Genomic DNA, 257202 nt, shown 5'->3' with positions numbered 1-257202 from the left:
ATCCTGGAGATTTGTGTGATTAGTAATATATGTGGAGACGTTCTCTCCGCTCTTACCGCGTAGTCCAGTGGTGGCGGCTTTACACCGCTCCATCCGACGCTCGGCATTGTGCTTGGTGATGTACGGCTGCCTGCAGCTAATCGGCCAGGAAGCTCCCGGGGGGGGGGGGGGGGCGCAGTGTCTGTGCTGATGTTATACCAGAGGTCTGGACTCTGCAGTTATGGGGTCAGCAGAGCAGTGGTGACTTTTCTGCCCTCTGCTCCTCAGCACACGGCCCCCTCTCTGTAATGTTACAGGGTCTTCACTTCGTGGCCGAGTTGCTGCGGCTCCTTCCATTTCTCAATAATAATCACTCACAGATGATGGGAGGAAGAAATGTCATGAACAGACTTGTTACCCCGGTGGCTCCTATTACAGGACCGCGCTGGTATCCGTGAGCTCCGCACCACCAGCCGGTCTGCCACATGGTAGTAAAGGCAGATGGCATGTGGGGGGGCCGAAGTTTTTCCCCCGGGGGCAATGGGGCTGGAGGTTATACACCGGGGGCAGTAGGGCTGGAGGTAATACTCAGGGGGCAATGAGGCCGGAAGTTATACACCGGGGGGTGAGGGGGTCAGAGATTATACACCAGGGGGGTGAGGGGGTTGGAGGTTATACACCGGGGGGTGAGGGGGTCAGAGATTATACACCGGGGGGGGTGAGGGGGTTGGAGGTTATACACCGAGGGGGTGAGGGGGTCAGAGGTTATACACCGAGGGGGTGAGCGGGTCGGAGGTTATACACCGAGGGGGTGAGGGGGTCGGAGGTTATACACCGAGGGGGTGAGGGGGTCAGAGGTTATACACCGAGGGGGTGAGCGGGTCGGAGGTTATACACCGGGGGGGGTGAGGGGGTCAGAGATTATACACCGGGGGGTGAGGGGGTTGGAGGTTATACACCGGGGGGTGAGGGGGTCAGAGATTATACACCGGGGGGGTGAGGGGGTTGGAGGTTATACACCTAGGGGGTCAGAGATTATACACCGGGGGGGGGGTGAGGGGGTTGGAGGTTATACACCGAGGGGGTGAGGGGGTCAGAGGTTATACACCGAGGGGGTGAGGGGGTCAGAGGTTATACACCGGGGGGGGGTGAGGGGGTCAGAGATTATACACCGGGGGGTGAGGGGGTTGGAGGTTATACACCGAGGGGGTGAGGGGGTCAGAGATTATACACCGGGGGGGGGGTGAGGGGGTTGGAGGTTATACACCGAGGGGGTGAGGGGGTCAGAGATTATACACCGGGGGGGGTGAGGGGGTTGGAGGTTATACACCGAGGGGGTGAGGGGGTCGGAGGTTATACACCGAGGGGGTGAGGGGGTCGGAGGTTATACACCGAGGGGGTGAGGGGGTCAGAGGTTATACACCGAGGGGGTGAGGGGGTCAGAGGTTATACACCGAGGGGGTGAGCGGGTCGGAGGTTATACACCGGGGGGGGTGAGGGGGTTGGAGGTTATACACCGGGGGGGTGAGGGGGTTGGAGGTTATACACCGGAGGGTGAGGGGGTCAGAGGTTATACACCGAGGGGGTGAGGGGGTCGGAGGTTATACACGGGGGGGGTGAGGGGGTCGGAGGTTATACACCGGGGGGGTGAGGGGGTTGGAGGTTATACACCGGGGGGGTGAGGGGGTTGGAGGTTATACACCGGGGGATGTGAGGGGCTTGGAGGTTATACACCGGAGGGTGAGGGGGTCAGAGGTTATACACCAAGGGGGTGAGGGGGTCGGAGGTTATACACCGGGGGGGGTGAGGGGGTCGGAGGTTATACACCGGGGGGGTGAGGGGGTCGGAGGTTATACACCGGGGGGGTGAGGGGGTTGGAGGTTATACACTGGGGGATGTGAGGGGCTTGGAGGTTATACACCGGGGGGTGAGGGGGTCGGTGTTATACACCGGGGGGTGAGGGGGTCGGTGTTATACACCGGGGGGGTGAGGGGGTCGGTGTTATACACCGGGGGGGTGAGGGGGTCGGAGGTTATACACCGGGGTTAATGAGGCTGAAGGGAAAAGCAGTGATTAGGACTGGTGCCGTGTCCTTCTCTCCGTACCTTGTACACAGACAGTAATCTCCATCTTTATCTTTCCTTCCAGAGATGCCGCATTCTCAGAGTGCGCCGGTTATGGGAAGCAGTAATTCCTGCACCAAAGTGCTGTACTTTACCGATCGCTCGCTGACACCCTTCATGGTTAACATACCAAAGAGGTAAAAGCTTCCTGCCCTGAGAGTTACCAGTGGGCTTCACCTGCAGGTCCCCCATTACCACCAGCAGACACTGTGCCGCCATGGTCCGCACTACACTATTATATCCTACAATCAGCTGACAGTCGTTTATATATGTGGCATTTTTAATACAATGATTTGGCAGCGGTGATTGTGATCCGTGCAGAACGCCGGCACTACAGCAATGTTACCCGCTCCGGAGACTAATGGCAGATTATGTGTCCCCAGGTTAGGAGAGGTGACGCTGAGGGATTTCAAGGTCGCCATTGACAGAGAAGGGAACCACAGATATCACTTCAAAGCTCTGGATCCTGAATTTGGAACAGTCAAAGAAGAAGTAAGTTGTTGTGAGCAGCGAGGGTCCGGCGGTCAGACCCACACGGACCCTATAGTGGTGCTGCACCCATGTGACATGGCATCCATTGTTATTACTACGGTGGCCATTCAGCCCTTATACAAAGCGCCAGATTTCTCGCAGATGTCACATTTATACCAACTTCCTCTTATTTTCGGCACATAGACCCTGTCGGTAGCATAAGGGCTAATGCGCCTAGGTGTGTGCCCCTACTACCCCGCATCTCCTTCTGAGCTCAGAGTAATATGACGGCACGCTTTTTTACATCCTGCATGTGTGGAGATATTCTGCCCTCCTGTAGGAGATTATATATCTGTGGCAGCTCCTGGAGGCCGTGCGGCTCCATATTACAGATGCGTATGCTGCCATATAGGCCCTAAATATGGCTGAAATGGGACTGGATGGAAGTAGTGAATTTGTGCTAGGTGACTAGTAAATCCATAAGGCTGGTGATGAGGGCGACCTTCGCTTTCTTCTATTTTCCCAGGTATTTCATGATGAAGATATCATTCCAGGCTGGGAGGGTAAAATCGTGGCATGGGTGGAGGAAGACCACGGAAGCAACTAACGGCACCGAGCACCTTCACCGGAGGAGACAAGTGACGGACTCATCGTCTGAGTGCATTATTCTTCAAGCTGCCAAAAAAGGTCCCTATGGGCACCTTACGGACATTGCTTATACAGAGGGAGCAGTGCCGACGGCTGTATATAGAGGAGCGTGGTGGACGTGGCGGTTTACAGAGCAGCTTGTCCATGACTTGTGGACATCACAAGCTTCTTGTACATATCCTAACGGAGCAAATTCAGTATTTTTTGAGAAAAAAAAAGGGGTGAGATGTCGCCTTTTACTGAGGTTTCGGTGCGTCCTATTTTCATAGCTGGTAGTTTTCCTATAGACTTTGTGACGTCCGAGTTCTCACTGACGACACGTTTTAGATTGAGGTTCTTTTTATTCACAGCATCGTAATATTTTGTAACCGATGCCAATATTAGTGCGAGAATGTAATGTTCCGGAGAGCGGGATGAGGATTTGTGAGGACGGGCATCTTGCCGGTAATGGGAATATCCTTGGCTTCTAGCAGCTGCACAGACTAGATCTTCAGGGCAGCTCCATCCTCCATATGGCGCTACACCCACGTATGGGAGGATGATGGCCGCTAACCCAAGACCACTGATACCGTGACTCGTAGTCTGATCATTTTTACCCTAAGCTTTTTGGCAAGTGCTCAGGGGGCAGCACCTGTGACGGCAAGTGCTCAGGGGGCGGTCCCTGTCACGGCAAGTGCTCAGGGGGCGGTCCCTGTCACGGTAAGTGCTCACTGGGCAGTCCTTCCCGTGGCAAGTGCTCCAACTCCTCTTTGGTGAGACTTTCTGTGCATGTGCCATATGTGCCCATTCCTGGCGCACGGGTGGTCCTGATCATGCTGTAGGTAACCGTCTCTCTGACATTTGCAGTACGGCCGTTTCTCAGAGCAATCCACACTTACCGGTCAAGGAATCCCGAGATCTCAGTGTCTATGTCCGGCCAAGGGGGAGGCATCGGGATGGGTTCACTGCCGAGGGCCGGAGCACTTTACCGCATGTTTGCAAAGTTAATTTTCTCCGTACGCCGATTCTATCTGCAGCCAAAAAAGTAAGTTTGCACTTGTGTTTTAATCCCAAGCCCGACACTGGTATTGCCCCAGTAGCCTGAGTGACACACTCCCTTTAAATATGCCTACGTTATTTGCGTATATGCACTGGTAATGGTCACGTGTCTGATGGTTTCCACTGGTGACTGCACGCTCTGAATATTGCCTGTGATGTGATCCATTACAACGTGGCAGCGAGATTAATATTCCACTTTGTATCTGGAGTGAGTTCTGTGATTTCTCCCGTTTTTTTGTTTTTAGATCCCTGTTCTCGCACACCAATAATCCCCCCCAGCAGTAACACCTTTCCTTTATCTGCTTTTAGGGTGCAGCATACAAGTGTCATTTGTACTGGGTGCAGGGGAGCGTTCGGGGACCTGGTAGACTCGTTATTTGGCCGTAGACGGACCGATCTTCCACAATGGCCAGATCTAATCTGCTCAATACAATCCATAATAACAATCAAGCAATAGATCTCAGAGAAAGCAGCTGCCTGTGGGGCGGTGGTCCTGAGGACGGGCAGGTGTGTCCTCATCACGCTGTAGCGGTGGTCCTGAGGACGGGCAGATGTGTCCTGATCATTCTGATCATTCTGTAGCGGTGGTCCTGAGGATGGGCAGGTGTGTCCTCATCACGCTGTATCTGTGGTCCTGAGGATGGGCAGGGGTCTCCCCGTCATTCTGTAGTGGTGGTCCTGAGGACGGACAGGTGTCTCCTCGTCACTCTATAGCGGTGGTTTTGAGGACGGGCAGGTGTCTCCTCGTCATTCTGTAGTGGTGGTCCTGAGGTAGGGCAGGTGTCTCCTCGTCACTCTGTAGCGGTGGTCCTGAGGTAGGTCAGGTGTCTCCTCGTCACTCTGTAGCGGTGGTCCCGAGGATTGGTGGATGTCTCCTCGCCACTCTGTAGCGGTGGTCCCGAGGATGGGCGGATGTCTCCTCGTCGCTCTGTAGCGGTGGTCCTGAGGACGGGCAGATGTCTCCTCGTCGCTCTGTAGCGGTGGTCCTGAGGTAGGGCAGGTGTCTCCTCGTCACTCTGTAGCGGTGGTCCCGAGGATGGGCGGATGTCTCCTCATCACTCTGTAGCGGTGGTCCTGAGGTAGGGCAGGTGTCTCCTCGTCACGCTGTAGCGGTGGTCCCGAGGATGGGCGGATGTCTCCTCATCACTCTGTAGCGGTGGTCCTGAGGTAGGGCAGGTGTCTCCTCGTCACTCTGTAGCGGTGGTCCCGAGGATGGGCGGATGTCTTCTCCTCACTCTGTAGCGGTGGTCCTGAGGTAGGGCAAGTGTCTCCTCATCACGCTGTAGCGGTGGTCCCGAGGATGGGCGGATGTCTCCTCATCACTCTGTAGCGGTGGTCCTGAGGTAGGGCAGGTGTCTCCTCGTCACTCTGTAGCGGTGGTCCCGAGGATGGGCGGATGTCTCCTCATCACTCTGTAGCGGTGGTCCTGAGGTAGGGCAGGTGTCTCCTCGTCACTCTGTAGCGGTGGTCCCGAGGATGGGCGGATGTCTCTTCATCACTCTGTAGCGGTGGTCCTGAGGTAGGGCAGGTGTCTCCTCGTCACTCTGTAGCGGTGGTCCCGAGGATGGGCGGATGTCTTCTCCTCACTCTGTAGCGGTGGTCCTGAGGTAGGGCAAGTGTCTCCTCATCACTCTGTAGCGGTGGTCCCGAGGATTGGTGGATGTCTCCTCGTCACTCTGTAGCGGTGGTCCCGAGGATTGGTGGATGTCTCCTCGTCACTCTGTAGCGGTGGTCCCCAGGATGGGCTGATGTCTCCCCATCATTCTGTTTTGGTGGGTTTCATTCAATGCCCCCTGTCCTATGAATGACACTTGCCTGCTGGCGCCCTTGTCCTGCTACCTCCTAGTTCTTCCCGGCTTGCTGCTATCTTCATTATGACATCATCATGACATCACTGATATAAAGACAAATACTCATCCGATTCACAAGGACATTCCATGCGTTCACCCCCAAACTGCTGCTATAAAACCTGCTATACCTCATAATCACACGTTTGCCCAACCACATGAAGTATTATGCACCTAGAACTATTAAAAAGGGTTGTCCAGTGGTCGAAAGTATCATACAGGCGGGGGTCCGACACCAGGGTCCGCCACTGATCGACTGTTTACAGCGACGGTATATCAGCAGTGAACGGAGCAGAACAGCGCAGCATCGGACACTAGTGGCCATTGTCGGTACTGCACCTCCGATCATCTGACCTTCAATATTAAAGTCCTGGACAATCCCTTTAAGGCGAATTCTATCGCTGCACAGTTGTTGATGGAGTTGGCTCTCGCAGTCATCACCATTACTACATACAATGCAGATATCTGTTCCCAAACCTCCATTATCCAGACTTCTTCTGGGAGGAGAAGGGAAGGTTGGGATTGTGGGGATGTGCTGAAAATAGAAGAATATTCCCGAGGATATTCACACCCCATAGATATCACTTATCTGCAGATGTTCTTATATTTTCTATGACTTTGGTGACTATATCGATTGGAGGCGGCAATAGGTGTACAATGTAGTGGCCTCGTACGTGGAAAAGTGCCTGTACAGACTAAGCCGCCACGTGCTGTGCGCACTGCCACCCTGGGCGCGGTGTGGACGGCGGCTCTGTGCGACTTGTGTAGTAATTGGTGTGACGCTGGACACAATGGCGGGATCACTAGAAGACCAAAATCCAACCGTGATGGAGATCGGTGACCACCCCGAGGTTCCCATTGTTGCTCTTTGGGCCTCGGTGGTTTGGGCTGAGGAGATCACTCCAGATCTGGACTCCTGAATAGATCCAGCGTGGTCGCCTCTGGTGGTCGTACTGACTCCAGCAATGTTAGTGGGACCATGAGACTATATAGGCTGGGGCTACACCGCCACTTTGCCCAAGACGTTGCCAAGTGGCCAAGGTTTCTTACGTGTCGCTGCCACATCGCGGTGGAATCTAAGTGACTGGGGTCACGATAAAATCCTGAGGGTACTGCAAACCGCAAAAGGCAAGTCACAAGAAATCAGACGCGGGTGGACTTTTTACGACTTGCATCTCAAACTCACACAATCCTATGGGTCACAATGCCGCCACGTTCACTTGCTGCATTTCCCGCGATGTAGCAGCGATGCGTAGCGAGATTTGGTCGCACCAAACGTTACCGTGTAGCCCCAGCCTTAATGTGTATGGGGGGTGTCCCAGATATGAGGGCAGAAAGGACCAGGCTGGTACATTTCAGCATGCCACTGCCAAAAGTGTCTGGAGGGAAGAAAGGGAGAAAAGGGTCTGGCCGGGGCAGAGGGGTCTAGAGTGGACAGGGACACAGATCTAGAGGGGGACAAGAGGGTTTAGTGGAGGACAGAGGGGAGTCTGCAAGGGAAAGGTGTGCGGAGGGGTCTAAAGGGAGACAACGGATTCTAGAGGGGGTAGGGTGTCTGGATAGGGACAGAGGGGTCTAGAGGAGGACAGAGGGGTCTAGAGGAGGACAGAGGGGTCTAGAGGAGGACAGAGGGGTCTAGAGGAGAACAGGCACCTGGAGGGGCTGGCGGGGATATATGGTATCTGGAGGGAGACGAAAGAGTCTGGAGGAGGACAGGGGTTTGGAGGAGGACAGAGGTATCTGGAGAGGGACAGAAGGGTCTAGAGGGGGACAGAGGGGTCTAGAGGAGAACAGGCACTTGGAGGGGATATAGGGCATCTGGAGGGAGACAAAAGAGTCTGGAGGAGGACAGGCGTTTGGAGGGGGACAGAGGTATCTGGAGAGGGACAGAAGGGGGACAGGTGTCTGGGGGGGGACAGAAGGGTCTGGAGGGGGACAGGCGTTTGGAGGGGGACAGAGGTAGCTGGAGCGGGACAGATGGGTCTGAAGGGGGACAGGGGTCTAAAGGGGGACAGAAGGGTCTGGAGGGGGATAGATTGTCTTGAGGAGGATAGAAGTGCGGAAGGGGAACAGATTGTCTTGAGGGGGATAGAAGGGCCTGAAGGGGGATAGAAGGGTCTGGAGGGGGATAGAGGTGTCTGGAGGGGGACTGATTGTCTGGAGGGGGATAGAAGCGCCTGGAGGGGGATAGAAGGGTCTGGAGGGGGACATAGGTATTGGCTTACACCCACTGTCATGTGGAGCGTGCATGTTTATGAAGGGTCTAGGCATCAAAATCCCGGGACGTTACATAGAGGTAATGTGTCCACGCTGGAAGAGAGCAGCCATTTTTAACCAGATGAACCCTTTCATGGCCGTGGACAAGGCTCCTGGTGCCGTGGAGCCTCAGTGCTGATGGTTTCCACATATAAATCCGGTTTATTACAGGAAGTTTCTGGTTTCATGTAAATAAATGAGACGTTGTTGTTCTCGTATTTTGGGGTTCAGTTTCTCGCCATCTTCAGCATTTCTGCCGTCAGTGGATTTTCTCCGATTTCCGGCTCTTTGCACCGATACATCTGTATATATGTGATCCCCGGCTGCCAGGATCTGCGCACTGTACACCGCCCCATGGTACGTGGGCGCCATGCTCTGTGAGAGTACTGGCTGCCTGTGTGTAGACGGCGTCTTTTCCTCGTACTGTATCTGTTTTGTATCATTGTATTTCATACAGTCTATTTTTCCAGGTCTTTGTATCGGCCGCAGCAGACGTTTCTCTACATGACTTGTAGGTTATTACTGTTCTCTGCCTCCGGTTCGTGCGGAGGAAATGTCACTATTCGCTTTATTTTCTCATAAATTGTTGGGGTTGTTGCTCCCCGCACTGTACATACGAGTGTCTGTATATAAAGATGTGTCACATCGGTGCCGGCTGCTTATTTACCGCCCGATACGTCGCATCGTTGGCTTCATCACCTCCCGAGGAGGAACGGCCGGACTCCGGACAAAACATGAAAATTGCCCATGAGATATCTACAGGTTATCGCTCCTGAGATGCCGCCCGGCTCGGTGAGTAAGTGTTCACAATGGTGAGAAGAGACTCACTGCCAAACTTCTGCCGAATCCAACATCCTGACAATTCCTTCATCTTCGTTTGTTTCACCGACAATTGTTTGTTATAAACGGAATCCCCCATTTAGCCCGATCTGTATCTTGTGTGTACGGCCCCCGATCAGCACATAGGAGGCCATGTTGTAGGAATGAGCCCCATCCTTCATATCGGAGGGGGTCTCCACTGTACAAGCGTTTAGGGCCGGACTCGTCATCCTTGTATAGCTGGAAACCCCCTTATAGCGTAGAGAAGCCATAAAGGGGGCACTTACCACAGCCCCAGGCCGTGCGGCTCCTGTGTGGCCCTCAGTGTCACTTCTGTCTCCTTTCATACTGGTGGTTAGAATTAGGCCTGAGGAATACATCGGCCCCCACTGATCTGATATCGATGACCTTACACCCCGTATCCCACCGATCACCGGAAATACACCATGTACGGAGCCGGCACAGCGCCCTCTAGTGGCCGTTCTCTTAGGCTGCAGCTCGGCTCCTATTGAAGTGAATGTGAGCCGAGCTGCAGTACTGAGAATGGCCACTATATGGCGTATGGAGCGGTTTAGCTCGGTGCACTGTTCCTTCCAGCCACTGATCGTGGGGGCGCTGGGTATCAGAATCCCACCCATCCCATATAACCCCCCTCCAGACAACCCCTTTAAAGTAACACCAGATCTTTATCCTCAGACAGAGCCGCTTTGATTTTGACAATGGAAACCCATATTTTGCAGGCGGGAAATAAACGTCCATCTGCTCTATGGGGAGGAGAACGATGGCGGGACGCACAGCACGTGGCCGATCGGGTACAGGGACCGCCGGGGGCTACTGGGGGACTGCACGTGGCTGATGGGGTACAGGGACTGCCGGGGGGACTACTGGGGGGGGCCGCACGTGGCCGATGGGGTACAGGGACCGCCGGGGGGACTACTGGGGGGCCGCACGTGGCCGATGGGGTACAGGGACTACTGGGGGGGGGAGGTTGCTGCACGTGGCCGATGGGGTACAGGGACCGCCGGGGGGACTACTTGGGGCCGCACATGGCCGATGGGTTACAGGGAGCGCCGGTGACTACTGGGGGGCCGCACGTGGCCGATGGGGTACAGGGACCGCCGGGGGGACTACCGGGGGGCCGCACGTGGCCGATGGGGTACAGGGACTACTGGGGGCGCTGCACATGGCCGATGGGGTACAGGGACCGCCGGGGACTACTGTGGGGGCTGCACGTGGCCGATGGGGTACAGGGACCGCCAGGGACTTCTGGGGGGCCGCACGTGGCCGATGGGGTACAAGGACCGCCAGGGACTACTGGGAGGCCGCACGTGGCTGATGGGGTACAGGGACTACTGGGGGGGCCGCACGTGGCCGATGGGGTACAGGGACCGCCGGGGACTACTGGGGGGCCACATGTGGCAACCAGGAGCCCGATGACAATAAGCCGTCTTACATGAAGCCCTCTGATTCCTGGATCTGGGGGCTGTGAGCCTGGACATCACATCAGAAGACGTTGGGAATGGGGGAATAATATAATTTTTATTTATATAGCGCCAACATATTCTGCAGCGCTTTACAAATTATAGATGGGACTTGTACAGACAATAGACATTACAGCATAACAGAAATACAGTTCAAACAGATACCAGGAGGAATGAGGGCCCTGCTGCTCGCAAGCTACAAACTATGGGGAAAAGGGGAGACACGAGAGGTGGATGGTAACAATTGCTTTAGTTATTCGGACCGGCCATAGTGTAAGGCTCAGGTGTTCATGTAAAGCTGCATGAACCAGTTACCTGCCTAAGTATGTAGCAGTACAGACACAGAGGGCTAATACTGCATAAAGTGTATGAGAACATGATGCGAGGAACCTGATTTTTTTTTTTTTTTATTATAAATAGGCCACACAGGGATCGTTAGGTTAATGCATTGAGGCGGTAGGCCAGTCTGAACAAATGAGTTTTTAGGGCACGCTTAAAACTGTGGGGATTGGGGATTAAATCGTATTAACCTAGGTAGTGCATTCCAAATAATCGGCGCAGCACGTGTAAAGTCTTGGAGACGGGAGTGGGAGGTTCTGATTATTGAGGATGCTAACCTGAGGTCATTAGCGGAGCGGAGGGCACGGGTAGGGTGGTAGACTGATACCAGGGAGGAGATGTAGGGTGGTGCTGAGCCATGGAGTGCTTTGTGGATGAGGGTAGTAATTTTGTACTGAATTCTTGAGTGGATGGGTAACCAGTGTAATGACTGGCACAGGGTAGAGGCATCGGTGTAACGGTTGGTGAGGAATATGATCCTGGCTGCAGCATTCAGGACAGATTGGAGCGGGGAGAGTTTGGTAAGAGGGAGGCCGATTAGTAGAGAGTTACAATAGTCCAGACGAGAATGAATAAGTGAAACAGTAAGAGTTTTTGCAGAGTCGAAAGTAAGAAAAGGGCGAATTCTAGAAATGTTTTTGAGATGCAGATAAGACCGAGCCAGTGATCGGATGTGGGGGGTGAATGAAAGCTCAGAATCAAGGATGACCCCAAGGCAGCGGGCATGTTGCTTTGGAGTAATGGTGGAACCGCACACGGAGATGGCAATGTCAGGCAAAGGTAGGTTAGTAGAGGGAGAGAACACGAGGAGTTCAGTTTTTGACAGGTTTAGTTTCAGATAGAGGGAGGACATGATGTTAGAGACAGCGGTAAGACAATCACTGGTGTTTACTAATAAGGCAGGCGTGAGATCAGGAGAAGAAGTGTATAATTGGGTGTCGTCAGCATAGAGATGGTACTGGAAACCAAATCTACTGATTGTTTGTCCAATAGAGGCAGTATACAAAGAGAAAAGGAGGGGGCCTAGGACTGATCCTTGAGGAACCCCAACAGTAAGGGGAAGGTGAGAGGAGGAGGAACCAGCAAAACATACAGTGAAGGATCGGTCAGAGAGATAGGAGGAGAACCAGGAGAGAACGGTGTCCTTGAGGCCGATGGAGCGGAGCATAGTGAGGAGGAGCTGATGATCCACAGTATCGAATGCTGCAGAGAGATCCAAGAGAATCCATAAGGTCCGATGCAGTTATCCCACCTGGCACCGAGGGAAGCGCCTGGAGGGCTCACACCATGGGGACAAATAAAAGGTCTATAGGAAATAAAAGAAACGGCTGATTTCTAGAAGAAAAAAAAAAGCAGCGCCACACGTGTGCACAGGTTATGCGCAGTACTGCATCTGGAAGAAACCCCTCCAAGAATGAAAAGACCCTTAAAGGGAACCTGTCACCCCAATTTTTCAGACAAACCCCCAAGTATTAAATACTATTATTAAATACTAGTATTAAATAAAAATACTGTTAAATAGGGCCTGCGCTGTGCGTTACTATAGTGTATGTAGTGTACCCTGATTCCCCACCTATGCTGCGCAATACAATACCAAAGTCGCCGTTTTCGCCTGTCAATCAGGCTGGTCAGGTCGGATGGGCGTGGTGACATCGCTCTTTTCTTCCCCAGCTTTCCGTTGGTGGCGTAGTGGTGTGCGCATGTCCAAGTTCCGAATTCCCTGGGCGCACGTGAGGAAGCAAACTCAGCTTTGGGAAAATGGCCGCCGCGTTCTCTACTGCGCACGCGCGGCAGCCCGCGGCCATTTTCCTGAAGCCCCGTGCAGCAGAGCACTCCATCTGCGCACGCGCGGCCCCCAGGAAGATGGCCGCTCCCACCGCTGACAGGGCTCATAGCGCGATCGCACGCTGCTTCCTCACGTGCGCGCAGTGGATTCGGCACTTGGACATGCGCACACCACTACGCCACCAACGGAAAGCTGGGGAAGAAAAGAGCGATGTCACCACGCCCATCCGACCTGACCAGCCTGATTGACAGGCGAAAACGGCGACTTTGGTAATGTATTTCTCAGCATAGGTGGGGAATCTGGGTACACTACATACACTATAGTAACGCACAGCGCAGGCCCTATTTAAGGCCATGTTCACACAGTGCGTTTTTTACTGCGGAACCGCAGCGGTTTTGCCGCTGCGGTTCCGCAGCTGTTTTCCATGCAGGGTACATAACAATGTAACCCTATGGAAAACAGTCACTGCTGTGCACATGATCCGTAATTTCGTTTAAAAAGCCGCGCAGAATAGCTGCGGCAAAAAAGAAGGAGCATGTCACTTCTTTTTCCTGAACCGCAGCGGTTCTGCACCCATAGACCTCCATTGTGAGGTCAAAATCGCAGTAAAACCCGCAGATCAAAAATATATCCGCGGGTTTTAATGCGATTTGATGTGCAGAACCGCTGCAGCAGGAAGTGCGGGGGAGCGGGCGGAAGTGCGCGGGCGGAGTGTGGCTGCCCCCCCCGTGCTCCGATGCCCCCCCCCCCCCCGTGCTCCGATGCCCCCCCCAGTGCTCCGATGCCCCCCCCCCGTGCCCTAATCTCCCCCCCTTATACTTACCCGGCGTCCCGGTGTCCGTCCGGCCGTCTTCTCCCTGGGCGCCGCCATCTTGCAAAATGGCGGGCGCATGCGCAGTGCGCCCGCCGAATCTGCCGGCCGGCAGATTCGCTCCAAAGTGCATTTTGATCACTGAGATATAACCTATCTCAGTGATCAAAATAAAAAAATAGTAAATGACACCCCCCCCCCCCTTTGTCACCCCCATTGGTAGGGACAATAAAAAAATTAAGAATTTTTTTTTTTTTCACTAAGGTTAGAATAGGGGTAGGGTTAGGGGTAGGGTTAGGGGTAGGGTTAGGGGTAGGGTTAGGGTATTTTCAGCCATTTTAGCCCTAAAAAGCTTCCTAGGAAACACAGTCTCTGCATAGAAAACTGCATAAAAAAAGGATAAAAAACGCATCAAAAAAGGACAAAAAAAGAACCAAAAAAAGGACCTGCGTTTTCTGCCAAGAGCTGCAGTTTTTTAAAAAAAACTGTCCTGAAAAAAAAAGGATGGAAATCCTGAACGTGTGAACATACCCTAACAGTATTTTTATCTCAGTCTGAAAAAACGGGGTGACAGGTTCCCTTTAAAGAATGTAAAAGCATGGACCCCGCCCCTCACCGCGCACAGCGCCCCCTCCCGGTAGTCACAGTGCATCAGCTCTGCCCGGCGCCGTCACCAGCGCATTCCCCCACAGGCTGCTCGTGTCGTCACGTGATGCGAGCGTTGCCAGGAGCAGCTGTCACTCACGGACACTCCCTCGCCCCGCCCATCCAGCGACCTCACGTTGCCGCAGGCTAACGTCAGAACGCGCCATCTTACTCCGCCCGGACCTTGAGGTCACCGGAAGTCTCCAGTCGCCATCTTTGTCCTCCCCTTTCTGATGAGAATGTTGTACCTACAGTGATATTTTCCGCTCCCTGTAGCTCACTGTGAGGGTTAGCTCCGCGCACGGCCTCATACATCACGTGTTTTATGTAATAATACTTGGGGGTTTCTTTTTTTCCCGTGGGTGTACTAAGATGGCGGCTTTGGTAAAAGCGCGACCTCTAGGGGGAGGCTGAGGTTGCAGCGTCTGCCGTCAGTGTTCCCGTATCGCCGGGGAGGTCATTGAGGACCGAGGCCCTGAGTCTTCCCTCCGCAGCCATGCTCCGCCTGTGCCTGAGGCTCCGCGGCCCTCTCCGTTGTGTCCTCCCGGCCCGGGGGAATGGGAGCCAAACAGGGCGGCTGCGGCGGTACCACACGGGCACAGGCAGCCGGCTCCGGGCTCTGACGGCGGCTCCAGCTCGGGGGTGTACAGCTCGGCTGCCGGGGCTACATGGACCGGAGAGCGGGCGGCGGTGGTACAGTCTGCCCCCACATCAGAAGGTGAGGACGGCACCGAGGCCGCGGAGGAACACAGGGGGCTGAGCGACCAATCACAACGCAGCTCTCATCCTACCAGCACAGAGTGGGACATGAAAGCTGCCCTCTGATTGGTCACTACTGACAACAGCGACCACTGACCAGTTCGTCCAGTATGGTGGTCCTGATCACACATCTATGTGCGGAGCATCGTCCCGTCACAGGCGAAAACTCAGAGACAAAATGTCCATTCTGGCTCCACAGTGATGGTCACGCTCCATTATGCGGCTGCTGCGTGAGATAACACCGGTCACACGGTGCGGAAAATGTCTGAGCAGCTGTGGTCACAATTATCTGCAGACAGAATCTGGAGGGAAACCAGCTGTGTGTGCACGGCGGCTCTGTGGGGTCCCCCCGCTGATGCAGTGGACTACTCTATGGGGTCTTCTCCCCTCCCTGGTGTATTGGGCAGCTCTATGGGGTCTTCTCCCCTCCCTGGTCTATTGGGCGGCTCTATGGGGTCTTCTCCCCTCCCTGGTGTATTGGGCGGCTCTATGGGGTCTTCTCCCCTCCCTGGTGTATTGGGTGGCTCTATGGGGTCTTCTCCCCTCCCTGGTGTATTGGGTGGCTCTATGGGGTCTTCTCCCCTCCCTGGTGTATTGGGTGGCTCTATGGGGTCTTCTCCCCTCCCTGGTGTATTGGGTGGCTCTATGGGGTCTTCTCCCCTCCCTGGTGTATTGGGTGGCTCTATGGGGTCTTCTCCCCTCCCTGGTGTATTGGGTGGCTCTATGGGGTCTTCCCCCTCCTTGGTGTATTGGGCGGCTCTGTGGGGTCTTCCCTCTCCCTGCTACCCCTCTATAACCACAAAATAATAACTATCCATACAATTTGGCAGACTCAGGTAAAGGCTCTTTTTCACGCAGCGACTTGAACCCTGGAGTGAAGATCTTTGGGTGAGGGTGTGATGGGCTTTCCCATAGATTTGATCCTCGCCGCTGGCAGGAAGGAAGGTCTCCTCCGGGCAGGGAGCGCCGTCCTGTAGTGTGCGAGTGTCGGCAGCTACATGCAGCGTTTAATATCAATGTTGCTCCCAGCTGATGGCGTCATTAATAATGAGGATTAGTAACGACGGGATCGGCCCTCATCCACTGTGTCGTGTTATGCAGTTGGTATCCAGCGAGTGTCTGTGACTTCAGAGCAGACAGCAAGAAAGGGCGCAGACCCCCTCCCCCGGTCTCCTTGTTCGGCATTCATTGCTGTCTTTGACATCCACCAGCCATTTTTAGTTTTGTCTCATTCTATTTCCTTGGTGATCTTGCCCCCATCCCCCACCGGTTTAGTATATTTTTAATGATGCATCACAAATGATTTTTCCCCCATTATATGGATGTTGGGGGCACTCTGTGCTGGGGCGCCCGTCTGACTGTATGGATGTTGGGGGCACTCTGTGCTGGGACGCCCGTCTGACCGTGTGGATTTGGGGGCACTCTGTGCTGGGACGCCCGTCTGACTGTATGGATGTTGGGGGCACTCTGTGCTGGGGCGCCCGTCTGACCGTGTGGATTTGGGGGCACTCTGTGCTGGGGCGCCCGTCTGACCGTGTGGATGTTGGGGGCACTCTGTGCTGGGGCGCCCGTCTGACCGTGTGGATGTTGGGGGCACTCTGTGCTGGGGCGCCCGTCTGACCGTATGGATGTTGGGGGCACTCTGTGCTGGGACGCCCGTCTGACCGTATGGATGTTGGGGGCACTCTGTGCTGGGGCGCCCGTCTGACCGTATGGATGTTGGGGGCACTCTGTGCTGGGACGCCCGTCTGACCGTATGGATGTTGGGGGCACTCTGTGCTGGGGCGCCCGTCTGACCGTATGGATGTTGGGGGCACTCTGTGCTGGGGCGCCCGTCTGACCGTATGGATGTTGGGGGCACTCTGTGCTGGGACGCCCGTCTGACCGTGTGGATGTTGGGGGCACTCTGTGCTGGGGCGCCCGTCTGACCGTATGGATGTTGGGGGCACTCTGTGCTGGGACGCCCGTCTGACCGTGTGGATTTGGGGGCACTCTGTGCTGGGACGCCCGTCTGACTGTATGGATGTTGGGGGCACTCTGTGCTGGGGCGCCCGTCTGACCGTGTGGATGTTGGGGGCACTCTGTGCTGGGGCGCCCGTCTGACCGTGTGGATGTTGGGGGCACTCTGTGCTGGGGCGCCCGTCTGACCGTGTGGATGTTGGGGGCACTCTGTGCTGGGACGCCCGTCTGACTGGACCCGTATTCTCTCTCTCTTAGGTGCCTTTGCCGGCTCTTTCCCCCACAATGCAGATGGGGACCATCGCTCGATGGGAAAAGAAAGAAGGAGAGAAAATTAATGAAGGGGATCTGATTGCAGAGGTAATCGTGGAGGCGATGCCTGCGCCCTCCATCATGAGTGACGGAGAGCGGGCGCTTTCATCTACTATGGATCCTGCAGCTTGGGCACAATCGCTCGGCTCTGACATGTTTTCTTATACACAGGTAGAGACGGATAAGGCCACAGTGGGGTTTGAGAGTCTGGAGGAATGCTACCTGGCAAAAATTCTCGTTTCAGAAGGGACAAGAGACGTCCCCATCGGGTCCATCATCTGCATCACGGTAGACAAGTGAGTGCCGGGCAGCGTGCGAATATTCTGTGCGTGGAGGTTTAACAGCTTATTACCCAAAAGATGGCTTACAGTGTTATTCCACCGCCGCTCACGTCACGTCTATACACACCTGCCGCGTATGTGATCACCAATGTAATGAGTGGGACAGGTGCACACGACCGTCGGGTGAGATGATCAGCAGCGCCGGCGTCATGATATAGTCGGTTGTGGCTCTGAGACCTCCTAACGTTTGGTACAGGACAGGGGGCTTGGTGTAGGAGGGTCTGCAGTGTATTGCCCCCCTGAGGACGTATCCTACTAATACATATGTTTTCATTTCTTATGCACAGGCCAGAACTCATTGATGCCTTTAAGAACTACACCTTGGACTCCGCAGCTCCTGCAGCCCCGGCCGCCGCACCACCAGCACCTGCACCGCAAACTCCCGTTCAAGCCCCCGGCAGCTCCTATCCCACTCACATGAAGGTAATCCAGACCTTGCCGTCGTCCAGCAGACAGGGACAACGTTGTGGCGTCCATTAACAGCATGTTGCTTTTTTGTGTGCGGATTTTTCGTCTGGATTTCCAGATGTAAAATTTGCATCTTCTTGCAATAACTGCACACATGGTGGATAATTTCCAAATTTCTGCCTGCAGTGTCAATTTTTCTTTTTGCTCAAACTTGGCTTTATAAGTGGTTTAATTGTATCCACACTTAGTAGCAAAAAAAACGTTTCGGTCCTGTTAGCCGGACCTTCATCAGGCACAGCGGTAAGTTGTGAATAAAAACAGATGGACCCACAGGATTGTGGGTTCTCAGTAAAGTTGTAGCAGAAGGTGGACGCAGTCCGTGTCTCAGGAATGTCGCCGGATTCGTCACATCATCATTATTGTCCGTGGTCTGCAAGGATCACCAGGAGAGACTTGAGCGCAGGTGCCTGCAGATCTGGGGTCCCACAGATGCTGCAATCACGTGATTATATGGTTGCTTTATGGCTGCGCGTTTTCTGCAGCGCTTACCCGTGAATACGGAGTAGACTCCTTTACTATCGATGCCGTCGGTGGATTTGTAGCATAATATCACTGTTTTCTCTTGTTGCACAGATCATGTTACCCGCACTGTCCCCTACAATGACCATGGGCACAATACAGAAATGGGAAAAGAAGGTCGGAGAAAAGCTCAGCGAGGGAGATCTGCTGGCAGAGATCGAAACTGACAAAGCCACCATAGGTATCTGCCCTGAGACACGGGGTGGAATATAATAGGGTTTATTTTCTCAGACCATGAGGAACCAGCGATCCTGCTTAAAGGGGCTGTGTCACGATGGACATTATGGTTTATCCACTTCTGTGTCCTGCACCTTATTCAGAACTGGGTCCTTCCAATCTACCATGCCGACTGGTGCCCGATGGCAATGGTGAGAGAGGTGGCCGTGAACCTGCGCGTGTAAGCCACCTCTCCTGTGGTCGGGCAGCAGTGGGAATCGGGGGGACCCCTGTTCTGGAGGCAGGCAGTGGGAATCGGGGGGGGGGGGGACCCCTGTCCTGGAGGCCGGCAGTGGGAATCGAGGGGGGAGGGACCCCTGTTCTGGAGGCAGGCAGTGGGAATCGGGGGGGAGGGACCCCTGTCCTGGAGGCAGGCAGTGGGAATCGGGGGGGAGGGACCCCTGTCCTGGAGGCAGGCAGTGGGAATCGGGGGGGGGGGGGGAGGGACCCCTGTCCTGGAGGCCGGCAGTGGGAATCGAGGGGGGAGGGACCCCTGTTCTGGAGGCAGGCAGTGGGAATCGGGGGGGGGGGGGGGGGGAGGGACCCCTGTTCTGGAGGCAGGCAGTGGGAATCGGGGGGGGGGAGGGACCCCTGTCCTGGAGGCAGGCAGTGGGAATCGGGGGGGAGGGACCCCTGTCCTGGAGGCAGGCAGTGGGAATCGGGGGGGAGGGACCCCTGTCCTGGAGGCAGGCAGTGGGAATCGGGGGGGAGGGACCCCTGTCCTGGAGGCAGGCAGTGGGAATCGGGGGGGAGGGACCCCTGTCCTGGAGGCAGGCAGTGGGAATCGGGGGGGAGGGACCCCTGTCCTGGAGGCCGGCAGTGGGAATCGAGGGGGGAGGGACCCCTGTTCTGGAGGCAGGCAGTGGGAATCGGGGGGGGGGGGGGAGGGACCCCTGTTCTGGAGGCAGGCAGTGGGAATCGGGGGGGAGGGACCCCTGTTCTGGAGGCAGGCAGTGGGAATCGGGGGGGGGGGGGAGGGACCCCTGTTCTGGAGGCAGGCAGTGGGAATCGGGGGAGGGACCCCTGTTCTGGAGGCAGGCAGTGGGAATCGGGGGGGAGGGACCCCTGTTCTGGAGGCAGGCAGTGGGAATCGGGGGGGAGGGACCCCTGTCCTGGAGGCAGGCAGTGGGAATCGGGGGGGAGGGACCCCTGTCCTGGAGGCAGGCAGTGGGAATCGGGGGGGGAGGGACCCCTGTCCTGGAGGCAGGCAGTGGGAATCGGGGGGGAGGGACCCCTGTCCTGGAGGCAGGCAGTGGGAATCGGGGGGGAGGGACCCCTGTCCTGGAGGCAGGCAGTGGGAATCGGGGGGGAGGGACCCCTGTCCTGGAGGCAGGCAGTGGGAATCGGGGGGGGGGGGGAGGGACCCCTGTCCTGGAGGCAGGCAGTGGGAATCGGGGGGGGGAGGGACCCCTGTCCTGGAGGCAGGCAGTGGGAATCGGGGGGGAGGGACCCCTGTCCTGGAGGCCGGCAGTGGGAATCGAGGGGGGAGGGACCCCTGTTCTGGAGGCAGGCAGTGGGAATCGGGGGGGAGGGACCCCTGTTCTGGAGGCAGGCAGTGGGAATCGGGGGGGGGGGGGGAGGGACCCCTGTTCTGGAGGCAGGCAGTGGGAATCAGGGGAGGGACCCCTGTTCTGGAGGCAGGCAGTGGGAATCGGGGGGGAGGGACCCCTGTTCTGGAGGCAGGCAGTGGGAATCGGGGGGGGGGGGGGAGGGACCCCTGTTCTGGAGGCAGGCAGTGGGAATCGGGGGGGAGGGACCCCTGTTCTGGAGGCAGGCAGTGGGAATCGGGGGGGGGGGGGGGGAGGGACCCCTGTTCTGGAGGCAGGCAGTGGGAATCGGGGGGGAGGGACCCCTGTTCTGGAGGCAGGCGGGGGGGGGAGGGACCCCTGTTCTGGAGGCAGGCAGTGGGAATCGGGGGGGGGGGGGAGGGACCCCTGTTCTGGAGGCAGGCAGTGGGAATCGGGGGGGAGGGACCCCTGTTCTGGAGGCAGGCAGTGGGAATTGGGGGGGAGGGACCCCTGTTCTGGAGGCAGGCAGTGGGAATCGGGGGAGGGGATCCCTGTTCTGGAGGCAGGCAGTGGGAATCGGGGGAGGGGATCCCTGTTCTGGAGGCAGGCAGTGGGAATCGGGGGGACCCCTGTTCTGGAGGCAGGCGCACATCCTGTTAGGTATGTGCTTCCCATCAGACATATTGGCAGAGGCATTTGTCCTTATCGCATGTCCAGGCCTCCGATGCTGTCAGAAAGTGATGGCTTAATGTGGATAATTGATTATATTACAGACAAAGGATTAATAACATCAATTCTTTACACTTTGCAAGGTTTTGAAGTACAAGAAGAAGGGTATTTGGCCAAAATCCTGATATCTGAGGGCACCCGTGATGTTCCCCTCGGGACCCCCCTCTGTATCATAGTGGAGAAGGAGTCCGATGTTGGAAGCTTTGCGGATTACAAGGAAGCGGCTGCAGCAGTGGATTTTAAGCCGCAGCCGGCCCCGGTACGTAACCGTCACCAACCATTGTAGACGTAAGGCTTTGTGCACACAGATATCTGACGCGGGTCCGAAAAATATTGAAAAAAATCCCCTTGAAAGACTCTTTAGTATTTAGTTCTGTTGTGAAACTGCTTTGCTGGTCAGGAGTTCGGTCCTTTAAGCGTTTTTCTGTTTCAGGTCTTATAAAAATTCCTGGTGGCAAACGGCCCAAACTAACCACTGAGCAATCAGTAGGCTTCATGGAGAAAAAAAAATCTCTCCAAAAACTTTTCACACACTTCTTCAGGAAACAACTCCATAACGTCCCCCAAAAAAGCGCGTTTTCTGAGAAGGTTTCCACTATAAATCTTGTTCTTTGTGAACGCCTCTATGTGCACGTAACCTAAGGCTCGGTTCACATCTGCATCGGGAAGGAATGCCGGCGTCTTACAATGTCGGGCTCTGCGGGTCTCAGCATTGCTTGTTTTTAGTCTAGGATCAGGGCTTCCTGATGCCGAAGTCTTCGCATCTCGCACAGAAGTTTGCACCCCAAATGGCAACTCAAGGCTGCGGACATGGGAATTTCTGCATGATCACATGCAAGTCCCGGCATCCCGAGTCTGTAGTCACAGGGCAGAACCTCTCCTTACTGCACTAATGGCAGGTCTCTTGCACGTGTCCTATATCTGAGTCCCCTGCGGCCCCCGCACCCGTCTCTCTCTGCACAAGTCTCTGCCTAAATGTCATTTTCCCCTCCATTTATAACAGAAGGCAGAACACTTTGCTGGATCGGTCTGCACAATGGTTCCCAGCGGAGCCGTCACTGAATTATAGGGACCTCAATTTCCCACTAAAGTCTGTCTCTCCGACAAGTCCCCACCCGTGCCCGTCCATCGCCAGCCAGCTGTGGTAGATGCCACAAGTGACTCCTGCAACTATAAGACTTGTTAAATCCGTTAGTAACCTGTCGCTTCCCAGCAATTTCTGTTATCAGAGGCGTCCCCTAAGAAAAATGACAACTACAGCACCTATCCTCCGTCCTGTTACCCAGCCAGGAGCTGTATCAGTCAGAGAAACGCGCAGATTATTGGTTCTTTACTAGTTGTGCCTTTTCTTGTTCTCACATGGAGCCATGTCTGTCTTGCAGGCTGCAGCACTACCTCCTGCTCCACCTGTATCTGCCGCTCCTCCTGCGTCTGCACCAGCTTATCCCCCGGCTCCGGCGTCCAAGGGGAGAGTGTTTGTGAGTCCTCTGGCTAAGAAGCTGGCAACAGAAAGGGGCATCGATATTAAGCAAGTCCGGGGTAAGTGCGGCGTGCCCCCCCGACATCTGCACCACCTGCCATAGAATGCAGTGTCGCCTGCAGCGCTCAGTGACATGACGTAGTGTCAGGCGAGCCCTGCAGACATGGCGCCATCCTGGAGGCGAGTGTATGCGGGTTTTATCTGACATGGGGCTCTTTCATAAAAGAAGGGGTCGTCCCAAGTCATTTCATGCCCAGTTGTCATTCTTGTTTTCCGGTAATATTCCAGGTACGGGGCCGGACGGCAGAATTACGAAGAAAGATATCGAGTCCTTTGTTCCTCCCAAGGCCGCGCCGGTCAGTGTACGTATCGATCCCCGATACTTTATCATCAACAATTACAGATAAATTCTCTCCCGTCTCGTCCTGACGGCTCGTAATATGCCGGTTACGGCCATTATTTGCCCCCGAGAGAGGATCTGGGGCAGCCATGATGGTAAAGCTCGGTGCTGCTTATTCCTGATCATTTGTCTGCCCGTAGGCTCCCGCTGCACCGGCTCCTGCGCCGCCATCTCCCGCCGTGGGCGCTGTTCCTACTGGAGTTTTCACTGATATTCCTATAAGCAACATCAGGAAGGTGAGAGCATTCATCTGACATCTGTCATTATACATTGTCGTCCGTCATAGGAAAGTGAAAGATAAAAGGCTGCTGCCTGTAATTACTATTGATGTTATCCAAAATGGCTCAATATTTATTTCTTTAAATAATAGGAAACTGCAGCCACAGCAGTTTAATATATTCCTACCCTGTGGGTTTAAACAGTCAGGCATGACCGATGCACCGGATGGATAGATGTGACGCTCCTGACTTTTCTTGTACGGAGCTGGCTCCTCTGTGCCCATAGGGTCTCGCTAACGTCTCTGACCTCCTCCCCGATCTCTGCCCGCAGGTGATCGCCCAGCGGCTCATGCAGTCCAAACAAACCATACCTCATTACTATCTGTCTATCGACATAAACATGGGAGAAATACTGAAGTTAAGGAAAGAGTTAAACGAGGTGACTATATTTTGCGCTGTGCCCCACACCACCATCTGCATCAGCAGTGACCGCCATGTCACGGATTTTCATGTTTTCCTGTTTTACAGGTTACAAAGTCTGAAAACATTAAGCTCTCGGTCAATGATTTCATTATTAAGGCCTCGGCGTTGTCGTGTCTGAAGGTGCCCGAGGCGAACTCCTCCTGGCTGGACACCGTTATTAGGCAGTAGGTCCGGCTGTCTGGTGATGAACCGTTCTGATGCCGCTTGGTGTGTCTAACCTTATCTGTATTTCTAGAAACCACGTGGTGGACGTCAGCGTGGCGGTCAGCACCCCCGCCGGTCTCATTACACCCATAGTCTTCAATGCTCACATAAAAGGCCTCACATCCATCAGCAAAGACGTGGTGTCCTTAGCGACACGGGCACGAGACGGCAAACTAAAGCCCCATGAATTCCAGGTATGTACCACAAAGGGTAAGTTATTAATTGCTGAGGGTCTGACCTCTGGGTCACAGACTGATTCAGACTACGGGGCTCTGCTGACCTGTCCTGAATATAGCAGAGGTACACGTGCTCGAACTTTATCAATTCATTGTCTATGGGACTGCTGGAAATAACAGAGCGCTGTCCTCTTTCTGTAGCAGTCTCATAGACAATGGATGAGACTGAGGTCACATATGGGCACCATTACATTATCCCCAGTACTGGCATTGCTGGGGGGGTCTCAGTGCCTCATCAATTAGTAAGTTCTCCCCTTATCACTGGGCTTCTGAGCTTGGAGACTTAGGTGAAGGAGGCACCTACAGTGTTCATTAAAGGTCCATGTTTGGAAAAACTTGGGCTACTTGTTACCAAAACAGCACCCCACCTTTCCACCGGTTGCATGTGAAACTGTAGCCGAGTCCCATTCACTTCAATGGAGCCAAGTTTGTTTTTGGAAAATAGCCGCTATGTTTTCCTGATGTATGAGAAGGTAAAGCCATGAGATAATCGTGAAGGTTTGTGTGCGATGTAAAATCATTGAAATAAAGGTATAAAATCCAAAGTGACCTCGGCCATTTAATCGTCATCCATGTGATCTATTCTAGGGCGGGACCTTTACTGTCTCCAACCTGGGTATGTATGGGATCAAGAACTTCTCTGCAATTATTAACCCCCCTCAAGCGTGTATCCTGGCTGTGGGAGGGTCGGAGAACAGACTAGTGCCAGCCGATAACGAGAAAGGGTAAGGATGTTATGTGGCTGTCACGGCAGTCTGTAAATACCCGAAAATGCATTTACAGTAAATCTGAGTGGCGGTAGATCGATTTATCAACACTGAGCAAACTTACATTTTGTCCATCATGTAAATGAACTGGTAAGTGCTCCGAGGGCGGAACCAGTCATGGCAAGTGCTCTAGCTCTGTACACTAAATCCCGCCTCGTGTCGCCCCTTGCCCTCGGTGGATGGCTGCGCCATTGTGACTTTTTTTTTTTCCAATATTGCTTGGTATTGTAACAGATCCAATTAAACTATCAAAATATAAAAATGTTTATCCAATCCAGTAAATATTGAAATGGCAAGATCGCTGTTTATTGGCCATATCACCACCCTACAACTAGAATAATAAGGCTAGAAAATAAAATACTCTAAACTGGAACCAAAAAAAATGTAGCTCGGCCTATAAAAAAGTTATGACTAATATAGTCATTCGCTCTCATGTAGCAAACTATTGTGGCTGAACATTTAAAAAAAAAAGAAAACAGTTATGGTTTTTGAAAGAAGGTAGGAAAATAACTTTAAAAAATGGCCACGTGTTCCCTGAGCTTTATTTCTTCATGTTGTTCCAGGTTTGATGTTGCCAGTATCATGTCTGTGACGTTGAGCTGCGATCACCGCGTGGTGGACGGAGCTGTCGGTGCTCAGTGGTTGGCTGAATTCAAGAAATTCCTGGAGAAGCCGACCACCATGCTGCTATAGATTGCTGGATCTCCTCTCCCGTGGGTCATCTGCTGCGCTCATAGGACTATTTATATGCTCCTGTCTCCGAACACTCACATGCATATACATAACTTTTTTTTTTATTTAAGCGAACAAATGGGGGAAAAAAAGAAACCTAATTGTGTGGCCGTACAGATCACTCCAGTGCCGGATCTCCTGAGAACTGTGCTGCGTCCAGGTCCTCAATGTCTTCTCACAAAGGTCAATGTTTCCTAGATGGTTTTAAATCCTTGCTGTCAAATCAGGTCCGCTGATTATATATACGAGGTCTGCAGATTTTAGCAATGGATGAATAAATGTCTGTTTAGACGATGAGACGGATTATTTTAGCACTTGTGAGGAGTAACAATTCGATGATACTGCAGTATCAGAGTATGTATACTATTATCAGCAATTCCATATTTCCAGGATGTCCCCCTGACAGCACCCTGGAGGACGTCCTCCTCCTCCTTGCAGGGACAGGAAATACACACGAGAGGTTAAAAGGTCCCACTCCTCCCCTTCTCTTCAGTGTTTTTCCTGTCCCTGCATGGAGGGACACACGAGCGAGCGACAGCTGACCGGAGTGCTCAGGGGGATCGTGCGGCTGGTCCAATATCCTTCCCCCTGTCAAGTGGCCCAGGGCAGAAACTTCCCGGTGGGGAGTCCCTCTGCTCCAAAGACCAGTGAATGGACGGGCTCCTGGGTAAGAGCCGCTCCTCCCGGTGGGAGCCTCTCGGCTCAGGCGCCATCTTGGGAGAAGAAGCGTCCGGAACCATGTGTTCCATACAGGAACATGAAGGGGTCGGCGGCTGGCACAAGCGCCAAGCGTCACATCCGGTGACGTCAACGCTGGATCCGGCCTGCGTTCCACAGCGTGGAACGCTGAAGGGGTTGGTGAAACAAGCGGCAATTTTGATAAAGTGTGTGCTCGATCTGGCAGGCGTCCACTTGGGTAAAGCAGGACTCAGTGTCTTGTAATCTGCGTCGCTGGGTTTACGCTAGGAGTGCATCTTGCAAGGATTCCTAGATAGCAAACCTATAACATAATGCACAACTCATAGAAATATAGTAAACATAACTTTATTAATCATACAAGTAATCACAAGACATAAGTAAAAGGGAAAAGCAAAAAAAGTGGAAAGAAGTACGGGATAGCACAGGGACCACAATAACGTATATTATATAATCAAAATAAAAATTATCTACATAGATACAAAAAATAATAATAACAACATTGGTATCCACGGAATGTAAAAGTGGGAATTATAGTCTGTAACGGGGGTATTAATTATCAAAAACCACATAGATAATGGTAATGCCACAGGGTATATTTTTCCAAAGATTTAGGTAATACCAGAGTATATGGACAGAAATATAAGTAAAAGACCATAGGTAAAAAACCATATATAAGTCATAAGCTATGTGCACACATTATTATAGCAGCAAAATGCAAATTATTTAACTAGCAGCATAGCATAGATATTGCACATTAAGTCCATCTGGCAGTGATGGACTTAGCAATATCTATGCTATGCTGCTAGTTAAATAATTTGCATTTTGCTGCTATAATAATGTGTGCACATAGCTTATGACTTATATATGGTTTTTTACCTATGGTCTTTTACTTATATTTCTGTCCATATACGCTGGTATTACCTAAATCTTTGGAAAAATATACCCTGTGGCATTACCATTATCTATGTGGTTTTTGATAATTAATACCCCCGTTACAGACTATAATTCCCACTTTTACATTCCGTGGATACCAATGTTGTTATTATTATTTTTTGTATCTATGTAGATAATTTTTACTTTTTATTTTGATTATATAATATACGTTATTGTGGTCCCTGTGCTATCCCGTACTTCTTTCCACTTTTTTTGCTTTTCCCTTTTACTTATGTCTTGTGATTACTTGTATGATTATGTTTACTATATTTCTATGAGTTGTGCATTATGTTATAGGTTTGCTAGTTTGGTAAATGCACACTACATGTTTAGTATTTTATATATATGTATACTCTCTAAGGATTCGTAGATGCCTGAAACAAGGAGGATATGGATGAACACGCAGGGGTAAGTGCGCAAAAAGCACCTGGACACGCACTTAGACACTAAGCCTAGCCCTGATTATCCCTACTATTGTGTCATCTAGGATAAGGATATCCCACAGACACCCCTCCCAACGGGCAAAAAGCCAGGCAAGGCCTCAGCAAAGAGTAAAGGTACCGTCACACATAACGATTTCTTTAACGATATCGTTGCTTTTTGTGACATAGCAACGATATCGTTAACGACAGCGACCAACGATCAGGCCCCTGCTGGGAGATCGTTGGTCGCTGGGAATGATCAGGACCTTTTTTTGGTCGCTGATCACCCGCTGTCATCTCTGAATCGGCGTGTGTGACAGGTGGTGAGAAATACAATGCAGATGAAGGAGGTTCCGGGTCCACAGTCCAGACAGGACCTAATGTTTGGAGGTCTTACATCTCAAGAGGCAGACAGTGTTCCCTGTAAGCGAACATATCCGGCTCATATTACAGGAATGGAAGGAAGCAGAACGCAGACTAGTGATGTCCCGGGGACTTTAAGGGCCGCCTACCATTTGACCAAGATGACATCAAAACATGGGAAGAAATCCCTAAAGTCGATGTACCAGTGGTCACAAAGAAAACATCAATTACATTTGAGGACTCGTCAAGCCTCAGAGATGCCATGAACCGCAAGGCAGATATTCTTGTACGCCGAGCTTGGTAAGCGTCTGCAGCCCTGATTCGGACTAATATTGCGGCTACTTCGGTGGCCAGGTCCATGTTCTTATGGATGCGGCAGTTCGAAGAACATTTAGTTAATAAGACCCCAAGAGCTGAAATTTCATCTCTCCCTATTATAAGATCTGCCACAGCCTTCCTAGCTGATACTTCGGCCGAATCAGTGAGATTCGCAGCAAGGAACAGCTCCCTGACTAATGCAACCCATAGAGCTATTTGGCTTAAATCCTGGTCGGGAGATAACACCTCAAAAAATAAATTATGTGCCATTCCCTTTTCTCTATCGCCTCTCATTGGGGGACACAGGAACCATGGGTGTACATTGCTGACAATATGCACAAAAAAATTAGCTCCTCCTCTGCAGTGTACACCCCACCGACTGGCATTATGAACTTCAGTTGAGCTTAGTGTCAGTAGGAGGTGGACACTGGTCTTTCATTAGACCATTATCTACCTCACTGTGCGTCGTTCCTTTTCAGATTTTCCGGAGGGATACAGGGTGAACAGTCACACCTGTAATCCCACATTATGGACTATGAGTACGGCGTGTACTGCCACCCCGTATCCTCATAGATCCCACAGCAGGACCAAGATCCTAGCACACAAGCGTGCTTAGAAGTTCGGTCCTAGCTCCGCCCCCCACCCACTCGCCCACCAGAGCTTGTCGGTTGCGGAGACGAGGACGTCCATCAGACCCCCGGACGTCTGATCTCTTCAAGATTGAGGTTAGTAAGGACGGCGTGGGATGTTTTAGGTGAGTATTCCACATACCCCCTACCCTCCTCAGATCCGGGGTGGTCATTGGGGGGTCCCTTGGTATCCGCCAGTCGCCCCTATTTCACTCCTTCCTAGCGTTCCTGCTACTCCCAGGGCAGATCCTCCAGGTCTAGGACCGGAAGATCCACCTAGGTTTGACTCACGTCTAGACCCCAGCCCATTTCCCAGGCTGCGCAGCCATCTCCTCTTCTTCAGGGACATCTGGGTCTCCAACAGTAGAGGATGCATGGGTCAGGGAACTTGTATCCTCTGGATACAAAATAGATTCATTCCACGGTCCCGGGATCGTTTCTTCGAATCCCGAGCTCCAAGAGACCCCGCTCTAGTCCCGGGTTTCTTTGCAGCCAATGTTTTCCTCCTTAATTCCGGGGTAATCGTTCCCGTCCCAGAAGAGGAGCGGCTCACAGGCTTCTGTTCGAATCTCTTTGTACCGAAAAAGGACGACAAGGTTCATCCCAGTCTGGATCTCAAATTGCTGAACAAGAAGCTTCGTCTGAGACACTTCAGGATGGAATCCCCTCGTTCAGTAATCGCTTCCATGGAGACTCAAGAATTTCTGACACAGGCTTCCGAAAGTCTGTCCATCGTCCTCGACACTCTAGCCCGTTTCAGGTGGCTCGTCACCAGGAACAAGTCCTGTCTTGTTCCTTCTCAGCGAGGGTATTTGTGCATGCTCTTCGACACTTGTCAGACCAGATTCTTCCTTCCCGAAGACAAGATATCCCTCCTTCGTTGGGAAGTTTGCTTGCTCCAGGGTTCTCAGCTTCCTTCCTTTCCGATCGGCTATGAAGGTCCTGGGGAGGATGGTTGCAACATTGGAAGCGATTCCTTTCGAACATTTTACTTAAGACCTCTTCAGCAGGCTATTATATCACAGTTGGACAGGTCTGTCATTTCCTTGCATCGTCCGATCCGGCTTTCTCCCCAGGTCAAACTGTTCCTCAACTGGTGGCCGAGGTCACCTCTCATATCCCATGGCAGATCCTTCCTTCCAGTTCTCTGGCAGGTGGTGACGACAGATGCGAGCCTGCTCAGCTGAGGTGCGGGGTTTTGTCACCTGACTTTTCAGGGTCGTTGGTCGGCGCAGGAGTCCTCTCTGCCGATTAATGTCCTCGAGTTCCGGGTCATCTTTCTGTCTCTTCTTCACTGGCTAAGGATTCTCAGGGGTCTGCCAACTCGAATTCAGACGGACAATGCCACAGCAGTGGCATATGTCAACCACCAAGGGGGGACTCTAAGTTCTCTGGCCTCGACCGAGGTTTCCAGGATCCTCCTTTGGGCAGAGGCAACGGTTCTGGTGAGATCCGTGGTGCAGGTCCCCGGCGTGGACAATTGGGCCGGCTGCTTCCTCAGCTGCGAGGGCCTCGTGGCAGGGGGAATGGTCCTTGCTTCAGGAGGTATTCCTTCAGATTTTTCTTCGATGGGGACTCCAGAAGTGGACCTCACGGCGTCCCAAATGAACAGGAAGGTTTCTCGGGTCGTCCCAAGGTCCCGCGATCCTCTCGCAGTGGTGTTGACGCTCTGGCCATTCCTTGGTCGCAGTTGGTGCTCCCCTATCCTTTTCCACCCCTGTCCTTGTTTCCCAAGCTCTTGAAAAAGATCTAGGCGGAAGTGGTGCCAGTCATTCTAATCGCCCCTGATTGGCCCAGGACATCTTGATTTTCGGAGAGCGTCAATCTTCTCGCGGACGCCCCCTGGCGCCTTCCAGGCAGACCCAATCTGTCTCAGGGTCCGATCTGCCACCCAAATTCTCGGTAGCTCAGTTTAACGGCGTGGCTGTTGAGACTGCAGTTCTAAGAGCGTCCGGCCTTTCGGTCTGGGTAATTCACACTATGATCCAGGCTAGGAAGACTTCTTCCAGGATCTACTATCGTACCTGGAAGGCTTACTTCCATTGGTGTGAGTCCAACTGCGTTTCACCTATGTCCTTTTCCCTGCCTTCCATTTTGGCTTTCATTCAGGCAGGACTAGATTCAGTCCTTGCTCTTAGTTCCCTTAAGGACCAGGTTTCTGCGTTCTCCATCCCTTTTCAGAAGACATTATCTTCTCGACCACAGGTTAAGACCGTCCTTCAAGGAGTAGCCCACGCTGTCCCTCCGTACAGGGCCCCTGTGTATTCATGGGATTTAAATCTTGTGCTGGACATTCTGAGGGGTTCCCCCTTTGAGCCTCTCAGGGAGGATTCCCTGTCAGTTCTATCTTGGAAGGTGGCTTTTTCTTGTGGCCATCACTTCGATCCACCGCGTTTCCGAGTTGGCGGCCCTTTCTTGTCGACCTCCTTTCTTGGTTATCCACCAGGACAAGGTGGTCCTCAGGCCTCCGCCTTCCTTCCTAAGGTGGTTTCCACCTTACACCTAAACGGGGACATCATTCTGCCTTCCTTTTTGTCCAGGTCCGACTCACCCTCTTGAGCGATCGTTGAACAAGCTGGACCTCGTCAGGGCAGTGAGGATCTACCTGGCTAGAACGGCCGCTTTCCAGAAGGCGGATTCTCTTCTCATCGTTCCTGATGGCACGCGTAGAGGCCTTCCGGCTTCCAAGGCGACTATTGCTCGCTGGATCAGAACGGCAATTTTGAAGGCTTACCGGGTCAAGAACAGAGTACCCCTTCCTGCTATTAAGGCTCACTCCACCCGTGCAGTCGGCGCTTCCTGGGCGGTACACCACAGGGCTTCCACTCTACAGCTTTGCAAAGCGGCAACCTGGTCTTCCATCCACATGTTCGCCAAATTTTACAAGGTCCATACCTACGCTTCGGCGGACGTCAGCCTAGGCAGAAGGATCTTGCAGGCAGCAGTGTTGAGTCCCCTGACCTGATGGAAGTCTGTTTTTTTCACCCCAGGGACTGCTTTGGGACATCCCATGGTTCCTATGTCCCCCAATGAGAGGCGATAGAGAAACAGGATTTTTGGTTGCTTACCGTAAAATCTGTTTCTCGGAGCCTTCATTGGGGGACACAGCACCCTCCCATGTTGTTCAGTTTCTGTGGTTCTATGTTCTATGACTGTTCTCATGTTTGTGATTTTTGTGATTGTTATTTCGATCTTATTGGTTTTTATCCTACTGCTTTCTCACTAACTGAAGATCATAATGCCAGTCGGTGGGGTGTACATTGCAGAGGAGGAGCTAACTTTTTGTGCATAGTGTCAGCCTCCTAGTGGCAACAGCATACACCCATGGTTCATGTGTCCCCCAATGAAGGCTCAGAGAAACAGATTTTATGGTAAGCAACCAAAAATCCTGTTTTCAGGGTCTAGGGTGTTTGGACAGGCGTTAGATGACATATTAAATTTTGCGTCTGATAATAAAAAAGGTTTTCCCGAAGATAAACCCAAAAAACTTCAGCCCTTTTGGAAAAGGCCGCCCCCTAGCAAACAACCTGACTATAGAGAGCAATGGAGATCCAACAAAGGAACATATAGGAGTTCCTATGCTCAAAGCAGAAGGGGAAAAAATCCCCTTTTTGGATCAAGCTCTAGGTCTAGAAGACAATGACACCATAGGTATAGGCGGCAGACTCAGTCTTTTTGTGAACAACTGGAATCAGATCACAAAAAACAAATACGTCTTTAATATAATACGATACGATACGATACACTTTATTGATCCCGTGGGAAATTATGGTATCACAGCAGCACAACTTAAATCATAAAAATCATAAAGGAATTCCATAGTTGACATGACAGTTTGTTGACAGAAGAACATTATACATTAGAGGGCTTCAGAATAGAACTCATATCTGCCCCGCCTCAAAGGTATATCACGCCGACCACCGTTGCAGCCAATTCCTCAATGTTCGCAGACCTTCAGAAGCTTGTCAGCTCCAAGTTCATAATTCGAGTCCCTTCATCAGAGATAGGCAGAGGTCACTACTCTTCCCTATTCTCAATCCCAAAACCGTTAGGGGAAATGCACACAATCATAAACTTAAAACCGTTAAATGTATGGGTCAAATACAAAAGGTTTAGGATGGAATCTATAAGATCAACCATTCACCTCATAGACAAAAAATTTGGTAATGTGCACTCTCGACCTGAAGAGTGCCTATTATCTGGTTCCAATCTAGTCAATCTCTCAGGAACTTCTAAGGTTCTCGGTAAGTCTACCGGACCAAACCTGCCACCTCTAGTTTCAATGCCTCCCGTTCGGCTTGGCCTCAGTTCCCAGAATATTTACAAAAGTGGTCGCAGAGGTAGTGGCCTACCTGAGAAGCCAGGGAGTTACAATAATACCTTATTTGGACGATTTTCTCCTAGTGGCCCGATCAGCAGAGACCCTACTCCTACACAGAGATCGGACTGTTACGGTGATGGAACACCTTGGCTGAGTGGTGAATCGAAAGAAGTCACACTTAAAACTCAAAGTATTCCTTGGGGTGCTTCTGGATTCCACCTGCAGACAATCCTTTCTACCAAAAGAAAAACGAGTCGGTAAGGAAGATGATCGCAAAGTTTCTGAAACATCGAGTTACTATAACATCAGCCATGAAGATTTTAGGAATCATGACATCATGTATCACCTGTGTCTGGTGGGCTCAGGCCCATTCAAGACTATTACAGAGGCAGGTTCTCTCAGTATGGGATCGCAGCCAGATATCTCTAGACAGGCCGATGCGACTATCAACAGGAGTAAGAAGATCTTTAGGGTGGTGGACCCAATCCAGCAACCTGAAAACAGGGGTCTCATGGATCCCGTCGCCTTGTGTGGTAATAACCATGGACGCCAGGCAGTGGGGATGGGGAGCGCACCTGCAATGAAATTTCTTTCAGGGCAGGTGGCCCAAAGACATCAGCCACAAATCATCAAACTTCAGAGAACTTTATGCAGTTTGGGAGACTCTGAAAAGAAACCGTTCAAGGTTAAAGAACAAACACGTGAAGATTTTAATGGATAACATCTTGTGGAAAGTGACATAAGCATGTCAAGGTGAGGAGACTTAAAGCCGCAATGCTCCTCTGGGAAATATGCAAATTCTCTTCCCTGGTACTCCGAAAAGAAGTTGGTTCCCGTTGCTGGAATCCATGGCTACAGCGAATCCAATCGAGCATCCTCTGTAGAAGGACATCGTCTATCAAGGTTCTGTCTTACACCAAAGCCCGGAAAAGTTACACCTGTCAGCATGGATCCTGAAAGAGACATTTTAAAAGCTCGGGGCTTATCAGAGGAAGTCATTTCAACCATTCAAGCTAACAGGAAACCTGTAACCTCGGCAATCTACAACAAGATCTGGCAAAAATTCTGTATGGAGTGTGGCAGGTCGCCCGTAGTAGCAGAGATCCCGGATGTTCCCAGAGTCCTGGATTTTCTTCAGTCAGGGTTCAACATGGGTCTTAGACCTAGTACCCTTAAGGTACAGATTTCGGCCCTCAGCACTCTTTTGGATTACCCTTTGGCCTCTCACCCATGGGTAATTAAATTTGTCAAAGCCATCCAGAGATTGCGCCCCACTATTAGGCAATTAACCCCTCCTTGGGACTTAAACTTGGTCCTCAGGGCTCTTTGTAAAGAGCCTTATGCCCTTCATGAAAACATGCCTATTTCAGTCCTTACATGGAAGACAGCTTTCCTAGTGGCCATTACGACAGCTAAAAGGGTGGGGGAGATCCAGGCCCTATCAATTAGGGACCCTTATTTTTATCTTCAAATTCGCGACGACCACATAATTTTAAAACTAGACCCGCCTTTTATCCCCAAGATAGCATCGGTACAAAATCGGAACCAAGTGATAATTTTACCCTCCTTTTTGTGAAAATGCATCAAATGCAAAGGAGCAGTCCTTGCATTCCCTGGATGTTAGATGCGCAGTAATCGACTATTTAGAAGCCACTAGTAGCTGGAGAAAGGACCCTAACATATTCTATTTGGGGGGAAAAATAGAGGCAAAAAGCTTCCAAAACATCTATAGCTAGATGGATCACAACATTAATTGCTAAAGCCTATACATCAGAAGGGGTAGACTGCCCAGTAGGAATAAAAGCACATTCTACTAGGGCCATTTCAGCATCATGGGCCGAACGAGCAAGAGCATCTTTAGAACAGATATGCAAGGCCGCAACCTGGGCCAGGGTAAATACATTCTGTAAGCATTATAAACTTGACGTGATAGCAGGCCAGCAGACGTCATTTGGGAGAAAAGTTCTCCAAGCAGTAGTCCCACCCTAACGGAGTTTTCTTTGCTATTCTCCAGGGTGCTGTCAGGGGGACGTCCTGGAAAATGGGTATTAGACCTACCGGTAATTTGGTTTCCAGGAGTCCATCCTGACAGCACCGTTACATTCCCTCCCTACATATACTGTTTCATATGCTGTAATATGATTTGGTTAAATTAAAAAATTGTTTTGTTGCATCTATCCATGGTGTGGTACTTGTCAAAACACTGAAGAGAAGGGGAGGAGTGGGGCCTTTTAACCTCTCGTGTGTATTTCCTGTCCCCGCAAGGAGGAGGAGGACGTCCTCCAGAGTGATGCCAGGATGGACTCTTGGAAACCGAATTACCGGTAGGTCTAATACCCATTTTTCCGGGGTTCCCTGCAGTGTGGATCGGGCTCTGGTAAGTGAAGATGCCGTTCTGTTTCCAATCATAGAACAATGTGAACCCCGCATCATCTTCCCAGTGCAGGAGCGAGCTGGGCTTTTCTTTTTATATCGTTGCCTTAAAAGAATTTACTAGAAACGTCCAAGGTTGAATGTTATTTCGGTTGGACAGCTGAAGGAGTGACTGAAACGGTATGAATTAGATCTCTGGGTGGTTTTGAGAATGATCCATTTTCAGCCCTACTCCCTACACCACTATTATAGTGTGTAACACATTACTCATACAGTATACACTACCGTTCAAAACTTTAGGGTCTTCACAAAAAACACAACTAAAGGTCCACAGCAGTTCAACCGATCTGGAGGAGAAGTGCTCCACATCAATCACCTCATGTCCATTACTCGGATCAGTGGAAACATCAGTAACAGAAGGTCCTCCCACTAAAATAAATATAGACGATTTACTAACAAGCTTCTGTGACATCCTTAATGAAAAAATGGAGGAAACCATGTCAATGATTGTTTACAGACTCTCTTACAAACCGCCTAATACAGAGTCAGATGGCATGGAGACAGCGTCTGAGTCCTACATAAGAGACGCACTGACTTCTGTTGCAGAGAGCATTGACTCATCCTCATCGGCATCTTCTTCAAGGTCATCCAAAAGTGATCGCTCCTCGTCTATATGCGACTCATATTCTCCCTCTGTATACTCATCCGATAACAGCGAAGAGGACTTCTCACCCAGGAGCTTAGATCTTCCCTACTCGGTTAGTTCGCTGACCCCCCCTATATCTGGAACTATAGTGAATGATCTACAAAAAGACATTGATACTCTAAAAAGCAATATGGCTAGTCTTGAGGACCACAGACGGAGAAATAACGTAAAAATAAGAGGAGTTCCTGAATCTATTAAACCCCCACATTTGAAGGATTATATTCTTAAAATGATTCACAAATTCATTCCTGAGGCCAGTGAACCGAACATTATTGAAAAAGCTTTCCGAATCAAAAGACCTGCGTTTCTCCCACAAGGCGTGCCAAGGGACATCATTGTCTCATTTTTCCCGGCTTGGATTAGAAGTAAATTATTTGATCTCCCCTCCGATAAGAACTTCCAACTCTCCTGATATAGTCAGTTATCATTTTTTAGAGATTTATCTAGAGACACTCTGAAAAAGCGTAAAGACTTTGCATCTATTACACAGGAACTTCGGAGGGCACACTTTACATATTCGTGGTCCCCCTCCTCTACCCTTACGATAAAACTCTTGTCTGGAAACGTTTATGTTGCAAATCCAGTAGAGGGCCTATCCTTTCTACAGCACCATGGCCTAAATCCTCCTGGAATCTCCAAGCAACTTGGCCGGAAATCTCTAAGAACCTACAATGGTCCTGCATGAACTGTAGTTTTGTTCTGCACACATTGACACCTACTCTCACAACATCCTATACAGTTTATAGATGCAACTTTCCCAAAGATTAGCCTTAATATTGAGCCAGATATTTTACTGCCCACATAGTCGCAGGATCACCATTGGTGTCTCCTGATATGTTATTACACACCATACATTAAGCCAAAACATATAACAGGCCTTCATATATTAATTCCTACCAGTCAGTCAACATAGTTTTAAATACATACTCAATGAATCCACATAAAATCAAATATGTGTCAGTTTAATAACCTATCGTGTTACTCTATACACTTAAATACATTAAGCTAATACTTATAACAGGCCTTCACATACGAATACCTACTAGTTATCTACTATGGTCTTTGATGTATATTTCTTCATCTTAGTTACTATGGTATGGTGAAACTGCACATAATACTTGTTATCTTACTGTGTTTATATTATTCTACTGTATGATTGCCTGTTTCCCCCCTTTTTGTCAGGGGGTTTGTTTTTCCCTACCTCCATACCCCTCCCTTTCCCCTCCTCCCTTCCCTAATTTATCCTACCGGTTAAAGTTAAAATTCAATAAAATATTTTGAAAGCAAAACTTTAGGGTCACTTAGAAATTTCCTTATTTTTGAAAGAAGAGTAGTTTTTTCCAATGAAGCGAACATTAAATGATTCAGAAATACACTCTATACATTGTTAATGTGGTAAATGACTATTCTAGCTGCAAACGTCTGGTTTGTAATGCAATATCTTCATAGGTGTATAGAGGCCCATTTCCAACAACCATCACTCCAGTGTTCTTATGGTCCTTTGTGTTTGCTAACTGTGTAAGAAGACTAATGGATGGTTAGAATCCCTTGTGCAAGTATGTTAGCACAGCTGAAAACAGTTTGGCTGATTAGAGAAGCTATAACCCTGACCTTCCTTTGAGATAGTTGAGAATCTGGAGCATTACATTTGTTGGTTCCATTAAACTCTCAAAATGGCCAGAAAAAAAGAACGTTGATTTGAAATTCGACAGTCTATTCTCGTTCTTAGAAATGAAGGCCATTCCATGCGAGAAATCACCAAGAAACTGAAGATTTCTTACAATGGTGTGTACTACTCCCTTCAGAGGAGAGCACTAACCAGAGTAGAAAGAGAAGTGGGAGGCCCTGCTGCACAACTGAGCAACAAGACAAGTACATTAGAGTCTGTAGTTTGAGAAATCGACGCCTCACAGGTCCTCAACTGGCAGCTTCATTAAATAGTACACGCAAAACGTCAGTGTCAACGTCTACAGTGAAGAGGCGACTCTGGGATGCTGGTCTTCAGGGCAGAGAGGCAAAGAAAAGCCATATCTGAGACTGGCTAATAAAAGGAAAAAAATTATACGGGCAAAAGAACACAGACATTGGACAGAGGAAGATGGGAAAAAAGTGTTATGGACAGACGAATCCAAGTTTGAAGTGTTTGGATCACACAGAACATTTGTGAGACGCAGAAGAACTGAAAAGACGCTGGAAGAGTGCCTGACGCCATCTGCTTTGGTGCTGGTAAAGTGGGAGATTTGTACAAGGTAAAAGGGATTTTGAATAAAGAAGGCTATCGCTCCATTTTGCAATGCCGTGCCATACCCTGTGGGCAGCGCTTGATTTGAGCCAATTTCCTCATGCAACAGGACAATGACCCAAGGCACACCTCCAAATTCTGCAAGAACTATTTAGGGAAGAAGCCGGCAGCTGGTATTCTATCTGTAATGGAGCGGCCTGCGCAGTCACCAGATCTCAACCCCATTGAGCTGTTGTGGGAGCAGCTTGACCGTATGGTGCAAAAAGTGCCCATCAAGCCAAACCAACTTGTGAGAGGGGCTTCTGGAAGCATGGGGGGACATTTCTCCAGATTACCTCAGCAAATTAACTGCTAGAATGCCAAAGGTCTGCAATGCTGGAATTGCTGCAAAGGGAGCAAAGATTGAAGGAGAAAATTATTTCAAATAAAAATCCTCTTTTCAAACCTTGTCAATGTCTGGACTAGATTTTCAATTCATTTGGCAACTCATTTGATTAATAAAAGTATGAGTTTTCATGGAAAACACCATTGTTTAGGTGACCCTAACTTTGGAACTGTAGTGTACATATTTGCAGACTAACTTTTATATCTGTAGCGACTTACAACATATTTTGAGGTATGCATTAATTTCCAATTATTAAAAGGACATAGGGGGGAAAAAAGCTATTCTGCATTGACACTAGTGGAGTACAAATTTAATATAACTTTTGTCATACATATAAGTACCTAAAAACAGCCCTGCCCCATATTAAAGCTTACTGACATTCACACCAAATGGACATTTTCTACTATTTTGATTAGTTTGTTGTCCACCAGTAAATAAAACCAGAAGAACATTGACACAAACAAGTGATGAATCAGGCGATGGACCCTTCATGCCAATTTCCACAGGTTTCAGCCTTTGCACAAAATTGACATTCTGCATAGGTGAATTTTCCATATATAAATTACCTGCGGGGCGTAGATAAGGATTATCCAATTTAATTCTCTATACTTCTGGTGTCTTGTATTTTCCATGTAGATTTCGGAAGGAGAATCCACAGTGAATCTAAGGTACAAACATCCCTCCAGGTATATTCACGGGGCAGATTTGATGCTGGATATTTTATTCTCTTCTGAATAGGGCTGAGTTGGTTGCACGCAGGCACATTTCTTCTGTGAGCCGCATTCAGAGGACTGTTTTAATTTTGGTTTTTGTATTACTGAAATTACTGCACGTTGTCTTATTGTTCTTCGCTAGTAAATGTCACATTCTTCAGTAAACTAATGTCTAAGAAATATTCAAGCAGAATAATGGAAACGTACAATCCCTCTTCTTATATGTCACCTTTAACATTGTGATAGGGAAAAAAAAAAAGTCTCAGCCTGTTTAAGAGGCTGTCCAGGTATACGCTATTGATGATTATCGATAGCATAGGTTACCAATAGCAGATCATTGGAGAAAGAAAGAGAGTGTGTATATATGTGTATATAGTGATGGGGGGTGACACCTGGTGCCCCCAGTGATCAGCTGATCTTTGCTGCGGTGGGCGGACAGGGCTGCTGTAAAGTGTAGCAACCTCTGCTGGTCATCGCCAGCTACTGCAGCGCCACATGTCAAAAAGAATAGAGGCTGCTACACTTTAATTGGAGCTATATTCTGTAGCGAAATTTATTTGCCTGCAAATTTCATCCCTCTAAATCAAAAGGGTGAACATTTTTAAGCAGAAAGGGACATTTTGTGCATTTGAAAATCCACACGTCCACTCCCCCTCACAGACTTTATTTTTCGCAGCATGTTAATTGGGTTTTCAGCGCGTCCTCACGGCTGCTTCTATAATCTGCAGATTTTCTATGTGGCTATGATTTTCTGTTTAGATGTAACCTAGGGTTGTGTTCACACAATGCATTTGTACCATTTGTTTTTTTTTTTTTGCACTGATATTCTGAGAGCACGGGAAAATTGCTAAGATTTAACATTTTTGGAAAATCGCATCACAAATATCATCTGAACACGACCTAAGGACACATTTATAGTAAAAAAAAAAAAAATAGCTGTTAAATAATAGCTAGTCAGACAGGTTGGCAGCACTTTCATGTACAGAGAACATTAACGCAATCGTGTGCGCATAAAATACCACTAGTAGCTGCATGTTCACACAGGACAAGGTGCTGCCAAGAACATTGATTTTACAAAAGGCTTAATAAGCATTTCCCCTGACGAAAGACGACCTCTCTGCTCGTTTGTCAGTGGATTTGTAGCTTATTTAGGCAGAACCACAACCTGCAAATGAACGCTCCTGATTCTTCAGTGTGAATGCGCCCCAGCTCCTGAACATACCACCACAGCGCTGTAGCTTTACATCTATTGTGCTGCTTTACATTTATCCACTTTGGGTTTTGCAATTGGGTGTGAATATGTGGTACTCAACTAATGGTAGAAAATAAAATCACAGGGTGCCGCAGGTGCTGAACTTTACACTCAGGCTAGAACACTGCAGGGCAGCTGTGAACAAACTGAAGACATTACGGGTATGTGCACACGTTGCGGATTTCGCTGCGGATCCGCAGCAGTTTCCCATGAGTTTACAGTACAATGTAAACCTATGGTAAACAAAAAACTGCTGTGCATATGCAGCGGAAAAAAACGCGCGGAAACGCAGCGTTTTATTTTCCGCAGCATGTCAATTCTTTGTGCGGAATCTGCAGTGGTTTTACATCTGCTCCAATAGAAAACTGCAGATGTAAATCCGCAGTGGAATCCGCAATAGAAAACGCGATAAATCCGCAGGAAAAACCGCAGCGGTTTTTCCCTGCGGATTTATAAAATCCGCTGTGGAAAAATCCGCAGAGGAGCTTTCTACGTGTGCACATTCCCTTACACTCCACTGCTACAGGATATTAGGCCGTGGTCCTGGCATCGTACTGCAAGTTGTCGGTAGGTGCAGCTATAACACACACATGGAGACGGTCAGGCTGCTGTTTGCTTTGTTGTACTTTGCAGTAACCGTATCTTCATTCACCAGCGCAGGAAGATCTAAGCACAATCTGTATGTTCCAGGGACTTCAAGCAGCAAATCATCCTAAAAAGTAAAAGGAATTTAATTGTCGGATTTACTACCGTAATCCACAGTAAAAAAAAAAATTTTTTAAATCTGAATACTCAGGAAAGTTGTGGGAACAAAATAAGAGCAAAACAGTGACCACTTTTGACCTTGTGATAGGCTCTCTTAATTTCCAGATCTGTTAATATTCCCTCTATCACATCATTTCTGAACCAACTTCTCTTAGGGTCATTCACAGACCAAGGATGGACCTTAATGTGAGGACTGGCTCCGCATCCTTTGACCCAAATGTTCAGTCCTGTTCAGGGGACCTTCAGCACATCTTAGGCCCTCTTTCTGATGTCATTGTGTCGATACATGTGGTGATTGGGTCTACGTGTGAAACCTTTCAAGTGAATGGGTCTGTGCACATCAGTGTGTTTCCACAAACAGTGTGTCCATGGGCAAAACACGCTGACCTGTCCGTTTTTTTTTTTTTTTTAACAGCAGCACTGGCCGCAAAACGTTGTGCACACAGATGTCATCAGTGTGACACGTACCGGCTCCTGGCGAGCAGCGGTAATGTTAGCGCTGTTTCTCGGCACCGGGTGCTGAAGTCAGCTCTCATCATTAGCCCTTGCTCACGCTGCGATCAGCGATAGCAGGCGAGAATGTTGGTAGTTGTATTCAACTGATAACAACGAGAGCAGACCACTCGTGTTGGCAAATGTAGAAAAAGGAGGAGTTCCAGCTTCTGGTAAAATATCAAATGTAGTCTTTATTTCATCAAGGTTGGAAAAACTGGAGACAGGATGGTCAGCAAGCAACGCGTTTCGAACACAATTGTTCTTTGTCAAGCTTGACAAAGAACCAGTACCAAAAATATCAGGACGTTTGAAAGAGCCCTAACATAGCGGTCTGTACTCGGACCATTCAGACCATGAATGTTGGATGTGTAAACTGGCCTGTGAATCTTGACTCACATCCAGGCCTCTTTTACAGAGCATTTTTCAGTAGCATTTTTTTTTTTTTTTTTTTACTTGCATTAAAGAAAGACTTTTCCAAGGCCAGGTTTTGCTTAACTTTTTTCTTAAACCTTCACATCTTTTATGGCTATTTTTCCTGGACAATACTATTAGAAAAATACTATACGCAAAGCTTGCTACAAGTTTTAAAAAAAATAGCAAAAGTAACTAATATATTGGTGAGAGTGTGCGCCATCATTTAATATATACTGTAATCTATTAATAATCAAACAATTTTCTCTTTTGCCTCTCTGCATTTCAGCATCTATAAAACTTTTTTCATTTTACTGCCAGCCTAGCCAAAATTATGACATTTATTTAGTAAAGCCACATGAAGAGAAACAAAAGTCGCTTCTCTTCTCCACCTCAGACCCTGCCATAGAAAAAGTGTCAGAATTTTACCCCATGTGAAAGTTATTGCCTGTGATTGCTGAGACAGATTTATCAAACAAGTGATGCACGTCGATCCTCTTACCTTAGATACATTTAGATCACAGCTGGAGACAGAGCGCACCCCTTGTAACTGTGCCGTCAGAACTAGTTTCTGTGTTTTCCCAGACTTGTCCCTTATTACTTCCAAGTCATACTGTGGAGGTGGCGGCAGGTCACACTGTGGAGGGCCCGGCGGATCCTCATGTAGCTCTGTGCTGGAGATCACTTCTATCAGGCCTACTTTTGGCTTAGTCTTGCTTTCGGTCATTCTCTCTATGGATGGTTTAGGTTTCTCTTCTTTCAGGGCTATGTTTCTTAGCTGTTCCAGTAATGATCTGTCCGGCACTGAGGGGCAAAAGTAATATTAATAACCTGAATGGATCATTAACTAAAACTGAATACACTTCAGTAAATAAATTAAAAAAACACATGAACCCCCTTGGCATGCTGGGAGCCTGAGAAGTCTTTGGTCCGCACAGTTTCACGCATAAGTCCCGTAATGTTCTCTTCAGTTGGGTATTGGCTCAATTCAGATGAAAAAGCTGCAGATTTTGGGTTGGACTTTTTTACACGCTAATTATGCTTCTGAAGTGGACAGCAATGCTGATATAGAGGTGCATGACCTGTATGTTTCATGTCCTATGAGCGGTTTGTGCTCTCTGTCCTGATCACTGCAGGACCCCTTTAAAGAGATATTCCAGGTCTGCAAACTTCTGTATTGGAGGTGTGCGAGACTGGTGATGTCCACTAAAGTCCGCAGGGAAAGGTGCACAATTGTTAGGTACCATGCACACATCCTAATGATGAGAATGGCACAGGTGCACGATACCTTAGGCTCCGGCAGGCTTCGGTAACACCGTAACAGACGTGAGATCACCAATTCCACTCACCTCTAGATGCAGGAATTTAAAGAAGTATTATTGTTTCATAAAAACAGGATTTTTGGTTCCTTACCGTAAAATCTTTTTCTCGGAGCCTCCATTGGGGGACACAGGAACCATGGGGTGTATGCTGCTGCCACTAGGAGGCTCTGACTCTATGCACAAAAAAAAGTTAGCCCCTCCTCTGCAGTGTACACCCCACCGACTGGCATTATGAACTTCAGTTAGTGAGAAAGCAGTAGGAGACAAAACAATAAGGTTGAACATAACCACAAACATGAACTGTAAACGTGAGAAACAGTCATAGAACACAGAAACTGAATAATATGGGAGGGTGCTGTGTCCCCCAATGGAGGCTCCGAGAAACAGATTTTACGGTAAGCAAACAAAAATCCTGTTTTCTCTATCGCCTCTCATTGGGGGACACAGGAACCATGGAACGTCCCAAAGCAGTCCCTGGGGTGGGAAAAACAGACTTCCATTAGGTCAGAGGACTCACCACTGCCGCCTGCAAGATCCTTCTGCCTAGGCTGACGTCCGCCAAAGCATAGGTATGCACCTTGTAAAATTTGGCGAACGTGTGGATGGAAGACCAAGTTGCCGCTTTGCAAAGCTGTAGGGCGGAAGCCCTGTGGTGCACCGCCCAGGAGGCACCGACTGCCCGGGTAGAGTGAGCCTTAATCCCGAGGTGGATCTTCCAGTCCTAGACCTGGAAGATCTACCTTGGGAGTAGCGGGAACGCCAGGAAGGAGCGGGTCTAAAGGATGTCCTTCTCTTGACGCGCCTGCAGCCTCTGCTGCTGTTGGGACAAGGAGTTTGACACCGTGAAGTGACGAAAAGGCCGAAAGGACCGAAATTGCCACCTAGGAGGAGGCTGGCGAGGTTTGGACTGTGGAAGAAGGGAGCTTGTGCCCCCGGTAGCGTCCTTAATAATTTGGTCCAGCTTGGAACCGAAGAGACAAGATCCCTGAAAAGGCAGACTGGTAAGGGACTGTTTCAATAACACATCCGCCTGCCAGGCCTTGAGCCAAACTGTACGATGGATGGCAACAACATTACTAGACGCCTGAGCGGCACAAGACGCGGCGTCCAGGGAAGCAGAGACCAAGTATTCCCCAGCGTGAGAAATCTGGGTGGCAAGTTCCGCAAGCTGTTCTGGTGGAGCTCAGGCCAGAATGCCCAGACGGAGTTGTTTGGCCCATTCGGATATAGACTTCGAAACCCAGGTGGAAGCAAAGGCCGGGCATAGGCGGCCGCTTCTTAAGGCCGACTTAGCAAAGGACTCTATGATTCTATCGTTGGAATCTTTCAGAGACGCTCCACCAGACAGCGGGAGGACTGTGTTGGTGGAAAGTCTAGAAACAGGCGGGTCCACAGAGGGAGAAGAAGTCCAGTTGGCGATGAGATCCGAGGAAACAGGATATAAAACGCCAAGACGCTTTCCTCTTTGAAAACGTCTGGTCGGATTCTCCCTTTCTCTGGTCAGAAGCTGATCGAACTCAGGGTGAGGAGCAAAAACCTTGAAAGGTGTTTTAGACCGTCTAAACAAAACCGCCTGATCTGCAGGTTTCGTAGAGGAATCTTTGATGCCACAGGTCTGGTTAATTGCTTTAATGAGACTCTGAACCATATTCCTCATGCTAGCGATTTGGTTCGAATCCAGCTCCAAATTATCCTCTGAAGGCGCATCAGAGAAAGCTTTGCCTGACTCAGGTGAGGAGGACTGGGGGGAAGCCGACTGCAGAGAAGGACCGTGTGGCGAGATGGAACGAGAAGAGGACTCAGACCGGCGTTCCTGTCTGGATCTTTTGCGGCCTACAATGGGAGGCTCGGACGGAGGTTCCTGCGACCCGCTGACTACTGCGGGAGTCTGCAATGGCAACCTATCAAGTACGGGTACAAGGGTCTGGGACACCCGTGTTAGATCCGCTACTGATTGTGACAGAGCGGAAGCCCAACCTGGGGTGGAGGCCTGATTCTCAAGCGGAGCAGCAACAGGGGTATCCTGGGCGGTGGGCATAATGGGATTGCAGCAGGCCTGACAGAGGGAAAACCAAGGGACCCCCATGACTACCCCGGATTTGAGGAGGGATTCTAGGAGTAGGAATACTCACCTAAAACATCCAACGTTGTCTGTTACTAGCCTCAAACCTAATGGGGAAGGTATCAGACGTCCAGGGAGCTGGTGATGGACGTCCTCGTCTCCTCCAACCGACAGTCTCTGCTGGGCGAGTGGGTGGGCGACGGAGCTAGGACCGAACTTCTAAGCACGCTTGTGTGCTAGGATCTTGGTCCTGCTGTCGGATCTATGAGGATACGGGGTGGCAGTACACGCCGTACTCATAGTCCGTATTGTGGGATTACAGGTGTGACTGTTCACCCTGTATCCCTCCGGAAAACCTGAAAGAAAAGGACACACATTGAGGTAGTTAAGGGTCTAATGAAAGACCCGTGTCCACCTCCTACTGACACTAAGCTAAACTGAGGTTCATAATGCCAGTTGGTGGGGTGTACACCGCAGAGGAGGAGCTAACTTTTTTTTGTGCATAGTGTCAGCCTCCTAGTGGCAGCAGCATACACCCATGGTTCCTGTGTCCCCCAATGAGAGGCGATAGAGAAATAATTATATTCTTAGCATAATAAAAATGTACACAATTTTCCAGTATATTTTTTTTCTTTCTAATTTCTTAAGATCTTTGCTTACTGTTGTTCAACAAAATCCTACATCCAATGAATAAGGGTTGGGTCATGTAATGATCACACAAGTACACGGCTTTTCATATGACGCGGCTCTGGTATCTGTACTGCAATTATTTTCTTGTCCAGCAGTGAGCAGAAATGATTTTCTATCCTTTGGAAGTAAATAATGAAAGTTCATACAGAATCACAGCAAGTGGAAGTTACGTGCAAAAAATCTGCAGCGTAATGTAGCACCGGCTAAGTGTGACATGTCAAGAGATCTCATCCACAAATGGAGGATGTTTTGGGGACATTAGTGTACAATCAGCACCAAAGATTACAAAAACAGATTTTGCTGCAGATAAGCTGCAACCCCTCCACTCCAAATATTAACCTAAATGTATTATTAGAACACATTAATTCACCTTCTTCGTTTTTTCCTTTTGTCTTTCTCGGCTTTTTTCCTTTTAATTCTAAGCTGTTCCTCATCTGCTGTGCGGCACCTTTCAGCTTGAATGGAGTGATGCGGTAAGAATGGCAGAGGAGGACACGGAGCTGCTGCTCTATGTACTTCATTGCTAGGCGGATGAGCTGGTCTTTTTCTACTGGGTCTTCATCAGCTTTCTTCAGGATCTCTGGGCTGTATGCAATGCTAATTACTGGCAGAAAACATCACACATAGTTACTACACAATTGCACATCTTCAGTGCTCAGTCACTAAGAGTCGATAAAAAGCATTTTGTTTCTCATTTACTTTCTAGAATAGGAGAAATGCAATTTTCTAATATACATATATTTAAAATTCTGCTTCCATATCGGTGTTATACCCATGATATAATGAAACAAGAAAGAAAACAGTGCGGCACTCACCCTTATTATATGAAGCTATGAAATCGTGCTCTTTATTGGAGAAAAAAATCCATTAGGACATCAGGTCAGCGAGAGGGTGCGGAGGTGGAGTGTGGACGACGGCCGTTTCGCACGGTATGTGCTTCAACGGGTCCATTTCACTGATTACTAAACGTCATTTCCTTATAAAGGGTTCCCGACGTGTGAATACAATAACAACAGTGCATATTCACCTACACATGAACTAAGTGAAATTGTGCAAATAATATACATTAATAAACAGTAATCAAATTGCAATATTGCAACACTAAAAGTTGTTTCAGACTTGCTTAATTATTATATAGTAATAACATTTCCATATGTAATTAAATATTATTAAATATTTTTTAAACGTTTTACTTTTTTCATTCAGAAGCATAAAAACCTCTTATACTAAAGACAGTTTAGAATACTTGGATGTAAAAATAGAGATTGTGGACAGCGAAATAGTAACTAAAGTGTTCAGAAAAGAAACCGCAACAAATAATATGCTCCATTTTGATAGTGATCATCCAGCCCATACAAAAAGAGGATTGCCATACAGCCAAATGGTTAGATTGCGTAAAATTAATAGTAATAACAAAATATTTGAGGAGCAGATTGATGAATTAAAATCTCGTTTCATTGATAGAGGTTATCCAAAACAAACATTAATAGAAGCAGAAAAACGCATTAAAGAATTCTCCCAAAAAGATTTTCTGAGTAAAAGGAGTGGAGTAAAACATTCTTTATCAAAAGGAATAATTGGTGCTGAAAAATTCCCCCCATCTTTTCCTTTTTCTTTTTGTTTTAAACATACCAATTTGGACCAAGCTATTCATGCCTCTATACGTAAAAATTGGCATGTTTTACAAACAGATAAAGATCTGATGTCTATTATTAGTCATGCTCCAAAATTCGTATACAAACGAGCACATAATTTATCTGATTTATTAGTACACAATAAAATCTTAGCCACTAAACAAAATTGGTTAACTAATAATGCGCCAATAGGTAATCATAAATGCGGAAACTGCAGGTTTTGTCATCTCCATGTTACACACAATCCCATTAAAATTGGCTCTATTACACATAAAATTCAGGATTTTATATCCTGTAAGAGCAAATTTGTCGTGTATGTTCTCTTCTGCCCGTGCCGGTATTTCTACATCGGGAAAACTATAAGACCGCTGATAAAAAGGTTCACTGAACACTATAACTCAATTGCTTCAGGAAAAGGCTGTCAGAGATTGATTCAACACATGAGAGAAAAGCACAACGCTAATCCTAATTTATTGCTTTTTGCTGGTATAGAGATAGTGAAATATCCTTCGCAGGGAGGAGATCAAAATAGACTACTATTGCAGAAAGAAGCCCGGTGGATTCTGAACACTAACGCGCAAGGGCCAATAGGCTTAAATGACAAATTAGACATGTCGGTATTTCTTTAGTATAAGAGGTTTTTATGCTTCTGAATGAAAAAAGTAAAACGTTTAAAAAATATTTAATAATATTTAATTACATATGGAAATGTTATTACTATATAATAATTAAGCAAGTCTGAAACAACTTTTAGTGTTGCAATATTGCAATTTGATTACTGTTTATTAATGTATATTATTTGCACAATTTCACTTAGTTCATGTGTAGGTGAATATGCACTGTTGTTATTGTATTCACACGTCGGGAACCCTTTATAAGGAAATGACGTTTAGTAATCAGTGAAATGGACCCGTTGAAGCACATACCGTGCGAAACGGCCGTCGTCCACACTCCACCTCCGCACCCTCTCGCTGACCTGATGTCCTAATGGATTTTTTTCTCCAATAAAGAGCACGATTTCATAGCTTCATATAATAAGGGTGAGTGCCGCACTGTTTTCTTTCTTGTTTCATCGTATTTACTCTGGATTGCCTATCAGTGCTGAGCACCATATACCCAGAACATACGTGCCACCTGCATATTTCTCGGATGTTCTCTAAAGAGTATATTTCCATATTGATTTGTGCTTCTCTAGTGCCGTCCTTTGCTCATTCTGTGTGTTGGGTTGTATTCTTCTACATTTTGGGACAGAGCACAGAGTACACAATAGCACAAGGAGATAAAGTATACAAAAGTTTCTATACTAAAGACTTTATCAGATATAATGGATGAAAATATGGACTCTGCCGAAAATGCAGGATTGGAATCACATGGTGTTTTAGCAGGTCGTGAGGGTGCGGTGGAGTTTTTTGCAGATTGCAACCTAAAAGACGAGCTTCAAATTATTAGCACTAAAACCTTGGAAACTAAAATCTACACGCTTGCCGAAAAGGAGATGCGTTTATTTTGGACAATTAAGTCTTTGAAATCATACATAGAGTGTGATAGAGTCCCTAGAGGCTTACGTGTTTTTAAAGAAATCTCACAATTCCAGCATGACTCTTCCTTCCAGGAAGAATGGGAAAAAATACATCTGCAATGTTCTCGCAGCCTATTGCACCTAGTAACTGCTCAGAATGAAAAGGAATATGCACAACTATGCCAGGAATTGGAAAAAGCAAAGTCCGAATTGTCACTAAGATTAACGGAAAATCAGTATAAGAACTTTACTAACAAATTAGAAAGAAAACTAACTTTACTACAAATGGAAATTAAACAGCTAAAGAAAGAAAAATTCCTTAGAGATAAAAACGACTTTGATATGGGACAGGTGTTTACGTGGAACAAAAACAAGAACAAGCAACCTACATTTTTTAATAGGAACCGCAGTTATAAAAGTAACAAGAGTTATAAGAAAAAGAAACAAGATGGTTGGGTGACCGATTCCGAATCAAGTGCAGCTGAAGAGGCAGGTGAAACGAGTTTGGTAACTCCTGCAAAGAAAGTTCCAGCAATCCCTTTAGAAGTAAAATCAGACGAGGGAGAAGAAAGCGCAACTATCAGGAAAAAACGCAAACAGGTTTCATGGAAAAGATAGTTGAAAAAGAAAAAGACGAGTTGCAAGTATTAAATCTGTCTAAAAGAACTCTGAGTGATGACCATATTTCTCTTCTATCTAAAGGATTGAACTTTTGCCTCCCTGAAAACTTCGATCTAACAAGCTTTAAAATTGACTTGTTCAAAAATGTGAGAAAACTCCATCTAAAAAAATTTTTTCATAAAGACAAACAACAAACAGTTAATAGCTCAGATTTAAAGCTACAGCAGGACATCTCTTTAGTGTCGGATGAAGATATAGGCTCTCTGGGATTTATGGTGCCATCATCTCAGAACACTGCTGAAATGGACGATTCTATTTTGCTGCTGAGTATAAATGATCCTTCTTTATTGCCATCTACTAATATAAAAAATACCATCAGTCCTCAGACAAAACCCTTTAAGGGTGGTAATCAGTCACGGTTTGTCCCTCCCGTGTCTCCTGGTAACGTTATCGATCTCTTTCAAGAACTAGTAATTAAAGATGTAGAAGCTATTCTATATCAAGCTCCTAGTAAAAATCTAAGTAATAAAGAACTTCTTGCTTTAAAAGAATTGCAAAAGTGGGATGATATCGTTATCAGGAGAGCGGACAAAGGTGGCAATATAGTAATAATGGATAAGCAATACTATATATCTGAAGCCCTCTCACAATTACATGACGAAAACACTTATTGTGTGTTGTCACAAAATCCCACCCAAAATTATAAAACTAAGTTGAGATCTTTACTAAGAAAATATGTGGAAAAGGGAATATTACCAAAGAAACGTGCTGAAAGTCTCCTCCTTGAATATCCGCAATTTCCCTATTGGTATAGTATACCGAAGGTTCATAAGTGCATGAAGGAACCTCCAGGCCGCCCTATAATTTCAGGGATAAATTCTGTTACAGAACCCCTATCACAATATATTGACTGGTTGTTAAAACCATTACTTCAATCCATTCCTTCATATATAAAAGACTCAGGAGATCTAGTGCTGGCCCTAAGGGAAATAGATTGGCAACCTACTTTTTCATTGACATCTATTGATGTAGTAAATCTCTATACCCGTATCCCAAAAGAAAAAGGTATACAGGCGATTCAAAAAATCTTACAAAATAGAAATTTAGACTCTAATATAATTTCTTTTATTATGGAAAGCCTGGATTTCATTTTGTCCCATAATTCGTTTAAGTTCATGGATAAATGGTATAAACAATTGATGGGGACTGCCATGGGTACGCCCACTTCATGCACTTATGCAAATCTATTTTTGGCTGCCTTCGAAGATACTTATATCAATAATATCAATAACCCTTTTCTGAAATATATCCGCTTCTATGTAAGATTTGTGGATGATATTATGATAATTTGGGACGGGGATAAAACAGTATTTAATGATTTTGTAAAATACCTTAACGTTTCTAATTCAGAAAATATGATGTTTACCTCTTGTTTTGGAGCAGACAGTTTAGAATACTTGGATGTAAAAATAGAGATTGTGGACAGCGAAATAGTAACTAAAGTGTTCAGAAAAGAAACCGCAACAAATAATATGCTCCATTTTGATAGTGATCATCCAGCCCATACAAAAAGAGGATTGCCATACAGCCAAATGGTTAGATTGCGTAAAATTAATAGTAATAACAAAATATTTGAGGAGCAGATTGATGAATTAAAATCTCGTTTCATTGATAGAGGTTATCCAAAACAAACATTAATAGAAGCAGAAAAACGCATTAAAGAATTCTCCCAAAAAGATTTTCTGAGTAAAAGGAGTGGAGTAAAACATTCTTTATCAAAAGGAATAATTGGTGCTGAAAAATTCCCCCCATCTTTTCCTTTTTCTTTTTGTTTTAAACATACCAATTTGGACCAAGCTATTCATGCCTCTATACGTAAAAATTGGCATGTTTTACAAACAGATAAAGATCTGATGTCTATTATTAGTCATGCTCCAAAATTCGTATACAAACGAGCACATAATTTATCTGATTTATTAGTACACAATAAAATCTTAGCCACTAAACAAAATTGGTTAACTAATAATGCGCCAATAGGTAATCATAAATGCGGAAACTGCAGGTTTTGTCATCTCCATGTTACACACAATCCCATTAAAATTGGCTCTATTACACATAAAATTCAGGATTTTATATCCTGTAAGAGCAAATTTGTCGTGTATGTTCTCTTCTGCCCGTGCCGGTATTTCTACATCGGGAAAACTATAAGACCGCTGATAAAAAGGTTCACTGAACACTATAACTCAATTGCTTCAGGAAAAGGCTGTCAGAGATTGATTCAACACATGAGAGAAAAGCACAACGCTAATCCTAATTTATTGCTTTTTGCTGGTATAGAGATAGTGAAATATCCTTCGCAGGGAGGAGATCAAAATAGACTACTATTGCAGAAAGAAGCCCGGTGGATTCTGAACACTAACGCGCAAGGGCCAATAGGCTTAAATGACAAATTAGACATGTCGGTATTTCTTTAGTATAAGAGGTTTTTATGCTTCTGAATGAAAAAAGTAAAACGTTTAAAAAATATTTAATAATATTTAATTACATATGGAAATGTTATTACTATATAATAATTAAGCAAGTCTGAAACAACTTTTAGTGTTGCAATATTGCAATTTGATTACTGTTTATTAATGTATATTATTTGCACAATTTCACTTAGTTCATGTGTAGGTGAATATGCACTGTTGTTATTGTATTCACACGTCGGGAACCCTTTATAAGGAAATGACGTTTAGTAATCAGTGAAATGGACCCGTTGAAGCACATACCGTGCGAAACGGCCGTCGTCCACACTCCACCTCCGCACCCTCTCGCTGACCTGATGTCCTAATGGATTTTTTTCTCCAATAAAGAGCACGATTTCATAGCTTCATATAATAAGGGTGAGTGCCGCACTGTTTTCTTTCTTGTTTCATCGTATTTACTCTGGATTGCCTATCAGTGCTGAGCACCATATACCCAGAACATACGTGCCACCTGCATATTTCTCGGATGTTCTCTAAAGAGTATATTTCCATATTGATTTGTGCTTCTCTAGTGCCGTCCTTTGCTCATTCTGTGTGTTGGGTTATACCCATGATATAACTTCGGTCCGTGCACCAAGAAATGGTAAAGCCCATGTAACACATAATAGAGCTACAGGAAACCGATTAAACATGGCATCAGTTATGTGAACCCCACCCGTCATTCGTGCATCACAACATGTGAAGAACATCATGGCTGACCGTGTACAAGTGCTTTAGGCTCTGTTCACTCCTGCATTTATCAACTCATTTTTTAGAAAACCAAAATGAATATGATGGAAGTGCTGGATCCTTCACATAATGGACTGCAGCGGTTCCTAACAGACCCCACTGACTATAATAGGTGCTGTATGAGTTGTACACACGTCCAGAAGCCGCTCACCTTCCAATGCAGAAGCGAACAGCACTGGGACCTCACCTCTTCCCTCTAAAGTTTGTGCAATGTCTGACCGACCAGAGTTCACCAATGTCTGCACAACACCTGTGCATTATAAGGTCGGTTTTGCACATTGGACAGTCCTGGTCGGAGTACAGACATTGATGTCCGGATTGACCACGGATCTTCTGACCCGAATTTGACAGCCTCATATATTGAGTTCAGGTCAGGAGATGCACGGCTGCCCCACACACGACAGTTCATACTAGAGCCAGGAATGAAACTGGCTGTAAACAGCAGACAAAAGGTAGAGTTTCCCTTTAAATCTGGATGACGCTGAGCAGGCTGCAATCTTATTTTGTCTTCCTTACTTCATTCTCTTAGGTTTCTAAGACAATAAGGCTGCCGTCACACTAGCAGTATTTGGTCAGTATTTTACATCAGTATTTGTAGCCAAAACCAGCAGTGGGTGATAAATACAGAAGTGGTGCATATGTTTCTATTATACTTTTCCTCTAATTGTTCCACTCCTGGTTTTGGCTTACACATACTGATGTAAAATACTGACCAATACTGCTAGTGTGACGGTACCCTTAGAGTGTCTGATTACAGATATCAACTTTCATTCAATTACTCATGTCCATCTTTTTACATTCCTGTGTAGAAAATTTATAATAACAATTTACTATGTTTCTTTGACAGTCCAGGATTGGCAGAAATAATGTTGGTTCTCTCTCACCTGCTCCATCCGTCATGTCCACTAATTCCCCAGCTACGAGGGGCACAGGATGTCCATCAGATTCAGGAGCCGGGACCCTTCTCCATCCACAAATGTTAATAAAAAACAATCGTTCATCTGGTTCCTGCACGTATAGTTAATAAGAAACACATGTTAAATGTTAATGAAGTAATTCAAATATAGTTACATAATGTGAATATAACGGTCTATGCATATTAGGATTTTGGAAAAATGGAGTATTTGTACGGACAATAAAATCCCTTTCTCATTGAATACATTGGAAGACACAAGTCTGAGTATACACTGTGCTAAAAGTGGTTGACAGTGGGCAATAACCTCTAAGACATTAGGCAACTCAGTTTAGAGCCAAAAGCAGTACAATAGCAAAAACGTGATGTGTAACAACTAAAAGCCAAAAGGAATTGAACCTCGGAAAGAGAAAGTTGACCAAAAGCATCCTGAACTACCGGTATGTCCAAGATGGTCGCACAAATAAACGGTGAGATCGGTGTCCTCCACTATATTCAATGAGAAAAGGGTTTTACTTCAAGGCAAAAAAATCAAATGTTCCTGGGGACTCCGTGCCATAGGACATCCTAGGACAGTCGCAGAGAGTGAGCAATACCGAAAACTGCCAGTGCTGACCACTTAGCACACAGAGGGGCTTGCAAGACCTTACACATCACACACAGGTATCCACTCTATTTATTTAAAATTTAACCTTTATTAGACCTTAATAAATATACTAATAATAAACAACATACCAAACACCACGAGAAAGAAAACAACCAGGGGCGTGCCTACCCCTACACTGGCCTAACTGACCTTACCTATTTGCGGAGGTTGGCACCCTAAAAACCTGCGCAGTGGCACCCCCGCTCCTCGACGGCTCTCCCTGCTCACCCTATAGGGCCCTATAGTGGCAGGAGGTGAAGAAGATGGTGAATAGGTAGGTGAGAAAGAGAAGAGGTATGTATCTGATCAATAGGTGTATAGACTGATTATACTATATGCAATCGTTCACTTAGTCCTCTAGTGGAGATATCCGATCCTGTTTGCAATTATCCTCAATATATATAGTCAGAATAACTAGTTGTAATAGATAACTCAATCTTCCAGTGAATACACTAGATGGCAATTTGCAGTAGACCTAGTGGACTTCACTAATGTAGTTATAGTGGCTAAACTAATATTTCTGATGACACCCATATACTACACTTATAGCCATTCATAGCTATATACCATCCATATTTCCCCACATAGGGATGTATTTAATAAAGTGATGTTTCTATAGATCTTAATATATCTACAATATGCAAACTAATATAGAGGACATGCAGACTGATAGTCTAAATATACCTAACTCCAAGTGGTATTAATATATATGCATAGGCCAGGAAGATAAACTTATATATATAATAAATAACGAAAAAAAGGAACAAAAACACACACACCAACCACCCTTAAAACAGTATTAAACAATCTTAGTCAAATGGCAACTTAGGACAACCATTACATCCTTTGTCCAATATTAAAGTCCACTATCGACTTCCAGGGCATATTGCCCATATACATTCTGTATCAATTTTAAGTAGATAAATTGTACCAAGTTGAATTTAGTTACTCGACGCGTTTCCCCTCTTAACCGAGGTTCATCAGGAGGAGGATATACACAAGGTACTTATCTGCAGATACTGGTATACGGTGCGTGAATCCAGTAGCGTGGTCGGGACAATCCCCTGCCTCGGTAAATTCAACTTGGTACAATTTATCTACTTAAAATTGATACAGAATGTATATGGGCAATATGCCCTGGAAGTCGATAGTGGACTTTAATATTGGACAAAGGATGTAATGGTTGTCCTAAGTTGCCATTTGACTAAGATTGTTTAATACTGTTTTAAGGGTGGTTGGTGTGTGTGTTTTTGTTCCTTTTTTTCGTTATTTATTATATATATAAGTTTATCTTCCTGGCCTATGCATATATATTAATACCACTTGGAGTTAGGTATATTTAGACTATCAGTCTGCATGTCCTCTATATTAGTTTGCATATTGTAGATATATTAAGATCTATAGAAACATCACTTTATTAAATACATCCCTATGTGGGGAAATATGGATGGTATATAGCTATGAATGGCTATAAGTGTAGTATATGGGTGTCATCAGAAATATTAGTTTAGCCACTATAACTACATTAGTGAAGTCCACTAGGTCTACTGCAAATTGCCATCTAGTGTATTCACTGGAAGATTGAGTTATCTATTACAACTAGTTATTCTGACTATATATATTGAGGATAATTGCAAACAGGATCGGATATCTCCACTAGAGGACTAAGTGAACGATTGCATATAGTATAATCAGTCTATACACCTATTGATCAGATACATACCTCTTCTCTTTCTCACCTACCTATTCACCATCTTCTTCACCTCCTGCCACTATAGGGCCCTATAGGGTGAGCAGGGAGAGCCGTCGAGGAGCGGGGGCGCCACTGCGCAGGTTTTTAGAGTGCCAACCTCCGCAAATAGGTATGGTCAGTTAGGCCAGTGTAGGGGTAGGCACGCCCCTGGTTGTTTTCTTTCTCGTGGTGTTTGGTATGTTGTTTATTATTAGTATATTTATTAAGGTCTAATAAAGGTTAAATTTTAAATAAATAGAGTGGATACCTGTGAGACATTTATGATTTATCCCTCTGGTAATCAAATATTAGTTGTTTAACCTTACACATCACACTAGCATCGGCAGATGCCATGATGAGAAATTTGAAGAACTAGTCGAAGGTACAAACCAAGTCCCAAGTGGCAGCTTTGCTGACCTGGGAATGGAAGTTAAATATCCAACAGACCATAATGCCTCGACCATCATTGAATGAACGTGACAGGAAGATCTACCCATGAAAGCGTTGGCCCTGTTTGAAATACCTGGCCCGACTGACGAACCTCCTGACCTGAAACAACTGCTGTACATGCATCTATAAGGCAGTTAGCTCAGGTAAGGTGAACTGTTAGCCATGCCGGGGATTGTGATTTGATCACAGACTATAACAAACGTGAGACCCCTGCCTTAGTGAGACAAGCTTAGCTTACATAAATCTAGGACCCCTTGTATAAATCACTATGTATTGTCTCCATTCCCGTCTGCAGGTGTCAGCAAACCGCAGCACTAAGAGGCTTCACTGTCAGGCTATGTGCACACGTTGCGGATGATTTGGCTGTGGATCCGCAGTGGATTGGCCGCTGCAGATTCGCAGCAGTTTTCCATGCGGTGTACAGTACCATGTAAACCTATGGAAAACCAAATCCGCAGTGCCCATGGTGCGTAAAATACCACATTGAAACTCTGCGTTGTATTTTCCGCAGCATGTCAATTCTTTGTGCGGATTCTGCAGCGTTTTACACCTGTTCCTGTATAGGAATCTGCAGGTGAAATCCGCAGGAAATACGCGGTAAATTGCATTTTACCTGCGGATTTTTCAAAAACGGTGAGGAAAAATCCGCACACAGATCCGCAATGTGTGCACATAGCCTAAAGCCTCCTTCACATTTCACTGTTTCAGTGTAATTCTATGGGACTGCACATGTCATAACCCCACAGGGTTAGTAATGGGGGTGTCTGATAGATGCCTCTCCATTACTAACCCCTGCGCTTGATGTCAGCGGACATTACACAGCTGACATCAATCCCAAAACCATTACCCCAATTGCCAACATACCAGGGCAATCGGGAAGAGCCGAGGCCAAGCTCCAGAATTGGCACATCTAATAGACGCACCATATCTGGAAAGACTGAGGGCTATTGTTATTAGTCTATGAGGAGGCCAATATCCATGGCACCTTCTCAGCCTATTAATATCAGCCTGCAGCTGTCTGTTTAGCATTTCTTGGTTAGTAAAAATTTGGGGGACCCCTTATTTTTTCTTTGGGTCACCCCTTTTTAATAACCAAAAAGGCTATGCAGACAGCTGTGAACTGTTATTAATAGGCTGGGAAGCTCCATGGATATTGGCGCCTTCCCAGAATAATAACGCCAGCCCCCAGCTGTCTGCATACCCTCAGCTGGTTAGTAAAAATAAGGGTGATCCCATGCCATGTTTTCATTTATTTATTAGCTACATACAAGTACAAAAAACTACACACGCAAAGCAATAATTATACATGTCGCTGACATATTTCTATCATCTATCTTGCACATTTAACACCTACACATCTGTCATTACAATTCTGCATTCTATTCCCGCACGTGTCACACTGATGATGCACACGGATGGTACACACTTATAGTACACGGACATGGATAGCATCGGTACTAGTTTTTCCAGTACCAGAAATATCAGGACGTGTGAAAGGGGTTTACGTTGTGTCGAATGCTATAGCATTAAGCCAATCTAATGAAGTCACAAATTGTAATGAATAGAACTGTACCAGTATTTTTGTCTGAAGGCACCAGTGTGGTTCGGGGGGCGCCATGAACTCCTTCCCTTCTTCCAGATGTCGCTGCATGAACTTCTGGTAGCTCTGCGGGTTGTTCTCGGCCATGTCGTCCAGCATGCCCCAGAAGTGGTTGACCTGAGATAACAGGTGCTCTGGGGTCATACTCGTGTCCATCTTGATTTCTGGCAGAAAAGCTGTGGCCTTTATTCTCTAATAGAGAAAAAGAGATAATGACAAATGAAGAAATGGAAAACAGAAGTTAAATGTAGACAAGTCCTGACCAACATAATAACTGTGCAAATGTTTGGATTTTCGTGCCCACACTTTTAGTGGATGAGAAGGAAGACAATGATTGCACTGTAGTTCCATTTCCATAATTCCAAGACTTGTCCTTCTTGGTGCTGCAATTTCAATGATGAGGAGTGTGTGTGATATCTTGTGCTGCCACTTCTTAAAGCACGAGCAGGCGATTATGAACCGGCCTGTAATCCAATGTAAGCAAAAACAATCTAATATTCACACAGACCGATGCCATAGCAGCTTTATACAGCTGATCTGGAAAATACAGAAAAGAAAGCGAGATAAAGAGAGCGAGAGAAAGAAAGCAAGAAAATGAGAGAAAGCAAGAGAATGAGAGAAAGCGAGAGAAAGCAAGCGAGATAAAGAGAGCGAGAGAAAGATAGCAAGAGAATGAGAGAAAGCAAGCGAGAGAAAGAGTGAGAGACAAGCAAGAGAATGAAAGAAAGCGAGAGAAAGAGTGAGAGAAAGTGAGAGAAAGCGAGAGAAAGTGAGAGAAAGCGAGAGAATGAAAGAAAGCGAGAGAATGAAAGAAAGCGAAAGAAAGCAAGTGAGAGAAAGAAAGCGACAGAATGAAAAAAGCGAGAGAATGAAAGAGACAAAGAAATAGAGTAAGAAAAAGAGAAAGAAAGAAAGAGAATCCATTATTTTCAATGGGCTTCGGGTACTGTTCTGGTACCCAAACAGATCTTTCTAAAAAGTTCGGGTTAGGTACCAAAACCCGAACCTCATGGAAAATAATGCATTTTCTCTCTCTCATCTACTTGTGACTTTTTTCTCTATGAAAATATGATTACTTTTGCAGTCCCAAGCCAATCAAGTACACTGGCTCGCGTCATTAAACTCTCCCCCATCGTGTCAATTGACTAATTTCGCACAGCACTGACACAATGTGTCCAGCAGAGAAATCTCATCAATCAACTCCAAGTAGGAGTTTACTGATAAGAGGCAGAGCACTTTACTGGCATTGGAACCGCCCAGTGGACACTTGTGACCATATTTACAAAAAGTTATTTCACTCGGCAACACCAAATCAAAAAGAAATGACAGATCCATAATCTATGGGGCACACCGTAATGCCATTCGTTTGGTTCCATACAGAGATCTACAGAAGATTTTACTCTTATGGATTCAAAGAATACAGTAAAATTAAAAATATGGCATGTTCCATTAAATCATGTATTATGGGACCCATCCTCCAAAAAACATCGCTTTTAAGGGTATGTGCAAAACATGTAGAAGAAATTTCTCAACCAAAAACGCTGCATAGCAGTACCAGCTACCGTAAATGAATGAGATTTCCTATATCTCATGCACACGCTGCTTATTTTTTCTAGTAGATCCACTGAAGTTTCAAATCTGCAGAACACAAATTCTTTCCATGTTTATGCAAGTGAATAGGGGGAAAAACCCCCACCAAAAACATATTAAAAAACGGGTATAAAAGACGGGTATTTTACACAGCCTTTTTCCTGCTAATGAGATTTTGGTGCAGAAATTTCTGCTGTAAATATTTAAAGTACATACCCTGAGGAGGATTACGGCTGCAGAATAATGCCAAGGGAGCATTGAGATGTCTGTATAAATTGGTCTTAGAACAGACAGCAATGCACGGATTGGCCGTGGGTCACGTTTGACCCGAGGTCAGGCTCTGTACTGCAATCCCATCTCGGACATCTGAATGCGTCCTACCCATGAGAAATCAGTGTGTGTTGTCCAGGACTGATGGCCAATCTTTAGAATAGGTCATAGCAGGTCAGAGGGGGTCTGACATCAGAGACAACATCGCTCTCAGATACCGCATGTCGGATTATATTCACTTCAATAGGAGCTGAAATGCATTACTGTAGAATGATGTCCCGGTAATTACGGTATACTCCCAACTATCTGATGCGGATAACCTATCCTAAGTTCTGGACAGTATTCTGAAAAGGTGGCAGAAAATGGTTAAAACTAGTGTTGAGCTAAAATGCTTGGATAAAGTGTTATCTGAGTATGCTCGGGTGCTAAGAGTATCTTCGGCGTGCTCGAATACTATGTTTGAGACACCGAGGTTGTATATCTCGCGGCACTTAGCCCTGCATGTGTTGCGGCTGTCAAACAGCTCTGAGACATGCAGCCGGGGCAAGTCAATCATAGCATTCAAGTTAGCGGGGAACTGTTAGCACTAGTGATGAGCGGGTGTACTCGTTGCTCGGGTGGTCTCCCGAGTATTTGTGACTGCTTGGAGATTTAGTTTTCCTTGCCACAGCTGGATGATTTACGGCTGCTAGCCAGCCTGAGTACATGTGGGGTTGCCTGGTTGCTAGGGAATCCCCACATGTAATCAAGCTGTCTAGTAGCCGCAAATCATCCAGCTGCGGCAAGGAAAACTAAATCTCCGAGCACTAACAAATACTCAGAGATCACCCGAGCAACACTCGCTCATCACTAGTTAGCACCCAAGCAAATTTGGATAACACCTTGTGTGAGCACATTCGCTCAACATTATTAGAAACCCATCTAATTGTCACAGCCCTTGTGTGCCATTGGCACGGTAAACAACCAGCACGTACCAAATGTTAATAAGCGACCACCGAATCCTGGGGAAAGATGGTGGATTTTGTAGCTGCTCTCTTAGAGGCTATGGGACCAAGCAGACCACCTGTAATATGGCATGTTCACTGACCCTTTATGGAATAAATTCACTTTTGCTAGCAGTAAACTGGTCAGCAATACGATCACATTCAATTTTTTGCACCATAGTAATACAGTTCAGGACCCCTGTGTGAATGACTAGGTAAGAGAGGACGGGTACACTTGGCACAAGGATGCCCTCAAGCATCAGACAGCTCAGTTGGAGCCGAGGTGTCAATCAGCTCTACAGTCGGCCAATACAGATTCCCAATTAGCCCACATACCCTCACAGCCATCCTATACAGCGGACCTAGCAGTGGGCTCTGGGGCTCCTATACAGCGGACCTAGCAGGGGGCTCCTATACAGCGGACCTAGCAGGGGGCTCTGGGGCTCCTATTCAGCGGACCTAGCAGGGGGCTCTGGGGCTCCTATACAGCGGACCTAGCAGGGGGCTCTGGGGCTCCTATACAGCGGACCTAGCAGGGGGCTCTGGGGCTCCTATACAGCGGACCTAGCAGGGGGCTCTGGGGCTCCTATACAGCGGACCTAGCAGGGGGCTCTTGGGCTCCTATACAGCGGACCTAGCAGTGGGCTCTGGAGCTCCTATACAGCGGACCTAGCAGGGGGCTCCTATACAGCGGACCTAGCAGGGGGCTCTGGGGCTCCTATACAGCGGACCTAGAGGGGGGCTCTTGGGCTCCAATACAGCGGACCTAGCAGGGGGCTCTAGGGCTCCTATACAGCGGACCTAGCAGTGGGCTCTGGAGCTCCTATACAGCGGACCTAGCAGGGGGCTCTTGGGCTCCTATACAGCGGACCTAGCAGTGGGCTCTGGAGCTCCTATACAGCGGACCTAGCAGGGGGCTCCTATACAGCGGACCTAGCAGGGGGCTCTGGGGCTCCTATACAGCGGACCTAGAGGGGGGCTCTTGGGCTCCAATACAGCGGACCTAGCAGGGGGCTCTAGGGCTCCTATACAGCGGACCTAGCAGTGGGCTCTGGAGCTCCTATACAGCGGACCTAGCAGGGGGCTCCTATACAGCGGACCTAGCAGGGGGCTCCTATACAACGGACCTAGCGGGGGGCTCTGGGGCTCCTATACAGCAGACCTAGGGGGGAGCTCTGGCGCTCCTATACAGCGGACCTAGCGGGGGGCTCTGGGGCCCCTATACAGTGGACCTAGCAGGGGGCTCTGGGGCTCCAATACAGCGGACATAGCAGGGGGCTCTGGGGCTCCTATACAGCAGACCTAGCGGGGGGCTCTGGGGCTCCTATACAGCAGACCTAACGGGGGGCTCTGGGGCTCCTATACAGCGGACCTTGCGGGGGGCTCTGGGGCTCCTATACAGCGGACCTTGCGGGGGGGCTCTGGGGCTCCTATACAGCGGACCTAGCGGGGGGCTCTGGGGCTCCTATACAGCGGACCTAGCGGGGGGGCTCTGGGGCTCCTATACAGCGGACCTAGCGGGGGGCTCTCGGGCCCCTATACAGCGGACATAGCGGGGGGGCTCTTATACAGCGGACCTAGCGGGGGGCTCTGGGGCTCCTATACAGCAGACCTAGCAGTGGGCTCTGGGGCTCCTATACAGCGGACCTAGCAGGGGGCTCTGGGGCTCCTATACAGCGGACCTAGAGGGGGGCTCTTGGGCTCCTATACAGCGGACCTAGCAGTGGGCTCTGGAGCTCCTATACAGCGGACCTAGCAGGGGGCTCCTATACAGCGGACCTAGCAGGGGGCTCTGGGGCTCCTATACAGCGGACCTAGAGGGGGGCTCTTGGGCTCCAATACAGCGGACCTAGCAGGGGGCTCTGGAGCTCCTATACAGAGGACCTAGCAGGGGGCTCCTATACAACGGACCTAGCGGGGGGCTCTGGGGCTCCTATACAGCAGACCTAGCGGGGGGATCTGGGGCTCCTATACAGCAGACCTAGGGGGGAGCTCTGGCGCTCCTATACAGCGGACCTAGCGGGAGGCTCTGGGGCCCCTATACAGTGGACCTAGCAGGGGGCTCTGGGGCTCCTATACAGCGGACATAGCAGGGGGCTCTGGGGCTCCTATACAGCAGACCTAGCGGGGGGCTCTGGGGCTCATATACAGCAGACCTAACGGGGGGCTCTGGGGCTTCTATACAGCGGACATAGCAGGGGGCTCTGGGGCTCCTATACAGCGGACCTTGCGGGGGGGCTCTGGGGCTCCTATACAGCGGACCTGGCGGGGGGCTCTGGGGCTCCTATACAGCAGACATAGCGGGGGGCTCTGGGGCTCCTATACAGTGGACCTTGCGGGGGGGCTCTGGGGCTCCTATACAGCGGACATAGCGGGGGGCTCTTATACAGCGGACCTAGCGGGGGGCTCCTATACAGTGGACCTTGCGGGGGGGCTCTGGGGCTCCTATACAGCGGACCTAGCGGGGGGCTCTGGGGCTCCTATACAGCGGACCTAGCGGGGGGCTCTGGGGCTCCTATACAGCGGACCTAGCGGGGGGCTCTGGGGCTCCTATACAGCGGACCTAGCGGGGGGCTACTGGGGCTCCTATACAGCGGACCTAGCGGGGGGCTCTGGGGCTCCTATACAGCGGACCTAGCGGGGGGCTCTGGGGCTCCTATACAGCGGACCTAGCGGGGGGCTCTGGGGCTCCTATACAGCGGACCTAGCGGGGGGCTCTGGGGCTCCTATACAGCGGACCTAGCGGGGGGCTCTGGGGCTCCTATACAGCGGACCTAGCGGGGGGCTCTGGAGCTCCTATACAGCGGACCTAGCGGGGGGCTCTGGAGCTCCTATACAGCGGACCTAGAGGGGGGCTCGGGGGCTCCAATACAGCGGACCTAGCGGGGGGCTCTGGGGCTCCTATACAGCGGACCTAGCAGGGGGCTCCTATACAGCGGACCTAGCGGGGGGCTCTGGGGCTCCTATACAGCGGACCTAGCGGGGGGCTCTGGAGCTCCTATACAGCGGACCTAGCGGGGGGCTCTGGAGCTCCTATACAGCGGACCTAGAGGGGGGCTCGGGGGCTCCAATACAGCGGACCTAGAGGGGGGCTCGGGGGCTCCAATACAGCGGACCTAGCGGGGGGGCTCCTATACAGCGGACCTAGCAGGGGGCTCCTATACAGCGGACCTAGCAGGGGGCTCCTATACAGCGGACCTAGCAGGGGGCTCCTATACAGCGGACCTAGCGGGGGGCTCTGGGGCTCCTATACAGCGGACCTAGCGGGGGGCTCTGGAGCTCCTATACAGCGGACCTAGAGGGGGGCTCGGGGGCTCCAATACAGCGGACCTAGCGGGGGGGCTCCTATACAGCGGACCTAGCAGGGGGCTCCTATACAGCGGACCTAGCGGGGGGCTCTGGGGCTCTATTTTACACTTCGCCTCTGGTAACATTTCTGTGCTATATGGAAGATCTTTGAGGAAAAGCGCCACGTCCTTCTTGTCAGATTCCCGCCTAAACTGCAGCTGACGTCATCAGGCCGTCACGTGACCGCCACTCTAGAGCAGCCGTTTGGTCACGTGACGCGGTTGGAGCCGGTAACGGTTTTGTTTTGCTTCTTGCGTCCAGTTATCAGGATAAACTCTGCGCCGTGTGTAATTGTCTGAAAGAAGGCGGCGGATTACAGCCGGTGTGAAGGCGGCCAGTCATACTCACGAGCTCAGTCCGAGAGGCAAAGCAGAGCCGCTGAGGTTTCTATGGAAACTATAACGCGGTGCAGCAGTCAATTATTCCCCCCTACAACTAGAGCTTCATAGAACAGGTTCCGCTCCCGGATCTGTGCAGCAACAGAGAGGTATTTCCGGAAGGAACGGGAAGCGCCAACACTGGGGGCCTGAGGTGGGAGACTGCGGCCCTGTCATAGTGACTGTGTACAGCGCCGCCGAGCGGACGTCACCGGGACTGAGCGGTGCTGGGGTGTGGAGCGGAGTGCTCTGTGTACGGGGAGGGGTGATGGCTGTAACTGCTGGGTGAGCACAGGGCGGACGTGTATGGGGGCTGCTGTGTGTGCGCTATGTGGGGGTACACGACGGGCCCCCGGTATATGGGGGGTACACGACGGGTCCCCGGTATATGGGGGGTACACGACGGGTCCCCGGTATATGGGGGGGTACACGACGGGTCCCCGGTATATGGGGGGGTACACGACGGGTCCCCGGTATATGGGGGGGTACACGACGGGCCCCCGGTATATGGGGGGGTACACGACGGGCCCCCGGTATATGGGGGGGTACACGACGGGCCCCCGGTATATGGGGGGGTACACGACGGGCCCCCGGTATATGGGGGGGTACACGACGGGCCCCCGGTATATGGGGGGGTACACGACGGGCCCCCGGTATATGGGGGGGTACACGACGGGTCCCCGGTATATGGGGGGGTACACGACGGGCCCCCGGTATATGGGGGGGTACACGACGGGCCCCCGGTATATGGGGGGGTACATGATGGGCCCCCGGTATATGGGGGGGTACACGACGGGCCCCCGGTATATGGGGGGGTACACGACGGGTCCCCGGTATATGGGGGGGTACACGACGGGCCCCCGGTATATGGGGGGGTACACGACGGGCCCCCGGTATATGGGGGGGTACATGATGGGCCCCCGGTATATGGGGGGGTACACGACGGGCCCCCGGTATATGGGGGGGTACACGACGGGCCCCCGGTATATGGGGGGGTACACGACGGGCCCCCGGTATATGGGGGGGTACACGACGGGCCCCCGGTATATGGGGGGGTACATGATGGGCCCCCGGTATATGGGGGGGTACATGATGGGCCCCCGGTATATGGGGGGGTACACGACGGGCCCCCGGTATATGGGGGGGTACACGACGGGTCCCCGGTATATGGGGGGGTACACGACGGGCCCCCGGTATATGGGGGGGTACATGATGGGCCCCCGGTATATGGGGGGGTACACGACGGGCCCCCGGTATATGGGGGGGTACACGACGGGTCCCCGGTATATGGGGGGGTACACGACGGGCCCCCGGTATATGGGGGGGTACATGATGGGCCCCCGGTATATGGGGGGGTACACGACGGGCCCCCGGTATATGGGGGGGTACACGACGGGCCCCCGGTATATGGGGGGGTACACGACGGGCCCCCGGTATATGGGGGGGTACATGATGGGCCCCCGGTATATGGGGGGGTACATGATGGGCCCCCGGTATATGGGGGGGTACACGACGGGCCCCCGGTATATGGGGGGGTACACGACGGGTCCCCGGTATATGGGGGGGTACACGACGGGCCCCCGGTATATGGGGGGGTACATGATGGGCCCCCGGTATATGGGGGGGTACACGACGGGCCCCCGGTATATGGGGGGGTACACGACGGGTCCCCGGTATATGGGGGGTACACGACGGGCCCCCGGTATATGGGGGGGTACATGATGGGCCCCCGGTATATGGGGGGGTACACGACGGGCCCCCGGTATATGGGGGGGTACACGACGGGTCCCCGGTATATGGGGGGGTACACGACGGGCCCCCAGTATATGGGGGGGTACATGATGGGCCCCCGGTATATGGGGGGGTACATGATGGGCCCCCGGTATATGGGGGGGTACACAACAGGCCCCCGGTATATGGGGGGGTACATGACGGGCCCCCAGTATATGGGGGGGTACATGATGGGCCCCCTGTATATGGGGGGGTACATGACGGGTCCCCGGTATATGGGGGGGTACATGACGGGCCCCCGGTATATGGGGGGTATATGAGGGGCCCCAGGTATAGGGGGGGTATATGAGTGGCCCGCGGTATATGGGGGGGGTACATGATGGGCCCCTCGGTATATGGGGGGTACATGACGGGCCCCCGGTATATGGGGGGTATATGAGGGGCCCCCGGTATATGGGGGGTATATGAGGGCCCGCGGTATATGGGGGGGTACACGATGGGCCCCTCGGTATATGGGGGGGTACATGATGGGCCCCTCGGTATATGGGGGGTACATGACGGGCCCCCGGTATATGGGGGGTACATGACGGGCCCCCGGTATATGAGGGGTATATGAGTGGCCCGCGGTATATTGGGGGGTACATGACGGGTCCCCGGTATATGGGGGGGGGTACACGACGGGCCCCCGGTATATGGGGGGTATATGAGGGGCCCCCGGTATATGGGGGGGTACATGAGGGGCCCCCGGTATATGGGGGGGTACATGATGGGCCCCTCGGTATATGGGGGGTACATGACGGGCCCCCGGTATATGGGGGATACATGACGGGTCCCCGGTATATGAGGGGTACATGACGGGTCCCCGGTATATGGGGGGGTACACGACGGGCCCCCGGTATATGGGGGGTATATGAGGGGCCCCAGGTATATGGGGGGTATATGAGTGGCCCGCGGTATATTGGGGGGTACATGACGGGTCCCCGGTATATGGGGGGGTACACGACGGGCCCCCGGTATATGGGGGGTACACGACGGCCCCCGGTATATGGGGGGGTACACGACGGGCCCCCGGTATATGGGGGGGTACACGACGGGCCCCCCGGTATATGGGGGGTACACGACGGGCCCCCGGTATATGGGGGGGGGTACATGACGGGCCCCCGGTATATGGGGGGGTACACGACGGGCCCCCGGTATATGGGGGGGTACACGACGGGCCCCCGGTATATGGGGGGGTACACGACGGGCCCCCGGTATATGGGGGGGTACACGACGGGCCCCCGGTATATGGGGGGGTACACGACGGGCCCCCGGTATATGGGGGGGTACACGACGGGCCCCCGGTATATGGGGGGGTACACGACGGGCCCCCGGTATATGGGGGGGTACACGACGGGCCCCCGGTATATGGGGGGGTACACGACGGGCCCCCGGTATATGGGGGGTTTACATGACGGCCCCCCGGTATATGGGGGGGTACATGACGGCCCCCCGGTATATGGGGGATACATGACGGGCCCCCGGTATATGGGGGGGTACATGACGGGCCCCCGGTATATAGGGGGTACATGACGGGCCCCCGGTATATGGGGGGTACATGACGGGCCCCCGGTATATGGGGGGGGGTTACATGACGGGCCCCCGGTATATGGGGGTGGATATGCACCGCCTGCTAGGGCCATGGGGCACTCGGAACCGCGTCGGACGGTTCTTAAAGGGGTGGTCACGGCAGCGGTGGTCCTGGGCGTGCAGTTAAATATTTAAAGGTAGATCTGTGTATGAGAATAAAGTCTATAGGGGATAAGGGGATTGTTCGTGACGCCACCCGTGGTGTTCGGCCAGGAAAAGCCGACGCTGCAGTTCAGGTCCACTGGGCAGATGGTGACGCAGCGGAGTTGTTACAGCTCTCCATGGGTAGAGTGAGACCCCAGGGAAAATAAAGGTGTTAAGTAAGATCGCTGATGGATTGTAGCAGTGCAGAGCAAGTGTCACAGGAAAGAATTGAGAGGACACAGCAGGGTGCAGTCTTCATGTTTTACTCACAGTTCTCGGAGTATGGTACTCAGCCGGGTGCTTTGTATTCTGGGTCTGGTCCAGCCAACTCTCCAGTAGCTTGGGGCACTTATCCAGGACCCCCTTCATGTGTTCCCCTTCCTGGTCGACTCACCCCGCTGGATTCCACCTCTCCTGCCCTGCGACTCACACACAGTGTCCTAATCCGGTCGCCGCGGGTCCTGTCGGGCAACGTCCTCACTGTCACCTTGACCCTCTATGGCTCCCTTTTTAGCGAGACATATGTGGAACTGGCTGTTGCACTTGCAGACACGACATCCTCCGGATCTCTATCTGGGACTTGTAGTTCCTCCACTAGTTCAGGGCCGGTCCCCTACTGCGACCTGGTCCCTCCACCTGACAATGGTCAGCGTGGATGCGGGCCCCACGGGTGGTTTCCACACGTCCCGTGCCCCTAGGACCCCTTTGTTCCTCCTGGGAGCTTCTTTCCCTTCACACTCTCTTGTTCTCTCGTGCTGGGATGAGCTCCAGTCCCCAGCTCCAACTTCCTCACTCTCTCCTACTACTCTCCTTCACGCCGTCCCCTTCTCCACCCACACCTTCTACCTAATCCCTCCCTGGCATGGGGAGGTCTAGTGATGGGTGCTGGTGTCAGGGTTCTGTATAGTGTCCCCTCCTTACCACAAAGTTGGGGCAGCACACCTCTGGCTGAGGTGCAGTACCTCTGTGGCGACTGGACCCTCAGGGGCGCCACAGATACATGATGGGTGTGGGGGAGGAATACGTGACCTGCCTCGATATGCGACGACGCCGGTATGTGGGGAGAGAGGACTTGTGTATGGCTTTGATTTGTGTGTGGGGGTCACTTGTCCCTGTGCTGTGGGGGAGACGCGTCCGGCTGCAGGACGGATGTAACGTCTCTAGTTACATTTCACATCTTAGGTTCTGGGATGTCCCGAGTGCCTCTTGGAAAAGTTCTGCTGAGAAATGTTATCCGGCACACAGACGCACATAACAAGGTGAGTGATCCCGTCCACAGCACATAATGCTCCACCGATCGTTGTCAATCTGTGTCTGAAGCAGGTGCGTTCCTAGATAAGAGCTGGATGCAGGCAGGAACAGGTGAGGACCAGGTGCCGCGGCGGGATCACCGGTCTGTGCTGTGTAATAAGGCGCTCGTCGGCCTCGCTGCTCCCCCCCATGTGCACTCTGCTATGCTCGCAGCATAACCGGACCCTCGCCTGACAGCAGGAGAATGGCAGGACTTGCAAGGAAGGGATTTTCCCACAGCTGGATGCTGCATCTTTGGTGTATACACACGGACCCTTGGATTGTATTTTTTTTACCCACCATCTTTAGTTAGTGCACCCCCCGTTTGCTTTCCTCCCTCCTGTTCGCACCCATTTAGGACCCGTGAGACCACAGCAAAATACAAGATCTGATAACGTAAAAAATGTGTTTTACCTTCGTGTTTAATGTATTTAGATCCAAGAAGAAAGTGAGATGTGGAAGATTCGGGAAATGGAGAAGCAGACGGAAGATTCCAGGACAAAGCGGAGACGCGTTTCACCGGACGTTAACAGGTCAGAGATGGACACTGTCAGTGTTGGGCAGGGCCGCACTGAGGTGTGAACACTTCTTTGCATCACTAGTTTACAAGGAGTTGGTGCAAACATCTTCTCTTTGCTCACTGAGCATCCAGATGTACTTTGTTATTTCTGTGTGTGGTTCTGACTGTGCCTCTCCTGTACAGATGGGATCACAATGGCTATAAAGAGCTGTATCCAGAGGAGTTTAATGATAACAGGTAGGTGTCTCCCTCCATCATCACGGTAATTACTATTTGTGAAGGATGTTCTCATCAGATAAATGACAGAATTACTTAAGAAATGCAGTTGACTTCAGAGCCTGTTCCTTTCGCTTGTGCAATGGAGGCAGAACCTAGTGCCGAGATGTAAGGCTGGTCTCTGTAGTGAGCGAGGCCCTGCTGTGGTATCAAACCAAGAGCCATCAGTCAACCGTAGAGGACTGTGTGTGTCAGGTGTAGGGTCCCCTACAGTGCGCGTCAGATCTGGGGTCGCCCTACAGTGCACGTCAGATCTAGGGTCCCCCTACAGTGCACGTCAGATCTAGGGTCTCCCTACAGTGCGCGTCAGATCTAGGGTCGCCCTACAGTGCAGGTCAGATCTAGGGTCCCCTACAGTGCGCATCAGGTCTAGGGTCCCCCTACAGTGTGTGTCAGATCTAGGGTCCCCCTACAGTGTGTGTCAGATCTAGGGTCCCCTACAGTGCGCGTCAGATCTAGGGTCCCCCTACAGTGTGTGTCAGATCTAGGCTCCCCCTACAGAGCTCGTCAGATCTAGGGTCCCCCTACAGTGCGCGTCAGATCTAGGGTCCCCTACAGTGCGTGTCAGATCTGGGGTCTCCCTACAGTGCGCGTCAGATCTAGGGTCCCCCTACAGTGCGTGTCAGATCTGGGTCCCCCTACAGTGCGTGTCAGATCTGGTTCCCCCTACAGTGCGCGTCAGATCTAGGGTCTCCCTACAGTGCGCGTCAGATCTAGGGTCCCCTACAGTGCGCGTCAGATCTAGGGTCCCCTACAGTGCGCGTCAGATCTAGGGTCTCCCTACAGTGCGCGTCAGATCTAGGGTCTCCCTACAGTGCGCGTCAGATCTAGGGTCTCCCTACAGTGCGTGTCAGATCTAGGGTCCCCTACAGTGCGTGTCAGATCTAGGGTCTCCCTACAGTGCGCGTCAGATCTAGGGTCTCCCTACAGTGCGCGTCAGATCTAGGGTCCCCTACAGTGCGCGTCAGATCTAGGGTCTCCCTACAGTGCGTGTCAGATCTAGGGTCTCCCTACAGTGCGTGTCAGATCTGGGGTCCCCCTACAGTGCACGTCAGATCTGGGGTCCCCCTACAGTGCGCGTCAGATCTGGGGTCCCCCTACAGTGCGCGTCAGATCTGGGGTCCCCCTACAGTGCGTGTCAGATCTAGGGTCTCCCTACAGTGCGTGTCAGATCTAGGGTCTCCCTACAGTGCCCGTCAGATCTAGGGTCTCCCTACAGTACGTGTCAGATCTAGGGTCTCCCTACAGTGCCCGTCAGATCTAGGGTCTCCCTACAGTACGTGTCAGATCTAGGGTCTCCCTACAGTGCGTGTCAGATCTAGGGTCTCCCTACAGTACGTGTCAGATCTAGGGTCTCCCTACAGTGCCCGTCAGATCTAGGGTCTCCCTACAGTACGTGTCAGATCTAGGGTCTCCCTACAGTACGTGTCAGATCTAGGGTCTCCCTACAGTGCGTGTCAGATCTAGGGTCTCCCTACAGTGCGTGTCAGATCTAGGGTCTCCCTACAGTGCGTGTCAGATCTAGGGTCTCCCTACAGTGCCCGTCAGATCTAGGGTCTCCCTACAGTGCGTGTCAGATCTAGGGTCTCCCTACAGTGCCCGTCAGATCTAGGGTCTCCCTACAGTACGTGTCAGATCTAGGGTCTCCCTACAGTACGTGTCAGATCTAGGCTCCCCCTACAGTGCAGGTCAGATCTAGGGTCCCCCTACAGTGCAGGTCAGATCTAGGGTCTCCTACAGTGCGCGTCAGATCTAGGGTCCCCTACAGTGCGCGTCAGATCTAGGCTCCCCCTACAGTGCAGGTCAGATCTAGGCTCCCCCTACAGTGCAGGTCAGATCTAGGCTCCCCCTACAGTGCAGGTCAGATCTAGGGTCCCCCTACAGTGCAGGTCAGATCTAGGGTCCCCCTACAGTGCAGGTCAGATCTAGGGTCCCCTACAGTGCGCGTCAGATCTAGGGTCCCCTACAGTGCGCGTCAGATCTAGGGCCCACCTTCAGTGCACTTGGAACAGCAGTCGCTGGAGTAAAACTCTATTTCAAAAGTCACCCTGACACTTACAGGTGTATAGAAAAATAAAGGGTTAATAGCATTATGGAGGTGCACAGACTTTGTACTGAAAAAGCGACTTCTGGGTGAAAATGAACTTTATTCCTACCAGGAGCCGCCGGCTTTCAGTCATAAAGGTGCAGCCGCTTCAGTCACCGCTCAGTACATAGTGATCGGCGGCTATAAGCGCGGCTCTGCTGAGTCCGCTGTCAGTCAGTGTGCCAGGGCGTGATTACGGCAGCTGAACGGTGATTAAAGCCACATCGGCACGCTTCTATGACTGAAAGCCGTGAGGAATAAAGTTTTTAAAAATAAAGCGGCAACCGGTCACCTTCATAACGTGATCAATTTGATTAACCCTATATCTGTAGGTGAATATTGTTATTGGAGCTGACAGATTCCTTTTTATGCTGTGGATAAAAGCAAAACAAAAACGATTGCATTTGCCCCATCACTGGGAGCATATCCTCATCAGTCCAGGCGGTTTGGGCTTCTGGCGTGTCCCTGTATGTTTCACCCTCCTGAAATCGTCCCGCACTGGAGGATCCACATGCATAGATCTCAAGAAATCCTTCCTGTCGGCTTGTTCGTCAACTGGAGTAGTTGGTGTCGTGTCCGGTCTAGTATTGAGGAAAGCGCTCCATGAACTCGCGCTATAGTGGTCGACCTTGGGAAAATGAAATGTCTGGAGAGTGCAGTAATTCTACCAGAGTGATATTTAATGTTAGGAGCCGCATGAGATCCGATGGTTTTGATGCTGAAGGAGGCAAAGAAGTTGTGAGAAAGGCGACTGCAGAAGAAGTGACTCCGAGACCGGCCGCGCTGAGCGTGCGAGCCCTCACCAAGAAGTACTACCAGTGTGAGTCCAGCATTGCTGACCGGTGAGTGTTCTCCTCTATAATCCAGCGTGGACATGTATGAAATATATCACAAGCTCTACGTCTGTCAGTGGCTTCTGGTTTAACCGTTGCATTGACAATCAGGTTATCATTTATGGATGCTGAATAATCTAAAAAAAAATTTCCCGCAAACTTTATGCATTTTTATTCTTACAGTAAACCTTCATATTCTATACTTTTTTCCAGGTGGGGACATAGCGGTTACAAGGAGCTGTATCCGGATGAATTCGACACAGACAGGTATGTGTGGAGACACAAGAAGTTATTAAAGTTTATTATGACTTTTATGGAGGAGTAAATAGTGGAAGAACTGGGGATATTGCAGTTTGACATATCTCCGCCATTGGGGAGCAAATATAAGCCGCCCATTGCTTATTTGTCATTCGTGCTGTCACCCCTTTGTTTCCTTTTTTTTTTCTGGGGGCAGTGTGAATCAGAGACTGATTGTATGATCTCAGCCAGGTATGTTTGACTCTGAAATGTTGTTGTGGCATTTGAGGGAAAAACATACTTTAAAAGCCGCCGGGAACCGAGCAGAACAGGTGACTAGTCGGAAAGCCCGGTTCTTGGTAGCTTCTCCTCTGGAGTAACGGGTCTCTCACTGCCTGCATGTATAGGGAGAAGACGGGTCTGTCAGTTGGTTTTCCAGTCCAGGAAATCTATGGATTATGATACAATTATTTTTTTATGAGATTTTCATGAAATCTTCACCCACCGTAGAAAGAAAATCCAAAGCATAAATTGAGCGGAGCTGTGGATTTCATATCTACAACTTGTCAATTTACGTTACCGATTGTCACCAAATATTTCACCAAGGGGTAAAATAGCAGCAGAAATCACAATAGATGCATCGCGGGTGGCGGATCAACAGTGCAGGTACCAGTATTGAAAGGTAATGACTTGTGCTTCTTTTGGCAGCGATGAAGAGGAAGGGGGAAGCAAAAGAACAACCAACGGAGACGAGAAACCCAAACGCAAAGGCCAGAAAGAGCAAGAATCTCATAAACGCAAACGATCCAAAAAAACTCATAAGAAAAAGCAGAAGAAGCGATCACACAAAAAGTTGAAGAAAAGGAAAAAAGAGCAGGAGGACAGCACAGAGTCCTCGAGTGACAGCGACAGCTCGGACCACGCGGAAAAGAAAGCAAAGAAATCCAAGCGCAAGAAGAAAACTCGGAAAAAGACCTCGAAGAAGCAGCCGTCCTCCTCTGGGCAGGACAGCGACGCCTCCAGCAATGAGATGAGCGGCTCCGAGGATCACGATACACAGGAACATAAGGAACGAAGGACTGAAAAATCCAGCAGGAAACATCACCGGAGAGCAAAATCGAAAAAAGACTCCGAGATGGAAGCCAGGAAAAGCCGGAGGACCAACTGGAAGGTGGCCAAAGACGAGAGCTCGGAAAGTTCTGACGACGACTAGCTAGGACACTCTGCCTCAGACTGATTTACCATAGGAATAAGGAATGGTTTATTCTTCGGCAATTTCATATGTGCAATATGACTTTTTTTATATAAATATATAAAAATATAGATATGGAGCGTTGGTAATTTCCACTCTTTGGATTGGAGGACTTGTACAAAGGTGTTTGAGTCGGTATGCAACTTTACAAGCGTCTCCTTCCTAGGAAATATTTTGTATCATAGGAGTTATTGTGCTGTGGAATAAACGTGACGTAGAAGCTCGGCCATGACCCGATTATTACTAATGGTGAATATGTGCACACGGAAAGGTCATGTGTCAGATTTTCAGGGCTAAAATCGGCTGGGTCACCAGTGGTGGATTATAATGAGGTAAAACTGGGCGGTAGTCCAGGGCCCGGTGGTGTGGGGGGCCCTGGGCTACCACTCAGATTGACCGCCGCCATCAGGGCATTACTGCCCTGACTGACGTATGGGCCCGGTGGGCAGAGGGGGCCCGCATTGGGCCGCGTCTCATCTGCCCACCAGGCCCCTACCGGCGCTGTGGCAGTTTAACGCTATTGAAGTGTGGGCGCGTGCCCGCACGTCAATAGTTAACAGCCGCCAGCCAATTGGAGGCTGGCACCTGACGTCAGCCACAGCGCGCACGTTGCCGGTGTCTGATGTCATTGTCAGTCGCCGGCGAGTGCGCGCTGCTGGAGGGAGCTTCGCTGAAGGAGCGCGGACAGGTGAGGAGAACTGTTTGTTTTTTTTCACTGGGGGCAAGATGCTGGACACACTGGGGGCAGAGATGCTGGACACGCTGGGGGCAGAGATGCTGGACACACTGGGGGCAGAGATGCTGGACACACTGGGGGCAGAGATGCTGGACACACTGGGGGCAGAGATGCTGGACACACTGGGGGCAGAGATGCTGGACACACTGGGGGCAGGACTGGAGGCATGGGCAGAATGTAGATACGAGGCATGATTGGAGACACGGGACAGAGTGAAAGACATGGGGGCAGGATTGGAGACAGATCGTGCAGGATCATGGGGCAGGATGGATATGATGGAGACAGATGGGGCAGATTGGATACTCATGAGGGCAGGATGGGTGAACATATGGCTGGTGCCAGGAATGAGATACACGGGGCCAGGATGGGGGATGTTATTATTACCATAGGGGCTAATTAAGGGATATTATTACTGCAGTGATGTATTTATTTTATTTTTTATGGACAATGTTTTAAATGGGGGAGCGGTCCTGTAACTGTGTAGAGTGACACTATGTTGCCTCTTTTTCTTCATGTGGTGTAATGTAGAAGTTGGGAAAAATTAAGTAATGTGTTCTGCAAGCGGAGCTCGAGATAACTGTTTTATTTCCTGCAGAGACGAGTCCTGGCTGGATGAAGTGATGGCGGTCTGTGTTGGATGAAAGATGAAGGACTTCACCTAGAGACGTTACTGGTGAGTCAGTGTTACCTATACACTGACACTGTATACTATATACAGAGCTTCAGCACAGCCCACCATTTATTTCACTGGATGATGTCACTTTAACCCCTTAGCGACCGCCGATACGCCTTTTAACGGCGGCCGCTAAGGGTACTTAAACCACAGCGCCGTTAATTAACGGCGCTGTGGAAAAAGTCCATAGCGCCCCCCAGAGGCCGATTTTCTCCGGGGTCTCGGCTGCCGGGGGTAGCCGAGACCCCAGAGAACATGATTCGGGGGTTTTTTAACCCACCCCGCATTTGCGATCGCCGGTAATTAACCGTTTACCGGCGATCGCAAAAAAAAAAAAAGCGGTCTCTTTTTAATTTCTCTGTCCTCCGATGTGATCGCACATCGGAGGACAGAGAAAAGGGGTCCCAGGTGGCCCCCCAATACTCACCTAGCTCCCCCGATGCTCCTCGTGTCTCCCGGTGGGCGCCGCCATCTTCAAAATGGCGGGCGCATGCACAGTGCGCCCGCCGGCCGGCACCGGGAGAATCTTTGGGGTCTCGGCTGCCGGGGGTAGCCGAGACCCCAAAGAGCATGATCGGGGTCGGTATTACCGACCCCTGTTTTGCGATCGCCGGTAATTAACTGTTTACCGGCGACCGCAAAAAAAAAAAAAAGTAAAGTGTAATTCTCTGTCCTCTGATGTGATCGCACATCAGAGGACAGAGAAATAGGGGGATTCGGGGACCCTAGCATACTCACCTAGGTCCCTGGATCCTCTTGCTGCTCCTCCTGGCCGCCGGCAGAAGAACATGGCGGACGCATGTCCAGTGCGCCCGCCATCTGTCTCCATCTGCCGGCCGGCAGGAGAACAGCAGTTGGGGCTAAAATTAGGGGTAGGGGTAAGGTTAGGGCTAGGGTTGGGGCTAAATTTAGGGTTAGGGTTGGGGCTAAATTTAGGGTTAGGCTTCTTTCACACTTACGTTGGTACGGGGCCGTCGCAATGCGTCGGCCCGATATACCGACGCACGTTGTGAAAATTGTGCACAACGTGGGCAGCAGCTGTAGTTTTTCAACGCATCCGCTGCCCAATCTATGTCCTGGGGAGGAGGGGGCGGAGTTACGGCCACGCATGCGCGGTCAGATATGGCGGATGCGACGTACAAAAAAACGTTTCATTGAACGTTTTTTTTGTGCCGACGCTCCGCCAAAACACAACTGATCCAGTGCACGACGGACGCGACGTGTGGCCATCCGTCACGATCCGTCGGCAATACAAGTCTATGGGCAAAAAACGCATCCTGCGGGCACATTTGCAGGATCCGTTTCTTGTCCAAAACGACGGATTGCGACGGAATGCCAAACGACGCAAGTGTGAAAGTAGCCTTAGGGTTGGGGCTAAAGTTAGGGCTAGGGTTGGGGCTAAAGTTAGGGTTAGAGCTGGGATTAGGGTTAGGGTTTGGATTAGGGTTGGTATTAGGGTTAGGGTTGGCATTAGGGTTACGCTTGGGATTAGGGTTAGGTTTGGGATTAGGGTTAAGGTTAGGGTTGTGATTAGGGGTGTATTGGGATTAGGGTTAGGTTTGAGGTTAGGGTTGAGATTAGGATTAGGGGTGTGTTGGATTTAGGGTTTTGATTAGGGTTATGGTTAGGGTTGACATTAGGGTTGTTTTGGGGTAAGGGTTGTGATTATGGTTAGGGTTAGTGATTAGGATTATGGATCAGGTTGGGATTAGGGTTAGGGGTGTGTTGGGGTTAGGGTTGGAGCTAGAATTGGGGGGTTTCCACTGTTTAGGTACATCAGGGGGTCTCCAAACACGACAGCCAATTTTGCGCTCAAAAAGTCAAATGGTGCTCCCTCCCTTCTGAGCTCTGCCGTGCGCCCAAACAGTGGGTTACCCCCACATATGGGGCATCAGCGTACTCGGGATAAATTGGACAACAACTTCTGGGGTCCAATTTCTCTTGTTACCCTTGTGAAAATAAAAACTTGGGGGCTACAAAATCTTTTTTGTGAAAAAAAAAAATATTTTTTATTTTCACGACTCTGCATTCTAAACTTCTGTGAAGCACTTGGGCATTCAAAGTTCTCACCACACATCTAGATAAGTTCCTTGGGGGGTCTAGTTTCCAAAATGGGGTCACTTGTGGAGGGTTACTACAGTTTAGGTACATCAGGGGCTCTGCAATCGCAACATAATGCCCACAGACCATTCTATCAAAGTCTGCATTCCAAAAAGGCGCTCCTTCCCTTCCGAGCTCTGCCGTGCGCCCAAACAGTGGTTTACCCCCACATATGGCGCATCAGCGTACTCGGGATAAATTGGACAACAACTATTGCAGTCCAATTTCTCCTGTTACCCTTGTGAAAATAAAAACTTGGGGGCTACAATATCTTTTTTGTTGAAAAAAAAAATATTTTTTATTTTCACGACTCTGCATTCTAAACTTCTGTGAAGCACTTGGGCATTCAAAGTTCTCACCACACATCTAGATAAGTTCCTTGGGGGGTCTAGTTTCCAAAATGGGGTCACTTGTGGAGGGTTTCTACTGGTTAGGTACATCAGGGGCTTTGCAAACGCAACATAATACCCGCAGACCATTCTATCAAAGTCTGCATTCCAAAACGGCGCTCCTTCCTTCCGAGCTCTGCCGTGCCGCCCAAACAGTGGTTTACCCCCACATATGGGGTACCAGCATACTCAGAACAAATTGGACAACAACTTTTGGGGTCCAATTTCTCTTGTTACCCTTGTGAAAATAAAAACTTGGGGGCTAAAAAATCTTTTTTGTGGAAAAAAAAAAATATTTTTTATTTTCACGGCTCTGCATTATAAACTTCTGTGAAGCACTTGGGCATTCAAGGTTCTCACCACACATCTAGATAAGTTCCATGGGGGGTCTAGTTTCCAAAATGGGGTCACTTGTGGGGGGTTTCCACTGTTAAGGCACATCAGGGGCTCTCCAAACGCGACATGGCGTCCGATCTCAATTCCAGCCAATTCTACATTGAAAAAGTAAAACGGCACTCTTTCTCTTCCAAGCTCTGCTGTGCGCCCAAACAGTGGTTTACCCCCACATATTGGGTATCGACGTACTCAGGAGAAATTGCACAACAACTTTAGTGGTCTAATTTCTCCTGTTACCCTTGTGAAAATAAAAATTTGTGGGCAAAAAGATCATTTTTGTAGAAAAAATGCAATTTTTTTTTTCATGGCTCTACGTTATAAACTTCTGTGAAGCACATGGGGGTTCAAAGTGTTCGCCACACATCTAGATAAGTTCCTTAAGGGGTCTAGTTTCCAAAATGGGGTCACTTGTGGGGAGTTTCCACTGTTTAGGCACATCAGGGGCTCTCTAAACGTGACATGGCGTCCGATCTCAATTCCAGCCAATTCTGCATTGAAAAAGTCAAACGGCGCTCCTTCACTTCTAAGTTCTGCGGTGCGCCCTAACAGTGGTTTACCCCCACATATGGGGTATTGGCGTATTCAGGAGAAATTGCATAACAAAATTTATGGTTACATTTCTGTTTTTACACTTGTGAAAATAAAAAAAATGGTTCTGAATTAAGATGTTTGCAAAAAAAAGTTAAATGTTCATTTTTTCCTTCCACATTGTTTCAGTTCCTGTGAAGCACGTAAAGGGTTAATAAACTTCTTGAATGTGGTTTTGAGAACCTTGAGGGGTGTAGTTTTTAGAATGGTGTCACACTTCATTATTTTCTATCATATAGACCCCTCAAAATGACTTCAAATGTGATGTGGTCCCTAAAAAAAAATGGTGTTGTAAAAATGAGAAATTGCTGGTCAACTTTTAACCCTTATAACTCCCTAACAAAAAAAAATGTTGTTTCCAAAATTGTGCTGATGTAAAGTAGACATGTGGGAAATGTTATTTATTAACTATTTTTCGTGACATATCTCTCTGATTTAAGGGCATAAAAAAACAAAGTTTGAAAATTGCAAAATTTTAAAAATTTTCGCCATATTTCATAAATGATCGCAAGTAATATCGAAGAAATGTTACCACTAACATGAAGTACAATATGTCACGAAAAAACAGTCTCAGAATCAGCGGGATCCATTGAAGCGTTCCAGAGTTATAACCTCATAAAGTGACAGTGGTCAGAATTGCAAAAATTGGCCTGGTCATTAAGTACCAAATTGGCTCTGTCACTAAGGGGTTAAAGGAAACCTGTCATGTGAAACAATGCCATTATCCTGCACTGAAAGCCCGGCTGCTGGATGGAAATTAAATGTATTCACCTATAGTAAATGGTTGATCCTGTGATACATAAATGTTATCTTTCATCGCAAACCTGTCTGTAGTGATAATGAGATAATTGCTGAAAACTGAACTCTAAAGGACAGGTAGTAACACATTATTATGAGGCTCAATGGATAAAGTGAAAACTACAAGATTTCAGAAGGTTTTTCCATGGATAGTGAAATATGTTAAAAATATTAATGAATGTTAAAAAGCATTTAAACAAAAGAATATTTTCTGATAGCTCAGTAAACAACGTGTTATACTGTGATGGTCTTCATTAAGGAAGGGGGCCTCAAACTGTCCATGGAACTGGGACCCTAACTATTCCTGTCCCGGAGGTACTCTTGATGGTAGAGAGGCCTGAGTCTCCAACCTTACTATGCTCCTAATATGCCCTAAGATGTTCCCTCCCCAGGACGCCTGGGACAGATATCAGTGTATAAACACATAAAACAAGCAGGGATAACAAAAAGCAACTTACATACAAAAACACTCACCAAGGGTAGAGAAGAACAAAGGGAAGGATGGAAATGTACCAACCAAATGGTTATAGGATAATGGAGAACGCATACATCCAAAAACAGCAAATAATCTCCACTAGCAACTACGAACTCCAGCAAGCCAGGAAGTAAAACATTCACAGGCAGGGATGAGAAGGTCTGGTCAGGTTTTACAGAGCGAGAAAATGAGCAGGTCAGGAGCAGCTGTGAGATGGAGCTGCATGTCTCTAACCAGCATACAAAGTCGTTAACCTCTTCAGCGCCAAGTCCATTTAATATGAGGAACAAAACACATAGGCTAATGGAAGGCCTGAAATTCCCAATACGTAAGTGCAGCGCCCCAGAGTCCTGGTCGTTGCAGTAATGTCGCTCTGCCACTAAGGGGAGTGATGTTATGTCTGATTGCACTAAAGGAGTTCACCTGACCAGGTATCACAGTCACACATTACGCTTCACACTCTGGCCACCAGGGGGAGCAAAAGGCACTATGTATTAGGCCACTCCTCACACTCTGGTAAAACTGAGGGTTGGACAGGAAGTTAGGGAGAAAGCAGCCCGGGAGAGTTCGGGAGAGGACCTGTCAGAAGTGGGATCCTGGCAGGTACCTAGCAGAAAGGACAGATTGTTACGGAGCCGCGCCTGCACTACCTTGCGGCGGCATCTCAAGGAAGGACACGAAGCGAAGTACATTGTGGAGAAGTGAGAAGCGGGATCATAGTACGAAGGAGATAGAGCCAGTAGGAGTCGTGCCCCGAGATCGGCAACATCCTACTGAGGCGCGTGGCCGGAGCACCGAGGAAGTAACAGACATTACTTCAAACAGCGGCAGGACAGTTAATTATTGGTTGGCTGTCTGACCTAAATCACCTAAACGGACATAGGAGGCAATCGTGGGAGAGGGGCGTCTCTAGGGTCCCAGAATAACTCCAGGCCTACCTGTCATACGGGTGCGTCCTAGCCATATTATCTGGGGGACGGAGAGAGAAAGAACAGATACGACAGTTGTGAGGACTATCCCGTGGTGCTCAGCAGGGTAGCACTACAACACACAGGCGCTAGTGGTAGGGAACGATTTCCACCTGCAAAGGGAGCTCTGGATGTGCCTTCGGACCGGCCGGTCTCAGCCAGCCCTGTTAGCAGTGCTCTGGATTGCGGACCCCGAAGCCTTCAGTAAAAAGGTAAAGAGACCGCAACCCTGCGTCCTCGTTATTCCTCGCGTCTTGCGCCACGCACCATCACCTTTCATTGGACGCCCCTTAGCAGGGTCACGCACTGGGTCTAGCCACCGTGACAACCCCGGACCGAGTACCCCACGGCCCTGCGTCTGGGGGCGCTCCATAATGATCGCCTAACCCCAGATCTCCCAGGAGCACGTGACACACTCATGACAAGACAACAATTAAATCCAAACACTTGTAATTGTCATTTATTTTGTCCTTTGTAAGAAGTCATTTCAGTTTACCAAGAGATGCCAATGACACCGGAGTGACAAGTATCTACCCAATCCAAATGTGTCTTCCAACTGGCAGGGGAACACTGTAATTAATTAAATGCATATAATTCTGTTTTCCTTGCAGGCGTTACAGTAACATCAGCAGCAGATCTTATTCCTGGCCGTTCTACATGGGTCTCCTTCTCTCAGGTCACATAAAAGTCCCGAGGCCAAGAGCGTAACAGCATCCTCCGACAAAACTAGTTCTGTGCGCTGCTCATGCCGGGCAACGTCATAGGAACAAAGCTGGAAGTTCTGCAAGAAAAACCTTCAATGCACACGGTGGAGAACCCAAAAAACGCCTCCAGGTGCAGAACACAAAGACTTCATAGATGGCGCACGTATCTTGTCTGTGCCGATCTGTGGACAGGTGGTAAAGTCTTCTCGAAAAGATGTTACAAAACTTCTAACTACAAGAGCAAGATAAATACCCCGGGGAGAAGTATCCTTACCGAAGACAAAAGACACAATTTACTGATGAAGGACGAGTGTGGACTTGTACAATATACAGAATGAAGTCTACTAAGAGCTTCTCCTGTTAAAATGAATTGACTGGAAAATGCAAGTAAATCTTAAAGGGGTTATCCAGAGCCTTCCTGTCTTTACAATAGGTCATTAATATCAGATCGTGGAGGTCCAACATGCGGCACCTCCACCGATCAGCCACGTAAATAATGAATGGAACCGCACAGTACACTGTGTAGAGGCCGGGTACTGCAGCTCAGCTCCTATTTACTTCAATAGGAACTAAGAACTCAAGAATAAGTTACTCTATATAAAGTAAGTACATACTGCAGGCATATCACACCATGCTGCTCAAGATCCGAGCCTTCTCTTCCATCTTCACTATCCTATTTATCAAGCAGTCCTTTTCAGCTAACACCATTTGTAACTGGTAACTCGGCCCATCTACGTCCATCACATTCCTCCTCAGATCAACCTCTTTCTTTAATATTAGTGCCAGTTCAGCGTCGAGTTCATCGAGTTCGTCCTGTAGATGTTCTGCCGTGCTCCATTCCTTATCTTCTCCTTTCTCAGGAGCGCTGCAAGACGCAAAAACATTGAATTCAACTAAAAATGAAAAAGTGCAAGAAATGAAAGACGATTTCTAGATATTATATGTAAAACTGAGAAAATAGAGGACAATGGCCTGTAAAACAATGGGGAAGAGTGGAAGAAGACTTTTTAATAACTTATGGCACATTGTTTTGATCGGTAGGGTCTGGGTCTTGATCACTACAGGACCCCATACACATTAGATGGCTGTCAGGCGAATAATTTTTTGGGGGCAGACCGCTATGTCCTCTTCCGGCTTTCCCCATACACTGGAACGCTTGATTCAGCAGAGTTCTCTTGTCTTCTCCTTGAGACCTGCTGCAAGGCTCCTCTGGGGGTGGATTATCTCCAGGCAACATAGAAGGAGCGTCTGTTGCAATTCCAACGTGCTGATCATCCTCTTCCCCCAACATCATCTGTTGGGACCAACAGATTCGGGAGGGCCCCATACACATTAGACTGCAGGACGATCCCAAAATCGTCTAATATGTATGGGGGTCCTTAAAGGTAGGGGCAGACGAGCTCAGATGATCCCCAGAAAATGGTGCATGAGCTCATGGACTTTCAATGAGCAGGCAGTTGGGTTCAAACGCTGCCGACAAAGACAGAGAAGGACCTCTGTGAAAGAACAATATATGGGCCCTTTGACGTATTTCATAATGTACAATTCCACCTGCTTTGGAGGTCAAAATGGGCCCCCTTACCTTTTGAGCTCCAGTGCTCAGGTTGCACCAAATCAGCACCAAAAGTACAAAATGCAGCAAAAAAAAAAAAGCACGGTTTTGCTGCTGCGTTTTTCCTTCCAAGAGATGCAGAAATGGTGCAGAAATTTCTGCACCAAATACTTAGCGTGTGCACATACCCTTAGGGGAAAATGTATTAAATTTTACGTCTTATACTATACTCTAGTATCGTAAGCTCTCTAGAGTAACGTGGGACAAATTTATTTGGAAACTCTGTGGTCTGTCCCAAAAAAAATAGAAATCTACATCAGTTTTTCAATTCAGTTACATTTTATGATAGTTTTTTTTTAATGCATTTTAGGAAATGTTTCATCAATGTCTCATTTTTGCTTAGTTGCTTGTTTAGGAAAATTACACAAAACGTAAAAAAAAAAAAAGTTTGCACTATTTTGCAACTTTTTGATGCAGGCAAACTGGCATTGAGGAATTTTAAGCCTTTGCTTAGATACAGCAAAATTGTGATTAATTTTTTTAGAGATAGAAATGAGAATTTTTCAAGTGTTTTGCCTTCTGTACAATAAGGAAACCACACAATATATATCACCAGATTTGGGGTTCACAGCTTGCAAAGAATTGCAGTTTCCAAGGAGCCAACTTGGTTTTGAGAATTGCCTCAACGTCATTCCCAGAAATGATTTCTTCAAAAGTTTTCAGAGGCTGCGATAAAAAAAAAAGAAAAAAATGTTAATTGAAACGATCTATGAAATAAATATAATATGAGAAATGGAAAAAAAGCAATAAAAAAAAATGGAAGTATTTGTTAGAATCCATATATATGGAGAGTGGGGAGGCACACATTGCGGCAAATCTAAAGGAAAGCGTCTGTCTGCTTGCTTTTTTCAACCATGCGGTAATTTTTGCAGCGTCATTCTCTCTCTCTCTATCTCTATGTGGATTTTACCTTTGGCAAAAAGTGCGTGGCCATCATTTAACAATATATACAGTAAATATAGGACTAAGACATAATTATAGATTAATAATAGTGATGAGCGATCATACTCGGGTGCTAACCGAGCGTCTTCAGCCTGCTCGAATGATATGTTTGACTCCCCGCGGCTCCAGTCCTCGTGGCTGTTCGACAGCCGCAACACATGCAGGGATTGCCTAACAAACAGACCATCCCTGCATGTGTTGTGGCTGTTTAACACTTCATCTGAGCACGTTCACTCATCTCTAATTAATAACTATCTCCATACGCACTTATACAGGACAGACTGTCAATCACTAATTGGCCCCGCCCGCTGGACTCCTAACCATAAAAAGAGCAGGGATTTAAAATAACAAATTGCAAATTATACTGACTCTTTATAAAATATATATACTATTATATCTCAATCTTCACAGCATGAAGATGACACATCATGTTCTATTTAAAGGTGTTTTTCAGTTTCAAGCAGGATGTAGTCACGCACAGTGTAGGAAAGACTAAGTGCAATACGAAGGGATAAGGGGGAAGGGAACCCAACACTAGGGAAGGGGGGAGTGAGACCCCCAGGGCAGATCTAATGTCACCATGTCTGCCCTAAGTGTCCCTATGTAGGTTCTGCACCTATCGCCAAGCAGGATACCCAACCCCGGCAATAGGCCCTGCATAGGAAAGGACGGGGTGTAAGCTAGTCAATCCCACTACCACTAAAGACAGATGGGATACACAAACAAGTGGAACACTTAGCTTGAGTAGACTCAGAGAGAAACACTGACGTCCTCCAAACACCAAGGAGGAAGATAGCCGACTTCTATAGGTCCAAGCCACAATAGGGAAATGGAAATATCACCGGCAACTCCCAGCAACAAGCTGGGAGTTATAAACACCCCAGTCCAGGTGTATCAACTAGAGCCTGGAGAGGTTGCCACTGGGTCATAGAGTCAGAAGGACCAGGAAGAAGTCTGCAAAGCAAACTGCTAAGAGCGATGGTCTGCAGCCTCTGACACATCCGTGACAGTGGTAACCCATGAACTATGGCTCTACAGCTGTTGTGAAACCTATAACTCCAAGACTATTGCTACTTGTTGGAGGCATCAGGCTTAGTGCATAGGTCAGTGGATAACTTATTGATCGCTGTGGGGCCCAATTGCTGGGTCCTGCAGTGATCCGCAGCTGTCTTAAATGGATCTGAGATGCAAATATTCAGCCTCCACTCCATTCATTGTCTATGGGACTGCCAGAAAGAGTGGAGAGCTCTACTCATCTTTCTCCAACTGACCCATAGACAATATATGGAGAGGACGTTGAGCATACGCATCTCCACACGATTGTAGACGGGCCAGTTCCTGGGTTCCAGAGCCTCTTTCTCAGAATCTTTTGGGGTCCTAGTAATGAGTAAGCTCTCCTGCATCCCTAACCCCCTATCCTCACACACTGTAAAGAGCTATTCACAATTCATATTTTCAAAAGTTGCCCCATACCTTCCGATAATCCATCAAGACGTCAAATCTCGGTGATATTAAAGTTGATAGCTGGTCCGTCATTTCTTTACTAATCATCTTTGATGGTGGTCGGTCACCTCCATCCACACATTTTACATTATTACACTGTGACTGTGAGGACTGGAGCTGGAGTCTGGGGAGGAAGCCTTCATATAAGCAGACCTTTAAAGCCTGGAAGAAGGAAGGAATGAAATGTGTGTCGTTCCTGATCAATGGCCGCTCTAAACATGAGTTTGTCAGCTCATGACATCTTTTTTTTCCCCCCAATTCTATTAACTATCGTTCATCCTCTTCCATTTTTCATTGAAAAAGTCCTTTTACGTCAGCACTCGTTGACTTGTTATATCACGGATCAGCACTCGCTATAGAGATATTCCCCTCTTTAATTAATGCCTTATAATTTAACATATAATTTCTAGATTTCATGCAGCACACTTTACACCCAAAAGGATAACCTGAAACTGACATGCCCCGTTGCTAAAGGTGAATCCGGGCCCCAGGCCTTTATATATGGAGTGGAAGGACCTTTATCCCCTTCCTTTGGACTGCAAGGTCTCCGTGCAACCACAATTTTTGCACTTCTATATTTTTTCCACTTTCTTATACCTGATAAAACATCCTGAGGAACAACGGGTTGGAATCATCATTGAAGTCACCGACAGCAAAGTGAGCAAAGCAGTGAACAACCAGCAAAATAAGACTTCCAACAGACTGGAGATATTCCCGGGATACGAAGAGTATGTTCTCAGGACTCTGCAAAAAAACAAATTGAATATGTCCATAAATACACTGCTCAACAAATAAAGGGAACACTAAAATACCACATCCTAGATATCTCTGAATGAAATATTCCAGTTGCAAATTTTTATTCATTGCATAGTGGAATGTGTTCAGAACAATAAAACATAACAATTATCAATGTAAATCAAAATGAATATCCCATGGAGGTCTGGATTTGGAATGATACTCAAAATCAAAGTGGAAAATCAAATTACAGGCTTATTCAACTTCAGTGGAAATGCCTCATGACAAGGAAAAGATGCTCAGTATTGTGTGTGGCCTCCACGTGCCTGTATGACCTCCCTACTGTACAACGCCTGGGCATGCTCCTGATAAGGGATCTCCTCCCAGACCTGGACTAAAGCATCCGCCAACTTCTGGACAGTCTGTGGTGCAATGTGACGTTGGTGGACAGAGCGAGACATGATGTCCCAGATGTGTTCAATCGGATTCAGGTCTGGGGAACGGGCGGGCCAGTCCATAGCTTCAATGCCTTCATCTTGCAGGAACTGCTGACACACTCCAGCCACATGAGGTCTGGCTTTGTCCTGCATTAGGAGGAACCCAGGGCCAACCGCACCAGCATATGGTCTCACAAGGTGTCTGAGGATCGCATCTCGGTACCTAATGGCAGTCAGGCTACCTCTTGCGAGCACATGGAAGGCTGTGCGGCCCTCCAAAGAAATGCCACCCCACACCATCACTGACTCACTGCCAAAGCGGTCATGCTGAAGGTCTGTCACATGTGCTCAGTGTGAAGAGCACAGGGCACCAGTGGCGAATTTGCCAATCCTGGTGTTCTGTGGCAAATGCCAAGTGCCCTGCACGGTGTTGGGCTGTGAGCACAACCCCCATCTGTGGACGTCGGGCACTCAGACCATCCTCATGGAGTGATTCTAACCATTTGTGCAGACACATGCACATTTGTGGCCTGCTGGAGGTCATTTTGCTGGGCTCTGGCAGTGCTCCTCCTGTTCCTCCTTGCAAAAAGGCTGAGGTAGCGTTCCTGCTGCAGGGTTGTTGCCCTCCTACGGCCCCCTCCACGTCTCCTGGTGTACTGGCCTGTCTCCTGGTAGCACCTCCAGCCTCTAGACACTACGCTGACAGACACAGCAAACCTTCTTGCCACAGCTCCCATTGATGTGCCATCCTGGATGAGCTGCACTACCTGAGCCACTTGTGTGGGTTGTAGAGTCCGTCTCATGCTACCATGAGTGTGAAAGCACAACCAACATTCAAAAGTGACCAAAACATCAGCCAGAAAGCATTGGTACTGAGATGTGGTCTGTGGTCCCCACCTGCAGAACCGCTCCTTTATTGAGTGTGTCTTGATAATTGCCAATAATTTCCATCTGTTGTTTATTCCATTTGCACAACAGCATGTGACATTGATTGTCAAACAGTGTTGCTTCCTAAGTGGACAGTTTGATTTCACAGAAGTTTGATTTACTTGGAGTTATATTCTGTTTCTTAAGTGTTCCCTTTATTTTTTTGAGCAGTGTATATATAATTTATTGTAATATTACTTCTATGTTAATAATATCTAGACCGAAGAACAGATATGTAACGGGTGAGAGTATGACCCCAACAATCACAGGAATTGGCTTCCGTGTTCCCTGTGTGAATAGAGTAGTTTATGGAAGTGGTGGCCACACACAGGACACTATTTCACACACAGGATGCAGGACCCCCATAATTGTGGGGTCTCAATGGTTAGACATTCACTGATTATACATTTATCATCAATATAGAAATAAATTATAGGTGCCCGTGCTTTCAGTAGTGGCAGCTGGCTGTACTCCATGTCTGACATGCCACTGCAATGGCAAGGATCTGAGTTACCTCTAGTGCAGCTGTCAGTATCACCATGCCTGGCTGACCACTGCAGTATGTACGGAGCAGAGTGAGATTCCAGTAGGGAAGAGGGGCACTGAGGAGCAGTCAATCAGGCTAAGCAGTCGGCAATTCAGTAGCAGTAGTGAGGAGCTGTCAATCAGGCTAGATGGGAGGAGATTTATTAGAGAGGAGGGCCACTGAGGAGCAGTCAATCGGGCTAGATGGGAGGAGATTTAGCAGAGAGGAGGGACACTGAGGAGCAGCCAATCAGGCTAGGTTAGAGGAGATTCAGCAGAGAGGAGGGACACTGAGGAGCAGCCAATCAGGCTAGGTTAGAGGAGATTCAGCAGAGAGGAGGGACACTGAGGAGCAGCCAATCAGGCTAGGTTAGAGGAGATTCAGCAGAGAGGAGGGACCCTGAGGAGCAGCCAATCAGGCTAGGTTAGAGGAGATTCAGCAGAGAGGAGGGACCCTGAGGAGCAGCCAATCAGGCTAGGTTAGAGGAGATTCAGCAGAGAGGAGGGACCCTGAGGAGCAGCCAATCAGGCTAGGTTAGAGGAGATTCAGCAGAGAGGAGGGACCCTGAGGAGCAGCCAATTGGCCTAAATGAGATGAGATTCAGCAAAAAGGAAGGATACTGAGGAGCAGCGAATTGGGCTAGTTGGGTGGAGATTCAGCAGAAGTGATGGACTCTGAGGAGCTGTCAAACAGGTTAAGCTGTCAGAGATTCAGCAGTAGAAGTGAGAAGCTGCCATTTAGGCTAGGTGAGTGGATATTTTGCAGAGAGGAGGGACACTGGGTAGCAGCCAATACGGCTAGTTTTAACCTGCATATATGATCATACAATCATTGTGACATGGAATTTCAAAGTAAGCACACTAGCCTCATCAGGTCTAAGAGATTTATTTAAAAATGTATGCAGTTTGTAATGTAAAATCTTGCAATCTGCTTTAATTAAATTTATCGGCAAATACTTGCTTGGGATGTTTCTGGAAGTAAATGCATATCACAGATCTAATGAGCTATTAATAACACCAAACATTTCAAATTTGCTTACCTGGTAAAAGAAAGAATGGGAAAAGGCATTGCCATTGTAATTATTGCGTGGTATATAAGATGTGACGTGCAAGTGGAGATTCCCAGTCTGAAAAAAACAAAATAAGGAACAGGAAAGGGATGAAAACAGCACGAAGAAGGGAAGATTTCCCATAATGTGTTTACATGATGGGGTATGAGTATGTGTCAGAAGAAAGTACAACAATGACGTCTGTTCTAAGAAGGCTTCTGTTTTGCCATTTCATCCCTTTTAGCAATCTGCACTTTTATCTTGCTATCTAACTTCAATAAATGCAAATATATACATGATATTCCGCTTTAGCTAGGTACAATAATGCATGTAAGGGCTATGGACACCTTTAGAGAAAAGAACAATCCAGTGACATTTGGTGCATGTGCAGAGAGGTGAGATGTTGTGGCCCGGCTTGATGTTTGCACTGCGCATGCGCTGTAATAATGCAGTGTATGGATGGAAATTACTCAGCGGTGTCCAGCACATGCACAGTTCACAGATGAAGCAGGGAACAGTGCACCTCATGTCTCTGCGCATGCGCTGTAATAATGCAGTGTATGGATGGAAATGGCTCGGCGGTGCCCAGCACATGCACAGTTCACAGATGAAGCAGGGAACAGTACACCTCACGTCTCTGCGCATGCACTGTAATAATGCAGTGTATGGATGGAAATGGCTCGGCGGTGTTCAGCACATGCACAGTTCACAGATGAAGCAGGGGACAGTACACCTCACGTCCCTGCGCATGCGCAGTAATAATACAGTGTATGGACGGAAATGACTCAGAAGTACCCAGCACATGCACAGTTCACAGATGACGCAGGGGACAGTATGCCTCTCATCTCTGTGCATGCGCTGTAATAATGCAGTGTATGGATGTAAATGGCTCAGCGGTGCCCAGCACATGCTCAGTTCACAGATGGAGCAGAGGACAGTACGCCTCTCGTCTCTGCGCATGCGCTGTAATAATGCAGTGTATGGATGGAAATGACTCAGCGGTGTTCAGCACATGCACAGTTCACAGATGAAGCAGGGGACAGTACACCTCACGTCCCTGCGCATGCGCAGTAATAATACAGTGTATGGACGGAAATGACTCAGCAGTACCCAGCACATGCACAGTTCACAGATGACGCAGGGGACAGTATGCCTCTCATCTCTGTGCATGCGCTGTAATAATGCAGTGTATGGATGTAAATGGCTCAGCGATGCCCAGCACATGCACAGTTCACAGATGAAGCAGGGGACAGTACACCTCACGTCTCTGGGCATGTGCTGTAATAATGCAGTGTATGGATGGAAATGGCTTAGTGGTGTCCAGCACATGCACAGTTCACAGATGAAGCAGGGGACAGTATGCCTCTCATCTCTGCGCATGCGCTGTAATAATGGAGTGTATGGATGGAAATGGCTCCGTGGTGTCCAGCACATGCAGAGTTCACAGATGAAGCAGGGGACAGTACGCCTCTCGTCTCTGCGCATGCGCTGTAATAATGCAGTGTATGGATGGAAATGGCTCCGTTGTGTCCAGCACATACACAGTTCACAGAAGGAGCAGGGGACAGTACTCTTCACGTGTCTGTGCATGCGCTGTAATAATGCACTGTATGTATGGAAATGACTCAGCGGTGTCCAGCACATGCATAGTTCACAGATGAAGCAGGGGACAGTGCACCTCACGTCTCTGCGCATGCGCTGAAATAATGCAGTGTATGGATGGAAATTAATCCGGGGTGTCCAGCACGTGCACAGTTCACAGATGGAGCAGGGGACAGTATTCCTCACATCTCTGTGCATGCGCTGTAATAATTCAGTGTATGGATGGAAATGACACAGCGGTGCCCAACACATGCACAGTTCACAGATGGAGCAGCGGACAGTACACCCCTCGTCTCTGTGCATGCACTGTAATAATGCAGTGTATGGATGGAAATGGCTTAGTGGTGTCCAGCACATGCACAGTTCACAGATGAAGCAGGGGACAGTACGCCTCTCGTCTCTGCGCATGCGCTGTAATAATGCAGTGTATGGATGGAAATGGCTCCGTGGGGTCCAGCACATGCACAGTTCACAGATGAAGCAGGGGACAGTACGCCTCTCGTCTCTGCGCATGCGATGTAATAATGCAGTGTATGGATGTAAATGGCTCAGCGGTGCCCAGCTCATGCACAGTTCACAGATGAAGCAGGTGACAGTACGCCTCTCGTCTCTGCGCATGCGCTGTAGTAATGCAGTGTATGGATCGAAATGGCTCCGTGGTGTCCAGCACATGCACAGTTCACAGATGAAGCAGGGGACAGTACACCTCACGTCTCTGCGCATGCGCTGAAATAATGCAGTGTATGGATGGAAATGAATCCGTGGTGTCCAGTACGTGCACAGTTCACAGATGGAGCAGGGGACAGTACTCCTCACATCTCTGTGCATGCGCTGTAATAATTCAGTGTATGGATGGAAATGACACAGCGGTGCCCAACACATGCACAGTTCACAGATGGAGCAGCGGACAGTACACCCCTCATCTCTGCGCATGCGCTGTAATAATGCAGTGTATGGATGGAAATGGCTCCGTTGTGTCCAGCACATGCACAGTTCACAGATGAAGCAGGGGACAGTACGCCTCTCATCTCTGCACATGCGATGTAATAATGCAGTGTATGGATGTAAATTGCTCAGCAGTGCCCAGCACATGCACAGTTCACAGATGAAGCAGGTGACAGTACGCCTCTCGTCTCTGCGCATGCGCTGTAGTAATGCAGTGTATGGATGGAAATGGCTCCGTGGTGTCCAGCACATGCACAGTTCACAGATGAAGCAGGGGACAGTACACCTCACGTCTCTGCGCATGCACTGTAATAATGGAGTGTATGGATGGAAATGACTCAGCGGTGTTCAGCACATGCACAGTTCACAGATGAAGCAGGGGACAGTACACCTCATGTCTCTGCGCATGCGCTGTAATAATGCAGTGTATGGATGTAAATGACTCAGCGGTGTTCAGCACATGCACAGTTCACAGATGAAGCAGGGGACAGTACACCTCACGGATCTGCACATGCGCTGTAATAATACAGTGTATGGATGGAAATGACTCAGCAGTAACCAGCACATGCACAGTTCACAGATGAAGCAGGGGACAGTACAACTCACGTCTCTGAGCATGCGCTGTAATAATGGAGTGTATGGATGGAAATGGCTCCGTGGTTTCCAGCACATGCACAGTTCACAGATGAAGCAGGGGACAGTACGCCTCTCATCTCTGTGCATGCGCTGTAATAATGCAGTGTATGGATGGAAATGGCTCCGTGGTGTCCAGAACATGCACAGTTCACAGATGAAGCAGGGGACAGTAATCCTCATGTCTCTGTGCATGCGCTGTAATAATGCAGTGTATGGATGGAAATGACTCAGCGGTGTCCAGCACATGCATAGTTCACAGATGAAGCAGGGGACAGTGCACCTCACGTCTCTGCGCATGCGCTGTAATAATGCAGTGTATGGATGGAAATGACTCCGTGGTGTCCAGCACATGCACAGTTCACAGATGGAGCAGGTGACAGTACACCTCTCGTTTCTGTGCATGTGCTGTAATAATGCAGTGTATGGATGGAAATGACTCAGCGATGTTCAGCACATGCACAGTTCACAGATGGAGCAAGGGACAGTACACCTCTCATCTCTGCGCATGCGCTGTAATAATGCATTGTATGGATGGAAATGACTCAGCGGTGTTCAGCACATGCACAGTTCACAGATGGAGCAGGGGACAGTACACCTCACGTCTCTGTGCATGCGCCGGATTCCCTTGGTTTCACTGATATCAGGAGCGGATAAAGGTACTTTATCACTAACCATATAGAAAAGGTCAGAACCTACTTTAATATGTAACTTTAGAGACTCCAAGATGTCAGTTCCATACTCATATGTGACCAGTTCTCTTGCAGAAAGCTCTTTCGGATCTATTACGGATAGGTCACCTTCACAGTTGGACTGTAGATCTTGAACGTCTCGGAATGTATTTTTTAAGCCTACAGAAGAAAAAAAACATGTCACAGAAGCAAAAAGTACAGATGCATTGATCCACTACCTGGTTGAGATGAAAAGTTCAGAATTATCCAATATAGACAAGTGTGTTCTATCTGGCTGCATCTGCCATTAACAACTCTATGAGGGTCATTGATGAGGAGGATGATGAGGAGCCGAGGACCGAGTGGGAGGTATGCAGTTTCCTAGTGTTAGCTTAGGTTTGGTCCATACTAGTTTTGGGATCACGTTTGCTAAATGTAAGCCCTGGTGTCAGGGATTTATGTCATACGCACAGGATACGGGTCTGATATTTGCCGTCTCCACACTTGTGCCGTAATGTTATCAATTCTTACAGACCTCTATAGAGAGCTGCACATGAGCAGACAAATTTTCATTTCTGGTATTCCAAAACATGGTCCCTGTTTTGGAGATCTGTGGGGCTCCCGGAGGAATATGTTATACAATTAGGAGGATAGACTGGTGGCAAGAAGAGAATCAATAAGGTTTGGAGTGTGTAGAGAGGAGAAAGTCAGGTGGCATAGGGGCCAAATTGGCATTGGGTAGGGGTAGGTCTCAATGGCTCACAGAAGGGTGCTAGGGCAAAAAATGGATAGAAAAAGACTGGTAGACCCCCACTATCTTAAACTAGTGATGGAGCCTTACTCACCCATACTTAAATGTAGAACTTTATTTTATTGCAGTCATTATCATGAGGGTTGCTTTGGGTCTTGGGGAGATGATAGGATGGTTGGCAGAGTAACAGGGAGGATGATAAAAATGATGTCATAGGGGTTTGGGCACCGAGAGGTGGTGTTCTTGGTGTTGGTGGAAGAGTGGCTCCGTACCGGAAATGACCAGTATAAATACCCAGGTTCTTGTTGCTCTGCAGCAGTTTGGCGCTCTGGGCGCTGGCTCGTAGCTGACCGTCCACCTCCTTCAGCAGAGTAAGCAGCGGTGACGACTCCACAATTTTACAGTCATTCCCATCTGCAAAGCGAATATGTGATAATCGTCTGGGTAACTGCGCTGCTCCTACACCCCAATTACACCAATTATCTATAATATAACGCTGGGAGCGTCACTATGTCCGAAGCCTTTATAGACTGCGCAAGCACAAGCGCCGGCGCAGTCTGGCCCCCACAGAGTGACGCTCCCAGGAGATCGCGGTATGCGTAAACATTGAACGCACACCGCGATCTCCACCGGAGAGTCAGGGACCGCCAGGAGGGTAAGTATATTCACCTGTCCCCCGTTCCAGCGCTGCATGCGGCTCTGTCTCCCGGGTCCTCTGCTGTGACGTTCTCAGTTCAGAGGGCGCGATGACGTGCAGCGCTGGAACGGGACAGACAGGTGAGTATAGCAAGTGCTGGGGGCCTGAGCTAGCGGTGACTCCGGCACCTGACCCCCACAGCGCGCCGGTGTCCCCGCCTGCTCAGGCCCCCAGCACTCGGCGCCCAGCGACGATAGGTGAGTATGTTTTTTTTTTTTTATATATATATATATGGCAGCAGCATACGGGGCATATATAATGGAGCATCTTATGGGGGGCATATAATACAATGGTGGCGCAGGATGGGAGCAGCACATGACAGAACGGGGGCGCAGGATGGGAGCAGCACATGACAGAACGGGCGCAGGATGGCAGCAGCACATGACAGAACGGGGCGCAGGATGAGAGCAGCACATGACAGAACGGGCGCAGGATGGCAGCAGCACATGAGAGAATGGGCGCAGGATGGCAGCAGCACATGACATAACGGGCGCAGGATGGGAGCAGCACATGAGAGAATGGGCGCAGGATGGGAGCAGCACATGACAGAACAGGGGCGCAGGATGGGAGCAGCACATGAAAGAACGGGGGCGCAGGATGGGAGCAGCACATGACAGAACGGGGGGGCAGGATGGGAACAGCACATGACAGAACGGGGGGGCAGGATGGGAACAGCACATGACAGAACGGGCGCACGATGGCAGCAGCACATGACAAAACGGGCGCAGGATGGGAGCAGCACATGACAGAACGGGGGCGCAGGATGGCAGCAGCACATGACAGAACGGGGGCGCAGGATGGGAACAGCACATGACAGAACGGGCGCACGATGGCAGCAGCACATGACAAAACGGGCGCAGGATGGGAGCAGCACATGACAGAACGGGGGCGCAGGATGGCAGCAGCACATGAAAGAACGGGGGCACAGGATGGGAGCAGCACATGATAGAATGGAGGCGCAGGATGGGTGCAGAACATGTCAGAATGGAGGCGCAGGATGGGTGCAGCACATGTCACAATGGAGGCGCAGGATGGCAGCAGAACATGACAGAATGGGGGCGCAGGATGGGTGCAACACATGACAGAATGGGGGCGCAAGATGGGTGCAGAACATGTCAGAATGGAGGCGCAGGATGGGTGCAGAACATGTCAGAATGGGGGCGCAGGATGGGAGCAGCACATGTCACAATGGGGGCGCAGGATGGAAGCAGCACATGACAGAATGGGGGCGCAGGATGGGTGCAACACATGACAGAATGGGGGCGCAAGATGGGTGCAACACATGGCAGGATGGGGGCGCAGGATGGGTGCAGCACATGACAGAATGGGGGTGCAGGATGGGAGCAGCTCATGACAGGATGGGGACGCAGGATGGGTGCAGCACATGACAGGATGGGGACGCAGGATGGGTGCAGCACATGTCAGGATGGGGACGCAGGATGGGTGCAGCACATGTCAGGATGGGGACGCAGGATGGAGCAGCACATGTCAGGATGGGGACGCAGGATGGAGCAGCACATACCAGGATGGAGACCATATACCAATATAGATGCTAGCCACCCGGGCGTAGAACGGGTTCAATAGCTAGTTAGTAATATATTCAGCAGCAGATACAACTGCTCCTCTGCATCACACAGTCATTACAGCCGCCAGCAGTGTGCTACAAATCTACAAATTCTGCTATAATATTTGTACTCCGGGGGGACACATTACAGCACGGGCCGTATTGGAGCCCTGCGAACCCCTCTTACTGGGGAGGGCAAATGAGTTCAGAGAGAGCAGTTATAGCTCATTTTTCATTGTGAAAAATTCTCTGTAAAATGCAAACTCTCATGTCCAGAAATGCTCATTACAAGTAAAGGGTTAATCTGCAGGGAAATTGCATTAAAATCCTGCCCGGATGCCTCACTGGAGCAGCGGGTACAGAGAGAAAATGAACTTATATCCAACCTGCAGCTGTATACTTGCTTCCATCCAGTCATCAGAGCAGTACATGGACCGGTAGAGCGTGGCTATGCCCGACCATCGAATTTAGCAAAAATGCCCGAGTTTCTTATTCCAGAAATGTTACTGCAATTCCTGAATGGAGCAACTTTTCTAGAAAGGCGTATGGAGACGAACGCCAGGGAGGAAGATGCACAGACTTTATTAAGCGGTGTGGTCCTTTTCATGAATTTGGTGCAGTCTACTCCAAAGTGCCTCTTAATTAAGACGGCCGTATAGAAGACCAGTGCTAATGAATTGGGCCCTTTGTCTTCTATATCCTCTATGTATCACTGTACATAGCAAGCAAACTGTGGAATGAGTTACCAGCGCATCCGTCAGTGATCTGTTTTTCAGGTCTGTAACTCTTGTCTCTCTTCCCCTGAACCATATTCTAATCAAATTTATGACTACATGAAAGTTGAACTTTGATGCAAATGATTTTAGGTCCCAATGAAAAATCTCCAACAGGGCCCCTAACAATCACAGTCTTCACATATAGGCCAAATTAACCTTTTGAACCCTCCTAGGCTCCAGGACACCAGGGTACGATTGCAGCCCCTACATCCACGATTGTTACACACCTGCTTTGAATCAGTTTAGGAGTTGATGGAAAAGAGAGATAAAGGTTACAGACGAGAACCGTAGTTCAGATAAAATAGAGCATAATAAGATCCATCAACAGCATTTCACCTTCTAATTAAAGCTGATCATTAGGTAAAATTGCAAAAAGGCTGTAAAGGTTTAATAAAAAAGAATGAGATTCTTACAATATAAAATTATTTCAGATCTTTCCATGTATAGGGATGCAATGTAACGCTACTGTACCTGGAGGAAGCACGGATGAGAACAAGTAGGGGCCAAGAAGTGTTGTCCTCGCCGCTGCAATTTGTTCTGTTTGATGGAATATATTTATATCTAAAACATGAAAGGAACATCATGAGAAAATTCATTAAGAGTTGAGCACAATGATATGCAGGACCCTGGTTCAGCAGAGACGCCGGTAGTCCTTAGCCACCAGACCAGAGGGCTGCGAATCTCCTTCAACCTAACGAAATCCTCACTGCCTCTCCTGACCAGTAGTTTGGTGCAATGTCATGGTGACAGTGTGACACATGAATGCCATCATGCCGAGCCGATGCTAACCAGAAGAGGCACCGGAGATTCCGACAGGAGGAGGAGGCTAGCAGGGCGGAAATTCAAATAACGCTGCATACCCCACTGACGTGTCTGTATTAGTAAATATTTGCATTTCCCATGATATAATAATTTTGGAAAACACTTTCTCAGAATCGAGGAAATGTAGGAATGATATAAAACTTGGAAGACCACATGGTGGTGGCTTGTTGATGCCTACAGTGAACCATGGTGGTGGCTCGGTGATGTTTACAGTGAAGCATGATGGTAACTTGGTGATGCCTACAGTGAAGCATGATGGTAATTTGGTGACGCCTACAGTGAAGCATGATGGTAACTTGGTGATGCCTACAGTGAATCATGGTGGTGGCTCATGGATGCCTACAGTGAAGCATGATGTTATCAAACAAAGATGTCCAAAAAGGAATTATGGTTATTTTAAACGCATATATAATCCAACAGTGTGACCCAGCGTTAACAAAACAGTCAGGGAAACACACCAATTACCATTGAAAGCAGTGTATTTGTTTAAAAATTACAATATTTTATTATACACTATTAAAAAAACACACATATGAGCAAAGTAACAAGTATCAACAAGGTGCCTTTTGCGTGAGGGAAGGCATGATTATCACCCCCTGTTATTATATTGGCGTAAATGCCCACATACATTTTGGCTGGATTTTAAAATATTGCAATTTTTAAATGAACACACTGCTTTCAATGGTTATTAGTGTGTTTCCCTGACGGTTTTGTTAACGCTGGGTCACACTGTGGGATTATATAGTGAAGCATGATGGCAGCTTGTCGATGCCTACTGTGAATCATGGTGGTTTGTTGTTGATGCCTGCAGAGAAGCATGGTGGTGGCTTCGTGATGCCTACAGTGAAGCATGGTGGTACTGGGTTTTAAATACAATTATTTACTAAAGCCGCGATCATGTTGGTGTCCACGGCCACCGCATAAGCAAATGTTTGCATTGATTATGCTATATTACGGGAAATATAAATATTTACTAGCAGACACATCAGTAGGTTGCGTAACGTTATTTGGAGAGTTGAGACCACAGAACAACACTTGGTAGACACATCTTGTGTTTTAAGTTTTAACTAAGTATAATAATAAATACTTACGGTCGGTCATTAAGGACAAGATCTTCTGGTCATTGTTTGATAGGTTCATCTTCCCTGCTGTTGTTGCATCTGTCTCCGAGTTTTGATGGCGCCGGCCAACATTTTCAAGTCTCTCCTTAATCCTCAGCTCTTCTTCTAATTTTACATTCAGCTTTTCCAGGTCTCGCTGAAGAGTTTTTTCTAGAAACGTGATTGTTTCATCGTGTTCTCTAATGAGCTTCTGTGACATATACGGACAAAGGGGAGGTGAATCAATCTTACATCTGTGTCATGTTAATTACCAGGAGGCCATTGCTCACGAGGAAGCAGCTGTCTGGCTGCCCACTCATCATGTTTACAGCAGGTCGTAACAGCCAAAGAGGCAAAGGCCACAATACCTGTTTCATCGATCCATTGAGTTCTCCACGTTCCAGCTGGTCCTGGAGCTTAAGATTCTCTTCGGAGATCTGCTTTCTGTGGGCTTCTTCTACCTCTGCTTGCTTTTCCTGTAAACTTTTCAGACATTTTTTTTCCTCTACGACGGACTTCAAAATAAAACGCAAAAAATGAATGTACAATAGAAGATTTCGCCCTACGCGGTCATTTCTTAGTATCGTACTTTCACAGATTGTGGGAAGGATAAATCATAGATGCATCCGATATAAATGTTTACCAACAACCATGAACCTTAAAGATATTGCACCCTCTCTACCCGATTCCCCACTTTCTTAACACCCCATTCCTCGCCCCCTTGTGAAGGTCCCTGACACATCGGTGGCTCTTGGCCAACAGGCTGCAGTTCACATTATGACGATGGGCCGACACAGACACATGCAGGACAGTATGACACAGAGTATGATATTCCATGTTTATTAGCACACCACAGACCTCTACAGATAGCGGCCTGTAGTCTGTGAATGGACGGACGTCCAGGAGAAGGTCCTGGAGAATGTGCCTTGTACTAGGGACCGTCCACCACCGTGTGCCCGCTCTGAGCACAGATTTACCTGCCTCTCGGGCCGAGAACATTCCTCCAGTTCTTCCTTTAGGCTCTTCAGCTGCTGTTTTATGAAGGCTTGAAGTTCATATTCTAAATAATGAGCTTCTTCCACACAGGAAAGGATGTGAACCTGCGAAATGTGGATGCAGTGAGCGTCTTCAAGCAGGAGAACATTTCTCATGTGTATCTCATCCACAGGATAAGGGAAGAAAAAAATCACCGCAAGGGATCTGACCTTCGGGATTGCCACTGAAAACGATAACGAGGTCCAAAAGTCCCCTGTGTGTATACAACAGTAGTGCGAATGTGTGATCATCGCTCCATTCACTTCTATGGGTCCATGTAGTGGTAGTGCGCATGTGTGACTACTCTTCCATTCACTTCTATAGTTCTATGTATATGTAGTGGTAGTGCGCATGCGTGACTACTCTTCCATTCACTTCTATAGTTCTATGTATATGTAGTGGTAGTGCGCATGCGTGACTACTCTTCCATTCACTTCTACGGGTCTATGTAGTGGTAGTGTGTATGTGTAATCATCGCTCCATTCACTCCTATAGGTTTACGTAGTGGTAGTGTGTGTGATCATCGCTCCATTCACTTCTATGGGTCCATGTAGTGGTAGTGCGCATGCGTGACTACTCTTCCATTCACTTCTATGGGTCTATGTAGTGGTAGTGCGCATGTGTGACTACTCTTCCATTCACTTCTATAGGTCTATGTAGTGGTAGTGTGCATGCGTAATCATCGCTCCATTCACTCCTATAGGTCTACGTAGTGGTAGTGTGTGTGATTATCGCTCCATTCACTTCTATGGGTCTATGTAGTGGTAGTGCGCATGCGTGACTACTCTTCCATTCACTTCTATGGGTCCATGTAGTGGTAGTGCGCATGTGTGACTACTCTTCCATTCACTTCTATAGTTCTATGTATATGTAGTGGTAGTGCGCATGCGTGACTACTCTTCCATTCACTTCTACGGGTCTATGTAGTGGTAGTGTGTATGTGTAATCATCGCTCCATTCACTCCTATAGGTTTACGTAGTGGTAGTGTGTGTGATCATCGCTCCATTCACTTCTATGGGTCCATGTAGTGGTAGTGCGCATGCGTGACTACTCTTCCATTCACTTCTATGGGTCTATGTAGTGGTAGTGCGCATGTGTGACTACTCTTCCATTCACTTCTATAGGTCTATGTAGTGGTAGTGTGTATGCGTAATCATCGCTCCATTCACTCCTATAGGTCTACGTAGTGGTAGTGTGTGTGATTATCGCTCCATTCACTTCTATGGGTCTATGTAGTGGTAGTGCGCATGCGTGACTACTCTTCCATTCACTTCTATGGGTCCATGTAGTGGTAGTGCGCATGTGTGACTACTCTTCCATTCACTTCTATAGTTCTATGTATATGTAGTGGTAGTGCGCATGCGTGACTACTCTTCCATTCACTTCTACGGGTCTATGTAGTGGTAGTGTGTATGCGTAATCATCGCTCCATTCACTCCTATAGGTCTACATAGTGGTAGTGTGTGTGATTATCGCTCCATTCACTTCTATGGGTCTATGTAGTGGTAGTGCGCATGCGTGACTACTCTTCCATTCACTTCTATGGGTCCATGTAGTGGTAGTGCGCATGTGTGACTACTCTTCCATTCACTTCTATAGGTCTATGTATATGTAGTGGTTGTGCGCATGCGTGACTACTCTTCCATTCACTTCTATGGGTCCATGTAGTGGTAGTGCGCATGTGTGACTACTCTTCCATTCACTTCTATAGTTCTATGTATATGTAGTGGTAGTGCGCATACGTGACTACTCTTCCATTCACTTCTATGGGTCTATGTAATGCGTATGCGTGATCATCACTGCTCCAGTCACTTCTACGGGTCTATGCAGTGGTAGTGTGTATGTGTAATCATCGCTGCATTCACTCCTATAGGTCTACGTAGTGGTAGTGTGTGTGATCATCGCTCCATTCACTTCTATGGGTCTATGTAGTGGTAGTGCGCATGCGTGACTACTCTTCCATTCACTTCTATGGGTCCATGTAGTGGTAGTGCGCATGTGTGACTACTCTTCCATTCACTTCTATAGGTCTATGTATATGTAGTGGTAGTGCGCATGCGTGACTACTCTTCCATTCACTTCTATAGGTCTATGTAGTGGTAGTGTGTATGTGTAATCATCGCTGCATTCACTCCTATAGGTCTATGTAGTGGTAGTGTGTGTGATCATCGCTCCATTCACTTCTATGGGTCCATGTAGTGGTAGTGCACATGCATGACCACTGCTCCATTCACTCCTATGGGTCTGTGTAGTGGTAGTATGTTTGTGTGATCACTGATCCATTCACTTCTATGGGTCCATATAGTGGTAGTGCACATGCGTGACCAGTCTTCCATTCACTTCTATGGGTCTATATAGTGGTAGTGCACATGCGTGACCAGTCTTCCATTCACTTCTATGGGTCTATGTAGTGGTAGTGTGTATGTGTAATCATCGCTCCATTCACTCCTATAGGTTTACGTAGTGGTAGTGTGTGTGATCATCGCTCCATTCACTTCTATGGGTCCATGTAGTGGTAGTGCGCATGCGTGACTACTCTTCCATTCACTTCTATGGGTCTATGTAGTGGTAGTGCGCATGTGTGACTACTCTTCCATTCACTTCTATAGGTCTATGTAGTGGTAGTGTGTATGCGTAATCATCGCTCCATTCACTCCTATAGGTCTATGTAGTGGTAGTGTGTGTGATTATCGCTCCATTCACTTCTATGGGTCTATGTAGTGGTAGTGCGCATGCGTGACTACTCTTCCATTCACTTCTATGGGTCCATGTAGTGGTAGTGCGCATGTGTGACTACTCTTCCATTCACTTCTATAGTTCTATGTATATGTAGTGGTAGTGCGCATGCGTGACTACTCTTCCATTCACTTCTACGGGTCTATGTAGTGGTAGTGTGTATGCGTAATCATCGCTCCATTCACTCCTATAGGTCTACGTAGTGGTAGTGTGTGTGATTATCGCTCCATTCACTTCTATGGGTCTATGTAGTGGTAGTGCGCATGCGTGACTACTCTTCCATTCACTTCTACGGGTCTATGTAGTGGTAGTGTGTATGCGTAATCATCGCTCCATTCACTCCTATAGGTCTACGTAGTGGTAGTGTGTGTGATCATCGCTCCATTCACTTCTATGGGTCTTTGTAGTGGTAGTGTGCATGCATGATACTATCACATACCTATAGAAGTGAATAGAGCAGAGGTCACATATGAACACTGCCATGGACAGGTACTGCTCTTGTCATCCTTGCGGTCCCAGAAGTCAGACCCCCGGTGATCAGACATTTATAATCCATCCTGTAAACCCCTAAAAAGAAACCTCTTTGGATCTTAAAGAGACCTTGTCAGTCTGGTCCAATCCTATTTATGAAGAACCTCGGACCTCAGACGCAATCGTAGAAATGAGAAAAAAACAACGTAATGGACCAAGAACGAGAATGAATTCGGCATAAAGCGATGGATACCTTGTCGGAGCAGAACTCTTTCAGGCCGCTGGCGATCTCTCCCAGGTGGCGCTCTCTGAGCCGTATCCTCTTTATCACCTGCTGCAGATCCGTGAGTAACAATTTGGCTTCTGTTTTGTTGTTGAACAGATTGAGAATTTCTTCTTGACCCTTGAAGATTAAGTGTTGTACAGTTATAGATAGAAGGTCTCTGTGGACACTGCAGAGCATCGTGGTGGCACTGCTGGTGCCTTTTGGTTTACAGTGATGGTGAAAAATAGTTTGCCTCAAAGACTATGGATATCTTTGACATGTCAAAATAATTTGTACATTAGCAGTTACCTTTAGTTAATACAATTACACCTTCAATTTTCATTCCTTCATTAATTTTCAGACCCCTGATATACAGTTTGCAGCCTGATCCAAGTTTCAGATGTACCTCATGAGGGAGTGTCTCTTTCAGTAATACAGGCTGGATGTGAGCTCTTTGTGTATCCAGAGTGCTGTTGTCTTCAATAGCTCATATATATCCGTACAGCTTCTATCCTGCACCGATTTCCTCTTAGTTACTTTCCTCCCTATCTGTAGCCCGTTCGCTCTGCCCTCCTTAAGACTGTAGCTGCTTTCTCCCCTCTCCACTAGAGATATGGGTACAGCCCTCTCCCTGCTGCCATTAAGAGAGAATCGTCAGACAGTAGGAGCACTGATGGATTTGTAACAATTCTGAAAAGCACTGAAGGTATATGAATGAATTACAGATGCTCTGCAGCAACAAAATATAAGAACATTCTTAATAAAAACAAACTGTGCATTTAGGAAGCAGGTGACCCCAAATATATATTCCACGGAAGATGAGGAGGCACTTGTCTTGAGTACTCACCGCGACAACACTATTATCATACTCGTCCCTCTGTTGGGCCTTGAAAACTTCTTGTAGAAGGACTACGGCCTGGCGGAAGTGCCTCTGAGCCAGGGAAAAGCACACAGCATGGTCCATAATGTTCCTGGTGTCTGGACACGTTGACATCTCTCGCAGCGATACGGTATTTTCTTCTTGCAGCTAAGAAGATATCAAAAATAATATTTCTCTTATAAGTCAGAGACTTTGCCAAGACAATAAGTAAAGTACTAACAAAGCCATAGCGACAAAGGTAAAGTTTCCTGTTATTTACCGTATTTTTCTGACCATAAGACGCACTTTTTTTCCTCCAAATTTGGGAGGAAAGTGTGGGTGCGTCTTATGGTATGGATGTAGCATGTGGGGAGGGGGGCAGCAGTGACTGGGATTGCACTGTTATCCCACTTCAGGATGTCCCGGAATCAGTGCTGGGGAAACCATGTGGTCCCGATGATTAAGTGCAGTGAATATTCATTAGCTACTCCCCACCTGGGTGCGCCTTATAGTCCGGTGCGTCTTATAGTCCGAAAAATATGGGTAATACTTAGAAACTGACCTGCAAGCCCCCAAATCAAAGGAGCAGTTTGTCTTGGAAGAGGGTCATTGTCAATCGTCTAACAAGGTAACCAAAAGGAAAGATTTATGAAGCCATGACCATTGGTTTTCTGGTGGGAAGCAAAGTGCCAAATTTTGCTGCACCACTGATTTGCCCCCAAAAAAGCTACTTTTTTTTTTAAATCTTACACAACATTGGCAATCTTTCTAAAAAGTGAGGATTCGTAGTGTCTAGGGACAACAGTCACTATAATTTAGGTTATAAAATGGGGTAGAATGAAGTGGAAATATAAGCCAACACGTTCCGGTGGCACCGACTGCCCAAAATGTGGCAAACGCATTAAGAGATGTTCTCCTCCTTATAAACGTAATGCATCTTACACCAGGGGGCTTATGTTTAAGACTGGACGTGAAACATTAGTCTTAGTAAATCCCCTCCAAATCTATAAAAAAAAAGCAATGCATACAGTATAAAATGGATAAAAGTGAACACCGGCGATCACCGGGCACGGGCACTGAGGTTACCAGCTGCTCCGTTAATGCGCCATGTTCTTCCTTCAGCTGGGTCTGCATCTCATTTAGCGACATCTGCTTCTGCTGGTCCTTAAAGGATTTCTTTAGGAAAATGATGATCTTTTCTACGTGCTGCTTCTCCATCCTTTTTGCAGCTTCTTCGGCAGCGGATTTTCCATAACTTGGCCGAAGGTTCATCTTACAAAGCGCCTTCTTTATTTCCGGAGCGCAGTTCTCAGTCTGGTTACAATTTAGGAAAATAACACGTTAGATGCCGTGCGGTCACCTAAGACTCGGGAGACATCCTGCGTAATGTAAAGGCATTACTGCGTAAGACAGTGTTCCCCAAGTCCGGTCCTCAAGGGCCATCAACAGGTCATGTTTTCAGTATTTCCTTAGTATTGCACAGGTGATAATTGCATCACCTGCACAGGCAATAATTCCATCACCTGGGCAATACTAGGGAAATCCTCAAAACATGACCTGTTGGTGGCTCTTGAGGACCGGAGTTGGGGAACACTGGTGTAAGACATATTTCCCGATTCACCACCACTGGCGTTTTGCCCACCAGTCTCCATGAAGGAAACACTGGAGTAACGATGACGTAAATTAATTTAGGAGAATGCGCCTCTCAATGATTTTGGTGCATCTCTCAATTACCATCAAACCACCGCCACAATTTCTTATGTAATTTGCGCCGCTTTTTGTGGCATAAATTATTAGACATTTGTCCAAGCCCCCTCACGGTTAAGCTCTGTCCATTTTTCAAAAAGTTGACAAAGCTAGACAGGACTGGCGTAAATCAAGATGCATAACAATTGTGAAAACCTTAGTGTATAGACATTACTGCATACACATAGGTATAACTTCATAAGATTTACGAAGTCCCTGTGCCACTTTGTCTTAAACTTTTGGTAAAAGTGGACATAACTTTAAAGTTGCACCTGGAAAAATGGTAGGTACCATTTTCATCCTTTATCATGATAGGCCTCTTATTGATGATTGTAGACATTGGGAAAACCGGCACCTGCTTCCAAGAGTTGGGCAGTTTCCACAATGGCTCACATTTTGAAGGGTTTAAAAAAAGAAGAACAGCGGACTAATTCTGCTCATAGATCCAAAGAAGATAACATATACTTTATAGACAACGTTTCGGTTATATTGGACCCTTCCTCAAGGGTAATTGTTGGTAGGTTGTTATTGTGGGTGGGTTTCTTAGGAGGATGTGATAGACCATAATGGAGATCTCATTCTTAACCATTCCATAAATGGATGACTACTTACTATGGTCTTTCGTATCCTTTTCATAATCTACACATTTCCCTGAGGAAGGGTTAATGTACCCGAATCGATGTTTGTAAAATATATTGATGTTTCCTTTGGATCTCAATAAAATCTCTTCAAGAAGAACTGTTTTGCTTTTCCACGGTTCTTCTTTGGTTCAGGTGGACAATTAGAGGACAGCCCACGAGGAACCTGCAAGGAGATACCTCCAAAAAAGGATTTATTCTGTCTGAACTCCCCTCCTCATAGAGTATACTACAGGGGTGTCTATGATTATGTTTCTCCCCACGATCTACCTATCTACTTGCAACTAGAGATGAGTGAAACAATTCGCTGCGAATCTCTAGAAAATGTTGGATTTGTCAGCATCCAAATATTTCAGGATTCCATTGGCACTTGATTTATTCTGGATCCTTTTGCCGGTCGGGAAGAGGTTAAAGAATATCTAAACCTGTGTGATATTTCTACATATTTCATTGCCTTTGTAATTAAAAGCAGATCGGTGGGGGCTACGGGTCATGATTTTGCCCAAACCCCCTACCTGATGGGAGACAGGAAGTCACAGCTCCTGTTTTAGTGCACGCGCAGGCAGCATAGGTTACAAAGCATTTGCGTCCTCTGGAATCTGCATCTAGCTCCGTGTGACCGCTCAGCCAGGAGCTATGTGATCCTGTCTGCTGAGCTGTGAGCTCCTGTCTGCTGAGCTGTGAGCTCCTGTCTGCTGAGCTGTGAGCTCCTGTCTGCTGAGCTGTGAGCTCCTGTCTGCTGAGCTGTGAGCTCCTGTCTGCTGAGCTGTGAGCTCCTGTCTGCTGAGCTGTGAGCTCCTGTCTGCTGAGCTGTGAGCTCCTGTCTGCTGAGCTGTGAGGTCCTGTCTGCTGAGCTGTGGGGTCCTGTCTGCTGAGCTGTGAGGTCCTGTCTGCTGAGCTATGTGATCCTGTCTGCTGAGCTGTGAGCTCCTGTCTGCTGAGCTGTGAGCTCCTGTCTGCTGAGCTGTGAGCTCCTGTCTGCTGAGCTGTGAGGTCCTGTCTGCTGAGCTGTGAGCTCCTGTCTGCTGAGCTGTGAGCTCCTGTCTGCTGAGCCGTGAGCTCCTGTCTGCTGAGCCGTGAGCTCCTGTCTGCTGAGCCGTGAGCTCCTGTCTGCTGAGCCGTGAGCTCCTGTCTGCTGAGCTGTGAGCTCCTGTCTGCTGAGCTGTGAGGTCCTGTCTGCTGAGCTGTGAGGTCCTGTCTGCTGAGCTGTGTGGTCCTGTCTGCTGAGCTGTGAGCTCCTGTCTGCTGAGCTGTGAGCTCCTGTCTGCTGAGCTGTGAGCTCCTGTCTGCTGAGCTGTGAGCTCCTGTCTGCTGAGCTGTGAGCTCCTGTCTGCTGAGCTGTGAGCTCCTTTCCGCTCCTCTGGGGAAGGGAAATGGAAACATGGGTGGGGGTTGAGCAATCAGGACTCGAACCCCCACTGATCTACTTGCAATTACTAGGGCAATGAAATAAGTAAAAATATTAGAAATGTTTAGTTACACTCTCAAGAATAATAAAGGATTACCCTCATTTGTCCTAGGCCCACCCCTGAGCTGTGCTGTCACTGCAGACCCCACCTGGTCCCCTTCCCACTCCAGTTTAGTCTGAATCTCGAAGCTAACTAGCCCTAAAGTGATCATGTGATGACAATAAAGTGCCCTGCAGACCTCTGTGCCAGAGTATCTGGACTGAGACTGTTCCAAAGGAAGTGAAGAACTGTCCAGGGAACTGCGGGGGCGGTGCAGGTAAGGGGTGGACCAATGGTAAATGAGTATAATATTTAATCATGTTTTAACCCTTTCCCCGCCCACCATTTATTAGGCTTTGGGTTCTGCAGAGACCTCAGATCATAATAAACCCATTTTCAATTTAGACCACGGTTCAGTTACAAATCTTCCAGAAATGATTTTTGTGATATTGTCTCATCTCTTCTTGCAACCAAAGTTACCTGTATCTTACTGTAGGCATCGAGGATATTGTACATATGGATCTGCAGCAGGAGCTCCTCTCTGACAAGCTTGGCAGATAAGGCGTGGAACAGCAGATGCTGGGAGTCCTTGTCCTTTATTACTGATTTAGCTTCTGCTGATGACACCCCCTGCAAAAAATACATCATCTCTGACACTGTAATATACAGTCCTACATCAATCACTTTGCTATAATGTCATTAAAATGCCTTCCCGTCACATAATTGACCACTGCAGGAAAACATAAGACCGTCCTGTCCACACACGATCTTATGCCATGGATCCCCGGACAGTGCCGTGCTGCTGTCCACCAAGAGGGAAGAACCACAAATGGTGGAACTGCCCTATCTGGGAATGCTCCTCTACAACAGTATCGGAGAATTGTGGCTGTCAATGTTCATAGGGTAATGGAATCGGAAAAAATTGCCAAGATCTGAACTTGGCAGTAAGACATAGGGAAACTTTTCATTATGTGACAACATTGCATTAACATTTTTGTAATCTAGCGGGAGCAGGTCAGGTCCCAGCCATCAGATAGGAGACCTGGGGTGTTCAAGATGCGGTTCTGAAACTTGTGGTTGATTGACTTAAATGAGGATGGGTCGGTCGGCCACGGGTTTCAGAGCCGCATCTTGAATATTTTGAAGAATATTGAAGTTCAAGGCCGGTCGTTTTTGACTGAAGACAACAGCAGGGTTAAGAGAAATTGATCATTACCTCGTCTTCTATTTTTCAGGCTACAAGGACTTAACAAGCAACATGGCGTGAATAGGAGCATCGGCAATCACATGATCGCTAGGTGTCATAGATGCTGGGACTTAGCAGACACAGATCACCACTGCCATCTTTTATCACCATTTTATGAAACAAAATATACTGTATATTGAACATAAAAAAAGGTAATAAAAGAATAAATAGAAATAAATAATAAATTCAGTGTGAATTGTATCTGCTAGGAATCATTAATGGCGTACATTGCGCCCCGCGTGACAGCAAGGAACCTAGCGGAGAATGGCAACTCCAAAGGCTCAGAAACAAAAGAGAGAAGACAGTGGAGCCGATCGGAGTATCGGTGGTGAAAGAAGAGGTATGGGTCGGGCAGAGGAAGAAGGACTATATGGTCTTCCAAATCCTAAGAATAAAGCAACACGTGGCTACTATTTTGCTGAAATTCATGCAAATCCAAATTTTGGGTGAATGTGCAACACATTCCAACTATGAATCAATGCATTCATCCCAACCTTATCCTTATTAATTTATGGATTACTGTGATTATATATACAGTATATATATATATATATATATATATATATATATATATATATATACACTCACACACAGTATATACAGTACAGACCAAAAGTTTGGACACACTATCTCATTTAAAGATTTTTCTGTATTTTCATGACTGAAAATTATACTTTCACACTGAAGGCATCAAAACTATGAATTAACACATGTGGAATTATATACTTAACAAAAAAGTGTCAAACAACTGAAAATATGTCTTATATTCTAGGTTCTTCAAAGTAGCAACCTTTTGCTTTGATGACTGCTTTGCACAGTCTTGGCATTCTCTTGATGAGCTTCAAGAGGTAGTCACCGGGAATGGTTTTCACTTCACAGGTGTGTCCTGTCAGTTTTAATAAGTGGGATTTCTTGCCTTATAAATGGGGTTGGGACCATCAGTTGTGTTGAGCAGAAGTCTGGTGGATACACAGGTGATAGTCCTACTGAATAGACTGCTAGAATTTGTATTATGGCAAGAAAAAAGCAGCTAAGTAAAGAAAAACGAGGGGCCATCATTACTTTAAGAAATGAAGGTAAGGCAGTCCGAAAAATTGAGAAAACTTTGAAAGTGTCCCCAAGTGCAGTGGCAAAAACCATCAAGCGCTACAAAGAAACTGGCTCACATGAGGACCGCCCCAGGAAAGGAAGACCAAGAGTCACCTCTGCTTCTGAGGATAAGTTTAGCCGAGTCACCAGCCTCTGAAATCGCAGGTTAACAGCAGCTCAGATTAGAGACCAGGTCAATGCCACACAGAGTTCTAGCAGCAGACACATCTCTACAACAACTGTTAAGAGGAGACTTTGTGCAGCCGGCCTTCATGGTAAAATAGCTGCTAGGAAACCACTGCTAAGGACAGGCAACAAGCAGAAAAGACTTGTTTGGGCTAAAGAACACAAGGAATGGACATTAGACCAGTGGAAATCTGTTCTTTGGTCTGATGAGTCCAAATTTGAGATCTTTGGTTCCAACCACTGTGTCTTTGTGCGACGCAGAAAAGGTGAACGGATGGACTCTACATGCCTGGTTCCCACTGTGAAGCATGGAGGAGGAGGTGTGATGGTGGGGGGGGCTTTCCTGGTGACCCTGTTGGGGATTTATTCAAAATTGAGGCATACTGAACCAGCATGGCTACCACAGCATCTTGCAGCGGCATGCTATTCCATCCGGTTTGCGTTTAGTTGAACCATCATTTATTTTTCAACAGGACAATGACCCCAAACACACCTCCATGCTGTGTAAGGGCTATTTGACCAAGAAGGAGAGTGATGGTGTGCTACGCCAGATGACCTGGCCTCCACAGTCACCAGACCTGAACCCAATCGAGATGGTTTGGGGTAAGTTGGACCACAGAGTGAAGGCAAAAGGGCCAACAAGTGCTAAGCATCTCTGGGAGCTCCTTCAAGATTGTTGGAAGACCATTCCCGGTGACTACCTCTTGAAGCTCATCAAGAGAATGCCAAGAGTGTGCAAAGCAGTCATCAAAGCAAGAGGTAGCTACTTTGAAGAACCTAGAATATAAGTCATATTTTCAGTTGTTTGACACTTTTTTGTTAAGTATATAATTCCACATGTGTTAATTCATAGTTTTGATGTCTTCAGTGTGAATGTACAATTTTCATAGTTATGAAAACACAGAAAAATCTTTAAATGAGGTGTGTCCAAATGTTTGGTCTGTACTGTATATACACACACACACACACATATATATATATATATATATATATATATATATATATATATATTGTACATACACTTTACATATATAAAGCAAAATTGCCTTTAATTTTTTTCAATGCAAATATAAACAGTAATTTATATATACCCTCTAACAACTGAAAGATAATAAAAATGTTCACGTGAAACAAGACTTCATATAGACGGATCAGTGAAAAAAATTAAAGCTATGGCAGCTGAAATGTTAAGAAGCAAAAACAGAACCAATGGTCCATTAATGCCTGGTCTTTAAGAAAACCGTCAGAGTTGCGCGATTTACTCCAGAAAAGGGTCACCACTTCAGATAGTGCTCAGTAGGAATGGCCGGAGAGCACACAGATGACTGGTGGTCACTATGGCTCAGAGGAAGGTCTAGGATAGGAAACTTTGGGTAGGTTTACAAAGTGATTAGTCTTATCGGAGCATGCTCGGGTGTTCTCCGAGTATCTTGCAGTGCTCGTATATTATGTTCGAGTCCCTGCAGCTGCATGATTTGCAGCTGTTAGACAGCCTCAACACGTGTGAGAATTCCCTAACAAACAGGCAATTCCTGCATGTGTTCATCCTGTCTAACAGCCGCGAATCAGGCCACTGCAGGGACTCGAACATAATATACAAGCACTAGAAGATACTCGGAGAACACTCGAGCATGCTCCGATAAGACGTTGTCCGAGCACTAAAAGTGATACATGTGCAATAGTAGATTCCAGTTACTAAACAAGAATCATTGTTTATCGGAAGATCAAAAAGTCGCGGTCTCTTGGAGCACAGTCACGGCATTTACCAGCACATCTGCATTTTACCAAGCATTAAAGATGAGCAGATTAATACAATAACTCTAACAAGAAGCCACCAGAGAGCCCGAGTCTTCTGTGATGCTTCATCATTGTACCTGGGCACTGTCGTGGGATACTTGCTGGTAGACCGATTGCATCTCCAGGGCCAGTTGCAGTATGGATTCTTTGACATCTCTGTGGAAGTAGCTTGTGGGAATGACCACGTCTGGGTTCAGTCCCATACTCTTCACCTCCTCCCGATGCTTCTCGTGCAGCGCCTTCAGAGCGGTCCTGTGGACGTCACTCAGCTCCATTATGAGTTTGTCCCAATGTACGTTTAGATTAAGCTCCTGGTCCTTATCATGGAGCTTAGAAGACATAATGCAGAACAGAGCGGGGTCAGATAATCATTATGACATCATCATAACACGAAGCAACAATGATGACATCATCAAATCCTCTTGAAACCATTATGACATGAAATTGTAATGACATCATCATATCATAAATACAGCATGATGACATCAGTATGACATTGTAATGACATCATCATAGAAATACAGCACTATGACATCAGCATGACATTGTAATGACATCATCATATCATAAATACAGCACTATGACATCAGTATGACATTGTAATGACATCATATAAATACAGCGCTATGACATCAGTATGACAATGTAATGACATCATCATATAAATACAGCGCTATGACATTGTAATGACATCATCATATCATAAATACAGCACTATGACATCAGTATGACATTCTACAGACGCCATTACTTCATGATGATATGAAAGCATCATATTACATCAAGATTATAAAATCATCAAATCAAAAAGACAACGATGACTTCATAAAGAGATCATAACAGGATCTTCAAGACATCGTCAAGAAATCATTATGATATCATAATGGAACCATGAAGTTTTCACTCTGACATCATCAAGAAATCAATCATGTAAAAAGGATTGTGATGTCATCATGATATCATAAACATATTATCAAGACATCATCAGGGCCGCAGTCCCAAAGTTTATACTCAGCCAATCCAAGCAATCAAGTCCTCCTGTCACCTGCACACAGAGGGGGCGTAATGGAGGGATGTCATTGCGGCATGTGTGCAATGACTTGTTGTACTGCAGTCTGCAGCCCAAGAGTGGTGGAGCAGGGACCCTGTGTCTCCTTGCTCCACCACTGGTTCCCAAGGTATTGACGACATGTCGATGCCAATACAGATCAAAGTGGTGCTCGCCCAGAGATCCCAGGCACCCGACCAGAGATCACAGGCACCCGACCAGAGATCACAGGCACCCGACCAGAGATCACAGGCACCCGACCAGAGATCCCAGGCACCCGACCGGAGATCCCAGGCACCCGACCGGAGATCACAGGCACCCGACCAGGGATCACAGACACCCGACCAGAGATCACAGGCACCCGACCGGAGATCACAGGCACCCGACCGGAGATCACAGGCACCCGACCGGAGATCACAGGCACCCGACCGGAGATCACAGGCACCCGACCGGAGATCACAGGCACCCGACCAGAGATCACAGGCACCCGACCAGAGATCACAGGCACCCGACCAGAGATCACAGGCACCCGACCAGAGATCACAGGCACCCGACCAGAGATCACAGGCACCCGACCAGAGATCACAGGCACCAGACCAGAGATCCCAGGCATCCGACCAGAGATCCCAGGCACCTGACCAGAGATCACAGGCACCCAACCAGAGATCACAGGCACCCGACCAGAGATCCCAGGCACCCGACCGGAGATCACAGGCACCCGACCAGAGATCACAGGCACCCGACCAGAGATCACAGGCACCCGACCAGAGATCACAGGCACCCAACCAGAGATCACAGGCACCCGACCAGAGATCACAGGCACCCAACCGGAGATCACAGGCACCCGACCAGAGATCCCAGGCACCCGCCAGAGATCACAGGCACCCGACTAGAGATCCCAGCCACACGCCAGCTTTGGCTACAGCATCGCTACTTCTTAGTGGAAAAAAATGGAATTTTTTCTTTGGATTTTTTTGTATCACTAACAATTTTGCATCCTGAGGAACCGTCCCTGTGGCTTTCCCTCTATGTCGCTATGTAGGAAGAGTGAAATTACACACAGAAATCCAAGTGACCAATGTATGGGATTTCACGGTCATAAAGAAGATTTAATGTCTTGTCACGTGGATCTTTACTCAGAGGCCACACAAAAATGAGATGGCATTGCAAATAACCTTCTAGTAGCGTGGTATTGCAGTACATTACAATGTGGGCACTCAGTGCCAGTCTGCTGTACATAAGCCATTAGTAACCTACTGATGAAAAACTATAAAAATGCGATCAACCTGCACAATTATATTACATAACAACCTGAGCGCCTTTTTCTTCAGTTTTCAGAGATAATATATTTATTTTTATTTTGTACGATTCATAAAAGTTCCAGATTCGACTTATTTCCTCCGTCAGCAAAATATGTTCTAGATGAATAAGTTCACTTGCTTGCTTCTCCATAAGAAACCTAAAGAGATGACGAGATGAAATGAAACACTCCTGAGATATAGTGAACAAGATAGATAGGAAAAAAAAAGACAGATGAAAAAGACCGGAAAAAAAAAACGAGTGGAAAAAGAAGAAAAGACAGGAAAGGAAAGACAGGATAGTAAAGGAAAGAGGAGAAAAAAGAAATGACAGGAAAAAAAAAAGAAAAAAGACAGAAAAAAGAAAATACAGGGAAAGAGAAAAAGCAGGGAAAAAAAAGACAGGGAAAAAAGAAAATACAGTAAAAAAAAAGAAAAGACAAAAAAGGAAAAAAAAAGACAGGAAAAAGGAAAGACAGTAAAAATAAGATAAGAAAGGAAATAAGAGAAAAGAAAGGGAAAAAAAGAAAAGACAGGAAAAATACAGTAAAAAAAGAAAATACAGTAAAACAACACAAGAAGAAAAGAAAAAATACAGGAAGAAGAGGAGACAGGAAAAAAAGAAAAGACATATAAAGGACAGTAGAAAAACAAAAGCGGGAAAAAAGACCGATAGAAAAAAGACAGAAAAAAGGGAAAAAGACAGAAAAAAGGGAAAAGACAGAAAAAAAGACAGGGAAAAATGACAGGGCAAAAAAAAAGACATCTTTTTTCCCAAGACAAGAAAAAGAGAAAACACAGGAAAAAAAAGAAAAGACTGTAAAAAAGAAAAGACAGATAGATATGTGATGGATAGAATCTCAGGACGTCCATTGCACGCTTACTTACTGGAGTACATATCCTTGGTGCCGGTGGTATATGTCTGGGCTGTGACACCAGGGAACATTGGTTGCAGGTTTACATTTTTCGGCTGCACTGGGGGAAACCTGAAAATTGTCTGAATTAGCAGCAGAAGCCTTTAACGTGCTCCGAGACGAATACCCTGGAGAAAATCACAGAACACCGAATCATCGGCTTCTATTCCCAGTAAGTGTGAACAGCTCCAAGGTTCTATGCTTTATTTCACACGGTGTCTCTGGACTCTACATTGTGTAGTTCCTTCTGCATTCTATTTGTACAACGCACTTGTATGAGGCTGCTACATTTACTACTGTCCTAGGAAAAAAAGTGCCTGACTGAAATTACTCAAAAAGGTTCGACTTATCCCAGAAACAGCGCCACTACTGCTATCAGGCTGTGTTTGGTATTGCAACATTCACCTGAACACTACAGTGGTGCTGTTTGTTTTCGAATCTTATAAAAACCTTTTAATTTTAAGAGGATAAGATATAAATGACCTATTTTTAGGACAGGTCATCAATATCAGGACATTGGGGGTAAGATAACTAGCACCCCCGGGGATCAGCTGTTAGTAGCCCCTGTGGTTGCTGGAAGTACACCTCAACTCCGCAAACTTTGCACCGACCGTTCTCAACTCCTTTGAAAGTGAATGTGATCCGAGCTGCAGTACCAATAATAGCCACCATGCGGTGTATAGAGCTGTGCTGGTTTTGCTCTGTACGTGGCACCAGTTGGGGGGGGGCCAGGTGTAGGACCCCACCAATCTGATCGTGATGAGCTCTCCTTAGGTATACTGTTATGAACTGGTGGTTTAGGAGCAACATGGGATGAGCTCTGAAGGAGGTGGTACCTGTACTGACCGCAGTCCCTAAGCTCAACACAACACTAGAAGTAGCCGTGGGGTGCTCCTGTCACTCCCTAGGCACCTCGTCACAGCCTGAGAACTAACTACCCCTAAAGATGGAAACAGGAAAACTATCTTGCCTCAGAGAAAATCCCCAAAGGATAGATAGCCCCCCACAAGTAATGACTGTGAGTGGAGAGGGAAAAGACATACACAGAATGAAACCAGGATGTAGCACAGAAGGCCAGTCTAGCTAGATAGATAGGACAGGATAGAATACTGTGCGGTCAGTATTAAAAACTACAAAAATCCACACAGAGTTTACAAAAATCTCCACAACTGACTAAACGTGTGGAGGGTAAATCTGCTTCCCAGAGCTTCCAGCTTAACTGAATTAATCCATACTGACAAGCTGGACAAAACATAGAATGCACAGAACGAATAAGTCCACAACATGTGGACAGAAACGAGCAAAGCAAGGACTTATCTTTGCTGAACTGGTCAGGATATCAGGGAAATCCAAGAAAGATGTGAATCCAACCAGGAACCATAGACAAGTGGCACTGGCTGAAGGGAAGAGCCAGGCATAAATAGCCGAGCAGAAAGACAATCAGTGGAAGCAGCTGCAGACTGCTAAATCCAAGGAGCAGCCATTCCACTTAAAACCACCGGAGGGAGCCCAAGAGCAGAACTCACAAAAGTGCCACTTACAACCACCGGAGGGAGCCCAAAAGCGGAATTCACAACAGTATACCCCAACACTATTCTAGACCTTTATTAGTCATGCAGATTATTACCTGACACCGGGGCCTGTGTGTCTGGGGGTAAGACACAGGTTTTATTTTCTTCCATGATTTGAATTAGATGCTTTAACATAGGAACAAGCATTTCTCCAATATTTCTTTGCTCTCTGCCCGTAATACTCCAGTACGATCCTTGCAGGTTGATATAAAAGTGCGATGTACCTAATAAATAAGACTGAAGCACGAACCGTGGATGAAAATCATCTCAATCTAAGGCATGCTGCATATCAGCAACCATTCACATAAGGCATTTACATTTTTTTTTCCAGAAACCAATAGTACTCGTAACAATAAGAAACTTTCTACTATATTTTATTAGAGAAATCTGCATTTTTTTCCTCCTGGACTGATCTTTCTTTCCCAAAATTCTCAATTCATGAGTAAAATTTGTCTTCAGTGATTACAGGCTTTCCCATCACTGCGATAAGAGATGACAGTTGGTGCTTGTTAAGTTCTATGGAGATCCGCAAATATCATTTCAGGAGAACTTGCAGCAGAATGTCTGTGAGAACTTGCAGCTAAATGTGAGAACTTGCAGCAGAATGTCTGGGAGAACTTGCAGCAGAATGTCTGGGAGAACTTGCAGCAGAATGTCTAGGAGAACTTGCAGCAGAATGCCTGTGAGAACTTGCAGCAGAATGTCTGGGAGAACTTGCACAGAATGTCTGTGAGAACTTGCAGTAGAATGTCTGTGAGAACTTGCAGCGGAATGTCTGGGAGAACTTGCAGCAGAATGTCTGGGAGAACTTGCAGCAGAATGTCTGGGAGAACTTGCTGCAGAATGTCTGTGAGAACTTGCAGCAGAATGTCTGTGAGAGCTTGCTGCAGAATGTCTGAGAACTTGCAGCAGAATGTCTGGGAGAACTTGCAGCAGAATGTCTGTGAGAGCTTGCTGCAGAATGCCTGTGAGAACTTGCAGCAGAATGTCTGGGAGAACTTGCAGCAGAATGTCTGTGAGAGCTTGCTGCAGAATGTCTGTGAGAACTTGCAGCAGAATGTCTGGGAGAACTTGCAGCAGAATGTCTGTGAGAACTTGCAGCAGAATGCCTGGGAGAACTTGCAGCAGAATGTTTGTGAGAACTTGCAGCAGAATGTCTGTGAGAGCTTGCTGCAGAATGCCTGTGAGAACTTGCAGCAGAATGTCTGTGAGAGCTTGCTGCAGAATGCCTGTGAGAACTTGCAGCAGAATGCCTGTGAGAACTTGCAGCAGAATGTCTGTGAGAACTTGCAGCAGAATGTCTGTGAGAACTTGCTGCAGAATGTCTGTGAGAACTTGCAGCAGAATGTCTGTGAGAACTTGCAGCAGAATGTCTGTGAGAGCTTGCTGCAGAATGCCTGTGAGAACTTGCAGCAGAATGTCTGTGAGAGCTTGCTGCAGAATGCCTGTGAGAACTTGCAGCAGAATGCCTGTGAGAATTTGCAGCAGAATGCCTGGGAGAACTTGCAGCAGAATGTCTGTGAGAGCTTGCTGCAGAATGTCTGTGAGAACTTGCAGCAGAATGTCTGTTAGAACTTGCAGCTAAATGTGAGAGCTTGCTGCAGAATGCCTGTGAGAACTTGCAGCAGAATGTCTGGGAGAACTTGCAGCAGAATGTCTGTGAGAGCTTGCTGCAGAATGTCTGTGAGAACTTGCAGCAGAATGTCTGGGAGAACTTGCAGCAGAATGTCTGTGAGAACTTGCAGCAGAATGCCTGGGAGAACTTGCAGCAGAATGTTTGTGAGAACTTGCAGCAGAATGTCTGTGAGAGCTTGCTGCAGAATGCCTGTGAGAACTTGCAGCAGAATGTCTGTGAGAGCTTGCTGCAGAATGCCTGTGAGAACTTGCAGCAGAATGCCTGTGAGAACTTGCAGCAGAATGTCTGTGAGAACTTGCAGCAGAATGTCTGTGAGAACTTGCTGCAGAATGTCTGTGAGAACTTGCAGCAGAATGTCTGTGAGAACTTGCAGCAGAATGTCTGTGAGAGCTTGCTGCAGAATGCCTGTGAGAACTTGCAGCAGAATGTCTGTGAGAGCTTGCTGCAGAATGCCTGTGAGAACTTGCAGCAGAATGCCTGTGAGAATTTGCAGCAGAATGCCTGGGAGAACTTGCAGCAGAATGTCTGTGAGAGCTTGCTGCAGAATGTCTGTGAGAACTTGCAGCAGAATGTCTGTTAGAACTTGCAGCTAAATGTGAGAACTTGCAGTAGAATGTCTGGGAGAACTTGCAGCAGAATGTCTAGGAGAACTTGCAGCAGAATGTCTAGGAGAACTTGCAGCAGAATGTCTGGGAGAACTTGCAGCAGAATGTCTAGGAGAACTTGCAGCAGAATGTCTGTGAGAACTTGCAGCAGAATGTCTGTGAGAGCTTGCTGCAGAATGTCTGTGAGAGCTTGCTGCAGAATGTCTGTGAGAGCTTGCTGCAGAATATCTGGGAGAACTTGCAGCAGAATGTCTGTGTGTTCCACTAGCTTCTCCCCCTTTACATAGAATTTTAAAAGCACCAACTGTCATCTCCTATCTGCATTCACTGAACACAGATGTTACCCATTAATAGAGAATGAATGATCAGTCCAGGAGGAGAAAGACACATTTCTCTGATAAGATAAATTACAAAGTTGCTTTTTTCATGGGTACTATTGATTTCTGAAATAAAAATTAAAAACCATTATTCATTAGGAGAACAGACATTTTTTCTACAGTCATCAGACATATATGATCCTTTCTTATCCTGGAACTCCCTAATCTCATTTTATTCTCTGACCAAAAAACAGCAATTCTGATGTTCCGTTTTTATAATTTTTTTCTTAAAATTTGCATTCGCTGTACGGAATAAATATAATAATATTTCATTAGTTCGCACACTTATTTGGTATCTCTCCGTTCAAGTCTACTTTTTTATTTTTAAATTTTATTATGTTCTGGATAAAGGAGCATGATATGAATTTTTAGATATTTTTTTTTTTCTTATTGGTTTCCCTACGGGATTCAAATCAGATACAATCAACACCCCATAATAACCTCCATTTTCACCCGCATAAATGCCGCTTTTAGGATTTACAGCAGCATCTAAGAGGTTAAACTGTTGCAATCGGAGCTGGCTCTGTATATAGTAGTTAGTCTCCGGTGCCAGCTGTATTACACAGCCGGTATCAACGCCGTATGCCGCAGGCTTAGATCCTGAGCTGATTCATACATCCAGTGTCACATCCTCCATACATTTACAATGGCTGTCACAAGTTCACATTTGGGCACAGCGGGCTCTGGCACTTGCCTGTGTCTACCAGGTGCTTGCACTCGGACTGTCAGTGTCTAGTGTCAGTTAGTAATGTTTTCTCCTGGTGGCTTCTATGGATGCCCCACTTTCAGTGGTAAAATGGAAAATAATAGAATGAATGCTCCCCTGATTTTTTTTTTTTAATGACATTTAGAGGGAGATTTTATGTTACAAAAAAAAGTCAAACATAGAAAAAAAATCTTAAATAATATATACATAAAAACAAAAAACAAAAAAAGAATAACTACGCCACAGCCACCTTGTTCTCCTAAGACTTTACCTATGATGATGATGAGTCAATAACAGGTAACCCATTCTAATAATTTAATTTTAACTTACAACTTTATAAAAAAAATTAAAATGATAATATATAAATTAAAAAAATGCTTCTTAATTTTTTGATTATGAGTAAATTGTATAAAAATTAAGAAACACATATTTTGGCTTAAAATTTATTCACACATTCTATAAAATCATTCATGAGAGAGTATTTATCACAAAGAAAAACGGTGCAAAAATTATTTTAGTAGTCCAACAAATAATAACAATAATAATAAAAAAGTTAAGGGTGCAAAATTGATAAAAAGTGTCTGGTCATTATGGGTTGGGAAGTTGTGTAAAGGTGCTAATAGAACGTGATGTGTACATGATATGGATGTTTTCTTTCATGGCAGCAAGAAGAGGTCTTTAAAATAGTGAGTTTTAATATTAAAAGCTTATGAGGTGAAAACATGGCTTCTTTTTGGCAAACACAGCGCCACTCCTGTCCAGGGAGGGTACTGCAGCTCAGGGCAAATCACTTGTTTCTTACCTTGGCCATAAATCCTTGCAGCTTACACTGTTTTCTCATATATTGGAGTCTGGAATAGGCGGAGTCCACGCCTGTTAATCTTTTCATGATATGATCTTCAAACTCATTAATGAACTGGACCATGACCTGTAAAAGACCATCTGAAAGGTGAAGACCATATACTTCAAATTAGGCTTTCGCAGCGCTTTGACGTACAGGATCATAGCCTACGTACTGTGTGCCCTTGGAAGTTGTGCAAGATAATTGATGGATATATTGGGTCAAATAATCCTGGTCCCAGGAATGGTGTGTGTAGAGGCTTCTACTAGTGGAATGGATACAGAAGCCCTCTGTGGTGAAATATATATATATATATATATATATATATATATATATATATGTATGTGTGTGTGTGTAGGGACATACTGTATGTCTAGGGTTATATGTGTGACTGGTAATAATGTAACATCTGTCCTGAAGGCAAATCACACATAGGTGTTAATAGGTATTTCATTGTGAATAGTAGAAATTCTGTCTCCAGATCTCACCAGGAGGTCTAGCTAGGGCTGAAAAGAAAAGCAACATTTGGCACTTTCTAGGTCTTGGAGGGGAGATGCTAAATTGCGGCCTGAGAGAAGCTATCAATTCAATTCAATTCAATTCAAATGAGCTTTATTGGCAGGACTAAGTACATGTTAGCATTGCCAAAGCATATGGTAAAAATACGGGGGTGGGGGAGGGGGGGATATAGAGGTCCAAGGAATATCAAATTCCTTTTAGAGGATAGGGGATGTTTCCAGGGTGGGGTATAGGAGTCCATGACATATCAGGCTCTTTAGTGGGGGGATAGGGACATGTCCAGGGTGGGGTATAGGAGTCCATGACATATCAGGCTCTTTAGTCGGGGGATAGGGACGTGTCCAGTGTTGGGATACAGGAGTCCATGACATATCAGTCTGTGGCAGGCACTGACATATTCCGCTGCTACGGCCACTGCACTTTCCTCTTCCCCCAGTATTATCGGCAGTTTCTCTTCCTCCTCCTTGGAGGTGAAATCTGGGAGGAGATCAGACAGCCTCTTGAAGTGAGTGTCCCTCACTGCGGAGTATTTGGGGCACCTCAGCAGGAAGTGGGCCTCATCCTCCACGGCCTCCTGGGGGCACTGCTGGCAGAGTCTGTTCTCTCGAGGCTTGTAGTTCTGTCGGTGCCGCCCGGATTCGATGAGTAGGCTGTGGGCGCTCAGTCTGTACCGGCTCAGGATCTGTCGATCTTTGGGGTTTTCTAGTTTCTCTAGATATGGGGCCAGTTTGTACTCCCTCTGTAGATTCCGGTATATTGTCAGTTTCTGGGATTTGTTTATGTCGTTCCTCCAGATGCTATCCCTGGGAACCATCTCACACGTGTCTCCAGAGGAAAACAATATATATTCATTAGTAGAGCGGCCGTACCCAATCAAACAGACCGCAATTATTTTAACCTGGGAGGCCGGTCTAGAAACCTGACCTCAGACCAAAGTTATAAATTTAGGCTGCAGACAGAGAATTGTGTTCACATGATGGGGGCAGCCTGAGAAGCTGATGTGATCCAATCTACCTTCTTCCATCCCTCAGGGAGCAGAAAGCAACTACCAGTTAGATAATTTCTGTAAGTTTTATCCTGTTTATTTTGACATTGTTTGCATAAGCTGTATGTCTTTTTATTATCATATTTTTATACCTTTTTCTTATTGTAAGCATTGAACTTTTTGCTATTAAAGTATAAAACTTTAACAACCTTGAATGTTCTAAAAGAATCCATAGCCAAAAGGTGTGTGAGCCTTATAAGTGATAGACATATTTTTATTAGTATTATTAGCTCCAGGACTCATTGCCTGTGTATTCGATGAGTGGTGGCAGCGTGTATGAGCAGGTGTGTGGCCTGGGTCAGTGTGTGATTTATGCTCCCATTACAGCATAGGACAGAGGTTGAATGCTGGGACTGAGAGTGGGGAGATAGATTAACCCTTGCAGGCACAACCCCAAATCACGTGTGAGAGCAGGCACATGACGAATAAGTGACACCACGGAGAAGGGATTTGTGACACTCTCGATTGAAAGACTGGTGTCCCTACTCAAGGATGACAAAGGCAATGCTGATAGCCACCAGCAACAATTCAAGTGGGCTTTACCCACTAGGAGACAACAAGCTTGAAAATTGCAACGTATCAGGCTTTAACAGGAGCAAAAGGCTCAAACTGGTAAATGGCAACTTTGCTCTTACAGCTAGCAAGCACTTCAGCAGCACTCCCTTCACAGAGACACAATCTCTTTAATAGATCAGCACAGAAGACATCCACAGTGTTGGTCATGGTCATTCCTCATGGTAACTACCAGCAGTAATCTGAAGTCCCTCTTGTCTGGTATCTGGGACACTCGACGAATATTCATTTAGTTACGGCATCACATTTCCTCACTCACAGACACTTGACGTAACTCATTACAATCGAGGTTCAGATGCTTTTTATGTAGCAATTCTCAGTCAAAAATAATGTTATATGATCCAGTCTACTGTATCTAATCTTTGCTCTTATGGTGCATGCCATCACCCTTCACTCTTTGTTCCCGTCTTTGGTTGCAACAGAGCAAACATTGGGCCTCATAGAATTGACGAGGAAAGCGCGGGATACGCACCATCGCCTGTCGTGATGCAATGAAGTCTTCACTCGTTTCCTCCCTGCTCTTCTGCCATTCTCTCAGCTGGACATTTACTCTTTCAGACTCCTGTTCCATTTTGACAATGAATTCTATTAATTTTTCAGTGGTTTTCCTGACAACTAGAGAAAATATCAGCTGCTGTTCCTTCTCTTCTGTGTGGTCACCTGTCAAAAAAAAAAACAGTATATAAAATTCATTTCTGCAAGTAACGAACAGCAGTCCCTTAAAATATTTAAATGTAACATACAATACGAGTATACATTTTGATTAAGTTTTTATACATTTCTTTTAATACCAAAATAAGTATCTGCTACACTTTCTCATTTTGTGATTCATTTTTTATCTTCCTTTTTCATCCCTATTTGGAAGTGTATAGTGGTTTATTTTTTCTAATCTGTTCTAATTTTTTGACTATAGACCTTTTTATTGTATTTAGGAGTCATTGTACAGGAGGAGGAGGTGAACTGTGACATCACCTATTGTGGATGGTGGATCCTGTGTTATCTACTGTATATAGAGGTGTTATCAGTCATTGTACAGGAGGAGGTGAGCTGTGACATCACCTATTGTGAATGGTGGATCCTGTGTTATCTACTGTATATAGAGGTGTTATAAGTTATTATACAGGAGGAGGAGGTGAGCTGTGACATCACCTATTGTGAATGGTGGATCCTGTGTTATCTAATGTATATAGAGGTGTTATCAGTCATTATACAGGAGGAGGAGGTGAACTGTGACATCACCTATTGTGGATGGTGGATCCTGTGTTATCTACTGTATATAGAGGTGTTATCAGTCATTGCACAGGAGGAGGTGAGCTGTGACATCACCTATTGTGAATGGTGGATCCTGTGTTATCTAATGTATATAGAGGTGTTATTAGTCATTGTACAGGAGGAGGTGAGCTGTGACATCACCTATTGTGAATGGTGGATCCTGTGTTATCTAATGTATATAGAGGTGTTATCAGTCATTATACAGGAGGAGGAGGTGAGCTGTGACATCGCCTATTGTGAATGGTGGATCCTGTGTTATCTACTGTATATAGAGGTGTTCTCAGTCATTGCACAGGAGGAGGAGGTGAGCTGTGACATCACCTATTGTGAATGGTGGATCCTGTGTTATCTACTGTATATAGAGGTGTTATCAGTCATTGTACAGGAGGAGGAGGTGAGCTGTGACATCGCCTATTGTGAATGGTGGATCCTGTGTTATCTACTGTATATAGAGGTGTTCTCAGTCATTGCACAGGAGGATGAGGAGGTGAGCTGTGACATCACCTATTGTGAATGGTGGATCCTGTGTTATCTACTGTATATAGAGGTGTTATCAGTCATTGTACAGGAGGAGGAGGTGAGCTGTGACATCACCTGTTGTGTATGGTGGATCCTGTGTTATCTACTGTATATAGAGGTGTTATCAGTGATTGTACAGGAGGAGAAGGTGAGCTGTGACATCACCTGTTGTGTATGGTGGATCCTGTGTTATCTACTGTATATAGAGGTGTTATCAGTCATTGTACAGGAGGAGGAGGTGAGCTGTGACATCACCTATTGTGGATGGTGGATCCTGTGTTATCTAATGTATGCATTCATCACAGGCTGCGAGTCTGATTGATGTCTGGAAAATCTGAATTCTTCCTACCTAGAAAAGGGAAATTACCCATCTTCATAGACAACCTGTTCACACTGCGGTTAACTCTTCGTTGGACTTCAGACACCGATTCTTCTTCAAGGGATTGACACAATTCATCCAGTGACAGAATTCGGTCTCTCAGCTTAATCTTAATGCAAAAGACAAGAGCCGAGAGTGTAAGGATTCAGTCTGGCACTCACCTCTCATCACACGGCCCAATTTTCTCCGGGTCCTTTACACGCGTGTTAGGCCCTTAACCCCTTAATGACTGGGCGATTTTTCATTTCTCAACTTCTATTTTTTGTTTATTCCCATTCTTGGAAGAGCTATAACTTTTTTTTTATTTTTCCATTGACCGTGATATTCAATATGATTTAATTGCCAATGTGCACTCCCCATCTGCCCCCTGCAACGTGATCTCGGGGCACCCCAATGGGTCGTATGCCAAAATAGTATCATTTAATAGCAAACAAAAAAAAAACAAGATGCATTGATGGAAACATAAAAAAAAACTATGGGTCTCAGTAAACGTCAACACAAACAAAAATGTTTTTTTTTTCTTTTTTTACACTGTTTTTTTTTCTTTAATCATTAAAATATTTTTTAAAAAAACCTTATAAGTCTGGTCTTGCCGCACTCTTAGGCTACTTTCACACTAGCGTTGTTTGCTGTACGTCGCAATGCGTCGTTTTGGAGAGAAAACGCATCCTGCAAATGTGCCTGCAGGATGCGTTTTTTCTCCATAGACTTGCATTAGCGACACATTGCGATGTATGGCCACACGTCGCATCCGTCGTGCGATGGATGCGTCGTGTTTTGGCGGACCTTCAGCACAAAAAAAGTTACATATAACTTTTTTTGTGCGTCGAGTCTGCCATTTTCGGCCGCGCATGCGTGGCCGAAACTCCGCCCCCTCCTCCCCGGAACTTAATGGGAAGCGGATGCGTTGTAAAACTGCATCCGCTGCCCACATTGTGCTACATTAATACACTGTCCGTCGGTACGTCGGGCTGACGGTTTGCGACGGCCCGTACCGACGGACTAGTGTGAAAGTGGCCTTACTGACCTGGGGAATCATAAGGCCAGGTCCTTTTTACCGCATAGGGAATGTCGGAAAAACAAAACAGAATCAGCTCTGCTTTAATATCTTGAGATAACCCCTTTTAGAATGCAGCTCTGGGGGCAATGAGCTTGTCAGAAAAAGCCACAGCCATGCAGCCGGAATATTGACGGCATGACAATCAGCACTTCTCGCCCCACTACAGTCATCCCTGACATGCTACAACCTACCTGCAGTGGTCACGGGCTCGGTATATGGAGTTCTCATAAAACAAGGACAGCTCATGTCCGTCAGAACAGGAACTGCTTGTACAGAATGGTTATCCTATCTCAATCAAAAAAGGAACATATGGATATGGCTGGGTTCTCCTTCTGTGATGCCTCTTTAACCTATCAGTCCTCGTGATCAGGCGTCCCGCGGTCACATATCGGTAGCACTTCATAAGGGTAGGCTTTATACCTGATATGGAAATGCAGTTACCTTATGAATCTTCCCATCTCTGGCCACATTGAGGACGTAGAGGGTCACCCTACTAAGCTCCTTGAGAAGCTCCTCTTCCTTTTTCTTCAGGCTTTGCCAATATTTCTCTCGCTCACTCATCTCCTTTTGAAGAGCGTCCAACTAAAACAGATGAAACAGATGTCGAGATGTGATTGTGCCGAACTCTCAAGCCCAATAATGGCTAAAATCCACCCAGTACATACTAGATAGTAATCTTGGTCTTTTCTTCTCCCGTGTGGTTGCAGAACCGGCATTATAATCCCCGTTATTGGGTTTGTTTCAGCACCCAACACCGAACAGCTGCACCCCGTAATCGGGTCAATTGTCTTACCTCCGATTCTGATGGGTATGAGACCTTGTAAAGATGGAAACGTCGGTGAGAAAGTCATAGAAACAACATGAGCCCTTCAAACAGGAGATATGTTGTGTGTTCTAATAAACGTTGGAGATATTTACAGACATGGGGAGAGCCAAAGAGAAGTCTTGGTGAGTGATTGGTGGTTGCATATGGGTTGGGCATCAAACTCTCCACATGAGAGCACATGAATGCTCAGCCAAGCCGAAAGCTCATTTATATGGGGGTCTTAGGGGAGAAGAGTTTGGACGAAAGGTATCTAATAGTGTATGGTCAACATTAAGTTGAGCGCCAACTGGTGCTAAACCTGTTACAGCCCATGTCGAAAAAGGTGTAGACTTTGTTGGGCTTGTAAAAAATTGATTTTCTCTTTGAGACAGTTAAAAATGGTGCCACATTGGAATCTCTATAAGCTGTGTACCTCCGTTGACTAAGAGTACCCCCCCACACTGCCTTCGGCTATGCAAAGCATACTGCTAACAGTGGTACTGGAAGACCATACAACCACTAGGGTGTCTGTGATCTGTGGGATTGGGGTCCGTTGCTAAGCTGCACCACCACCCGAGTGTCTTGATTTCAACAGATGGGTCTACACAGAAATCATTGAGCCACAAAGCAAATGTCCTAATTTTGCCTCAGTTGAAATCTCGCCAACCCCCAAACAGGAAAAAAATTATTCAGCAGAGTAGGCAGAGTCATGGCGCATAGGCGCAGTCATAGAAGGACATACCGTCCAGCTCTTGATGAAAGGGTGAGGGGCGTTGTTGCACGAACACAGTAATTGTGTAGGCCCCTTTCATGGCTACCATAGAGAACGATGCCACCAAAATGTCTCACCACACACAATATAATACCCTCATGAATTCCGCTACATGCACAGTATTATATCCCCCCGACGCCACTCTCTATAGTCATTCCACCCACAGTATAAGACAACACTTTTAAAAAGGACAATTCAGTTTTACATCCCGAAAAATAAAAATAAAAATGGGACGAAATTCATCAACCATTCTTCAACCATACTAGCAACGTATGTGGTGGAGTGCCTGAGAACATAACTTTTAATTCATATGCAAATAGGGGCTTCGATGCACCCCTGGCATGGCCAAGACGTTCACTAGTCAGGAGCTGATGAACTGTTGTAATCCGCACCTCTTTTGCGGTATAAATTATAAGGAATTTGACAGGAGTGCTCGGCTACGCACCCTCTTGAATGGACATTGTTTAAAAAGTTGGTTGGACTGGCATTAAAATTTCAAAAGTTGCAAAAGTTTTGCGCAACTAAGAGTTGCATAAAATTTTGTGACATTTTAAGCACTTTTATGCCAGAAAAGTGGTGCAACCAGCTTTACGAGAGTTGATTCGATACAAAAAAAACGCCTGAAAAATTACTTAGAAACTGTTCAAAAGATTTTTCCTACTAATTTCTACTGTAAAACCTCTTTGAGGTTCATATGTTCAAGGCTTTTGATCTTTTTTTATTTTACAAACTTCAGATTCTGAAAAACGCCAAGTGGGAGATAAAAAAAAGTGCAGGTCACTTCTTTGAAATGGCTCCTGAGTAATCCACTCCAAGCTAGGCAGAGTGCCATCAAAACTGTGCAAAAAAAAAAACACGTGTCCACAGGTAGGAATTGGTTGGCTGTGTAAATTTAGAAACTAATCCGCAGCATTGCACGCTTGGCGATTCCAAGCGCTGTGGATTAGACAGGGGTGGAAAGAGATGATTTGCATAGCTCCGCCTACTGCAAAGGATTCTGGGTAAACCTGCTATTCTTTGTATTATGCTGCTTGCAAGTACTTTCCGTTTCAGGAAAGCATCCACTATGTATTTCCTTTAAGTAGAGGGCTTTTCGGTCTCTTTCGTCCCGCTACATTTAGCCCAACTTGGGTCTCTCCCTAAGGTGGCTAGCATGTATGTATCGCAAAAAAAAAAAAACACTCAAGAAAAATAAATAATAAACATCTCCAAAAAACGCTTGAAAAACTGTTCAAGACTGATGCAGGAATTGAAAAACTGCTTCAAAAACTCCCTGAAGAAGAAGCAGATTCCACTAGAAAATTCCCATATTTTAGTGCACAGTCACATTCACATACCTCTGCCCTCGGCATCTTCCATTGTTCCTGCCAGTGGAATTAGGTGACCCTTAATAAAATCATGCTCAACCCCGAGTACAGGAACAATCAGGTCTGAAGGTCCAGGATCCGGGATCTCCATTCCAAGTACTGCAGGGATCCACAGCTCTGTCTTATTGTACCTAATCAATCCTAATGAAGGAGACACAGACAACGGGAAAGAATCACCGCCATGATGAGAATTGAGACAATATCAAGTAAAATACTAATTAATTAATTACTAATTAATACAAAATAAACATGGTGGAAGGCATGTTCACCAATATTTTGGGGTGCAAAATCAGCTAGAGTTCCAGCTAGTTTTTCAAAGCAAGCCCGGGGTCACACTTACAAGCGGGTCCCCGGCCCTAGTCATGCTTAGTTAGGAGACCACTGGCAGAGTATAAATGGAGAGGATGAAGTGACTACCCTTCATTCATTCTCCACCAGGTTGGATGGGAGTCTCAAGAGCCCTTTTTTGAGATAGGTGGTGGTCCTAAAGTGCCCCCAAAAAGTCCAAGGTGGGAATACCCTCCTAAAAAAGCCAATGGAAAAAATGTGGAATTGTAGGTCAACGTAAAATCAGGGTCAGGTAGCTGAACATTCAACGACTTACCTAAACTTCCTCCGTAACATTTGATATCTACAGCCAATTTGTGCTGACTAGTAACATTGAGCATTCTCGCCATCACATACTGATTCCTTAGGGTAAATGCTTTTTCCATGGTCTCCATTGCTTCGGTTAGAGCGTTACGTGCATGCTCAAGATCATCCTTGACGAGAGGTAGCTCTTCTGAGAGCAGGTCCCTGTGAGCCTTCACGGCATCAATGACCGTGATCTGGGCCATCATTAGGTTTGTATCTAGGAAAGTCTGGAGGCCTCCAGCATGAGGCACCACTTTATCCTGGTGGAGAACTGCCCCCTGAATCCGAACTTTCTTCCCGCTCAATGGCTCAGAGAACGTCTCCCCCAAAACTAATATGGATCCTGAAGAAGACATTACTCCTCCAAGTGGAATCACATCTCCTAGGAGTAGATAAAGTGAGGAGATGAAGAGAAGCTAATGACAAATCTAGACTTGTGGTTATACAAAACTCTACTTATTGCATTATATTCCATTTATCTAGGCATAACATAGATTTTTAACTTTAACCCCTAAATGACCATCTAGTGAACCTTTAACTCCTGTACCACCACCTACACAGTGGATGGTGCAAATCCTAAAACTACAATGATGCGGGTGGTTCCCTCAACTTGTCGCTTCTGTCTTTTCTTTTTTCATCCTACCTATGGGAAATGCCGCAATTCTTATTCAACCTGCCATTTACATGATCGCTGGGTGTACCAGGGCTTCTGGGTCTCAGTAGACCCAGATCAGCTCGGCCACTGACTTGTATCATGGCAGATGGATGTTTTTCCTGTAGTTTTGACATCTATGGATGTATGTCAAAGTGAAAAACTGTAAAATTGAAAAAAATAATTAATGTATTTCTCCAGAGATTTTTTTATGACCTATTAGGGTAAATAATATATTAAACATAAATGTAATAGTACACAAAAAACTCCAAATATACAGTATATATATATATATATATATATATATATATATATATATATATATACAGTATATATGTGTACTGTATATATTACACATGAATGGGAGAGATCAAGAAACCCCCCAAAATATATACTACACATAAATTTAAACATAAATGTAAGAGTAGACCCCCCAAAAAAATCCTCCCAAAAATGTATTTAAATGAAATAAAATTGTATTGAACACATATTGTAAAAGAGCACAAAACTTGCATTTAGGACTCCAAATGGCCAGAATAAATTGCAAAATTATCTCTGATCATTTAGAGTAAAAAAAAAAACCCACTAAAATAGATATAAAGAAAATATAACAAATACCGGTAGTTTAATATATTTTCATAGCAAAAAAAAAAGAATGAAAAATGAGCAGTGTTGGATCCACGAGGTTAGCGCGGGTGAGTAATTTTTCTAAGTCACAGGCAATGCAAATTTGTTGTCATGCCATCTGGTAGAACATAAGGATTGAATCACACAGGAGTTATCCTGTTTGAAAAAAAAAACATAAATAAAAAAAAGTTATAAATTAACAAAATAAATGCTACTAATCCTGCCTCCCCTTGGGAATCAAACACAGTTGCTCAGGCGGCCAACCTGGGCTTTATTTACAAGCATCCGTCATGGGACCACTACAGCCAATCAGAGGCCTTGTCGGTAATGCCAGTAGTGGGTCATGTGACCACAACAGCCGATCAGTGGCCTTGTTGGTAATGCCAGTAGTGGGTCATGTGACCACAACAGCCAATCAGAGGCCTTGTCGGTAATGCCAGTAGTAGGTCATGTGACCACAACAGCCAATCAGAGGCCTTGTCGGTAATGCCAGTAGTAGGTCATGTGAACACTTCTGCCACTGATTGGCTGCAAGAAACAGACAAAGCAAAGAAAAATAGGAGGACTCCCTGATCTTTTACTCTGGACCACCGAGGAAAGAAAAGGCAAGTAGAGTAATGTTTATCCATTTTCTCCATACACACAGGTCGGTAATCACACTACTGTGAGGTCTGTCAGAAGTTTTTGCCAGCTTATCACACCTTTAAGTTGGTTTAACCACACATGGAGAACATTACTCACCTGTACTTCTCTCCAGCCCGATGCCCAAAATTGGAAATATCTTCCCTCGAGCCCCAATGATAGGACCTCCAATCTCTATAGGTGACAGCAGGTTGGTGAGTGGATGGAGGTACGCGCCTCCTAGAGCCAGCCATCGCTGCGGCGTCTTTGGATGTCTCGTCACTGCCAGAATCGGAACCTCCAAACCCGATACTGGATCCACCATTGTAGCATAGTGTTCACATGAAGCTTCGTGTAAATCAGTGAGTTTACAATCTACTGGTAAACCTGTGCTCGGATCTATTGGGTACGGGATATATGGTAAAATGGGCACTTCTGACTTCCAAATATTTCCTAAAATAAAAGAAGAAATTCAGCAAGTCTCATGAAAGTGTGGGGTGTGCAATATGGGACATTGGGGGTCTATAAACTTCGAATATGTGATGTGGGGTTTGAGTCACGGTATCTAAATATTGGGGTCCTGTCTGTGATCTGAATATTGGGGTCCTGTCTGTGATCTAAATATTGGGGTCCTGTCTGTGATCTAAATATTGGGGTCCTGTCTGTGATCTGAATATTGGGGTCCTGTCTGTGATCTGAATATTGGGGTCCTGTCTGTGATCTGAATATTGGGGTCCTGTCTGTGATCTGAATATTGGGGTCCTGTCTGTGATCTGAATATTGGGGTCCTGTCTGTGATCTGAAAATTGGGGTCCTGTCTGTGATCTGAATATTGGGGTCCTGTCTGTGATCTGAATATTGGGGTCCTGTCTGTGGTCTGAATATTGGGGTCCTGTCTGTGATCTAAATATTGGGGTCCTGTCTGTGATCTGAATATTGGGGTCCTGTTGTGAATTCTGTGGCTGAGTTCACTTCTGTGGTCACAAGTGGTATTGCAGTCTCTGGGCTTCCTCCCTCAGGTGTTTTGGTGAGCTCGTTGGCTGCCTTGCTATTTAGCTCCACCTGAGTCTGTCTTCCTTGCTCCTTGTCAATGTTCCAGTGTTGGATCTGAGCTACTGCATCTTTCCTTGGGCCTGCTGCTCTGCTAGATAAGTGCTTCTAGTTTGTTTTCTGTTTTTTCTGTCCAGCTTGCTATTAACTTTTGCTGGAAGCTCTGAGAAGCAAAGGGGTGCACCGCCGTGCTGTTAGTTCGGCACGGTGGGTCTTTTTGCCCCTTTGCGTGGTTTTCGTTTTAGGGTTTTTTGTAGACTGCATAGTTCTCTTTGCTATCCTCGCTCTGTCTAGAATATCGGGCCTCACTTTGCTGAATCTATTTCATTCCTACGTTTGTCTTTTCATCTTGCTAACAGTCATTATATGTGGGGGGCTGCCTATTCCTTTGGGGTATTTCTCTGAGGCAAGTCAGGCTTGTATTTCTATCTTCAGGCTAGTCAGCTCCTCAGGCAGTGCTGAATTGCATAGGTAGTTGTTAGGCGCAATCCACTGCTGCTTATAGTTGTGTGAGGATAGATCAGGTACTGCAGTCTACAGAGATTCCACGTCTCAGAGCTCGTCCTATTGTTTTTGGTTATTGCCAGATCTCTGTATGTGCGCTGATTACTGCACGCTGTGTTGCCTGATTGCCAGCCATAACAGTACAAGGAGCCCTTCAATGATTTCCAATAGAGGGAAAAAAGAAATCCTGACATCATTTTTTTTTCTTAGCTCTGTCTTCAGTCTTTTTTTTCCCCTAGACATTAGAGTGCTTCAGGACACAGCTGTGGACATGGATATTCAGGCTCTGTGCTCCTCAATGGATAATCTCGTTGTAAATGTACAAAAGATTCAAGATACTATTGATCAGAAATCGATGCTAGAACCAAGAATTCCGATTCCTGATTTGTTTTTTGGTGACAGAACTAAGTTCCTGAGCTTCAGAAATAATTGTAAGCTATTTTTGGCCTTGAAACCTCATTCTTCTGGTAATCCTATTCAACAGGTTTTGATTATTATTTCTTTTTTGCGCGGCGACCCACAGGACTGGGTGTTTTCTCTTGCACCAGGAGATTCTGCATTGAGTAATGTTGATGCATTTTTCCAGGCGCTGGGATTGCTTTACGATGAGCCTAATTCAGTGGATCAAGCTGAGAAAAATCTGCTGGCTTTATGCCAGGGTCAGGATGATGTAGAAGTATATTGTCAGAAATTTAGGAAATGGTCAGTACTCACTCTGTGGAATGAATCTGCACTAGCGGCTTTGTTCAGAAAGGGTCTCTCTGAAGCTCTTAAGGATGTAATGGTGGGATTTCCTATGCCTGCTGGTTTGAATGAGTCTATGTCCTTGGCCATTCAGATCGGTCGTCGCTTGCGCGAGCGTAAATCTGTGCACCATCTGGCGGTATTGTCTGAGAGTAAGCCTGAGCCTATGCAGTGCGACAGGACTATGACTAAAGTAGAACGGCACGAACACAGACGTCTGAACAGACTGTGTTTCTATTGTGGTGATTCTACTCATGCTATTTCTAATTGTCCTAAACGCACTAGGCGGTTCGATAGCTCTGCCGTTATTGGTACTGTACAGTCCAAATTCCTTTTGTCCATTACCTTAATGTGCTCTTTGTCATCGTATTCTGTCATGGCGTTTGTGGATTCAGGCGCTGCCCTGAATCTGATGGATTTGGATTATGCTAAACGTTGTGGATTTTTCTTGGAGCCTTTGCGGTGTCCTATTCCGTTGAGAGGAATTGATGCTACACCTTTGGCCAAGAATAAGCCTCAGTACTGGGCCCAGCTGACCATGTGCATGGCTCCTGCACATCAGGAAGTTATTCGCTTTTTGGTACTGCATAATTTGCATGATGTGGTCGTGTTGGGGTTGCCATGGCTACAAACCCATAATCCAGTATTGGATTGGAACTCTATGTCGGTAACCAGCTGGGGTTGTCAGGGAGTACATGGTGATGTTCCATTTTTGTCTATTTCGTCATCCATTCCTTCTGACATCCCAGAGTTCTTGTCGGACTTTCAGGATGTATTTGAAGAGTCCAAGTCTGATGCCCTACCTCCGCATAGGAATTGTGATTGTGCTATCGATTTGATTCCTGGTAGTAAATTCCCTAAGGGTCGTTTATTTAATTTGTCCGTACCTGAACACACCGCTATGCGCAGTTATGTGAAGGAGTCCCTGGAGAAGGGACATATTCGCCCATCGTCGTCACCATTGGGAGCAGGGTTCTTTTTTGTAGCCAAGAAGGATGGTTCGCTAAGACCGTGTATTGATTACCGCCTTCTTAATAAGATCACTGTTAAGTTTCAGTATCCCTTGCCATTGATTTCTGACTTGTTTGCTCGGATTAAGGGGGCTAGTTGGTTTACTAAGATTGATCTTCGTGGTGCGTATAATCTGGTGAGAATCAGGCAGGGAGATGAATGGAAAACGGCATTTAATACGCCCGAGGGTCATTTTGAGTATCTGGTGATGCCGTTCGGACTTGCCAATGCTCCATCTGTTTTTCAGTCTTTTATGCATGACATTTTCCGTGAGTATCTGGATAAATTCTTGATTGTTTACTTGGATGACATTTTGATCTTCTCAGATGATTGGGAGTCTCATGTGAAGCAAGTCAGAATGGTTTTCCAGGTACTGCGTGCTAATTCCTTGTTCGTGAAGGGATCAAAGTGTCTCTTCGGTGTGCAGAAAGTTTCATTTTTGGGGTTCATCTTTTCCCCTTCTACTATCGAGATGGATCCGGTTAAGGTTTAGGCCATCCAGGATTGGACTCAGCCGACATCTCTAAAAAGTCTGCAGAAATTCCTGGGCTTTGCTAATTTTTATCGTCGCTTCATCTGTAATTTTTCTACCATTGCCAGACCATTGACCGATTTGACCAAGAAGGGTGCTGATTTGGTTAATTGGTCTTCTGCTGCCGTGGAAGCTTTTCAGGAGTTGAAGCGTCGTTTTTGCTGTGCCCCTGTGTTGTGTCAACCTGATGTTTCTCTTCCGTTCCAGGTCGAGGTTGATGCTTCTGAGATTGGTGCAGGGGCGGTTTTGTCACAGAGAGGTTCTGGTTGCTCAGTGTTCAAACCATGTGCTTTCTTTTCCAGGAAATTTTCTGCTGCTGAGCGTAATTATGATGTGGGCAACCGAGAGTTGCTGGCCATGAAGTGGGCATTCGAGGAGTGGCGTCATTGGCTTGAGGGTGCTAAGCATCGCGTGGTGGTTTTGACTGATCATAAGAACCTTACTTATCTTGAGTCTGCCAAGCGCTTGAATCCTAGACAGGCCCGTTGGTCGTTATTTTTTGCTCGTTTTGATTTTGTGATTTCATACCTTCCGGGCTCTAAAAATGTGAAGGCGGATGCTCTGTCTAGGAGTTTTGTGCCCAACTCTCCGGGGTTATCTGAGCCGGCGAGTATCCTCAAGGAAGGAGTCATTGTGTCTGCCATCTCCCCTGATTTGCGGAGAGTGTTGCAGAAATTTCAGGCTAATAAACCTGATCGTTGTCCGGCCGAGAAACTGTTCGTCCCTGATAGGTGGACTAGTAAAGTTATCTCTGAACTTCATTGTTCGGTGCTGGCCGGTCATCCAGGAATCTTTGGTACCAGGGAGTTGGTTGCTAGATCCTTCTGGTGGCCATCTCTGTCACGGGATGTGCGTGCTTTTGTGCAGTCCTGTGGAATTTGTGCTAGGGCTAAGCCCTGCTGTTCACGTGCCAGTGGGTTGCTTTTGCCCTTGCCGGTCCCGAAGAGGCCTTGGACACATATTTCGATGGATTTCATTTCTGACCTTCCCGTTTCTCAAAAAATGTCGGTCATTTGGGTGGTCTGTGATCGCTTTTCTAAAATGGTCCATCTGGTGCCCTTGGTTAAATTGCCTTCCTCCTCTGATTTGGTGCCTTTGTTCTTCCAGCATGTGGTTCGTTTGCATGGCATTCCTGAGAATATTGTTTCTGACAGAGGTTCCCAGTTTGTGTCGAGGTTCTGGCGAGCCTTTTGTGGTAGGATGGGCATTGACCTATCTTTTTCCTCGGCCTTCCATCCTCAGACTAATGGCCAGACCGAACGAACCAATCAGACCTTGGAAACATATCTGAGATGTTTTGTTTCCGCTGACCAGGATGATTGGGTGTCATTTTTGCCGTTGGCTGAGTTCGCCCTTAATAATCGGGCCAGCTCGGCTACCTTGGTCTCTCCATTTTTCTGCAATTCTGGGTTCCATCCTCGTTTCTCTTCAGGACAGGTTGAGTCTTCGGACTGTCCTGGTGTGGATTATGTGGTGGACAGGTTGCAGCAGATCTGGACTCAGGTAGTGGACAATTTGACCTTGTCCCAGGAGAAGGCTCAGCTTTTCGCTAATCGCAGACGCCGTGTGGGACCCCGACTTCGTGTTGGGGATCTGGTTTGGTTATCTTCTCGTCATATACCTATGAAGGTTTCCTCTCCTAAATTTAAACCTCGTTTTATTGGTCCGTATAGGATTTCTGAGATTCTCAATCCGGTGTCTTTTCGTCTGACCCTCCCAGACTCCTTTTCCATACATAATGTATTCCATAGGTCGTTGTTGAGGAGATACGTGGCACCTATGGTTCCATCTGTGGAGCCTCCTGCCCCTGTTTTGGTGGAGGGGGAATTGGAGTATATTGTGGAGAAGATTTTGGATTCTCGTGTCTCTAGACGGAAACTCCAGTATCTGGTCAAATGGAAGGGTTATGCTCAGGAAGATAATTCCTGGGTTTTTGCCTCTGATGTCCATGCCCCAGATCTTGTTCGTGCCTTTCATGTGGCTCATCCTGGTCGGCCTGGGGGTTCTGGTGAGGGTTCGGTGACCCCTCCTCAAGGGGGGGGTACTGTTGTGAATTCTGTGGCTGAGTTCACTTCTGTGGTCACAAGTGGTATTGCAGTCTCTGGGCTTCCTCCCTCAGGTGTTTTGGTGAGCTCGTTGGCTGCCTTGCTATTTAGCTCCACCTGAGTCTGTCTTCCTTGCTCCTTGTCAATGTTCCAGTGTTGGATCTGAGCTACTGCATCTTTCCTTGGGCCTGCTGCTCTGCTAGATAAGTGCTTCTAGTTTGTTTTCTGTTTTTTCTGTCCAGCTTGCTATTAACTTTTGCTGGAAGCTCTGAGAAGCAAAGGGGTGCACCGCCATGCTGTTAGTTCGGCACGGTGGGTCTTTTTGCCCCTTTGCGTGGTTTTCGTTTTAGGGTTTTTTGTAGACTGCATAGTTCTCTTTGCTATCCTCGCTCTGTCTAGAATATCGGGCCTCACTTTGCTGAATCTATTTCATTCCTACGTTTGTCTTTTCATCTTGCTAACAGTCATTATATGTGGGGGGCTGCCTATTCCTTTGGGGTATTTCTCTGAGGTAAGTCAGGCTTGTATTTCTATCTTCAGGCTAGTCAGCTCCTCAGGCAGTGCCGAGTTGCATAGGTAGTTGATAGGCGCAATCCACTGCTGCTTATAGTTGTGTGAGGATAGATCAGGTACTGCAGTCTACAGAGATTCCACGTCTCAGAGCTCGTCCTATTGTTTTTGGTTATTGCCAGATCTCTGTATGTGCGCTGATTACTGCACGCTGTGTTGCCTGATTGCCAGCCATAACAGGGTCCTGTCTGTGGTCTGAATATTGGGGTCCTGTCTGTTGTCTGAATATCGGGGTCCTGTCTGTGATCTGAATATCGGGGTCCTGTCTGTGATCTAAATATTGGGGTCCTGTCTGTGATCTGAAAATTGGGGTCCTGTCTGTGGTCCAAATATTGGGGTCCTGTCTGTGATCTGAATATTGGGGTCCTGTCTGTGGTCTAAATATTGGGGTCCTGTCTGTGATCTGAATATTGGGGTCCTGTCTGTGGTCTAAATATTGGGGTCCTGTCTGTGGCTTGGTCACGGGGTCTAAATATTGATGTGGTCAGGAGTTGGGTGTGAGGTCCAAATATTGACGTTTGCTCTGGGGTTTGAACGTTTGCATCGGGATTTTCGGGTCGGATTGTATTAATTTTTTTTAGAACGTTTTACAGATTTGCACCAAATTTGCACAAATGTGCGCCATTATGTATGTACTATATATAAAGGCTGCAGTATAAGCTAAGATCAAGAGCGCCTCGTATCTTTTATGGCGCACCTAGACCATTTATCTGGGCTGTTCTCCGAAACTGTTGAACACTGATCATTCACCTCAATCCTACTATCAAGGGAAGGAGCAGACGTCTGGAAACCAAGATGGTTTTCTGCTTACACTACAGGTACGAGATGGAGCTGGGCAACGAGCAATCATCCATCTGCTGTAGCTTTCCACCTGCCGATAACCCAAGCATCTCTAACACCCTCCACAACTAGGGCAACCATCCATGTATTACCATCCATCCACCATCAATGAACCAAAGCATTCGATCCCTCCGTCCACCAACCTCCATTCATGAACCATCCTTCATCACTAGGACATGTCCCAGGAGTAGTCTACATAAATGTGTATTCGTCTTTCTTACTGGACGCTGAATCAACAGTTGAGACCAGTTGAGAGGTGACCGGATCACATCCAACATTTCCAGCAATTGGAAGGGCCTTTCCGGTTTCCCTGTGTACAAAGTATTCCCCGGGAACGGGAGTCAGATAATGACTGGACAGGAGCATGACCGAATGTGGAGTCGGAGTGACCAGTCCAAGTACCCGGTCCACAAACACCACGTCAGTGTCCTGAACCGTGCCGTCGAGAGCTGAGACAGAGAAAAGAGAAAGAAATAAACAACCAAAAAAATAGGGTTAATATCCTTCACGTGAATGATGACAAAAACCGTGCCATCTAAAGGAGCAGAGGTTTTCTTTAAGATCTCTTCACACTTCCAAGGAAGTGACGCAAAGAATGTCATCTATGACCACATGAAAGCCCAGGTCAACTTGGATGTGGTCATAAATTAGCCGAGATGAGCTCCGACCATGACACATAGAAGAGATACCAAACTCCCAATCGAAAAAAAACCTCACTGATGGATACTCAGTACACTCATTCTGCAGCTAGCAATTTGGAAGGGAACTAAGAACATGTTAAAGGCAGACAGTCCAACATTTTTAATGAAACCCAATTGCAATATTTTTTTTTTTCAAACAATGATATATGCATTTAAAATAATAATAATAAAAAAGACACTTTGCTTTATTTTACAGTACAATCTCCATTATGCTGCACTAAGTGGTCTTTTTTCCCCATGTGCCTCTGTTATTTAGACTTCCAAAAAGGAAAACTATAACTTATAACAAGAGATCCTGACATTATTACGATGGACAAGTTTGGAGAGGACACATATCATGTCTGGAGCACAATTGTCCATCGTTAGTGCTCACCAAAAAGATCCCTCTTGGTCAGTAATCTGGTCCTGTCCTGATTAACCAGATAGGCTCCGGTTCCTTCTCCCAGCACGCCCCATACTTTCAGCCTGTTACTCTCCTTCATCACGGCTGTGTACATTGTATTGCAAGACGTGTCGAACTGCGCCAGGTACCTGCAAAACGTGGAGGACATGGAGGCCGAATGTGCACTGTGTGTGATACAATACCTCGATACATATGTAGATGGAAAGATACACAAGCACTTAGGAAGGAATACATTGCCGCACCGTAATAGGCAGCCCTCCAGACCCTCATCTGGTGCATGAGTCATCATTAGAACTACAATTAAAGTCACTGCAAAATCCCTGGCAACCCAGCGCCACCCCCTCATCAATTCCTGACCTAGCTGTTCCCTCCTCCCCCTGCCAGGGACATTGCAGTGATGTAGAATTGTAGTCCTAATGATGACTCACGCAGGGAAAAAAGACTTCCTGTTTCTACATAGATCTTAGAAGGAATCAACTAGTCTGGTTTTAATTAAGTGATGTCATACACTGTCAACGGAAAAGAAGAATTAACTGGGTAGAAAGGCAAAATGATCAATTGTAAGAACAAAGTTTTATATAATATAAAGAATGCAATATAGTAAGAGGATACAAACTTTAATGAGAGGAAGAGGAGGACGAGGAGGAAGAGGAGGAAGAAGAGGAGGATGAGGAGGAAGAGGAGGAAGAGGAAGACGAGGAGGACGAGGAGGAAGAGGAGGATGAGGAGGAAGAGGAGGAAGAGGAGGAAGAGGAGGTCGAGGAGGTCGAGAAGGAAGAGGAGGATGAGGAGGAAGAGGAGGATGAGGAATAAGAGGAGGATGAGGAGGAAGAGGAAGACGAGGAGGACGAGGAGGAAGAGGAGGATGAGGAGGAAGAGGAGGATGAGGAGGAAGATGAGTATGAGGAGGAGGACGACGAGGAGGAAGAGGAGGAGTGCTTCTTTAAAAGATTGTCATGTTGCCTCAACTATCTGACGACCTTCACATACTATTATGCCATGGTGCCAGAAAAGGTTGTAAAGAGGATCTGTCATCAGATATCACAATATACTATTAAACACATCTTTTAGACCTAATGAGGTTGATGTACTTACTGTGAAAATCAATGTTAGAATGTCTATAATCCCTTTTGAAAACTTTTCCCGCCTGGTATTAAAGTCAGCATGTTAGGAGTCCAGCTTTAGCTCCTTTAAATATCAGAATTATACAGCCATTCTGACATGGATTTTCATAGTAAGTACACCAGCTTCATTAGTATGAAGATCTATATAGTCATATGTGAAGTGTATATTGTGAAACCTGATGACAAATCCCCATGTGCTTCCCTCCCACTTGGCTAGAGGAGTAGAATGAGTAGTCAGGTTGGCGTCTGACTTACTTTTGCCATTTGGTTGCATACTCCGTCTCTTGGGAAATCAATGTCTTATCTTTCATTAACGCTAGCATCCTGATGGACTCTCTCAGTGCTGCTTTAAATTCGACACAATGGTCCTCGTGGGACTTCTTGTCCTCCTGGAGAACGTGCAGCTGCTTATTCAGGAGGTCTTCATACTCCGCAGCCAGACACTTCCTCTTGGCTATCTCTAATTCTGCCTAATACGAGAAGACAAGAAAAGCGCAGAGTTACATAAGGACGGTGCAAGATCAATTTCCACTTGACAATTGTTTTTTTAAATTAATCTATTTAAGGGTGTTTTCTAAAGTGAAAAAATATGGCTAAAGGGTAAAAGTCCATAAAAGTATAAAAGAAGCATTACTTACATGGTGAATCCAGCGTTAGCGCCCATATCACAATGATCACATGCTATACACCGCTGAGACCAGTGACTGGCTGCAGCATGGGGGTAGATGTGCACCTCAGCAAATAAAGACCAGGAGGGAGTACTGGCATTAGAGCAGTGGGGATTTATCAGGTGAACTAAGATACTGTAGTTATTTTTTGGCATCCCTCAACTTAATCCACTTTTTCCACTCCCTTTTAGCTGTAAGGCGTGGACAGGTTACCTTACCTTATTCATAGAACTCTATACTGACTGCAAAAGATCAAACCACTAGGACCAACCTCCACCAATCCAGAGAAAGGGGCTGGTTGGAAGCTGTGTCCTCACAACATCTTGTTCTCTGAACAAATGATTGGGACCGGCTACATTTCCCTCTTCCATCTAGATCAGTGTTCATTCTAGACTCGATGAGGGTCCCTACCAAAATAATCATTAATAGTATATCCTTATAACATGTACATTACTTGATAAGATGGGAAAAATCCCATTAATCCCTTGCATTTTTAATTATGATGAGATGACTGTGCTGGTTCTGTCCTATTCTAAACAGCAAAGCTGAACAGTAAGTTACAGAAAAGGAAATAAAATATATAAAAACGTGTATGTGTGCCTAAAAGTAAGAGCTGAATTAAATTATACATCGGGCTGGTTTGGTGTCGTGTCCTCATAAGTCATAACAACTTTTTTTTCTGAACAAATGAATGGGACAAGCTACAGTTCCCAGCCCCACCGTCAGTGCTAAACCAGAGTTCATTCTGGGTTCAAGGAGGGTCCTCACCAAAGAGACATTGATTGTATGCCCTTATGATATGTCAATTACTTGATAAGATGGGAAAACTCTAGTAGTCCCTTGCACTTTTAATAATGATTGGATGACTGGTGGCTCTGTCCTATTCTAAACAGCAAAGCTCAACAGTAAGTTCCAGAAAAGAATTAAAAAAAAAAGAAATAAAAAGGTATATATGTGTATAAGTAAGAGCTGAATTCAATAATTAATACATTCCCTCGATTAGGATTCAGCCTATACATTGGATAAGCAACCTACAGAAACAATCCGTTTTAGAGTAGAAGAAGGCAGTAGTGATGAGCCTGTTATCCGAGCATGCTCGGGTGCTAACTAAGGCTACGTTCACATTTGCGTTGTGCGCTGCTGCGTCGGCGATGCAACGCACAACGCAAATAAAAACGCACCAAAACGCACGCTAAAACGCTGCGTTTTGCGACGCATGCGTCCTTTTCTGCCAAAATTTGGACGCAAAAAAAATGCAACTTGTTGCGTTTTCTGCGCCCAACGCTTGCGGCAAAAAAAACGCATGCGTCGCACAACACAGCACAACGCATGTCCATGCGCCCCCCATGTTAAATATAGGGGCGCCTGACGCATGCGTCGCCGCTGCGGCGCCCGACACAAACACCCAAAACGCTAATGTGAACGTACCCATAGTGTCTTCGGCGTGCTCAAAAAATATGTCCTGGTCCCCGCGTCTGCATATCTCAGGCCTGTTCAACAGCCGCAACACATGGAGGGATTGCCTGTTTGTTAGATAATCCCTGCATGTGTTGTGGCTGTCGAACATCCGCAAGACATTCAGCCGCGGGGAGTCAAACATACTATTCGAGCACACCGAAGACACTCGGTTAGCACTCGAGCATGCTCGGATAACACCTTACCCCAGCACATTCGCTCAACACTAGGAGGCAGACTTAAGAATATCCTTGAAACTGCAAGACATTACATAGCAGCCCTTGGCCTACGTTTAAAGCTTGGGACACATACTGTACATTACCTCCTGCTTCTTTTGGACGTAGTTCTCCAGTACAGAACTGCTATATCTCTTTGGGTGACCAATAACACTAAGACGCTTCACAAATGTGTCTTTTAAGGTGCTCACTTCAAAGACAAGTTTTTCATAGAATACTTTAACCTGGGGAGAAAAAAAAAGAAAAAAGGTGCGCTGGCTCTAACACTGACAAATGAACCCCTTAGATGACACGGTCAATAGTAACTGTTGCATCTAAGCGGTTAAACAAAGAGGTATTTTAATTTTCAATATATTATGTGGGGAATTAAATAAAAGAAACAAACTTGTACCCAAATACTTTTCCCCATTATCATATGCTATCAATATTAGATGGGTGAGGATGTTTCAGGAGGCTGCAGGCTGGATCGTACTTGACTTTTATCTTTGTTTCCACCACTATTGGTTGGCTTAGTTTACGCCAATATTTTGACTCTAGCTACATTGCACATTGTTGCATTTAAACCACACATTATAAAATGTGGTGCAAAGTTTTGTGCACAAGTTTGTTTTTTTATTTTTGCCCAAATTATGCAAGAATTCTGATATATCTTGGCTTTACCCATCATTATCAAGGCGTTTAGGACATACAATATGGCCCGTGACGGTTATCTGCTCACACACCTCTTCCTTTAAGTGACTGATTTTTGATGTAACCATGAAGGATTGCTTGAGCAAAATATCATAGAACATGTGAGTGTTGAAACTTTCCATGTCGATTTGCTGATCGTAATCCCAAAATTCATCATCTGCAAGAAATTCTTAAAAATAATACAGTATGTAGTTAGAGGGATCAGCCTGGGGGGGGGGGCAACCGTAGACTCTTGTAGCTTTCCAGTTCTTGCATAACAACTCCCAATATACCATGGCAGGCATAGGATGGAGCCCTCATCACAGAGAATAAATAATATTTAGACACAAATTCACAAAAGCTTTGATAATAGATACATGATTGTAGGGGTTTGACCTCTAGGACCTCAACTGATTATTAGAAATGGGGTCCTGTGGCCCTAGTTTGAATGGAGTAGTAGCGTGCATGCACCTCTTCATTCGTTGTCTTTATGATAAATAGACAATATTCAACAAAGTTAGATTGAATAAACCTCCCAAAATCATTCTAAAGTGTCAGCTGTTAGGTTTCTCCCTTCTCTGTTTACCGCCTGTTGTTAAGTGCAATCCATCTCCAGCAGTAAAGATACCGAGATGGATTACAAGAAGTGGAGAGATTTTTTTTTCTCTCTTCAGGAAATAATAAAAAATGCACACAGGCATAAGAGAGATGTAGACTTCAAATTCAGAGATTCAGAGCAGGCAAGTCATTGTAAATACTGGCCGCACTGCTGAGAATCATACCGCGAGGTCATTTTTTACCACAAAATGTACACTGTAAAAATAATTCCCCAAAAAAACAATGTCAGAATTGCATTTTTCCACAATATAATTATTTTTCCATTTTCCAGTACGCTATGTGGTGAAATGAATAGTGTCAATCAAAAGTACAGCTCATCCCGCAAAAAACAAGCACGCATATGTCTCTGGACAGAAAAATAAAAGAGTTATGGCTCTGGGAGGAAGAGGAAGAAAAAACGAAGACACAAAAACAGAAACTGGCCCCGTCGTGATGGGGCTAACCGTTTCACTATACTATCAGTTCACATTGATTACATCACTTTATAGCTATTTCTACGGTTGATAAGCAACATATTACATCAGAGGTGCCTCTTACTCTGACATTTCCGTTTTTCAGGCTCTTCCCACTTTTTGTCCACTTGGCCTTTGATTCTCATTTTAGGATGAAACTTCTTTGCGCTCGTCACCGTCGATCCCTTCGATGAATACGTGTCCAGGTTAAACTTCTGCTGGATCTTTCTAAACTGTGGATAACCTGCAATTTTTTGCGTCCAACCCAAATCCTGGAACCACATCTGGAAGATACGATCATGAAAGTCACTGGAAATTCTAGAATGCAACTTGCTACAGAATTCCAAAATGGATGTGTTTTTCATGGTTTTCTTTTTAACTGGTGGTGTGTTTTTTTTTTAAATGCAGCAAGTCAATTATTTCAGCATTTTTACTGTAGTTTTACATCATTGAGAGTAAAATGACATAACATAAAAAAGTAAAAAAGGTGAATAATTGAAAACCAATAATGGTTAAAAATAAAGAAAAAAATAAATCATAACTTTAATAACTTTCCATCATTAAAAATGATCACCTATCCAAACCTTAGGTGAAAACTTGTGAATCGCTGGGAAGGTCTGACGATTACTTACAAGTAGCAGAACACAAGTGAGGAGAACGATCGCGAGACCGATGATGATTCCAGTGATGGCCGGCCAGTCCGGCTTTAAAAGGATTGGCGATATCTGTCCGATTCCATTACGTATGACATGCCGGGGTGTTGTGGGGAAGAATGGACCTTCTTCATAGCACTGTCCTCCTACCAGCATCACCCTGATGTACTAGGTGGCAAAATAGAAAAAGTATTACAAGTGCGTGAGTAATAACCATTGCTTGACATTTATTTTTGCTTTTTTTTACATTCTGGTTAGGACCCTGAAACAGAAGTGATGACCCCATTGACACCATAGAGGATCCTTTGCCCTCCGTCAGGTTGGTATATGTCCATATAGCTTTTCTTCTGCGGTGTGGAATAGGACACTAATCTGTGCTATTCCGTACAGAAGCAATTAGTAAAAAAAATGTATATACCTGTAAAGGATATTGCAAAAAAAGAAGAAAAGCAGCTAATAACCCTTGACCCAGCAATGCACAGAAGATGTGGGAAATGATGTGCACTGACCATCTTCTTCTGCTGGTTATTATTGTCCTTCATCACATAGACGCCTGGCTCCCGAAACTGAAATATCAATGAAAACCGAGGCTTTGATGACAGCCAGATTTCCTCCGCCAGAGTCCGGAATGCTCCCCAGTCAAATCCAGGGTTAGTGTTATATAAATTGTTCCTGGAACCAAGGACACAATAACAGCCGGCTTTAGTACTGGGGAAACTGGAGAACCTTAGGGGTTTATTCATACAAAGCATTTTGGGTGCATTTTTTATGCAAAACAAAACACAACAACAGCATTTTACAATAACAGCAAATTAATGTGATTTCTAAAATCTAAAGGTGACATTTTTTTCCCACCTCGTGGTTTTCTTTTTAACTAGTGGCGATTTTTTTTTTCAAAGCAGCAAGTCAATCCTTTCAGCATTTTTACTGTAGTTTTCCACCATTTAGAGTAAAATGACATAGCATAAAAAAAGTCGAATAATTGAAAACCAAAAATAGTAGAAAAAAAAACCCCAAAACAAATCCTAACTTTCATAACTTTCCATCATTAAAAATGATCACCTACCCCAATCTTGCGAATTGTTGGGAAGGTCTGACCCTTACTTACAAGTAGCAGAACACAAGTGATGACAATGATTGCGAGTCCAAAGATGATTTCAGTGATGCTCGAGTGCTCGAATAATATGTTAGATTTCCCGCACCTGAATGTCTCGCGGCTGTTTGACAGTCGCAATGCATGCAGGGATTGTCTGTTTGTTAGACAAACCCTGCATGTGTTGAGGCTTTCCAAACAGCCGAAAGAAATGCAGCTGCGCGGAGTCGAACATATTATTTCCATTCGTAGTCAGCACTGTGATGTGATGGCAATATAGAATACAACCATACTTACACATCGTACACGGGGTAATGGTGTTTGGATGCAATGAACATGATGTAGTCATTCACATGTATGCAGGTGGTGGGGTTCAGAACGCCAGAAATCCTTCCCGATCGGTGCGACCTGTTCTCCGCTGCGTAGAAAAGTAACAAAGATCACAGTAATAAACCATCTGTGGTCAAATATTTTGGTTCTGCGTATACCGTAATATGTTTCCCACGTAAACGCAGCAATGGTGAAAGCAAGTAGCGATCTTCAGCATAATGAGCACATAAAGATACAAAGCATATTAGAAACCTATTATTATAAAATTATAGGATTTATGTGCAAAAAGAAATCATCTTGAATTATCCTTTTAATTTTCCATTTTTTAATTTTTTTATTTTTTGCTTTATCTATCAATTTTTTATTCTTCTGTCGACATAGCGTAGAAGTACGAGGACTTGCTATTTCACTTTTTGGAGGATGAGTTGTAGTTTTGAATGACACCAATCGTTTTACCGTATAATGTACTGAAAAACGGGAAAAAATTCCAAGTGTGGTAAAATAGTAAAAAAAATGCAATGTCACCATTTTTGGCGGGTTTTTATGAAGTTCAGTATGCAGTAAATATAACCTGTCAGCAAGAGCCCTTAGGCTACGTGCACACGTTGAGGATTGGTGTGCGCATTTTTCCGCACTGTTTTTGCAAAATCCACAGGTAAACCGCACTGCGGATTACCCGCGGATTTACCACGGTTTTTGTGCGGATTCCACTTGCGGTTTTACGCCTGCGGATTGAGGAGCAGGTGTAAACCGCTGCAAAATCCACACAAAGTATTTACATACTGCAGAAAAAACACCGCTGCGTTTCTGCGCGTTTTCTTCCGCAGCATGTGCACAGCGGATTTTGTTTTCCATACGTTTACATGGTGCTGTACACTGCATGGAAAACAGCTGCAGATCTGCTGCGTCAAATTCGCTGCGAATCCGCAGCAAAATCCGCAACGTGTGCGCATGGCCTTAGGTCAGTTTGTGTCTGAGACCTGTAAGTTTTCTAGTTTTCCATTATTGGACTGTTCATTGTTTTTGCTCGTTGAGCTGTAATTTCTTTTATACCATTTTGGGGTACAGACCTATTCCCCCATTCACCATGCCCGGTGATGTTTATGCCGCTGTGGATGAGGAGCTGTGGTGGAGTCAGACGCTCCTGATTGCTTAACAGGTACACAAATCATGAACATCTGACTCCACCAAACCCCTCATCCAGAGCGGCGTTGTTCATGGTGGTCTTGATGATTCGGGGGTCTATGTTTTCTTACCTGAGAAGTTAGACTGAGATCGATTCTCTTGACTTCTCAGCAGATGTTCTATTTCTTTTGGGTTCGGATTGTAAATTCCCAGAAATCCTTGTTCTGTTAAAAGAAAATCAAACCTTTTTTTGTGAAAAGAATAAATGCAAAATAAAATGTAATTTTCAAATCTGTCCAGTGGTGGCGGCTTTACACCACTCTATATGTCACTTGGCATTGTGCTTGGTGATGTACGGCTGCCTGCAGCTGCTCAGCCCTGAATCTCCAGGTGGGGGCGCAGTGTGTGTGCCGATACCAGAGGAGGAATGAGGGGCCTGATATTATACATTGGGGGGAGGAGGGGCCTGATGGTATACATTGGGGGGAGGAGGGGCCTGATATTATACATTGGGGGGATGAGGGGCCTGATGTTATACACTGGGGGGAGGAGGGGCCTGATGGTATACATTGGGGGGATGAGGGGCCTGATGGTATACATTGGTGGGGGGATGAGGGTCCTGATTTTATACATTGGGGGGGATGAGGGCCTGATGTTATACATCCGGGTGATGACGGGTCTGATGTTATACACTGGGGGGATGAGGGGCCTGATAATATACATTGGGGGGGAGGAGGGGCCTGATATTATAAATTGGGGGGATGAGGGGCCTGATGGTATACATTGGTGGGGGGATGAGGGGCATGATGTTATATATTGGGGGGATGAGGGGCCTGATGTTATACATTGGTGGGGGGGATGAGGGGCATGATGTTATACATTGGTGGGGGGGATGAGGGGCCTGATGTAATAGATCGGGGGGAAGAGGGGCCTGATGTTATACATTGGTGGGGGGGATGAGGGGCATGATGTTATACATTGGTGGGGGGATGAGGGGCCTGATGTTATACATTGGTGGGGGGGATGAGGGGCCTGATGTAATAGATCGGGGGGAAGAGGGGCCTGATGTTATACATTGGGGGGATGAGCGGCCTGATGTTATAGATCGGGGGGATGAGGGGACTGATGTTATAGATCGGGGGAAGAGGGGCCTGATGTTATACATTGAGGGGATTAGGGGCCTGATGTTATAGATGGGGGGGATGAGGGGTCTGACGTTATACATTGGTGGGGGGGATGAGGGGCCTGATGTAATAGATTGGGGGGAAGAGGGGCCTGATGTTATACATTGGGGGGATGAGGGGCCTGATGTTATACATTGGTGGGGGGATGAAGGGCCTGATGTTATAGATCAGGGGAAGAGGGGCCTGATGTTATACATTGGTGGGGGGATGAAGGGCCTGATGTTATACATTGGGGGGATAAGGGGCCTGATGTTATAGATCGGGGGGAAGAGGGGCCTGATGCTATAGATCAGGGGGAAGAGGGGCCTGATGTTATACATTGGTGGGGGGATGAGGGTCCTGATTTTATACATTGGGGGGATGAGGGGTCTGATGTTACAGATCGGGGGGATGAGGGGCCTGATGTTATAGATCGGGGGAAGAGGGGTCTAATGTTATAGATCGGATGGAAAAGGGGCCTGATGTTATACGTTGGGGGGATGAGGGGTCTGATGTTATACATTGGTGGGGGGATGAGGGGTCTGATGTTATAGATCGGGGGAAGAGGGGTCTGATGTTATAGATCGGATGGAAAAGGGGCCTGATATTATACGTTGGGGGGATGAGGGGTCTGATGTTATACATTGGTGGGGGGATGAGGGGCCTGATGTTATAGATCGGGGGGATGAGGGGTCTGATGTTATAGATCGGATGGAAAAGGGGCCTGATGTTATACGTTGGGGGGATGAGGGTCCTGATTTTATACATTGGGGGGGATGAGGGGTCTGATGTCACAGATCGGGGGGATGAGGGGCCTGATGTTATAGATCGGGGGGATGAGGGGCCTGATGTTATAGATCAGGGGAAGAGGGGCCTGATGTTATACGTTGGGGGGATGAGGGTCCTGATTTTATACATTGGGGGGGATGAGGGGTCTGATGTCACAGATCGGGGGGATGAGGGGCCTGATGTTATAGATCGGGGGGATGAGGGGCCTGATGTTACAGATCGGGAGGATGAGGGGCCTGATGTTATAGATCAGGGGAAGAGGGGCCTGATTTTATACATTGGGGGGAGGGGCCTGATGTTATAGATCAGATGGAAAAGGGGCCTGATGTTATACATTGGGGGGATGAGGGGTCTGATGTTATAGATCGGGGGGGAGGGGTCTGATGTTATAGATCGGGGGGGAGGGGCCTGATGTTATATATCTGGGAGCGATGGATGTAAATAAGAAACCAAGTCCGTGATTAGACGCATAGATCAGTACAATGTATTTATCGTTATCTTTGGAAAACGTGCACATTAATAGCGACAATAAGACTTACCGCTACATTTGACCACATACACAGACGGAGCGCCGCCCGGGTGCAAGGAGCAGATTAGTTTCTCCATCGTTTTATCCATGGCAGGTACCCCGTCCGTCCATCCGTCCTCTGAAATGATGGGCACCTGAGGGAGTGACACCAGACTATGACGTGTTACATTGGTTGTGTCACCGTGTCTCCCACAGTCGGAGATCTGACTCAGGAATGTTGTCATCCGTTTTGCAGTACATATATATATATATATTTCATACCTTTCTTCCTGAGGGGTCGGTGGAGAGCAGCTGGGGGGTCTCTTCTACACATTGGATCTGCAATAAGTATTTCTGCTTTCTCCTGCACTCAGCGTTACAGATGAGATCAACGTCTTCTGTCCGACAAATGCAAAGTCCGAGAAAGTGGTCGTAGCCGTCATAATGTTCAGGCTGCGCACAAACCTGGAGAAGAGAAAGTAGACAACGTGCGCCAATGAAAATATCCAGCACTTGGGACGAACAGTCTGATATTCTTGGAAATAATGTTCCATTAAAGCGCTGTGGAAAATTAATGACAGCGAGAAAAAAATGTGTATTAGATGTTTCCTAACATTTTTGCATTCTGAGGAAATTTCCTCCTGGAAATAGAAATATGTGGTCAACTGGGCGTTACTGTTTTCCCAAGTCAGTGTGGCAGGTCCCTACAGTCAGGAATGGTCTCTACATTCAGGAGCGGTCTCTACAGTCAGGAATGGTCCCTACAGTCAGGAATGGTCCCTACAGTCAGGAATGGTCTCTACATTCAGGAGCGGTCTCTACAGTCAGGAATGGTCCCTACAGTCAGGAATGGTCCCTACAGTCAGGAATGGTCCCTACAGTCAGGAATGGTCTCTACAGTCAGGAATGGTCTCTACAGTCAGGAATGGTCTCTACAGTCAGGAATGGTCTCTACAGTCAGGAATGGTCTCTACAGTCAGGAATGGTCTCTACAGTCAGGAATGGTCCCTACAGTCAGGAATGGTCTCTACAGTCAGGAATGGTCTCTACAGTCAGGAATGGTCCCTACAGTCAGGAATGGTCTCTACAGTCAGGAATGGTCTCTACAGTCAGGAATGGTCCCTACAGTCAGGAATGGTCCCTACAGCCAGGAATGGTCTCTACAGTCAGGAATGGTCTCTACAGTCAGGAATGGTCTCTACAGTCAGGAACAGTCTCTACAGTCAGGAATGGTCCCTACAGCCAGGAATGGTCCCTACAGCCAGGAATGGTCCTTACAGTCAGGAATGGTCCCTACGGTCAGGAATGGTCCCTACAGTCAGGAATGGTCCCTACAGTCAGGAATGGTCCCTACGGTCAGGAATGGTCCCTACAGTCAGGAATTGTCTCTACAGTCAGGAATGGTCCCTACAGTCAGGAATGGTCCCTACGGTCAGGAATGGTCCCTACAGCCAGGAATGGTCCCTACAGCCAGGAATGGTCCTTACAGTCAGGAATGGTCCCTACGGTCAGGAATGGTCCCTACAGTCAGGAATGGTCCCTACAGTCAGGAATGGTCCCTACAGTCAGGAATGGTCCCTACAGTCAGGAATGGTCAGCACTGACCAATATTTATTATAACAATGCTTTTCTTATCCTATCGGCACGGTCGTTCTTGCTGACATGGCCGCCTGCCTGCAAGAATTATTGCCGTAATCTGCAGCAGATTTCAGTGCAGAATCTGCACCATAAATCCATAGAAAATCTGTAGGGATTAATTTCACAAGCACTGCAGAAAGATTACCTGCTGGGAACAGTAGTCCTTCCACTCCTGCTGGCTTAGGCACTTTCCTTCCTGGCTGCGAGTGGATCCATCTCTACAGATATCATACACAATCTGCACACAACTAACCCCATCGTCTGTGGGATGATGGCCGGCAGCACAGGGACACCTTCCATCACTAGGCTGGAGCAGAGGAAACAGATAATAGTACGCGGCGCAGATGTAGCGGAGCCGACATTGTCATCTAACTAAACTTTCTTTTTTGTTTTAAATAATTTTGTCCAGGATTTAAAGTTATTAAACTTTGCAAATAACTTTATTTGGGGGATTTGTTTTCTTTCCTGAAAAAAAGAAAATGGCAAGTGTTCTCCAAACCCAGTTCATTTACTGCCGTCATGTGGAGTACCGCTGATGGCAGTGATCGTCAGCAAAGGTCTCCCCCTCTGATTGCTGAGCTCATAACAACAATCTCCTGCAGCAGCTTCTCCAGAGTTAGTGACACAGATGCTGAGCTGACCCATCACTGCCATCAGCTGTACACCACATGATCTCCAGAGTTAGTGACACAGATGCTGAGCTGACCCATCACTGCCATCAGCTGTACTCCACATGATCTCCAGCGTTAGTGACACAGGTGCTGAGCTGACCCATCACTGCCATCAGCTGTACTCCACATGATCTCCAGAGTTAGTGACACAGGTGCTGAGCTGACCCATCACTGCCATCAGCTGTACTCCACATGATCTCCAGAGTTAGTGACACAGATGCTGAGCTGACCCATCACTGTCATCAGCTGTACTCCACATGATCTCCAGCGTTAGTGACACAGGTGCTGAGCTGACCCATCACTGCCATCAGCTGTACTCCACATGATCTCCAGAGTTAGTGACACAGGTGCTGAGCTGACCCATCACTGCCATCAGCTGTACTCCACATGATCTCCAGCGTTAGTGACACAGGTGCTGAGCTGACCCATCACTGCCATCAGCTGTCCTTCACATGATCTCCAGAGTTAGTGACACAGATGCTGAGCTGTCCCATCACTGCCATCAGCTGTACACCACATGATCTCCAGAGTTAGTGACACAGATGCTGAGCTGACCCATCACTGTCATCAGCTGTACTCCACATGATCTCCAGCGTTAGTGACACAGGGGCTGAGCTGACCCATCACTGCCATCAGCTGTACTCCGCATGATCTCCAGAGTTAGTGACAGAGATGCTGAGCTGACCCATCACTGCCATCAGCTGTACTCCATATGATCTCCAGCGTTAGTGACACAGGGGCTGAGCTGACCCATCACTGCCATCAGCTGTACTCCACATGATCTCCAGAGTTAGTGACAGAGATGCTGAGCTGACCCATCACTGCCATCAGCTGTACTCCATATGATCTCCAGCGTTAGTGACACAGGTGCTGAGCTGACCCATCACTGCCGTCAGCTGTACTCCACATGATCTCCAGAGTTAGTGACACAGATGCTGAGCTGACCCATCACTGCCATCAGCTGTACTCCACATGATCTCCAGAGTTAGTGACACAGGTGCTGAGCTGACCCATCACTGCCATCAGCTGTACTCCACATGATCTCCAGAGTTAGTGACACAGGGGCTGAGCTGACCCATCACTGCCATCAGCTGTACTCCACATGATCTCCAGAGTTAGTGACACAGGTGCTGAGCTGACCCATCACTGCCATCAGCTGTACTCCACATGATCTCCAGAGTTAGTGACACTGGTGCTGAGCTGACCCATCACTGCCATCAGCTGTACTCCACATGATCTCCAGCGTTAGTGACAGAGATGCTGAGCTGACCCATCACTGCCATCAGCTGTACTCCACATGATCTCCAGAGTTAGTGACACAGATGCTGAGCTGACCCATCACTGCCATCAGCTGTACTCCACATGATCTCCAGAGTTAGTGACACAGGTGCTGAGCTGACCCATCACTGCCATCAGCTGTACTCCACATGATCTCCAGCGTTAGTGACACAGGTGCTGAGCTGACCCATCACTGCCATCAGCTGTCCTCCACATGATCTCCAGAGTTAGTGACACAGGGGCTGAGCTGACCCATCACTGCCATCAGCTGTACTCCACATGATCTCCAGAGTTAGTGACACTGGTGCTGAGCTGACCCATCACTGCCATCAGCTGTACTCCACATGATCTCCAGCGTTAGTGACAGAGATGCTGAGCTGACCCATCACTGCCATCAGCTGTACTCCACATGATCTCCAGAGTTAGTGACACAGATGCTGAGCTGACCCATCACTGCCATCAGCTGTCCTCCACATGATCTCCAGAGTTAGTGACACAGGGGCTGAGCTGACCCATCACTGCCATCAGCTGTACTCCACATGATCTCCAGAGTTAGTGACACAGGTGCTGAGCTGACCCATCACTGCCATCAGCTGTACTCCACATGATCTCCAGAGTTAGTGACACTGGTGCTGAGCTGACCCATCACTGCCATCAGCTGTACTCCACATGATCTCCAGCGTTAGTGACAGAGATGCTGAGCTGACCCATCACTGCCATCAGCTGTACTCCACATGATCTCCAGAGTTAGTGACACAGATGCTGAGCTGACCCATCACTGCCATCAGCTGTACTCCACATGATCTCCAGAGTTAGTGACACAGGTGCTGAGCTGACCCATCACTGCCATCAGCTGTACTCCACATGATCTCCAGCGTTAGTGACAGAGATGCTGAGCTGACCCATCACTGCCATCAGCTGTACTCCACATGATCTCCAGAGTTAGTGACACAGATGCTGAGCTGACCCATCACTGCCATCAGCTGTCCTCCACATGATCTCCAGAGTTAGTGACACAGGGGCTGAGCTGACCCATCACTGCCATCAGCTGTACTCCACATGATCTCCAGAGTTAGTGACACTGGTGCTGAGCTGACCCATCACTGCCATCAGCTGTACTCCACATGATCTCCAGCGTTAGTGACAGAGATGCTGAGCTGACCCATCACTGCCATCAGCTGTACTCCACATGATCTCCAGAGTTAGTGACACAGATGCTGAGCTGACCCATCACTGCCATCAGCTGTACTCCACATGATCTCCAGAGTTAGTGACACAGGTGCTGAGCTGACCCATCACTGCCATCAGCTGTCCTCCACATGATCTCCAGCGTTAGTGACATAGGTGCTGAGCTGACCCATCACTGCCATCAGCTGTCCTCCACATGATCTCCAGAGTTAGTGACACAGGGGCTGAGCTGACCCATCACTGCCATCAGCTGTACTCCACATGATCTCCAGAGTTAGTGACACTGGTGCTGAGCTGACCCATCACTGCCATCAGCTGTACTCCACATGATCTCCAGCGTTAGTGACAGAGATGCTGAGCTGACCCATCACTGCCATCAGCTGTACTCCACATGATCTCCAGCGTTAGTGACACAGGTGCTGAGCTGACCCATCACTGCCATCAGCTGTCCTTCACATGATCTCCAGAGTTAGTGACACAGGTGCTGAGCTGACCCATCACTGCCATCAGCTGTACTCCACATGATCTCCAGCGTTAGTGACACAGGTGCTGAGCTGACCCATCACTGCCATCAGCTGTCCTCCACATGATCTCCAGAGTTAGTGACACAGGGGCTGAGCTGACCCATCACTGCCATCAGCTGTACTCCACATGATCTCCAGAGTTAGTGACAGAGATGCTGAGCTGACCCATCACTGCCATCAGCTGTACTCCACATGAGTTTGTTCTGGTAATAATATAGCTAATAGACTGGGGAAAAGCCAGAAATTGACAGAAATAAAACTAAGAAAGTTATTTGAAAAGTTTCAAAACTTTCCATGCTGGACAAAATACTATGAGTATCAAACTTTAGTTACTTTTTAACTGTTTCCATTCTGTATAGAAATAACTTTCCAAAGCAACTGCAGTTAAAGAAAAATCAATGAAAGATCTCTTTAGTTTTTACCTGGAATACCCTTCCCTCCCCACGGCAGATACATGTAGTTTGTCCTTCGTCAGGCTGCACGGCTTCCGATCCGCAAGAAAAACAGGACTCCTGACCCGCCACATGGTTGAAGAAACCCGCGGGACATTTCACACACTGGGTCGAAGGATCCAATTCTGTTCTCAATCTGAAATAACCTATGACAAAGAATAATACATTATTGCCACTTAAAGACCCCTCTTTCCCCCCTAGAGCCAACACGACTTTGGAACTTTACCCCTTCAAGAAGGGGGCAATTTGAAAAAAAAAACCTTTTTCCCATTGACTTTAGCTGTATGAGGGTTTTGGGGTCTTTTGCGGGACGAGTTGTAGTTTTGAAAGACACCGTTTATTCAACCACATAATATACTGGAAACAGGAAAAAAAATTCAAGTGGGAGTAAATGGAGGGAAAAATCTAAACTAGTGCAAAATATTTAATTTGTGTGGCCATTTTTTGAGAATTTTTACTTTTTCATTTTTCCATCAATGGAGCAATGTGGGGGGTTTGTTTTTTAGTGCTGAGGTTTTTTATATTTATTGCTACCGTGTTGGGATGTTGACGATGTTTTGATGGCTATTATTACATTTTGGGGGGAAATAAGGAGACCACAACCACCAGCACCCCACCCCCCAGTTATTCTAATGTATCAATTTGTTTTTGTATTGTTTACTCTAAGGGTTAGGTAATGTTATAGTTTTCATATAAATATGATTTCCATGCAGCACCCCTGATATATTATGATGTCCCCACAGCACCCCTGATATATTATGATATCCCCACAGCGCCCCTCATATACTATGATGTCCCCACAGCACCCCTCATATATTATGATGGCCCTACAGCAACCCTCATATATTATGATGTCCCCACAGCACCCCTCATATATTATGATGTCCCCACAGCACCCCTCATATATTATGATGTCCCCACAGCACCCCTCATATATTATGATGTCCCCACAGCACCCCTCATATATTATGATGTCCATACAGCACCCCTCATATATTATGATGTCCCTACAGCACCCCTCATATATTATGATGTCCCCATAGCACCCCTCATATATTATTATGTCCCACAGCACCCCTCATATATTATGATGTCCCCACAGCACCCCTCATATATTATGATGGCCCTACAGCAACCCTCATATATTATGATGTCCCCACAGCACCCCTCATATATTATGATGTCCCCATAGCACCCCTCATATATTATGATGTCCCCATAGCACCCCTCATATATTATGATGTCCACACAGCACCCCTCATATATTATGTCCACACAGCACCCCTCATATATTATGTCCACACAGCACCCCTCATATATTTTGATGTCCACACAGCATCCCTCATATGTTATGATGTCCACACAGCACCCCTCATATGTTATGATGTCCCTACAGCACCCCTCATATATTATGAAGTCCACACAGCACCCCTTATATATTATGATGTCCACACAGCACCCCTCATATATTATGTCCACACAGCACCCCTCATATATTATGTCCACACAGCACCCCTCATATATTATGTCCACACAGCACCCCTCATATATTATGATGTCCGTACAGCACCCCTCATATATTATGATGTCCACACAGCACCCCTTATATATTATGATGTCCCTACAGCACCCCTCATATAATATGATGTCCACACAGCACCCCTTATATATTATGATGTCCACACAGCACCCCTCGTATATTATGTCCACACAGCACCCCTCATATATTATGTCCACACAGCACCCCTCATATATTATGTCCACACAGCACCCCTCATATATTATGATGTCCCTACAGCACCCCTCATATATTATGATGTCCACACAGCACCCCTTATATATTATGATGTCCCTACAGCACCCCTCATATAATATGATGTCCCTACAGCACCCCTCATATATTATGATGGCCCTACAGCACCCCTTATATATGATTATGATGTCCACACATCACCCCTCATATATCATGATGGCCCTACAGCACCCCTCATATATTATGATGTCCACACAGCACCCCTCATATATTATGATGTCCACACAGCACCCCTCATATATTATGATGCCCACACAGCACCCCTCATATATTATGCCCACACAGCACCCCTCATATATTATGATGTCCAGACAGCACTCCTCATATATTACATAGTAACATAGTAACATAGTTAGTAAGGCCGAAAAAAGACATTTGTCCATCCAGTTCAGCCTATATTCCATCATAATAAATCCCCAGATCTACGTCCTTCTACAGAACCTAATTGTATGATACAATATTGTTCTGCTCCAGGAAGACATCCAGGCCATCATATTATGATGGCCCTACAGCACCCCTCATATATTATGATGTCCACACAGCACCCCTTATAAAATATGATGTCCCTACAGCACCCCTCATATATTATGTTGTCCACACAGCACCCCTTATATATTATGATGTCCACACAGCACCCCTCATATATTATGATGTCCACACAGTACCCCTCATATATTATGGTGTCTCTACAGCACCCCTCATATATTATGTCCACACAGCACTCCTCATATATTATGATGTCCACACAGCACCCCTCATGTTGTGAATTCCGCTCTTGGGCTCCCTCCGCTGGTTGTAAGTGGCACTTTTGTGAGTTCTGCTCTTGGGCTCCCTCTGGTGGTTTTAAGTAGAATGGCTGCTCCTTGGATTTAGCTGTCAGCAGCTGCTTCCACTGATTGTCTATTCTGCTCGGCTATTTAGCCTGGCTCTTTCCTTCAGCTTGTGCCACTTGTCAATGGTTCCTGGTTGGATTCACATCTCTTTGGATTTCCCTGTTATCCTGACCAGTTCAGCAAAGCTAAGTCCTTGCTTGCTCTTTTCTGTCCACAAGTTGTGGACTTATCCGTTCTGTGCTTTCTATGTTTGTCCAGCTTGTCAGTATGAATTAATTCTGTGATGCTGGAAGCTCTGGGAAGCAGATTTACCCTCCACACCTTTAGTCAGGTGTGGAGATTTTTGTAAACTCAGTGTGGATTTTATGTAGTGTTTTATACTGACCGCACAGTATTTCATCCTGTCCTATCTATCTAGCTAGACTGGCCTCCTGTGCTCATCCTGGTTTCATTCTGTGTATGTCTTTTCCCTCTCCACTCACAGTCATTACTTGTGGGGGGCTGTCTATCCTTTGGGGATTTTCTCTGAGGCAAGATAGTTTTCCTGTTTCTATCTTTAGGGGTAGTTAGTTCTCAGGCTGTGACGAGGTGCCTAGGGAGTGTTAGGAGCATCCCACGGCTACTTCTTGTGTTGTGTTGAGCTCAGGGACTGCGGTCAGTACAGATACCACTTCCTTCAGAGCTTGTTCTATGTTGCTCCTAAACCACCAGATCATAACACCCCCATATATTATGATGTCCACACAGCACTCCTCATATATTATGATGTCCCTACAGCACCCCTCATATATTATGATGTCCACACAGCACTCCTCATATATTATGATGTCCACACAGCACTCCTCATATATTATGATGTCCCTACAGCACCCCTCATATATTATGTCCACACAGCACCCCTCATATATTATGATGCCCCTACAGCACCCCTCATATATTATGATGCCCCTACAGCACCCCTTATACACTATGGTGTCCCTACAGCATCCCTCATATATTATGATGTCCACACAGCACCCCTCATATATTATGATGTTCCCACAGCACCCCTCATATATTATGATGTTCCCACAGCACCCCTCATATATTATGATGGCCCTACAGCACCCCTCACCCATTAAGATGCCCACACAGCACTAAACATCACCTCTCACACATTTTGAGGCCCTCACAACACACATCCCACATTAAATGACCCCCACAGTATCTCTCACCAAGGTAGCATGATCCCACAGTGCCCCTTACAAATCATGATGCCCCTACAGTCCCCTTCACACAGTATAATGCCCTCTGAGAGCCCCCCACACACAGTATGATGTCCCTCCCACATTATGGCACTACCCCAGTACTCTCATACATTATTCTTCTACATCACGCCTCACACATTGAGGACACCAAAGCATCCCTCACACATTAAGTTGCCTCCAGTGTCTCTCACACATTAAAATGACCCCACAGTGCCTCTTACAAGTTATGATGCCCCATAATGCCCTTGACATAGTATGATACCTCCATAGTGCCCCTCACACATTATGATGCTCCCACAATAACTGTCAAGAACATCTGCGCCCATGCTGTGTGAGGCGCACTGCCTATATGGTGGGGCATGGAGCAAGCAGCTCCTTCCTCTTCCATTGTATTCCACTGTATCAGAGTCCTGTGGATCCCATGGATGAGGACAGCTGAAACCAGGACACACTGCCAACCTTGCTGATCAGCTTCACAAATCTGTGAATCTCCCGCGAGGGCCAAGACAGTTATAGGAAACGGTGACAGCCAACAAGATAATAAAAGAAATCAGCTAAAATCAGCTATAAATCGGTGATATCCAGCGTAATGAGCCGCGCAGCCACTTACCTGGCGGACACGTCACCTGTCTATCAGCGGATTTGGCACAATTTCCACCATATTCGCAGCTCGCGTTTTGCCGAAGAGATTTTATAGGACCAATTATGCAAGATAATATCACATAAACAGATAGGAACCAAAGCTGCCGAGTCATTTTGAGCGGCTGGAGAGAAATGACACAACGTAAGCTCCGCTGATATGGCTCTGCCCCTGAATAATGCATCCACAGTGAAAGTGGAGGAGGCTCCTTACAATATTGATGAAGCCGGCGGCGAAGGAAACTTTCATTAGTGAGTGTAACTTGCATGGGGGCATGTGTGAAAAAGATAAGCCGGAAAATACCGTTCTGATCGCTATCGTTATGCATATTAGGTCAAATAAATCTTTATAAATATTGACTCTTTATATTATTTATTGTGCATCTAAATTAAAGGATGCAGCAGAGTTAAATTTACCATTCGTTGCACTAATAGACAAAGCAACACGGGCCGTGGACATTGGTGCAAAGAGGAGCCGGAGAGCACGGTGGAATAGCAGAGCTGGACGTGCAGTTGCGCAGTCTGCTAGGTGCCGCTTATCCAGCTCTGCTGTTCCGTTCGCCTCCTGACTTATCCAACACTTACATCAAGACTTAATACATAGTGAGCCATGACATTCATACTCTCAACTATGTGGGAACAGTTTGGGGAAGACCCATTTTTGTTCCCCATTCACAAGCTCCATACAGGATCCTCCTGATGAAGCAGGGCGAAACATGTATTGGGGGCATCAGGGTAATGACTCCATACAGAAGCTGAGTTTGCTACTTTGCATTGATGCGTTTTACTTGGACTATGTTCTACTCGGGGATTCCATGTTTGGTTTCTTTATGAGGTTTATCTTCCTCTGGTTCGGCCCTCTTTGTATGCATTTATATACATATGTTTGCATTTTCTGCATTAATATATGTATATATGCATTTTTTTTCTTGCACATTGTACAGTTTGTATTTTTGCACGGGTCTCTAGAGCCAAACTCCTTTTGCACTACCCGCATTTAGAAAGCTGCCATTTATACTTGTTGGATTACCGTTTGTCACCTATCCCTATTTTTGGAGCTTCCTTGCTGTATTATGTGTTGTATTATGTTTATTATTATGTATTATATATTATGTATATGTATTGTATTATGTTTATTATTATTTATTATATATTATGTATATGTATTGTATTATGTTTATTATTATTTATTATATATTATGTATATGTATTGTATTATGTTTTGTGTATTTTTTATTCCCCCCCAAAAAAAATTCATTTTTATAATTTGGGGATTTTCCTTTCGCTCATCGCAGCCTGAGGTTATTCTCAGTTTCTTTGCTTCCACAGATTTTCAAAGTTAGGAAATAAAGGATGGAGGTTGGCATTTAATAACAGATCTTGAAGACTTGATACTTATTTTTATACTATAGGACAAAGCTGTGTGACTTTTGTGCAAAGTCTTTCGACCAACCTTTTTTAAATCGCAGGGGTGTGAACTTATTAAAGTTATGACTTATGCATCGCAGTTCACAATGGTGCCACTGGGTGGCGACAACTCACTGTCAGTCCGGAGGAGCTGAAACGCGTTTCGTTCCGTGTATTTCGGAATTGATCGCGTCCGGTCTCATCGTATGGAGCCGTTATTTGTCACTCGTTCGTCATGCTGGAGATTGCACGCTGTACGATGTCTACTGGGTGTTTGCATTGTCTCGTGTAATGATATAGAGGCAGATTTGCATGAATGGGTCACTCATTATATCGCACACATCGTAGCGGAGGGTGCACACTCCAAGATGGCGCCGCGGTGTGTACGTTGTCTAGTGTAAAAAGTGAACGATTAGGATTCTGAGACTTATTGCAACATGCGGGACGCAAATATGGCGGCTGAACCTTGGGGATCTGCGACACAATGGATCTGGAGAGCGGGGAGACTGCAGATAACTAACCCCAATACAGATCGGAGGCAGCAGAATTTTACATTCCTAATTTCTAGGAATTATTTTGTGGCTCTGTAACTTTCCATCACTCTTATTCAGTGGGAGGTTTCTCTTCATCAGCATTCTGCCGGCACCATAAGTGCTAGAACTGGAATTGGCACTGTACCGCAGCTCAGCCCCATTCACTTCAATAGAGCCGAGCTTACATACTTTTCTGCAGCTTCATTACAGCCAAGAGAGCAGGTTTTGGTGCAGAAAAAAAAAAACGCAACAAAAACCCCACGTGTGAACATAGCCTTAGGAGGAATAACAGAGAAAATGCAGAGTTGTGCGCATTATATGTCTGGAGCGTTAGCAGGTTCTCCTATATTGGAATTCTGGGCTGGATTACCCCAATTTCTGGATTATTGGTTGCCAGATAACAGTAATTTTATGGTTTCTGTTCGCAATGCTGCTACATGCTTAATAACGCTCTTCCCCTTTCGGAACGTCGCATGTGCCTTCACGTTTCCTTCTCAAACGTTGTGGTTTAGGAAACAGAGGTTTCATTATGCTTCGCTTTCTAAGGAGAATTCCTACAACAAAGTAGTCGGTTATTCTTGGGTAATTGCTAATTTGGAAACAGGACAACATGAACTTTACGCTGCCAGTAAACCTGCGATACGGAAGGTTCTACTACTGTCTGACTTACGGAAAGGTGAGAACTCCTATCTAATAGTAAAGTCTCCCCCCGAGACCTCAACTTCTCCAATAAAGACTTATTTTTGGAAATGTATCAATGACCCCTGAACTTTCTGCTATGTGCTAGATCCATCTACAATACTCCGCTGTTATGATAGGATGACTACGTGCTGCCTGGTGGATTCGCTCCATGAAGTAACCCCTTCTTGTGGGCGCTGTGCTTGGAGGCGTTGAGAGCCATACATGTTCCTCCACCATGGCAGACCACAACTTCTCCAAGCTGGTCCTGCTGGTCCTTGGGTTGTGACGTCACTACCATCCAGACATCTCGCCATGTTCCTGCTCCACACAATTATGCCAATGTCGCGTGGACGCAGCAGAGCAGTGCAGTGCAGTGATTGGCTGCTACAGTCCTTTACCGCGACATTGGTGGGAATGACATCACTATTGGAGGGAGTGTCGGTGGAGGACGTAGAGGGCCACAGTGGCGGGTATAGTATTTTTTGACAACTCAAACTCACTTTAAACATCCCTTAGGAAGAATAACTTTTGCAAGAAAATCTGGTTATGGCTGTCGAAATTTAGTTCTCTATGACAAAGCCACTGACAGATATCCCTGCCGGAGACTTGCCTCTAGGAGAGTACAGCAATCGGCAGTCCAAAAATCAGACATGACAGATCGACATCTCCGCTAATGATCACTTGTCCTGGGCCCCCATGCACATTATTATGTTGGCTGATCCCCTCAATATCGGTGGTTGCAGCCAATATTAGTCTAATCATGTGTATGGGGTGCTCTAGGCTCATCCCTCGGATTTTATCTCTCTTGCACCCGTTATCTCCATCTGTAACTTTATGACTAGAGAGGAGCCAACCAGAACTTAAAAGTTCGGCGTTCGCACTGGACAGTTTGTATCCAGTGCTAAACAATGAACACTGACATTCCCCGGAAATCTGTTGCAACGTTTGGAGTTCCGGGGGAAGTCCATTGCAATGTTCAGAGTTCCGGGGGAAGTCCATTGCAATGTCCTGTGTTCCGGGGAAGTCCATTGCAAAGTTCGGAGTTCTGGGGGAAGTCCATTGCAAAGTTCTGTGTTCCGGGGAAGTCCATTGCAAAGTTCGGAGTTCTGGGGGAAGTCCATTGCAAAGTTCGGAGTTCTGGGGGAAGTCCATTGCAAAGTTCTGTGTTCCAGGGAAGTCCATTGCAAAGTTCAGAATTCCGGGGGAAGTCCATTGCAATGTTCGGAGTTCCTGGGGAAGTCCATTGCAATATTCTGCATTCGGGGGGAGTCCATTGCAATGTTCAGAGTTCTGGGGGAATTCCATTGCAAAGTTCGGAGTTCTGGGGGAAGTCCATTGCAAAGTTCTGTGTTTCGGGGGGAGTCCATTGCAATGTTCAGAGTTCTGGGGGAAGTCCATTGCAAAGTTCGGAGTTCTGGGGGAAGTCCATTGCAAAGTTCTGTGTTTCGGGGAAGTCCATTGCAAAGTTCTGTGTTCCAGGGAAGTCCATTGCAATGTTTGGAGTTCCGGGGGTAGTCCGTTGCAATTTTCGGAGTTCCGGGGGAAGACCATTGCAATGTTCTGCATTCCGGGGGGAGTCCATTGCAATGTTCAGAGTTCCGGGGGAAGCCCATTGCAATTTTCGGAGTTCCGGGGGAAGTCCATTGCAATGTTCGGAGTCCTGGGGGGAGTCCATTGCAATGTTTGGAGTTCTGGGGAGAGTCCATTGCATTGTTCAGAGTTCTGGGGGAAGTCCATTGCAATGTTCTACGTTCTGGAGGAGTCCATTGCAATGTTCAGAGATCTGCGGGAAGTCCATTGCAATGTTCAGAGTTCCGGGGGAAGTCCATTGCAAAGTTCTGTGTTCCGGGGAAGTCCATTGCAATGTTTGGAGTTCTGGGGGAAGTCCATTGCAATGTTCTGTGTTCCGGGGAAGTCCATTGCAATGTTTGGAGTTCCGGGGGATGGCCATTGCAATTTTCGGAATTCAGGGGGAAGTCCATTGCAATGTTCGGAGTTCCGGGGGAAGTCCATTGCAATGTTTTGCATTCTGGGGAAGTCCATTGCAATGTTCAGAGTTCCGGGGGAAGTATATTGCAATGTTCGGAGTTCTGGGGGAAGTCCATTGCAAAGTTCGGAGTTCCGGGGGAAGTCCTATGCAAAGTTCTGCATTCCAGGGAAGTCCATTGCAATGTTGGGAGTTCTGAGGAAAGTCTGTTGCAATGTTCAAAGTTCTGGGGGGAGTCCATTGCAATGTTCGGAGTTCCGGGGGGAGTCCATTGCAATGTTGAGAGTTCTGGGGGAAGTCCATTGCAATGTTCTGCGTTCTGGGGGAAGTCCATTGCAAAGTTCTGCGTTCTGGGGAAGTCCATTGCAAAGTTCTGCGTTCTGGGGAAGTCCATTGCAATGTTGGGATTTCCAGGGGAAGTCCATTGCAATATTCTGCGTTCTGGGGAAGTTCTTTGCAAAGTTCTGCGTTCCAGGGGAAGTCCATTGCAATGTTCGGAGTTCCGGGGGAAGTCAATTGCAATGTTGGGAGTTCCGGGGGAAGTCCATTGCAATGTTCGGAGTTCCAGGAGAAGTCCATTGCAATGTTCGGAGTTCCGGGGGAAGTCCATTGCAATGTTTGGAGTTCCGGGGGAAGTCCATTGCAATGTTTGGAGTTCCGGGGGAAGTCCATTGGGAGACAGGGAGAAGGATAGAGAGAAAGGAACCAGAAACCGAAGTTCCAAAGGTCCGCTCATCCCTACTTATGACACTGGCGAAGTTGAAACCTTTGTTGCAGCTTGCAAACTATTTTCTGCATATTTCTACATTGTTACGATAATAGCCAGAATATAGTTTGGTGACGTTCCCGATGGGGCCATATACCGGCATAGGAGAGGGTTAGGGTGCAGATGTAATAATGTTTCAGGGATTAGACTCATCTTCTTGACACTTTGGATTTTGGGACGTGGGACACTGCTGGGGACACGCTGCTCTGCAGTATTCCGGGGAGGCAGTATACGGCATCTATGGCACTATTACTTTGAGAGCTCTATGTATAGCAATGTTATTTTTGGGATGACAGTAGTTATGGCTCCATTATCTCTGCAGTATTGTATTTAGTGCCACAGTATTCGGGGCGGCAGCTGTACGACACTGTTAGGGCACCAGAATGGGAGCTTTGGGTTGAGAAGGAAGGAAAGATAATGAATAAGGAAGGAGCCTAAGATGTCTTGATAATGAAGTCTGAAAAGATGAGTTGTGGCTGCAGGAACTTGTCATGGCAGTCAAGTCCATAAAAGAGAGCCTGGATTGAGAAAAGACATCATCGTGAGCTATTGGATGTAACTAGTTGTGTCTTTTGCATCAAAACATCAAAAAGCAGTGGGTTGCAGATCAGACTACACACGGGTGATATGGGCTCCCCTGGTGAAGTGTATTCTCTGAAAGTCAGGGTGAGCAGCGCGACTAGAGCCATTGATGCAGCAGAGCCGGACATGCCAGATGGCACATTGATCAGCGAGCTACAGGGCATGCAAGATGGCAGATAGGCAAGTGACGCTGGAAGCATTCGATGCATCTGGAGGACACGAGAGCAGCAGAGATGTACACAGCTCAAAAAAATAAAGTGAACACTAAAATCCAACATCCTAGATATCACTGAATGAAATATTCCAGTTGTAAATCTTTATTCATTACATAGTGGAATGTGTTGAGAACAATAAAACCTAAAAATGATCAACGTAAATCACAACTAATATCCCACGGAGGTCTGGAGTTGGAATGATGCTCAAAATCAAAGTGGAAAATGAAGTTACAGGCTGATCCAACTTCAGTGGAAATGCCTCAAGACAAGGAAATGATGCTCAGTATTGTGTGTGGGCTCCACGTGCCTGTATGATCTCCTTACAACGCCTTGACATGCTCCTGATGAGGCGGCGAATGGTCTCCTGAGGGATCTCCTCCCAGACCTGGAGTAAAGCATTCGCCAAATCCAGGATAGTCTGTGGTGCAACGTGACGTTGGTGGATGGAGCGAGACATGATGTCCCAGATGTGCTCCATCGGATTCAGGTCTGGGGAACGGGCGGCCAGTCCATAGCTTCAATACCTTCATCTTGCAGGAACTGCTGACACACTCCAGCCACATGAGGTCTGGCATTGTCCTGCATTAGGAGGAACCCAGGGCCAACCGCACCAGCATATGGTCTCACAAGGTGTCTGAGGATCTCATCTTGGTACCTAATGGCAGTCAGGCTACCTCTGGCGAGCACATGGAGGGCTGTGCGGCCCTCCCAAAGAAATGCCACCCCACACCATTACTGGCCCACTGCCAAACCGGTCATGCTGAAGCATGTTGCAGGCAGCAGATCGTTCTCCACGGCGTCTCCAGACTCTGTCACATCTGTCACATGTGCTCAGTGTGAACCTGCTTTCATCTGTGAAGAGCACAGGGCGCCAGTGGCGAATTTGCCAGTCCTGGTGTTCTGTGGCAAATGCCAAGGTAAAGCATGGTGTTGGGCTGTGAGCACAACCCCCATCTGTGAACGTCGGGCACTCAGACCATCCTCATGGAGTCGGTTTCTAACCGTTTGTGCAGACACATGCACATTTGTGGCCTGCTGGAGGTCATTTTGCAGGGCTCTGGCAGTGCTCCTTCTGTTCCTCCTTGTACAAATGCTGAGGCAGCGGTCCTGCTGCTGGGTTGTTGCCCTCTGACGGCCCCCTCCACATCTCCTGGTGTACTGGCCTGTCTCCTGGTAGCACCTCCAGCCTCTGGACACTACGCTGACAGACACAGCAAACCTTCTTGCCACAGCTCGCATTGATGTGCCATCCTGGATGAGCTGCACTACCTGAGCCACTTGTGTGGGTTGTAGAGTCCGTCTCATGCTACCATGAATGTGAAAGCACAACCAACATTCAAAAGTGACCAAAACATCAGCCAGAAAGCATTGGTACTGAGATGTGGTCTGTGGTCCCCACCTGCAGAACCGCTCCTTTATTGAGGGTGTCTTGATAATTGCCAATAATTTCCATCTGTTGTCTATTCCATTTGCACAACAGCATGTGAAATTGATTATCAATCAGTGTTGCTTTCTAAGTGGACAGTTTGATTTCACAGAAGTTTGATTTACTTGGAGTTATATTCTGTTGTTTATGTGTTCCCTTTATTTTTTTGAGCAGTGTATATACATTCGGGTACCTTGTAGCAGGAATGCGGCTAGACAGGAATAACAGATGTATATGCAATCTGGTACATTTTACAGAGTTGTGAGTGCAGCAGGACGTGAAATCAAGATGATTTTTTAAAATGATATTATTTGTAAAAAAAAAATAAAATAGTGCAAATGTACACATATCTCGATCCACAAAGATGCCACCGCTAAGCCAAGTGCAATCCAGCAAAACATCTGATCACATTCGGACCAATGTTAATCTATGAAGCTACGCTTGGGTCTGTTTTTTTTTTTCCTGCAGATTCTGACAAAGAAAAAAAAAATCACTGCATGATATTGATCCAATATTCGGATCGTACTCGACCATGCAAGTCAAGGAGTTCATGGAAACCATTGGACTGCACTTGGATGACATCAGAGTGCAGTCGGATTTCTGCGCACTGACAGAATGGAGCAAATAGAGACTTTCTTTTTCTCCATCTTCTCCTCATTTGAGAAAACCAGATCACATTATGCTGACACTCTGATCAGAGCGTGACTAACATAAGGGTCCTGCTTTTCTCGGATGAGAGAATCTACGGCCGTCTGCACCTGCACTTGGTGGCAGCGCGGCTTTCATTATCAGCGAACCATTGGTGCAGGAGGCTTCTCGCAATAAATCTTGCAAGTTTGCATAGGATTTTGTTTTCTGATTAGTATCAGAAAAGATTGTGTTCACCAGATGAACCTTATCCTGATCCCGTCCCACGGCGCAGAAAAGGCTAACTGCGAACTATGATAATATCTTTGCAAGTTAATATTTGTAAACCAAAGCGCGGTTTGTAGAGTTAATATTTTATCCTGAATACTTAGTTTATCATAAATAAATGAATTAAAGAATTGATTTCTCATACACCGTGATTTTTTTTTAAAATATGAACCATTTCAGCCGTCTCCTCTCCATTTTCTCCATAACAAAAACTTGCAAACTTCAGCTTTACACTAACTTTATAAGTAAGTAGCAGATGAGACATTGTGCAACTATTGTATGGAGTCAGCAAGAACATATTTGTTCCGTGTCTGCATTATTTTACACAAATAAACCCTCTGGATCACCTGGATCTCGAGTTGGCAGAAGTATCGTGTGTTGAAATCCCTGATTGCCTCTTCAACTTTCAATAAGATTTTTGATAAGAAATTGTACATTCCCGAGATGTTTTCATTAAATAGAGAACAGGCGGATAAAACAAGTTTTGCATTATCCCGACGTGCGGAAAGAAAAAGACCTTAAGAAAAACTGCAACATTTCAACGGTTATTTATGACCCTCGCATAATACGTGGCGGATCTACGTCCCGACTGGAGCGACCAAACCATCCAAACCCTGTGTGTAGACAGTGAGGGAAATAAGTATTTGATCCCTTGCTGATTTGGTAAATTTGCCCACTGACAAAGACATGAACAGTCTATAATTGTGTGCGGTGACTGTGTAATAAGCCGGCGCTGGGACGCGGTAAGACAGATGCTGCAGAGCAGGGATAAACTATATTATTTAAAGGGAATCTGTCACCTCATTGTTCGAATATAAAGTGCGGCCACCGCCATCAGGGGCTTATCTACCGCATTCTGTAATGCTGTAGATAAGCCCCCGATGTATCCTGAAAGATTAGAAAAACAAGTTAGATTATACTCACCCAGGGGCGGTCCCGATCCAGGACCGATGGGCGTCGGGTCCGGGTCCGGCGCCTCCCATCTTCATGCGGTGACATCCTCTTCCTTGCTTCCTGTTGCGGCTCCTGCGCAGGCGAAAAATGAGGTGACAGATTCCCTTCAACAGTGGGAAAACTCCTCACAGGGAGAGAGTAGGGGAAACAAAGGGTAAAACTGAATTAAGTTGGTTAACTAAACAGTCTCTTGTTAACGGTTCCTCTTATCGTGACTCTGTAGCCTGTCACACTCTGAAAACTCTGTGGATCGCAGAATGCCGGCAGCGGTCGGTGTGGTGTCTGCTGGCGTCCTCGCCCAGCACACGGTCCTTCTTCTGGCGACAGCGGGTGGTCTCCGGTTCTGCCTGCCGAGCCCCTAGTCCATATATCTGTGGAGTAGGAGAGTAGAGCTCACCACAAGATTCCCCTCGGCACGTATCCTCAATCAGCCGCTGTGACCTGAAGGGCTGCGCTGCAATGTTTTACCTGGCATGTGCCTCTCTGGTATCAGCCGACACCCGGACGTCTGTACTGCGATGCTCCGTCGATCACACGCTCCCCTGTGCACCCGCCGGTTTCGGTGACTCCCTCACTATGTCATCCTTCTCTTCACGCCTCGGCCTGTCACTCCGTCGATCACACGCTCCCCTGCGCACCTGCCGGTTTCGGTGAGTCCCTCACTATGTCGCCTTTTCTCTTCACACCGCAACCTGTCGCTCCGTCGATCACACGCTCCCCTGCGCACCCGCCGGTTTCGGTGACTCCCTCACTATGTCGCCCTTTCTCTTAATGCCTCAGACTGTCGCTCCGTCGATCACATGCTCCCCTGCGCACCCGCCGGTTTCAGTGAGTCCCTCACTATGTCGCCCTTTCTCTTCACGCCGTGGCCTGTCGCTCCGTCGATCACACACTCCCCTGCGCACCCGCTGATTTCGGTGAGTCCCTCACTATGTCGCCCTTTCTCTTCACGCCGTGGCCTGTCGCTCCGGTGATCACACGCTCCCCTGCGCACCCGCTGATTTCGGTGAGTCCCTCACTATGCTGTCCTTTCTCTTCACGCCGTGGCCTGTCGCTCCGGTGATCACACGCTCCCCTGCGCACCCGCCGGTTTCGGTGAGTCCCTCACTATGTCGCCCTTTCTCTTCAGGCCTCGGCCTGTCACTCCATTGATCACACGCTCCCCTGCGCACCCGCCGGTTTCGGTGAGTCCCTCACTATGTCGCCCTTTCTCTTCACGCCGTGGCCTGTCACTCCATTGATCACACGCTCCCCTGTGCACCCGCCGGTTTCGGTGAGTCCCTCACTATGTCGCCCTTTCTCTTCAGGCCTCGGCCTGTCACTCCATTGATCACACGCTCCCCTGTGCACCCGCCGGTTTCGGTGAGTCCCTCACTATGTCGCCCTTTCTCTTCACGCCGTGGCCTGTCGCTCCGTCGATCACACACTCCCCTGCGCACCCGCTGATTTCGGTGAGTCCCTCACTATGTCGCCCTTTCTCTTCACGCCGTGGCCTGTCGCTCCGGTGATCACACGCTTCCCCTGCGCACCCGCCGGTTTCGGTGAGTCCCTCACTATGTCGCCCTTTCTCTTCACGCCGTGGCCTGTCGCTCCGGTGATCACACGCTCCCCTGCGCACCCGCCGGTTTCGGTGAGTCCCTCACTATGCCGCCCTTTCTCTTCACGCCTCAGCCTGTCGCTCTGTCGATCACACGCTCCCCTGCGCACCCGCCGGTTTCGGTGAGTCCCTCACTATGTCGCCCTTTCTCTTCACGCCGTGGCCTGTCGCTCCGGTGATCACACGCTCCCCTGCGCACCCGCCGGTTTCGGTGAGTCCCTCACTATCTCGCCCTTTCTCTTCACGCCGTGGCCTGTCGCTCTGTCGATCACACGCTCCCCTGCGCACCCGCCGGTTTCGGTGAGTCCCTCACTATGCTGTCCTTTCTCTTCAGGCCTCGGCCTGTCACTCCATTGATCACACGCTCCCCTGTGCACCCGCCGGTTTCGGTGAGTCCCTCACTATGTCGCCCTTTCTCTTCACGCCGTGGCCTGTCGCTCCGTCGATCACACACTCCCCTGCGCACCCGCTGATTTCGGTGAGTCCCTCACTATGTCGCCCTTTCTCTTCACGCCGTGGCCTGTCGCTCCGGTGATCACACGCTCCCCTGCGCACCCGCTGATTTCGGTGAGTCCCTCACTATGCTGTCCTTTCTCTTCACGCCGTTGCCTGTCGCTCCGGTGATCACACGCTCCCCTGCGCACCCGCCGGTTTCGGTGAGTCCCTCACTATGCCGCCCTTTCTCTTCAGACCTCGGCCTGTCACTCCATTGATCACACGCTCCCCTGTGCACCCGCCGGTTTCGGTGAGTCCCTCACTATGTCGCCCTTTCTCTTCAGGCCTCGGCCTGTCACTCCATTGATCACACGCTCCCCTGCGCACCCGCCGGTTTCGGTGAGTCCCTCACTATGTCGCCCTTTCTCTTCACGCCGTGGCCTGTCACTCCATTGATCACACGCTCCCCTGTGCACCCGCCGGTTTCGGTGAGTCCCTCACTATGTCGCCCTTTCTCTTCAGGCCTCGGCCTGTCACTCCATTGATCACACGCTCCCCTGTGCACCCGCCGGTTTCGGTGAGTCCCTCACTATGTCGCCCTTTCTCTTCACGCCGTGGCCTGTCGCTCCGTCGATCACACACTCCCCTGCGCACCCGCTGATTTCGGTGAGTCCCTCACTATGTCGCCCTTTCTCTTCACGCCGTGGCCTGTCGCTCCGGTGATCACACGCTTCCCCTGCGCACCCGCCGGTTTCGGTGAGTCCCTCACTATGTCGCCCTTTCTCTTCACGCCGTGGCCTGTCGCTCCGGTGATCACACGCTCCCCTGCGCACCCGCCGGTTTCGGTGAGTCCCTCACTATGTCGCCCTTTCTCTTCACGCCGTGGCCTGTCGCTCCGTCGATCACACACTCCCCTGCGCACCCGCCGGTTTCGGTGAGTCCCTCACTATGCTGTCCTTTCTCTTCAGACCTCGGCCTGTCACTCCATTGATCACACGCTCCCCTGTGCACCCGCTGGTTTCGGTGAGTCCCTCACTATGTCGCCCTTTCTCTTCACGCCGTGGCCTGTCGCTCCGGTGATCACACGCTTCCCCTGCGCACCCGCCGGTTTCGGTGAGTCCCTCACTATGTCGCCCTTTCTCTTCACGCCGTGGCCTGTCGCTCCGGTGATCACACGCTCCCCTGCGCACCCGCCGGTTTCGGTGAGTCCCTCACTATGTCGCCCTTTCTCTTCACGCCGTGGCCTGTCGCTCCGGTGATCACACACTCCCCTGCGCACCCGCCGGTTTCGGTGAGTCCCTCACTATGTCGCCCTTTCTCTTCACGCCTCGGCCTGTCGCTCTGTCGATCACACGCTCCCCTGCGCACCCGCCGGTTTCGGTGAGTCCCTATGTCGCCCTTTCTCTTCACGCCGTGGCCTGTTGCTCCGTCGATCACACGCTCCCCTGCGCACCCGCTGGTTTCGGTGAGTCCCTATGTCGCCCTTTCTCTTCACGCTGTGGCCTGTCGCTCCGTCGATCACACGCTCCCCTGCGCACCCGCCGGTTTCGGTGAGTCCCTATGTCGCCCTTTCTCTTCACGCCGTGGCCTGTCACTCTGTCGATCACACGCTCCCCTGCGCACCCGCCGGTTTCGGTGAGTCCCTATGTCGCCCTTTCTCTTCACGCCGTGGCCTGTCACTCTGTCGATCACATGCTCCCCTGCGCACCCGCCGGTTTCGGTGAGTCCCTATGTCGCCCTTTCTCTTCACGTCGCGGCCTATCGCTCCCTCAGCGTTTGCAGTCTGCACTTTGGCAGCGTTCTGGCGGGTCGACCGCTTCCATTGCCGCACAACCCATTTCACCTCACACTGACTGGCCACGCCCCTTCACGCTGGCTACTGGCTCGCTCCGGCTGCAATCTCGTTCCCCCAGGAACAGGAGGTTGGGCCCCAGCAGTTCCGGCCCCAGCGATTCAGCAGCTCTGGCAGCTCGGTCTTCCCTTCTACAACTGTAATTATTGCTGCCAGACAGACCTGCACGACTGAAAGCACTTTCAGCAGCTTCATAACATTTTTAGCCTCCAAATTAACCTTATATCTGCAGGTTCATAGTGTTATCCAACCTGATCTACATCATTTATGCTTGATATTTGCATGGTGGACTAGTGACTGACAAGAGCAGGAGGCTCCTCGGGACAATATCATTTGGCACCAGAATTATTCTCGAGAAATGTTTTAAGTAAAAAAACTAAACTGGGATAAGACACGAGTCTGGAGGGATTTATTACCGCACTGTCCGTTGCCAGGAAGAACTGTGGCACCTATGTCCAATTCCCTCCATGAGGATTAGGTTAGTGCACGGCTTTGGTGTTGTGAATAATGCTCCCGTGCATTACAGTGCTAATGGCCTAATGTAATAAAAAGTATTATGTGAGTACCGTATGGCGGTATTATGTGGATGCTGCAGAAATGTATTATGTGGATACTGTATAAATATAGAATGTGAGCACTATATGGCAGTATTATCTGCGTACTACAGATATGCATTATATGAGTACTATATGGAGGTACAATGTGGATACTGCATAAATGTATCATGTGAGCACTATATGGCGGGATTATGTGGATACTGTACTGCAGAAATGTTTTATGTGGATACTGTATAAATGCAGAATGTGAGAACTATATGGCGGTATTATGTGCATACTACAGATATGCATTATATGAGTACTATATGGCGGTATTATGTGTGTACTACAGATATGCATTATATGAGTACTATATGGCGGTATAATGTGGATACTGCATAAATGTATCATGTGAGTGCAGCACCCCAGAGTCCTGGTCCTTGCAGTAATGTTATTCTTCCACCAGGGGGAGTGATGTTACGTCTGAAGGCAATGAAGGAGATCTTTTGTCCGGGTATCATAACCACAATACACACTTCACACTCCAGGCCGCCAGGGGGAGCTATGCTTCTATCTATTAGGGCACTCCTCACAATTAGGTAAAACTGGTAGTCTGGACAGAAAGCCAGAACGAGGAGAGGAGAGCAGGCGAAGGTCTGTGGGAGAACGAGGGTACACGGGGCTGCGCCTGCCCCACGTGCGGCAGCATCCAAAGAAAGAGACATTGAAAGGAATTGTGTTGCAGTGAGTGAGAAACAAAGTCATAGCAAAAGGAGAAGAATATCAGGGGGAGACCAGCTAGAAGCAGGCCCCCTCCTTCTGAAGCGCAGTAACCGGTAGCCAAAACACCGAGGGAGTAAGGATCTCTATGCCATTACCTCAGAGACTGGCAGGACAGTTGATTCCACGTTGGCTGCCCGACCATATACCCAGGAGGCACGGTGGCAACTTGTGGGGGCCGGGGCGTCTCTAGTGTCCATATAAAAAGCCTCAGGCCACCAGTCATACGGGTTTGTCCTATCCGTCAGGGGGACAGAGAGGAAGAGACTTAACACCTACAATAGTTGTGAGGACCTTACTGAGTTGCTCAGCAGGGAGGAACTACAACACCCAGGCGCTAGAGGAAGGCTATTGAATTCCACCTGGATAAGGGGACTCTGGATTTGTCTTCAGACCGGCCGGACTCTGCCTACCCTGTGGTCCCTACCCTGGACTGTGGACACTGAAGCCTTCAGTAAAGGTAAAGAGACTGCACCCTTGTGTCCTCGTTATTCACTGTGCCTTACATCATCCACCATCCACCATTTACACACTGGGGAGCCCTGGGGACATACTTCACCTGTGGGAAGGAATACCATCTAGCTGCCATAACATCACCCCAGTGGACCCCTAAGCAGCGTTGGCCACCCTGACCGAATACCACAGGTGGCGTCACAAACATTATCCCTTTAAAGACCTTTCCCCCTTTTATCAACGGACGCCCCTAAGGCCACGGATCGGGTCAGCCACCGTGAAATCCCCACCAAGAACAGAAGGGCCCGGTTCCGAGTACCCCATTGCCCTACATGGGGGGGGGCGATCCATGAACACTATATGGCGGTATTATGTGAGTACTACAGAAATGTATTATACGAGTACTATCTGAAGATTTAATGTGGCTACTGCATAAACTTATAATGTGAGCACTGTATGGCGGTATTAGGTGGAAACCGTATGAATCTAATTGCATACGTGGTTTATAGCAGTGCCCAAAGGAATATCTTGTAAGCACAGGGAGAACATAAAAGCACCATACATTACAGAGGCCGTCACTCCTGCCATTGTATTGGACTGACAATTTCATTTGTACCAGAAAGGTAATGTCGCATTGATGCCCTAAGTTTGGCATGACCCCATTTTGTGCGACTATATAACTAAAGTATGTGCACACGGGGGCGCAATAGAATATGTTGGTGCTACGTGAGCAAAAAGTCGTATATACATATAGGATTGCAGAAAATGAAGGGCACTAATGACATCTGTGATATTATCTCATTCATTCATTCATGCAGGACTGCTGGCTGGCAATGCTCCTCTTTGATGCTGTGCTTCTAGAATGCTCCATTAGGGGGCGCCATTAACCCACGTTCATTATAGCACAGAAGCAGGTGGCCTGTCCATCATGTACATGAAGTGTTTCCTAGGAAATGCTCACACACAAAGACTCTGTTCACACCTGCAATTGTTTCATTCTGGGTTTTTTTCTGTTTACTTCTAGGTGCAGAGAAGCCGATTTCGTGGTGCTGTTTTTACCGTCAATGTAGCATCCATTTTTCTCATATGCAGAAAAAAAAGAAATGTCAAGCGTCTTCTAGTCATAAACACTTTTGAAAACCTACATAAAATTACACCACAGGCGACTAGAGTGGCGTTGTCACAAATTTTGCAACCTTTTTAAAAAGACGCAATTGATGAATCATCAGAAAATATCTGGATTCGCTAATTTCAGCCCACAAAGAAGAAAATAAAAAAGAACAGCGCAGATAACTACCTCACAACCCTCGTATCTTCCCTATCCTACAAACCCAAACAGTTGTTTAACACTTTTATCTCCCTCCTCCGCCCTCCACTGCTCCCGCCGACCTCCCTCATCTCTGCTGAGGACTTTGCCATGCACTTCATAAAGAAGATCGACCAAACAAGCCAAGTCTTTATTGTTCAACCACCACAACACCTCTGTATACCAGACCAATGCCCAAACCCCGTAACCTCCCTCTCCAACATCACTGAAGGACAGTTTACTCGTCTCCTCTCCAAATCGCACCTCACCACTTGTGCACTTGACCCCATCCCATCCCACCTCCTCCACAACCTCACCACCACACTTGTCCCATCCTTAACCCACCTCTTCAATCTTCTGGCACCTTCCCTTCTGCTTTCAAACATGCCACAATCACGCCTGTCCTCAAAAAGCAATCGCTCGACCCAACTGCTATGTCCAGCTATCGCCCCATATTGTTACTCCCATTCGCTTCTAAACTCTTTGAGCAGCGCGTCCATGCTGAACTTTCCTTCCACTTCTCATCTAACTTGCTCTTGGACAATCTACAATCTGGCTTCCGTCCCCACCATTCCACTGAGACAGCCCTGACCAAACTTACCAACGACTTACAGCGAAAGCTAACAGACAATTCTCTATACTCCTCCTTCTAGACCTGTCCTCTGCCTTCCACACAGTTGACCACTGCCTCCTACTACAGATCCTCTCTTCCTTTGGCGTAAAAGACCTCGCCCTATCCTGGATCTCCTCATACCTCACCAACCGCACTTTTAGCATCTCCCACTTCCACACTACCTCCTCATCCCACCCTTTCTCTGTTGATGTCCCTCAAAGTTCAGTCGTTGGACACCTACTCTTCTCCATCTTTACCCTTGGCCTGGGACAACTCAAAGTCCTATGGCTTCCGATACCATCTATATGCTGATTGCTGATGACACTCAGATCTACCTCTCTGGCCCAGACGTCACCTCTCTGCTGTCCAGAATCCTGGAGTGTCTATCAGCCAAATCCTCCTTCTTCTCCTCTCACTTCCTCAAACTCAATGTGGACAAATCTAAACTCATCATCTTTCCTCCATCTCATAGGTCAGGTAAGGAAGACCTATCTATCGCAATTAACAACATCACGCTTTCCCCTTACCGGAAGTGCGCTGCCTCGGCCCTGTTCTTCAAATCCCACATCCAAGCTCTTTCTACCTCCAGTCGCCTCCAGCTCAAAAATATTTTCAGAACCCGTCCTTTCCTAAACTCTCACTCTACCAAAATGCTTGTGCATGCCCTCATCATCTCCCGCCTTCACTACTACAACATCCTCCTCTGTGGCCTCTCTGCTAACACTCTCGCACCTCTCCAGTCCGTCCTTAACTCTGCTGCCTGACTAATCCACCTCTCGCCTCCGCTTCTCCCCTCTGTAAATCCCTTGATTGGCTCCCAATTCCCCAGCGTATCCAGTTCAAGCTACTAACACTGACCTACAAAGCCATCCATAACCTGTCTACACCTTTCATCTCTGAACTAATCTCCCGATATCTTCCCTCACGTAATCTCTGGTCCTCCTAAGACCTCCTTCTCACCTGCCTCACTTATTTGCTTCTCACCCAATTGCCTCCAACTTCTCCCGAATATTCTCCATCCGCTGGAATTTTGTGCCCCAAAATGAAAGGAACTTGAAAACCCATCTCTTCAAGGAAGCTACAACCTGCAATGACCCAGTTGCCACCTCAACACCACCAGAACTACTGCAACCCCCGACCTACTGTCTCCTTCCCCATCGTCCTGTAGAACAAAAATAGGCGAAAAACACACAAAACTAGACAAAAAAACAAAACAAAGGCAATGATGAAGCGGGGCCTAAGTCTTTCCCCACTGAGAAATGTTCCTTTTCCCTTTTACATTTATTCTTTAATTGTCGACCATTGTGAAGCCAGTGTGTTTAGGTCTTGAGTGCATACAGGATATATTTGACTGTTTTGGCTTGTTGAATGAAAATATGTTGAAGGACGTGAAGTGGTTCTAAATAACCAAATGAATAACTCTTGTAACTTAAAGTGCATGAAGTGGTCTGATGCCTTACATGACCCGGGCAATGAACAAGCTTTACAGCAGCCACACTGAACAGCAGCTAGCAAAGAATCGAATTTCCATTCTGTGCACTGTTCAGCAACAACCATCAAAGGGCAGGCACAGTCATTACCATGAATGAAGAGGTCTAGTTAGTGGTTACCTTTGGTTAATAAAATTCGTTAACAATAGTATCAGTTTGCAATCTTCATTCATTTTCAGATCTGAGGATCTGCAGTTTGCAGCCTTGTCCAAGTTTTAGATTTTTATCATAGCAACATAGTAACATAGTAAGGCCGAAAAAAGACATTTGTCCATCCAGTTCAGCCTATATTCCATCATAATAAATACCCAGATCTACGTCCTTCTACAGAACCTAATAATTGTATGATACAATATTATTCTGCTCCAGGAAGACATCCAGGCCTCTCTTGAACCCCTCGACTTATATGAAGATGAGACTCTTCATATAAAGTATTTTAAGCTGTACATCAGTACTACGCGTTTCAAGCCGTCCTTGTGTAGCTGCCATATAAGAAGCTCGAAACGCGTAGTATGAAATTTTATATTGAAATAAACTGCTTTTAAAAACTTTAAAAGTTTATATTAACTTTATATAAACTTTCTCAGATCAATCTTTCATATTTCTATTCTTTTCTTAGATACACTTTTGTCCAAGTTTGAAAGACACCACTTATGGATGACTTTGGGTCGCAGCCACCAGAAAACCTACATTGGTCTTGCTTGTCCCCATTATATGCACATCCCACAAAGGTTCATGCACACTTTTTCTTCTTTTCTCGATTTTTCTTCCTACTTGCTTCCAATCCAGACTTTATCCGTCTTTGTGTAAACATTGCACCGAACTCCATCACGGCTACGGTATATAGACTCGGAGCAGATGAGTGAAAATCACAGGCGCTGTATACAGAGTGGGTCTTTATTTGCAAATATTGTACATTGACAATAGGGGGAAATCCGTGGCAGGTGCAGCGCTGCACACAATGAGAAGTGTTTTCTTAAGGCAGAATGGAATGAATGATACTTTGAGTACATGACAATGACACATACATCAATGCTCGGCTGTGGTTACTGTCATGTGTTAGTACAAGTTCATGTAACATTAGATCTCATTCCAAGTCATATCCCGTAAATGCTCCATCTACACCAAGCAACACTTACACCTGCTGCAGGTCCGGACGCAATGATGTTACTAAGATTAGTGGCCAAAAGGGCAGAGAAAACAACTAAATATTTAAAGTGCGTTGAAAAAGTTGAATCACTATGGTGCAATATAGAGGGATTTATTTGACGGCATTTTTTTTACTGAAAGGCATGCATTTTTAACTATGTCATTTTTGCTATAGAGTTTCAGTAATAGTTTTATACTATGTATCTTATAGGCCACTATGTATCACAGTACAGAGCAGGCTGAAGAATGAGTTAACAGTGAATCTGCCAGTGAGCTCATTCTGAATGCATAGTATGTATGTAACCCTTATGTCTCTTCACCTGAGACATCTTCTAAGCTATATAATCCAGGAAGAGACACACAGACCTGAAGTCTAGCTTATATTACTGGGAAACAAACAGAGTTGCTATCCAACCTATATTACTGGGAGACACAGAGCTCACATCCAGCCTATATTACTGGGAGAGACACACAGAGCTCACATCCAGCCTATATTACTGGGAGAGACACACAGAGCTCACATCCAGCCTATATTACTGGGAGAGACACACAGAACTCACATCCAGCCTATATTACTGGGAGAGACACACAGACCTCACATCCAGCCTATATTACTGGGAGAGACACACAGAACTCACATCCAGCCTATATTACTGGGAGAGACACACAGAAGTCACATCCAGCCTATATTACTGGGAGAGACACAGCTCACATCCAGCCTATATTACTGGGAGAGACACACAGAGCTCACATCCAGCCTATATTACTGGGAGAGACACACAGACCTCACATCCAGCCTATATTACTGGGAGAGACACACAGAGCTCACATCCAGCCTATATTACTGGGAGAGACACACAGAGCTCACATCCAGCCTATATTACTGGGAGAGACACACATACCTCACATCCAGCCTATATTACTGGGAGAGGCACACAGATCTCACATCCAGCCTATATTACTGGGAGAGACACACAGAGCTCACATCCGGCCCATATTACTGGGAGAGACACACAGACCTCACATCCAGCCTATATTACTGGGAGACACACAGACCTTACATCCAGCCTATATTACTGGGAGAGACACACAGAGCTCACATCCAGCCTATATTAGTGGGAGAGACACTCATACTGCAATCAATTAATACCTCCATGTAGTGTTCAATTAATGACGCCATGCAATGCTGGGTTGGAAGTCTACAGCCATAGAGTTCTGTAATGGAAGAACTGTAAGTTTCCAGCCTAATCCTACGCCAACCAACAAAAATAAATAATATAAAAAAATGCATAAGATGTAATAGTTTGCAACAGTTCATTATGGAACTTTTTGTAATGTTGATTTTGGAGGTGAAAACAAAGATCAAATATTTCCATAACTAAACTAAGAATGGCATCACTTCCCAATCAATCCCTGCCAAGTTCTAGTTACCTTTATTGATGGTGATGGCGGCCACCCTTATAAATCACACTGCGGCATGATGACACAAAATCATTAGTAAAAAAATTATTTAATTGACCAAATAAACAATGATCAATCCATGATCAATTGGGATAAAAATCATTTACCGGGGGGGTATGCAAATATTATCACAACGGAGTACATTGCAAACACCGGCTTTGCATGTACAAGTGGTAGATGAGGCACAAGGACAGACGTGTATAATTACACTCCATGACAATCAATTTCAAATATTGACTCAAAACTATAAAAAATACAAAGTTTTAAGTTTTTTCTCTCCATCGGGGCTGTAGTCAGTGCTGAATAGTCAAGACATGCTGGAAGCAGTAGTTCTACTGCAGCTGAAAAGTCACAAGTTGGAGACCACTTTGATGGCACTTGCTGCTAATGTACATATTACAAATCTTCGTTATTGGAGTTTTGGGATTGTATTTTGTTAGTTTAGCCTTGCAGACGTTTGCTTGCACTGTGCTATTGACCTGCACATAGTATGGGGTATCAATATCAGACTTGTGGGGGGACAGCTTTCAGCATCTGCACCGATGAACTGGTGACGCTCAGGAAATGGCCCAGCACAGCTGATCAATCAGGGTGCCGGCTGCGACACCCCCATCAATCTGATACTGATGACCTCCCCCATAGATATGTCGTGAATAGATAAGTAATGGACGATTCCTTTAATTTAGGGTGGTGTGTGGAACTAAAATTTAGTGACACCTGTTTCAGGGGCTGGGCTAGTCTTTGCTCTACTGAGCATGTGTTGGCTGTCAATTCCGACTTGTGATCAGTAAGATCTGGTCAGTGTGAAACATGGTCAGTGACAGTGCGCTCGCTATGATCAGAGGTAAGGAGTCGGCAAGAGAGCGCACTGTCAGTTCACATTGTAAGAAGAGAACGAGCAAGCAGTAAAAGCAGTGATAAGCATGGCCCACACAAGTGACATCCCTTGAGTAGGCAGCAGTGGTTTCTGCACACTAGGTATTCTTCTTACAACTCGCACTGGCAGTGCGCTCTCTTGCCGGCTCCTTACTTCTGATCAGGGCCGGTGAGTGAGCACACTGTCACTACTGCATGCACATTACACAGGGACAAGATCCTACTGAGCATAAATCGAATTTGACAATTGACGCATGATCAGTAAAGCAGGGACTAGCCCAGCCACTGAAACGGATGTCACTAATGACGCTTCAATTCAGGGAAGGGGCAGGGGCAGAGCAATTAGAGTAGTCAGGGAACAATAGGGTCTTTTTAACTAAAATATATTAGAAAAGATTATATTATGTCATTAAATAGATAGGGATTTAGGAGGCAAATCAATTTTAGTTCCAGACTATCCCTTTAAGGATGCATCCAAATATTGGAAAACCTTCTGATCAATGTGATTTTGCTACATATTAATTAATGAATTTGTGAACGGATTTATTTCGCTACCTGTTACTAGCGATCTCACTTATAGCAGGGAGATATATTTCTAAAACTGAAGATAATATTCAAAGGATAAGTGTTTTTGCAGCCTGGCTCTTTAAACATTGTTCCTATTGTTTATATGGACACAGTCATCTTTGCGCTCTTGCTTTTTGTGCGTGTTTTTCTAGGGTATTTATTTGCTGCAGGTGGCGGATTATACTAGAAAGTCTTATGCAAAGTCCTGAAAACAGATGCTTAGCTCCTGTTTGTATCACAAGCGCCTGGCGTCCTATGCTTGTTGCTCTGTATGTGTACTTTGGATAATTCTTTAGCTAAACACCGCCTGAGCTTGTGAGTTTAAGAGTTAACCTTATTAAACTTCACTTAAAGGGAACCTGTCATTTAAAATAAATGTGTCACTTTTTTAACCTGGTGTAAATGTGACTGTTCTCCTGCTTTTCTCTTTTCCTGCGTCTCTCCATTCCTGAGATACGGCCCCCTCTTCCCTGTATGTAAATTTAGTGATTTTCTCCAAGTGGGCGTGATCTTTAAGAAGACACCCACAGTGAAGAGTTACTGACCAGTAACAGCGGGGATCTCACTTAGGTCACCGCAGTTCAGCCTGGCTGGGAACGCAGCCTCAGTGACCGGAGGTAACCTTGATGATGTCACCGCCGGTCACTGAGGCTGAGCTCGCAGCAGTTCAGTCACCAGTGGTTCTCAGCCTGGACAGTCGCATCTTGGCACAGTCCAGGTTGAAAACTATTTCTCCCCCAGACATGGGTTACGTGAGACTGAACGACGGAGAGGTGAGGGATATTGTTACTTTTTTATTTTTGCTTTATTACAGGAGACAAGGGCTTCAGTGGAATTAGGCATCAGGTGAGTATAACTGTGTTTGTTATTTTTAAATAAAAAAGTAAAACTGTGTTTTGTTTTATTTCTAATAAAAGACTTTATTCTGACTGTGTGCTTATTTACAATACAACTATAGGATTAGTAATGGATAGGTGTTTTATAGACGCCTCTCCATTACTAAGCCGTGGGCTTGATGTCACCTGACAATACAAAGGTGACATCAACCCCATAAATATGAACCCCACTTGCCACCGCTACAGGACAAGTGGGAAGAGCCGGGCAAAGCGCCAGAATTGCTGCATCTAATAGATGTGCCTTTGTTGGGCAGTTACGGGCTGCTGTTTTTAGGCTGGGGGGGAGACAATATCCATAGCCCCTTACCAGCCTGCGAATACTAGCCCCCAGCTGTCTGCTTTAGCAAGGCTGGTTGTCAAAAATGGGGGGAGACCCCATGCGTTTTTTTAAATTATTATTTATTTAAGTAATTAAAAAATACAGAGTGGGGACCCCTCTTTTCTTGATAACCAGCCTTGCTGAAGATGACAGCTGAGGGTTGCAGCCCCCAGCTGTGAGCTTTGCCTGACTGGTAATCAAAAATACAGGGGAACCCACGCCAGGTTTTTAAATTATTTATTTACAGGACAGGAGCCGGCTAATGAATACTCCCATCAGCTGCTCCTGCTCTCATTAGCGGCAGCAGGCATCGGCTGATGGGAGCAGTAGTCCCATCAGCTGATACCAGTGACCAGAGGTAAACTTTATACCTCCGATCACAGCTGCGCGCTCACACCGTCTTTTGACAGCATGGGAACCTCGGCTCACTGACCGACGGGGATGATTTCACCACTGATCAGATGCGGTGTTTGCACGTGACAGAATGACAAACATCTGGTGTTCGGGCAGTAACACGAATGAAGTTCATGTTCGGTGTCTGTGCCCGAACAGTAGGTGTTCGTTACGGACGCCAAACTTTACTGTTTTGGTTCGCCCATCTCTACTGAAGAACTGAAATAAATTCACTTTTTGATGATATTCTAATTTTGTGAAAAGCACCTGTACTTCGAGCTGCTTTTATCTTTTTTTTTAGTATTTTTTTGCTGTATTTTTTTCTTTTCCTGACTTTAACAGTCGAGTGGAGGACTTATGCCTGTGAGCTCTTGAAGCTCCAATGTCCAAGTAGTTGATCCATGTCCGGCCTAGGCAAGCGGAAACATAAACTAGTTGATGTTTTTGGAGCTTGGTGTTGCATCATTTCAGATTTAGTTTTTTTTTTTTTTAAACATTGCTGAAAACTAGAAAAACCATCTCTGAAATGCCCCTAGGAATTATGTAATTGCCCCACACGTGTGCTGCAGCTCCATTCATTCTCTAGGGTACTGCTGAAGAGCCCAGCTCTGTACTTTGCCATCTCCAGCAGTCCCAAAGTGGATGGAAGGAGAGTGGCGCCCTCCGCTCTAGTCTGATGGGGCTTTTCAGTGAGGATAGCGTGCTGCACAGTTCCCTGTATTTTCAGCTACACGGCTCAGTATTATTGAGTGCTCTGCCCAACTGCTGGAATCGCTTGCAGAGCTGAATGTTTTTCTGTTATAAAGTTGCCTTTTTCCTTAGGGCCCCCTAGGAAGTGGGAGCCTTGGGCAAATGCCCAGTTTGCCACTCCCTAAAACCAGCCCTGAGCAGAATACAAAGTGGATGAACGCAAATTGTAGTGTTGTGTTATATATTTTATTCAGTCATCTGACTTATCAGAAATGTAACCACTAGATGGTGATCCCGTTCTTCTCAATAATATTTCAGGAGTTTCATCGGCACAGTAAATTATAGCAAATCCGAATGTACAGCGCACCATGACGTGGCTGTAGGATCCACAAACAGCTGATTTCTGGGGATACCGAATGTCGGACCACCATCAATCACACTGATGACATATCCTAAGGACAGGTCTTCAATATCTTAGTTCTAGACAACCCCTTTAACATACATATCCTGTATTAGAAAACTTTGAAAACTTCTTGTCTCCATTCCTCTGCATTCCCCATTATCATACGTTTTGCCGATAGAATTTGCACAGTAAATTAGTTTAGCTCCTTAAAATAACAGTATTACCTGCCGTATCTTAAAGTGACTCTCCACCTAAAAGCATTATTACAAATGTCGAATGCAGAGCTGGAAGCATTACCGAAAAGTTGACTTGGTAATTCACCTAGGGACAGACATACCATTGGTAGAACCTGTGCAGCCACACAGGGGCCCAACAGGTAAAGGGGGTCCAATTCCACTTACAATGCACGCAGTCACACACACATTATTGGACTCCAAAGGGCCCATATACTGTTCTGGTACATGGGCTCTATTATGTCTGTGTCCTTCCCTGGATACAGTGGAGCTGAGTTTCTCACAGAGTCCAATGCGAAACTGACAGCGGTGTGGCAGAGTTGAATTAGCAATATAGCGCAGCTAAGTTTGGCGCAGAGTTGAATGCAGAACTGGCCGTAGGTATAGCATAGTTGACAAGTGACGTGGCAGAGCTATGTATGTCATAGAGTCCAACGCAGAATTAACAGCGGTCTGGCATTGTTGACATTGTTGATATAGCTGAGCTATGTTTGTCACAGAGTTTATTGCAAAACTCCCCATGGGTATAGCAAAGTTATCCAGTGATGCAGCAGAGCTATGTTTGTCACAGAGTTTAATGCAAAACTGCCCATGGGTATAGCAAAGTTATCCAGTGATGCAGCAGAGCTATGTTTGTCACAGAGTTTAATGCAAAACTGCCCATGGGTATAGCAAAGTTATCCAGTAATGCAGCAGAGCTATGTTTGTCACAGAGTTTAATGCAAAACTGCCCATGGGTATAGCAAAGTTATCCAGTGATGTAGCAGAGCTATGTTTGTCACAGAGTGTAATGCAAAACTCCCCATGGGTATAGCAAAGTTATCCAGTGATGTAGCAGAGCTATGTTTGTCACAGAGTTTAATGCAAAACTCCCCATGGGTATAGCAAAGTTATCCAGTGATGCAGCAGAGCTATGTTTGTCACAGAGTTTAATGCAAAACTCCCCATGGGTATAGCAAAGTTATCCAGTGATGCAGCAGAGCTATGTTTGTCACAAGATCCAAAGCAAAACTAGGAAGAATTGGATGTACATCAGGCACACATCACTGTGTCATAAAGTGCATTTTCCCATCAGAAGTATACTTGGTGCTGGAAGTTCTGGCGCAGAATGAAAATGCAAAATCAGGACAGAAGGAAAGAAGATGTCGGAGGGAGCTGCTCAGAGGTTTAGATGAGAGGCTGTGGATGGGGGACAGGTGATCGGCGAGGTGAGAATTATTCTTTTACCCCAACCTGACCCTCTATGCACAAAGAAAAATAAAATAAAAAAATAAATCGGATTTGGGACAATTTTAACTTTTTGCAAAATTCCAGGTGAATTCAATACACCTTAGGCCCCCACCACACGTCCGTTTTTTTAATGGTCGCAAATAAGGACAGGCTAAGCAAGCAGCTGTGAGCTGCTATTAATATCCTGGGAACCTTTTGAGATATTGGCCCCTTTTCCCAGATTATTAACATCAGCCCCCAGCTGTCGGCTTTCCCTCTGCTGGTTCTTAAAATTATGCTGGAACCCCTTCCATTTTGTTTACTTAATTCTTGTTTTATACGGGAGGGAAAACAGCAGGCGCTGAATACAACTCCCATCATTGTTGCGCTGATCTCAGCGAGACCAGGTGACGATGATGAGCGCTGCCTTCAGCAGCCGGCGCCCGGGATCAGCGTGAACTGTACTGCTTCTTCCCAGGCACCGGTACATGCCACACGGATCTGAAACATGGACAGCAAACAGACACAAGGATGCCGCATGCGGATGGCACACAGACATGGACCTCACCAGTACTGTTTTTTCGTGTACAGGAATGACCAGGACGTGTGAAGGAGGTCGTAAAATGATTAGCTCATCTCCTAAGGTCCTCCATACAAGCAATCAGCGGATAACTGCATCATGTGTATGGGCACCTTAAGATTGCATAAGAGAAAGCACAGATGGAAAACCCCTCCAAATCTTCTTACGCCGCCTGGCAGAACTTGGCACAGAACACCTGAAGAGAAGACCTGACCTCGTGCTCATATTTGTGTCACGCATGTTAGATTGGATTTTTATTTGAATAATGAAAAATGTTGTCTCTGATTTTGGGGAGATTTATTTATTATTATTTTATATATATATATATATATATATATATATATATATATATATTTAGGTTCCATTTATAAGTGGGAAAAGTTTAGCATATTAAACTAGTCAACTTCGAAAAACTCACAAGCCAAGTTTCTCGCCCTCCAGTCCTAACGTACCATATTTTTGACCGCAGCTTAAACAATCGTAAAAAAAAAGGGGGATGGAGGGGGCAACCAAAAATTAAAAAGCGGAGTTTTCAGCCAAAACCTCAAACCACAAAATAATTTATTGTGCCTCGAACATCTGTATTTATCTCTCCGTGTTATAATGTGTCCATTATCTTATCCCAAAAATCGTACTGAGAGTTCACTCCGGGAATTCGATCCTTTCAGAGAGTTTAGGTTGCAGGGATGGTAGTTACTGAAGAGGAACAAACCACATGTGTCGTGCGGATTGCTCGGGGGCGGAATATGGGTTACAGACACGTTACCGGAGTGTTGTTGAGGCACACTTCTTATGAGGCCCCCAAGGTAAAAATGTCCCTGTTCATTATCAGAATCAACAGGCACAAGACATCTTCATCGTCATCATGATCAACATCTTTGTTCGGTGGCAAAAGGTATCTTGCAACAGTGATGTATCCAAAGTGAAGTATGTCATCGGGCGTCACACCGAATGATCATTTTAGCAAACCGGGCATTATCGCAAATAAAGGCGAACGTGTTTGATTATGTTGGTTACCTGCCCCGGCTTTAGCGCTGGTCCCTGTTCCTTGCCCCCTTCTACTATGGCCACCTTCCTTTGCTGTGATCAATTCTTGTGACACCATCATCGAAGGCCAACATAGATAGCTGTGTGCGTCCTCTGCTCCAGGGTCGGACTGGCCCACCGGGAAACCGGAGAATCCTCCGGTGGGCCCCCCTGGCCAGCACTACAACTTGTGCCTCCTTCATTTGCCTGCTCTGCCCTCACCGAGCGGTGAGTGCGTTATTCCATACCCAGTGCCGCGGGCCGTCTGCACTGCTCAACACAAGTGATGTGAGCAACGTCAGACTGGAGTAGCTTGGGCCAACCAGAGAAAATCATTCTTGGGGCCCACCATGCCTAAGGGGTACTAGCTGCAGAGTCTTCCCTTAGCTTCCATCTTCTCAAGCTGATGATCAGGGAAATTTTTCCAACTATATATCTGTCCAAACAATCACCTGACAAACCAAAACTCTCGTATGGTGGTGCAATGATTTTTATGCTTGATTTAAAAACATCCTTATCGGCAGCAGATCATGTTGTGTAAACAAGTCAAGTGCTGCCGAGGACAATTATATTTTACTAGATGGTGGCCCGATTCTATAACACATCGGGTATTCTAGAATATGCATGTCCTCGTAGTATATTGCCCAGCTACGTAGTATATTGCTCAGCCACGTAGTATATTGCCCAGCCACGTAGTATATTGCCCAGCCACGTAGTATATTGCACAGCCACGTAGTATATTGCACAGCCACGTAGTATATTGCCCAGCCACGTAGTATACTGCCCAGTCACGTAGCATATTGCCCAGCCACATAGTATATTGCCCAGTCACGTAGCATATTGCCCAGCCACGTAGTATATTGCCCAGCTACGTAGTATATTGCCCAGCTACGTAGTATATTGCCCAGCCACGTAGTATATTGCCCAGCCACGTAGTATATTGCCCAGCCACGTAGTATATTGATTAGACATGTGCCACATACACATACCAAACACACGACACATACACACCAGTCACATGCTAGACACAGGACACATACACAGCAGTACTAAGAAAATATTGGAATTTAGAAGAATTGGATATACAATATTGCTATAGGAAAATATTTGCACCAGTCACACGCTAAACACAGGACACAAGCACACCAGTCACACGCTAGACACAGGATTAGAGGTGGGTGGACCTCTGCATATTCAGGTCCGCCAAACAAAAAAAATTTGGTTTGGGTACCAGAACAGTACCCTGACTCCATTCACTTGAATGGGGGGCCTGAACATCCAATGTTTGCCATGCTGTCATGTACATGGCAGTAAAAAGACCCAGCACTCTAACTTAGCTTTTAGTAGATTCATGGGGGATGGTGGACACAGACAGTGTCTCAGGGCTTGTAAAAGTATCCGGCAGGTGCCCTTAGGGAGAATCTGGAGCCTGTGTGTGTGGTCTGAAGGGACGCGGCCTCCACCGTAAGTCCATGCGTCCCTTCAGACACTGTCTGTGTCCACCATCCCCCATGAATCTACTGAGATCTCACAATCCTGGGGTCTGCCTGGTGTCAACCATATCTTATTACTGTGACTGAGGAAGGTCCGAATATTAGGACCGAAACGTTTCTGTTGTTTAACGTGGACACAATTAAACCACTGACTAAAAGCTAAGTTAGAGTGCTGGGTCTTTTTACTACTATTTATGATATTGGAATCTACCCAGGCACCTCACTATCAGGCTGTGCACGCATTTACCTTTCTAGTCATGTACATGGCGGCGCAGCAAACACCGCTTCTGAACGGCGGTAAAATCATTATCACCAGTCAGACAGCAGCAATTCCCACGCTGTCAAATGACAGGGTATTTGACCCTTCATTTATTGATTTGTATCTACGTGAACTATCCTCTATGGATTTTTAATTGCTTTTATGTGTTTTCTGGTTCTGTAATAAAGCTTTTTTTTAATTTTGATTGTCTTGAATGATCCCTGTCATGTGCATGTATCTTTTTCTTATATTTCTTATCCCACGCTGTCAAATGACAGCGTGAGCCCGCAGCAGTGATCGTACGTATAAAGTTTACCTCCGGTCACTGGCGTCGGCTAATGGGACTACTGCTCCCATCAGCCTATGCCTGCTGCTAATAACGGCGAGAGCAGGAGCGGCTGATGGGAATATTCATCAGCTTACACTCTAAATAAACAATTAGAAAAAGGACAAAACAGCATGGGTTCCCCTGTATATTTGACAACCAGCCAGGCAAAACTGACAGCTGGGGGCTGCAACCCTCAGCTGTCAGCGTTAGCAAGGCTGATTATCAAGAATAGAGGGGTCCCCACAATGTTTTTTTTTTTAAATTATTTAAATAAATAAATAATTGTAAAAAAAAACACGAGATCCCCCCCATTTTTGACAACCAGCCTTGCCAAAGCAGACAGCTGGGGGCTGGTATTCTCAGGCTGGTACGGGGCCATTGATATTGAGCCCCCCTAAAAACAGCAGACCACAGCCACCGAGAATAGGTGCATCTATTAGTTCTGCCAATTCTGGTTCTTTGCCCGGCTCTTCCCACTTGCTCTGTAGCAGTGACAAGTGGGGTTCATATTTATGGGGTTGATGTCACCTTTGTATTGTCCGGTGACATCAAGTCCATGGATTAGTAATGGAGAGCATCTCTAAGACACCTATCCATTACTAATCCTACAGTTATATGGTAAATAAACACACAGCAAGAATACAAAGCTTTAATTGAAAGAATGACTCAGACTACTTTAATGATTCTAAATTAAACCATACTCATGTAATCGCCAATTCCATAGAAGCCCTCATCTCCTGTAATAAACCAAAAATAAGAAACAACATTGTCCCCCACCTACCCGTTGTTCTGTCCCACGCCGTAATCCATGTCTGGGGATAAACAGTTTTCAACCTGGACGGTGTCAAGATGCGAACGTCCAGGCTGAGAACCAGTGATGAATGAGCTGCTGCGAGCATCGGTGAGCAGTAGTGAAGCCATTGAGATTACCGCAGGTCACTGAGGCTGCATTATCAGCCAGACTGAACTGCAGTGACCTCGGTGAGATCACAACTAGCACAGAGAGAAAGTCACACGGTGCAGCGCTGTGCTCAGAGAGTTCACCGCAGTTCAGTTTGAGAAATTGCACAGAGGCTTTTTCTCACTCCCCCTTTTCCACACAGCCCCTCATCATCCCCCTTCTCCACACAGCCCTTCATCATCATCTTCCCTATGCAGACCCACTCAAGTTACATTAACCCTTTCCAAAATACAGCCTCAGAGTACTCACACTGAGTCCTGGGTCCTCATTGCCATCTGTGCAAGGGTTCATTATCCAGCCCCTCAGTCCTCTCCTCCTCACACAGCTCCATGGTGCAGCCCCTCTGTCCTCTCCTCACACAGCTCCATGGTGCAGCCCCTCTGTCCTCTCCTCACACAGCTCCATGGTGCAGCCCCTCAGTCCTCTCCTCACACAGCTCCATGGTGCAGCCCCTCTGCCCTCTCCTCCCACAGCTCCATGGTGCAGCCCCTCAGTCCTCTTCTCACACAGCTCCATGGTGCAGCCCCTCCCCTCAGTCCTGTCCTCCTCACACAGCTCCATGGTGCAGCCTGTCATTTCCCTCCTCTCCAGCAGCTTAGCACAACGCTCCTTCCCGCTATCGGATCTTCCTTGGACTGAAAGAGGACCACTCCATTCCTCCTTCCATTCAGTTTGCTGCAGAGATCTGGGAACTGATGAGCACACTGAACAGTGCTTTCATAGGCGATAACACTTTGTAAATATTATTCCCAGCAATATGCGCTTCTGAAGGATGATGATGGAACTCGATATTCTGATTCAAGGATGATTTTTATTTCAAACTATTTCATCATCCTTCAGGAGCGCATATTGCTGGGTATAATATTTACAAAGTGTTATCACTAGTTTTCGGTTGATGTGCTGCCTACAACAAGGATTTTTGCTCCGGCATAAACAATCCAATCACTCAATGAATAGGTGGCATTTTTCTTGTTTAGTATAATATACTCCATAATCCTCCACATAATACACCTCATAGTTCTCCAAATAGTATAACACACACCCCATAGGCCTCCATATAGTATAATGCACCCCATAATCCTCCATATTGTATAATGCACACCCCATAGTCCTCCATACGGTATAATGTGCCCTATAGTCCTCCATATAGTACAATGTGTCACATATGCCTCCATATACTTTAATACACTCCCCATAATCCTCCATATAGTATAATACACTCCCCATAATCCTCCATATGGTGTAATACATTCCCCATATCCCCCCTATAGTGTAATGCTCTCCCCATTATCCTCAATATAGAATAATGCATCCCATAGTTCTCCATATTGTATAATGCATCTCCCATAGTCCTCCATATAGTAAGTACAATGTACTCCTTGTAGTATAATGCACCCCATAGTCCTTCACATAGTACAATGCATTCCCCATAGTACTCAAAACAGAATAATGCTGCTCACATATAGTATAATGCACTCCCCATAGTCCTTTATAGAGTATAATGCATCCCCCATATAGTATAATGCAGCCCCGTATAGTACATATAGTATAATGGACCCCATAGTCCTCAATAGAGTACAATGCAGCCCCCCTCAGAGTATAATGCAACCACCCCATAGAATATAATGCAGCCCCCTCTCACACACTGTATAATGCAGCCCCCCTACACACACACATACTATAATGCAAGTCTAATGCACCCCCACAATCTTGCAGTATACAAAAAATAAATAAATAAAAATACTTACCTCTCCTACCCGTTTCCCCGCTGCTCTGGCTTCTGCTGCGCATCTCATTTGCTCCACTGCTGGCACAGCGAGGTGCACAATGAAATGATGTCACCACATGCCCGCTGCATCAGAGGCAGAGGGGAAGTGATGTGAGAGGGAGCGTCATCTGAAGCTCTTTCCTCCATCATTGTCTTTAACTGTAGCAGCATCTGCCCCTAACACTGGCCCTGGCAGGCAGTCATGTCTTCAGTAAGTGTGTTTTTCAATTATCTTCATATACTTCCTTGCTCAGATCTGCTGATTAAAACTTCATCTGGTGCAAGCATAGTCATTAGTCAACTCTCCTCTAGTGCTGTTCACACTACAAATGCTGCTTCAACGGTGTGTAACTTCTCTTCAAGCAACTATACAGTTTCCCTGTTTATGACTCCTACCTGCAGCTAATCATTTGTTTGCTGTTTAACCCTTTATCTCCTGTACACGTAACAAACTCTTCTCTTTTGGGGTCCACACTACAAATGCTTCTGGAAAAGCGTGTACCTCTCTTCAAGCAAGTATTTCATTTGCCTGTTTATCACTGCCGCCTATGTCCCTGATAGGGACCATCTGTTTGCTGAGCATACAACTCTGTCTTTAACCATTTATTTTGTTGGATTATCTATACATTTAGATTTCATGGGTATATGTCATCCCGCTCTGCTTGTCTGTCCATCGTTCAGAATTCCTAGCTGCCTCAGTTTTCGCAAATCCATGTGCCATCATCCAAGTCCTGACTAGAGTTGAGCAAATTTTTCAAAATTCGATTCCGAATACTATTGGCGGCAAATATTGTATTTGCAATATTCACCGAACGCAGCCGGACGTCATTGAAGTCAATGGGAGTAGAAATGACCAAATATGTTGAGAATCGAGCTTCAAACATAAATTCGGCACGACTAGGGTACTAATAAGGCACGAATATTGCAAATTTGAATGACGTTAATAACCCATATGGACGAAAATGTATATGTCTTCTAAGTAGTACAGCTCATTGATTAATTACATTTTTTCATAGTGCAAAAAGTAGCACAGAGTTTATGCTTGGTCATAGCTACTATGCTTAATAGGATCTAAGAAGCCCCTTTAATTTTCATAAAGGGATGCAGTCTTTGTTGCTTCAAGTGATGATTGATCTGAGAGAAAAATCAAACTCGCTGAGACAAAAGCAGAACATCAGGGACAAAGACAAAATCAGATCCAAATACATAGTCCGAGACTGCTCTGTCTGAGACCTGGAGGTCAGGAAAAAAATCATGCAAAAAGTAGTTGGGCAGTCATAGGTAAAAGTATTCTGGATATGCACAGTTACTAGCATACGTACTGGCAATTCTGGGACACTTTATTCCGCCTGGGACTGTCTGAATTTTGAACACACCCTTTTGTGGGCTGGGATTGTGTATAAGATGCCCCTTTTTATGCATTTGCCAGGACTGTCCTCTGTTCTTGAAAAATAAGGATTGTCTGAACAGGTTTAGGAGAGTTAGCATGTAAAGATATCAAGGGCTTTACATGGAGAATGGAGAGGAAACAGGCAAGTGTCCGAAGAGCAATAACCAGGCAGGGATGAGTGGGACTAAATTAGGGTACAGGGATCAAATTGTCTACTAACTGATCTGGTGACGGCGCTTCTTATGTACTGCACACAAAGACCTTTTCATTGGCCCTTTCTAGTAAAACTGATTAGGCAGTGCTCTGTCAGCGGCATTGCAGACTTCGAAGTCATAGTGCTTGACAGAGGCGATCAGGTACTTAGTGCACAAATTGTCCAGAGCTGAACACTACCAGCACCTTAAATTTGTAGGGCTCGGAGAAGTAACTTTAAATTTGATGTGTAGTTCCCCTTCTTCGGGTACACCTTATCGTGGCAGATGGGCAACAGTAAACTGGTCAATTTGTATAGTCTATATAGCAGTAATGCAGTTCAAAATGTACAGATTCAATATCCACATACACCTTAGTGCATCTGCTTAATGATCCATGATCTCAAAAGAGAAAGAGCGCAGCGGCGCTTTATTCCCAGCAGTCGGGTACAAGCCTCAAGGTGTACACAGCCTGAAAAAAATCCAAAAATAGAAAAAGCCCTCCAGAAAAGTTGGTATTTTTATGCACCAAATGGGCAGTATTTTATCCAAGAAGAATCATTGTATGTATGGTATATTTATTTATTTCATCATCACTGTCCCCATTGGGGCCCACAATTTAGATTCCCTATCAGAATGTCTTTGGAATGTGGAAGGAAACAGGAGAATGTGGAGGAAACCCACGCAAACACAGGGAGAACATACAGTCATGGCCAAAAGTATTGACACCTCTGCAATTCTGTCAGATAATACTCATTTTCTTCCTGAAAATGATTGCAATCACAAATTCTTTGGTATCATTATCTTCATTTAATTTGTCTTAAATGAAAAAACATAAAAGAGAATGAAGCAAAAAGCAAAACATTGATCATTTCACACAAAACTCCAAAAATGGGCCAGACAAAAGTATTGGCACCCTCAGCCTAATACTTGGTTGCACAACCTTTAGCCAAAATAACTGCGACCAACCGCTTCCGGTAACCATCAATGAGTTTCTTACAATGCTCTGCTGGAATTTTAGACCATTCTTCTTTGGCAAACTGCTCCAGGTCCCTGATAATTGAAGGTGCCTTCTCCAAACTGCCATTTTTAGATCTCTCCACAGGTTTCTATGGGATTCAGGTCTGGACTCATTGCTGGCCACCTTAGAAGTCTCCAGTGCTTTCTCTCAAACCATTTTCTAGTGCTTTTTGAAGTGTGTTTTGGGTCATTGTCCTGCTGGAAGACCCATGACCTCTGAGGGAGACCCAGCTTTCTCACACTGGGCCCTACATTATGCTGAAAAATGTGTTGGTAGTCTTCAGACTTCATAATGCCATGCACACGGTCAAGCAGTCCAGTGCCAGAGGCAGCAAAGCAACCCCAAAACATCAGGGAACCTCCGCCATGCTTGACTGTAGGGACCATGTCCTTTTCTTTGAATGCCTCTTTTTTTCTCCTGTATACTCTATGTTGATGCCTTTGCCCAAAAAGCTCTACTTTTGTCTCATCTGACCAGAGAACATTCTTCCAAAGCGTTTTAGGCTTTTTCAGGTAAGTTTTGGCAAACTCCAGCCTGGCTTTTTTATGTCTCGGGGTAAGAAGTGGGGTCTTCCTGGGTCTCCTACCATACAGTCTCTTTTCATTTGGATAGTATGGGTTGACACTGTTGTACCCTTGGACTGCAGGGCAGCTTGAACTTGTTTAGATGTTAGTCGAGGTTCTTTATCCAACATCCGCACAATCTTGCATTGAAATCTCTTGTCAATTTTTCTTTTCCGTCCACATCTAGGGAGGTTAGCCACAGTGCCATGGGCTTTAAACTTCTTGATGACACTGCGCACAGTAGACACAGGAACATTCAGGTCTTTGGAGATGGACTTGTAGCCTTGAGATTGCTCATGCTTCCTCACAATTTGGTTTCTCAAGTCCTCAAACAGTTCTTTGGTCTTTGTTGTGAATTCTGCTCTTGGGCTTCCTCCGGTGGTTGTAAGTGGCACTTTTGTGAGTTCTGCTCTTGGGCTCCCTCTTGTGGTTTCAAGTGGTATGGCTGCTCCTTGGAGTTAGCTGTTGTCAGCTGCCTCCACTTATCTCCTACAAGTAGACCAAAAGAGAAAGTATTACTGTACAAAAAATGCACACCATCCAATAAATAAATATACCAATAAACATAGACTGATTTTATTAACAGATCAAAACACACAACATAAACCATAAAAACATAGTAAAAACATGAAAACAACATCAAGTACACACAGGAAATACATACAGTATAATGACCCAGTATAATGAGGTAACCCAAAAAGAACCAATGGCTCATGGGGTGTTGCGCAAAAATATAGTCACAGAAGGACAGTGCAAAAAAAAAAAACATATATAGCTCCTATGGCCGCAGCTACAATACAGAGCAAGCAAGCAATAGCAAGCGCACAAAACTGTCCAAAGCACTAAATCAATCAGCAACGAGCCAAAAACGGCATATGGACGGGTAACCTATACATAATAGTATAACTGAGACACACCATATAAACGGGAGAAACCTCCCATATAAATACCACCTGGTGACGTGATGCCCCACGCGTATCGCCCGGCGGACCAGGCTTCATCAGGGGAGATGCGTGCTGACCTGTGCACCAGCCTTAAATAGTACAAGCCAGATCGCAATTGAGGTTCCGGTGTGCTAACAGAGACACCGCAAAACCGGAAGTCAGTGCTGATCATGAAAAGGTGCGTACACCTGGAGAAACCAGCGCAGACATGCGCAGAAGGACCGGAGGACAGGAGACATAGTGCTAACATAGACACCGCAAAACCGGAAGTCAGTGCCGATCATGAATAGGTGCGTACACCTGAAGAAACCAGCGCAGACATGCGCAGAATGGCCGGAGGACAGGAGACATAGACGGACCAAATACCTGAGTACAGAAGGTCCGTGGAGTCATGATAGTTCAGCGCAATCATGCGCAGATGAAAGGAGTGGAGATCGGCGCACTGCGCAGGCGCCGACGAGGGCCAATGAAACCAGGGTCCGGACACATGCGCAGTGACCGGTCCACCAAAAACTGAGAATATGAGCAACAGCAAAGAAGTACTAGATGTAGAACCCACCATATAGGGAACAGCATTGATACACCAAGGGGCCGAAACAACTATAAGTGAAACGCAGTGCAAATGAGTACATGAATAAATGTATAATGCATACAGCCCCCTGCTAATCTATGGAGACTACGCCGAATATTCCAAGCCATAAAGGTGACACCTATAGGTATATGCACCAAGAGACAAGGCACTTTAACTGTTATAAACAGTGCTGTACTATGCTGTAAATGATAGAACTAGGTCAGGCTTGGTTAGATCAGACTGAGATCCAAAAGGAAGGTATATAGAATCATAGCAGACCCAAATTACACGCACACATGAAACAATCAAATCGGGCCAGACATCCCCCGGGGGCATTCACGCACGCACACCAACTCAAAGCCTCACAGATGAAATTATTGAGGCGATCCCCATAGTACCCAGATATAACTTTATTGGACAGAATGGTAGATGAACAAATAATGTAACATATACAGAGTTAAACAGTTGCTATTTAATAAAGATATACACTGATAATAAATATATATACGACACATCCAACATATTGTAACCCCATCATTGAGAAAATACATAGTAGGGGAGAGAAGGACCATTAGGGTCAAGTGTGCGCAGTGCTGAAAAACAGCACCCCCCATGAGCCAAGATCCATATATTATGTTGTTAAACTTAACAATAGTATCCCTAAGCCCAGTGTAGTAGAAGAGGAAGGAACCATTATGTCCAAGTGTGCGCAGTGCTGAAAAGCAGCACCCCCCATGAGCCAATAACCATATTATATGTTGTTATATTTAACAATAGTACACCTTGGACCAAGGTGTTCTTTATGAGTAAAGAAAACGCCCCTAAATATAAGGGACGAATCAGGACCAAAGAAAAAAGGCCCAGAATAAACAAGGTAGAAATTCAAATAACGTCCATAGAGATGATTGGGCATAAGGAACAAACCCAGCTAAAAAACACACACTAGAGCCTACAGAGTCCATGGTCCAAGCAAGAAGACGATAGTAAGTATACCAAGTTTGTAATGAAGGATGAAGAAAGATAATTTCCAAAGTGGGTCAAGATCTCCACAACCAGGCCCATCAACAGTAGACCAACGCATGAGGGAATGTTCATCCAAGGAATCCCGTAAATAACAGTTCTTCGTTTAAACCTACGGGAGTAATGGAACCAAGATTAAAAATCCATCTCGCCTCCATACGCAGAAGTAATTGTCCATATGCGCCACCCCTATTGGTTGTACGTACTCTATCCAGTCCAATGATTTTAGTACCCAAGGTCCGGCCATCATGATGTACCAAAAAATGAGATGCTACCGGGGTGAGTACTTTGCCCTTCAAGGAGTCACTGCGTGCCAAATTGATGGTGAAGAAATGTTTTTGTATTCTACGCCGTAACTCCTGAGAGGTCTGGCCAACGTAGACTCGCTGGCAGGGGCAGATGAGGGCATAGACAACAAAGGTCGTTTTACAATTAATATAAGCACACAGCCTATGTCTACTCTGATTGGTAGGGTTCACAAAATGGCCTCTAGTGGGACACATATATGGACAAATGTTACAGTTTCCACATGCGAATGACCCACGGAGATCAATACCCCGATTGAGCCTAATAGTTTGCCTTTTATAGTGGCTATTTGTCAGGAGATCCCTGAAATTAGGGGCTCTTCTGGCTGCAAGTTGTGGTCGGTCACCCACCACCCTTGAAGTAGAAAAGTCAGTGGTAAGAATGTCCCAATGCCTCTGCAAAATGGTTCTAATCTGTGACCAATTATTATTATAACTGGTAACAAATCTGGGCTTATTGTCCCGTACCTTGTTCTGAGGCAACAGCAGCGACTCCTGAGTATGCACATTGGCCCGCTGGAAGGCTGCAGAGATGCTTCTCTGTGGGTAGTGTCTTTGACGGAACCGATTGGTCAAGTTGAGAGCTTCCTGACGAAAGTCCTCATCCGAGGTACAATTTCTCCGAGTTCTCAGGAACTGCCCAACAGGAACACCATTCCTGGTGTGTGTAGGATGGAAGCTCCTATAGTCCAGAAGACTGTTGGTAGCAGTCGGTTTCCAAAATAATTTGGTAAAAAGAGAACCATCCCTGACCATCACCTGCAGGTCCAGAAAGGTCACTACAGTAGAGGAAAAAGAATATGTCAGCACAATATTATGGGTGTTCCTATTGAGAGAAGTGATAAAATTGTGACACTCATCAATGCTACCCGTCCAAATGAAACCCTCTTTCTATATATTTTATATAGCTGTGCGCCCTAAGCTCGCTCTGTTTGATTACACTTATCATCTCCTCTCTCGCCTATTTAAGCCTGGCTGTTCCTTCAGCTAGTGCCACTTGTAAATGGTTCCTGGTTGGATTCACATCTCTTTGGAGTTCCCTGTTATCCTGACCAGTTCAGCAAAGCTAAGTTTTTGCTTACTTTTTCTGTCCATAGTTTGTGGACTTATCCATTCTGTGCTTTCTTTGTTTGTCCAGCATTATCAGTTTGAATTATTTTCTGTCTTGCTGGAAGCTCTGGGAAGCAGAGTGACCCTCCACACCTTTAGTCAGGTGTGGAGATTTTTTGTTTACTCTGCGTGGATTTTTGTAGTGTTTTATACTGACCGCACAGTGTTCCATCCTGTCCTATCTATCAAGCTAGACTGGCCTCCTGTGCTCATCCTGGTTTCATTCTGTGTATGTCTATTTCCTCTCCACTCACAGTCATTATTTGTGGGGGGCTAATCTATCCTTTGGGGATTTTCTCTGAGGCAAGATAGTTTTCCTGCTTCTGTCTTCAGGGGTAGTTAGCTCTTAGGCTGTGACGAGATGCCTAGGGAGAGTTAGGAGCATTCCACGGCTGATTCTAGTGTTGTGTTGAGCTTAGGGTCTGCGGTCAGTACAGTTACCACTTCCCTCAGAGCTCGTTCCATGTTGCTCCTAGACCACCGCATCATAACAGGTCTTCTTTCTTTTCTCCATGCTCAATGTGGTACACACAAGGACACAGGACAGAGGTTGAGTCAACTTTAATCCATGTCAACTGGCTGCAAGTGTGATTTAGTTATTGCCAACACCTGTTAGGTGCCACAGGTAAGTTACAGGTGCTGTTAATTACACTAATTAGAGAAGAATCACATGATTTTTCGAACAGTGCCAATACTTTTGTCCACCCCCTTTTTTATGTTTGGTGTGGAATTATATCCAATTTGGCTTTAGGACAATTCTTTTTGTGTTTTTTTCATTTAAGACAAATTAAATTAAGATAATAATAACAAACAATTTGTGTTTGCAATCATTTTCAGGAAGAAAATGAGTATTATCTGACAGAATTGCAGGGGTGTCAATACTTTTGGCCATGACTGTACAAACTCATTGCAGATGTTGTCCAAGGTATATATATATATATATATATATATATATACAGTATATATAGTAATTTTTATATGCAGCTTCATTTCAGTATATTAGTCACTCCCATTCAGGATGACAGATGGCGGCCATGTGAACACTGTGTTTACCTGGGGTCAATATTGAGCCATTTAGTCAGTGTCCCAATCCAGGTAATTTCCAGGGCAGTCATTCTAAACAAAGAGGTAATTAACAGTTAAGAACTTGGCAAGTGAAGATTTCTAATACAATATATCACAATGTCATGACCTCCTTAAGGCAAAATTTGTATTGATAAGGGGAAAATGTGAATCAGTTATCACCTACAGTCATGGCCGAAATTGTTGGCATCCTTGAAGTTGTTCATAAAAATGAAGTATTTCTCCAAGAAAATTATTGCATTCACATGTTTTTTTTAACTATATGTGTATTTGAAAAAAGCCTACAAAGAGGAAAAAAAGGAAAATTGGACATTATTTCACACAAAACCCCAAAATAGGCCAGACAAAATTGTTGGAACCTTTACAAAATTGTAGGTAAACAACTTTGTTTCAAGCATGACCCAGCCTATTTTGACCTTAATGACCTGGCTATTTTTTGCAATTCTGACCAGTGTCCCTTTATGAGGTAATAACTCAGGAATGCTTCAACCGATCCTAGCGATTCTGAGATTGGCTTTTCGTAACATATTGGGTTTCATGTTAGTAGCAAATTTATGTCGATAATTTTTGCATTTATTTGTGAAAAAATTGAAAATTTGGCGAAAATTTTGAAAATTTTGCAATTTTAAAATTTTCAATTTTTATTCTGTTTAAACCAGAGAGTTATGGGACACAAAATAGTTAATAAATAACATTACCCACATGTCTACTTTACATCAGCAGAATTTTGGAAAAAAATTTTTTTTGCTAGGACGTTATAAGGGTTAGAATTTGACCAGCGATTTCTCATTTTTGCAACAAAATTTGCAAAACCAGTTTTTTTTAGGGACCATCTCACATTTGAAGTTAGTTTGAGGGGTCTATATGGCTGAAAATACCCAAAAGTGACACCATTCTAAAAACTGAACCCCTCAAGGTACTCAAAACCACATACAACAAGTTTATTAACCCTTCAGGTGCTTCACAGCAGCAGAAGCAACATGGAAGGAAAAAATAAACATTTCACTTTTTAGTCACAAAAATGATCTTTTAGCAACAATTTTTTTCTTTTTCCAAGGGTAAAAGGAGAAACTACAACCGAAAAGTTATTGTACAATTTGTCCTGAGTGCGCTGAAACCCCATATGTGGGGGGAACCACTGTTTGGGTGCATGACAGGGCTCGGAAGGGAAGGAGCGCCATTTGACTTTTTCAATGAAAAATTGGCTCCAATCTTTAGCGGACACCGTGTCGCATTTGGAGAGCCCCTGTGTGCCTAAATATTGGAGCTCCCCCACAAGTCACCCCATATTGGAAACAGGAGCCCCCAAGGAGCTTATCTAGATGCATAGTGAGCACTTTGAACCCCCAGGTGCTTCACAAATGGATCCGTAAAAATGAAAAAGTACCTTTTTTCACAAAATAAATTATTTTAGCCTCAATTTTTTCATTTTCACATGGGCAACAGGATAAAATGGATCCTATAATTTGTTGGGCAATTTCTCCTGAGTACACCGATACCTCATATGTGGGGGTAAACCACTGTTTGGGCACATGGCAGGGCTCGGAAGGAAAGGAGCGCGATTTGACTTTTTGAATGAAAAATTAGCTCCAATCGTTAGCGGACACCATGTCGCCTAAACATTGGAGCTCCCCCACAAGTGACCCCATTTTGGAAACTAGACCTCCCAAGGAACTAATCTAGATGTGTGATAAGCACTTTGAACCTCCAAGTGCTTCACAGAAGTTTATAACGCAGAGTCATGAAAATAAAAAAATCATTTTTCTTTCCTCAAAAATTATTTTTTAGCCCCAATTTTTTATTTTCACAAGGGTAACAGGGGAAATTGGACCCCAAACGTTGTTATCCTGTTTGTCCTGAGTACGCCTATACCCCATATGTGGGGGTAAACCACTGTTTGGGCGCACGTCGGGGCTCGGAAGGGAAGTAGTGACATTTTGGAATGCAAACTTTGATGGAATTGTCTGTGGGCGTCATGTTCCATTTGCAGAGCCCCTAATGTGCCTAAACAGTAGAAACCCCCCACAAGTGACCCCATTTTGGAAACTAGAACCCCCAAGGAACTTATATAGATGTGTGGTAAGTGGTAAGCACTTTGAACCCCCAAGTGCTTCACAGAAGTTTATAACGCAGAGCCGTGCAAATAAAAAAATCATTTTTCTTTCCTCAAAAATTATTTTTAAGCCCTCAATTTTTATTTTCACAAGGGTAACATGAGAAATTGGACCCCAAAAGTTGTTATCCAGTTTGTCTTGAGTACGCTGATACCCCATATGTGGGGATAAACCACTGTTTGGGCACACGTCAAGGCTCGGAAGGGAAGTAGCGACGTTTTGAAATGAAGACTTTGATGGAATGCTCTGCGGGCGTCACGTTGCGCTTGCAGAGCCCCTGATGTGCCTAAACAGTAGAAACCCCCCACAAGTTACCCCATATTGGAAACTAGACCGCCCAAGGAACTTATTTAGATATGTGGTGAGCACTTTAAACTCCCAAGTGCTTCCCAGAAATTTATAACGCAGAGCCGTGAAAATAAAAAATCATTTTTTCACACAAAAACAAGATTTTAGCCCCCATTTTGTTATTTTTCGAAGGGTAACAGGTAAATTAGACCCCTAAAGTTGTCGTGAATTTTTTCCTAAGTACGCTTATGCCCCATATGTTTGGGTAAACCACTGTTTGGGCGCACGTCGGGGCTCGGAAGGGAGGGAGCACCATTTGACCTTTTGAACGCAAGATTGACTAGAGTCAATGGTGGCGCTATGTCGCGTTTGGAGACCCCTGACATGCCTAAACAGTGGAAACCCCTCAATTCTAACTCCAACACTAACCCCAACACACCCCTACCCTAATCCCAACTCTAGCCATAACCCTAATCACATCCCTAACCATAACACACCCCTAACCACAACCCTAACCCAAACACACCCCTAACCCTAATCCCAACCCTAAACCTAACCCTAATCCCAACCCTAACCATAACCCTAACCACAAGCCTAACCCTAACCCCAACCACACCCCTAACCCTAATCTTAACCCTATTTCCAACCCTAATTCCAACCCTAACTCTTAAGGTACCTTCACACTGAACGATATCGCTAGCGTTCCGTGACGTTGCAGCATCCTGGCTAGCGATATCGTTCAGTTTGACAGGCAGCAGCGATCAGGATCCTGCTGTGCCATTGTTGGTCAGTGCAGAAAGTCCCGAACTTTGTTTCGTCGCTGGACCTCCTGCAGACATCGCTGAATCGGCGTGTGTGACGCCGATTCAGCGATGTCTTCACTGGTAACCAGGGTAAACATCGGGTTACTAAGCGCAGGGCCGCGCTTAGTAACCCGATGTTTACCCTGGTTACCAGCGTAAACGTTAAAAAAACAAACACTACATACTTACCTTCCACTGTCTGTCCCCCGGCGCTGTGCTTCTCTGCACTGGCTGTGAGCGCCGGCCGGCCGGAAAGCAGAACACAGCGGTGACGTCACCGCTCTGCTTTCCGGTTGCTGTGCTTACACAGTGCAGAGAAGCAGAGCGCCGGAGGACAGACAGTGGAAGGTAAGTATGTACTGTTTGGTCTTTTTTTACGTTTACGCTGGTAACCAGGGTAAACATCGGGTTACTAAGCGCGGCCCTGCGCTTAGTAACCCGATGTTTACCCTGGTTACCAGGGGACCGGCATCGTTGGCCGCTGGAGAGCTGTCTGTGTGACAGCTCTCCAGCGACCACACAGCGACGCTGCAGCGATCGGGATCATTGTCTGGATCGCTGCAGCGTCGCTAAATGTAACAGTACCTTAATTCCAACTCTAGCCCTAAGGCTATGTGCCCACGTTGCGGATTCGTGTGAGGATTTTTCCACAAAGTTTTTGAAAAATCCGCAGGTAAAATGCACTGCGTTTTACCTGCGGATTTACTGTGGATTTCCTGTGGATTTCACCTGCGGATTCCTATTGAGGAACAGGTGAAAAACGCTGCGGAATCCGCACAAAGAATTGACATGCTGCTGAAAATACAATGCAGCGTTTCCGCGCAGTATTTTCCGCACCATGGGCACATCGGATTTGGTGTTCCATACGTTTACATGGTACTGTAAACGTGATGGAAAACTGCTACGAATCCGCTGCGGATCCACAGCCAAATCCGCACCATGTGCACATAGCCTAATTCTAACCCTAAGGGTACCGTCACACTATACGATATACCTACGATCACGACCAGCGATATGACCTGGCCGTGATCGTAGGTAAATCGTAGTGTGGTCGCTGGGGAGCTGTCACACAGACAGCTCTCCAGCGACCAACGATGCCGAGGTCCCTGGGTAACCAGGGTAAACATCGGGTAACTAAGCGCAGGACCGCGCTTAGTTACCCGATGTTTACCCTGGTTACAAGCGTTAAACTAAAAAAAAACAAACAGCACATACTTACATTCTGGTGTCCGTCAGGTCCCTTGCAGTCTGCTTCCCGCACTCAGTGACTGCCGGCCGTAAAGTGAAAGTGAAAGCACAGCCGCTGTGCTCTGCTTTCACTTTACGGCTGGCAGTCACAGTGCGGGAAGCAGAGACGGCAAGGGACCTGACGGACACCAGAATGTAAGTATGTGCTGTTTTTTTTTTTTTAGTTTAACGCTTGTAACCAGGGTAAACATCGGGTAACTAAGCGCGGTCCTGCGCTTAGTTACCCGATGTTTACCCTGGTTACAAGCGAACGCATCGCTGGATCGCATCGCTAGATCGCTAGATCGGTGTCACACACACCGATCTAGCGATGACAGCGGGAGATCCAGCGATGAAACAAAGTTCCATACGATCTGCTACGACGTACGATTCTCAGCAGGATCCCTGATCGCTGCTGCATGTCAGACACAGCGATATCGTAACGATATCGCTGGAACGTCACGAATCGTACCGTCGTAGCGATCGAAATGTTATAGTGTGACGGTACCCTAATTCTAACCCTAAACCTTGCTCTAACCCTAACCCTAGTTCGAACCCTAACTCTAGTTCTATCCCTAACCCTAGTTCTAACCCAAACCCTAGCCCTAACCCTAGCCATAACCCTAACCCTAGTTCTAACCCTAACCCTAGTGGAAAAATAAAAGTAAATATATTTTCTTTATTTTATTATTGTCCCTACCTATGGGGGTGATAAAGGGGCGTTTATTTATTATTTCTTTTATTTTGATCGCTGTGATAGAACCTATCACAGCGATCAAAATGTACCTGGAATGAATCTGCATGCCGGCAGATTCGGCGGGCGCACTGCGCATGCACCCACCATTTTGGAAAATGGCGGCACTTATGCAGAAGACGGACGGACACCGGGAGGGACACCAGAGGTCGGTAAGTATGCGGGGGTGGGATCGGACAGCGGGAGGTGAGATTGGACTGCGAGGGGAGAGGACAGGAGGACGGAGGGGAGCGGAGCCCAGGCCGGAGAACGGGGCGGTGGATCGGTGGCGGGGGCAGATCGCGGTTTCCAGCCATGGCCGATGTTATTGCAGCATCGGCCATGGCTGGACTGTAATATTTCACCAATTTTCATTTGTGAAATATTATGATTGTCTGATTGAAAGTGAAAGTGATACGTCACTTTCAGCAGCCAATCAGAGCGATCGTAGCCACGGGGGAGCGAAGCCACCCCCTCTGGGCTGAAGTACCACTCCCCCTGTACCTGCAGATCGGGTGAAATTGGAGTTAACCCTTTCACCCGATCTGCAGGGACACGATCATTCTGTGACAGCATATGCGTCACAGGTCGGATTGGCACCGACTTTCATGACGCATACGCTGTGTCACAGGTCGGGAAGGGGTTAAACTCACCTGTGGTAAGTAACAGGAGTGGGAAATAAGAAAATCACACCTGAAACCTGATAAAAAGGGGATAAGCTCACACAATCTCTACATTGTGTGTCTGTGTGTCGCACTAAGCATGGAGAACAGAAAAAGAAGAGAACTGTCTGATGACATGAGAATCAAAATTGTTGAAATTATCAACAATCTCAAGGTTACAAGTCCATCTCCAGAGATCTTGATATTCCTTTGTCCACGGTGATCAGCATAATCAAGAAGTTTACAACTCATGGCACTGTAGCTAATCTCTCTGGATGTGGATAGCAGAAAAAAATGATGAAAGGTTGCAACGCAGGATAATCCGGATGGTGGATAAGCAGCCCTAATAAGTTCCAAAGAAATTCAAGCTGTCCTGCAGGCTCAAGGTGCATCAGTGTCAGCGCAAACTATCTTATGAAATTCGAATGAAATGAAACGCTATGGAAGGAGACCCAGGAGGACCCCATTACTGGCATAGAGACATAAAAATGCTAGACTGCAGTTTGCCAAAATGTACGTGTGTAAGCTAAAATCCCTCTGGGAAAGCATCTTGTGGAAAGATGAGACCAAGATAGAGCTTTTTGGTAAAGCACATCATTCTACAGTTCACCGAAAATGGAATTAGGCCTATAAAGTAATGAACACAGTACCTACAGTCAGAAATGGTGGAGGTTCAAAGATGTTTTGGGGTTGTTTTGCTGCCTTCCACACTGGGTGCTTTGACTGTGTGCAAGGCATCACAAAATCTGAAGATTACCAAAAGATTTTGCATCACAATGTAGGGCCCACTGTCAGAAGGCTGAATATGCATCCTAGGTCATGGATCTTCTAGCAAGACAATGACCCCGAAACTACATCAAGAAGCCCCAGAAATGGATGGAAACAAAGCACTGGAGAGTTCGGAAGTGGCCAACAATGAGTCCAGATCTAAATCCCATTGATCATCTGTGGAGAGATCTTAAAATTGCTGTTGGGAGAAGGTGAAATATGAGAGACCTGGAGCAGTTTACAAAAGAAGAGTGGTCCAAAATTCCAGCTGAGAGGAGTAAGAAGCTTGTTGATGGTTATACGAAGTGATTGATTGCAGTTATTCATTCCAAACAGTGTGTCACCAAATAGTAAGTTGAGGGAGCCAACAATTTTATTCTGCCGATTTTTGGGTTTTTGTGTGAAATTATGTCCAATTTGCCTTTTTTTTGTTGTTTTTTTGTGTTGTTCCAATACACACATAGGAAATAAAAACGTAGATAAAAAAAAGTGTGTAACAGCAATAATTTCCTGGGAGAAATACTTCATTTTCTGGAACAATTTCAAGGGTGCTAAACTTTCAGCCATGACTGTACCTTGTAGAAATTTGGAGTTTACACACAATACTCGTATCAGTTTCTGCCAGTAGGGAGATGGACTGATGGGAGTGATGACATTCTCTGTTCAGCTATTTGGAATATTTTGACGCTAGATAAATATATAAACAAATATTTCCATCAGCTTTTGTTGCACGTCCAAAAGAAAATGCACAAATCTCTGAGACACGCATGTATTTCCTTCAACCTCTGTCCCGAGTGGTCAGATGGCCATCAGTTTGCCTCCATCCATGATGGAGATGTTGCTACATGTGCTTCTCTATTCATTTCTTTGGGTGTATTCACACTGTAGACCCATGAGCGGATTACAGGCTGCCACTTACAGGAGAATACATTCTCCAAATGGACCTTGGACCAGTTTGCCAGGCAGCCACGATAAATATGAAATTTCCTGCAGGTGTGAATGTTACACTATATGGCCAAAAGTACCTGGACTGGACACCTGACCATCTTGGAAAATTACAGAAGCTTCTTGACCATTGGTGGCGATAGCATGGGAAGACATTCCAGAAGAGTTTGATGGGTCAATGGGAATTTGTACTAAGAAAACATTTGTAAGGACAGACACTGATGTGGGACGAGAGGGATGGGCTTACCTTCTAAATTTACATCAAGGCTATTGGATAAGATTTAGGTCAGGTTTCCCCCACAACAAACTCCCCCAATCATATTTTTATGGAGCTTGTGCACTGGGCACAGTCATGGGGAACACAAAAGGGTTTTCCCCGAACTGTTCCCACAAAGCCGCAAGCTACAATTGTCCTTATGGGTCATTTGCATTGTAGTTGTTCCATCCAGCATGTCCACATGAAAATTCCCTCTCTGAACCCTGCTTATACAGGTACTATACAGATGATCAGGTTTTTAAATACATCATATAAGGATTATATACATTAGGTAGGACTGCTCTATATGGGTATACCTTGACGATTGGTGGAGCAGCTTAGTATACATTTTTTTGCAAAAAAAGTATCAACTAAATACCCTGTTTTTTCCATCTTTTGACTAGCACTTGCTTTTTACTGTGATTTTTTTTACAACAAAGTATTTTTGACCTCACTGTGCTCTTTTGTGTCTTCAATTGTCCACAATGTCTTAATGGCTGAAGCATTACTCTTCTCTGGAAGTAAGGTGCCAAACTCTGGAAAAATAGCTGCATATAGGAAGTGCAAAATTGGCATTTGCACCAGAGGCCTCATGTCGAAAAGTAACTACGAGCCACGAACACCTCTACTACATAGGTGGACACCACTATTAGTAAAGGGGCATACCCATTTTAACAGATGATGACATAATAAGTTTAGTATAGCAGTGGTGGGCTTCGGGAATCCGATACGGCTTTTGGTTGACCCTCACATGCAGTTCAGTTTCAAAACCTGCGTACATCCTCTGTAAACAGGTCCCGGTTCCGCTAAAGATGCTCACGGCACTGTTGATTCTGGGCCGACAACAGAGTCTCTGCCACTGCGACATCTTCGACCCTGGCTTCAGGATTGGCACTTTTCTTAAAAACGGGAGCTTGGCAAAAGGGGACCACATCGACATATATTTCATCCACGGATGGGTCGAAAGATGTACTAAGTTTATCAGGGAATATGCACCTCCTAAAAAATTTGCTACACCATAAACCAATGGACTTTGGGATTAAGGACGCAGTTAGTCAGTCGTATGAATCAGACCATCATTGGAACACAGTGCATAGACTGGCCGGCGGTTCTCCCGACCCAAGCGTGACAACTGCATAGAAATACATGAAGCTTTCATGCTTGGGTTGGGTGAGCTGCCGGCCAGTCCGTGCAATGAAAGTCCAATTTATACGGCCATCTGACTGCGCCCTTAGGCTAGCGAATAAAACGCCTATTTGAATAAATTCATCTACTAGGTGGCAACATTTGATGCAGGGATTATCAACAGAGTAAGGCGACATTCACACGTCCGCTCTGGATTTTACTTCCGTGTAAATGCGCGTCATCCATTTTGTCAGCAAAGTAACAAAGGAAGTTGCAAATTAATTTGTAACACAAACTAGTATTGTTTTCTATAAATCAGATATTGGGCAAAAAAAAAATTCTTAAAAAAAAACAGTTTGCGTTCTTTTTAATTGACTCCCTGGTATTTTCGTCCCTTTAATAACATAAAGACAATCCGATTCTGTTTTACTCGAGTTCACTTTGTTCCACTCACGACCAATAATGCCAAAACCAGTCACAATTTGGTCTCTGTATTTTTCAGTAATCCTTGCACCTTAAGTCGTGTTTTTTAGAGTTTGTTGCGTTCATTTCAGAAACCACAACGGGCACTGGTGACTGGCAAAATGGGCCGAGGGCATTTATCATTTCCAGCAAAAACAAGAGAGCAGCCTTTGTGTGTCAGACAGTTAGAGCGGAGTTCATTGCTCGGAGCCATGCTGTAGACCTTGTCACGGCAAGTTTGGGAAAAGGAAAAACTGCTTGGCAAAGGCGCTCCGGATCATCTATTGTTGACGTAGGTGCAATGATCAGCGCATAGAACTATTGTCTCTTCCTCTTATTGATGGAGATCCTTCCTAATAATTAGGGCAGAATATGAGTTATGTATTATTATGTACAATGATACAATTGTGATATCCCCCTATTAATCATGCTTTAAGCCTGTTATATTAATGCCAGAGGCGAACACATCATTGGTGCAACGTGTGCCGGAGAGGTCAGGAGGCCACATCCACCTCCAAAACTCGTGGCATTGTGATGAACAAATAGATTGCAAAGGGCCCAGATATTGTTCTAGCACAGGGGTCCTTTTCTGCCTGTATCCGCCAGTGATGAATGCATATGTTTTTCGTCCCCAAACTCTCTATATAGAAATCCTGACCAAAACACCTCTTCTTTTTTGCATTGGGAAATCTGTCAATTTTTTTGGTCAGCTTTCCTCCTATGCTGCCTAAAGAACGGCCTGCTCAGGTGCACGAAGCTCTTTTCTCTTTGTGAGTATCGGCAAGTGACCAATGACATGTATGTGGATGGAGGCAGCCATGAATGGAAGGGGGCTGGCTATTGGAGTCGGTGTATTTAGCTAAGCTAGACTCCACTTTGGTCATGGCTATCTCCATTCACAAATTACTTATACTGAGACAGTAGTGATGGAGAAGGGGTCTGGCTTAGCTAACAAACGTTACTAGTCGCTTGCCGATACTCGCAGATGAGAAAGTTGCCTCTACCTGGGTATGGGCCCTTTAGACACTACAGGAGGAAATCCCTGACACATGCCACAGTTTATCTCAAAATCAAAGGGAATGGTAGGAAGCTCCCTGCAACCGGAGGCTGTGACAGGTCATCACAGGTCACTAAAAAAACTCTGGATTTCTGGAAATAGGCGACTACTGTTACATTTGGCAGATCGGCACACTTGTGTAATGTGTTGCTTTCCCATTTTCCCATTTTGCTTCCATTATATATGTTTTTTTTGGTTTTACGTAACTCCTTTAAATGCTATAGAGCTGGGCGAGGCAATTCATTTTACTGAGAGGCCACATGAGAGACCGTGACTGTTGTGGAGGCCGAACCAAAAGGATGAAATTAACACTGACCAATATTAACATTAACATATTAATTAGAATTATTTGATATTAATATTGAAGAGGTTGGACACCATTTCTGGACTGATAACCTATCCTTAGGATAGGTTATCAATGTCTGATAGGACCCAGCATTCCTGCTGATCAGCTGTAATCGGTTTTGACGGCGGTGGTGGCCGCCAGCCGGATGTATTCACTTGCCGAGCTGCTCTGTTTTCTGGTAGTGGCCGGGGCAGGGTAAAGCACATCCGCCTCTAATTCAAATCTGTAGTACACAGATGTGTAATGGCCTCTGCAGAGTACTATCAGAAGATGGAGTAGCTCGGCAAGTGAGTACTTCCATCCGATTGCCACCACCATCAACACTGATAACAGCTGATCGGCGGGGGTGCCAGGTGTCGGACCCCAGTCAATCAGACATTGATGACCTATCCTGAGGGAAGGCCATTGATGTAAAAGTAGTGGGCAACCTCTTTAATTGTATCACTTAATATTGAGCATATACTGTATGTGTTCTAACACCCCCTATATACTATATGAGCCTGCACAACCCCATATATAAAGTATGAGCCCCCATAAAGCCCCCCATATGTAGTATGAACCCACACAGCCCCAATATATACAGCATGAGCCCCCACACAGCCCCTTATACACAGTATGAGTTCACACACAGCCCCCTTATAACATTATAAGACCCCACACACAGCCCCTATATACAATATGATCCCTCACAAAGCCTTCTTTAGACAGTATGAGTCTACACAGTCACCCTATATACAGTTGAACCCCCATATACAGTAAGAGCTCCCACACAGACCCCTATATACAGTATGAACCCTCACATAGCTCTCCTATGTACAGACACACATCCCACAAACATATATATCTATAAACATTATAGATGTATTACAGATCAATTGGTGCAAATCATTAAAGAAATTGTCCACAACTTAGACAACTCCTTGCCATACCCCATGGTTGGCCCTTAAAAATAAAAAAGCCTATACTCACCTCCCTTGCCAGCGCGGTTCCCGCGGTGTCGACACTCACTCTTCCCGGGACTCTCGAGTGGTTGTTGTGACACGTGACCCCTACACCCAATTAGCTCTTGTGCTCCGTAATCTTTAGACACTCCAACATTGAGGGAGAATGAACTATTTTACTTGCAGCATGCAACAACCATTATCTCTATCATCACAACATGTAGGGATATAGAAAAAGACTCACGCAAACAAGCCAAAAGAGATCGAACTGTACAGTATGAAGCAACTCTAAAAGTCAACACTGCCATCCCCAGCATAAGCCTGCAGCTGTAGTAGACTACTACAAAAACGAGGGCAAAAAAGGTTGAGAAAACCCCCCCCAAAATCTTTCTTCTTCACTTCTCTAACATATTTGAGATTGTAGTACAAAGTTGAACAATTCATTCCGTTACTTTTAATGTTTTCATAAGAAGGAAATCCCCAGCAATTCCTCCCGCCCTGGAAAGTGTGTACTTAGCTGTAAGAGGTACATTGTGTTGAGTTATCAATCTATAAGTAGCCAAACAATACAAGGATTAAAGACACTTGTGTTAATCTGCATTTAGTCATCGGTTTCAGAATGATATTGTCTATTGTCAGGGGTAATTTTCTCACTAGTCCTGAACAGGAAAATGACATTTAAAGGCACCATTCACATTGTTGAAGAAGTTTGCTAACAGTTCATCAAAGTGAATTCTGTTCAATGGACGATGTGATGCTATAAGGAACGGACTGCATTCTGTATTCAAAGCCATGACAAACTAGGAAGGAAGACGAGTAACTTCCATCTCGTAGCTGGATTGGGGGTGAAAGGTAAGATCTCACTCCATTCTACTGTCCATTTAGTATAGTTAGGAGTCGACTTAAACAATGTATGAGTTATTCACTCAATCATAATGGATCATAAAAACCGTATTGCCGTACAGGACAAGAAAGGAGTGGCTAATTTCTTCCAGAAACAGCGTCCTAGCTGAAAAATCAGTCTAAAGTGATCATCCAGAAGGTGTCATCCAGAATCTTTGAAAAATCATGGAGAACTCAAGAAGTCTCAGAAGATTGAAGAAGGACAAATGTCTCTATCTTCAAAAATGGAAAGAAGATGGAGCCAGGAAATGACAGACCAGTGAGCCTTATTTCTATACCAGAAAAGATCTTTGAACAAATTATTAAACATGTATGTAAATACTTGGATAAAAATTCAGTAATTAACCAGAGCCAGCATGGCTTTGTAGCAAACAAGTCATGCTAGACTAATTTGATTTACTTCTATAATGGAATCACTGACTGGGTGGATTAGGGAAATGCAGTAGATATAGCATATCTCGACTTCAGCAAAACATTAGATAAAGTATGTCATACTATCCTTATTTAAAAAAATCACCAAGTATGGGATTGACACAGCTGCGGTTAGGTGGTTTCATAAATGACTCAGTGATCATACCCCAAGAGTGGTAATAAATGGTTGCACATCCAATTTGAAGAGTTTTTCAAGTGGGGCACCACAAGGCTCGTTCCATTGTTGTTCAACATTTTTATAAATGATCTAGATAAGGGAACTGACGGTAAACTGATCAAATTTGCAGACGATGCAAAGCTAGGGGGGATAGTAACATTAGAGAAGACAGAGATAGGATTCAGATGGATCTAAATAAGGTTGAACAATAGGCAGAGACTAATAGTATGGTATTCAACAGGGAGAAATGCAAGACTCTACATGTGGGCAAGAAAAACAAAAATTACATGCACATAATGGGAGGAATTGAACTAAGCAACAGCACGTGTGAATAAGACTTAGGTATACTAATAGATCACAGATGGCACATGAGTCAACAGTGTGATGCAGCCACAGAAAAGGCAAACACAGTTCTAGTATGTATTAAGAGAAGCATAGAGTCTAGATCACGGGAAGTAATCCTCCTCTACTCCTCCTTGGTCAGGCCTTATCTGGAATACTGTGTCCAGTTCTGGGCACCACATTTTAAAAAAGACATTGAAAAACTGGAGCAAGTTCAGAGAAGAGCTGTCTACAAATATCTAAAGGGCTGTCACAGTGTAGAGGGATCATCATTATTCTCATTTGAACATGGAAACATGAGAAGCAATGGAATGAAACTGAAAGGGAGAAGATACCGATTAGATAATAGAAAAAACGTTTTGACAGGGTGATCAATGAGTGGAACAGGCTGCCACAAGAGGTGGTAACTAAGTTCTCCTTCAATGGAAGTCTTCAAGCAGAGGCAGGACGGTCATCTGTCTGAGATGGTTTAGCAAATCCTGCATTGAGCAGAGGGTTGGACACGAGGACCCTGGAGGCCTCTTCCAACTCTAACATTCTAAGATTCTATGATTTGCTTCTGTTCTTGAATATGGACATGGCCATAATAATCTGCACCATTTTTTTTATTCTGATTCATTAGTATAAAAAGTAAAGCAATTTCTTCAATTTTCTCAATTATGTTCTGTTCTTGTAGGTTTAGTAGGAGCCTGTTCTACTCTTGGCACCGAGAGAACATCTGTTTTGCCTGAAGTCGGTGTAGAAGGAGAAAAGTAAACAGCTGTGGTAATAACCCAAATAATTATTAACTTTAATTTCCTATTGTTCTACTACGGACTAAGCGTCTTTCTCGTGCCACCACCAAACCAACAACGTTTCAGAGGAACTGAGCTGAAATTTTATGATTCTGGCAGAACGTGTAATCTAACGATTATTGATACAGGATTGTGTTAGATAGCAGCAGTGCACCGATAATGGCGATCGGCTGCTTTATGCCACTTGTTTACTTACAGGCAGAGCATTTGCTTTATGCCAAACACAAATTGGCTAGTGAAACAATGGTTCAGTGATTAGCGACGAGAAAGGTGCCAACACCGCACTCAGCCAGCACTGAAATAATGCTTTACGCTTCCTCAGGTGAACAGATGTGCTTCAGCTGTATATACATTCATACAGAACATACATATCATGGAGCAAAGTACTGGCACAAAAGCAGGGGTGGATTAAGGGAAGCCAGGGCCCCGGGCTGTTCAGACACTGTGGGCCCCCCGGTCATGTGATGGGGTCATGTGACGGGGTCATGCGACAGGGTCATCATAACTAACCAGATTATTCCAGAAAAATAGTTGCTGTGTGAAACTATAACCTGTCAAACATCCATTGATCTAGTCAATTTGCCCTTCAGTTCAGTATATAGTATACAGTGTATAGTGTCAATGTATAGGTAACACTGACTTACCAGTGACGTCTCTAGGTGAAGTCCTTCATCTTTCATTCAGCACAGACCGCCATCACTTCATTCAGCCAGAACTCGTCTCTGCAGGAAATAACACAGTTATCTCGAGCTCCGCTTGGAGAACACATTACCTAATTTTTCCCAACTTCTACATTACACCATATTAAGAAAAAGAGGCAACATAGTGTCACTCTACACAGTAACAGGACCGCCCCCCATTTAAAACAGTGTCCTCAAAACATAAAATAAATGCATCACTGCAGTAATAATACCCCTTAATTAGCCCTTATGGTAATAATAATATCCCCCATCCTGGCCCCGTGTATCTCATTCCTGGCTCCAGCCATATGTTCTCCAATTCTGCCTTCATGAGAATCCATTCTGCCCCATATGATCTCCCCATCCTGCCCCATCTACCTCCATTGTATCCATCCTGCCCCATGATCCAATCCTGCCCCCATGTCTTTCATTCTGCCCTGTGTCTCCAATCATGCCCCGTATCTACATTCTGCCCATGTCTCCAGTCCTACCCCCAGTGTGTCCAGCATCTCTGCCCCCAGTGTCCAGCATCTCTGCCCCCAGTGTCCAACATCTCTGCCCCCAGTGTCCAGCATCTCTGCCCCAATATGTCCAGCATCCTGCCCCCAGTATGTCCAGCATCCTGCCCTAGTGTGCCCAGCATCATTCCCCCAGTGTGTCCAGCATCCTGCCCCCAGTGTGTCCAGCATCCTGCACCCAGTGTGTCCAGCAATCTGCCCCAGTGTCTTCGGCATATTGCCCCCAGTGTGTCCAGCATATTGCCCCCAGTGTCTCCAGCATATTGCCCCCAGTGTCTTTGGCATATTGACCCCAGTGTCTCCAGCATATTTCCCCCAGTGTCTCCAGCATATTGCCCCCAGTGTCTCCAGCATATTGTCCCAGTGTCTCCAGCATTTTGCCCCAGTGTGTCCAACATTCAGCCCCAGTGTGTCCAGCAATCTGCCCCTGGTGTGTCCAGCAATCTGCCCCCAGTGTCTCCAGCATTCTGCCCCAGTGTGTCCAGCATTCAGCCCCAGTGTGTCCAGCAATCTGTCCCCAGTGTGTCCAGCAATCTGCCCCCAGTGTGTCCAGCATTCTGCCCCAGTGTGTCCAGCATTCAGCCCCAGTGTGTCCAGCAATCTGCCCCCAGTGTGTCCAGCATTCTGCCCCAGTGTGTCCCGCAATCTGCCCCAGTGTGTCCAGCATACTGTCCCAGTGTGTCCAGCAATCTGCCCCCAGTGTGTCCAGCAATCTGCCCCAGTGTGTTCAGTATTCTGCCCCCAGTGTGTCCAGCAATCTGCCCCCAGTGTGTCCAGCATTCTGCCCCAGTGTGTCCCGCAATCTGCCCCAGTGTGTCCAGCATACTGCCCCAGTGTGTCCAGCAATCTGCCCCCAGTGTGTACAGCATTCTGCCCCAGTGTGTCCAGCATACTGCCCCAGTGTGTCCAGCAATCTGCCCCCAGTGTATCCAGCATCTTGCCCCCAGTGTGTCCAGCAATCTTCCCCAGTGTGTCCAGCATATTGCCCCCAGTGTGTCCAGCAGATTGCCCCCAGTGTGTCCTGCAATCTTCCCCAGTGTGTCCAGCATCCTGCCCCAGTGTGTCCAGCAATCTTCTCCAGTGTCCAGCATATTGCCCCCAGTGTGTCCAGCAGATTGCCCCCAGTGTGTCCTGCAATCTTACCCAGTGTGTCCAGCATCCTGCCCCAGTGTGTCCAGCAATCTTCCCCAGTGTCCAGCATATTGCCCCCAGTGTCTCCAGCATATTGCCCCCAGTGTCTTTGGCATATTGACCCCAGTGTCTCCAGCATATTTCCCCCAGTGTCTCCAGCATATTGCCCCCAGTGTGTCCAGCATCTCTGCCCCCAGTGTCCTGCATTCTGGCCCGGGCCACCCGGATTGCCGTTCGCAATAATAAAAAAAAAGAGTTCTCCTCACCTGTCCGCACTCCTTCGGTGAAGCTCTCTCCTCGCAGCACTCGCCGGCGACTGACAATGACATCAGACGCAGGCGACATGCGTGCTGCGGCTGATGTCAGCTGCCAGTCTCCGATTGGCTGGCGGCTGTTAACTATTGACGTGCGGGCGCGCGCCCGCACATCAATAGCGTTTAACTGCCGCAGCGCTGGTAGGGGCCCGGTGATCAGGTGAGACGGGGCCCAAAGCGGGCCCTCTCTGCCCACTGGGCCCATACGCCAGTCAGGGCAGTAATGCCCTGATGGCGGTGGGCAATCTGAGCAGTAGCCCAGGGCCCCCACATCACTGGGCCCTGGGCTACCGCCCAGATTGACCCCATTATGATCCACCCCTGGACACAAGTCTTAATAACTGAATTCTGTTTTTTAATTCACCTCCATTACCCAACTGTTTAAAGCATCCTGCCCCATTGATCCCCCCGTGTGTAACATCTGGCACCATTGTCCTCCCTGGGATATAACATCCGCCACACAGTCTAACCCCGGGTATAACATCCGTCACTGGTGTATAACATCTGGCCCTATTGTCCATTGGTTTATAGCAGACTTCCCCTGGCCCTGTATATAACATCTGGCCCCCCCGCCATGCCATCGGCCTTTACTAACATGTGATAACACGGTCATGTAATAGTAACCACCGGGGTAACAAGTCTGTTCATGACATTTGTTCCTCCTGAATCAACCCCATCACCTGTGAATGATATTATTGAGAAGTGGAAGGAACCGCAGCGACTCAGCCACAAAGTGGAGACCCCGTAACATTACAGAGTGGGGGGCGGAGTGCTGAGGAGCAGAGCGCAGAAAGTATACAAAAATTGAAAGGAACGGATGGCACTCGCCGGTTAAAAAACTTCTTTATTCCAATACTTTAAAACATCGGTGTCGGGAGGATGGGAGCAGGAGTGGAATGGACGACAGCCTTTTCGCGCTGCAGTGGCGCTTCTACTGGTCACACAGGTAAGTGAGACTGACATCACCTCTTAACAGAGGGAGGTGGAGCACCCACAAGGGCAGTGGGGTACTCGGTACCGGGTCCTGCGGTTCACAGGGGGATGTCACGGTGGCTGACCTGGTCCGTGGCCCTGGGACGTCTGTATTAAAGGGAAAGGTCTTTAAGGGGAATGTTCGTGACGCCACCTGTGGTATTTGGTCAGAGTGACCGACGCTGCTTTAAGGGGTCCACTGGGTGATGTTATGGCAGCTAGATGGTATACCTTCCCACAGGTGAAGTATATCCCCAGGGCTTCCCGGTGTGTAGATGTTGGATGGTGAGAGGCGCAGTGAAGAACGAGGACACAAGGTTGCAGTCTCTTTACCTTTACTGAAGGCTTCAGCATTCACAGTCCAGGGCACCAGACTACAGGGCAGACACAGCCCGGCCGGTTCGGAGGCAAATCCAGAGTCCCCTTATCCAGGTAGAAATCAGTAGCCTTCCTCTAGTGCCGTGGTGTTGTAGTCCCTTACTGCTATGCCTCTCATATGGTCCTCACAGATGTTGTAGATGTTATGTCTCTCTCTCTCTGTCCCCCAGATGGATAGGACAAACCCGTATGACCAGTGGCTTGAGGTGTTTTACATGGACTCTATCATGCCCCAGCCTCTAAGCGGTGCCACCTTGCCTCCTGGGTGTAGGGCGAACAGGTAACGTGAAATTAGCTGTCCTGCCGGTCTCTGGAGCAAGGCATAAAGGATTGTAGCTCCCTCGCTGTTCCAGCTACCGGGATCCTGCGCCTCAGAAGGAGGCAGCCTGTGTAGGGCAGAACTCCTCTGATATCCACTCCTTTGCTATGACTTCTCTCACCCTCTCTACAATACAGTTCTCCTTCAGTGTCTCTTTCTAGAAGCTGCCGCACTTAGGGCATGCACAGCTCCGTAGACAGGCTCCCACACCTGCCAGGGACCAACTACATGAGCAAAGCTCAGCCAGCAACTAACAACTTCCTCCCCAAGCAAGTAGTTTTACCTAAGTGTGAGGAGTGCCCTAATAAATAGGAGCATAGCTCCCTCTGGTGACCTGGAGTGCGAAATGTGTTGCATGTTTGTGATACCTGGATTCAGTTGTCCTTCTTTGCCTCCAAACATAACATCACTCCCCCCTAGGGGAGAATGATATTGCTGCAATGACCAGGACCCTGGGGCACTGCAGAGGCAGCTAAACCCCACCCCCGGTGCTTGAACACATGTGCAGCAGCTATGCATAACAAAATGCATTTGGAAAACAAATGAAAACAATACAAAAACACAATAAAACCGGCTTATTACAGGAAAATGGACATATCCAATCTATCATTCAAACCAGCGGATTCTGGCGCTCGAGTGCGCATAATCCATATGGCCTCTCTTTTTAGTAGAAGCTTGTGCAGATCTCCTCTTTGCACTGGAAGAGACGCCCTTTCTAGGCCAGCAAAAGAAAGCCCCTCTGGGTTTCCTCCATGGAATTCCCTAACATGTTTAGGGGGTGTGCCATCAACGTTTACGCCCCAAGTTTCCCCTGGGAATGTAATTGATTTATTTGCGACCCAGGTACTAAAGGATGTGGAATCTATTATATATCCGATTGCCCCGCCTACCCTCACAACTTTAGGGGAACGTGCCCTTTTTTTAAATCAGAGAATGGTCTGATGTGGTTGTGAGGAATGCAGATAAGGGCGGCAATGTAGTTTTATTACCAAAAGAGCAGTATTTGGGGTCATTAAAAAGAAGTGATGGTTTTGTCAACTTTGAGTGTGAGGGCATGGATTTCATATTAAAACACAATGTGTTCAAATTTATGGATTCCTGATTCTTGCAATGCACTGGGACCGCGATGGGGACTGCGGTGGCGCACACTTTTGCGAACCTTTTCTGGCATTGTTGGAGGAGGATTATGTGTACAATATTGGAAATAAATTTTTGAGGCACATCAGACTTTATGTTTGCTATGTGGACGACATTTTCATGATATGGGACGGGCCTCGTGAATCATTTGATGATTTTGTCCTGTGTCTCAATGAGTCTAATCAAATGAATATGTCGTTCACATCGAGATATGGAGGCCTTGATTTGGATTTTTTTAGATGTACAAATTAACGTTGTAACGTTGTGGATGGTGCGCTCTGTACTAGAGTGTTTCGAAAACCGTCTGCTACGAACTCTGTCCTACATTTTGATAGTTTCCATCCGGCTCATGTAAAACGCTCCCTCGCTTATAGCCAATTATTAAGATTGAAAAGGATTAATAATACTCAGGAGAGCTGCACTCAGGAGGCAGAAGAGTTGTGCGACAGGTTCCGCTGTAGGGGTTATCCCAATGAACTTTTGAATGAGGCAAACAATAGGGTTAATCAGGCAAGAGACAATAATCGTGGCTCTGCCCACAAACGCGATAAAAGATTTGTTTCTTGTTTTAAATTCGGCCCTATGGATGGTACCATAAGGTCGGCTATTCGCAGGAATTGCCACATTCTAGATCGTGATAAAGATATTGCGGAGGTGGCAGCGAGGGTTCCCATTATTTCTAATAGACGCAGTACCACTCTGGGTGACATAATAGTGAAAAAACGGATGGTGAAGCAACAAGGTAATTGGTTAAGTAAGTGTTCCTCATGGTAATTTTAAGTGCGGACATTGACACACCAGGGTCTGACCTCACAAATGCTCTTCTGATTTGAAGACTTCCATTGAAGGAGAAATCACCACCTCTCGTGGCCGCCTATTTCACTCGTTGATCACCGTCACTGTGAAAAAGTTTTTTCTAATATCTAATCTGTATCTTCTCACTGTCAGTTTCATCCCATTTCTTCTTGTGTTTCCATCTGTAAAGGAGAATGATGTTCCCTCTACACTGTGCCATCCCTTCAAATATTTGTAGACAGCTATTAAGTCTCCTCTTTTCCTTCTTTTTTGCAAGCGAAGCATTCCCAGATCCTCTAACCGTTCCTCGTAGGACATACTTTGCAGTCCTTTCACTATCCTGGTAGCTCTTTTCTGAACTTGCTCCAGTTTTTCGATGTTTTTCTTAAATGTGCTGCCCAAAACTGGACACAGTATTCCAGATGAGGCCTGACAAAGGAGGAGTTGAGGGGGATAATTACTTCACGTGATCTAGACTCTATGCTTTTCTTAATACATCCTAGATCTGTGTTTGCCTTTTTATTGCTGCTGCATCACACTGTTCACTCATGTGTGATCTATTAGTATACCCGTCTTTTTCACTCGTGCTGATGCTTAGTTCTAGTCCTCCCATTCTATAGATGTCATTTTCCAGATGTAGAATCTTGCATTTGTCCCTGTTAAATACCATTAGTCGATGTCCATTGTTCAAGCTTATCTAGATCCTTCTAAATCCTTTCTTTGTCTTCTCTAGTGTAAGGGTACCGTCACACAGTGGCACTTTGATCGCTAGGACGGCACGATCCGTGACGTTCCAGCGATATCCTTACGATCTCGCTGTGTCTGACACGCTACTGCGATCAGGGACCCCGCTGAGAATCGTACGTCGTAGCAGATCGATTGAAACTTTCTTTCGTCGCTGGATCTCCCGCTGACATCGCTGAATCGGCGTGTGTGACGCAGATTCAGCGATGTCTTCACTGGTAACCAGGGTAAACATCGGATTACTAAGCGCAGGGAGGCGCTTAGTAACCCGATATTTACCCTGGTTACCAGCGTAAACGTAAAAAAAACAAACACTACATACTTATCTTCCGTGTCTGTCCTCCGGTGCTGTGCTTCTCTGCACTGGCTGTGAGCGCCGGCCAGCCGGAAAGTACAGCGGTGACGTCACCGCTCTGCTTTACGGCTGACCGGCGCTGACAGTGCAGAGGAAAGCACAGCGGCGGAGGACAGACACGGAAGGTAAGTATGTAGTGTTTTTTTTTTTTTTTACGTTTACGCTGGTAACCAGGGTAAACATCGGGTTACTAAGCGCGGCCCTGCGCTTAGTAACCCGATGTTTACCCTGGTTACCAGGGGACTTCGGGATCGTTGGTCGCTGGAGAGCGGTCTGTATGACAGCTCTCCAGCGACCACACAGCGACGCTGCAGTGATCGACATCATTGTCGTATCGCTGCTGCGTCGTTTCAGTGTGACGGTACCCTTAGCTATCCCTCTTAGCTTTGCATCATCTGCAAATTTGAATAGTTTCCCTTAATTTCCCTTATCTAGATCATTTATAAAAATGTTTAACAACACTGGGGCCAGGACAGAACCTTGTGGTATCCCACTTGAAACACTTTTCCAATTGGGTGTACAACCATTTATTACCACTCTTTGAGTACGATAACTGAGCCAGTTATGAATCCACCTAACCATAGCCTTGTCAATCCCATACTTTGTGATATTTTTCAGTAAGGATAGGATGACATACTTTATCAGATGCTTTGCTGTAGTTGAAATATACTATATCTATTCTTATCTAAATACTTACATACATGCTGTTTAAAAATGTGTTCAAAGAAATTTCCTGGGATAGAAGTAAGGCTCACTGGCCTGCAATTTCCTGGTTCTGTCTTCTTTCCTTTTTTGAAGATTGGGACAACAATCTTCTGGGACTTCTCCTGTTCTCTGGAAATTTTCAAATATTCTGGCTAGTGGTTCTGCAATTTCCTCTGCTAACTCTTTCACTACCCTAGGATGTCTCTTCAGAGAGGAAGATGACTAGAACTTTAGTGCCACCTATTGGAAGTAGCAATCCTAACAGTCAATGTTGACCCTTTAACGAGCCTTGTCACATGACTTAGATTAATAGCCAAAGCAGAATCTCTAGAATTCTAGTCCTCTTCCTCTCTGAAGAGACAATTTGCATATCTCACAGAGGGGCTTTAAGTCTCCTCATCTCGACATGCTTAACATGTCACTCTCCGCAAGGAGAAACAATACTTCTTGGATCCCGGTCAGACGCCTCTCACTCAGCCAAACCAGATCTCCACTTTGCACTGACAAGGGGCAGTACCCCAAAAACACAGTGTCTGCACATTGAGATTCTGGTTTGGCTTTTATTCTAAGTCAAGGCTCGTTAAAGGGTCAACATTGACTGTTAGGATTGCTACTTCCAATAGGTGGCACTAGAGTTCTAGTCCTCTTCCTCTCTGAAGAGACAATTTGCATATTTCACAGAGGAGCATTGCAGCTTTAAGTCTCCTCATCTCGAAATGCTTAACATGTCACTCTCCGCAAGGAGAAATGATACTTCTTAGTACCCTAGGATGTAATTCATCTGGACGAGGAGTTTTAAATTCATTTAAATTAGCTAAGTGTTCCTCACCAGCTCTTTGTTTATGGATAGTGTGAATTCATTATTTATTCAATGGTACCGTGAAGATCAGTTGATGTTACAATTGTTTTCTTAGAGAATACAGATGCAAAATCGAAATTTAAAAATTCGGCCTTCTCAGCACAATTTTTGACCACTTCAAACTTTTCATTCTCTAAAAATTCCTATAGCATCTTTGACTATTCTTTTGCTTCTGCCATACCTCCAAATCCTTTTTTTTACTTTTTTGGTCTCCCTTGCAAGCCTCACTTCATTACTGGCTTTAGCTCTTCTAACGCTTGACCTGCATTCCCTGCAGAGAGCATTATATTCTTCTTTAGATATTCCCCCCTCTTTCCATTTAATATACATTTCTCATTTCTTTTTTAACAAGTGTTTAAGTTCTGTGTTCAACCACCCTGGTTTCCTTAAATGCTTCCAATTCTTCCTTCTTTTCGGGATTGTTACCGATTGTGCAGTAAGAATTTCATTTAGCAAAATCTCCCAACTTGAAAAATCCTGTTTCTTGGTCATTTTTACTGCATGATTTGTGCAGTAAAAAGGAATTCCCCTCCATAAAAATGAAATGGCCGAATTGTGTTTATCATCACCATTTCATCCCACTTGGAATTTTTGTTTTACAATTTTTTGGTTTATTTTGCATTAAAGAGAATGAAGTCATTCAAAAGTAACAATTCATCCTGCAAATACCAAACCATCCTATGGCTACATCAGTGGGAAAATATAAAAAAGTTATGACTCTTGGAAGTACGGGAGGAAAAATGTAAAGCCCAAAACCAAAAATTGACCACCACCGTAAAAGGTTACAAAAACACCTTTCATGTTTTTAAATAATGTGATGTGTTCCATAAACCTACATGATTCAAGTCTTAAAAGGTCCTAATATATTCTCATTTTGTGGCTCTACATATGATTTGCCAGAAATATCTCATAGATGCTTGGAACCTCAGCGATCCACAATTATGTAGAAAATTGGAGTCTCAAAATAAAAAGGCCAACACAGTCAACTAAAGAATGATGTATTCTCTACCTGGATCCATCGGCTGCCGCACTGGACAGAATGGTTGACGGCCACTCTACGTTTCACCGGACTGGCCAGGTCAAAGAATTTGGATGCAGCGCTTCTAGATCTGGCTATAGCCTCAGATTGGTGGCGAAAGTGCTAACTTTGTCATCAGTTGTGATCTGCTTAGGCATAGAAAAACTGACCAGACACAGGTGATCTATGCAAATCCAGTTTTAAAGGTCATTTGTCACCTTTTGAACCTTTGTACTTTGCAGTATTTAATAGCATAATTTGAAAAACTCTGCAATTTTGTGTCTCTAAGAAGAAAAAAAGTGCTGGTTCTTGGAGTCACACTTGCATTTTATGCACTCAGACATGGTAAATTTAGAAAATTGGAGCTGAATTACTGCGATAGAAAATAGTAAAATGCTACATTATGTACATATGGAAAACCGGAAAACTGGAACTGTAATATTGCTATAGAAAAATTACAGTAAAAAGAAGATACTTAATGCGTAAATTGGCCAATGTGTATTATGTCCACAGTGCTGAACAGAAGAAACTCAGAAGGTTACCTTGAGCACTTTTTTTTTCCGACAGAGCAATGAAGCCATTGTTTTAATTTTTAGAGTTTTTGGCGAGTTCACAACTGACAAGTCAGCCTCAGATACCTGGAGGGATTTTGTATAGTTTGAAGGTTTTTGGCAAGAACAAAGCCAGTAAAAGTCTGATCCTAAAGAACAAGAACAACATTGGAATTGGCACAGAGAAAGCACTGGATAAACTTCTGAGACCACTTCTGAGACCACCTGCACGAACAAAATCACGCTCACCCAGAAACCTAAAAAACATTGTAGACCAACTGTAAATAACATTAGGAAGGAGAATTCATACATAACGGCATTAACATTGAAGCCCAACAGCACTTGGATTGTAGTGATAGCACAAAGAAGCCAGTTGGTCAGAAGAAGCCAATAAGCGAAACCCAGAGTGATAGAAACTCTTGTGTACGATGTATTTTTTATGTATTTTTAACTAATATATTCTTGTGAGTATAATACAAAAACAATTGGACTTGCCCAGCAATGTTGTTCTATGTACAGTTGTTATTTAGGGAAAAATTGTGACCGTGTTTTTGGCGGTGATCACTTGTGAAACTACTGGTCTCAGCAGGACTGAATTTGTACTTTTATACTTTACCAACGGCAGAAGAGTCTAACTGCAAATTTTCTGCAAAGTTTGTAAAGTTTTCTGCACATCGATGATCCTACACACTTGGTGAACTAAGGTGAACTTAGCTCGTGGCCTTGGGCGGTATATATTGTTGTACGCTTTTCGGGTTTAATTGACAATTAATCTCGATTCTGGAAAAATGTATTTCTGAGATTTAAGGAATCACTTGAAGAAGAGGCCTGAAGCAAAGGCTGAACTTGTTGGTTTACACTCTTGTGAATACATTGTAGTACTGCATTTGCAGTGGGCAAAAAACAGGAAATCCGCACACTTTGATACAGAAGCTGCAATGAATATCAGTATTACAAGTACAGAAACTCTTCCTTCAGCTGTTCTGCCTGAACTTGTCACACATATTCACGCAGCACTCCGATCCCAGCTATTTATAGCATGCTAGATCATTGTTGTGGGCAGCACATTTCCTCATCTAAAGAGGGTATATGATGTTGACAATATTAGCAAATGTTGATCTTTATAGTTTGCATTGGTCATTGTTACAAAACAAAAAAGGTTATCTCCTTCTTCAAAAACAGCGCTACCCCTGTTTTCAAAATGTGCATGGTATTACAGCCCAGAGAAATCAGCTTCTGAATTGATGTATAAATAAGGGAGAAGGACTATAGTAGTCCAGAGAATGTTGGCTGGTCTTTGTCTCTCTACTGGAAGTGGGTGTGGGTCTTTTTTCTCTACAGGGTGTGGGGCAGGGTCTTTGTCTCTCTACAGGAAGTGGGTGTGGGTCTTTGTTTCTCTACAGGAAGTAGGTGTGGGTCTTTGTTTCTCTACAGGAAGTGGGTGTGGGTTTTTGTTTCTCTACAGGAAGTGGGTATGGGTCTTTGTCTCTCTACAGGAATTGCGTGTGGGTCTTTGTCTCTCTACAGGAAGTGGGTGTGGGACTTTGTTTCCCTACAGGAATTGGGTGTGGGTCTTTGTTTCCCTACAGGAAGTGGGTATGGGTCTTTGTTTCTCTACAGAAAGTGGGTGTGAGTCTTTGTTTCTCTACAGGAATTGGGTGTGGGTCTTTGTTTCCCTACAGGAATTGGGTGTGGGTCTTTGTTTCCCTACAGGAAGTGGGTATGGGTCTTTGTTTCTCTACAGAAAGTGGGTGTGAGTCTTTGTTTCTCTACAGGAATTGGGTGTGGGTCTTTGTTTCTCTACAGGAATTGGGTGTGGGTCTTTGTTTCCCTACAGGAATTGGGTGTGGGTCTTTGTTTTCCTACAGGAAGTGGGTATGGGTCTTTGTTTCTCTACAGAAAGTGGGTGTGAGTCTTTGTTTCTCTACAGGAATTGGGTGTGGGTCTTTGTTTCTCTACAGAAAGTGGGTGTGGGTCTTTGTTTCTCTACAGGAATTGGGTGTGGGTCTTTGTTTCCCTACAGGAAGTGGGTATGGGTCTTTGTTTCTCTACAGGAAGTGGGTATGGGTCTTTGTTTCTCTACAGAAAGTGGGTGTGGGTGTTTGTTTCTCTACAGAAAGTGGGTGTGGGTCTTTGTCTCTCTGCAGGAATTGGGTGTGGGACTTTGTTTCTCTACAGGAAGTGGGTGTGGGTCTTTGTTTTTCTACAGGAAGTGGGTGTGGGTCTTTGTTTCTCTACAGGGTGTAGGGGAGGGTCTTTGTTTCCCCTCAGGATATGAAGGTGGGTTTTATCTCTAAAGTAAGTGGGGGCAGGTCTTTGTATCTCCACAAAACGCAGGGGTGGGCCTTTGTTGCTCTACAGAGTATGTGTGGGGCAGGTTTTTGTTGCTCTACAAGGTGTGCAGGTGAGTCTTTGTCTCTACAGTAAGTGGTGGTGGGTATTTGTTTCTCTATAGGAAGTGGGGGTGCATACTTGTCTTTCTATAGTATTCTGATGTATAAACACCGACACCAAAACTCACCTTGTCTTAGAAAAACCAGAGGACAGCTGGGATCTCTGATGCCAGAACAAACAAATACTTTATAATGTGAGAAAAGAAAAGACTGACACTCACCGTCCCTTAAAATCTTCCTTTATTCATAAAGGTTAAAACGTCCGTTGTCCTTACTGAGTTGCACCTACAGCCTGCTGCCACGGTTTAACCTTTACAAATGAAGGAAGATTTTAAGGGACGGTCAGTGCCAGTTTTTTCTGTTCTCACATTCCACAATATTTATCTCTCAACAGAAAGTGAGGGCAGTTATTTTTCTCTCTGGGGAGCGGGTTTTTGTCTCTACAGGAAGTAGGGATGGGTCTTTGTCTCTCTACAGGAAGTGGGGGTGGGTCTTTGTCTCTCTACAGGAAGTGGGGGTGGGTCTTTGTCTCTCTACAGGAAGTGGGGGAGGGTCTTTTTCTCTCTACAGGAAGTGGGGGTGGGTCTTTGTCTCTCTACAGGAAGTGGGGGCGGGTCTTTTTCTCTGTACAGGAAGTGGGAGTAAGTCTTTTCCTTTTTAAAGGAAGATGGGTAAGGTCTTTAACCCACTACAATAAGCGGGGACATGGCTTTGAATCTGCAATTCATCCTGGGAAGATAGGGAAATATAAAATATATTTCTAGCACCTACAGTGCTGGCAGAATGCTGATGCAGATGAACCACCCAGTCAAGCAGCGTGAATGAAAAGTTACAGAGTATGAAAACCAGGACAAATACTGCACGTGTGAGACTGGTGTGTGCACCAAAATCAGTTTAACCTTGTGTTGTGAGAGGGCAGGACGACCATGGTAATTTACATATTTTTTATATAAAATACAGATATGCTTTATATTACAGTACATTTTGATCTTTCTTAAGGACAGGCCCAGACATATTTCACTGCCTCCTGTCAAAAGCAATCAAAATTTTCATGTAGGGAAATGTATATTAATTTATCTACAGATAACAGTTTACAGCAGTTTATTTTCAGTATTTGCTATATGTCGTAACCCAAAACCATGCTTCACGTTCCATAGCAAGTGGGCCTGTGTGCTTCCGCATGGCAGATCTGAATTTGAGGCCCAGTCCAGCCCCATCTACAGTATGTAGGAACCACAAGCTAATTGTCCAATTTTGGCACAAAATAAACTGATGATTTTCTGTGCTATGTGCACTTCTGCATCAAAGTGCCTTATTTTCTATGCAACTCTGCTGTTCCTATACACACATCCACCTCTACTACAACCTTGCACCTGACAACCAACCTAGCTCTGCTATTCCCAAGCGCTGTTTACAAATTCAACTCTGCTGCATCAAGGCTCCTGCCTGCCTACTCCTTTCTGCTATTCCAAGGTACTATCTGCAGACTTGATTTTGCTTCTTCTAATACTTTCAGTCCTGCAGGTCCATGTGCCATCCTGCATATCCAGCTTGACTGGTCATGATTGTTCTATGTGCAGTCCAGCTATTCCAGCTCTGCTGCATCAAGACCTCTGGTCCATGCTACTAAACCTTGACCTATGGCTTAGCAAATCCAACTCAGCAAATGAGTACACTATAAAATATATGGAAAGAAGGAGGACATTGGCAATCAGACAGTGTATCTTATTATGAGGGACAGATTTGATATCATTTCATCCTTTTTAGAGTACACTGAACGTATAGGTTCTCCACAACAAGAAGCCAGTTCAACGTGACTTGGAGGCACGTGTACTTGAAGGTTGCACAACATTATAACTGTTCCCAAAATGATTTAGTCTCTTGTCCATCCATTCTTCCTACTATTGCTTCTGAACTTGAGTCAACACCACAACAATGCTGGACGTCCAAACCAAGCTCCCAGTCCACACTTAGGACCACTTCCCCAGTTGTCTCCGTGAGGCTCAACCTCACACTGGTATTTTACTGCAGCACTCTACAGACAAAACCCAAGAGAAAACCAAAATGAGCATATACCCTATAGTATGTAAATATGTAAATAACATTTGGCACTAATTTGATCAAAAAAGCGTAAAACTCATCCCACCGCGACAAGGTGTACCCATCGGGGAAGTCCTACTTTGTGTCTAGTATTAAAACCTTATCTTGTGATAACCGACCTGAATGTGACTTAAGGGCAGAGCGGGACAAGGGGCCGACTGTTCAGACACCCGCCAATGGGATGCTATATAGATGAAATGCCAAACCCAAAAAATGGGGCCACACCCCTGTTTGCAGAAAGTGCAAGAAACTACAGCAAAACCAAAGAAATAAGCCGGAGCATAAGTTAGTATCAGTGCATTGTGTGGGAGCATGTACACACTGTGGCCATTTCACAGACAAAACCCAAGATAAAAACAACTACAAGAAAAACCCTGTAGTAAGTAAATGAATACATAGTAATAGCAAATGTAAATAACAATGGGTACTTAGTTAACACTATTTTCATTAAAAAAAAAAAGCATAAAAGTCATTTTGTTTTTTTCCTTGGGCTTTCTCTATGAAATGGCCACAGTGTGAACTTGCTCTTACACATTCCGCGTATGCCAACTTATGCTCCGGCTCATTTCTTTGGTTTTTCAGCACTCTACATCACAGTTCTCTCTCTGTCTCTGCACGTTAGCCCCTTGTTCTCACATTGTCAGGTTACACAAATGGATGTTCTTGTCCTGACACAGGAAAGAAATATATCTTGGTACCATGTTAGCCAGTGGATAGAAAAATATTTAGAATTGAGAGTCCTCAGTGGTTGATACCTTTTAATGGCTAACTGAAAAGATGGTAACAAATTGCAAGCTTTGCAAATTGCTACATGGATTTATGTCTTTTTACATCAACTAAGGAACTTGCCCCTCAGACCATGAAGGGTCATTACAACAGAGACCCTAATCACAGGACAATAAAACAATCCTTATCTAAGAACTGGCCCAATATTTATGGACGTAACTGTTTATCACCCATGGTAATTCTGCTTCATGTCACCTGGCTTATCCATGTTTTGTTTTGTTTTTTCCCTCTTTTTTTTTTTCTTTCCTATACTATGTTGTGCATAAATGTGATTCTTCAGAATTTGTTTTAGTCTTTGCCTGATGAAGAGACCTGTGTAGTCTCGAAAGCTGCAATTTGTTACCATCTTTTCAGTTAGCCATTAAAAGGTATCAACCACTGAGGACTCTCAATTCTAAATATTTTTCTTGTCCTGACATGCACTTGACATGAGTTCCAGACCCTCGACCTCTCAGTTATTAATCCTATAGAGAACAAGGAGTATACCCTCAAGAATCATTTATCATATAAGTAACAGTGAAGTGAGACGCCAAAGATGGTAATTTAACCCCTTCATGACCCAGCCTATTTTGACCTTAATGACCTGGCCGTTTTTTGCAATTCTGACCAGTGTCTCTTTATGAGGTAATAACTCAGGAACGCTTCAACGGATCCTAGCGATTCTGATTGTTTTTTCGTGACATATTGGGCTTCATGTTAGTGGTAAATTTAGGTCGATAATTTCTACGTTTATTTTGGAAAAAAACGGAAATTTGGCGAATTTTTTTTTTAAATTTTGCAATTTTCACATTTTGAATTTTTATTCTGTTAAACCAGAAAGTTATGTGACCCAAAATAGTTAATAAATAACATTTCCCACATGTCTACTTTACATCAGCACAATTTTGGAAACAAAATTTTTTTTTGCTAGGAAGTTATAAGGGTTAAAATTTGACCAGCGATTTCTCATTTTTACAACAAAATTTACAAAACCATTTTTTTAGGGACCACCTCCCATTTGAAGTCACTTTGAGGGGTCTATATGGATGAAAATACCCAAAAGTGACACCATTCTAAAAACTGCACCCCTCAAGGTGCTCAAAACCACATTCAAAAAGTTTATTAACCCTTCAGGTGCTTCACAGCAGCAGAAGCAACATGGAAGGAAAAAATGAACATTTAACTTTTTAGTCACAAAAATAATCTTTTAGCAACTATTTTTTTATTTTCCCAAGGGTAAAAGGAGAAACTGGAACACGAAAGTTGTTGTCCAATTTGTCCTGAGTACGCTGATACCCCATATGTGGAGGGGGAACCACTGTTTGGGCGCACGGCAGGGCTCGGAAGGGAAGGAGCGCCATTTGACTTTTTTAATGAAAAAATGGTTCCAATCTTTAGCGGACACCATGTCACATTTGGAGAGCCCCTGTGTGCCTAAAAATTGGAGCTCCCCCACAAGTGACCCCATTTTGGAAACTAGACGCCCCAAGTAACTAATCTAGATGCATAGTGAGCACATTAAACCCCCAGGTGCTTCACAAATTGATCCGTAAAAATGAAAAAGTACTTTTTTTTCACAAAAAAATTCTTTTAGCCTCAATTTTTTCATTTTCACATGGACAATAGGATAAAATGAATCCTAAAATTTGTTGGGCAATTTGTCCTGAGTACACCGATATCTCACATGTGGGGGTAAACCACTGTTTGGGCCCATGGTAAGGCTCGGAAGGGAAGGAGCGCCATTTGACTTTTTGAATGAAAAATTATCTCCATCGTTAGCGGACACCATGTCGCGTTTGGAGAGCCCCTGTGTGCCTAAACATTGGAGCTCCCCCACAAGTGACCCCATTTTGGAAACTAGACACCTCAAGGAACATATCTAGATGCATAGAGAGCACTTTAAACCCTCAGGTGCTTCACAAATTGATCCGTAAAAATGAAAAAGTACTTTTTTTTCACAAAAAATTTCTTTTAGCCTCAATTTTTTCATTTTCACATGGGCAACAAGATAAAATGGATACTAAAATTTGTTGGTCAATTTCTCCTGAGTACGCCAATACCTCATATGTGGGGGTAAACCACTGTTTGGGTGCACGGCAAGGCTCGGAAGGGAAGGCATGCCATTTGACTTTTTGAATGGAAAATTAGCTCCAATCGTTAGCGGACACCATGTCGCGTTTGGAGAGCCCCTGTGTGCCTAAACATTGGAGCTCCCCCACAAGTGACCCCATTTTGGAAACTGGACCCCCCAAGGAACTTATCTAGATGCATAGTGAGCACTTTAAACCCCCAGGTGCTTCACAGAAGTTTATAACACAGAGCTGTGAAAATAAAAAATAATTTTTCTTTCCTCAAAAATGATTTTTTTAGCCCGCAATTTTTTATTTTCCCAAGGGTAACAGGAGAAATTTGACCCCAAAAGTTGTTGTCCAGTTTCTCCTGAGTACGCTGATACCCCATATGTGGGGGTAAACCACTGTTTGGGCACATGCCGGGACTCGGAAGTGAAGTTGTGACGTTTTGAAATACAGACTTTGATGGAATGCTCTGCGGGCGTCACGTTGCGTTTGCAGAGCCCCTGATGTGCCTAAACAGTAGAAACCCCCCACAAGTGACCCCATTTTGGAAACTAGACCCCCAAAGGAACTTATCTAGATGTGTGGTGAGCACTTTGAACCCCCAAGTGCTTCACAGAAGTTTATAACACAGAGCCGTGAAAATAAAAAATCATTTTCCTTTCCTCAAAAATAATTTTTAGCCTGCAATTTTTTATTTTCCCAAGGGTAACAGGATAAATTGGACCCCAAAAGTTGTTGTCCAGTTTCTCCTGAGTACACTGATACCCCATATGTGGGGGTAAACCACGTTTGGGCACACGTCGGGGCTCGGAAGGGAGAGAGCACCATTTGAGTTTTTCAACGCAAGATTGGCTGGAATCAATGGTGGCGCCATGTCGCTTTTGGAGACCCCCTGATGTGCCTAAACAGTGGAAACCCCTCAATTCTAACTCCAACACTAACCCCAACACACCCCTAATCCCAACCCTAACCACAACCCTAACCCCAACACACCCCTAACCCGAGTCTTAACTCTAATTCCAACCCTAACTCTAATTCCAGCCCTAACCCTAAGGCTATGTGCCCACGTTGCGGATTTGTGTGCGGATTTTTCTGCACCGACTTTGAAAAATCTGCAGGTAAAATGCACTGCGCTTTACCTGCGGATTTCCAGTGTTTTTTGTGCGGATTTCACCTGCGGATTCCTATTATGGAGCAGGTGTAAAACGCTGCGGAATCCGCACAAAGAATTGACATGCTGCAGAAAATACAACGCGCTGTTTCCGCGCTGTATTTTCCGCACCATGGGCACAGCGGATTTGGTTTTCCATAGTTTTATGTGGTACTGTAATCGTGATGGAAAACTGCTACAAATCCACAGCGACCAATCCGCTGCGGATCCACAGCCAAATCCGCACCTTGTGCACATAGCCTAATTCTAACCCTAATTCCAACCCTAGCCCTAATTCTAACCCTAACCCTAATTCTAACCCTAATTCTAACCCTAATTCCAACCCTAACCCTAATTGCAACCCTAACCCTAATTCTAACCCTAATTCTAACCCTAGCCCTAAGTGCAACCCTAGCCCTAAGTGCAACCCTAGCCCTAAGTGCAACACTAACCCTAAGTGCAACACTAACCCTAAGTGCAACCTCAACCCTAAGTGCAACCCTAGCCCTAAGTGCAACACTAGCCCTAAGTGCAACACTAACCCTAAGTGCAATGATATCCCTAAGTGCAACCCCAACCCTAAGTGCAACCCCAACCTTACGTGCAACCCTAAGTGCAAAGATATCCCTAAGTGCAACCCTAACCCTAAGTGCAACCCTAACCATAAGTGCAACCCTAAGTGCAACCCTAGCCCTAAGTGCAACCCTAGCCCTAAGTGCAACCCTAGCCCTAAGTGCAGCCCTAAGTGCAACTCCAACCCTAAGTGCAACCCCAACCCTAAGTGCAAACCTAAGTGCAACGATATCCCTAAGTGCAACCCTAAGTGCAACCCTAGCCCTAAGTGCAACCCTAGCCCTAAGTGCAACCCTAACCTAAGTGCAACGATATCCCTAAGTGCAACCTAACCCTAAGTGCAACCCTAACCCTAAGTGCAACCCTAAGTGCAACCCGTGCCGAGTCCACAGGAGGCCTTCAGCAGAGCACACCAGCCGGGGACCCACCGCGCATGCGCACAGCGCCACCGCCATTTAGGTTACTGGACGGAGTATGGGCAGCCTGATCAAAGCACACCAGGTAAAACGACAGAGTGTTGTATAAAAATAAATCAAATAAATAAATCCAAATGAAAATAAAACAAATGAGGATATTGATCATGAAACTGAAATAATAAAGTAAAAAGTAAAAACAATGCCAAAACAGAGGGAAAAAGGGGGGAGGGGGAAAAAAAGAAGGTACATCGCAGCATAAAAATCGAAGAGATACAGAGGGAAAATGACCAAGAACAAACGTAATAAATATAATCATAAACGCATAATGTGTGCATCAATCCTCAGAGTGTCCGCCTGTGTACACCTCTTGACTGTTCTCTCTGTTCGATCACTGATATTGATGCTCCTCTGTTGTTTAGAACAATGTGGTGATGATGTAAACGAACACCCCCACGCCTTCCTATCAGAATGGCTCTAGATTAAAAAAACAAAATGAATAAAAACAAATACAACACACATATCAACACAGAGAGACCATGATAACAGAAGACCTAATATATATATATATATATATATATACACAGTATATATATATACAGTATATATATATATATATATATATATATATATATATACAGTGGGGCAAAAAAGTATTTAGTCAGTCAGCAATAGTGCAAGTTCCACCACTTAAAAAGATGAGAGGCGTCTGTAATTTACATCATAGGTAGACCTCAACTATGGGAGACAAACTGAGAAAAAAAAATCCAGAAAATCACATTGTCTGTTTTTTTATCATTTTTTTTGCATATTATGGTGGAAAATAAGTATTTGGTCAGAAACAAACAATCAAGATTTCTGGCTCTCACAGACCTGTAACTTCTTCTTTAAGAGTCTCCTCTTTCCTCCACTCATTACCTGTAGTAATGGCACCTGTTTAAACTTGTTATCAGTATAAAAAGACACCTGTGCACACCCTCAAACAGTCTGACTCCAAACTCCACTATGGTGAAGACCAAAGAGCTGTCAAAGGACACCAGAAACAAAATTGTAGCCCTGCACCAGGCTGGGAAGACTGAATCTTCAATAGCCAACCAGCTTGGAGTGAAGAAATCAACAGTGGGAGCAATAATTAGAAAATGGAAGACATACAAGACCACTGATAATCTCCCTCGATCTGGGGCTCCACGCAAAATCCCACCCCGTGGGGTCAGAATGATCACAAGAACGGTGAGCAAAAATCCCAGAACCACGCGGGGGGACCTAGTGAATGAACTGCAGAGAGCTGGGACCAATGTAACAAGGTCTACCATAAGTAACACACTACACCACCATGGACTCAGATCCTGCAGTGCCAGACGTGTCCCACTGCTTAAGCCAGTACATGTCCGGGCCCGTCTGAAGTTTGCTAGAGAGCATTTGGATGATCCAGAGGAGTTTTGGGAGAATGTCCTATGGTCTGATGAAACCAAACTGGAACTGTTTGGTAGAAACACAACTTGTCGTGTTTGGAGGAAAAAGAATACTGAGTTGCATCCATCAAACACCATACCTACTGTAAAGCATGGTGGTGGAAACATCATGCTTTGGGGCTGTTTCTCTGCAAAGGGGCCAGGACGACTGATCCGGGTACATGAAAGAATGAATGGGGCCATGTATCGTGAGATTTTGAGTGCAAACCTCCTTCCATCAGCAAGGGCATTGAAGATGAAGCGTGGCTGGGTCTTTCAACATGACAATGATCCAAAGCACACCACCAGGGCAACGAAGGAGTGGCTTCGTAAGAAGCATTTCAAGGTCCTGGAGTGGCCTAGCCAGTCTCCAGATCTCAACCCTATAGAAAACCTTTGGAGGGAGTTGAAAGTCCGTGTTGGCAAGCGAAAAGCCAAAAACATCACTGCTCTAGAGGAGATCTGCATGGAGGAATGGGCCAACATACCAACAACAGTGTGTGGCAACCTTGTGAAGACTTACAGAAAACGTTTGACCTCTGTCATTGCCAACAAAGGATATATTACAAAGTATTGAGATGAAATTTTGTTTCTGACCAAATACTTATTTTCCACCATAATATGCAAATAAAATGTTAAAAAAACAGACAATGTGATTTTCTGGATTTTTTTTTCTCAGTTTGTCTCCCATAGTTGAGGTCTACCTATGATGTAAATTACAGACGCCTCTCATCTTTTTAAGTGGTGGAACTTGCACTATTGCTGACTGACTAAATACTTGTTTGCCCCACTGTATATATATATATATATATATATATATATATATATAAGAATCCATAGTTTTCCCAGCCATGAAGAAATCAGTAATGTACCAATACACGATGCAAAAGTAAAAATTATCATAGAAAAGGGGCAAAGGACAATTTCTCATTCAGACCATGTGGGGACATCGTGCCCAAATTGACAATCCACCGACACACCAGCTTCAGCAATATCTGTTTATAATCACCCCCCTGGTAACTCAATGTATCTTATCAATACCTCTGATTTTCAATGAGGTGGGGTCGGAATTATGGCGCAGCTTGAAGTGCCTGGGGATCATCTTAAGTTCCACTCCTTCTTCCACATTTTTGGCCGCCACGATGTCCCTCACATGCTCCCTCGTCCTGATCCTGAGTTCCCGCGACGTGAGTCCCACGTAAATCAGATTACAGGCACAGACGGCATAGTACACCACATGGGAACTACTACACGTAATGTAGCTCATAATCCGGTAGTCCCTGAAGTAAATTAAGTAGCCCGAATGATGTTACGGCAAGCTGCACAAGATCCACAAGGAAAACAACCCCATCTTTGTTTCCTCGCCCCAAATGGATTGGGAGGATTTGCCACATAATGGCTCCTTACCAAAAGATCTTTTAGATTTCTACCTCTACTTGCTGTGAGGAGAGGATAGTCTGGAATCAGTCGTTTTAAAGTGGGCTCCGTTTTGAGCACAGACCAATGTCTGTGCAAGATGTCACGAATAGAAGCCCATTGGTCATTAAAGGTGGTAATGAAGCGTAGTGGGGGATCTTTTTTAACCCTATTTTTTGATGTGCACAGAAGTTGTTACTTATATGATAAATGATTCTTGAGGGTATACTCCTTGTTCTCTATAGGATTAATACATTGTTGTGGAGTTGCTGATGCACTCTCATTCAGGTCCCTATATTGGGACCACAGTGTTTTTTTGAGTGTGTTTCCGAAATGTCAGTAATTGTTAATCCCTCGACCTCTCAGTGCCTGCTTACACAACTCAGAGGTCCCCTTCTGGATCACTTTCATCTTCCACCGGTCTTTGGACCACCGGCTACTTCACGTGAAGACATTGATTCTTATGTTGCCTACTAGCTGTGCTCCTTTGGGCTTTGGCTACTTGAAGAAATCTGTGCTTGCACTCTCTCAGTCCTGTGCACCTGAAATTTGGCTGTGGCAACTAGTACAGGCAACATGAACAAACATTTGCCCTTCTTCCTTGGCTTGGGCCTCCTATCAGGTGGACACTCGCTGTTGGGACATTATTTTCATCCTTCCCTTTATGTCAGTCTATGCCTGGCCAGTCAGAGAGGCAATCATAACTCTGTAACCTGGTGTAGCACAGATTTCGAGAGGTTTCCAATGCGTATCTGATCATAAGGGCACCTGCTGCGTTGTAAGACGTTGAGTTCAACTCCAAGAATTTTCCTGGAAGAAGAAGTAGTACAGAAACCAGCAGGAAATGGGCAGCGCTGCAGCAGGAAACAGGCAGCACTGCAGCAGGAAACGGGCAGCGCTGCAGCACAAGTGATAGGGCAAAGTTGGACAAGTGCAATATTATTATTCCTATTACTTATTCCTTGTGTAGACAAGGTGAAGTGTACAGAGTTACTGTAAAGGCTTGAATTGGAACTGTATGGGTCATTGTGAAAGCCACCAACTTTGGAAGATGTCCATCAGGCAGGACGGATGAGCCATCCGTGACAGCATACATTGCATATTTGCAAAGTGGCAAACCCTAGACGAGCGGTGAAGCTGCAGTCTGATGTTCTGGTATTCTATATGGTAGACAATATCCGCAGAGGCTCTTAGGTTTTCGCACACACACAGTTTTCTTGCTTTTTGTTAAGAAGCACTTTTGCAATACAAGCCTAATACATTTATGTACATTTGCATCGCAGGAGGCTGGTGCCACGTTTCTCCACAGGATGGCAGTCTCTACACAGACTAAGTTGCGTCTGCTATATTGTGAAATATTACATATAAGTCACAAATATATACAGTACTATTTACGTATACACGGTACTAAGCAAAAGTTTTAGGCAGGCATGGAGAAAATGCTGGAAAATAAAAATTATGTTCTAAATAGAAGTGTTAATGGTTTATTTTTATCAATTAGCCAAATTCAAAGCGAGTAATCAAAACAGAAATCTAAATTAATTTGCAAAAAAAACCCAGCAAAAACAAAATGCTGCAAAAGCGCTGCATGTGAACCTAGCCTTAATGTGTTTTCATAGCACAGGACAGAACAGTACAGCTTTGATTCATAGCAAATTTTAACTTCATAGAAGCACCAAAACTCCACAGTTTAAGTCTACGTTCACATTAGCGTCGCGTCGCCGTTGCGTCGGCGACGCACGGAAAAACGCGCGCAAACGCACGCAAAAACGCGCGCGTTTTGCGACGCGTGCGTCGTTTTTGACGAAAATCGGACGCACAGAAAATGCTACATGTAGCGTTTTCTTGCGTCCGACGCTAGCGTCGGAAACGACGCACGTGGCAAAAAACGCCACCAAAACAACGCACGCGTCCCCTATGTTAAACATAGGGGCGCGTCGCCGCTGCGTCGCCGCTGCGTCGCCGACGCAACAGCGACGCACATTAGCGTAACGCTAATGTGAACGTAGCCTAACAACATCTTTACATGCACAGCGGGTAGAAGTTTTCATGAAATCACATCCACTTTCCTTGGACAGTAAAATGCAGAAGATTTTCTGTGCAAGAAAAATTAAGAAGACAAAAAAGGAAACACTTGCGCTAGGAGTGAACGCGGCCTAACTGGCCAGGCAAAGTGGATGTAATTTCATGAACACTTCTGACCACCGTGCGTGTCCTCATGCTCAGCATGGGGCTGGTTCTTTTTACATTTCTTTAAGTCTTTCTTAAACTTTTTACTGTAATGTAAATTCTAAATATACTTTCAATATATTTTCACTGTGAGACCAGAGACATTGCCTTTCATATCATTGGTATGATGTATGTCTATACATCCCTCCATCCTAGACTTGCCTAAAATTGGTGAGCTGTCCCACTATCCTGGGTCATCTGGGTATATCCTAACTATAGCTGTATCTGCTCCTCGATAATACAGATACAGCTGAATATAATGGTGGTGCAGGGAGCCATCAGATGCCTAGTAGAACGGTCAGTCTATGTAGAGACTGAAGGCACTGCCAAGACCATTGGGGCACGTGACTAAGCTTCGGACAGGGAGCAGGACTCAGACAAGGTATGTGTGTGTAACAGAGCTGTGTGTTTGAGTGTTGATGTAGAAGAGCTGTGTGTATGTACACTGTGGAGGCATCATACTGAGTGTGGGAGCTGTTGGGGAATCATACTGTGTGTAGATTCCTGTGGGGGCATCATACTGTGTATAGGTTGCTGTGGGGCCATCGTACTCTGTGTTAGATCCTGTGGGGCCATCATACTATGTGTGGGTTCCCTTGGGGGCGTCATACTGTGTGTAGGTTCCTGTGGGGGCATCATACTGTGTGTGGGTTCCTGTGGGGGCGTCATACTGTGTGTAGGTTCCTTTACAAAGGGCAGCGGGGTACTCGGTACCGGGTCCTTCGGTTCTCAAGGGGGATGTCACGGTGGCTGACCCGGTCCATGGCCCTAGGGATGTCCGTGTAAAAGGGAAAGGTCTTTAAAGGGATATGTTCGTGACGGCACCTGTGGTATTCGGTCAGAGTGACCGACGCTGCTTAGGGGTCCGCTGGGGTGATGTTATGGCAACTAGATGGTATACCTTCCCACAGGTGAAGTATGTCCCCAGGGCTTCCCAGTGTGTAGATGGTGAATGGTGTGAAGCGCAGTGAAGAACGAGGACACAAGGTTGCATTCTCTTTACCTTTACTGAAGGTTCAGCATCCACAGTCCAGAGCACCAGATCACAGGGCAGACAGAGTCCGGCCGGTTTGGAGGCAAATCCAGAGTCCCCTTATCCAGGTGGAAATCAGTAGCCTTCCTCTAGCGCCTGTTGTAGTACCTTATTGCTGAGCCTCTCATAAGGTCCTCACAACTGTTGTAGATGTTCTAGATGTTATGTCTCTCTCTGTCCCCCAGATGGATAGAACAACCCGTATGACTGGTGGCCTGAGGATTTTTACAGGGACTCTAGCACGCCCCGGGCCTCTCGTGGGTGCCACCTTGCCTCCTAGGTATAGGGTGGATCAGTAACTTGCAATTAGCTGTCCTGCCGGTCTCTGGAGCAAGGCATAAAGGACTGTTGCTCCCTCGGTGTTCCAGCTACCGGATCCTGCGCCTCAGAAGGAGGCAACCTGTGCAGGGCAGAACTCCTTCTGGTTTCCACTCCTTTTGCTATGACTTCTTTCTCACTCTCTACAATACAGTTCTCTGTTCGTGTCCTTTCTTAGGAACTGCCGCACGTGGGGCAGGCGCAGCTCCGTGTCCTTCTGTCTAGGCCTCTGACAGGATCCCACCCCGTCTGGGACCAACTACCTGAGCCGAAGCTCAGCCAGCAACTGCCTGAGCGAAGCCCAGTCAGCTTCTGCCTAACTTCCTATCCAGGCCAACAGTTTTTACCTAACTGTGAAGAGTGCCCTAGTAAATAGGAGCAGAGCTCCCCCTGGTGGACTGGAGTATGAAATGTGTTGTATGTTTGTGGTACCTGGTAAAGAGATCTCCTTTATTGCCTCCAAACGTAACATCACTCCCCCCTAGAGGAGAATGATATTACTGCAATGACCAGGCTGCAGAGACATCATACTGTGTGTGTGGGGGATGTACTATGGAGGCATTACACTGTGTGTTGGGGAATGAACTGTGGGGACCGCATACTGTGTGTGGGGAATGTACTATGGAGACATCATACTGTGTGTGGGGAATGTACTATGGAGACATCATACTGTGTGTGGGGGAATGTACTATGGAGACATCATACTGTGTGTGGGGGAATGTACTATGGAGACATCATACTGTGTGTGGGGGAATGTATTGTTGGAGTATCATACTGTGTGTGGGGGAATGTACTATGGAGACATCATACTGTGTGGGGGAATGTACGGTGGGGTCTCACTAATAGATTTTTTCTTTGTATGTGCATATAAAGGACTGGGAGAGTTTAGAGTACTCAGTGTAAAAATTGCCTCAGTAGGTGTTCCTAACAATGGCCCCCATCAAAGCTATCTTAGTGCTCATATTTAGGCATAGGCGGACTGGTGGAAGTTCAGGTTCTGGTACGTGACCTGAACTTTTTAGAAAGTTCAGTTTGGGTATCAGAACAGTACCCAAACTTCCACCAGATGTAGAAACCCCTTCGAAAATAATGGATACCCGAACTTCTAAGAAAAGAAAAAAAATCCTCTCTCTTCCCCGAACCTTCACGGACTTACCCCAATAACACTCCACCGGACTTCAGCAAAAAGTCCGTGTTCAGTGTTCAGGCCCGAACAGTGACCGTCCAGTACAACGCTGAACATTTCTGTTTGTGTTCGCCCATCTCTACTCGTATTAGTCTAATAGGCTCAACCCTGACTATAATGAAAAGTTAAACAAAGGTTAATAAAATACATAAATTAATAATTACAAAAAAATACTTGTTTTCTTTGAACAATTTGCTTTACTGCTGTAAAAAAAGGAAAAAATTTATCTTTCCAATGGTCTCGTTTACCAAAAAGAATAAAGCCAACATGTCCCATATACTAGTGCGTCTTGAATGTCGTAAAAGTGAAGCACAAGAAAAACTGAAAAAATAGCAGACACTTTTTTTTCTCTTTTACACGCTGAAACTACTGTAAAAGTTTTTCAGCACGATTCATTTATCCCATTTTACAACTCATCCAGAAATAAAATGCCTAAACATTGTTACATCATTCCATCAAAATCAGCGCCACATAGGTCCACTGGTTGCATCTGGTATTGGGGTCCCGTTTACATCAATGAAACAGAGCGGCAATACCAAAAACAACCTGTTTTTTTAAATGATGTACTTCGTATATATTTTGTACAAAACAAAAAAAATAAAGCACATACTCATTAATTGTAAGCAAGTTACAAGGAAGACGGAGCACACGGCATCTTATGCTGACCGCACGCCTCTCTGACATAGGGCCTAAGCTTTAGAAGATGACACGTGCGGAAACACAAGCGGCTGCATTATCTGAAATACAAGTCGCAGTTTCCCGCATCGAGACGCTGGTTGTGCAGAGCGTTCAGTGTAGTCATAGAGAGTAGGTGTCAATAACAAGTGAAGGTGACATGACTCATTCTCCTCGTTTTTGGGCACATTTTTATGCCGGATGCTCTCATCTTTGTTCGTTAGAAATATGTCCCACATCTCCAAAGTTCATTACCCATCCCCAGGATTGGTGATAAATCTATGATCTCTGGCTCCTTAAGGACATGACCAATTTTTATTTTTGCCCTTTTTTATCACTTTTTTTCCAAGCACCAAAACATTCTTATTTTTCCATCGACACAAACTTGTTTCTTATTTTGAAGAATGCACAAAAAAATGGTGACCAAAAGGGGCCAAAAAAAAAAAGTCAATTCTGGTGTTTATTTTTTTCCTTATAGTATTTAACGTATGTGTTAACTTTTTATATATTAAACTGGGAATTGATTTTAATTTTTTTTTTTTTTATAGTTTGAAAAACTTTTTTTTTTTTTTTTTTTTTAGCACTTTTCGTTTTATTTCTTTGCTCCCATAGTGGACTTGTTCTATACGTGGTAATATTAAAGTATTGCTGTTTGTAGTGAAAATCCCATTCCCTATGAAGGACCAGCAAATTATAGGGGTCTTCAGCAGATCCCCAGCTGCCACTGCAATCCATCGATCTCCTGCAAATACGTCATGGAGGGGCAGGGAAGGGCAACCGAATCAATGCCCCAGCAAGATTGCTCCATTTAAATGCCCTTATTCGAGATTGACAGCAGTAATTAAGTGGTTAATCAGTGGAGATCTGATCGGTGCTGCCATCACCTGCCTTGTGTGCGGGCACAGCTCCTGAGCCTGATCCACTCATTTCATTATGGTTATATAAAAGAGGTCCATTGGAACCTAGACCAGTCATGAGAACGAGGGTCCTAAAGTCTCCTTTGTGAATATAATGGCAGTGCACATACATGATCACAGCTCCTTTCACCAGACCTTCCAGAGTCTAGTGGTCCACTGAGACCTCTATCGATTCCAGGTCTTCATTCACTTATACTTGAGACTGATGAGTGTGGATGGAGTGCTGCAAGCCAGGTCTGGAGAAACGCTGCAAAGAAAACAAAGCTCACCAAGGAGCTGAAGAACAGGAGAACATTCATCTGGTTGGCACAAATCGAGAGGCTTGTCAGTCCATCTGAACTTGTCCACTAATTCACTAAAGAGTTATATAGGAACTACAGTATCTATCTTCAGCTTAAAGAGGGGGTGTTCAGAGGAATATAAAGGGCAGGGTTTGGTTGGGAAAGGTCTGGGAGATGGACCTCCTGCTTACATCCGGGAGCATGTGCTGGATGGGTGGTCTGAACATTTTTCTTTCCTTATGGCAAAGATGAAGAAGTCTTCCTGCATCACCAATCTGTTGAGTATGGTCGCATGCATGGCCAACATCCTAGAGCATCAAGTATGGTCGCATGTATGCCCTAGCACCTAGAGCATCAAGTATGGTCGCATGTTTGCCCTACCACATAGAGCATCAAGTATGGTCGCATGTATGCCCTAGCACCTAGAGCATCAAGTATAGTTGCATGTTTGCCCTACCACATAGAGCATCAAGTATGGTCGCATGTATGCCCTACCACCTAGAGCATCAAGTATGGTCGCATGTATGCCCTACCACCTAGAGCATCTCAACAACCAAAATAACATCATAAAAGGGATATGTGGCAGCTGGGTGGCTGGCGTGACCAGACCAGGTGGTATGGACGAGTTCACCATACTCTGACTATATATTAATGTGCATCCGACTACCCAGATGAGTTCCTGCCCCAAGATCAGGTTGTCACATTTTCAGACTTCGTTCTGTAGAATGGCAACCGGTCTACAAAAAAATGAAGTATACAAGCAAAAATCAAGAAAACCTCTGAGAGTGGAGCACAGCTTCCTGTGATGCTGATGAATCATGACTGAGACGTCGGGGGTTATGAATAAGGTACAAGTTTTAAGTGTTCACTTACTACAAGGGACATATTACAATGATTTTGGTGTGTTGAGATGAATCAGAAAAATCGAGACCAGCGATGGAAGGCTAAGTTTCGAGAGGGAAGTTGCGAGGGACCGGGTAGGATGAGTATTACTTATCTAATTTTTCTTTTAATCAGTTTATACCCTTGAAAATTAATTTTGAATCCCCAGACAACCCCTTTTTTACTACAGGAAACCTATGTATTGGTTGTGGGGCTCTATTTCTTTAAGGGTTGTTAAAGGAGTTGTCCCCTATATCTTTATTTTGACAGATGTGATGACAGCTTCTCCTCCTGGACTTGTAAGTTCAGCCTTCATCACAGAGCGCACAGCTCTCCTGTCTTCATTATGGCCACCGATGGAGGAGCATGTGACCAGACCTGTCCAATTTAGAAAGGAAACTGGTGGACAGGTCTGGTCACATGCTTCTCCAAAAATGCCCAATTTGAGAATAGGAAATCTGTGAGGTTGGCAGCTCGAGCTCAGGAAAAGAACCTGAAATAATTTGATAGAGTACATGGATTAGGCTTTATTGTATGTTTCCATTTAAAAGTATTAAAAGTAGAAACTTCTTAAGGAGGACCTGTCATCAGATCAAAAGTCTCTAGATTGTTTCTCTTATTTTATCCTTGCTGTTCCCTAGTATGCACCTTTTGTTTACTTCACCATATGGTGACAAAAACATGGGACTTTTCATTAAGTGCTAATTTTTATGGTCTTTACCAAGTGGTCATGACTCACTGGATCCTCAGGGGCGGGTCTTTAGACTGCGTTACTGCCCCGCAAGCACCACCCTTAGTAAGAATCAGCACTAAATAAGGAGGCCCATATCTCTGGAACCGTACGGCGGATTTAAAAACAAACAATGGAATATTCAGGGGAACAGCAGAAACATAATAGAAGTAAAAATTGGACACTTTACCTTAGTGACAGGTCCTCTTTAACGCTGTCATTTTTTTAGGTAGGCCATATTGTACCCTGACGCATGTGTCTGTGTGTCTCTCTTCCTTCTCTCACACAAAAACCTACCACTCTGGAAACTTTGATTTTAGTGTATATACTTATATATTACTTTCTTAATATTTATATATTAGTATAGGTTCCCCAAATTATGCCCCAAACACATTTGTTAACCCCTTCCTGATGGGGAGATTATCTATTTTTGCTCTTTTGCTTTTTCCTTCCCCTTCTTCCAATAGCTATAACCTTTTTTTTCCCCTTGCACATAGCTGTATGAGGGCTTTTATTTTTGCAGGACGAGTTGTACTTTTATTTTTATCTTATCTCGTCATGTACTGGATAACGATAGAAAAAGTTCCAAGTGCGTCGAAATAGCTAAAAAAAAAAAGCAATAAGGCTACGTTCACACTAGCGTTATGCTAGTTTGCGTCGGGTTAGCGTCGGGCGACGCAGCGGCGACGCACGCGTCATGCGCCCCTATATTTAACATGGGGGACGCATGCGTTTTTGTTTGTTGCGTTGTGCGACGCATGCGTCTTTATTGCCGCAAGCGTCGGACCAAGAAAACGCAACAAGTTGCATTTTTCTTGCGTCCGATTTTCGGCAAAAAACGATGCATGCGTCGCAAAACGCAGCGTTTTTGCGTGCGTTTTGCTGCGTTTTTGCGTGCGTTGTGCGTTGCGTCGCCGACGCAGCGGCGCACAACGCTAGTGTGAACGTTACCTAATACAATTGTTATTTGGGTTTTTTATTTACCATGTTCACTATACAGAAAAAAAAATGACCGGGCAATATGATTACCTAGGCCAAAACGATTATGTAGATATAAAACATTCATTAGTAAAAAGGTGAAAATTTTGGGGGAAATTTGTAAAAAAATAAAAAATAAAAAAATCACTTGTGTCACCATTTAATGTTTTCAACTTTTGGTCGATGGGGCTGTGTGAGGTCATAGTTTTTGCACCCAGAGCCGATGTTTGTTTTTTTTATGCCATTTTGGCATAGATACAATGTTTTGATTGTCTTTTATTGCATTTTACTGCAATGTTGTGTCGGCTGAAAAACTGTAATTTTGGCATTTTGATCTTTTTTTTTACCATTACCCCGTTTACCAATCGGATTCATTTACTTTCTATTTTGATAGAAATATTGGACTTTTACAAAGGCAGCGATACTAAATATGAGTATTTTTTTTATTTCTAAGGGGGTGCTTTGAATTTTTATATCTTTTTTATTTTTTTTTTTTTTTATATTTTTCAAAAACATTTTTTTTTCACTTTCTACTGTATTTGTCAGTCCCCTTAGGGGACTTGAACCTGCCATGATTCGATCACTTGTACTATACAGAGCAATGCCATAGCTGTTATGACCTGGTGGTCAGGACAATAATGGACCTGGTGGTTAAGAGCACACGGAATGACCTGATAGTTACTGATAATAAAGGACGAGCTCTGGGACGTGGGAACTCTGCTGACCGCAATCCCTAATCCTATCAAACACACTAGAAATAGCCGTGGATTGCGCCTAACGCTCCCTATGCAACTCGGCACAGCCTAAGAAACTAGCTAGCCCTGAAGATAGAAAAATAAAGCCTACCTTGCCTCAGAGAAATTCCCCAAAGGAAAAGGCAGCCCCCCACATATAATGACTGTGAGTAAAGATGAAAATACAAACACAGAGATGAAATAGATTTAGCAAAGTGAGGCCCGACTAACTGAACAGACCGAGGATAGGAAAGGTTACTTTGCGGTCAGCACAAAAACCTACAAAAAGACCACGCAGAGGGCGCAAAAAGACCCTCCGTACTGACGGTGCGGAGGTGCTCCCTCTGCGTCCCAGAGCTTCCAGCAAGCAAGACAACAATAAAAAGTAGCAAGCTGGACAGAAAAATAGTAAACCAAAGAAATACAAGCTGAAACTTAGGTTCTGCTGGGAAGACAGGTCACAAGAACGATCCAGGAGAGAACTAGACCAATACTGGAACATTGACAGGTGGCATGGAGCAAAGATCTAAGTGGAGATAAATAGAGCAGCCAGCTAACGAATTAACCTCGTCACCCGTGGAAGGAAACTCAGAAACACCCACCAGAGGAAGTCCATGGACAGAACCAGCCGAAGTACCATTCATGACCACAGGAGGGAGCCCGACAACAGAATTCACAACACATAGCACTGCTATCACGATCTCCTATGAACACCAGCTACATGCCGGCTTTTACAGGAGTACTATCATGACAGATACAGGGGTCTTCAGCAGACCCCGGTCCGTCATGGCAACCCATTGGCAACTTGCGATCTTGTCATGGGCTCCCCAATGGGCGCATAGAATGGTACGTCCCCTGCCGGCACGCATTACATGCCGCTGTCACAGATGTCGCTGAAGGGTTAAAGTTGATCAACTCTAATAGTGATAATAATAACTTTAATAGCTCATATTGTCGCATTTGATTCGAACCCAGAATCCCCCTCCCCTTACTTTGGCATACTCTTCCTCGTCATTTACGTTGCTTCAATCTAAAACTAAACTAAAGGGGTATTCCCATCTCCAAGATCCTATCCCAATATGTAGTAGATGTAATAATAACAATAATATTAGCTAATTAGAAATGTAGTATAGTTTTTCTGATATGCTGTCTCTTTCTTCACTTGCAGACATTGCAGGACCTTAGGTATCCATGGTTACGACCACTAGCAACTGGCTGTCACTATATCAGTGGTCGTAACCATGGAAATCTAAGGTCCTGCAATGCCTGCACATGAGGAAAAAGACATAGCGAATCAGAAAAACTATCCTACATTTCTAATAGGAGTTATTTCCTAATATTATTATTATTACACCTACTACGTATTGGAGACAGGAATACCCCTTTAAGCTGCAGCATGGAAGATGTCTGGCCGGCCAAATAAATGCATCATTTTTTTTTTTTTTAATGAAGTCCAACAGAAAAGAGCAATGTTTCACTTTGTGTATTTGGTTCTTCATTACACCCATTATTTCTTCGTGTCAATCATGGGAGCGGTGGGTAAAGTAGCAAACTCTTGAAACAGTGTCAAAAAGTTTTTTTTTTTTTTCCATAGACTTATTTTCGGAAGGAGTGTAAAGAATTATATCTACCATCGTTATTTGCCAAACACTTGACTAAATATTTATCTGTCACCGCAGTATTAATATATTCCCACAGGTAAAAAAAAAAAAGTCCATAAGTCGACAATTTACCATGCGCATAAAATAATTAAGTCTTTTAGATTCATCTCATGGCTGTAAGTGTAAACCATGGGACTTGGAATCGGATCCTGAAAGACAAAGGGTCCGACCGCAGGTTCTACAATGTTCTCAAATAGGGGGGGATGGGCGGAGAGTGCAGGATCAAGTATCATGGGAAGAATATGGGGCAAACAAACATTATTAATGAAGCGTAAAAAAAAGCATCAGATTAAAATGTCACTTTTATAAATACATTTATTTTTCGGCATAATTCCATCATATATCGTAAATATTGTACGTCGTGAAAGTCCAACGCAATAGATAAAAGCATAATCGAAAATAATAAGGGCAGTCAACACCCGGCTCAGTGACCCAGCCATTAATAGTCTCTGGCAGGACAGCCAGCTAGGAGTAGGAGTTGCACAGATTTTACAACACAAAATGGGAGAAGATACTTTAAAACTTGCTTCATTTTGCATTTTAATGAACAATTAAAAAATTAGTTGACGTGTAAAATTGTAGGAAGAAGTCCACGATAAAATAGGTTCTTCACTACTTACAAAAGTAAACTCATGTAATGGCTAATGTTTGATGGTTTAATATTGAGGGTGCAGAGCATCCATCGGCAGCGTCATCCCTTCAGGCTACTGAAAATGCACAAGAGGAAACTAGAAGAGGTGTTTACAGAGATAACGATGGTGCCGAAAAATTAACAATACAGTGAAAATTGCAGGTGACTTCTTCTCTAATTTTAGTCTTTCCTGTTGTCTTTTCTTGTCTGTCTAGCCCAGACCGCCAAGATGACTTCTCCCAGCCATAACTTGTCTCTGAGAGTTTGCAAATTTTGTCGCAGCCCCATGTTTGGCTCCAGCATTTCTCCACCTTTTAAAACAAATTCCAGATATTAATGCCCCCTTATACTGCCCCGCAAAATTATAGCATCTTTCTTAAATGCTAACCAGTAATAGTGTCCTCTTCACATCCCATACAGTAATAGTGCCCTCTTCACATCCCATACAGTAATAGTGCCCTCTTCACTCCCCATACAGTTATAGTGCCCCCTTCACATCCCATATAGTAATAGTGCCCCCTTCACACTCCATACAGTAATAGTTCCCCCTTCACTCCACATACACTAATAGTGCCCCCTTCACTCCCCATACAGTTATAGTGCCCCCTTCACATCCCATACAGTAATAGTGTCCCCTTCATTCTCCATACAGTAATAGTGCCCCCTTCACTCCCCATACAGTAATAGTGCCCCCTTCACACCCCATACAGTAATAGTGCCCCCTTCACACCCCATACAGTAATAGTGACCCTTCACTCCCCATACAGTAATAGTGCCTCCTTCACTCCCCATACAGTAATAGTGCCCCCTTCACACCCCATACAGTAATAGTGCCTCCTTCACTCCCCATACAGTAATAGTGCCCCCTTCACTCCCAAAACAGTAATAGTGCCCCCTTCACACCCCATACAGTAATAGTGCCCCTTCACTCCCCATACAGTAATAGTGCCCCCTTCACTCCCCATACAGTAATAGTGCCCCCTTCACACCCCATACAGTAATAGTGCCCCCTTCACTCCCCATACAGTAATAGTGCCCCCTTCACATCCCATACAGTAATAGTGCCCCCTTCACACCCCATACAGTAATAGTGCCCCCTTCACTCCCCATACAGTAATAGTGCCCCCTTCACTCCCCATACAGTAATAGTGCCCCCTTCACTCCCCATACAGTAATAGTGCCCCCTTCACACCCCATGCAGTAATAGTGCTCCCTTCACTCCCCATACAGTAATAGTGCCCCCTTCACTCCCCATACAGTAATAGTGCCCCTTCACACCCCATACAGTAATAGGGCTCCTCTTAGTGTTGCAGACTGTAATAGTGGACACTTTGTACCAGCACACAGTAGAACTTTTTCTTCTGTGCTGCCACACAGTAGTAATGTCTGTGTGCCACTTCTTTTACAGTCCCTTCCGTCTGCTGCCCAATGCGGGTGGTGCAATGCAGTGACGTCATCATGCTGCCGGTACCGGGCCCCTGACATACTCAGGGTGGTCCTGTTCTTTGATAGGATGAAAGCCTACAATAACTTGTGGCTTATGAAAGCAAATGACTGGGAGGAAATCCAAAGGCTGTCATTCTCTGCTCCACCAAACTTCTCAACTGGATCCGCAGCTGGATCCGTCTGTGGTCACGAATCAGTTGAAATGAGCTTGGCAAAAGACATAAAAGAGCACCAATCTTCCCATCGGATTGGTCTCACTGACAGATTCAGCAGATAGAAGGGAGTAATGATGGACGGTCTCTAGTATATCGGTACCAGAAGAAAAAATTATGGGTCTGGTCTAGGGTTTTAATTATTTTAGAAGTGTTGTATAGGGGTCTAAATTTAGGATTATGGTCTGGAGGTTTAACTATTTTGGGACCTGGACCCTTTGCAAAATTAACATAGGGGCTTCCAAATTTACTTTCTCCCGGATCGACAAAACCAGAGGCAGCAGATAGAAGGGAGTAATGATGGTATCTGGCGTTTCAGTGCAAGTAGGAAAAATTATGGGTCGGAACGTTTTTAAGGGTCTGGTCCTGGTTATGAGTTTAGGATTGTGGTTTGAAGTCTGGAATTGAGGTGTGGATTAATTTTGGTTTTGTATTAATGTTAGGATCAGAAGAATTTTTTTTTCAGGTACTGGGTTGGGGTCTGAATTGATTTAGGAAACTGGTTTTGGGCCTGAATTGGTATAGGGAACTGGTTTTGGGTCTGAATTGATTTAGAGAACTGGTTTGGGTCTGAATTGATTTAGAGAACTTGTTTTGGGTCTGAATTGATTTAGGGAACTGGTTTTGGGTCTGAAATGATTTATGGAACTAGTTTTGGGTCTGAATTGATTTAGGGAACTGGTTTGGGTCTGAATTGATTTAGGGAACTAGTTTTGGGTCTGAATTGATTTAGGGAACTGGTTTGGGTCTGAATTGATTTAGGGAACTAGTTTTGGGTCTGAATTGATTTAGGGAACTGGTTTGGATCTGAATTGATTTAGGGAACTGGTTTTGGGTCTGAATTGATTTAGGGAACTGGTTTGGGTCTGAATTGATTTAGGGAACTAGTTTTGGGTCTGAATTGATTTAGGGAACTGGTTTGGATCTGAATTGATTTAGGGAACTGGTTTTTGGTCTGAGTTGATTTAGGGAACTGGTTTTGGGTCTGAATTGATTTAGGGAACTAGTTTTGGTCTGAAATGATTTAGGGAACTAGTTTGAGTCTGAATTGATTTAGGGAACTGGTTTTGGGTCTGAAATGATTTAGGGAACTGGTTTGGGGTCTGAATTGATTTAGGGAACTGGTTT

The 257202-nt window shown here is 46.1% G+C and overlaps 5 protein-coding genes across 9 annotated transcripts in view; 3 read left to right on the top strand and 2 right to left on the bottom strand.

The window, feature by feature from the left end:
• DIXDC1 (DIX domain containing 1) overlaps positions 1–3466 on the top strand; it is a 100347-nt gene extending 96881 nt beyond the window's left edge. For all 3 annotated transcript variants that reach the window (XM_069741422.1, XM_069741423.1, XM_069741421.1), the window contains 3 exons: positions 2128–2239; positions 2486–2594; positions 3100–3466. In XM_069741422.1, the coding sequence (XP_069597523.1) occupies positions 2128–2239; positions 2486–2594; positions 3100–3180 (302 nt within the window). In that variant the 3' untranslated portion in view covers positions 3181–3466. The remainder of the gene's footprint in view (positions 1–2127; positions 2240–2485; positions 2595–3099) is intronic.
• A 10982-nt stretch (positions 3467–14448) lies between these two features.
• On the top strand, positions 14449–25871 carry DLAT (dihydrolipoamide S-acetyltransferase). The gene is made up of 14 exons (XM_069742372.1): positions 14449–14961; positions 17220–17321; positions 17445–17569; positions 17902–18037; positions 18656–18782; positions 21138–21313; positions 22437–22593; positions 22823–22896; positions 23075–23170; positions 23484–23591; positions 23681–23799; positions 23871–24033; positions 24664–24800; positions 25406–25871. Exons 1-14 carry the CDS (start codon positions 14740–14742, stop codon positions 25533–25535), a joined length of 1872 nt encoding a protein of 623 aa, XP_069598473.1. The 5' UTR covers positions 14449–14739; the 3' UTR covers positions 25536–25871.
• A 13382-nt stretch (positions 25872–39253) lies between these two features.
• On the bottom strand, positions 39254–65725 carry PIH1D2 (PIH1 domain containing 2). The gene is made up of 6 exons (XM_069741967.1): positions 65587–65725; positions 59021–59239; positions 54591–54714; positions 47046–47279; positions 43104–43405; positions 39254–41642 (listed from the first exon to the last, which is right to left on the bottom strand). The coding sequence occupies exons 2-6, from the start codon at positions 59201–59203 to the stop codon at positions 41508–41510; spliced, it is 978 nt and encodes a 325-aa protein (XP_069598068.1). The 5' UTR covers positions 59204–59239; positions 65587–65725; the 3' UTR covers positions 39254–41507.
• Positions 65712–75838, top strand: NKAPD1 (NKAP domain containing 1). Of its 3 annotated transcripts, none has more exons than XM_069741968.1 (7): positions 65712–65769; positions 70302–70378; positions 70845–70942; positions 71113–71166; positions 73981–74133; positions 74338–74391; positions 75070–75838. In XM_069741968.1, the coding sequence occupies exons 2-7, from the start codon at positions 70310–70312 to the stop codon at positions 75572–75574; spliced, it is 933 nt and encodes a 310-aa protein (XP_069598069.1). In that variant the 5' UTR covers positions 65712–65769; positions 70302–70309; the 3' UTR covers positions 75575–75838. The 3 variants fall into 3 exon arrangements, with proteins under 3 accessions (XP_069598069.1, XP_069598071.1, XP_069598070.1); XM_069741970.1 differs by having other exon boundaries at positions 65733–65847; XM_069741969.1 differs by having other exon boundaries at positions 65739–65900.
• A 7331-nt stretch (positions 75839–83169) lies between these two features.
• On the bottom strand, positions 83170–166784 carry LOC138652257 (uncharacterized). Its single transcript, XM_069743024.1, has 41 exons — positions 166776–166784; positions 155155–155316; positions 153654–153836; positions 153403–153526; positions 151043–151135; positions 149754–149874; positions 148873–149035; positions 148295–148531; positions 147796–147994; positions 146694–146830; positions 146058–146195; positions 143868–144082; positions 142459–142616; positions 141606–141833; positions 134209–134541; positions 132160–132570; positions 131526–131696; positions 129277–129428; positions 129053–129193; positions 127522–127660; positions 125854–126041; positions 123206–123331; positions 119136–119316; positions 117483–117636; positions 116608–116755; positions 114326–114577; positions 110411–110560; positions 107185–107412; positions 106087–106266; positions 105228–105377; positions 101709–101831; positions 101100–101246; positions 100723–100942; positions 99281–99370; positions 96067–96186; positions 95050–95201; positions 91162–91248; positions 88095–88241; positions 87468–87659; positions 85606–85718; positions 83170–84305 (listed from the first exon to the last, which is right to left on the bottom strand). The coding sequence occupies exons 1-41, from the start codon at positions 166782–166784 to the stop codon at positions 84065–84067; spliced, it is 6903 nt and encodes a 2300-aa protein (XP_069599125.1). The 3' UTR covers positions 83170–84064.
• Between the last annotated feature and the right edge of the window lie 90418 nt (positions 166785–257202).

This window comes from Ranitomeya imitator, chromosome 10 (genome assembly GCF_032444005.1).
Source record: "Ranitomeya imitator isolate aRanImi1 chromosome 10, aRanImi1.pri, whole genome shotgun sequence".
NCBI lineage: Eukaryota > Metazoa > Chordata > Amphibia > Anura > Dendrobatidae > Ranitomeya > Ranitomeya imitator.
The sequence above is the reverse complement of the archived record's forward strand: the minus strand, read 5'-3'. Positions and strand labels throughout refer to the sequence as shown.

Excerpts from the sequence above, each read along its gene's own strand:
- DLAT (XM_069742372.1), top strand. The coding sequence starts at position 14,740 with ATGCTCCGCCTGTGCCTGAGGCTCCGCGGCCCTCTCCGTTGTGTCCTC. Across the intron at positions 14,962-17,219 it reads GTCTGCCCCCACATCAGAAG|GTGCCTTTGCCGGCTCTTTC; the intron begins GTGAGGACGGCA and ends TCTCTCTCTTAG. Across the intron at positions 18,038-18,655 it reads CCTATCCCACTCACATGAAG|ATCATGTTACCCGCACTGTC; the intron begins GTAATCCAGACC and ends CTTGTTGCACAG.
- PIH1D2 (XM_069741967.1), bottom strand. The coding sequence starts at position 59,203 with ATGGACACGAGTATGACCCCAGAGCACCTGTTATCTCAGGTCAACCAC. Across the intron at positions 43,406-47,045 it reads AAAAGGAAAAAACGAAGAAG|TGCCGGACAGATCATTACTG; the intron begins GTGAATTAATGT and ends TTTGCCCCTCAG. Across the intron at positions 41,643-43,103 it reads GTGATCTAAATGTATCTAAG|GATGATTTGCTGCTTGAAGT; the intron begins GTAAGAGGATCG and ends TTTACTTTTTAG.
- NKAPD1 (XM_069741968.1), top strand. The coding sequence starts at position 70,310 with ATGTCCCGAGTGCCTCTTGGAAAAGTTCTGCTGAGAAATGTTATCCGG. Across the intron at positions 70,379-70,844 it reads ACACAGACGCACATAACAAG|ATCCAAGAAGAAAGTGAGAT; the intron begins GTGAGTGATCCC and ends TAATGTATTTAG. Across the intron at positions 74,134-74,337 it reads GAGTCCAGCATTGCTGACCG|GTGGGGACATAGCGGTTACA; the intron begins GTGAGTGTTCTC and ends ACTTTTTTCCAG.
- LOC138652257 (XM_069743024.1), bottom strand. Across the intron at positions 148,532-148,872 it reads ATAACCAGCAGAAGAAGATG|TACATCAGGGTGATGCTGGT; the intron begins GTCAGTGCACAT and ends TTTGCCACCTAG. Across the intron at positions 146,196-146,693 it reads TCAGTCACTTAAAGGAAGAG|GTTAAAGTATTCTATGAAAA; the intron begins GTGTGTGAGCAG and ends TTTTCTCCCCAG.